The 288358-nt window shown below is 36.1% G+C and overlaps 1 long non-coding RNA gene across 1 annotated transcript; it reads left to right on the top strand.

The window, feature by feature from the left end:
• The first annotated feature begins 65222 nt into the window (after window positions 1-65222).
• Window positions 65223-174087, top strand: LOC110357916 (uncharacterized). Its single transcript, XR_002411909.2, has 8 exons — window positions 65223-65499; window positions 109543-109611; window positions 112088-112168; window positions 113613-113787; window positions 119634-119772; window positions 151018-151088; window positions 161855-161966; window positions 165575-174087. It is a non-coding gene; the product is annotated as an uncharacterized LOC110357916 (long non-coding RNA).
• Window positions 174088-288358: the final 114271 nt, after the last annotated feature.

The raw sequence follows: 288358 nt of genomic DNA, 5'->3' as shown, positions 1-288358 counted from the left end.
CATTATATCTTCAAAATTTAGTTGGCAACACCCTTGTGTAAAGTTCAGGGTGATTCTTCTTAAGAAACTGTTTTTGAACTTGGAAGTAAACTAATATACCACCAACAGAATGTGCTCTTTCTTTTCAGTCTTTCTCAGCATTACTTTTCCAGAACAGGTTTCACAGATTTTGTGATGAAAACCAAAAGTTACTTTTCTTTTTATTTACCTGCCTGCACATACTGCAGGAAACCTGCTTGGGCGATCTGATGTGTACTACTTACAGTATACATCGCCTCCCTGATGTCTGCAGACTTCTGTTTAGAAACAGGCGTAAAGGTAGGTATAAAACACAGACAGGATGTTTCATTAGCGTACAAATGTGTGTGGCTAACTGTTACTCCATTTACTGACTCGTTTACCCCACCTCTGTTGAGAGGAACAAAAAAGGGAAGCAGCAGCAGAGCTTCCTGGTGCATCTCAGGTTGGACTGAAGATTGAAAACCTGGCTATGCATCAGAATATCAAGTAACTCTGTGTTTGCCTTTAAATCCCTAGGAGAGGGGTTGTGTGTTTGGGTAATTCTCGTATTTCTTTTTAACATGTGGGGGAAATGGTCTCTTTTTCCATACTCCATTCCTCCAAAGTTGTTGAAAGACATATAGCCAAACAGCTACTTCGTACTTCCACTAAATAAATAACTTCTGGAATGTTAATCAAATCCAAAATATTCCTTTGCTAACTATCAAAATATTTGATAAGATAGTGCAACTGTGAAAAAGCAAAGCTATAAATGGAAAGTATTTTGAGGTACGAGATTATTAGCCATAATGTAAAAGACGCTTAGGAAAACAAAAAGGTACTTAGAAATTTATAAAAAAAGATACTTAGAAATACAAGGCTTAGATGGAAAGGGCACGTATTGAAGGGCCAAAGTACAATTTTATTGGAATTACTTGTCCAATGAGAGTAAGAGATAAGGAGTTCTTTAAGGAGAAGTAGTACCAATACCTTAAAGGGAAAATAAACTTCAGTTTTAATTGATAATAGTATAAAACCATATTTTGTCTTCACTGCAGTCATTTGGTCTATGTGAGAATATACTTTTTTGCCCATGCCTGTCATTATTATTATTATTAAATACATTTATAATTTACGTGGTGTCAGCTTCTTTGTAGTAAAAGATTTTGGCATTTAGTTAAACTCAAATTTGGTTAAGAAGTAAGCTGCCAATATATTTTTATTCAAAGCAACCAATCAGAAATGTCCTTTCCAATAGAGCAAATGAAAGTGACTTTTTTCTCCACAGTATATGAGTCCACAATTTAAGTGTTCCAGTAATATGAAGGGAGGATTGGACTTGGCTTCTCTCAGAGGAACAGCAGTCAGCAAAAGCCTCTTAGTCCTCTTAGCCTGAGGAATGTGTGTCTCTAACAGATTGCCAGGAAAGATTAACTGCTACAGGTAGCACAGCTGCTGGTTCAAAGAATTTTGATCTTTTTATATCTTGTGCTCACTCTGTTTCCACATGGAATTGGTCTGCTTGTTATGGAGAGCCGCAGGTAGCACAGCTGCTGGTTCAAAAGACTCCACTCCTCTTATATCTTCTGTGCATTGTTTCTGCATCGAACTGGCCCAGTTGTTTTGCAGAGCCCCAAGGAAACCACTTTACAAAATAGTTTGCTAACCTTTTCAAGGAGTGAAATATGCTCCTACTTTTTCTGTCTTTGTAGTGGAAAAGCTTGTTCATCAAAACCATTGTAGTTTCTTTGCATAGATTTTCCTCAGAGAGAAAAGAGAGATAGCATTTTAAAAGATTGATTTAGGAAAAAAAACAAGTACAGAAATTGCCATGCTTAACCATTTCTCAGTATGGACAGAGATTGTGTGCTACACTTCACGTTTTCTGAAGGGTTTATGGGTGGGATAATGTGTTTAACCTGACCTGCCATTTAGAAGGTAGGTGACTGGAATGAATTGTCAGGTGGCTAGAGTAAATTTTCATCTAGTGACAAGTCAAGAGGAATAGGCAGCTAAGTGATCACCCATCTGGAAAAAGACTGACAAATGGGGTTAATTTCTGAGGTGACTATTTCCCTTCTTCTGCTGAATTTAAGTATCTCTAAGTGAAAGACCTAGCTTTTAAATAGCGAAAGTTATATGAGATAAATAATCCATTAGTGATTCAGAAACCAAAGCCATGTTCTCGTAGCTGCACTCTATATTAAAGAGCCTAGATGTCAGAGAATGTCATGTGTCACGCATAAACTTGGGGTGCAGGAACAACCAGCTAGAAAGGTTTATTATCACACAGAGTAGGTTACATGGACATAGTTATACTGTCACAGTAATAAGGTCATACACTGTTGGGTGATCTTGCCAATTCAGGTGTATGCTTTTTTGGGAACGTCTGGACCTTGCTGCTGTGGAGGTATGTTTGAAGGTGCAATTTAAGTTTTCTTTTAAAAAACTACAAAAATGCAGACACAATACTGAAGAACTGGTCATGGTCTAAATAGTTTGTCAGTTTCTTGATGGTACATCAACATGACGGACTAAGGATTATGTTTTCACTACTGTACCTATGTCCCGTCTGAAGAGAAAGCAGGACAATAAACAATTACTTTAGCAAGCATGCTTCTCTTTCTCCTTTGAAGAAGTACAGCAGTTCAGAGAGGTTAAGAAAAAGCACAGATTAACCAACAACATGACTACATCTCTTCTTACAAGCATAGCTACCTGGATGTGTATAGAATATATTGCACTCTTCTTCACATATTATCAGATGTCTAAGACATTCTGAAATCTAGAGGTACAATTCCAAAATGAGGATCACATTTTGAATTTGGATCATTTTATACAATATATTTACATTGACGGACTGGGCGCAGCAAATTTTTATCTGTAATACAAGAAAACATTTGCATGGTGACTAAGGCTGCTTTATTTAGGAAAATTAAAGAAGTCAAATGAAAATGTTGTCAATCTGTGCTCTCACTTAATTGCAAGACTAAGAATATTGTCTGTGTACCTATGATGAAAAGGGATCTATAGAACCAGAAATGAAAAAAGTATTTAGGTCAACATATGTGCTGAACAACTTCACATTCTTTTGAAAATCCCTATTCGGTTTTGGTTTGAAGTGTGCCAGAAGACCCACACAAGGATGTTGTATTCACACCCTCTATTATGGAAATCACCTGAAGGTCAAACTGTGTTTCCTCAGTCAAAACCTAAGACACTGCAGTAAAACTGTATGAGCTTCAGATAGTGGGTGCCCAGTAAAAAGGGGAGGAAGGGTGTTCTTGTTGCTAGAACAAGTGTTTCAATGGAGGATACTGCTGTGCTGGGTTCCTTTTTTTATTACAAGATCCATTTCAGATTCAGCTTTCTCCTAGGAGATCTATTGAACAGTAAGAGAATGAAGCATCACATTTCTTGGCTAAGTTTGTCAACAAAAATATGATAACACAATTAGATATTTTTATGTGGCTAGATTAAGGAAAGGTGGTTTTTAGGGACTGAAGATGACCCAGGAGGGAAAGTCTTGCCTTACCATTATAGTTATTCAAACTGCAGGGGAGTTCTGGTATATTCAAGAGAATTAACCTGTGAGACATTTTCATTAGTTGAGCAGCAGGTATGTAGTTTCACAGATACTATTCCCATCCCTTAAATGTTGCTATGGGAATGCTACTATTGCTCAGTAGTTGACAAGAATAAATATAGAAGAGTCAGGTTTAAAATAAACTTCAAAGAATAAGCTAATTTTAAGTAGTAAAGAGAAAATGACTGGTGAGGAAAGTATGCCAGTGATGCCTTCTAAGCTGAAGAAAATAATAGTTTCTTTCTGTTTGGGGCAGTTTGTGTGTCTTTTTTAGTCTCCACTAACTGTGCAGATGCTAATAGTTACATTTTCCCCAATCTCTCATCCTAACGTTTTTGGGCCACCATTCTTCAAAAGTTCCAGAACTGTGAAATGTCAACACAATATTCCATGTATGGACAGAATAATAGCAAAGACGAAAGAGAAACTGTAATAAACATCTGCTGCAGACCCTGAGGATTGATTAGAACAAACCAAAACCAAACAAACAAAAATACTGGGCCAATTATTAAAGATCTCAGGACAACACGATAATTTGCTCGAGGGAGATTACAATGAACTGGGCATCTGTTCAGTAACAAATACAGGAAAGTGCAAATCATCAAAGAGATTCTGTAGTTAACTAAATAATATCTTCATGATCTGCAAAGTACAGGATCCAACCATGAGAAAAGTCATTCTGTATTAACTTCCTCCCAGCTAGTATGATTTGAAACCATTAATGTATCTGAGCCACTTTTGTTTCTCAAAGAATCGAAAGTCTTTAAAGAGACAACAGAATGGTAAAAAGCAGTTAATGAATTAAAAGATCCCTACTGCTTCTATGAACTAACACAAGATTACTTTCTAAGTCTTAGTTGAAAGTTCGGGTGTTATCATGAGTGGATGCCTGTATTCTTTCTTTTCCTTCATCCAGGCATTCTTAGAATATGTGCTATGCTGATCTATGTCTGGACTTCATGCTCATCCTGGTTTGTGCTCTTTCTCCCAGCAGTTCCTGTTTCAGTTTTCTTGTCCAGCATATCCCTCCTTTGTTCCTAATCCTATCTTCTTGCTTTATCAGATCTTGTTCCTTTTTCTTACACTCTCTCTTAGACGATTCACATCTAAAATTTTGTCTTCTACTTGTCTGTCTTCTCTGTATCACTAAGGAATTTGCTCTGTATCATTAAGAAGAGAGGCTAATTAGGTGTTACAGACTCAGGTCTTGTGCCCTATTCCAACCCAGTGCTCGTGCATGCTCAATTCTTTTTTGAAGAAAGCAAATGCACAGTTTAGTAAATGATATTTTAGTAAGTACCATGATCTGTAAGAAGCTTGGACATGATAAATGATTTTGTAAGCACATCAGTAGTTAAAAATCAATGAAATAATCTATGACTATGCAATCTTCAATATCTTGAGTTTTTATAATTTGGTCATATTTTGGTCAAGTTCGTTGAGGTGAAAGGAAGATACCTAATATTGAAGCTACGATGACAAATGTCAATTTTCTGCTCCAAATCTTGGAGGCATCACAGTCACACAAAAAAAGGTTGCCAACTTTATTACATTGATCAACAATGCATTTTTCTTTGACTCACAAGTCAAATGGTTGTACAATTTTCATTGAGACTTTCCCAAAATACACACCCTAGGCCAGTCATGAAAAAATCCAGCAAAAGTGCTAAAGGTTGGCAGCATAAGAGAGAGTTCTAAATAGCAGTTACTACTAGATTGCTTCCAATTAGTATTGATGGGGATTCGGCTTTCAACAAATTTACTGCAGTTAAAAAAATACATTCAGTCTGTGTGCACAGGTATTAAACAAGGTTTTATAAATGAAAAAGTTTTATTTGGAAGGACGAGCATATGTATATGTCCATATATTTGTAAAGAATTTTAAAGTGTGTGAACTACATCTGTTGTGAATGCAGCTATAGGGTAGAAAAATCCATGCTAGATTTCAAACATATTAGCTGAAGGACTGACAGCAGTCCAAGTGATAACATCAGATAATTGACTAAATAAATTGCTACACATGATGATAAGAGAATCCTCTAAGGAAAATAACACTAGTGTAAAGTCTTTATTCAAAATCTCTAAATGAATGTGAGGTAACATAGTGGGAAAACATTAAAAAACATTTAAAAAATCACTGAAAAACAATATTAACTGATCTCTTAAAATCATTTAGTTGGGGCAGTAGGACAGAATATACTCTCTCCTTTTTTATGGTCAGATCTTGGCAGGTTTTGATCATTCAGAAGTGCAGCTGTTCAGAGTTTTGGAGGTCAGATTCTTCCAGGTTTATTTACAGTGAAGAAACATTTGGTTTCTTGAGATGTTTCACGCCATTGAAATCACCCCCAAAATAAGCAGAAAATTAAGGCTGATAGAAACTGGCCTTGCCAGTTGCTAATTTAAGACCTAAACAAAGTTAAAGCTATTCATTTAAGTAATGCTACTTTAACCAAGACTGTATTGTTGATGTTATCAACCTTCCTTAAGACCTTTGAGAAAAGAATAAAGTCTGAAATTGCATGGTAGTTTGAAGAGTATGGTATGAACCTCATAGAAGAGATCAATTTCAACAACAACCTGTCATCTATCGACATAAAAGGAATGAAACTGGCATAATCCACTGGAGGGGTTGCTGAGGTTCCAGTTAGTCCTCATGTAATTGAAAGAATTTTGTCATGATTGAAGCATAAATTGTATGGGTATTTTTGGTAAGAAGCTTGGCAAACTCCTCTGCAGAATTAATTCTCCTCTGATGGATAAAATGATGAAGTTCTGTATTATAGTTCAGGAATCTATTGCTGAGGTTCTTCTTATTGAAAAGAAGGAGCAATGTACAATATATCTGCTGTCCATTGTTGCAAAGTCTTCTTAGCTATCTGCTATATGAAAAATGACATTACTCATGTAATCAATTTCTACTACAAATATAAATCTAGCTGTTTAATGATTAGAGGGGGTTAAATATATTTTTAATTATAATATTTCAGATTTTAGCACCTACCACTCACCCTTGTGCTCTGAGCAGTCATAAAAACTGTTGGATAAATTCATCTTTGAGATTGTAGTGATGCCTCCGTACAGTCTTGTGAAAAGGTCATGTATGTTAAAGTATAAAGATGAAAAAAAAGATGGCTTTGGCCCTGTGCAGCTTTATTTTTGTCAAATGAAAAGTGACCTTACTGTAAGGTCAGAACTGAAAGCTTCACAATTGGTAAGATAATTCTGCATGGATGGGGTTACTGGCACTTCCACTTTCTACTCGTTTTTAAGAAATAAGCAGATAGTCACATGGGACGTTAATTGTGCCTCATTTGAACTTCATCCTACAAAGCATAGATTCACATCCTTAATCTTCATTTCGTGTTTAATCCGATATTGAATCCAGACAACTGCACTGAAGCTGATGGAGATAGACCTGTTTTAAAACAAATTTCATTGAAAACCTTCAACAGATAGGAGACAATGACCTTCTACTGTTATTTATATTAAAAGTGGGAGACTACTTTTCATCCCTATACAAATTTAGTCTAATTTAGGTCAACTTTATTGGAGTGACACTAGGTTTATTCTAGCATAAGTAAAAGTAAGTCAACATTGGAAGATTTATTTATCAGGGTTAAACTATACTAAAAGAAGGAAGATTATTTTTTCCTTAAAGGCAGCTTCCAAAGGTTCCTTAAACTTTAGAGAGTAAGAATGCAAAAAGTCTCTTTTCATGTTTTTGTAAAAGATACATTTGAACTCGACTGGAAGTTATAACTTTAGAAGTGGAATTAGGAGGAAAATTCCTAGTTTGAATTGTATGCAGGTATCAGAATAGACAAAAATATAAGAACAGGCATTGCAATAGTTTGAATTAATTTTCTGATTGTTAAATGTGCATGCAGCATAACTGTGTTATGTACTTAAGTGAAATATTATATGTAGTCATAGAAATTTTATAAAAGCACTACATGTGTAATTTTTATTTTTTATATCTTTCTGCTTTTGTGTTTCAGGAAAAGAGGAAAGCCTCTTATAATTTGATATGCATAATGGATTGACTGTTTTCCCTGTTTAAATGTGGGTGTACCTAGCTGCTTGTGTCCATTAATTGGGTTAGTACTGCACTAGAGGCTCCTAACCAAGTAAGAAACTTTTGCTGTGTGTGTGCCAGGCAAGGAATTGGCATCTATGCATTCTGTACTGCCAGGTATCAAACAGCTTTTCAGTACAAGGATGCTTGCAGTAGTTGCCAAATATGCTGAACAAAGGTATTATGTGCCAATATCTGTGAGAGGGGTGAAGGTGATTTACATAAAACTAGATTCCTGAAGGTTATTGGAAAATACTAACACTAAAAATCACCATATGAAAACATTAGGGGTTTATGCACATTATATAATTTTTAATATACTTTCCATATTTATAAATGTCTCATATATTTAACAACAGATCAACTTCTAAAAGGCCAGATACTCCACAAATATTAACATTGAAGTGCTTGGGTAACTCTACTTAAAAAAGCGTGATGATGAAGTCTTGAGAAAGATTGATAGAATCCAAATAGATTCCAGATAGGACTGGCAGAGTACAGAGCATAGATCTGTTTGTTTCTACTAACCAGTTATTAGGAAATACACTGTGCAGCCTCATATATATAGTCTGTATTCCTAGATAGCAGTTACTATGTGAGAATATGCAAGAGAGGAAATGGTGGAAGTATCACTAACAGAACACTTTACACCACAATTCCATGTAGGACCCAAGATGGTTTCTACCTAGTGGTATTTTAGCTGTTACCAAATCAAAATGACACCATGTTGTGGCATGAGTCTCGCTTTCTTCTGCCCTCATCCTCAGCTGACACAATGGGTCTAGGTGAGAGGGCGACACATGATATGGTTTTTGAAGTTACCCATGGCAAATACCTTCTGAACTTTTGTCTCCTTATGTTCTGAATTCATTAAGCAGTCTTAAAGCCCCAGATTTAAGACGGTTGTGCCCATTGCAACACTGTGATTTAGAAACTGATTCAGTGGTGGCTCTTGATGCATACTATTATTTAGAAAACACATAGAAGACATGGTCATTTTATGTTTTAAAGTACATCACACACTTGATAAATTACTATACCTCACTTTTTATCAGATATTAATAATGGAAATAACTGAGTAGCAATTCAGAGTAGATTTATGAATACTAATTTATAAATATTAAATAGACTGGTAAATCATGCCTGAGTCAACAAATTCTAGCATAGAATATAAATTCTGGAACATCTGTGGCTGGGAAATGTTGTACTTTCATATACCACATACTTATATATGCAGCAGTCCAAAGACAATTTTCCAATTGTTACCAATTTGGAGGTTTATAAAAAAAAAAAATTATTTAGTAACCATGAAGCAATAATATAAACCTCATGTTTATGCATTGTGGGCTTTGTTGTTGCTTGTTTGTTTCTTTCTATTTTTTCTTTAGTACCCCATTCTGACACACTGAGGATAATACAGCCAGGTTCACAGTGATGACAAGTCATTTTTTTGCCTTGTCTTTGTAATTTTCAGAGTTTGATTTTGGTCCATTTTTTTCTAGGTTGAGAACATCATTTTTACTTTTGCAATACCATTTTCCTGACTTTTTAATTTGCATACTTCCATTCTCTAGCAGGTAATGGAACGAGTTGTTACAGAAATTAAGTTTGCGAGTATCTCCTTTTACAGGAACTTTCTTTCCTATAGTGAGATAGAAACCTATTAATAAATGAATTAGATCTCTATGAAAAATCCAAATTTAAAATGAAAAGCTTATTGTCATTTTTCCTCTTCCACCCCGATACTTTTGGTCTTGCATTTCAACATGGTGAGGGAAAATACGAAACTTAGATAAACATTGAATTCAGTTGGTTAAATATATGAACCTTTTCCCTCATTTGTATGATTTGGAATTCTTTTTTGCTTTTTGTCTAGAGACATTAGAAAGTATGTATTTTGAAAAAAAGGAAATAATAGATTCAATCTCATTAGGCCTAGAACTATTTATTTTTAATAGGTAGATGTATCTGTGCGAAAGACTGACTGAGTCATTACCCGAGCCATTACCTTATAGTACAGGTCCCCCATAAGGAAAAAAAAATATTGTCTTTGAAGACATAAGTATTTTTTTGTTTTGTTTCAGTGATTTTAGCTGTAAGAGATATCATGAGTACAAATCATCACAGATCTTACCCTTTATGCCTCCTATCTTTGACTTTCTGTTGCTGTTAAATGTAATTTTTATTAAAATCAAATCCATTTAAATGTCAGTTTCTCAAACATTTTTATTGTTAAACTTATGAAACTCTATGAACCATTTTGAGTTCAACTCAGCTGCAAACACATTTCAGTACAACTTTGAAAAGACTTGTATTACCTAATAGTGATTTGAATTAAGAAAATTAAAGTCTTCTTAAAAGGTAATTGATATTATAAGATTTCATAACCTTGATAAATAAATATACTCTTAGTGTTATGTGTTGTTTGGAAAGCTAGGGTTCTCATCAAATCTTGCTTCAAGACATTGGAAAATCAAGCCATTTTAAATGATCTAGCTACTGCTTTGAAAACCCATTTATGCTTATTGAGAACACTGAAAATCAGAACTTCAGTTCCAGTTTATCTGAATTGCTGTTGTTATTATATCTTTTAATTTCTTTTTTGATATTGCTTCTTCCTCTGCAGTGAAGTATTTCATACAAAAAAATGGGCCATGTACTTTTCTACATGAGTCATTACTGGTGGCCATAAATTAAAAAGGGAACAATATGTGAAAATGATGTGCAATACTCATGACTAAACACTTCTGATTTTGTCACTAAAACACTACAAAATGAATGAAAATAATAATTTGATTTAATACTTAAGGAAAAGTCAATTTTAGCAAAGTTACTACTGAAACGTGTTCCACTGAGGTTTTGTAAGAAAAATCTTTATCAAGATTATCACTTTTCAAATGTTTCATATACATACTCAACAAATTCAAAATGTTCTGACAGTGGAGTCTAAAGGACTGAAAAGTATTTATAATCTTTTTTTACAATACGATACCCTCGTAATATTTCCTGAGGAATCCTCTTGAAAGATAACAGCTTACTCTATCATATTAAGTCCTCTTTTGTGCTAAAATGTGTATTATTGACCATTATGCCATATTATACTGCTGTATTCATGAGGTTCTGAATGCCCTTTAATGAAACTGCACATTTTCATCCCTAGCAGAGCACTTTAAGTCATGGTCTCAAATTAGTTGAAAACAAATTTCCTTCTTGACTTTTATTTAACTTTCAGCCTAATCGTTTCTTTAGGATCCAGAGCTTATTGCTATCCTCAGGTATGGGATATATTATCTGGTATATTTCATGCATTGTTGTTTGGTTTTGGTTTTGTTTTCAAATCAGGCCTATACATCATTGCTGAAAAGATATGTAATCACACATTTGACTGTCTTAATTTTATCAGATCTTATTACCACTTTCATATCACAACCCCATCCCAACTGCAGTTTCACTACTGTTTAGATCACCCAAATGGAAGACAGTATTTTTAATATGTTGTGCTTAGGACATTATAATTATTTTATTGACTTACCTTATTTTACTTCATTTTTTTTCAACTTGATATAAAATATTTCTTTAACATCTTGCTGTCTCAGGATCTGGGTAGACCTCCTCAAAAATCAAGTTTCCTAATCTGACCTGGTTTCTAGACGAAAGTCTCAAATTCATCCATGTTAAAGAATATTCATGTCTTCATCAAACTATTTTTTAATATCTCTGAAGGTGAACTGAGTACTAGATACTTAATAAACTTATTTAATCTTGGATTAAATCTCTACACTCACTTTTCTCTGGAAGTGCATTAATTAATATTTTGGTCCCCATTCTAGTATTTCAGACATTATTTCTGCTAACAGTAGCTCATTTATTTTTACCTTTTTTTCCCTGATGAGATGGTAGAAAATTTAATCTTCATTTACTTACATTTATTTTTCCAGACTTTGATTAGCCCCGTGTATTTAGTTTTCAGTGATTTCATGCTGGGTTGAGTCCATTCTGGTGGTGTGTTCAATTTTTCGATTAAGACCCTTTAGTTTTGCCTGGTTTTTGATGCTGTAGTGATTACCTGTATTTTCACAAATTTCTGTGGGGTATGTTTCCTGAAATGAACTACTACCTCACATTTTCTGTCAGTGATGATACGTAAAAACGTGCTTATTTTATGGAGTAGCTCTTTGTACTTAGAAAGGAATTTGCAGTTTAGGATAAATCTCTGAGGCCTCTTTCTTGCTTCCTTCAGTCTGTTTCAGGGTTTTGCTATGATAGTGAAACACTGAAACAAAGAGGAAAATGGCCAGGTTTGGGGGTTATTTGGTGAAAGTCTCCAAGTGCTGTGCTATTGCTATGCTTTGCTAAGAACCTCTGTCACTTAGTTTTTCCTTGACTACTACAGCTCTGTAACTTAAAAAAAAATTAATGTATACTTCATTTTTTTCACTGGTTTTTAACTGTTAGTTTTCTACAGAATTTGCATAATTGTCTTTTTAAATGGATACTTTTAGTGCCTTTAAATTCAATTTTTTAAAAGCATTTCTTCTTCTGGGAAATACGAGTTCGCAGTGAAAGCCACATCAAAAGAATACGCAGTGGGATTAATAACTGGTGGTGAAACTCCTGCTAGGCCTACGTTAACCACAAATGGACTGTACTCTAAATTTTATAGTAGATGCTTTTGTCACCCAGTAGGTTTTCTTTCAAGTAGAGAGATGCAAAGATCAGAGAATCTGTATTTAGACCCTAAAACTTAAGCAAAAGAAAAATTTCACCTAAAAAAAAAGAATTCCAGAGCAAGATAACATGTACAACATCAAGGCAGGAATAGAACTGCTCCTCTTGGAAGCTCAGAGGGGTGCCTGCTGCCACTGCAGAAGGGGAGCTAGCAGAGGCTTTTACTTCTGTAAAATTCTAGCTCTTTTGGATGACATATTTGAACTATTTCTGGGTAAACAAACAAACAAACAAAACCCTCCAGAACCAACCAATCAAACAAACAAACAAAACAACAAAAAAGCCCACACTGTGGTGCCTTGACCTTTTGCCTTCAGCTGACAAGGAAGTGTCAAGGATTCATTCAAGTGGTGGTAGAAAGGCAGTTATAGAAGTGCAGGTCTGGAGCACAGGTTCATGGGAAGGGGCTGGAAACCCTGCTGAAGATAGTGTGCAAGTGCTCAACCATGGTGGTGACGTGGCACAGGGCAGGATTTCTGGCACTGACCAGAGCAGTTATTCCTGGTATAGCAAAAGCCTGGTTTCAGACTAAGGTGAGGAGGGAGAAGGCAGCTTTACAGATCTGGTTCTGCAGAAAGCACCTGGGGCCTCCCACTGGGGCTGGGGTGAGGGGACAAAAGCTCTTTGCCTGCAGGAGGTGTGCACTGGTGGCAGATTTGTAGGAGCTGTGGGAGGAGGTCAGCAGACTACACAGCATCAGGGAAAATGGCAAAACAGATGCTCATAAGATTGAAAGAATGTTCACAGAAACGCTCAGGAGGCAAAAGCCTGAAGAGATGATGGAGGAACAGCCAGAGCCTGTCCTTGATGCAATGACAAATGGAGAGTCCCAGGTTGGGGAAGACTGGAGACTTGTGACTTTTTGCAACATCAGACAGGCTTCTTCTCCCCTGCAGATCTGCCACTGCAGAACAGGTTCAGTGCCCTGGTAGTAGATGATGGGGAGAAAATTCTGCCTAGGGAGACATCACAGCTGAGCCTGAGCTATATCGGCACCAAGAAGAGGTGGCAAGTGGTGGCAGAGAGAGGTTGTCTTCTCAGGGAGATGGATGACCCATCAACCAACTTGCTGTCTTTGCCACTTGCCAGATGCTCAAAAAGTTGTAGGGACACTGCCGAGGCATGTATGGTCTTTGGACTGTTGCTCTCTGTTGTTCCTCCAGACAGTACTGCCAGAAAAAAAGTGATGATGTCAAGACTGACTACTTGGCTTTGGGGATAAGGATGGAGGGCATGCAACGTCTCCGCTGTCTTCTTCATCCTGATGGTGAAGGAGAAAGGCTGGACTAGGTGTGGGTGTATGCTGGAGTTCAATACTTGGCTTCACAACTGATGTAATTGGCAGGGATTTACTTTTTGCAAACACAAGATCTCCAAGGATTGCAGGTTGCTGAGGATGGGATCCAACTGACAAAGTGGGACAAAAACATCTTTGCCAGCAGCAGGGTGACTGACCAGCTGAGGAGAATTCTAAACAAACATCATCAAGGGAGAGATACTGCAACCCACAGTTAAGCAAGAAAGTGAGCCAAGGAAGCTTGATGATAGGAGTAACAACACAAGGATGATAAAACAGGGTGAAAGGACACCACCCCACATGTATGCACACAAATGTGTGCATCGTGAGAAACAAACAGGAGGAACTAGAGCTCTGCATATGGTCACAGCACTGAAAAAACACTGGAAAATTACACAGGAACCTGAATGGCAGGGGAGCATCTCTGCTGAGAAGGACCTAGGGGTGCTAGTAGATAGAAGGCTGGACATAAGGCAGCAGTGTGCCTTGGCAGCAAAGCAGGCCAAGAACCACCTGACGTATAATAGGACGCCCAGGGGACCAGCACTTGCGATATTCCATCTAGAGTCTGGCATTCATTTTTGGGTCCCTTAACAGAGAAAAAATGCTTATAAACTGTAGCAAGTCCAGAGAAGGGTCTCCAGGCTGAGGAAGACTAAGCATGTTTCTTGTGAAGAGAAGCCAAGGGAGCTCAGATTGTACAGCCTGGAGAAAAGATGGCTTTAGGGGAACCTAACAGCAGCTACCCAGAATGCACAGGTGTTTATCAAGAGCACAGAGCAAGGCTTTTCATGGTGGTGTATGGTGGCAGGGTGAGAAACAACAGGCATAAACTGAAACAATACGTAGGCAAGAGGAGCAGTATAGATCTAAAGAAAAAGTGCTTGCACAGAACAAACTGATGCTCAGCATGGGTCATTTGGAGTATGAAACTTAGCTGAGATCTGAGCTGTTTTTCAGTCAGACAAAACACTATGAATCCCACTGCTGCTGAATGTCAGACTTCTGAAAAAAATAGGGGTATTTCTGATTTTGGAACTTTTATCATATTTGTTGTCATCATGAAAAAATCAGTACTACAATTTTGCAATAGTTTTTGGACCATGTTTCCAACTGAGCTGAAAAGTAAGAAGAAATAATATAACAATGTGTTCCCAAGAAAAGACAACCTTAAAGATTAACTGTATGTCATATTTATCAGGTCCCTTTGCTATTATGGGTATATGTTATTGGAAATGCAATATATTCGGTGAGAGTCTTTTAATTAGAAAGGTTCTAAAGGATCCAATTACATTGTTTGTTTCAAAGGTAAACCAAAGTTTTAAACAGCCGGATGGTGTTGTTATCTTTAGAATGTTTTATCTTAGTTATCTTTCTCTTTGTGCATATTATTTGTATTCAAATAGTCTGGAGGAAGAAGTTGTCTAAGTTAACAACAAAGGCTGCTCCACTTAATTTATTTTTTTGAAAGAATTGCAATAGTGTGAGTAAACTAGGCTACTCCTTTGAGACTAGCTGTATCATAATTCAGCTTTCTGCTTAAATAGTAGTTGAATATTAATTAGAAGGTTTTTCTCCTTTTGAATTTATCAAGAACTTAAGAAAGCCTAGCTATTTCCATTAACACTTTTTCTTCATTTTATATTTTTAGAACATTTAAAGGTGAATATGAAGCATTTAATCACTCTTATTAAATTTTTACAATGATGTAAAATATTACTGGAACCATCAAAATTACGTAATGGTCCATGAAGCGATGTAACAAAAATAAGTTTTTGAAAAAAAATCATTTAAACTGGTAAAAACAAAGAATCATTTAACTAAACATGGCATAACTACATGTACATGATGATTCTTTTTAAATAAGATTTTGTATGTCCTCTTTGAGCAAGAGAAGTGAAAGTGGATGACTAATGAATTGTGGTAATGAGAAACAACTAATACTAAAAAGTATCCTGTCACATTCACTGTGTAATTTTTGTATCTTTGGAGATTGAGCCAAAGCATGTTAAAATTAATGTGACTTTTTTCAGTGTTGTCACGTTAGTATTAAAAGTAGGAATGTGATGATGAAATCCATTGATGTAGAAAAACTGGCATTTTAGCAACAAAGAACGCTGTAAGAATATTATATAGGAAGAAGTTAAATAAAATACAAGAAATCAAGTATTACATTTAGAAAAAAAAAAATCATATAAATGTCTGCTCTAAATTGTGTGTCCATTTGGAAAGAACAGAAGAAAATGTTTTGATCACCGGGTGACTGAGATACCGTTATAACTCATCACTGAAGAACATAATGGAATTCCAAGTCATGATTTGTGAAACATTCTTAATATCTTTGCAAAAATTGCTGGTAAAACTTTTTTTTTTTTTTTAAGGTCAGACTCAATAAATCTAATAAATATCTCATAAGATAATTAAACTGAAGGGTTTATGACTTTCACAAAATGCTGTCCTGTCCCAACAGATGGGATGAGGGATGAGTTAACTCCGAACGTGACACGTGCCCTGACTCAACAGATGAGACCAGGTGTGAGTTAACTCTGGGTTAATTCTGCACGGTTATGTGAAATTAATGACAGACAATCACTCCCAGGGTCCAATTAAATTGTGAGTTCTACTAAAAGTACGTGTTGGAATATTGGTTACAGCAAATAGCGACTTGGCAAAAGTATAACAGAACTTATCAATAGATTAACAGCGAAAGTCCTACTATGAGTGATATACTGGCAATCATTAGTAGTTATAATATGAAATTTAACCAGAATCCAACAGCAGAGCTTAAAGATGGTGTTATCCTTATATGTTCAAAAGGGAAAGAGAGAAAGAGAGTGGTAGAGAGGGAAGGAAAATTAAGGTATAAGGGAGAGAAAAAGAGAGATATATACGGAAGGAGAGACACAGAAATGGGGGTGTAGAAAAAAGGAGAGAAGGAAAGAGCAGAGAGAAAGGAAGAAAGAAAAGCATGAGGGATCCAGTCTCTTATGGCCCCACAGTGTGGATGACAGGACTTGTACGATGATGTATGGCCTTGGTGTTCCACGGCAAGGATGCTGGGGTTTGCTGTTTAGGAGCGCAGCGTCCTCTGATGTCTGGTTCAATTCCCTTCAGTGAAGCTGGTGGGCTGAGGATCCTCAGGGTGCTGGATTCCCTCGGTGAGGCTGGTAGGCTGAGGGTCCTCAGGGTGCTGGATTCCCTACCGGTGCTTTTTTAGGTGAGCATTTTTATAGCTCTCAGAGTAGAGGGAAGTCTCGGGGGAAGGGGTGATTGCGAAAGATCGACAAGTCTGGACAAGTCCTAGGCCACGTTGAAGGGTCTCAGCTTTTCCCCTTTGTTTGCCGAGCTGGGCATATCAGAAGATGGAGCTATGTGCCCTCCGGCACATCCCCCATCTCCGGTATCGATCAGCCGGCCTGCTCTGTGGCTCGTTAGCTTGTCGTTGATATGTAAATCGCAGTTCCCCCTACACTGAATGTATCACCTCTGGCGGCTGGCTGAACTAGTTTCGCCACAATGTTTTCAGCCATGGTCCTTATCAATCAGTACGCAACAAATGCTTTGAAAAAGGACTTGAGATTCAACTGCTGTATTGTATTACCGTGGAAAATCTAAGACACCATGTTAGATACACGTTTAGTAGCGATTCCTTAGCACCTAAATATTTTGTAAAGAAAATGTAAGTTTAGTGTGCACTCCTTCTTAGGGCTGCTGGGAATCAAACAACCTGGTCTGAAAACACTTCTGTAGTTCAGTAGAAATTTTGCAGAGAATAGTGCTGATAGCTGACTTTTGAAATGCACTAAATTTTTCAGTACTGTATTTTATATGTAATTTATCACTACCTTGTGATCATGCTGCACAACACTTTATTTTTGAGTTAATCATGTGGTCTTCAATAGGACTATTCAGTGTTTGAGACATTATCCAATGTAAATTTAGTATCTAATTTCTCAGTTTGCATTGGCATCCTGTGCTTTTAAGAGGTTTGTTTCTCATGAATGAATTCTGATGTGTACCTTAGTCCTCCCATCAATTCCTTTACATCATTTCTCTTCCCTTTCTTTTCTCTTCAGCTTTTCTGAAGACTTTCTCAATTTTTCCCTCTTTTGTCAGTGAGTAGCTGAGTGGTATTTTTTCAGCCTTGCTCTTGGAGTTGACTTTCATATGATCCAAATTTACCATATACTGTTTTGGCTACTGCAAATGTTTGGTGTATGCAAACAATTCTCCTTTTGGAGGAAATTAAACTGGAAGACAGAGAAACAGAGCTGTTGAGAGCATCCTCAAGTGCTTCTTATGCTGAAAAATATATCAGGTGGTCTCTCTGTAACTTTCTCCTCCACTTTTCATCTAGTTTGCTCCTGAGTCACTAACCTTTCTCTTTGCCACACTTCCTTGCTGTCCTGCCCTTGTGTAATTCCTTGTCACTTATGTATGAGATGTTTGACTTTATAAAATTTCTGTGAATAGAAACAGTAGACAGTTATGTCCTAATGGCTTTTTACAAGCCTGGATGCTTTCCTTCCTACAATACAGGATGGGTTTGGTTTCTCCTGTGTTTACATACAAGAGGATAGTTTGTATCCCTTTTTGGAAAACTGAATACGTAAGAAATTCCTCTCTGCATGGCTTTATACTTATCTGATGGAGCACGCTGGGGCTAACAGTGGACTGTTTGTCCTCTGACTGTTCATGGAAACCAGCTCCTATATGTCGCTCTAGCATGGGTTTGCCAGATAGATGAGCTCACATGCACACAATGAACAGAAAAGCTCTCCCATGTCCAACAGTGTATGCTTACCTTGCTGGACTTTACAGGAACATAGACTCAGTGATGCCATTAGAAGTGACAGTGCTGCATTACATATGATTCTCTCCAAACATAACTGACATGGAAGAGATACATATTCAGTTTAGATATCATGAATATTTCTTAATGTAATTTCTTCTACATTCTTATGTTTCCCAGTTGACAATACTTTTTTCAGCCACCACTTAGCCTTGCTACAGACTAAGTTTTATATTAAAAGATGAAAACCCCACCCACTTAATCCTATTTCTGAGCAAAATAAGTCAAGAAAATAGGTTTGTTTGTTTGTTTGTTTTCCCTGTATACAGATCATATTAGTGGATTTTCAGAAAATCTTGGTTTCAGAGAAAGTAGCTAAAAAAATCCTTTGCCACAGAAGCTGGTTGTCAATGCATTTATGAGAAATCATTACACAGAAATGGGCTCAATAATTGTTTTTGTAGGCAAACCCTTCCAGAAAAATAAGATAGAAACTACTACGGTACACTGACTTGAATAGAGTTAGCTTTCTTCATAGCAGCTCATATGGTGCTGTGCTTTGGATCTGTGGCTAAACCAATCTTGATAATACACCAATATTAAATTGGGAGTGCACACAACTGGCCCAAACTAGATGAAGGGATATTCCACACAATACAATGTCTAGCTTATTGATAAAAATGGGTAGAGGAAGAAGGGCTGAGGGGTTTTGACTTCCAATGTGGCCCTTTGTCAGAGGCTGGCTGGGTATCAGTCTGCTTATGGGAGATTGTGACTGAATGCCTTTGTGTAACTTGTTTTTTTCTCTTTCCTTCACTTATTTAACTGTCTTTGTCTCAACCTGAACTTGTCTCATATTTGCTCTTCTTGTTCCATTTCCCATCCTACTGTGTTGGCAAGGGATGACTGAGAAACAACGTGGGTGCCTAGCTAAAGGTTAATCTACTCTTTTGTAATATGAAGCTTCAGTTTTACAGAGTGGTAGAACTTAGTACTCACTGCACAAGAATCCAGAAATGCACCCACCTCCAAGTCTGGTTTTGAAGGTGTTAGTCCAGGTGTGTGGTAGGAGCTAGAAGTGATTGTATATTTAAACTTAGGGATGAATAAGTGTCTTCCTGAATTTTGCTCTTACTAAACCTGTTTCCAGGACAATGCTGGAAGAGGGATGCTTGTTACAGAATCTTTTGTGAACTGCTTTAATGAGTTCCAGAATACACATGCATACATAAATATGCATGAGGAAAAATAATTTAAATCTTTACAAATGTGCTGAATATTTACATGGTCATTAACAAATGAGTTCCAGGGCATCCATTGAAACAACCATAAAACCAACAGCAGCAATCCTACCCTTCTTTCCTCTCTTATCTAGTAAAGCCACACACTTCAAGATCATTAAGCTTCCTGTGTGAATATGGGACATGCTGATCACACTGATTTGCATATACTTTAGTAGCAGAAGTACGAGGTGTCTTTCTCCAATGTACCTGTATACAAATACACAAACATCTGATTTTCTACCTATAACAAAAGGTGTTTCTGGATGTATAGTTATTTAAAATGCTAGTATTTATATGAAATAGAAGAGAACCAGCAGCTAGCTGTGATAGGAAAAAAAAAAAGAAGTAAAATATTCCATAGCATTAAAATAAATCAAATTATTAATTTCCTCTGTTGTTCTCCAACATCTTACTGCAATTACTTGTTGAGCAAACTTTCTTTAAATGATACACCCATCTGATTTCTGTGATGATTTGAGAGCTTTTGTAGCAAAGGCTAGGTAAGCACATTAGAATGGAATTGGTAGATATATTAAAAAAATAAAACTACTTCCTCTTAAAGCTTATATTTATATTGGGAAGAAAATAAGACAAAGATGATAGTGCTGCTATCACAAATCAGACAGTCTCTTTTGTTCCTTTTTTTGTTTATGTTTTTTGATATAATAATGTTGCTGTGGAACGTTTGAGACAGTATCCAATGTATTTTAAATCCACCCACAGGTTAATAACTCAAAGTAAAATAAAAACAGTAACTTACTTTCTGCAGATCTTGACCCTGCCAACATGACTTGAAAAACCTGGCAAAAAGGTTGTCCTCTCACTGAATTGTTTGGCTCATGTTTTATGCACAAGCATGCTTTGCTTCAACATTTGGCACGAATGCCTTCCTGTTTCACCTCAGGGACAAATGCATCCATGGCAATATATAAAAAGAACAGAGTCCCACTTTCTGCTACAGTTCAAGATAACCTTCATGATACAAGCTACTATTGCAGGTCAGAATCTTATTTTTATACCTTTCTCCACTTTTTTTTAATAGAACTGCACTGAAAGTCCTTTTGCCATGGTCTAGAACAGTCAGTTGACTTCAGAAGTGCTTAATTATCATCTGTGCTATGTTTGGGAACTAATAATAGATTCTTCTTCTTGGCCTGCTGATGTTTAGATGACGTTTGGCTATGCATCTCGTGCACGGCTTTTGGTGTTGCAATGATTCAGTGAAAATGGTGAAGCATGCCTTTCTTCTCAGCACTCTTCCCCCTGAGTAAACTTCATCTGTTTTTTGCATTTGTCCATTACTTTCTCTTGGTGAATACCTCTTTAATGTCATAAGCCTAAAACTTCTCTGATATTGCTGGAAATTCTAAACAACTTCACAGTAGCCATGTTTCCACCCTCTTTTATAAAGTGATGGGCTGTGAGTTTGCTCTTGACAGCCTGTAATTTGCACATTGAGGCGATATTAACCCTAAAGGATATTCTAGAGATCATTCAGTGGTGTAGATACAAACCCCAGCGAGAGGATGCTCTCTTCTATGCATTTTCAGTGTGATCCTGATAAATAGATGAAAGAATAAATAAATGACAATTTGAATACTGGACAGTTCTGGCAGAGGGAAACTGCTGGAAAAGCAGTGGCTCGATTCCAGGTACGACCTTTTGGTTCATTGAAGCAGAATGGAAAAATTATGCTGTTTTAGATTGTCATATCACTACAAAAAAAAAATGTTTTACTTCTTTAATACTAAAAAGCCTACGAACTTGAACTCTAAACTCTTTCTAATCTTCTGCATATGTATTATAAATGTATAAACAGCTTCAAGGGTTTGTGTATGAACCAGTAAAAGCTGTTTAAAATATGTTACATACTTGATCCATGGTTTAAATCATTAAAAAAGCAAAAGTACTATACTACAATGTAAGTTAAACATGCAGCATAGTTCCATCTTAAATTTTTCCAGTGTAAAATAGAAGTTTCATGTTACCTAAACATAATTCTTCCAAATCTTTTTTCATGGGCAATTTGTAAATCTTCAGTGGAATGCTATAAGATGCATACAATCTACCTGAGATGTTGGAACAACTTTTCTAATGTTATTCAAGTCTCTTTGGGAAATATATATCAACATGATTTCTTAAAATGGGTATTAAATTACAAAGCCCACAGTGCTGTTGTTGTAAATATCAAAAGACAAAACCAACTTATTATATCAGCTTTCACCCTGAAGGGACCAAAAAGCTTTTTTTTCAAGTTATCTATACCAGTGTGTAAGCTAGCTTTGAAATGCAGTACTTTTTGCAGCTAGACCCCCATGAAAGCAGAATTATAGTAACAATGACTAATAAGCAGAAACAATAGGGTGAACCTCTGGCAAACTGTATTAGAAATTTGGCTGACAGGCTCTTACTGACTAGAAAACGTGAATATTAGTTTGAAATTAATCCAAGCTAAATGCCTAAAATATGAATTAACAATATTATTCCTGAGCATTCATGTTTGCTATCTTTATTTTACTTAGGAAAAATCTAAGAGTCATTAATTTATTAGTAACTTAGCTATGATGGTATGAATACAAACCATATACTGTTATATGTAAGATTTGGGGGGTTTAAGTATACAAAAGGTCATTGTCTTCCAGTATAAGCTACTTGGTCTTCCTAGTGTGTATCCAAACTCCAAGAACAATCTGTTCATCATTTTGTACCACCACTATATTACAGTCCCAGCTTGCATGTTTTGATGGGCCAGTGTGGGGCACAATGATAAAAGAAGCTAAAAGACAAAAAGCTTAGTATGTGTGTGCACAAGACAGGATTAATCTGCTACTAATTTATAAATAGAGAGAAGGGAGAATCTAAACAAGCTTAGTCCACTTTTAACAACATACTTAGGATGTCCAAAGTTCTTAGGAACTACCATACTTAGGATGTCCGAAGTTCTTACATATTTGAGGTTCTTTATATTTTTCAACAATAAGAGAAGTTGAGTAGTATTTCCTTCAAGAAATTTCCCCTATATCTTTCTTTCTTCATGTGATTTTTGGATCATTTGTTTTGCCAAAAATCCTAAATATTGGATTGTTTTCCAGAAGAGATTAACATTTAAAACATGCGAACAATACCTCCTCTAAAAATTGTAGGATAATAAACTTCATGGCACTAGTCCAGTATTGTATTCCTCAGTGTGGAACCCTGCATGTGTGCAGCACATGACTGATGTTAATGCATCACTACTATTTTGCAGGATACAGAGGTCTATCAGAAAACTGTATTGTGGACTTACTGCTTTAGAGTGCACATGATGCATTACCTTGAAGAATTCCCCCAACAAGAGCTCTTTTAGGATGTCAGGCAAAAAAATGATGGTGTTGATCTTGAACTTTGCAAGCAAAAGATAAAATTAATCTGTTGTGTTTTAGTGACCTGCTTCACTGTACAAAGTATGTTATTCAATTTGTTTTTCCTTTGAATGTGAAAGTTTATTGTCACTAACATTATCTGACTGCCCATTTATTTTGTACACAGGAGGTCTAGTGACAAAAATAGATTAACACTTCTCATTTTTTGTTTTCTGCTTATCCAATGAATACATGTATGTAATTACATACATATACATATATATATAGATATATATACACACATATACACAAGGTAATTATAATAAAAGAATTCTGTGGTAGGCCTGAACTTATTAATGTCCACTGTCATTTCACTGTATACAGAAAATCTTGTTTCAAGTCCACATTGTAATGCAATTACAAATATATTTTTAACTCACAACTGTATTTGGAAGACAATGTCTATACAGAATCACAGAGCAGCTGAGTTTGGGAGGGACCCCCAGAGATCACGTGGTGCAGTTTCCCTGCTTGAAGATGGATCAGGGAGGGCAGGTTGCTCAGCTATTTATATGCATTGAGAAGATCACCCTGAACCTTCCCTTCTCCAGACAAAACAGTTCCAGCTGTCTCAGCTGCTTCTTGTATGGAAAATGCCCCAGCCCATTAATTATTTCAGTGGCACTTCACAGGAGCCACCCCAGTATGTTTATGTCTCTCTTGTACTGGGCAGCCCAGACCTGGACATAGCCCTTCAGGCATGTCTCACCAGTACTGAGTGGAGGGAAGAACACTTCCCTCAGTCTGCTAGCCATGGTCTTCCTAAGGCAGTCTAGGAGGCTGTATGCCTGCTTTGCCACAAGGGCACACTGTTTACAAAACATCACTATAGTTAACAAAAGCTACAGCTGTGACTGAAGACTCTGGTTCTTTTGTAACTGTTGCTTTAAACAAAGCAGAACAAGACAAAGTTATTTTTTAACTAATTAAACATAAAATTAATGTCTGATCTTTGATTTACTGTGAATAATTAACCTATAGAGAATGAGTGTACAAAGTTCATTAATTTCTTTATATAATGATGCGGATCATGGTGTCTTTTCATCTGTCCTGTTCTCACTTGTTCTGGAAGCCGAAAACTCTGAATGATGTGTCTGTCACCTTTTGTCCTTCATTTCAGGTTCAGTTTCTGAAAAAAAATATTTATAGTTTACTAGGTTTGTCCTGGTAGACTCACTACCATTGACATTTGTCTAGCTCAACTATTCAAATCAAATAGACATTGAGAAGAGCTATTATAAGCTTAAACTCTCAACCATCCTTCAGCATCTTTTCCTTCCTTGAAAAATCAAACGTTCATGTGGAAGTATTCTGTCCATTCAAAACCTGTTCAGTGTTAGTTCACTGCTTATATGGCAGTACAGAAGAAAACTAACATGGCCGTGTGTAGTTGAGTGTCAATATAATATTAAAACAGAAAAACAAACAAACAAAACCCCACAACCAAGAATGAAATAGCTAAATGTCTAACATAATTACTTGCACCAAAATAATTCTGAATATGACCTTCTTTAAGTGGGGGTTGTGATTACTGCCATGTTTGATGCAGTTGTACTGTTAAAGAAATATTGGCCCAAATGATCTGTAAAATCTACTACAGTAGATGTATAAGTACATTTATAAATACAGAATTGTTATGCTAGTTTTACCATTTTTTTTATAAGGCATAACTCTAATGATGGGTCATTTTATAAACAAATTTTCATCTCATAGTTTTCTCAAGTGATAATTAAAATAAAAATTTTCTGCTGGAATACTGAAAAATTCAAACCAAATTAGTATTTTCCAAGACAGCATATTGAAAAGAAACTAAAGCAAATATTGCTATTCTTGCCCCGCCCCCAGCTTTTCAAATCTGATGATTGCAGGAGTGACATGTATTTTATGCTTGATGGATGAAAAGAGACAGTAAAAGGCAAGATAAACTAATAACAGTAAAGTCTGTATTGAATGAGAAATGTGTTGAGGTACTGAGAGGAATCAAGATATGTGCTTCAATCATTAGAGTTTGACACAAGTGAGATTTGTTGGTTGATGTGCTGTCAAAGTACTGAGAGAGAAAGGTTTTATAACAAGCAGCTAGACATGCAGAAAAAGCAGTTTAGGACTCAAAGGACTCAGTATAAATAGAAGTTATAAAGTGAAAAAGAGTAATAAAGTTGGCATCAAGAGAAGGGCAGTATTGATCTAAACTTAAAAAAATCCCCTTTTTCTTTTTCAGACACTTTGAAAAATGATCCTCTTAGTTTTTACTTTCTTAAAATCTTTATTTTTTATAATTAAATGTATCTTCACCTCTCACTTGGAAGAGGAAGATTTGAAAATGCTCAAGCTGCATATATCTTTGAACACTATCCTTACCCTACCTGTTTTCAAAGAATAACACATTATCTTACAATTCGGGATGTAATCTAGTTCTGGATTGTTCTGCATATACATTTTCTTAAATATACACCTGGTTTAATTGAAGAGTTTACCTAATTTATAGCTACTGGTAAAACTTTTCTCACTTGGCAATTAAAATTTTGGGTATTTGACTCCATTGTAATATCAAGTTAGTGTTAAAGATAGTCCTTTAAATGAATTATTGCCATTTGCTGAGAAAGTTTAACAAAATTGTTTTCTGATCTGAGAGTTTATCCTCCCAGCACAGCTTTGGAGTGTATAGTATCACTCACAAATTCGTGCCTCTTCCTTCCACCCCTGTTACACAGGCTGTTGATCTTCTACTTTTACTTTACATAGATTATAAAATTCATTTATACTTATATTTGCTTTTGTTTTGTTTGTACACCCTAGTGGTATTTAAGTTCTGTTAAAAAAAACCCTGAATTTCCATTGAAACTGACTGGAAGTGGCTTCCAATCTGGTCAGATAATATCTATTCTATCTCAAACTGCTGCTTCCAAATCTTGCTCAGACTTTATTCTAACAAGAACTGTTTAGCATAAAACCAACTATAAACAGGGTTTATCCAAAATTATTCAGCACTCTGACAACATTATACAACACAGATTTGGATTCCAGTAAGGAATTCAATTACTACACAACTGATTCAAACTTGAAGTGATCAGATCCCAAAACTCTAGAGTGATGGTTCAAAAGGCACATCTTCTCACTCTGTTTCAAAGTGAGGACTCTCAAGGGCACCCAGATCACTTACCAGGTCAGCAAGGTGTCCCAGTCCCTGAGGAATGTTCCTTAGATGGCCAGTCTAAGGAGGAGAGGCTTCAGCCACACACCAGTGCTCTGAGGAACGCAAACTCAACAGCGGTCTCTGGCAGACTCCATTTTCACCCTAGTTAAATTTGAGCTGTGGTCATTTGTGGTAGTGGTCCAGAAACTTTCGTCAGCTGAGACCTCTTGTTGATCAAAGGCCCTGTCTGTTGACCAAGAGGCGTGTGCATGACCATAGTGGTCTCTCGACTTAGAAGTTTCTATTGCTTTGGGTAGGAGGAAGTGCATCAGCCACACTATCTCTCTCAATATGTCTATGGCTTTTGAATAATTATAACCTTCTTTCGTTGATTTCAATATTTTCTTCACTGATTTATATGTTATTGCTACTGGCTAACTAGTAGAGCTGCATGTGAATATTTTCCAGACTCCATGGCTTGTTGATAGTTTGTTTATTTAATTTGCAGATTGGACTTTATAATTCTTGATTTTGCTTTCCCTCCTCATTGTAAGAAAAAAGGAAGGCTCTGTCTTGAAAAAGATGATTAGGGTACGCATGTGCAATGTGAAAATTTCAGGTTGCACTCTCTCTTCAAAAACCACCTGGGTCTCATGATTTCAGAAAAGTAGTCCAAATCTTAAATATTCTGCCAGATACTGATCCTGTATGTCTTCACTTTGTCAGATCTTTCTCAGAAGCTGAAAATGCAACAAAGGCAGCTGTGAAGACTTTCCATCTAAAAGCTGCAGTGCAAACAGTGCAAATGCCTGCTCTACACCATGGTCTCTTCCATGGACTTCAGGGGACTATCTGGTCCAGTCCCTGGAGTACCTGCTTCCCTCCTTCTTCTCTGGCCTCAGTGTTCATAGGGCTGTTTCTCATGCCTTTTTTTACCTTCACAGTTTTTGTCTTCATTTTTTTGTTTTGCCCTTTCTCAAATACATTAAATACATTTCCTTGAGGCACCACAATTTTTCCTGCAGGGCTCAGCTGTGCCCTACAGTGGATCCATTGGAGCTGACTGGAACCAGCAGCCCCATCACTGCAAACACCCTGCACAATCTGATAAAGGCATCAAAAGACAACACAGTAATAACAGACAACTGAGAGACCTGGTGAAAGAAGGACAGTTAATCAGGTACTGTGGTCCTAGAATCCCAACTTTTTAAGAATCGTGGGACATGCTGGTGCAAGAGTGGCACTGGCAGCCAAGGATTAATTTTTCAAAAAAAGGTTGGACCAGATGATCCTTGAGGTACCTTCCAACCTGGTATTCTATGATTCTCTGTGACATGATGTTGGAGGAAAGGAGTAGCACTAAGAAGAGGTTTTGGTTGGAAGCCCCAGTTCCTAACAGTAAAAGCTGTCCAAAGGTTGCACTATCAGCTTCCTATCAGGATGAAAACTGATCAAAAAATGTGAAATGAGATTGCACAAGCTACAAATATGAGAGAAAAAGTGGTAGTGGGAGATTTCAGCTATTTCAGCAGACTGAATCAATGCCTTGTGAGAGTGTGATGCAGTGATAAAAAATTCAGACTCAATAAATGACTGTTTACTGCAACAACTTGTCTTAGGGCATACAGAAAGGAGACTATTTGGAATTTTTGGCCTGAGAGATGCAGAGGACTTGGTCCAAAAAGAATCAGTAGGAGAGCTGCTCTGTAATAGAAACCACAGAGCAATTATTTTTAAGAGTGTGAAGGGAGAGAGTGGGACAAATAAATCAAGCAAATTGATACTTGATTTGAAGAAAGGGAACTGTAAAGAAAACAGATTTTCAAAGATAAAATGGGGTTGTTCAAAGAGCCGGCATGCAGCATGAAGGCTCCTGTAAGTGCTGTATTAGAAGCCCAGTTATTACAGAATGTGTGCCATAACTCAGAAAGAAACCAAAGTGGTCATAAAGTCCCTTGCATATCTTCCTGGGAAAGTTAAGGACACTGTCGCAGCTAATAGTTTGAACACTAAAAATTGGAAAGCTTGCTCAAAGAAGAAGAAAAGGAATACATATAAAAATGGCAGATCAAATGTAAAAAGGAAATTTATGGACCTAAACCAGAAAGGTGAGTCAGAAAACCTTGCAAAGCATGCTGAAAGTGGCAGTAAACCAGTGCTTTAAATACATCAAAAGCAGGAAGCCAGCTAGGAAACTGGTGGGAATATTTGGCATTAAGAGCTTATGCCAGGTGATCAGGCCATATCTAAGAAGATCAATAAACTCTTTGTTTCAGACCTGATCCTGGCTGAAGGTGTGACCTCTTCTTTCTGACCTCTTCTTTCTCTCTAGCAGAGATGTAAGAGATCAGATTCAAGTAAATACACAGGAACTATTATATCGTCTAGGTGAGTCTGAGGTCAATAAATTGTCACAATCAGATGACAGTCAGCCAAGAGTCCTGAGTTGTCTCAGATAGGAAGCTTCTGGACTGCTAGCCAAAATGCGTGACTTAGCATTACAAACAGCCACCACCAGAGACTGACAGTGTAACTCTATAGAAACAGCTAGGGAGGGGATTCTGGAAACTAGAGACTGGTGACTGATTTTTGTCTCTTGTATGACAGAAGAATCTATAATAAGGAAAAGCTTTAGTATCTGAATGGTTTCTGTTACAGTGTGTGGTTACAACAGAAGGTGTGAGCAAGCAGTTTATGAAAGCCATTCATTGGGTAAAAATCTTTGGGTTTTTAGAAGAATTTGAAAAGATTCTATATTAAAAATTGTGTTAGGGACAAATCCATCAGGTGACTGCAGAAAGGTCACCAGTGCGTTCAAGTTGATTAAAGGACGGGAGGCAAAGAGTTAGGACATACTGGGGTCTCGCCAGGATGTTTCCTTGAGGATGACTGTGAGTACCAGCTTTGTTAAATGACTTCACCGGTAACACGGAGAACACTCACAGATAACACAAGGGTCTTTTAGGCTGTCAAATATTGTGTCAATGTCAAAAAAACTGCAGAAAAACACAAAACAAAACGAAACAAAATAAAGCCTGAGACAACAGGTAGAAAGGAGGCAGATGATCTTCATAAAGGCAAACACGAGAGAATCTCCAGGGAAAAGCAACCTTAAACTCAACAGTTCTGAACTTGGAACTGGCAGGTGCTATCAGAAAGGAGATCTTGAAATCCTTATTCACAGTGCTCTGAAATCACTGGCGTGGTGTGTCAGAGCAGTCCAGAAAGCCAACAAAATCCTAGACATCACCAGAAAAATACTGAGAGCAAGACAGAGGGCATAGTTTTGTGACTGTGTGTAATCATGATGCACTACCTCCTGAGTAATGTCTGCAGTTCTGGGCTCCACATCTCAGAAGTGTGCAAGGGAGTGAAAGAAGCTGCGGAGATGGGCAGCTCAAGTGTTTGAGGTGATGGAGCCACTGCCTGACAAAGTGAGGTTAAGGACACTGGGACTCTTCCATTTGGTAAGGAAAAAGCTGACAGGGTATGACTGAGGTTTGCAAAATCATGCAGTAGATGATCAGCTGCAAACAGATCCTTCACTAAAGGAAGGATCACTAAAGGTTCACTTAATACTACAATACCAGAAGAAGGGGCACGCAATGAAACTCATAGGAGATTAACTCAAAACAGGCTCAATGATGTACTTCTTTACACAGCAGGTACACATCTTCTGAAATGTGCTGCCACAGGAGGCTGTGGAGACAGAAAATATTAGCAGGCTCAAAAAGAGATTAGACACATTCCTGGACAAAAGGTTTACAGATGGGAACTAAAAGGACTGTTGGGGATGTACCCTCATGTACACCAACTTTGGTTGCTGGAGAAAGAAGAGGGGAACAGATCACCAAAATTGGCTGGTTTGCAGACCTTTCTCTATATGGCATCTATCCCTGCTGTTGTGAGAGGCAGTTCAAACAGGCCAGTGGTTTGACCAAGAAGACCATAATTTTAAAAAATGAGTGATTAATTTTTCCAGTGAGATACAAGCCCTGCCAAAGCAAGAATATGCATTGAATGGTGGCACAAAACTAATTCTAACTAGATTTGGTAACACTACCATTGTGCATAAAAATATGAACATTACTAATTATTTTTCCAGATTTGATCTGAAATCTTTTAATAAAACAATGGACTAAAAGAATCATCAGCAGGTCACCTAGTCTATTTTCTCTGCCTAATGCAATAAAACAAATATCCACCACTACTGGCCATTGTTTCTTTGATGCTGCATGTACTGATTAATCATCTTCAAAGTTGCAATTTTTTTCGCCATTATCTAGTCAAAGTGTTTGTTCCTCATATTTAGTCCATTCCTTTTGGTCTAACCTGTTTAGACATAAAAAGTAATGCCTTTTTTCAGCATTTTTTCAGGAATTATTTAATTGTTGAACATATTAATGAGAATCTTCCAAATTCGATTTGATGCGTTCTTCCTGGCTGGCAGTGTATGAAATGATAATGGGTTTTGCACATGATTTGTCACCTAGTCTTACATTGTCTTAAAATATAATGACCATGTTTTTGTACATCACATGACAACCTCATAAGAACCTCATTTTTATCGCCTTTTAGCCAAGATCTGCTTTTCAACTGCCTTTTCCAATTGCTGGTATGTTGTTCTTCTGCCATAAATGAGGTGAGTTTGACAGTGTGATGCTCCTAAGGTGTTGATAACTGACCAGTTTATTATCAGGTATGTGCTTACAAGTTTGCTTTTTTTTCCATTGTTCTGTTAAAAATTTAAGTAAAGCGATTAAGGTTGTAATTCCATGAATCTTTCCCTTAGTGCAAGGCTTGGGAGCTTGCATACATTTTAAACTAGTATTTTTTCCAGTTGCATGTCGGTAGAATATCACACAGTTTACTGAGGAGAAGTCTTTCATTAATTTCATATGTTTCACATGCAATGGTTTATCTTACATCTTTTATTAGAATTATCTGAAATAACCTGCTGTAGTTATAATCTTTAAATCATTTATATCTGCTCCGTTTCTGGGAATTAAATAAAATCTATAAGGTCATAGCTGGAAAGTAGAACTCTATCTAGAAGATAGAGTTAATGGTCCTCAAAAGCTATATTTTTGCTAGCTTTCTGATGTTAGCCATTTATTATATGTTCACACTCAAACATATGAGAGAAGTAAACTAATTGAAAAGGATCTGGAATTAAACTATCCTTGTCATCAAATACATTAGAATATTATGTAAGTCAACTTCTTTATTGTGACACCATGATGTTCTTGAAAACTAATTGAAATACAGCAAATATATTTGTATCTAAAATTACCTACTGTATGGGAAAAATACTGTATTTAATAGATTTTGAAAGAAAAATGCCTAAACCACAATACAGTACACTCTTTTTATGATTTTTCAAATATTTAAATAGGATCTTATTACCAAGATGAATATTCCCAATACCTTGCTTCACAGGTATATAATTACAGTTGAGAACAATATCAGCTGTGTAAATAGCAGGTCCATACCATAAAGTATCATGATATATATTCACAATCACAAAATTGAGGGCTTTGATAGAAGAAGCCCTGATTCTTGTCTAGGTTTTGCACTCAAGTTTTCTTTCCAAAGAGGACAGATCTTCATGTGTGTCCTGCTCTTATTCTGATCTATAGTTGGGGTAAACTAGGGCCCATGTTCTAGATAAAGGAGCTTATAAACTCCTCTTAGTTCTCTATTTCAGACCAAAAAATGGTATCTTGTGTTAATATGAAGCTAGATAAAAGTACAAAGGTAAAACAAGATTAAAAGGGAGTAAAAATCTTCAGGGAGCTAAATTGGAAAAAAGGTTAAGCTTGTTATGTAGTGTCTAACAGTCAGTACTGAGAGGCTATGTGTAAACTGCATTCCTGGTTACAAATTAGTTTCAAAGAAGTAAGAAATGTACAACACTCTGTCTATTAGAAGGATCATTTCCAGGGCTGAAACAGACACTTGTTTCTACTCCTGTTTGTTTCATATTTATAACTAAGTGTCCTTGTTTTGTTAGTAATCTTGTTATGTAGTCTGTCATTTACTAAAATCAAGCTGAAATTGCCAACTTTTTTCCAAACAAGACATCAAACAATGTTCTTTTAGTTGTTACTGAGTTCTGACTGTTAAAATGGATCCAGACTGTAATTTAGATGTTTTTGTCTGACCCATCTGTCTCCAGACACATCTGCTCTTTTGTTAATGTGAATGTTTTCAAATATTTGGATAAATCTAACAAAAATCTTCATACTTCAGAAAAAAGAACTTCTGTTGTTTCAGTTATGCAGTAGTTACACAGCTAATAAATAAAGGTTACAGTTTAGTATGTCTATAAAAGGTTTACTGAAATCTTCATTAAGGAAATATTTATCATAAAAGCAAATTGAGTGGATCTCACTGTATCTGTCTAGCTCTGTGATTGTCATAATTCTGCAATTCCTAGTAAATTTGACACTTCCTGTAATAATAGAAAAATAAATATTCACTATGTATTTTGGTGCACTTAAAAGTCATTTATGCAATCACTTATGTACAGTAAAGTCAAGTTTGTGTCCTGTAAGTTAAAAAAAAAAAAATCCCAATGACATAAAAGTCTTCCATCAGGCAAGAGTGTTAGATGGAAAGGATATTTTTCTGTTGTTTTGAAATAAACATGAAGTAAAAATGGCCTGGGCGAAAAAAAATTGCTAATAAAACTCCACAGTTTTCCTCCACTGCAGAGCTATTCAATGACTGTGCTTGATCCTAAGTCAGAGGTCAAACAGGAGATTTATCTGAGTAATAGTCCAATTTAATCTTCTTCAACAGAATATGAAAACTAAAATATCAGAGATTCAATCAATCTGTTTATACCTTGCAGCTGATGTGAATGCAATTGATGTGTTCTGACTTAGTTTGTGCCACTCCACTTGGTTACCTTCTGAAGAAAAAAAAAAACCCAACCAAACCAAAGAAACCAAACAATCCTCCATCACTCCAGCAACATTAGGAATGTCTATTGTTTACTGCAGCATGTCTGTATACATCATAACTTCAGAAGTAAAAATTACAAAGCTTTAATTACTGAAGTGCAAATGTTTATATTAAAAAATGAATGACATTTGAATATTATTAATGCAGAAACACATACATTAGTTATGTGCAGTATTATTTCTATATTTCTATATAACAGTATTCTCCTACTGAAAAGGAAACAATTACCGAAACAATTATTTCATGAAGATGTTGTTCATTTTACTTGTAGGTAAACATCTTTTTCTGTGGTCACTGAAGTCAATGGAATGAAATCTTAGCAAAATCTAAGAAAATATAAGAATCTAGCTACAAACCTGATGGCTTAAATTTCGTTTTCCTTGTCCAGCCACTATTGCATATGGTCTGTGTCCCCTATTTTCTCTTAGGGAGGGAGAAAAGTGTGATTTCCACATACCTAGTTACAGAAATCCATCTAAAGCTACTTATTTTAATTTTGCTTGTGCATATTTTTGGGGAATGACTTTTATAAAGTCACCCAAAATTAAGAGTCATAGAATCATAGGATGGTTTATGTCGGAAGGGACCTTAAAGATCATCTAGTTCCAGGTTGCTCACAGCCCCATCCAACCTGGAACACTTCCAGGGGCTGGGCACATAAGATCTCTGGAAGCCTGTTCCACTGCCTCAGCACCCTCATGGTGAAGAATTTCTTCTTTGTATCTAATCTAGATCTACCCTCTTTCAGATTAAAACCATTACCCCTTGTCTTATGTTGTGGTTTAACTTGACCAAGCAATACAACCAGGATAGCTGCTCACTGGCCCCCTTCCCCACTCGCCGCCCCCCCCCCCAGCAGTTGAGAGAATCAAAGGGAAGGGAGAAACTTGGATTGAGATAAACACAGTTTAATAAAATAACAAAATGCAAATACACTACTAGTAAATATATATATATAAAATAACAATAAAAGATACTCAAGGCAATTCCTCATGAACAGACTGAGCAGCCACTCCCAGGAAATAGCACCTGGTCCCACAGCCAATCCCAGAGAGAGAAAATAAAGGAAAAAGGCAGAAAAGCCAGAGGCTTCTGCAAAACAGCAAAAGGCTGGGCTAAACATCCCAACCAAAACTTTCCCAGCTCTGACAAAAAAAAATGAGCCAAAAGAAGAGAGTGAGCCAGAGAGATCAGAAGAGCTAACCATAAGGCTCCAACTCCCAACTCTCCTTAAATAGTTAGCATGACGCTAATGGGATGGAATACTCTTATTCATAAATTGGAATGTCAGTCAAGCTCTGCCCCATCTCTGCCTCCCCCTTCCTCGATGCCTCATACCTGTGGGCAGAGCACTCAGAATGTCCTTGGCTCTCAGACCAGAGCAATTAAAAACATTAGCTCTGTGCTGGAGTGTTATCTGCTTGCTATCAAATTAAGTCCAAATAATGAGCATGATAGTTAAGGAAAATAAAGGTTTCTAACCGCAGGAAGAAAATTAACCCATTTTCAGTCAAACCAGAACATCCTATCACTACTAGCCCTCGTAAAAAGTCCCTCTCCAGCTTCCTTGTAGGGGCCCTTTAGATACTGGAAGAATGCTATAAGGTGTCCCCAGAACCTTCTCTTTTCCAGACTGAACAACCACAACTCTTTCAGCCTGTCCTCATAGCAGAGGTGGTCCACCCCTCTGATCCCTTTTTTGGCCCTCCTCTGGACTTACTCCAACAGGCCCATATCCTTCTTAACACTGGAAGCCCCAAAGCTGACCACAGTACTCCAGATAGGGGCCCACCAGAGCGGAGTAGAGGGAGGAGAATCACCTCCCTCAATCTGCTGGTCACGGTTCTTTTGATGCATCCCAGGATATGGTTGGCTTTCTGGTCTGCAAACTCACATTACTGACTCATGTTGAGCTTCTTGTTAAGCAACAACCCCAAGTCCTTCTCCTCAGGGCTGCTCTCAATCCGTCCTCCACCCAGCCTGTGTTTGTGCTTGGGATTGCCCCAGCCCATGTGCAGGACCTTGCACTTAGCCTTGTTGACCTGAATGAGGTTTTTAAAGCCTTTTTAAAAATATTTACAATAAACCGCAATTATTTTTCTTGGAACCTAAATTCTTTCAGAATGCAGTTTTAACTTTTTTTATTATTATTATTTTTGGAAAACAAAAGTATGAAAAAAATATTAATGTATAACTTTAGATAGGCTATTTTGAACAGCAAGTTTAGTCATGTCAATATTTCCGCATGAAGACTTTCAAAATGCACTCCTGTGTTACAGTAGCAGGAGAGTAACCTATAGGTTAGGTTGCACACATAGGATTACAAGTCTGAAGAGTTAATTTAGAACTTGCCCCTACCCATCCTGAAATGCTACCCCCATCTCTGTGGCAGATTACTTTCACCTGAATAAGTCTTCAGTCTAAAATAGCATGAATTTTCTCATAATCTGTGATAAGATTCCAAATGGAACTTTTTTCTAAGACATTAGGATAAACGTACTAAGAGGCAGTTAAGGGTGCTGAAGATAGGAAAGAAAAGTTTTCTGAAAGTTGGGGAAACTCATTGAATTAAATTGGATACCTGCATTGCTACTATGAAAGTCAACAAAAAACCCTATGTTGTTTATATTTGGGTGATGTATCAGGAGAATTCTTTTAAAGTCATATGTTTGGATGAAATTACCCCCTTTGGTTGCTTTGCCTCTTATAATAGGTTTTGTCATACTAAAACTGTCACATAGACTCCAAAAGTGGAAGCTGCCTGTGTTGACAGTTCATCATTGGCTCAGTCTTCTAGAGCTACTGTTTTATTAATGTTTTCCAACTCATTTCCTTTTTTCATGTCAATATCACAAATTCAAAGAATTCCTCAGCAAGCTTTATCCATGGTACAGCAGTAAAACCAAGCAACAGGGTTGTTACTCATATGTTTATGACGTATCCAACCTTATCTATATTTCTACAGATAGTCTATTTTCGCTTATGAACCACTGAGAATAAAAAAAAAAACACACAGTGACAATCACCTTAGAAGTTTCTTTAGGGAAAGAAAAAGTTTCCATCATCTACCATTTTGTGAAGAAAAAAAAAAAAAAGTGTGTAGAGGGAACGCAATCTGCAGCTGCTGGGATTTGCTTGCATTGCATGGTGACAGTCACCATGGACAAAATACCCATGCAATGATGAGACTACTAGGAAAAGTTAAAACTGATGTCCTGAGATGCCAGATTAAAGATGTATGTGGTTGGTTTTTCATCTTTTAGTTTGGAAGAATTGCAGCCAGTCTAACTAATCTACATTTTATTCCCCTCTCAACTCTTTTCGCAAAATATTCCCATTTTATTCCTCTCTCAAAAGGGAACACTCCACTACATTATAGTCATGACTTTCCTGAAGGGGTTTCGTCATCTCTGCATAGGAAAAATGCATCCTCTCATCTCAACTCATACACATATGAAGAATTAATTTGGGCATATACTATCCAATGGGATTCTCTGTCTAATCAGCGTTTACAGGAGCCTTGAGCCCTCTTCAGAAAAACACACATGTTTAAAGGGCTGCCATGAATATACATAGACTTAAGCATGTGCAAATCTATTTCCTTTCCACATTGTGTAATTGTCTGAGACACTGACCATCACTTGTTCTATTAGGCTTATTTATCATAGAATCATAGAATAGTTGGGGTGGAAAGGACATTTAAAGGTCATCTAGTCCAAACCCCCCTGCAACGAGCAGGGACATCTTGAACTAGATCAGGTTGCTCATAGTCCCACCCAACATGACCCTGAAAGTTTCCAGAGATGGGGCATCTACCACCTCTCTGGCAACATACTCCAGTGTTATTATATTTAGATATTTAGTTCCTACATTTCTGTAGGAACTGAATACTTTGCATTCACCATCATTTTTTGCAAACCCTCCTTTTCCCTGCTGCCTTACTGGCTGAATCTACAATTTAACTCATCTAGGTTCAGTTAGGTCATTTTTTTCTGCCATCTCTGACTACTGTTTTCTTCCTTACTCTTTACCCACTAGATCTTTCTTCTCTCATCCCAGCTCATTGCTTCCACCATTTCTTCTTCACTGCTACATTCTCTGTTGTTTTTCTGATTTCCTTGTCTCATTCTTGCTGGTCCTTTGCATCATTTCATTACTTCTGTTCAAATCTAGCCTCTCTGGAGGCTGAGCCATTCCCTCACTTCATCCTCCCACTCCTAATCTATCACTCCTCCAGCTGTCTTTTACTGCATACATATAGATCCAAGGATAATAGTGTACATGTTTATGTATGTGAATCAATCAACTTGAATGCTTTCCTCTGAAATTATGAAAAGTGTGGACTACTGATTTAGCTTAAAACATTTCTTCAGTTTTCCCTTTTTGTGTGTGAAGAAATTACATAAACCGTGGGGGAGAGGAGATTTGACTGCACAACAGAAACCAAAGAAACAAAATCCAGCAGGGTGCTGCCAGATGAATGAAAATAGAAAGCTGAAAAACATAGATTTTTTTTCTTATTTGTGGTAATATGTGCATTTGTATGTGAGAGTCTTAGGTAAAAAATGCATACAAATTTGATCTGCAAGCAGATTTCAATAGTGGGAATATATGCTTTTGTAGCAAAATAAATTGCACACTGAAGACTAGGAGTTCATGCCTCTAAGTAATATCTTTATTACTATTTTCATTTAAATTGAGCAGTATTATTGAAATATGTGACCTTATTTTTACCACATATTTACCTTTACATGAACAATTGATGCTTACGATGCCTTTTTTTTTTTTTTCCAGTCTGGAACTTGAAGACAAAAATCCAGATACAGACTAAAAGGGGATGAAAAATTACTTGATAAATAGATCCAAAAAGGCATTTTTCACAGGCATAGTTAATTATATATGTTACAGAAGTAACCAAAAGTTTGTGAATGGGAAAATTTCTTGTCCTTCAGATTCCCCACTGAACATAATCATGTTTCCCTACCTTTGGTAGGAAGCTCAATATTCGATGTGTATTTTTAAAAACTCATATTTGAATCCTTGTATCAAGTCTTCCCTTTAAAGCTATTACACTGAAAACTGGAATACTAAAACAATTCTCCAGATTTTAACCAAAGTCAGAATACTGTATACTACCTCCAAAAATAGATGTGCAAAATTAGCAGCTGAGAAGAAAATAAAGTGAGATATTTTCTTTTTAAAATTGTGAGCTTAAAAAGTCTTTGTTTCTGTTTTCAACTTGTGCTACATCTTAACATCTGGGAAATTATGCAAACCTGTAAATTACATTTTTCCCCTCTCAGTTAATTGGCATAAAATTATAATGAAAAGAATTCAAAACCTCGATGCAAAATTATAGTCTCATAAAATGAAATTGTAAACATTCTGATTAGCAAATAAATTTTAATGAGACTGTGTTTTGAAACAAAAACCTTCAAACTGAGAGAGGTGCACAGCAACTTTCAGAAAATATTTTGCTTAATTAATGAATTTCAATAATTGATAGTTTTAACCAAGACTTAAGTACCATTACTGAAACCAACACTCTTCTTTTTTTAATGAGACTGCTGTAAAGAAGTATGAGCTTGTTTAAAACATATTCTCCTTTTTCTTCAAAGATTGGTACATTAAAACTGATGTCCAAGCAAAAGACAGAAGTTTAACTAGTGCTTTATGTATTTATTCTAAGGCCAGTTGTCCTGATAAATCTTCACTAGGAATGGAGAAGAGCTCAGAGTTACAGTCTCTGAAAAATCCTGAAACATTTTAACTTTCACCCTCACAGAGCTTCCACATTGTAGTACAGCTGTAGTCCACTTTCACAGGTCAATGTTCTTGCCTATGTTCAGAGAAAATAATTTCTGCTCTTAAGAATTTCCAAATAAATGAAAAATACAGGAAAATTCTGAGGTTTTCCTCTCACACGCAGAAAATGCTTAACACATTTTGTATTAGGGATATATGTATAAAGGTTTGGTTTTAAAAATATAATAAAAAAAACCCAAACAGAAACACAACAAGAAAATGGGTCTTAGAGCTTCTGTTCTCAACAGAAACTGAATATAGAAGGGTTTAAAACGTCTATTGATCAGTTCTCCTTCATTACAGTAGCTAACATTTCAGCTATCACCAAAGATATCAGAAAGCACTATGATAGATGCCCTTATGGGATGTGACTCCCACAGTCATACCTGAATGGTTTCCATTGAAGCTAATAAAAGTTTTGTAGACGTTTTAGGATTTTCAGAATGCATGATAAGCTCTCCTTCAAAGAAAAACCTGTTTTTTCTGAAATTTCTTGGTAACATTTAGAGGCCAAAAGAGTAGAAATAGTGGGTTTATTTAAAACCTGAATTAGTAAACTCAGCCCTCATCATTCAGTTAAATTACAGCTGTTACATTTGTTCCCTCAAAATTCAGCCATGGAAGTTATGTGTTGTATACTTCACTGGTTGGGAGGTGCTTTTTGTTTGTTTCATTTGTATATATGTTATCTTAGAAAACAGTAAGGGGATATTTATGCAAATTAATGAGAGAATTTAATAAAATCCTTCAGAATCACCACACTGAATCACTAAAATGGCACAAATAGATACTGACAATTTTTTTTTTTTTTTTTTTTTACCTACAAAACATTGAAAAATTACAGCACATATCAATGTAAAAATTTATAACAGTTTGAAATATATTCAGTCAGGTGATCGTACCAGTTATCTAAACATAAATTCTTGACTGTCCCTAGTTCACTTCAATGGAAACTAATTTTTTTGGTTGACTTAGTAAATACAACCCCTGTCTCCTGTAGAGCTGTCTTTAAATTCAATAAACACGTGCTGTGTGTGCTGTCTGCCTTTCTCTCCTGACTGATGTATCCGGCTGCTCAAAAGGTTATGTGAGGCACAGGCTGCCCAGTAGAAAATTTTCTACCCAGTAGAATTTAAAATATATAACAATGTGTACCACCTCTGCCTTGCAGATAGCAGCAAGATGCCTAAAATGGTCTTTAGCTAATTCAAATTCATTTCCACTCCAAGAAAAGTACATATGGTGGTATTTTTCTCTTCAGTACAGTTCATCTTTCTATTCACACCATTGCAGGCTCTTGGGGAGAGACAAGTGTAAGTATTTTGGTTTGGGTCTTCCAATTATGTTTAGAGGTAGGAATCAGTCATGAAAGAATGCAAGTGCCATTGAAGCACTTTCTGATTAGCTCCCTCCTGCTTCACAGTTTCACATTAATGCTTATGAGGGGAAAAAAAAAGGCTATGTGATTGCATGAGTTGTACATCCTAAACTTGAACAGGTTGTGGCATTTTGTGCCATATGGTATGCATGTCAGTGAAGTGAAGGGCATGCCTTGTCACATCGTATCCCATAATGACTTTTTGGGAGTGAAATATCATTTCCAGCTGAGGTGAGCCTTTCACTTCACTGATCTGCAAGTTACACGTCTCAAGTAACACAGCTGTTTTTGGAAACTGACCTCCTGTCAAGGGAGAGTGTGACTTAACAGAAACTAGCATTTGATTTACAAGACCCTAGATCTTAACAAGACATAGAACTTCCTGGTAGAAATTGTCCAAGATGAAAGTAACTTCATAATGGTCCAGTTGTCCTGATTTTATGTAAGCAACAAAAGCTTTTGTTCAGAAGGGTGATTTCAAATAGCTAAGACACATAAGTTTACTATTAATTGCAAAAAATATAGGCTTGGTCTGACCTTCCAGAGATTGGAAAGGTTTTCCAAGGTAAGTGAGAAGAAATAATCTGTTTGCCTTTCATGACTCATATCAGAAAGTAAATTTTCATTTGCAGAAAATAAAATGGACAGTGTGATTATTTGTAAGCTTGTGTAAGATGTTAGCTAGTGAATTTCAAACATCATCTACATCTTCTGTTTTATAACATGAAATATCTAGACCACTATCTAGTTAGGGACTAGATAGTCCAGAAGGATCATATAAAATAGCACTAAAAAGATAAGACAAAAAAAAAAAAAAAGGCAGATTTGAGACATTTACAATTGATTTAGAACAGTTTTGCTCTAGCTAAGGAGATGGGCTGCTGCATTCTGGGTGAATGGGAGTTTTATTGGTGTGGCAGTCTTCTTACCTGGTCTCTTTTGGGATAGTTTTGCTTGCAAGCCATTATGGTATTGATTACCCAGATTTAATAAAAGAGGTCTGCCAGTCTGCCAGTTAGCCATAGATGAATGAATAGTTTTGTGATGCTTTTATCTGTCTAGAAGAAAGGTGGCTAGGTATACTTAGAGCAATGGATTGCTTTAATATTTTGGGATCAGAAAGCTTAATTAGAATATAATAAAATAAAGTAGTGGTTGATAGGTCTCCTGAGTGCCTCCTTCAAACATCAACTCTCTTACCAAAGTTTTGAGCTTTATCTATACTGAGAAACTGCTGAGTGTCCTGACAGCATCGCTAGTCTCTCAGACGTGGTAGTGTCTATGTACGTACACAGTGAGGTGATTCTTGGAAGATTCATTAATCAAATATCCTCTAAATAGAAAAGCAAGTGGCTTAAGTTTACTTAAATTTTATGAGTATTAGTGTTATGTTTTAGAGGAATTAAGCTATGGGAAAAGAGGAAAAATAATGTTTTCATATATGTGTGTGATAAACCAGGGGATCATGATCGTCATCATTGAAAAGTTAATGTGAAAAACTGGCAACACATTGAATTGCTGTCATCCCATAGAAACAACTGTTAGAAACAGCTGTTGTTGTTGTTGTTGTTGTTGTTGTTGTTGTGTCTCAACTAATAAATTAAGGATTTGGGGTGGGTGCAAGCTTTTCAGAAGAGAGTTATTTCAAGCAGTGGTCTTCGTCATCAGTGGGAATCTCTCCTGGGGCATCACAGTAGAAAATATATGATATGAAAGAAATGGTCTTAATACTTCTATTAGTTTGGGGCGGGGGGAAGTGTTTGTTTATTCGGTTTTAATGTATATGTGGTCTTATGCTTACTAAAAGGCAAAGCATAGTTGACAGGTATAGTGGAGATCTTGATTGTTACTCGAACATAGTCGCAGTTCTCTTAACGTTTGTTTTCATTATTCAACAAGCATACAGAATTATTTCAAGGAAGCGAGGTAATGCCAATTTATAGTTTAATGGCAGTAATAAATATTTCAGAATTATCACTTTTAATAGATTGGACCAAATTAAGTATAAGATCAGAAAATAGGTATTCTTTCAGTTCATAAAATGTTAATAAAACCTTTTGTTTGTTTATGTTACCATTTTTAAGTTTATAAAACAAATTACTTTTCTCAAAATTGTTCTAAATCCTCAGTTTTTGACAACTAAAGTTATGGATGCTGGGGCTTTGCAGCAACCCTGTTAAGGAAATATTTTAGTCTTTAAGTGAAGTGAAAGCACTATAATACCTCTTTAGATCAATAGAACTTCTTTTGTGCTAGTAGAACTTTAACATTGATATTCTTCTGCTGTTCTAAGATGTCTGTAAAATAAGTTGTCTTCATATGCACACTGTGTATTTTCTTATAGATCTCACACTTGTATATATTATTAAACTGGGTGAAAGTGTAGGTATTTTAAGTAAAATATTTCATGGAGTTCAGACAGAAGAAAGTTCTAAAACTGAATAAAGTTAATCTATGCAGTCTTACTAAACAAGATCTATTCATATAAATCAAAACAAATGTATAAATCAGAGTAACTTTAGCAGTTATATTCTAGACCAACTGTATACTAGTTTGTGAAGTTAGATGAACTTTGTACAGTGAACATTAAAAAAATATTAATATGAGATATTGCTTCATTTTCAAATAATGCTCAAGGTAAAACTAAATACACTGACTTAACTCCCATAACAGCTTAACATGTATCAAGTTATCAAGGCATTTGATTCAAGTTGACATGATCTGTTTTTCTGTAAAATATATAAGTGCCATACTGTCATGTAGGTTATCCCTCCTTGTAAAGGATATCTTGCATGAGACTGGAGTTTTATGCAAATTCCAGCAGAATTGTTACCTTATATTCAAAGCATTTTTGTATGTCTTGATAGGTTTAAAACTTTTCCTCTTCTAAGGGGAAGTATAAGATATATTATTCTGTATTGGCTCCCTGGTTTTCAGAATTTCCTCAGAAGTCAATTAGATTTTACTTGAATTAGTATACAATGACTTTAAAAAAAACCAAACCAAAACAAAACACCAAACAGAAAACCAAACCAAACCAAACAAAAACCCGTCAAACAAACAAACAAAAGCACAAAAAAACCCCACCAGAAAGTGATTATAACTGGGGGATCCCTAAGCTGAAGACTAGTTTTATTCAGAGGTATCGACAGGATATACTGAGATGCTCTGCTAGTATCCCTCACAGATCCAACATGGAACAGCAATATGAGTGCAGAGTCTCTCTTTGACTCTGATGAGAACATTTTAATAATTAATCCATCATGAAAGGTGAACCTATTGCAATTTTTAAAAATGATGGTGTGTTTTTAAGGAGGAAGTAGAAACAATACACTAAACTGGTATCCAGAAGATAATCCAATTGTCTGTTTGACAGCAAATGAAGGCAGCTGATAATTTCTGGTCTTTCAAGTAGTAGTCAATCAAAGGTTACTTCTACTTGGACTAAGCAGTTCACACTGCTGCTTTTACTTTTTTATAGAAGCTGTAGATATATTGTGTAACCAAAGGAAAATGTAAATTTATACCTTCTAAATAGAGAAAAACAGTATAAGCTGCAACAATTTAAATGGAATGGAGTGTTTAATTTTTAAAAAAAGTGTGTACAAGACCAGTTAAATACCGATGTCAAATCTGATTAGTGGCCCTGCTCAAATCCCTGGCAAAAATGTGAAAGGTATCTTTGTATTGAAACCATATGAGAAACAAAAGTGCCATGGGTATTTAACTGCATACAGATAATGCTCATCATTTTTACCAGCCTTGAAATGAAGTACAGCCAGTTTTCGAGATCTAATAAGATCTGACATATTAATTACAGGGTTGTTTTTGTTTTTCGGTTTTAATTTCAGGCCAATTGTAGTTCAAACATAGATTTAACTAATAGCACTATTTTGGCAGATACTATTGTTCCTGGCACATCAGTGTAATAAAACTAGATCTTAATGAAACTGGAGACAACTTGGCCAACAGTGCCACACTCTATTTTGAAATGGTTTGAAAGTGAACATAACAAAACCAGTTTTTCTAGGGAAATGTTGGGAACTTACCCATTTCCATTATTTTATGATTTTAACTCTCTTTCTGTGGCACTAGTACTTTCCTTGATGTGGTGCAATTATGCAGATGCTACCCAATTATTTCCACACCAGCAAAATATGTAGCAATTCTTACTGGTACACTGAGGTGTACAACATCCCTTTGTAGCAACGGTCACAGGATTTAAAGCAGAGCAGAACAAATAAACTGCCATCATTATGTGACCCAAAGGGAAAACTTAATGTAGTGTAACTCAGAGGAGCTTTGGCTTCTTCCATTAACATGAAAGTTCTACCTATCATTGACTAAGGTTGACTTTTTAAAAAAATAAAATAGTGGTCCTTTTTACTAAAAACAAACAAGTGGATTTCCTCAGGCTATTCCCATATTAGAATATAGTTTCAATACAGGAATGTTTTTGGCTCAGCACTCACTTGGGTTAAGACAAAGTAATTGCTGATAAGCTTTGAAATTTTCTTAGATTGCAATGACTGTTCATCAGGAGATTAAGATAAATAGCAAATTTGTAGCTCAAAAGTTTGAGAATACCTCACTCAGTCCTGCTATAATTAAAGCCATTGGGACTAAGACTTCCAAATAACCTGGGTATTTCCTGCAGGTTATTTTATGTGGGTTTTGTTCAGTGTTTTACTTAAATTTTTGGTGGAATTTTTGCAGTTGTGTGAGCTGTCTCTGTTGAAGACTAGAAGAACTTATGTGGAATTTCAGTGCCAATTAATGTACTTCATCAGTTGCATCTAAATTCACCTGCAAGTACATATTGCGTGTACCCTGTCATTCTGGTTAGCAGTTAAAATAGAGCAGAGGACACACTGTCACACCTCAGCTTTTATCTGGGTCACCTTCCTTGTTTTTATTTCTGGTCAAAACCTAGAAGAGAGTTGTTCTGTGGCCAGATCAGGTCCTCATATAGAGGCTGAAACTTATCAAAACCATCATCAGCTAAATCTTGAAATAAGAATCTAAAGCTAATTTAGAGTTTCCTTCTTGCCCTTTCCATGATAAATCTCATGATATGCACATGCAGACCTGACGTGATAAGAATAAAAGTGGCATTCTTCAAGAAAGCTTGCAAAGGAAGATGACATTTACTCTCTGTGGACCAGAAACAAAATATGACATAAGGGAATAATTTTGGAAGATCTGTTGGGCTTCAAACCCATAGCCTTTGGAATGGGGAAAGATGTTAAATAAATAATCATAAGAAGATGTCAGTAGCAATATATCTGAAACAATAACAAATTCAATAAGAATCTTTATTTGCTGAAAGTTTTGAGTCTCATAACTACCAAATTTGTCTCATGTTGATTATTTGTCATTGAAAAATGTGTGAAAGAGATCTTAAAATGTAACTTACAACTTTTTATCTCAGTTCTGTACTGAGCGGAGAAAGATAGAGCAGTTAAAAAATGTGTTCCATCACTGAAATTTCATGGTTGGAATTTAAATTGGATTTCAAGATTGGGGAAATAATGTAATAATGATTGTTAGCATGCAGAAAGTCATAGAAATTTAATGAACTTTAAAAAACTGACACATTGCTCTAGAAGAGTCATTAGTACAGTCCTTGGCTTCATAAGAGAAATAACTAAAGATAGATGCATTGAATTAATTAAAGGAAGGAACTCTTAGCACAGAGATGTGTAGGTAAGAAAAAACAGTGATAAACTATGGATTAGAGGAAGAAAATAGACTTTATGTTAAAAAATGTTATTGAATTCATTGTACTTCCATAACATTGAAACTCTTCTATTTAGGTTCAGAAGATTTTGACATTCATTTTGGAACTTCTCTGAAATTTTCCCTTCTGAAATTGAATGACAGTATGTTGAAGCATTAAAAGTTTTTCATTTGTCCCTGAAACTCAATTTGAAGGAAAAGATGGAGCCATAGTAACGTATCTGCATATTTAATGGCAGTGTTGCCCAAACTCAAGAGATTTTAATAATATGCCTGAAAGAGACAATTACTTCACTGTAATATTGCTCTTTAAAAGATGTCATTATACTGGTTCTCATTATCAAAGCTCAGAATTCTACCATGGGATCTGGAAGAACCGTACCTGTTCTGTTAATATAACTGGAGTAAATGGGCTCTGAAAATCAAAGGTGTCAGTACCACCCTGATGTTTTATAGTATGAAGCAGTTTAACCTGATTCAGGAGAATTAATGATAAAATTTGAAGTTTTGTTGTTTAGGATTCACAAGGCAACAATAAACAGAATATACAACATTTGGAAACATAAGGCAATCAAAATACATAAAAGACAGTCATTAGTCCCTTTTACTCACAGACACTTCTTTCTGATAAGGATGGTTATTTTCCTAATTTTAACAGAGTGAAACATAAACATATTTTTATCAATCCCACAACTAATTTAGTTAATGGCATCACAGTCTGTTACCAATCAAATTATTTTACATGTATAGAATTTACTACCACCAACTGTTGTCTTCAGAATGAATCTTGACACCTGGTAAGAACATGAGATACAACTCTAAATCAGAAAGAATAAAGAGACAATTAAGCCATGAAAAATACTCATAAAATCTATTCATATAAATAAAATCACCAAACTTTTAAATACTTTTGATCATAGATGCTATTTAAATCAAGGATAGCTTATTTTGGGAAGTGTTCAAACTTACCACAATGTTCCTAGAATGTGCAGCCCTGGTAAACAGAACATGAAAAGGGCTTGTCAACTGAGTACAGAGGTGATAAGTGCAGAAATCTATGTGAGATAGTTAAAATTTATTAAATTATTAAAATTTCATTATACCTGACAAAATGATAACGTTAGATCATCCCTCCATCTCTTCTACAATTCCTTTTTAATTCTGGCCTTAAGCTCCATGCAGTTAGAGTAAAACTTCCAACACCTTAGAGCTATTTCAATTCCATTCTACAGCTCACAGCCAAACTGGGAGCCAAGCAGGCCTTTTAATTCTTCTCAGAAATGTGTATATCACATGCATGAGAAATAAGCACAGTCATGTTATGAGAATTAAGATTTTAATGTAAAAAGAATCTGGTAGATTAAAGATAAACCATCAGGTAGCTCAGATAAGGACCAACCTGACATTTTGCATATTCTGAAAACCACAGATGCTGTAAAACTCAAAATATAGATCCATGTTGAAATTAGATAAGAGCAATCAGATAAATAGTCATGTCTTGCTTTACATTTAGATCTCTGTTCTATATGTCAATGTTACCTCTCACAAACAGAGAGGTTTTAGAGGTTTTAGATAGATGTTACAGGAATATAGCTGATCTGGTCAAAGTTCCCAGCCCAATCAGTTACAATGTTCTGACTGTTTCAATAACTGAAAGTAAAGTTTATGGTTAGAGCAAAGCAGATGCAAAAGTCTCCAGTTCCTCTTAGAAAAGAAGTTCAGTGACAATGAAGAAGAAAATTATCTGGTGCTCCTATAGAAAAACTTGCAGACTTGCTAAAGACAGGTCCAAAAGGCCAAGGTAAAATCCCCAGGTAAGCCATAATACTTGGTGGCTACCTTAGAACAGATCAATTACATAGATTCTGAGTGACACAACTTTGGTCAAATTTCTTCAACTTCTAGAGACTGGCATACTCGTTACTGGAATCACAAGCTCTATGGTGTGCAGATATGAAATAAAACTGGCCACAGTATTTCTGATCTCCTTTCAGAAGTAGTAGTTAAGGCTGACCACAGGACCAAAAAATTGTGATTCTTGTGTTTTAAGCAAAAGATAAAGGAATGGATGCTGAACTCTGTTGGGTTATATCCCTTTCCCAGCAGGCCAGGAATACAACATCAACCAGTTCCCTATAAAATTATGTCTTTGGGAGCTGCAGAAAGTCGTATACTAAAAACTGAAAATACAGAGTAATATAGTTTTGACAGTGTCTTTAAAGTAAGAGCTCTCTCACACTATCTGTGTGTTAAATAGTATGAGATAGTGTCACGATCTGGGACAAAATGAAGGTTTCTGATCTTTTACATAGTTTCTCCAGTATATCCTCTCATTCTTCTATTATAACTCACCTCAGCTCTCTGACTCCATCCATCAGTGCCAGGACTTGGTGTGAAAGTCTGACACTAGAGCTTTTGTCTCTGTCTGACCCTTACCAGTATCTATCACCTACATTCACATGAAGCTTTTTTGTTCATTTCAGAGTTTGTACATCTTGCAGTCCCTGAGCCTGGTTAATCTGATTTTATGTCTGTTACTTAGTAGTGGCCAAAGCAGATTTAGATTTGTGGATTCACTCCTTAGGCAAGTAGGCTGCTTATCGGCTACCTTTCTTCCCTGGAAATCAGTTAACACTTTCCATTCATGAGGGAAACATACGAATCATGCAAGCAGAGTTGTGTTCACTACTTCATAAAGTTCTGCTGGTATTTCTTATCCTTCACAAACTTGTTTTTCTGTCTTCTGTCTTCTTTCTACAGAAGAATTCTGTTTCTCATTTTAGCTAAGGAGTTATGCACCTTTAAGATGTATTTTTCTGCTGCAAACAGAAAGAAAAAAGATGCAAATAAAAAAAAAAAGGGTTTTTTTGTCACAAACATAATCATACTTTAGAATTTTGTAAAACATGCAAGTTTTGTCAGATTCAGTAGTTGTTCTGAAACTACCTGCATTTTGCAATAGGAATGAGAAGTTCAGATATATGTAATTGAGAATATAATTTTCCATGCAAGAACACTCCACAAGTGTACACCATGACCACCATTCACTCTGCCAAGGAAGGAGCTGGACAGTCTTCCTGCATTCTATATAACCAATGACATTCAGGTCTTCCAGAAATGAACATATGGTGTCTAGGGACTATAACAAAGGAGATGTCACTGAAAGAATGCATTAAAGAGTGTTAATTCTTACATTGCATGATTATTTTTGAGAGTTAGCTGCAATAAAAATTACCAAACAGAAGATTTTTATCACTATCTCAAATAAATGGCCAGATGTACATATTTCATACGAAATACTTCAAGAAAATATATTTGAAATAGAGCATTCTCATTCTCATCTACATGTTTCACAGAAGAAAAATCTAGAATAAAATAATTACTGCAATATTAGATATGGATTTTGTCTCAAATGTATAAAAACTCTTTCCATAAATAGATTTGGCTAATGAAGGCCATTCAACATCTGCAGTAGCAAAAGTTAGTTAGGGAGCCAGGTAATGTTATGTGTTTTTTTTTTTTTTTTGAAACAGTGTGGGTAATTTTAACACAGACTGCATAATTCAACACTGTTGCCCATAATTGTGAAAGCTTGGCTACTATATCCATTGCTTAGAGTTATGCTGGCAATCTATTGCAATGGCTCATCCACACCTCACAGCAGGATCCCACTTGAAGGTCAGTCATGCATAAAGAGTAGAATTCTCACAACAGGAGCGCAGTCTTTTGGAACAACTGGCAGATCAGCAGATTCTACTTGCTCAACCTTCATAAAGACTCACAGCAGCAACTCTGTTTAACCAGCAGAGTTCAAAATTCGAAACCTCGTCCTCTGCAGAAATTGGTTCCAGATTGCTCCAGAAGCTGGCCTGGTCACACAATAACCAGTCAGTTCCTACAAGCACTATTACCTCAATGACCGTTACAATGACTGGATATTATATGGTACTTTTTGGTGCAGTGTCAGTCAAAGAGGTCAAACAGGAGACTAATTTGTAACTTTACAATTTTGGAAACCTGTCACTGGAAAGGCTTTTGCATGTGTATGATATTTTCATGTAAAGATAGTCTTAACAGTAAGGCAAATAAGACTTAAAAAAAAAATTTGGTTGAAGACATTCCAAGCATCTTGAACTCCTTCATTTGGTATTGTTCCATGTAAATATTATCAGTGCACTGGTGTTTTTAAAGTATATTTTTGTGAGAATGTCACTGTTCTTTATTTTAAAAGAAATGTACATAAAATTTAAGGCTGTAAGGCTGTGTTTTTCTTTTTCTCCTCTATTTGTATCATATTTCTGCAATTTAAAACTGTGTTCTAGACCAGGTTCCATTCAGAATTGTCCAGGTAAAGAAAGAAAACATGAGATCTCTAAAGTCCATTACTGCTACCCAAAAGTGACTCACAGTAGCATAAAACAACTCATCACATTCCTTTTTAATTTCTGACCAAAAACTGAATGTGTGACATAAAATCACATTTCAGAGACTGATAATTATGGAAATGGAAACATTTATTCATGCCCTTCACTAGCAATAGTTACAATGATTTCATCAGATGCAATCATGTCTAAATCATTTTAATTTTATCATGATGAGTAACATATTCAATAGGCTGTACACATCCTCTGAAGAGTTTCAGAAGATTAAACATAAATAGTAAGCATCTCTTACTTGTGACAAAGCTGTAAGTTGTAATATTTGGTACTCTAAAGGAGTTCAGTGCATGCAAAATAGTGATATCAGATGAAGAGTGTGCAGTTTTTCTTAGAAGACTGTTGAAATACATGGTGAGGCAAGCTGGACAAACAAGGCAACAGAAGGGATTGGGAAAAATACCTATCACAGTGATCTTGGAATAAAACCAAAGGGAAGAATGCATCTGAACAGAGATTAAGAACTTTGCACAAAAGAAAATTATTAATTTTGTATTAAAGTGATACATAGAAGGTAGGACTCACATTGGTAATACCTGTCATGTATTAGAGGTGGTGGGATTTTTTTCATTAATTACAATATAATGAACCTCTAATGCCTGAAGAACAACAGACTACTGATAATTAAAGGTCTGCCCTACCAAATGTGTTTAGGGGAATGCCACAGAGGAACAGACAATATCTATGCTCCACTGAAAAATATAGAAATCTATACTTCAGTAGTCATGTTTAAGCATCTTAATTATACAAAATGATTGAAAGTATTCTATTTTCTTGGACAAACTGTATTGCACATAAACTTAATTCAAGCTGTGGGATTTTCAGAAAACATTTAATGTCATTGATGATAATGATAAGAGTATACCATACATGAAAAAATACAACATGATATATACTGTGCAGAAACTACATTTTAGTAGTTTTTAAATGGGAAAACTTATTTTTATTCAGACTTTTTTTAAAGTACTTGTAATCTTAGGCATCCTTCTGTTGAGGAATGAATATCAATTTAAAATAACTAAAAGTGAATAAGTGATTCTAAACAAAATAATCCTCTGGTTGGCTATAATCAATAAAGTTATAGAACTCAAGTTATAAGTTACGGCAATACTTAACTATAACAGGATGAATCAATCCTACTTTAGAGTGCTGCAAGACACTTCCATGTTAGCATTAGAAAGTGATAGATAATTTATTTTTTATAGACTTGATTATCTTCTCTACACTTGTGTAACTCAAGATTTATTCTACTGAAATAAATTGTAATAACACTGTAAACATGTTCAAGGTGAAGAAAACAGAGGTAGTATCTCTCAAGGGGACTATCAGAAAGTTTTACAATTAAAAAATGAGAACATGAAGATGTATATCATAGAGAGGAATAAATGTAAAATAATCCTCTTGCTCATCATCTCAGTATTCCCATATGTCTCAGAATTAGAGAGGACAGATGGAAAGTGCAGTGCTATTTTGTTAAGTGTAACAGAAAATTCCAGGTAGGAAGAGTTCCAAAGGTCAGTTCCCATAGAACAAAAAGTGTAAATAAATATCCTAATCAATAGATTGCAAGCTGACTGATACGAGTAGCAAGAAGCAGCTAGCAGAACCGGATGGTATTTTATTGCTTGTATAGAATCTTCCTCAGAAGAAGGGTAGCAGAAGGGTTTTCGTAAGTATCAAGAAACATTCAGAGACAACAAAAATGCTTTTCTGAATGAAGGTAGACTGAAGGCATTTTCAAGAAAAGGAGAGAGACTTCATGAGAGGAAATATTCTAACCTGGGAGATTCCTCTGGCATGTAGAGAATGTCTTAGAATTTCAAATAGTTTATTCCCATTTGGTTTGATATAAACTCATATTTGGTCTCATAAACCCTAAGAGAACACACAGGCCATCAAATATTTTGATAAGTTGTGTTGAGAGTTTTTTCTATGTAGTCTTTTTAGCCCACTGAATACTCTGCATAGTTTGGAAATGGCACACAACTGAGCTACTAAAACCTAGGTTAAATTCCACTAACGAGTACATATTTATTACCCAGATTGTAAAAGGTTTGGCAGAACTCTGATCTACAATAGCCATTTGTTGGATCAGGACACCCAGATGGTGAGAACTGTGTCATTGAGGCCAAAATTTGAACAGACTTCAAACAAATGTCTTCTGCATGGCTTTTGAATGTTCTGATCTCAGAGCTGTTTTTGATTGCCTGACAAGAAATTCTGTCCTTATTGCTTAGACTGACAGAAATTCTGTTGTCAAGTTGAAAAAATGTGCTTTCACGTGTAAGTTTTTTCAAGGTTCCTACACTAAAATATTCTGACAAAAACCTCATTGTTCTTAACATCCTCTTGTTCAACAAAAACTTATACTAGGGTTGACTACAATATTTTTTCCAAATAGTTGTGAAGATTGATATGTAGCTAAACATCACTGGAAGATGTCTAAAGTAAGTTGTAAGTTGTAAGTTGTAAGTTCAGGGTTTCTTTCAATTCAGACATATTTTCTGTTGTGGGCATATTTGAGCCAAAGAAATACCAATAGTGATAATAAATCATAGAATTCCAGGTTGGAAGGGACCAGAGAGATTATTTGGTCTGACCTTCCTTGCCAAAGCATGGTCTAGGCAAGATAGCCCAGCACACTGTCCAGCTGAATCTTAAAAGTGTCCAGTGTTGAGGAATCCACCACTTCCCTGGGGAGATTATTCCAATGGCTGATGGTTCTCATTGTGAAATATTTCCCTCTTGTGTCAATCAGAATCTCCCCAGGAATAACTTGTACCCGTTGCCCCTCATCTTTTCCATGTGACTCCTTAAGAACTACAACAGCATAGGTCTCTAGTTTAGCATAAGCAACTCTTTCATTACTTAACTTGGCCAGGTATAATTGCTTAAAATACATGCAGATAAGATAATGAAACTACTATACTGTATGTCTGTATCTTAATTTGCTCTTAGCATTGAAGCTATGCCATTGAATTTATTCTGAAGGCTGCTATGTATTTTGCAAGCTTTGCAAATAAAGTTTTGTGTATAATGTGGTAACCCACACTCAGTTTGTTACAACAGACTTCTTGGTTTTTCTGATGTGTCTCTAAATTCTAACTATAAAGTTTACATATTAGATGGGATTAAATAATGACTAAATCTGAGGATCTGTCAATCAAATTGTGACACTACATGTCCTTAACTTTAACGGCCTTTCTTTCTTGTAGCTGTGCAAACAGAACAGCAAAATCTCTTACACACTTCATTTCTTCCTGCAGAACGTAAATATGTGAAGAAATCTTTTCAGTTTCTTGCTTATCATTGAGGAAGAGTCAGTGTCAACTATATTTGGCCATCTCTTCTTCTTTAAAGTTAGTGAGCACTTTGTAATTCACAGTCTTTCCCTCAGAGACAGGAAGGTCTTGGCATGTACAGAGATCTGCCAAATGGATGGCTCGTGGTTACTTATTCTGCTTTGCCCTGTATATGACTTTCAACATTAAGGAAATTCTGTTAAATGTCCTATCCCACTTTGCCTCACGCTTCATGTAAATGGTTTGAGCACATCTATATTTACTACAGAAATGGGTCCATTATTACAGGGTTAAGAGACTTTGAGTTTTTCTATATCATGTAACAGAGCATAGGATAGTAATGTTCTCCTTTGTAAAGAATATGGTGATGATACTACTGTCCAAAATAGCTGCTGGGAGGAATACTCATCAGATTGGATGTAGTATCACTTTAACATTTATATCCTGCCTTGTATGCCTGAAGCTGCATTGTATCACTGGCTGTATATAAACTTGCTTGGATGTAGTGCAAGGATCTAACTTGCAAAGGCCAGACATGCCAGATTAGGCGTTATATGTTAATTCTGCAAATACATTAACATCTTTTGAGTCAAAGTGTGAGTATTCTCATTTGTGAACAGTACCATATACCTAAGTTTTTATAATAATGAAATGGTACTCAAAAAGTCTAGCACACTGTGTTCGAGTTTTGGGATTTTGTTTTTGTTTTCACAGTTTCACCCTTTCTTAAATTTGTGAAGAAAAAGGTGTAATTCTGGGAAAAGCTTCACTGTTATACCAAAACTTACAAAGCCGTATATTAGATTTTTACTAGACTCGTGTTACATGTAATTCATGCCAACACCCCTAGCTTGCAGTTAGCTGCTCGGAAGTATGACTGACACCACTGTCACTTTTTGCTGGACTGAATAGAAAACGGTGGCTCTCACTTTGTTTTGTAGAGAGCTTCTATTGTTAGGCATGCTCTGGAAATTCCTACTGGATTTAATCACTTGTGTGATGTAAGTAGAGCCGATGGAGCGGTGCCAGTACTTAATATAAAGATTTGTCTGAAAAAGGGGACAGAAACTTTTTTTTTTCTCCCCCCTCTGAGGATATTCGAAACAGCCAGTTAGTATGGAGTTCAACCCTTCGTGTTAGTGAAAGCCAATAAGGCACCCTTAAGCTTATCTACTGAACTTTTTCTAAATTTAGCTATGCAGCTCCAGTCTTGGGCAGCAAAATTGTTTGGACGTGGCCTTTGGTGATCCTGAAATTCTGACTGGGAGAATGAAGTCACTGATGTAGATTCAGGAGGCCCTTCTGGCTGTCTGGATCTGACCTTTGCTGTGTCTGAAGCTGTGGCTGTTATCCCTCAGCCAGTGTTAAGAACAAGCAGTCACAGTGTTGTTTAAACGCAGCTGAGAGATTTTGCGTAAGTTTCTCATTTGAGAAAATGTGAGAGGTAAACATCATGTATATGATGGCAGAACAAAACTCTCAGTAATGCTGAAGAGGTACAGATCATAAATGCTATAAATTCTAGAATGAAGTGTGCAAAGGAAAGGTCAAAATGTTTTTCCTACAAAACAGTGAAGATGAAACACAGATAAAATACTTGAGGAAGATGTATTTGGTTTCTGTCAAATTTCTGTGAAGCTCATTGAGATCAGTCTCCAGCACTAATTGTGTTATAGTTACATACTGGTCTTGAAAAATCATCTGCTAAGCAAAGAACCCGGAGTGTTCTCTTTTGATGGAAAAATATTGCTGTGCTAGCACTCTCAAGTTTCATTTTATTCACTTTCAGACAGATTTGTGTAAACAAGAGGTAGAGCACAAATTGTCATCTCTCTCTTTTTCACTTTTTCTTTTAAAGAGTTTTAAGGTTATGCTCTTCGAGCTGCCCATTATGAATATGACCAGGTGTGCCTGATGTTCGTCATTGTCCTTTTTTAATATCAGCTGGCTTTTATGGCTTCCTCTTTTATATTCTAAGTCATAACTGTGCTTCAATTAACACAAAGCAATATCAAATGCGCTAACTGAGTCTTGCCTACTCTATCTTAAAACTGCATTAGGAACACTGATGATCACACAGTTTCAAGCCTAATAAATCTGAGGGCTTCCTGGGGCTAGACTGGCAGACCCTGATAGAATAAGCATATTGACAAGAAAGTTAAATTATTTTACAGAACTGCTGAAGCTGGAAGCAAAGAGGGCTCTGATAGAGGCTTTTAACTCAGTATGTGACAGAAATCTGTAATGTAGTGGACAGATCTCTCTGAAGCAGCAACGTAGAGACTATACCAGGTGAATACTGAATCTAATTATTGGACAATGACAATAAATCCTGGAAAATGGCAAAAAGTCTTATATGAATTTCATAGATTTATTCTCTAGGAGCCTCATAATGGGCAAGGTGATAGACATTGGAAGAAGGAAGGAATGTGAAACTAAATGTTTTACCAAGAGTTATGGAGAAATAATTGTTTGGCAACACATGCAATCTGCAGGTAAAATGTTCATGACATGTCTGGCCCTTGCAAGTTAGATCCTTGCACTACAACCGAGCAAAACTATATATGTAAACACACAAGCCAGTGTAACTTCAGGCAATATAAAAGTATTAAAGAAATGTATGAGAACATTCTGTATGACAAATATGTGAAAGACTGCTGTGAGACTGTCCCAATAAATTTGCTAGGTTGTAAAATAGTTCTATTTTCTGGCAGTCATTTTAAGAGTATGAAGAAATTATTTTAGTGAAAACTTTCCTTTACAGGAAGATCCCCCAATATGTATCTAATAGTTACATGAAGAGAAATGGAAATACAGAAAAAAACAGATGTATACAGAATGTTATTCATATAATAAAGGAAAATGAGGAGTCTGAGTAGCTAAAAAGCTAACATTCATATGATGGATTACACATATTTTGAAAATTCTTGTTACATACATAAATGATAATTTTCTGCAATTGACATTTAAAGTTATATTTTGAACTTGATTTCAACTTGATTTTATTAAGACCCAATACTCTAATTAAAATTTGTTGTCCTTAATCAATTGGATTTTTCTTTTTCAAGCCTAAATTACCTCCAGATATCAGGTAGGTTTTTATTTTGGTAGAAGGCAATTGAATATATTATTTTACTGGGGCTTGGAACCCCAAGAACATCTATTTGGATATTTGCAATAAGTTACACTTAAATTACTTTTTAAGGAATCCTGCACTTCTTTCCCTTTCTTTACCCTGTCTTTGTTTTCTGTAATTCCTTGGGCCCTCCAGATTATCCATCTCTGGTGATGCTGTTACTTTCTTCATGTGAAAAATGGAAAAGACAAAGTGTTCTGTAATAAAAATAGCACAAATCAGTGCAGAAGTCTTTGTGTGAAATTTTTGTGACATCTTATCATAAGCAGTGTACTTTGTTAGGTTGTTGGACAGATAGTTGTATTTTAGAGTTAACATAGGGACTATTAGTGGCAACTTGCTAACAGTCCTTATCGCTTGGACATCAAGCTGCTTCAGGTATGAAAACCAAGTAATTTTTTTCCTCTGGTATCACTAACAAAGTGACCCCACTGCCAGTGGCAGTTGCATACCCTCATGAGATCATGAGCTTTCAATAAGGCAGTTGATGCCTCTTTAGCACCTTTTATGCCCCCCTGTGCCTGCCCTCACCTTCAGGCCTTAGTTGATGCCGAAAGTCATGTCCCCCCACCCTTGTGAACGTGAGGACTCAGGTTCACCTCCCCTGGCTGGAGGAGCAGGAGGGGTAGGACCATGAGTCAATAGACAGAGTCGTCAGCCAAAGAGGTCTGGAGAAGCTGAGAAGCTTCTGGACCATGCTCATAATGACCACAGCCAGGCTGTAAAATGGGGCCCCTGCCAAAGACCCCTTTTGAGTGGTCTTCTCGGAGCAGCGGGACTGTGAACAGGCTCCTTCCCTGAGATCAGGGACACCGTCTAAGGAGACTTCCCAGGACTGAGTCCCCTCACTTGCTCTCTGGTGAGTGATTATTTTCTTCTGTATATATCCTTGGGTGAGCCCTTGCCCACACCAGGCAAGTGATTATTACTCCTGGGTAACCTTGGGTGAAAGAGGCCTCTGTTTTTTGTGTGTGCACGCTGTGGATCGTTATTCTTGTGTTGTTGTATGGTGATAATATCCCCAATAGGCATATCCAACCTGCAATTTCTTAAATGTTGCTGCAGTGCTGAATAATTTTGTATAAGCCTCATTTCCAGTTGGTTCTATGCTTAACAGTTCAGGTTAGAATAAAGCTTGTTTGGAGCTCATTGCCTGCCTAAATTAATTTCTGGGGTGCCTCAGTGACATTGACTTACTTATATACGTTTCAGAGACTAAATTTGATAAAACATGGATGATTGGAGAAAATAGTGGCTTCTGTGCAAAATATGGATTTGTCAAAGATTTGAATAGAACTTAGCTTCTTGCTTCTAAATTGTACTTTAAACATTTGTTCTTTTCACATAAGCTTAACTTAATTCTTTTGAGCTGGACTCCAACAGATTCCTTTGTTTCACTACGTAGATGTCCTTAGTAAATAGTGGCTGACATATATTCCTAGTCCATAACTCTAAATCTGTGCGGTAATATCTTTGAGCCAACAGGCAGCCAGTATTTGCTTTAGCTGAGAAATGAAAAATGTAATAATGATTAAAGAGTGGAATAAACTGAGCTAGTGAATTCACAGTTCCCTTGAAATCTTCAAGAATAGAGAGAGATTTCTCTTCTGAGAGAGATGTTTTAGTCAAGTTACTGAGATAGCTAAAAAGCTGGATTAAAATTGGGCAGTCTTCGACAGAGAAAGCCACACTAGGTTAAATGTTGAATTATAAATGAGCAAACTTGTATGATGATGAATTATGGCAATCGATATCTTCAAATGGGACTGCTTTTGGATGATTTTCCTGCAGTTGGGTTATTATCTGATTATTTTCATTGATTTTTAGTAAGCATCTTACATTTTTAGTTCATGTCAACTGATATTCTGTTAAAACATCTGTAGAAATCTCATTCACACTTCTATTGTCATTATGCCTGCTTTTTTCTTTTTTTTTTCCCCACATACAGCTTCCAAGCAAACACAGGGATTTTTTTCCCTAGACCTTTCACTCTTATAAAAAGGCTGGGTTTTTGGTTTTGTTTTGTGGTACATTTTGTTTTGTTTCGAAATTCTCAATAGTTGATATTGTTGGTTATCTTAAACACTTTCTGGATATGTTCTCTACCAATAAATCAAAGATTTCTTCAAAGTTTTCTACCTTTCTTCTTACTATTATATGTCCTTTAATGGAAGACTCTGCTGCTCTGTGAACCTTGATGCTGACTTCAGGATCTCAGGGATAGTACCATGGCAGAAGCATTCACAGATTGTGGAGCTTGGATGCTTATTATATTACTTAAAAATTGAAGCATTTTAAACCAGAAGCTCTGCAGTTATGTCAGAGGGAGATCTAATTTTAACTGTTACAGAATTCTGTGAAGGCTCAACATTTTTCTTTTTTCTCTTAGGTTATTGTAGAGGCACTTGATGCAAGAAGACAGGAATTTAAGAAATGCAGTTCTAGATTAAGATAATGAGAGTTGGTATGGCTACTGAAGGAGTAACTTATGTAAACCTTATGCCACAACAGCCTGGGGTTCATCACCTTTTGCAACAAAGCTATTAATAAATCAAGACCCTTGGGTTTGTGTTGGGTTTTTTGTTTGTTTTGTTTTGATTTGTTTTGGGTTTTTTGTTTGTTTTTTGTTGTTGTTGTTGTTTGCTTGTTTCTCTGCTTTTTTGTTTTGTTGTTGATTGGTTGGTTGGTTTTTGTTTGTGTTTGGGTTTTTGTTTGTTTTTTACTTTAGGCCACTGCAGTTTCTATTTCATTTATAACATCTCATCTGTTGCTTCATGTATAGACAATTGCGAATAAAAACACCACAGGGAAATATATAATGTAATACATTATCCTAATATTCATTGAAATATCTTCCGCCACTAGAGACCAGCCCTTTTGTAAATTTTTTTTCTGCATACTCCCTGTGGTTTCTGAAAATGATGTACATATGCCATATTTTCATGTATGTGATTGCACACAGAAATACATTTTTGAATACTATCTGTCTTTAAACACCAGCACATATTTAAGATTCTTAAGAAATTTATTCCCATTTCTAGAAATATTCTGCAATGTGTGTTCTGTGAATTTTGTTTGATACAGTGTCACAGTCCCAAGCTGCTTTAATTATTAATAATTATGGGCAGAACGTGCTGTGTGAGGTGGAAAAAAGAGCATTCCTATCTTTGTGTTTCTCTTTCTCTCAAAACAACTACTGAGCACTGTGTGAAGTTATCATCTCATGAAAGGAATCTAGAAGCTGATTGGTAAATAATAGTGCTAGCAGCATGCATTGCATATTTTTAGTTTTACTGTCTTCTGTGTTAATTCCTTTCATGCTAAGGTTCTAATGGTAACAAAATGTTTCAACGTTGATTAGACATGTTATTAATTATTTCTCATTATAAAGACCACAATTCACTGCACATTTTTAAGAAAAAAATGTTTGTTTTTTTGTTTGTTTGTTTTACTCTTTTGATGGCAGATCTGTAAGTTTATTTTCATACATGTGTATATATGCATATACCTGTAAGCAGTACTAAAAACACACAGATCAGTTTATATCAGCTAATGCTCCACCTGGTTGAAAACTTGCAGGGATAATAACCAGAGCTTGAAATTCAGACAGGACAGGAGAATACACTGTAAAAGCAAAATCACCCTTTTGGGAACTCACAGCTGTCTGGCTAGAATTTCTGATCCTTTGCTGGCTTTTGGGATATGAAACATGATATGTTCAGCAGTTAAAGTCTTTTCAGTTTAGGATGATGAATTTCTGAATAACCTGACAAAAGTTAACGCAACTTTTCCGACTTACATTTTAGGACTGTTGATTTAAGTGATGGAAATACCACCTGGAACATTTATTTCCTTTATAAAGAGACTTATTTTCCGCCAAAACCAGTGAACAGATGGGCATTCAAAGAGATATACGAAAGTTCATACACTCTGTTTACAACTGAGCATGGCATAAATCTGGCCTGCTGTAGTTTCATTGAAGTCCCAACAGCCCTGTGTAATCTGTGTAGTATAAAGAATGTGTGGATTAATGCTGGAGAATTAGATGCTATCCTTACCTCGGAGCAGCTGTAATTTCACTGCTTCTGGAAGATAATAGTTTTGAGATCAACTGCTTAAACTTTAGACCACAGGTATGGTGATTTTAAGCTTGTATTTTATGATGGCTGGGAAATGTACATTTAGTTTAAAAATTTCACACAATCTGTCTGTATTTTCTGTCACTGCGTAGTTAGATAGATAAAAGACAAAACAAGGATTTAAAATAAGTAGCATAGAACAGTGCTTTGTTTTATTTTTAACTCATGTTTGGGGAAGTCATGCAGTGCTTGCACTCAAGTCACTTTATTAGGTGATTTTTCAGTCTTTGTCAATGTCCTGGTTTTGTTTAAAACAAGACCAGTTTCTCTTTAGTGGATTTTCCTTTCAGCTCAGTTCTTCTGAGTAACTACACTTTTCTGAATTTGTTTTTCAGACAGTGTTAGCTCTGGAGCTGGTAACTGTAGCAATAGTATGCAGGAGAGGCCCAGGTTTAGACTTATTGCTGTGGCAGCCAAGGTTACTGATAAATTTTGTGCGTCCCATAAGTGAGAGGGGTGTATTTGCAAGAAGGGGCAGACAGAACAGATGACTAAAATTGACCAACTAAGTATTCCATTCCATCCACGTCATACACCCTATAAAAGTGGGATATCACGAGCGCCTTGCTCTCTTTGACCATGTCCAGCATCTGAAGAGGACACTGCCAGTTCTGCTTGTGATCCCAGGCCTAGTTCTGGACCCTGCATCCCTGAATCCAGTTCCGGTTTACTGAAGGGTCCAGCCCAGGACTTGCGGATACCTGCCCTGTAGCTGCTGGAGCAACCAGCTCCACCTCGGGCAGTGCTTCGCTACTGCAGGGAATTCAAGATTGGTTTTGTATATTTTGTATTATTTTCTCTATTTATTAGTAGCATTTGTTAAACATTTTAAACTTTTTCCAATTTGTAAGTCCCTTTTCCTCCTGTTACCTTTCCTTAGGGGAGAGGGCAGGGGGTTAACAGAGAGCATCTGCCACAGTTTATTGTTGCCCTGCAGCAAACAGTGACAGCCAAAACACTCAGTATTTCTCAATCTCATACCTTTGAATAGTGTATGAGACAATTTTTACATGCATATCTAACAGTATACATGATGTGTACAGATATATTTATACCAGTCAAATACAAATTAGGTAAGAAGACAAATGGAAAGAAAAAGAGAAAACAAAAATCAGTGCAATTTTTAATAGTATATAGTGATATCTCCCATAGAATAGTCATTAACAACTGCTAGGAACATGGAGAAACTTCTTCAATGCAAAGTGGATTACACTGGAGACACACTTAAGCTTAACTGGTTCACTTCAATCTTTCATGGAAGAGGAAAATGTGAAGTGCATTTATTTCCACTTTTTTAGCAGCTTGACATTATGACCATTCCTATGTTTCATTTGGCAAGTTGCACTGCAACTATGGGCCAAAGAACTATGCTCTAGGTGTGGATAGTAAAATCCCAATTTTTGAATTCACAGAGGAAATATCTGCATACTGGTGCCTACCTACCTTTATAGGCCATCTCCTATTCTATAGAAATGTTTTGAATTCTTTGAATCTTATGCTGTGCGCTAATATCAGCCTCCTTTGTAGCTTATGGGAAGTTTATTTGAAATGTGTTGGCATGTGTAAGTGAATTGTTTTCCAATTGTATGAGTAGTGTTAACACAGAACCTCTGGAAGAACTGAAGAACATTGCCTCACTTGAGTAATCTGAAAATTTTCTGTTTGTTGACATTTGTGTCCCAGTCAATCTGATTTTCATTAATCAAGTTGTTGTAGTAAATACTTCTATACAGTATTTTACCTATGAAGTATTACACTCACCTGCACATCCAGCTGGTAATTACAACAGTATTCAAGTTTATGCAGAGATTTGCTACCTAGAAAATATACTCTCATAGAATCTCATGACTGATGTTGAAATTACCCATCGTACAGCTAAAGCCCTCTTAATATCCTCTAAGAAGAAAATTAGGCTTTTTTTGACACATTTTCTGTGTAGTAGTAGATTGTCAGCTGACAGAGAAACAGTGCTTTGAACTGGTGGCTTTGTGTTACACAGAGCTAATGTCAGGCTGACTTAGGTTTCCCTTAATTATATTCCTTCTGAATACTGGTACAATATTCAAAAAGAACCTCAACCCTTAATATTGCTATGGTGTGGCCGGATTGGCTTTCTTGATACAAGGCATGGGCTGTTGCAGGTGCTGCTATGGCTGAAAATATATATAGTCCCTCTATACCCTTAACTTTTGTTCAAATACCCTCTCCTTTTCCTTTGCATAAATGTATCCCTGCAACTCTTGTATCGTTCAATTGTTCCAGAATTTCATTGCTGTCTTTAATGTACTAAAACCAGACTTCAGTAAGTTTAGTATTCAAATGACTTAGTGTATTGGAACTCTGAGGTTTAAGTTGTGAAAGGCTGTTACATGAAACAGGATGTCCGTTATAGTGCTTAATGTCTTATCTGGATGTGGTTTAGAAAAGGTACTAGTCATATGACACAAATAAAAACCATTTACTGCAAACATTTTTTCTGTATCATTATGAACAATTTCAACATACATTTCTCCACAATTATTTTAAGAAATTTTTGTTCCTCATGCATAGACCTCTTTGTATAGTGCTAATACTGCCAGTCATTGATTTTCTTTCTTTCACGCCTCTCTCTTCTTTCCGTATAGATTTCCTACACTTGGCAGCTTCTGTTTTCTTTTTGGTACTACATACTTCCTTTATTGTCTGTTTGTTAAAATGTGTATTCTTGCTTTCATTTCTTCCTCAGACTGGGATTTTACTCACAGTTATCATCTTTCTTTGTAATAAAAATGTTAAAACTCCCACTTTTATTCACAGCTATATCTACTTTGCAATGTATTTCACTAGTAATTTTCCTTATTCTTGAAAAACAAGCTCTTTGAAATATTAGCACTGTGTGGGGAGTCTTTATCTGCAGTTAATGCAACCAAGAGAGGATTTCTGATCCTTGGGCAAGAACCAATCTAATCCCTCTTCTACTCTATTCCTTAAAGAGTGACCATTACGATACATGGTTAGTGAACCAAACCAAAGTTAAACTGTCAAATGTGATTTGGCTAGAGTCCCAACCCAAATAAACTGGAGTTATAAAATCAAGGACATTTCAAGATACTTTTTGAGAACCAGGTGGAAAGAATCTAACCTCTGTGCAATTCAGGGTTTTTTTGTTTTGTGATAAAAAAATGTGCTGGCCATAGTGACTCTGATGACAGGGAACACAGTCTTCAATGCCTACCTCTGATCATTGAGGATGCCTTTTCTGTATTTCATATAGCAAGATACACCCCCACGCTTCAATTTTCTCTTTCTTTTATATGAATTCACATGCACACGTATGCAAACACAATGTGGACCTCCAGTACCTGGTGTGAGAGTTTGCAGAAGCCATATTAGCTCCCTATTAAAGATGCAAGGAGAAGTGGACACTGCCGTAGTACTTTTTTTCCTGTTTTGTGGATCACCTTGGCTTGGCTAGATTGGCTGGGTTGTTTGCAGCAACAAACCCAGCAAGTTAATTTAGGAAATCTTATCTAGAGGTAACATAGGTCAATGACAAACTGCAACTGCTGCAGTTGTCTCAGCAAGAGAAAGAGTTTTGTGTTCCTGAAGTATGTTTCTTAAACCCAATGCCACCTAAAGCTATGACCTGAGTGATAGAGCTTTTAAATTTCATCTTGTTGAGGGCTGTGCTTTCAAGCACCGTCTCTAAATACAGACCTATGGTGGTATGACCACCAGTGCCCATGGCGGTATAATTAGCTGTTTGTATTCACCTCAGCAATATTTTTAGCACTGTAGAAACTTTTTGGAATATTCTTTAACATTTGGGATCAAACATGAACACCAAAGATAATGCGGGGAGAAGAAAAATTTGCAGTCAGGAGAGAATGATACTTGTTTAGTGCATGACTGATATAATTAATTTTCTTATTACTGAAAATGCATGCCCTCTTATAGCACCTTACTGAATGTTCCTGACAGCAGAAAGGTCAAGTTATAAGATGTGACTAATGCTATTGTCAAAGAGCTCATATATTTTAGTGCCATTTTTATTGCGCCTTTTGTTTGGCACATATTGGGTGAGACCAACATGATTTTTCATCTGTTTTTAAAAGCAGATAATGGATGATGCTTGTTTAGAGGCACAATGCTTTCATGCTTTCATTTAAAGCATTCTGTGCTAGATGGGTCATAATACTGATCTGTTTTCCTTCTTTTTCTTTTTTTTTTTTTTTTTTTTTTTCAAGTTGCCTAGGGACAACATACTAGTGACAAAGAAAGATTTCCCAAACAAGGGATATACAGAAGCCTGTGGGTAAGTCAAGTAGTTCTTCCCTACTTATTCTGTTTCTGAGACAGTTATATATTGCTTACTGTATTGACAGGCATCTTTTCTAAAAGTACCCTGAAGACAGTACATTAGCAAATATCAGGTTATGTGAGTAGCCCCTTCACTATGCTAATTGAAGGGGGTTACTTCATAATAGTAGTGTCACCATGATTGATATAAAGACACCTTCTATGTGAAGGTAAGTACTTGGATGATGCCTACAGGTATCTACTGCAGATAAATCACGTCCTTATTTCAAGCCATTTTTATTGAAGAACAGGACTAGATAACAATTTGCTGTAGCATTCAGTTATACAGAAGTGTTTTTTGTGAGATCTGCATTGAACTATAGAAGACCTAAAAGTGTGAAGAAAGAGCAAGTATTCTGCCATGGAGAAGTACAGGGAGTCTTTTGAGATTAGAGATTCCACAAGCAGTACTGAATGTACTCTTATCATAGAATCATAGAATTGTTTGAGTTGGAAGGGACACCTTCCACTGGACCAAGTTGCTCAAAGTCCCATCCAGCCTGGCCTTGAACACTTCCAGGGATGGGACATCCACAAGTTCTCTCTCCTGCTTACATCTTAAACAAAATTCTCTATGGATTTGTGTGTGTTTTTCATATGCAAGATTTTTCTCTTCTCCATTATTTGTTCTGCTGGTACCTATTACCTAAAGCAATGCATATGAAGAGTATGATCTGTAGAAAGTATTGTAACATTTTACAATGATACTTACAAACACTATCTGTTATATTCCACTTAAATACCTCCTGCAGTATAGTAATTCCTTGAACTGTCACTACAGTAGAACAGTAATTGATGACAACGCAACCCAGGACTTTTTTAAGGTCATCTCTTCTATGACCGTTGGGGATTCAACTGTTAGTCCAGTGGGGTGTGGATTCAGGTACTTACTGACTTAATTTCCAGAATCACATTTTCCCCCTTTTGATGGTTTCAGACATCCAGACACATCTGAAAGGCAGGAAGGTGTGGGAGCACAGCAAAAAGAACTGCAATTCACATATAGGATTATCTTTTTATTTTGGAAGTCATACTATTCTTATATTTCGACAACAGAGAATTTTAGGATGAAAACGCTGTTCTGCCCCAGGGAGACCTTGTTGACATTACTACAATAAAGTGATCCTAACTATAATTGTGTTAGTATCAAACTAGGCACTAAATATGAACTGTCATTTCTCTAAACGCCAATATATTTAGTTACCCATCAGTAATAACAATAAAATAGGATTCTTTTCCTACTTAAAAAATTGAAAATTCAGTTTTACACTTCTGTTGACTCAGTAAATATTTCACTTTGTATACTAAACTGGTTTTCTTGGTATGAATTCTTAAGAATTACAGAAGTGGCCAGTACAGGAACAATAATCTTTGTCACTGTTTACTGCAGGGTGACAATAAACCATGGCAGATGCTCTCTGTTAACCACCTCCCTCCCTGCCCAACCCTCCCCACCAAGGAAAGGCAAGAGGGAGAAAAAAGAGAGAGACACGTGCAAGTTGGAAAAAGTTAAAAATGCTTTACTAATGCTACTAATAAAATGGAGAAAATAATACAAAATGTACAAAACCAGTCTTGAATTTCCTGGGGCAGCTCAGCTTTGAATGGTGGAGCTGGCTGCTCTGGCAGCTGCAGGGCAGGCACCCAGAAGTCCTGGGCTGGACTCCGGAGCAAACGGGAACTGGATTCAGGGATGCAGGGTCTGGAACCAGGCCTTGGATCACAGGCATGACAGGCATCTTCAGATGCTGGCCATGGTCGAAGAGAGTGAAACCCTCGTGATCTCCCACTTTTATAGGGTGTATGACGTCAATGGTATGGAATACTTACTTGGTCAATTTTATTCACCTGTTCAGTTTGCCCTTCCTTGCAAATACACCCCTCTCACTCATGGGACATGCATTTTTATTGGTCAGTTTACATACCATTTACGTTATCAGCTCCTGTCTGCAAAAACATGTAGTCAAATTCAGAAAAGAGCAGTTACTTAGAAGAACTGAGTTGAAAGGAAAATTCACTAAAAGAGAAACTCATCTTGCTTTTAACAAAACCAGGACATCTTTTACGTACTTTTTAAACTAGGAACCCAAACATCCATGAACCTGACCTCAGTTTATTGAGACAAACTTGCATTTCAGCCTAATCTATTTCAGGCTCATACACCTATTGGTAAATCAGATTAGAGTAAATTCAGATATGTCTTCTCACTTTCTTACAACTTGCTCTGGGTCTGTCTTGGGGCTCTCCAGACAAATCTGGAGTGAATTCTGGAATGAAGCCAGAAAGTCAAAATTTATCTTTTTAACACAGAAAATTTCTGAATAGGTTTATAGTCTTCTGTAATGAATCCTAATGATGACTGGAAGGAGGTGTTAATGAGCGTGAAATGGAGCCTGGGACAACAAGTGAGACACCCTTGTTAATGTGCTGAAGTGGAAGCTACTACAGTAATGGACGTGGCTGTTAATTATACAATGCCAGGCTTAAGGTCTGAACTAGTATTTAACTTTTCTCATCCACCCTAAACTTCTCTGTTGTTATGATTCCTTGCTGAGAAACATTGTATACTCTGAGTGCACTTTTTGGAATCGTCTCTTCTGAAAGTAGTCTTTCAAATCAAGAGGTATCATAGGAGGCTACAAGTAAACAAACAAACAAACAAAAAAACCCAACAACCAAAAACTTTCACCCCATGGAATTTGGAGCATTACAATCCATATTACTGTTCAAATTAAATATTACACAATGTGATGTGCTGTGGATTACTAGGAAACAACTGGAAACTTCTGGAAATGAATCCTTTTTGTGTGTTTACTTTTAACTGAATTTTAATGGTTCGAAGAGAAAATCAGATTCTTCTTGTGGTTTAATCCCAGCCAGCAACTGAGCATCACCCAGCTGCTCATTTGCTTCCCCTGGTGGGATGAGGGAGAGAACTGGAAGAGTAAAAGTGAAGAAAATCCATGGGTTGAGATGAAGACAGTTTTAAAAAGTAAAGCAAAAGTCGTATGTGCAAGCAAAGCAAACAAGGGATTCATTCACTACTTCCCATGGGCATGCAGGTGTTCAGCCATGTCCATGAAAGCTGGACTCCATCATGCTTAGTGGTTACTTTGGAAGACAAATTCTCTAACTCTGAACGTTCCTCCCTTACTTGTCCCTGCCCCCCCCCCCAGCTTTATATGCTGAGCATGACATGATATGGTATAGAATATGTCCTTGGTCAGTTGGGGTCAGCTGCCCCAGTTGTGTCCCTTCCCAGCTTCTTGTGCACCCCCGGCCTACTCACTGGTAGGGTGGTGAGAGCAGCAGAAAAGGCCTTGACTGTGTGTAAGCCCGACTCAGCAACAATGGAAACATCCCTGTATTATCAACACTTTCCAGCACAAATCCAAAGCATAGTGCCATACCAGCTACTGTGAAGAAAATTAATCCTGCCAGATCCAGCACAATTCTATAAAAATAAAACTGAAAACAGAAATGGAAAATACTGCATTCTTCATTAGGATAAAAAAGATTATCCGCTCATAAATGCGGAAGCCAGACCATTGTGGTCTTCTATCTTTTGTTGAAAGCAGCTCTGGTTTGCCCTCTCTGCATTTTCCATTCTTTGCAACAAGTCAACTTCCCTAAGGTATTTGAGCGGACAGTGAAAAACATGACTTTTGTTTTGCCACTTATCTTTAGGTGAGCATTTTTCCATATAAACTTTACTCTTTTCTTAACCGGCACTGCTCATTTCTGGTAATTTTATTTTTCCTTTGCAGCATATAACACTGAAAAATCTGAACAGTTAATTCCAGAATAGTTTGTGGGAACAGTTCTATCGGTGTTTCATCACCATGACTGTCCTTCAGCCCCCTTCAGTTATATTTAGACTGAACAAACTTACACTGTCAAAACAAACCTGAAACTATCAGATGTTATAAAAATTGTTTTAAATTAATATTTTAAAAAAAACCAGTGAAAAATAAATGCTTATTAATAAAAATATTGATTGGCTTAAGCTTATCTAGACTTTTTTGCCTGGAGTTGATTCAAATGGAATGATTTACAAAGGGGTTCTATGTTTGATTTTTAAAAACTTTATTTCTGCAAAGTGTAGATTCTGAGGAAAATTTTTCCGGTACTGTGGAACATGAATCACTTACAAAATAGGAGTCTTCAGAGGGGTGACAGCAGAGAGACAGGAAAGCAAAAAATTGTCCCAAACATACTATATCTGCATATTTTAGCCCAGATTAAATATGCTGCTACCATTTCAAAAAGACCAGCTACAGTTTTTTCCAACATCTCAAAAGGATTCTATTGCCTTTGATCGGCAAGGCCGTTTCAGTATGATGCTTCTACCAAAATTAGTTTTCCCAGATAGGACAATGGACTGATGGAATTTGGTTATTGATGGAGGGTGTAGATATGGTACCAAAGAAAAAAAAAAAACAAAAAAAAAACACCAAATCAACAACACAAAAACCACAACAAACAAAACAAAACAAACAAACCAAAAAATCCCAGAAAAACAAAAAAAAAACCCCATAGTTATAAAATCAGTGGTATATCAGTGCCAGAATTTAGTGACAATGAGAAATATTTACTGCTCACCATTCTCACCACTTAAACATTTGTGCATAACAGCATGACACAGAACTGGCAATCAAAGATATCTAAGCACAGAATTACTTTTCACTTCGTAAATAGTTGTGGGTTTTTTTCTGCTTCTGAGGCTATTCCTCCCGTCTTTTAAATGAATCTATAATTATGATTTCTTTGCTTTGCTGTATGTATACTTCAAATCTAAGTCTCTGCCATTACTTTTTGCTGTATCACAAGGTTCTTATCTCAGCTTCTGTGTTATTCAATATGGATATAATGTATTATGTCACTTAGAAAGATCATTCAGTCTTTTTATGACTTTTATGCATATGATAAATCACTCTGGATGGCAGTTTTTCCCCGTTTAGAGCAGCACGCTCTTCCATCTCTGCCTAGTTTATTGATAACTACCACTGGATGAAGAACTTGCAGAATCCCAATCTGGCTGAAACTGAAATAGTATAAATGAGTAGTTCAAATACAAACTCAATACTGAAAATACATTTTTAAATCACATTTTCTGTTCAATAACTGAAGAAACATTTAGAACTTTCAAGGAACGCAGATTCTGGACTATAACATTACTTCATTTTACTACTATTTTGGAGAAACAATTTTGAGATGATAAAACTTGTAGACTTCACACAGGATCACTTTGCAGTAATGGTATTTTAAATATTTAGAGTGATAGGATTTAAACACTTGTTGACTAAATCAGACTTTTATTGCTAGTGAAAAGGTGATCAGTCTTACGAAGCGGAAAGAAGAAGATTTGCAGGAAATTTTTTCATGTAAAACATTTAATAACCAGTCTCAGAATGATGGATGGTCATTTCTGCTGTGGCTGGAGGTACAGTGAAGTTAATTGTACCTGTTTGCCTCATTGGCATCAAGTGTTACTGAAATATCACCACAAAATGTCATCAGAATATAAAAATATCATTTACTTTCAGCTCTGGAGAAGTTTAAAAGATGTATCATTTGGTGACAAACATTGAATGAAGTATCATTTGCAAAATCTTCAGAATTTCAAAAATATTTTTGTCTGATGGATGCAAAAATTTATCTTATTTACCCTTTTTCTTCTGTTTCTTGTAATCTTTGATATAATATGAAGAGACAATTAATAAGAGAAGTGAGAAGGGTGAACTGGAGTGGATTAAATTTAAAATCTTTAAGTCAATCTTTTTGTTTTGCTTTAAAATTAACTTTGCTTGGGATTTCCTTTTTCCTTTTCCCAGTTTGAATACTGAGATAGGATGTCTCTTTTCAGTGTATTTCAGCTTAAACCTAAACCTTCTTCCCTTTTCTTGTACGTCAGAATCAGACAGCAACACTGAAAATACAACTAATCCAATCAGTGGCAAGTTCTCTCCCTTTCCCCATCTATTTCCTCCCATGTGTTGTCTCCAATATATTGTTGAATGCCTGAGCTGGAGGAAGAGATAATTTAATTAGGAAGGTACCTGGCTGGGCATGGTAATCACCTGCCTGCCTTTCCAGTCCCCAAAACCCCCTTCTCTCTGCATGCACCAGCAAAGCATCAAAATACAGAGAACTGAATTGTTCCAGCTTTAGCTAAGAAGTGTAAGTGATTAAGCAGATCTGCTTGGGAACCAAAAAGGAATACCAAAATGTTAATGTTATTTTTAACACGTGACAACAATCAGTACCCATTCATTTTTAACATGAAACAGTGACGTCTTCTCAAAAGCACAAATGTTAAAATAGCTGTTGTCTCAGAGCTGACTATATTAATATGCTTACAATCAGGAGGTCAATCGTTAGCTGGTATGTCAGAGACAAGTCAGAAATACAAGATCACCAATCAGAAAAGGCCCTGTGAAAAAGCTGGAAATCAGACAGTGGTGGCATTTGCTCAGAAGGTAGGTTTCTGAGAAAATAAAAAGTGATGCTATGATACAAGTGTTGTGGTCTTTCATGAATTTACTATAACCCGGAGGCTTATCAGCTGCTAGATATTTGCACATACCTTGTTTAATACCCTTCTCAACGGCTCCAGGTAAGCTGTTAGCATGCACATCCACACTCAAATGAAGGATTTCAACTGTGGCCACAGCAATCTACTCCCCACTCCTGTTTGTGACAACAAAGGCACTAGTATCTGGTTATCAGCTAATACTTTGATCTAAGGAAACTGCAAGTGTCTTTACAGGGAGCACAAGCACTAACTAAGCTGAGCCACCTGGAGAGGAGGTCAGCTTTCAGCATAAGGGCAGGCAAGAGAAACAGCAGCTACTTACCTGTGAACCATGATGCTGCTCAGGGAGCAAGGCATGCTAGTGTAAGTCATTAAATCTAATTCCCTCCCAGATTTTGAAGGCATTAGGTTAAGAAAGTAACCAGAAACATTTGACCCAACACAGCTATGTGATGTATAGATACAGTATGCAATTACTTGGTGTAGCCACAGAGCTTTTAGCGTTTTCTCATCCTAAACTCCCTTATGCTGTTTCCCTCCAGTCTCCAGTTACCAGGTTTCTGTTTTGTACAAATGTGCAGAAGAAGTGTAATATCTGGACAGGGATAGGAAACCAATTTTATGGTAAGCTTTGTTTAATATTGTATTTTAACCTGTCTTTCTGAGTCCAAACCTATCAACAAAGCCTTAGCATGGCAGGTTTTCTTGATTAACACACTAAGCACTGAGGTTACCTGGCTGTTCTAGGAACTGCCATCAAAATGGCTTTAGTTTGAACACCAAATCTGGGAGTTTCTATCTTTAAATTTAAATATTTATACCATTTCAATAATTTCTAACACTATTATTAAACTAATAAATGTTTTAGTAGCTTAAAATATCTCCAGACTTAAAACTCAGTGTTAGGTCCATAGATTACGAACAACAACAACAAAGGAGCTGACAAGTAGTGAGTTAAATAGAATTAATTTCATCACAGCTTCCCAGTGAAATCATAAACCAATCAGACTTTTTTTTTCCCTCATGTTATATAATACCACCAACTCAAAGTCCCTCAGCGAAATTATTTCCTTGTAAATCATTGCAGTCCATCCACTATGCTCAAGAAATATGACTTTTATTATTTTTTTTTTAAGTGGGTAATATAAAGTAGAAAAAATATGTGCTGCTTTGTCTCCTGATATTTGCAGGAATAACTGGGCTGATCTAAGGCTCAGAGCTTCTAAATACTAGATGAGTTTAAAAAGCTAATGAGTATTTAGTATAAGAGAATATGAAAAACTAATTAAAAAAAGAGGGTACAAAGCAGAGATATAATAAAAAGGCTTCTCTTTCTCTAGCCGCAGATGATTGTCACACACATAGATGTTTTACCATTAATTAAAGCTTATATCTATGAGTAATCACCAAATAAAAATGTAAAGATCATTTGTCTCACTGAAGGTTAGAGTGTGGGTGTTCTTGTTCCTTATCAGAAACATCCAAATGAAGTATGTAAGGAAATGTACTGATCCATTCAATCTGGCAAGTAAACCTGCAGTCCTTACTACAACAGTTTAGTATTTTCTTTATGAGTGTAGGTTATGGAAATGAAAACACATTCTTGTCCTGGTCACTTGATCTTTTGATTAGATTTTTTTTTTTATTTGATCAAATCAGAGGAAAGATTGGAAAAGGAAACAGTGGAAGCAAGGAAGAAAAAAAGTTAATATGTTGGTTCAGCTACATTTTCTTTAACAAGCTTCCAAATCTTTTACTGCAAGTGACAGTTACTTCTTCACATCTTGATGGTCAGCTGGACACATGGAAACACTATGTAGCCATGTAAGAATCTCTTTCTGGTTTCTTGTTTAAGTTTGAATAGTGACTGAGAAGTAGCAGACTACAGTTCTTGCTCTCTGAAGAAATTTTTATCTCCCAACATAACTAAGAATCTCCAGAATGAAAAGTCTGTCATTCTCATATCCATGTATAACATCTGCAAGTTCTTTGATTTGATTAATACATGCAGATGTTCCTTTGAATTACTGTGGCTAGGTTTTTAACTGGTAATGTGAGATGGTTGTTGCCACATCAGAAAAGCTTCCTGGTTGTAAACAATATGTTTTGCTTTGTGCAATGACACATATACAGCAACTCATAAAATAATTTAATATTCTTTCAAGATTTGATAAGAATTATTGAAAGGTAAATGTTCTCCTATCTGCCTTTGATACTTTATTAAATTCATGAGAGATAATGTTGTTTCCCTGATAACCTATGTTCATGTTTGTTCCAAAGTTTAATTTCCTAATAATAATGTTTGAGAACATGAAGAAAAGCCTGAACAACAAGAATAATTTCCTTTTCTTCCATTGTCACCTATAGTTTTATCTTACTTGGAACTACACTACAACAACAACTTTGCTGCTGCCCTCTAAAGAGGGCAGCATGCAGGTGTCTTTTCCCAAAAAGTAAGGTTACTAAAATTGGGTCTTAGAAAGTGACAGTCTTCCTGGCGGTGTTGTGTAGAGAAAGATCGATGAAAATAAAATAATAATAATAATAAAAAAAATCTCCAGCTATTGAGCTAAAACCTATAATTCTTTCTGAACATCTAGCTCTTCCACCTGGATTGGTGGGAGGGGGTTTACTGAAGACCTGCCTCACCCACCCATATGAAATCCTTTTCCCCAGACACTATAGAAAGTGATTTCCCAAAAGGTTAGAGCATAATCAGAAAGACTTCTGCTTCATCTTTTGTGTGCCCTTCATCTTCTTTGTGCATGCTGCAGTGCATTAGAATAACCAATAATCCAGTTCAAAACTGGATTCAGAACTGCTTCTGTTCAATATTAGTCCAAATAACTTTGTGCTCATTAATCTTGCTTATCTTGTCCCTCCATTCACTGATCAGAGCTCCCTCCATACGGTACTAAATATTCCTCACTGCAGAATGGTGAATAAACTCACTGCTAATTTGTTCAGTTTCAGTTCCACAATGATGAGATATTCTGTTCTCTAATTTACTTATCAGAGCTGGCTTGAGTATTTCTCAGAGCTGTAAAAATGATACAGGTCTTTCTGAAAGCTAAAGATGGTGTTTGGATGCTGGACATCCGATTTCATTTTTTTCAGGATTTTAATATACTTCACTCATACTTTTTGGTATGTCAGAATTTTGGAAATTGGGCATTCTGGTTATCTCAATAAAGGATTTAAAGTTTCAGTTTATCAAAGAATAATAAAAAAATGTTTCTGGAGAGCTAATACAGAATTATGAAAAATAAAGTTAATACTTCCAAGGTATCTATGGACTATCATACTTGTCTAGCTGTGATATCAAGCAGTAATTTGACCTATGAAGCTAAAAATGTTCGTATTACCAAAAAGCTACTGGACATAATTTAAAAACACACTGCTTCATTTCTGAGGGAGAAATTTAGACATTGTTTTTAAAGCTTAATAGAATGTAAAATACATTGAGTAGGATTTCTTTTTCTAGTAGTCTGCCTAGTGAATTTTCATTCTTTTTGATTGCCAGACATCTCACTACCTCATAAATTATTTGCAAGGTGCCTGCAGGTGCAGTTAAAGAGGGCAAACTTATGTTATGAATACATGTTTCTTAAAGCTCTACTAATGAATTGGTTTCCCTGTTGGGTACAGGAGATAGTACTTCAGTGTAATGAATGGAAAGCATTAAGCTTCAAGCATCTTTTTACTAAGAATAATATCACTTTTTACACAAAATTTAGAAGAATAAGAAAGCTGAGAAACAGGTCTGATCCTGTGTTGCTCTACTTGAAAATGAAGAAAATAGGAACACTTTCACCTTTAAATGTAAATGGAAAGGGGGGAGGCTCTTTTATATCTGGAAGCATTGACACTTCAGTGATATCTGTTACTCAGATGCTGAGGTCCTCTGGCTGTCGATTTCATTTTGAGCTGTGCTGTTGTAGTGGCCTCTGGTAGTTCAAAGGAGGCCTCCTGGAAACAAACAAATGAAAAATACCCAAAACAACAACAACAAAAATCACACCAACCACATTAAACCCAGACAGGAAAGTATGGAAAGGATTCTCAGAATTTCATACAGAATTCCTTTCAGTTGGTGTGTTGTGCTAATTAAGGATAAATTTTCTGTAGCTGGATTGTAGTGATAAGACTAGCATCTGGTCTCATACTCCCAAATGAAAAGCAGTATCATTGATAAATGCTTTCTTCCATGAGGTAGCATTCATAATGACTTCACCTATACAGTTTTCCGCTGTGGATTCAACAGCTCAGATATTTATGTCCCAATTTGCTCTTATTCAAGCACTTTTTTTTTTTTCCCACTGAGTGACTAACTATCCTCTTTGATTTGGGAATTCTTCAAGTCTGCTTTATTAATACTTCGAAGAAGTCAGTCCCTTAGCTTGCACATGCTTATCAAAATTAGTCAAGGTGTTAAGTTCTGAACAACATTCTTGCTTAGTACTGTGACACATGTGGTAAACAGCTTCATTTATGCAAAATCAAATCACATTTTAGTCCAGATTGCTGAGTTATTTTTCCCTATCTCTTCCACAGACAGAAACATTCAGAAGAAACTCAACCATGCCCAAACTGCTATACATTTTTTTCTTGCATTGCCCTGCCAATAAATCTTTGTTTCAGTTTCCTCCTGTTGTTGTTTAGCACTTTTTCCTATACAGCTTAGTTTTCAATTCTTCCATTTGTGAATTTCCATTCCAAACTGATAACAGCAAGCATTCATAATGTCTTTTCTTATAAAAACTTTGACACTAGTGTAAAGTAGAATATCTTTACATGTATTACTGAAAAAGTAGGCATATGGTTAAAAAAGTTGCTAAACAAAGTGCACAACAGCATAGAATATGCTTGGCTGGGTCTTGGAGGCAGAAGTCATAGGGAGTAGCTCAAATAATAGGAGGCTCAAAGTCAGAAAGAGGTATTAAAGAAAATGGCTAGTAAAGAGTGCAGAAAACGGAAAGGAGAAAAGAACAGTTGTCATGGTATATGTAGAATTCAGTCCTCATTAGTTAGTTAATGAGACAGTTTATTCTGCATATGTAATGCCATTTCTTTTTCTTGCTTACGTGTCAGAAAGACTCTGATTTATTCTAATAACTCCATGAACCTAAAATATGAGTATGTGATAAGTCACTATCGTGTGTGATAACTCACTGTCTGGTCAACAGGGAGTCCTAGAACCTCTCTGCATGTAATAGGAACTGTATGATTTTGAATCAGTCTCTGACTATTTATTAAGATTTGGAGATTACTCTAAGTTCCATCCCTCATTTCTGAACTGGATGGACTAAATCCAAGCTAAAAGGGTCCATGGATGTCTTACATCTTCACAAAGAAAATAGAACACAGAACCAGTAGAAATTAAGGGAAAAAATACATGATATAAACTCATAATACTGTTTCAGAAAATCTTCTAAGTGTAATATTTAATTACAGGATATTACTGTCAGTTAGAGTGCAGGTAATAGCTCTAATTAATTGATTTTTAAAATAGATACAATGATATGAAAAATTCTAACAAGTTTTCAAGATCATCAAGCCAAAGATAAGGCATCAGACGTCACTTCAAAATGGTCATGTGCCATTTCATTCCTGTTTTTGGTCATTTATATTTGAGGCAGAAGAGCAACAGAGTGTGGGGCAGTTTAGAGGCAGAAATCCTAACACAGCTGGAAGGTACCAGGCAGCAGCTTCACAGAATCATAGAATGTCCTGAGTTGGAAGAGACCCACAAGGATCACTGAGTCCAGCTCCTGCCCCTGCATATGACAACCCCACAGTTCATACCATGTGTCTGAGGGCATTGTCCATCTCTTCTTGAACACTTGTTAGGCTTGGAGCCATGAGACCTCCCTGGGGAGCCTGTTCCAGTGCTCCACCTCCCTCTAGGTGAAGAACCTTTTCCTGATGCTCAACCTAAACCTCCCCTTCCTGCCGTTCCCTCGGTTTCTGTCATTGGTCGCCAAAGAGAAGAGATCAGAACCTGCCCTTCCTCCTCCCCTTGTGAGGAAGCTGTAGGCCACGATGAGGTCTCCCCTCAGTTTCCTCTTCTCCAGGCTGAACAAACCAAGTGACTTTAGCTGCTTCTCATATGGCTCCCTCTCCAAACTCTTCACCAACTTTGTAGCCCTCTTCTGGACACTCTTTAGTAGCTTTATATCTTCTTTATCCTGTGGCATACAGAACTGCACACAGTGCTCCAGATGAGGCCACACCAGTGCAGAGCAGAGCAGGACAATCACCTCCCTCACTCAGCTGGCAGTGCTGTGCTTGATGCACCCCAGGACATGGTTGGCCCTCTTGGCTGCCATGGCACACTGTTGGCTCACGTTCAACTTGCCATTGACCAAAACCCCCAGATCCCTCTCTGCAGTTCTCCAATTTGCCCAGATCCCTCTGCAGGGCCTTTCTGCCCTCAAGAGTGTCAACAGCTCCTCCCAATTTAGGGCCATTGGTGAACTTACTTAGTATTCCCTCAAGCCCTGTATCTAAGTCATTTATGAAGACATTAAGACATTAAGCTTCAGAACAATCTTCCAAAAGGTAACACTCTAGGAATGCAGACAAGTGGTTTATTGGGAATATTTGCACATTTTTGACTGACTTTAAACAATGAAGGATCTCCAACTGTTTTGTGAGCTCAGTAATATTCTCAGATCATCAAATGCTCCAAAACTATTTATAACTCTTCTTCTTGTGCAAACAGTTTCTCACTGAAGCCTCTTCTTCCTCTTTGTCCCTAACAAGCATGATTTGATTTCCCCTGCAGCCACTGCTTACACTGGATATACCTGCAGTCTGGAATAGTGTATGATGCAGAGATAACTGAGCTAGCCAAGACCTAAGCAAATACTATGCAGCAATTTTTAGCTCACCCCAGATGTAATTTGCCTTTCTAAACTGACTTTAGACAAACTTAAATACCTTTCTTTTCATTAACTTGGTTAGACTGAATTTAAACTGTGATGGCAACATCTGCATGCATCTAAGTGGATTTAGCATTTCAGATTTTGACTAGTTTAAGAATTTGTGTAATACTCTGTTTCAGTGATACTTTCAGTGTGTGATCTATGGCTACAAGAAACAGCAAATCAATTTTGAGGATAACTTGTTTTCAGGCATCTGAGGAGAAGTGAGATTCCAATAACTCCATCAATCACCTCCTGAATAGTTTTCCCCTTAGGAATGGTGAAATAACTTGGTGTCCTGATAGATGCTTACGGCCAACACAGAAATAAACAGATGAGAAAACCCAGAACAAAACATTTTTGTGGTCACTATTATTGTAGGAAAAATGACTCTTTAGCTTTCTGATCCACATCTAGATTTAGAGAGTATTGTATCTATACATACATCTACATATATTTATCTGTCTTTCAAAGAAAATAAAGCAGGGGTACACATTTTTTTCCTCACATTTGTGATGTGATCTGAGGTAATGTTGGCAGATATCACATATCAGTTAGACTTGATAATCCAGGTTTTTTCAGGATGTGTCTTGTGCCCTTTGTGTTTACTCATCTTTAAGCATGGTGCAGCACAAAGCCTATGTCCTATTAAAGTCTTGCAATTTATATGTATCATAAATTTCTTATTAAAATTGCTGACTTCTATGTAAAAATAGAAGTGATAGTTGAATGTATAACAGTTTAAGATGCTGACTTTATCTCAGATATGTACATAATAAGATCCCTGCATCTAAGCAGAGCATATTTTTCTTTGTTATTGTTCTCTGGTAGGGAGAGACTATTCATAACCTCCTCACAAACTACTTCGTCACAGGTGGCTGTCATTGCATGGAGAGAAGAGAAACGCAGAAACAAGAATGATTCAGATGTCTGGAAAATGTGGTCTATTATTAACAAAAAGGACACTTTTACTTCTGCATTTCAATGTGATCACAAAATTACCTTACAGGAGTGGAAAAAGTGATATCTAGAGATGGTCTCAACTTGCACTGAAAACAAGAAGCAATGAAAGTGAGTGAAAGAAAAGGAGCATTTCTGCACCATTTTGTTTGTTTGGATAGTATTTTATGCATAAAGAGATGACTCAAGGCAGAACTAGTAGCAATAGGAATAATTATTTCTAATAAGCAAAGTTTATAGTAATTATCTCAGAGGACCAGAGTGATGTAGACGTGCTGCCAAGTTTTCTTCCACTATATTTCATATAGTTTCATTTCTGAATTATATTTTCACTTGCCTGCTTTTCTTGCATTTTGCTGATTAACTAAGATTAAATTAAATAGATTTTTTTATTTGCAAGCGTGTATTTATACTAAATGCAAATTTATTTTTCAGTGCAATATGTGTATAAATTGCAAATGCCAATAATATACATAAAGTGATACTGCCTTGCTGCAGTGATAAAACAGGAAAAAAAACTTATCACTTAAAAGATAGTGCAAAGTTCCATACTATCACTCAATACAGAGGTAATCTCCAGATTTTTTAGTAAGGCAACTTTCACACCTTTTTATTATCAAAGAAGTAGAGGAGAATACAAAGTTAAAACATGGGAGTGGTCAATGACTTAACAATTACTACAGAGCTTAAGGTTTTCTGAATTGTATAACTTGACTTTATTCCAAGCAAAACATATAATAATCGATAAATCAAGCTATCTATGTGAGGTTAGCACCCTTCACAGGACATTTGCTGGAGAGATCAGTGAGTGACTGGTTAGGAGTATGGAAATTGCTTTCTTTTTTTTTATAATAACCAGTTGCCTGTTTTATATTATATTTTCTGCTTATCTCAGCTCCCTAGTTATTTCTTCCCCTTTCAAGCATGATATTACTTTCTTCCCCTTTCAACACAGTCTTATAACATTGTGTCTATGCTTCAGTATTTTTTCCATTCTCCAGTACCATCTGTTGCCTCCTTGCTTGTCTTGTTTCCTGTTAAGTATCAGACACAGTTCAGTGCTGTACAATAAGTCTTTTAACACATACTGTATTCACCCTGACAAATCTACTACTGCTCTGCATATGTAAAGAGAAGGATACCAGGAGCTGGGAAGTAAGGTTACAAAGAAAGGTTAGAAGCCATAATGCAGCTTATAAAACTGAACAAACAGTATAGTTAAGAAAAATATTAATGAAAACAGAAAACCAGTGCAGCAAAGAGATTGACCTACTATACAGGTACTGAGTATATAGATACTCAAATGTGAGATTGCAGCATTTTATTTGACAGGCTTATTGAAGAGGTAAGTTTTAAACAACAGCTTCATATGTCTGTAAATCAGTAAATTGCAGATAATCTGGATTGCAAACTGTAAACTAAGGAAACTAGTAAACTACTGAGTTAATTTCCATGACTGCAATCACAAGTGGATAAAACTTCTGTAAAAGTGTAAAAACTTCTGTCAGTTGATAAAATCCACAGCTGTTTCTTCTGAGCCATTTGCCCTGTATCTTGCCTGTGTTTGCTCTTTAACCCAGTTGAGGACAATGACCATATACGGCAAGTGTTACTGGTTGCACAAATGGAGTCAGTGTGAGGTGGAGTTTGGACTTTACCTGCTGTTTGTTGACCAGAGCAGCTCACCAATTAGGTAGGAGTTGCAGAACATTCCTTTAGGATGAAAGTGTGGTAACCATTTAACATTTGTTTGCATCAGCAGAGCTTCTGGAGTTGCTAACTAGAATGCTGATATGCAGGGAAAAATGGTCATACTTAGTTTAAAGTATGTATGAGTGATGAAAGAAAAGGCATTTTGCCAGTAGCATGAATCAGCAAAAGGTTTCCTTGAAAGACTGAAAGAGCAGTAAAATTGTACCTATCAGGAGAACGTGGAGCATTCAGATAGAGATGGCAGCAGGATGCAGTGATGTAGAATATTGATGTTTGCAGGAGTGGCATAGCAGCTATTAATAGGTGAGTGCCTCTTTCCACAGAATGAATTTTAACATGTCTAACCCTTCACTTGGTCATACCTTTGTGTCAGTAGAACTGTACAAAACATAGGTAAGACACTGACCCAATTATACTTTGCACATACATAATAGCTAAGGAAGTCTTTTATGATAGAGAAGAATAGATGGCATATATCACATCTTACCTAGGGCTTTGTCACAATCACAATACTATCCTCATTAGCAATCTAGGGCAACGGGGTAACTGTCAAGCAAGTGTAAAACTGCTTGGATACCAACAGTCATTGACTAGATACCAGGGGGCTCCCTGTCAAAATGGAAAAAATGTATCGAATAACATTTGATCCTTGCCATTCAGAAAGTATGATGCAGAGGGCCTGCAGAGTGTTTAGACGCCTAGATGCAGCAGTGGTGACAAGGAACAGTGCAATTAGCACTGTATCACTATAAAAGCAGCAAGGGCAAAATAGCATTAGGTGGTTATCATAATATTCCTTCTGCAGTTTTATTATATGTTTGGTTCTTCCTCACAGCAAAAGGTGACAGAGGTATTTGGCTATTAGTCCACCAGCTGAAGATGAAAAATAAAGACACATAATTGAATGTGTTCATCTTCAGTACCTCTCTAGTATACAACTGGTACATTATGTATTTTGATTTTCTTTTAACTAGATGATATTTTGTTCCTCATTGCAAAACTAGAGTTGAAATGGAATAAATAGGAGCATCAATAAATAGACATTAAATGACATAAAATAAAGTAACAAACATACTCCTTTATCTTTTTTATAGAGCATAAGTGGAACTGAAAACCTAAAATAAAGGTTTGGATTTCTTGCCCTGTGGTGTAAATATTGAACAAGTTTGCAGCTCTGCAAGGCTGTCTTCTTTCTTTTCTTTTTCTTCTCCTTTTCTTTTCTTTTTCTTCTCCTTTTCTTTTCTTTTCTTTTCTTTTCTTTTCTTTTCTTTTCTTTTCTTTTCTTTTCTTTTCTTTTCTTTTCTTTTCTTTTCTTTTCTTTTCTTTTCTTTTCTTTTCTTTTCTTTTCTTTTCTTTTCCCTTTCCGTTTCCCTTTCCTTTTCCTTTTCCCTTTCCCTTTCCCTTTCCCTTTCCCTTTCCCTTTCCCTTTCCCTTTCCCTTTCCCTTTCCCTTTCCCTTTCCCTTTCCCTTTCCCTTTCCCTTGTTTTTCCCTTGTTTGTTTTTTTTTTTTTAATTTAATTATTATTTCTTTCCACTTTTGCAGTTTCATAAAAAAAACTGTCTCTTTCACAGTTACTTGTTCTAAAATCTGCTGCTAAGTGCACTGATTGGCTGAATATGGCTTTAAATTAATAAGCAACATATGTCCCAAACATGATTATATTCTGCCGTAGGTCTTGAATTTCCAACAATTTAATAGACTTTCTATGGTGGTCCTAAAATGCAATCAAAGTCAGTTTCCAAAAGTTTAATTTTATTTTGTAAGCTGTATGAAAGTTTTTTGTTGAGTGTCTACAGTGTGTCATTAGTAAGACAGGATGTGCAAGAGGAGGTATGACATGAAAACAAATCTAGCTTTCATCACGTGACTCCATTATGAAAGTGGGTTTGGCTGATGGATAAGTAAATGATGATTTAAATGAAAGTAGAGCTTGATGAGTGAGAAAATAAAAGGCTTGACTAAAATTAGAACCATACAGAGATTATGTTTTAACATGAAGTTAATTGTCTAGTTGGAATAGCAAAATAATCCATTAGAACAAAGATTAAAAAGAGCTTTTTTAATTTGGCAAGCATGGCAAAAGGATGATGAGATATCAAAATGTTGTTACTGAAACAGGAGGATGGGACCAAAGATTTACCTGGATTATAGTAGGAAAAAGGCTGAATTATATAAAGTGGAATAGTCCTGCTTAGAAGTTTTTGTCCCATAGCATTTTGAATACACATTTTTTCATATACCCAAAATCCATTATTTTTTCTACTGTTTAGATAGAGGTTTGTGGAAAATAATGATGCCATCACAGAATGTTTAAGTGTACCTTACCACCTCAAACTGAGTTGACAAGACATAGAACAATAACTCAAAATGGTCATTGATACCCAAACAGCAACCAGATGAAGTCATCTCTTGTTTGATGGACTACTATTGAATAAAGCACAGATAACCTCTGTACAGGTAGAATATTGCACTAAATCTTACAGAATCCAGTAAGGATCCGCTGGAATTCCTGGTGACAGTTAAGAATGGCTGGTTTTATCTTTCACAAAGTATTAAAAAATCTTTGCATTTTTGTTATTCAAAGTGAGTTAATAGAGTTTCCTCAAAATTTTGTTTTTGCACAAAAGTATTCTGAAAGATACATTATTTTCCAACAAGCCATTAGGCCGAGGTCAGGTGGATCCTTGTTGAGGTGCAATAGCTCCTGGTTTTAGCTCTGAGCATGTCTTGGGAGGTACCTCTGGTGTAGATGTTGTATCACTTCCTTCGCAGAAGCTGCATAGTGAGGATCTTTCTTTAGAGAAAACAAGTGATGGGGAGGAGTGGTGAGGAAAGAGACATGCTGAAACAGTCAGGAAGAAATGAGAGATTACCTGACGGTCATAAGACTTCAAAGGCAACTGGAAACTAAGTGATTCTGTTTGGTTGGTTAGTCATTTTTTTCCCTTCAGCTGAGAGGCAAGACTAAATGCCTGGCAACTGCCACCCATTTTGCTCAGAATTTGTGCTATGTATTGTATGACTTCATCGATTTTCCTATTTGAACTCCTGAGTTAGAGGCCTGAAATAGATTCTGGCTCAGAGAGGAAAGTCATTAGTTTAATACCAGTTTACTAATGTGTGGATGTGCCTTTTTTACCAAGGCCAACAGTGGCAAAAGCACCATCAATTTTGCTTGCCCCTTCACCCCCATTCAGTTTAAGAATAGAGATAGGGCCATTGATTCACTGTATTATAATTGTGTCCTAATCCCCTCACAGTCTCAACCTTCACTCTGAACTCCTGGTGCTCTTCCACAGTCCTCTGCATTACCCATACAGAAGTGTTTTCTCTTTGAGAATTGTACTGAGCATTTCATCCTCCTGTTCACTTGTAGTAACAGCATCCAAAATGTGGTTTTGTGTGTAAAAGATTTCTTATTTTCATCAGTTGTAACCGGTATCTTGTCAATTTTGTTAACTATATTCATTAGGGGAAAAAAAATAAACAAGATAATCTGTTCATATTCTTCAAAATATTTATTACTTTAGGAACATATGAGAATAATACAAACTAAAAAAATGCCATCTTTATTTCTATTATGTCTTCTAGAGATTCTGATACTCCAGAAATTACCTCCATCTTATTATACAGTTTACATATAGGAACCTTTCAGGAATGCAGTTTTTGGATCCATCAACTCAGAAACCTCATATATTGATACCTTCTTGCAGTTACTGTTTCCCTTCTAGTCACTTCATGTACCTTTTACAATCATTTTAACTGTCAGAACAAAGCCAAACTTACTTCTGCAAATCTAGCTATGGTTCTTTGAGAAATAATTTCTCTATGGGTGATCATGCACCTGAGGACTCAAATCCTTCTGTCTCCAGGTGATTGATTCAGAAGTCTTATCTAGAAGAGGCCAAAGCTGTGTTCATAAACATATATGAAACTAGGCACAGAAGACTTGACTATACTGTGTCTATGACAGTTTTCTTTCAGCACAAATTCCTAGAAATTATTTGAAAGTTCATTTTTTAACATAAACTTTCAAGATGCTAATACATAGTAAGAATACAAAATACAGTCATATTGTGCCTTTCAGAACAACTCTTGGGAATGTCAAAGGGGACACTAAATTCAATGCTATATGCAAATGTTTTTACTAGAACTTTTGACATCTCTTACAACTAGTCTTATTAGCATTAGCATACGTTAGCATGAAATGACAGAATAAGTCCATTTTTAGCATGATTCATATGACAGTAGGACTACAGATATAGATTAATGATACTTTCAAAAATATTACAAAGCACTTACATAGCTTTCCACATGTGAATTGAGGAATAAGATTTGTTTGTTCTGCCAACTAGATAGGTGCTGAATATAGTGAATACTAGGCATACAATATGTGCAAAGATGAGTACTTCTCCCTCTGGAATCCATTTTCCAAATATCTTGAAAACTAGTAAAGGAAAAAACCCTACATCATAATTCAAGAACTACCATGTATACTGTTGGAAAAGCAGATGACTGAAAGTTTTAATTATTATGGAAACTGAGAAAAGACCAGTCACAGAATAACAATGCAATTCTCCATTGTACTTGCTCCTAAGATTTAAGCCATTTTATGTTTCCAAGGCTAGTATTGATTAACTCCTTAAATACATCGCTATAAACAGCTACAACTAAGCCAGCTTGTAATTCTCTTGAAAAGGGCATAAAGAATAAAGAATCTCAAAAACCCTTAAAAAGAACAGTTAACTTCATAGCTTCTTCCTGCAATAGAAGATCCTTTTGTAAGTCCTGAAATCTGCAAAATTTTGATGGGTCTGATGGTGATGATGTAATTGGGGAAAAAGTTCCATATAATTTCCCTTTATCTTCTTTGAGACCAATGTGAAGACAAATCTGAAACAGAAATACTTAGGTAAATGCATCAGCTCAACTGCAAGTATTTGTCAGTTCTACTTCACTGTGGTCTCAAATTATATCAAGACCTTGCTGTGCTCAGTGTAAGTACGTGAGGGGAGGGGGAAAAGAAATGGCCTTTTCCCCGGATAATTGGCATTTTACAGGCAGGTCTGCATTGCTGCTCACAAACAAACACCAGTGTGAGCGCTGTTCTAACAGCAAGACCCTCCACTGAACCAGAGGTTCCATCAGTGTGCTGGCCTCACGTTGTGCCTTGTGGAATAACCCTCACTGAAACCCCATCTGAGGAACATTCTGCATCTTAGCCTAAGAAAAAGATGAGAGAAAACATGCCTCAAACAAAAGTTTCCAGTAGTCTGGAATAGCAGTAACAACTCATGTTATGTTGACCCAATGATCTGTTGCAGAAGCAGAGTTTTTTAAGTGGCTCATCAAACAGATTTTTTTTAATCCAGAGATTAATCCTACAATGGCTTGTTTGTTTGTTTATTTTGAATGCATTTTTCTGTTTCCAGAGAATAGACATGATCTAGCATCTGGTCTTTTACTATACTATATCCTAAAAAAAAAAAAACTTATTGAAAGTTTTATTCATGTAATATATATAAAAAGTAAAAACAGGGAATGTTTCATGAATAAGATTAAACCAGTCATTATACAATCAGGAGTATAACTTATTAGGTGTATAAAAATTAATCACAGTACAAAGTGCAGTATAATTCCTTAATTTTTGCAGATAAACCAAAAAATCTTTGTACATAAACAAGGCAAAATTACATATCACCTTAATAAAGTTCTTTGTTTCTAGCTCTGCAGTCTAAATAATAATTCTAAGGGAACTGGAGCTATATATAGTTTGTAAATAAGATTTTATTTTCAATTTTTTTCTAGCCTATTTATCTTCACAAACATTAAACCAACCCTTATAATAGTAATAAATTAAGATATGCATCAAGTAATGCTTGTATTCTTAATTTAAATGAATTTTCAAAGCCAACCTGTTTCAAAGCTTGCTTCCTAGTAAATATAGTAGTAAATATAGTACCAATTACAAAATAAAAACTTGGATGATAGTAAAAAGTGAATGTAATGACATTTTTGTGAAAAAATGTAGCCCCTGTCCAGGGGCGGATGAGGAGCGAGTTGAGAGTCTGTGGGTGAGAATTAAGGGGCAGGCTGGCAGGGGTGATACTGTTGTGGGTGTCTATTACAGGCCACCAGAGCAGGGTGTGGAAGTTGATGAGGCCTTCTACAGGCAGCTGAGAACAACCTCACAGTCATAGGCCCTGGTTGTTGTGGGGGATTTTAACTTCTCTGATGTTTGCTGGAAGGACTACTCAGCCAGCCAGCCACAGTCCAGGAGGTTCCTCTAGTGTGTTGATGATAACCTCCTGATGCAAATTGTTGGGATTGAAAGGGACCTCTGGAGATCACCTAGTCCAACCCCCCTGCTAAAGCAGGTTCACCTAGAGCAGATCACGCAGGATCACGTCCAGGCAGGTCTTGAATGTCTCAAGAGGAGACTCAACAACCTCTCTGGGCAGGCTATTCTGGTGCTCTGTCACCCTCAAAGTAAAGAGGTTTGTCCTCATATTATTAATAATTTTAATAGGGCTAATAGCTTGTAAACTTACACTCTGGTATCCATGCTACAATTTTAAGAGACAAGATGAAACATGTTTCGAGTGCCACTGACCAGAAAAAAGTACACACTGGGAGTAGATTATTTCGAAGTTCCACAGCACCATTTAAAATCTGTGGGACAAAAGCAAGGTTCACTTACTCCTTTTATGGTGGTAGCACTTACTTCAGAAAAGTGAACATAAAATGCAATTTGTTAAATTTGCACTGTTAGGATAGGATACCTGCTGTCACCAATTTGTAACCTGCTGTCACCAATTTGTTATCTATTTCTTCTAGGTTTAGAATCCTCTGCTAGCACACACAGTCTTTCCTTTTTTTTTCCAAAGCCAAATATTTTCAATGCAATAGAAGTTTTTATACGCCAACTCAAGTATTAATTGGATAAATTGAAAGTAAAAATCTTCCAAAGCCAAATTAACAAAATTGTGTTTATTTCCATTCTCAGTTTCATCTCATTCCTTCACTTATTTCTGCACTTTGCCATTATCTCGTGTCTTGCAGTTTTTTAAACCAGTATCTCCTCTGAGACCCAGACCAGGGAATCCTTTATAATATCTGCACACAAATCCTGACAGGCTGCTGAAAATGTCTCCACTTCATGCTGTTATTTTAGTCTCATGGTTAAAACATGAAAATAACTGTAGGTACTTAGATAGGCTGATGGACCAGAATGGGGTTACAGTCAAGAAGAATTCCTTACATGTTACCAAAAAAAACTATTTTAACTATTCCAGTACTTGCAGGGCAGACTCTTAAAGGAGCAATAGTTATTACAACAGCAAATACTATCTTCGTATCATGGGAAAACATAAAAAGGTTTTGTGAGGGAGGGGATTTCTGGCAGTATTGGAAGATGCTAGATGTGCTTAACCCTGCCCTTATCCAGCATAAACTGGTGTTTCTCACGTCACATGCCCCAGCCACAAGAGCTCAGTTCTAATGTTTCCCCAATTACAAGTGTGGCAGATGTCATTTCTCTCCCCTCACAAGCCCTCCAAAAGCACCAGCCAATGGATCACTATGCTCATACACACACCCCTTGGTTGACAGACATGGCTCTTGACAAATTAAACACCTTGGTTGAGAGATATTTCTAGACCACCAACTTAAATGACTTTATCTTAAATTCAACTAGGGTATAAATGGAGCCCGCTGGAGATTCATGTTGAGTTGATCTTTCTTGAACCCTCCCTGGGCTGGCAGTTGGAGACTCTCCTCATTAGATTCAGGATCTGTCTAAGGAAATTATCGTAATGATTGGTTAGTGATTATATCTTCTGGGTACCCTTGAGAGTCCGCACTTTTTGTGAGTGGCTGAATGCACAGTTTGAGTCATCATTCTAAAGTTTCGAGATCCTTTGAGTCCAAATCCACTATGTAGTCTAAACTTCTAACCAGTATCCAAATCAGTGTTTTATTATGTTGTCAAAGTGCTGAATAATTCTGGTTAAACTCCATTTCTAGCTGGTTCTCTGCTAAACAGTTCTGGTTAGAATAAAGCCTGTTTGGAGCATAAATTCATTTTTGGTGTGCTTCTGTGATGGTTTCCACATGCCTGCCTTTGCCACTTACATTGTATGGTTAAGCATGTCATTCTGAACTCTGCATTTCTCACAATATTTTCTATGATTTTTTTATTCAAAGTTATGTCACTTTCCTTCTTGTTTTTCTACTTTTAGTGACATTTGGTTTGACTGTTTTTTTTGCAAAAATATAGTACCAATTACAAAACAAAAATTTAGGTGGTAGTAAAAAGCAGATGTAATGACATTTTTGTGAAAAAAAATGCAGCTTTGAGAAAAGGTTGTAAGTGAACTTATTTAAAATAAAAGATAAAATTATTAGCTTCACTAATTTTGCTTTGAAAGCACTTTTTGTAGCTCTTATTCATGCTCAAGGCAACACAATTCATTAGGAAAAAATAAAAGATCAAGAAAGAAATAAAAACTTTAAATCCTCCTGTTTGATTTCAAAATGGATAGGAATTAAAACCACAAATTCTACATCTGTCTTTGGTGATGACATGTAGCACAGCAATTTGATAGGTACAGTTCATAGGATTAAGAACTTCATTAGACAATATAATTGCTGCAGTAGGAAACCTGCCCACACAGGCTTGTAAAATCAGGAAACACTGCCAGAAGAGACTGCTTTAACCATGCCATAACAATGATGCATCACATCAGCCGCTGTGGGAAAGATTCTGCTTCTCTACAAAGAACTTTATTTTGTTGCTACTAGATTATAAAAATAAAAGCCCCTCCATTCTCTATGTGCCTAATTTACCTCCTAAAGCACAGTTTGTCTCACTGATGTTACAGACTTCCTTGTGTCCCAGGGTATAATACTTATATTCAGTTAGGGATGATAGGGGGAAGTGTATGAGATGGGCCTGCTGGTGACACTTCAAGGTGTGTGACAAGGAAGAATCTTTGAATTGGGATGCTATTTAGTAGAAATTCTTTATTGTGGGTAACTGTCGTGTGTGCATGTGATCAGAGTAGGAAAAAGGACCTCTGAAGCTGAGATGCAGTAAGAGAGAAGCGTGAGGTGGAACAGAAACTATTAGTAATAGCAACTAAAGATATGAAGCACCCAAAAGCTATAGAGCATGGAATAAGGAATAAGATTTATATATTCCTTTCAGCCACTATATTGCTTACTGTTGAAATGCCCATACACCATAGGCTTTAAACTCAGACTGCAGGAGAACATCACAGGCAGATAATAAAAAACATTTCATACTTTATCAACCTTGTACTCACTTTGTGCTTTGTTATTAGTTATACTGTTGCATCAGCGTATCTGTCACTATTCCATACATTTGGAAAGCTATTTCTGCCTTAAAAATGACAAAGTCAGATGAGACTGTCCCGCAACAGAATCAACTCTTTGTGAGTCAAATGGGCAACGGAACATCTCTCTCTCCCACTCTCTCTCAAACACACACACACACACACTCTAGTGGGTGAGTTATACTAGCACAATATTGAAAAAAAAAAAAACCACAACCAAACAAACAACAACAACAACAAAAAAAAAAAAAAAAACACAAACATATATATATATTTTACTTATTCAAGTTAAAGTTTAAAGAGGATTGTAGTTTTAACAGAACATCTATGTAAAGATATCTTTACACTATCTGAATTGCATGTAGTCACATAATGTTCCCATAATGAACAATGATATGTCAGTGAAATTTTTGGAATTCTTTTGGCATGAAAGGCAAAAGAAATAATTAGATCTCTTCTGGGTCAGCTGGTGGTGGTCTTGACATATTCACCGCATGTTACACAACTGTTTATTAGTTAGCAGTAGCTCAGGGTGATCTGAAATGCTGGGTTCTAACTTCAGGTTATAGAAAAAATATGAAGTTGCTAGTAGGAATACAGTATATAGATCAATAGTCCTAAAAAATTGTTTGATACAATGAGTAAGATGGTAGTTATTCTGCAGAGGAAGGTGAGGGATCTGTCTCTTTTCCAGTGCTAGGCAGCCAAAGGGGCAAAAGCTGTATGACAGCTGAGACCCATCCTTTGTTTATTTGGTCCAGCTCAATGCAGTAGAATAACTCTTGTCAAATGGAAGACTAATAAAATGGATGGTGTTTTTTCTCTCATGCCAAATCTTAATGTTATAGTCTTTGAGTGACAGAAAGTTACAAAAGGCATTTTGCTTAAATAGTTACAGCAAGTGAGCTAATATTGGAATATCAATATCTGATAGATAAATAATATAGGATATTTACTGTTATTCCGTCTTGGAAGGGGTTGACTTTAGTTTGACCATGAGTTAAAAAACAAAAAAGCAAACAAAAAGAAAAATATAAAGAGAACATAAAATAGGGATTTCAGACAACATAAATTGGTGTTAAGTTACTAACCAACTGACCTAAGTGTTTTCCTGGAAAATCCTCCAGAAATAAATGAACAGATGGCTTCTTAGATTGTCAGTACATAAAGGATTTGATACTTAGCTAAGTCTCTTTCTGTTCTGGTCATGGTAAGAGACTCTTCCTCTTCTCCACCATCTATCAGATACCTGACTTTTCCCTTTGGTTCTATCTTGCCACTACATATTTAATAGCTATGGACTTATTTTCATCACAGGAAACAAGAATGCTTAAAATGTATTGTGAAATAGTAACTTTTTGTGATAATGTTCAGGTAGCTACTAATTCTTTGGAACTGATTATTGTATAAACAAAACTCAGTTCAAGCAAAAAAATACTGGCGCCTACTCCTTAATTTTTACTGCAGAATTTCAACAAAAAAATCTTGATTTCAAAGTTGTTTTCTTTTCTTGAATTGATTTTGAAAATACTATAATATTGAGCAAAACTTGGAAAAATCTATGGATGTCTTGTTTAAAATAAAATAGATATTGTGAAGCATGTAATAAGACAGAGTAGTGATGCTAGTGAACAACAGCTGTCTACTGAAGAAAAACAGCAAATCCTCCAGTATGTTTAGTATGCTTTAGATGTACAGGAAAGATACTCTAGGCCATGATGTCTTTTCCTCATCTTTCTCAAGTGCTCTGTATCTTGCTCTTGTGCACTTCTCACAAGTATCATTCCCTTGCACATTCAACTCACAAGGGAAGATTTTTTTTTCCAGAGCTAATTTTCGGGTTGGTATACTCATCTGAAAAGTAGCTCTCTGAGGAACTAAAAGCTAAAAACATTTAAGATGTATTTCAAAGTAAATAGTCTTTTATGAAAAATGAATCATTCCTCAGAGCAAAATTCTATCAGTGATTGAAAAAGGCAACAATGTATTTTCTCCTGAAATGTGAATTGCTGGTGTACATTGTACAATCTTAAAATTGTAGAGTCATAGAGTCTTCTAGGTTGGAAAAGACCTTTAAGATCATAGAGTCCAGCCATTAACCTATCACTGCCAAGTTCAACACTAAACCATGTCCCTATGTACCACATCTACTTGTCTTTTAAAAACCTCCAGGGATGGTGACTCAACAACTTCCCTGGGCAGCCTGTTCCAGTGCTCAATAACCCTTTCAGTGAAGAATCAATAGATTGATGACTTTACATTTTGTTATAGTTAGATTTCCTCTATTATTTCATTTTTCATTTACATGGATCAACTAATTTCTAATAAGCATGTCTTAGATTTTCCATAATATAAAATATGCGACCCATTTTTCTGCTGTGTGTGTTTCTATGCAGACCTGTTGACCCATGGCTTCAACTACAACCGAGTAGTGAGTTATAATGAAATTTTTTTTTGTAAGTTGCATAAATTACTCTTATATCTGAAGACCTCTGAATGCTTAATATATATCACCTTAAAGAATATTATTAATGCCATTATTTGTAAGACACAAAATGATTCACCTAAGGTTATTTTGGCAAAACAAGGACTGATTCCTGATCCCCAAATCTCAGCCCAGTGCCTAAACATGGACATTTCTTTCTCCTTCTGGTTATACAGATGTTGTAATCAGAAATGTAACAATATTTAAAGAGGATATGGCGAGAATTTGGGGGAGGCTGTCACTGAAGTATGGAGAGCCAGAGCCTCTGTATTTGGCACATTCAGTGCAATGGTAAAGGTAATGTCTTGCCCTTCATTTGAACCTCCTGTCCTCTTTAAGATCCTTAACCGAGGTCTGAAATGAAAAGAAATGTACTGAGATAAATTGAGTGTCTTAAAGTACAGTGTAATAGGCAAAACTTTAATCCCTTTTTCCTTAAAAAGTCAACTAGGCTACCGTGCAAATTGTGTGTATATGTATGTATATTTTTATATCTATATATACACACATATATATTTTTTCTGGTGAATACGTACATCTTTATGGAGATCTGCATGTGTGAATTTCTGAAAGTAAATTATTCATGCTAGTGATAAAAACATGTAGTTAATATGAAAATTGTATAACATCTTTATTTTGCTTATGTGCATATGTACATAATATAAGCACTTTTACTTTTTTTTTTTTTTTTTTTGTGGAAAACAGAGTCTTAAAACCAATCTTTGTTATTTTTAAATATAATTTTCCACTGGAGAAGTTAGAACTATTTGCATATTTATTAAACATATTTATTTTACCCAGAAAATCCATAACTATGATGCTGCACCTCATTGAAAGTCTGTTTCTACAAGCAGCTGAGGTCATTATGTAGAAAATTCTGTACAAAAATATAATATATATTGGCTAGATTTAGAATAAACTATAATAGGAGCTGGTAGAGATTTTGAGCCTTAGGCCATAAAATTCAGCAAATGCAATCATTCTTCTGGCAACAATGACATCAACTAACTTTTGGAAAGCTGAGTAACTAGACACACTGGTCAACTCTTAAAATTCAGTATATTTTGATAGTCATCACATAATTGAATCTGAAATGTTTCATTTATTCTTTCTTCTGTGTGGATGGTGTGTCAAATCAGTACGATTTGACTGTACATAAATTCTGACATTTTAGGGACAATGACTATGGGAAAAACTTCTGAATCTTTATGGAATTTTTCAAGTTTGGTAGTAGGTTCTTCCAGTTCTGATTGCAGACCTGTGGATGAAGTAATGCTATGGTAGCAGATCAGCTGGTGGAAAAGGTGAGGAGACAGGACATCATTCTAGATTCACTGGAAATATTCCCAAAAGGCACAATTTTATTGCTCAGTTCTTCTCTCAGGAGTACTTACCTCTTTTTTGTCAGTCGGGCACAGATGTAGAAAGCTACAAGTTGATAGAGCAATTTGACTAGCTTCCCTTTCCTGCCACTGTGGCATGTGGAGTCAGGTTTTTAAAATATTTATGTCTGGAAATGAAGATACACACCTGCTGGAATGGCTAAAAGAGCACACTAACCCTGAAGGGCTCATAGGCAGAACTGCTTACCTCCAAGTTCTGTAGTGGTGGCTTTCATTCCCCCACTTGGATAGAATGTGGAGTTGCTAGGAAAAAAAAAAAAAAAAAAAGGAGAGAGAGAGATGTAAAGAAAGATAAAGAACAGAGATGGATAAAACACAAAATCCTACCTTTTCCTTCTTCCTTGACAGAAAATCTATGCAAAAACAGCATAGCATGAGGTAAAATGAGAGTGGATAGCAGATGAGAAATACCTCAGGACACAGCAGAGAGGGATATTGTCAGGAACCTGTCTAGTCCAGAACAAGGATTCAAACCTAAACACACAGGGTGCATACATCACTGCAACAAGTCGAATATATTTGCACATTTTCAAACATATGACCAGATAACTTGCAACCAGCTAAATAATTAAAAATAATCAAATGGCTAAGTAAGGAATAAAAGGTGGAGAGTAGAAAGAGCAGTATGTCAGTTTTATGGAGTGGTTTCAACCAATATACCATTTACAAGGATATGAGGTCACTGTAATACAGCAATGTGAGTTAGATCAGACCCTGACTGAGTACGGGCAGGAGAAACGGATGTCTTGACTTTAGCCAGAAGCTAAACAAAGGGAAGGCACCAGCACTGTGGGAACAAGTTTGTCAGCGACCCTTTGCAGCTGGTTGTACAAAGATGGCACCTCTCCCCAGCCACTGTTCTCCATGATTCAGTGCACTTACTGCAGACATCCCTGTATCTCCAGATGCATTAGCTGGAAGAATAGAATTTGACTTTATGACTAAGATATTTACAGTCCTGTCAAAATTCCGACTTTCTTTTGTACTATTAGGAAGAAGTACGTATCCTTTGGGAGAGTAGAGGTCTCTATATAAAAACGATTAACCCAACAGAAAGATGCAGAGATGAAAAATGGGCAGTAAAGAAGGAATTATACCGGTGAATTCTGGTTGTCTATTGCAGAAACTGATAGCTGTCAGGTTGATCAGTGGTGATGACAATGGCCACAGGTCTATGTAAAGGAGTCCCAGAGCTTGCATCACTCTCAGTATCTCAGTGACTTGACAGGTATGTGGTTTTTGATACATCCCTGAGTATGACTCTGGAGGTAGTTGAAGAACTTATTTGAAACATCAATCTTTAATGAACACTGGGAATTTTTCCAGCAGCCTAGAGAAAGATAAGTTTTTATTTAAGTTTTCCAGGTTCCTGACATTACACATCAAAGTTGCCCTAGTAAAGGTATTTGTACCTTTTCAATGTATTTTTGAATGATTTAATTGACTTTTATTCCTATATATAAAAAGAGAAGTTAAAGTCTTTTAATTGCATCTGAAAAAAAAGATGCAAGTCAGCACATATTAAACCTTTTTTCTTCAACTGCATCATATTCCCCTTGATCACCTTTTCTGTCTAATTTTTCTGAACAAGAAGAGGTTTTAACTTGACCAGTCCTGTCTGGGATCCCCATCTCCACCCCTGGGCACCCTGCCTGAGCTCTGCCACAGGCATTCCTGCCCCTTGCTCAGTCTCCAGCCTTGCCTCTGCCCCAGTCCCATCCTCAGACCCTCTTCTAGTCCTGTCTCCTGCTGGTGCTGGGCTGGAGTCACAGGAAGGACCCTGGACCTGACTCTGTTCTGCTTGACACAATCTGGGATTGTCAGTGGACCTTGCTGTCAGCATCCTGCTCATCCCAGTCCCCACACCATGGGGCTGTGCCCCAGCTGAGAGGAGCACTGCCCCTGCCTGAGCTGGCATCTGGCTTGTCCTGTTCTGGGGAGCAGTGACACTCCTGCTGCTGCCTGGCCAAATTTGAGGTGTGACAGAGAGGTGTTTGGAATGCAATAGTCTGATGCTATGCTGTGCTGTGGTGTTGAATTTACCTCATTTCAGTGCAAGTTAAGTAGGGGATGCTTTTAGCATCACAGAAAACTAGATCAAATATCTGCTTTATTCCTATCTTTCAGCACTTTTTGTAGCTACTTGGAATTAAACACAGTAGTATCTTACAGAATTCCCTGGATTTTGTAAAACAGCATTTTTTTAAGAGACAGAGTTAACTTTGGGTGGCCTACATCCAAATTTATACAAAGTGCAGAATTCCAAGAAGTTTCCAAAGAGTGAAATTTAAAGAGGTATTCTGATTTTTGCAGTAGAACTATAATCATTCTTTTTAGTAAGACAAGTAAAATCTTCTTGGGAATACCTTCAGGAATCACAGAATATTGTCTATGTTGTGGTATATTATTATGCAAACATGAACAAAACTCCAGTGTAGGAAAGTTGTTGGGTGAATGTTAAAACATTCTGATTTCATAAGACATGAGAGGCTGCTCCTTTAAGAAAAGAACAAAAACAAAAGCATATGGGAGTGTAGGTATCAGTTGAGAGGCCGTGGCCATGTGTACATGAACTGTCAGGGAGTCTGGAAATACTGCCTCTCATCTTGGGGCCTCTGATACAGGGTTAACGTTCACTGAAGTTTGTTCAGTGGAAGGACCCCAAGCTGGCCAGGGGCTGTAGCAGTTGACCTACTAAAAGTGCCTGAAGGAGCTGGGCTTGTTCAGCCTGGGAGAGAGCTTGGGGGGGAGCTAACAGCAGCCTTTCAGCATCTACAGGTGGTCATCAGGAAGACAGAGGCTCTTCACAGCAATGCAGAGTAGAGGGCCAAGAGACAACTGGCACAAATGGAAACAAGAAATATTCAGGTCAGATGCAAGGAAAATCTTGTCCTCCACGAGGACAGCCAAACTGTGGAACAAGCTGCCCAGAGAGGTTTCACACTGTCCTTGGCAGATTTTGAGATTGCCCTGAGCAATCTGGTCTGACCTCAGGGCTGGCCATGCTGTGAGCAGGAGATTGGACTAGAGACCTCCTGGGGTCCCATCCAGCCTGGATGCTGCTTTGGTTACACTTCACTTCTCATTCAATGCAGTAATAATATTACAGCTGGCAATGAGATGGTTGATAATATATTGTTCATAATAAGGTGGCTCATATAAATGAAAGAAATTGATGTACACATCAGCAAAATGTTTCATTTCAGAAAGAACCCCACAAGACTGGTTTAAGCCAGTTGACCTAACATGGGGCCAGAGAGTGAGCAGGAAGGGGATCATATGAAAAAACAAGGAAGTATACAACCAAATGCCAGGTGGAGATGAAAAAAAGACTTTGTATCTTTTATCTTATGTTTAAGATAAAAAAAAAATTTTTAAGTCTCAGGACGGTACTTTTCAAGACATGAAATATTCTTTTGAATTTTCAAAAGTGGTATCTTAGATTTAAAGCAAAGTGGCTGAAGTATAGTTTTAGATTTAAAATAAGAACTAGAGCAAATCATTTTATTGCAGAAACAGGATGGTTTATATAAACTGAATAAACAGTGTGTGCCAATTTAACGTCTGAAATTTCTAAGAAGTTGTTTCCTGAGAGTTATGCCAGGGACAGCAATCAAACATTTTACTCTCCCTCTAAGCATCTGATATATATTTAATGTATTTACAGATTTCATGAGTTCTGAAAAAGGGCTGGCATATTTTAAAAAATATTTTTGTTAACATCCTGCCTGCAAAGTTGGCAGCAGTTTGTTCATTCACAACTCCTAAGAGATGAAAAGCTTTTATTTTCTTCAGTGCCCCTTAAAGCATTAATTTGCTGCTTTGGATGACTTTCTAAAGCTTATAATTGGACCATCCACAGGAGCTAATCAGCTATCATGAAAACCCATGCACACGACGATCAGGGAGACAAGTTCACGGCTTAGAAGCATACATTTAAGAAATCCAGCTCCTTTTTTTTTTTTTTATAATAAAAACAGCAATTAAAATTATCTGAGCAGTTCAACTTTATCTTTTTCAGAAGGCTTTGGGCTCCGCTGGAGGGCGGGGGTGGGGGAGAAAGAACAACCTGGCTCCTTTTCCCCGAAGAAACCCCGAGCGGCACCGGCCCCGCAGCCGGCCAGGGGCTGCAGGGGGCGCTGCAGCACCGCCAACGGGCGCGGCGGCGGGAGCGTTCGCTGCGCTGGGGCTGCGGCTGCCAGTGACACCCCTGGATGTTTGGCTGTCGGCTGTCACATACAGGCCCCCAACCCATTTGATTTCTTACACCGTAGTGCCAGGAGCTTGAAAGAAATGCACTTCTAAAATAATTATTTTTCAAGAATCAGCTTTCCAGCTTATTATAGCTTTCTTGTCCTCACATTGCTGATGCTTGCTCAAATTTAAGAGGTAGAATTAAATTGAAGACTTTTACTGCAGCTACTGACATGGCTTGCCTTATACGGTGCAAATTTTTCTGGAACCATAGGACAAAGATTAAAAGTGGCATATTTATATCTTGATTTAAAAAAAAAAAAATGTATTTTATTGTGGCGCAGAGTGCATTCTTTCCTGAAGAGAACACAAAATAATATATTTTCATATAGTGCCATTTGACTGAGTCTACCTCTTCTATTTCTTTCTATCTTAAGACATTATTAATGTAAAAAAAATATACTGTGCAGAAGCTGAATTAGTACGATTGACAAAGAAGCTGCTATACTATAACCTTTTTTAAAGAAGCTCTTTTGTTGAATTTCTGCCTCATGAATAAGTGGTGTATTTGCAAACCACTTGTGATTGCACCCCTGAAAATAAATTGCTGTTCCAGATATTCTGTCCTTTCAAATAACATAGTATGTCTATACATTTGTCAGATAGTGTTGCGTATATCCTTGTGACCACAAAAGAAGTAGGAGGTTGTAAGTATATGAAATTTCTGTAGATGTTTTTTTTTTTTCCATTTTGCCTTAATAGAAGTTGTCTTCATTTTCTTCTCAGTTTGCCTCACAGCTGTAGGATGTAACATATGCAGTGGACTTAAAATGTGGCATATTCCAGTCTGGATGTGATCTGATTCAGGTATTTTCATGTTTTTTTTCAAATACCTTGTGTTGCAAGGAATGGATGTTAAACATCCATGGCTCTCAAGCAGCTCTGTGCAGAGTTCTTTATTCAGATCAGTAAAATGGGCTCAAAATACATAAGATTACTGAAATGTAACAATACAGATTAAAATAAAAATCTAAATTTCGTCCAACATGCCTTCCCTTTACTTGTCTTTTGCTACTCAAATGCACTGCCCATATGTCAGCTTCTGGATTGTCTGATTTAATTTTGCAGCTTCACTGCCTAACGAAGGCTAATCTTCCATGTGGAACACTGTTCCACATTGAGATGGTGCCAAGAATACAGAGATATATAACACTAGTTCCACAGTCACACCATCTTGCCATGCACAAATCAAAAAGGTCCATCATAAAGCCTCTGCTGGCATTCACATGCACTTATAGCAGAGAGCATGAGTGCTTACTGGATGCTAGATAATAACAAATGGAGGTGAGTGCCACCTATGATGCCAAACTAATTACTATGCTCTAACTTTTTGATTCAATATCAGCACTGAAAACTGATATTGGTTTATGTGTATGTTCCCTTAGCATTTAAACAGTCATTTTCTGTGTGCTAGTACTAGTAACAGATGTTAGGAGTTCAGCATAGTCTTTTAGAAACCAGGAGATATAACCAGCATCCTTCATTTACACTAGTTACAAGAAATTATTCAAGCTTACTTGCTAAACTATTTAGATTAAATACTACCAGCTTCCACCTTCTGTGTTCAACTGGACACTCATGAGCTGGTGAAGTCATATTCACTCATTCATATGAAACTTTGAATGTAGAAATGTACTCTTGGGAAAAACAAGTGTCTAAGATAAGAAATATAATACATAGTTACTAAGGTTCTGGAGCACAGGAGAATGGCTCCAAGTAATAAAAGTCACAGAAATTAGCGCCTGAAATGATCTTGAGTTGTTTATCTTTTTCCATCTGATAAATGTTTTTTTAACATCTAAGAAAGAAAACTTGCTCTGAATGCCAGCTTGAAAGATTTTTGGAAGAATGATCAAGGAAACTGTTGTTTGCTTTCTGCAGCAGTTCAGAAGCTTCCTCATTCTTTGTAAGTAAATAGATTACATCAAAGACATCTGACTCCATCACCACCTTCCTCCTAACTGAATCAATACACAGTGCCCTGAGCTTTGACTGAGTACTCTGGTCAAAGACAGTAAAATTACTCTGTGAAATTTCATCTATACCTTGACTCCACCAGTTGACGATTTCAGTGTTTTTCTGTCAGACAAAGGTCATCTTCACATCTCAGGAGAGATGTCATAGTTGCAGTTTGTGGATAAATGAAAGCTACATTGTAGTGATAATTCCTGACATTAACTAGATGCTGGTTGTGGATCAAGATCCTTCAGCTTAATCTGTCTTGCACAATTAACAACTTAGAACTGACTGTACTTCGTAATGGGATATGCAGAGGTTTTCCTTGATGTTACTGCTTTTAGATTAGGTGACTTTTATTTATGTAAAGTATACACCTCCACTAGAAATTGCAATGGAAATTGTCTGTGTGCTTCTTCATAAGACAGTGATGAATACGGGGAACATGTGAAGCTAGTATTCCACACACGTGTTAAAAGCAGATGAGAAAACTTCTGTCACGATTCTAATAAAAAATATGTTTTTAAATTCTGCCTTCTCTATAGAGGAAAAAAAAAAAAAAGGAAAAAGTGCTGTTTGGTAAATAGGACCTTTTCTTGATTCCACAAAACTGCTTTAAAAATTAAGCTGACAATGGTCTCCCATTTCTATACTTATTTCTTTCCCTTTTTCACCAAAGTAACGACTTGTACCGATAACGTGCTCACCTGGTGCAGCTGGCTAAGCTTTTCATCTCTGTATTGCTTGCTGTTGCTGATATATTATTTCTCTTGATATAGCTGCAGTTTTCAAAATACTGGTATTCCTTTATTAACTCTCCCCCTCTTTTGAATGTGACAGTTCCACAAGGTATCCTGATTCTCTTGCAGCCATTATACCCCTTTGGCTGCTGCTTTCACACACTCGTGCTCTTACATACAGGCTATAGTAGGTGGTGTTTCCTATACGCCACAACTGCTGGTGTGATCGAATAGCTCAGCAATATCTTTTGCCATATGGAGCACTGCGAGCTGCTGATGAGCAGCATTTCTGTCTATGAAAAATTGTTTTGAAGATGCATTCTTCTGAACATATATTTAATGATAAAGGACAGAAAAAGCCTCAGATTGAAATTCCAAATGGTGAAGTGGTACTAATTTACCCCAGTGGGGCATCAAATGCTGCGGGCTTTTATTTTGTTTGTTTTTAACATGCATATATTCACAATAAACTAACAACCAAGATAAACTTAGCAGACTGACAGGTATCTAATAAAACTTGCAACTTCCATTACTGTCAGGAAGAGATGTGGTTCTCAGCTACAATAGATCATGGTATGAGCTACACAGAAAATTCCTCCTTTAATTTTTTTCTAATCTGTAAAGTATAACATCCACAAAAACTGGTATTATGTTTTCAACCATAAATATAACAAAAAGGCAAGCAGATTCTAGGTAAAATATCACTGGCCTTAGTCTGCTATATTTTATGTCAGTTGACAAAAGTAGAAATTTCAGAATCAAAAGAGTGATGACAGGGGTAAAATGGTGGGAGAGTATCCTGTAACATACAAGCCTATTACTTATTAATATAATTTAAATAGTGGTGACTTGTTCTCTCATTGTCACATATTATCTTGAGGGGAGCTGTTGTTTCACCTTTATTGTGGGCTGCCTTTCATAGCATATCTTACTCCCCTTCCTATCTTGGTTCATTTTTATGTGTGAAGCAAAATCACTGTCGAGGATCCAAGCTAATTGTATCTTCATAAATATCAGAAAACGTATCTTAATAAGAAACAGAACAATCAGGAGATTTAAATAAGAGGAAAGATAAAAAGACAATAAAATGGCATTTTTTTAAGAAAATTTGCATTACCAGAGGAAAAATCAATAACTATATACACTTTAATCTTTGTGTGCTTATGCAAATCAGGGTAAAATATAAATATACTAAATATAAATTAACAAGAAAGACCAGGTGTCGAGCATTAAATAGCTAATTCCAAAGGAGCTATGCTGATACATACTCCAAATATAGCTAAAAAATATTTGCACAGATGTATACAATTTAATTTGGCAAATAAGTAAGACATTTGCCTCGATCTGTCTGCTGCCATTGGCATAGACAGCTTTTGTGATGCAGAGGGCTGAAGTTACCGTTATTGATGATTCTGAAAATGCAGTCTGTGTTCTGATACATAGTCTGTGAGGCTGTAATAAATGGTCTGTATTTATTCTGTGCATCCTAGTCTTCAAGAAATTTTAAAGCTGTAATTGATGCCTGCCATTGTTTCAGAAAGTTCTACTGATCTAACCTGATTCGTTTCTGCATATCCTGGACTATGACATTTCACCAAAATTCGTTACGTGATACATTGTGTTAAGGCATGTCCTTTAAAAAGACAACAAATTTGATTTTGATTATTTAAACTGAAGGGCAAACATCATATCACAAAGTCATTTGATTCAGTGTCTAATTATCCGCACAAGTTTGAACAAATCACCAGGGAAATTAACCCATGTTATGCACAAAGTCCATTGTGTATTTGATAAAAAACATTAGTCACTGAGAAAATGATGTGATTTAAGGAGTAAGAAATGGAAGATGCAATCTGTTTATATAAAACATTTGTGCATTGGTACTAACTGATCCATGCCATCTTATTATTATTTCGGTGGGCAAAATACTATCAATGTGGACTTTTTAAGTAAGAGCACTTTCTAAGTGCTTGTATATAAGGCTGATGATTCTATTGCCTTCAGTGAGCCTTATTATTTTACTATATATATTGAATGCGTATATTGTATTATTATATATTTTATTTATACTGCATATATAATTTAAGGAGGGGAAAGGAATGGAGGGAGAAAGAGATATGTCTCATATGTTGAAGGACAACAGGGAATTCAAAACAAAGAACCAAAGTTGAGTCCCTAACTATGGTGTTATGATGTTTCTGAATTTGCAGTGCAGTTATCTGAATGTTACATATACCTTTGTTATCCACATGTAAAATATTTTGCAAATGGAGGAAAGGAGTGGATGGTATTTTGTTTTCCAGCTTGAAGCCTTATGCTACTCTTAGGATTCCTGCCATTTATTACTAAATGAGCAAAACAAGGATTTTAGCTGTTCCTAATCAGTTAAATGGCTCTAAATTTATAAATATGCTACCTCACACCACAGATTCTGGAAAACAAACAAACAAACAAACAAAACCCCCAAAAAAACAACAAAAAACCCACCACACCAAAAAAACAAACCTCTTTAAAATAGATACTTTGTTACTTAAGTGGCTTAAAAATAACCCATGTATGTTAGTACTGATCCCATAACTGGAACTATTGCTGGCTTTTTCGTTCCTTTATTGTTTTCTAATAAATTCCTCCAGAGTTCCCTCATACTTTTATAGTTGATCTGTCTTAGGTATAAGTGGATCAGGATGTCCAAGGGCACCTTCACGAAACTATATTAACTCTAAAAGTTAATTTCGTCTTGCAAATACTCAGAAACTTTTCAAAGTATCTATTTTTAAATATTTCTTAGTAGGGATGGAAACCGTAAAATTAGTTTTACCGACACTGTGAACAGTCTACATTCAATCTTTAAAGGAATCACTAACTCACTAAAATATGGTATTGGCAGCATACTTTTAATAAAAGCTTTTAAATATGCCAGTATAACTCTGCCTTTCTTGCTGACCATTAGATAAATTATTTTGTTGTTTCTGAAACACTATGAAGTTACAGGAGAGATTCCCCTCAATATCTAATAAGCAACACAAAATGTAAAAAAATACGAAAAAGCTTTTTTATAGTTTGTCAGCTGATGAAACAGACACATTTTCCAATGTTTTAAGTTTTTTAAAGATTAGAAAAACAATTAAGTTATTGTGGGTGAAAAGCTGCTGCACAGCAGCTGGGCCACGATATAAATTTGTTAGTGTGCAGTGGCAAGTGCAAGCAATTCAAGTTTCTCTTAATCTTTCACTGTAGATTGAGGTAACTCCAGTAACTTTGTTTCTCATGACAGGCTGACTGTTCTTCCAAATGGCATCCTGAGGGAGTAAAGGTGGACACTGTTTTTTCCTCAATATCAAAGCCAACCACAAGCTTCCTCAGATACAGCACACAACTCCTGTACAAAAATGCATGAAGCATGAGGAACAAACAGGGCTATGATCTCTTTGGGGTCATGGAGGTGTGGTGGGATAACTCAGATGACTGGGGTACTTTGATGGATAGATACAAGCTCTTTATGAAGGGCCAGGCAGGATGGTGAGGAGAGAGATCTGTCCTGATGTGAAAAAGCAGCAGGGGTGCCTGAGTTCTGCCTGTGGGTGGATGATGAGCTGATCAGGATTAGTGGGTAGGGCAACACAAGCAATGTTCTTGTGGGTATCTGCTATCGACCATTTTATACAGAAGAAGTTGATGGGGTCTTCTTCAGATAGCTGAAAGAAGCCTCTTGGGGGACTACATCCCTGCTGCCTTAGGATGTGTATCTCAAAATATGATGTCATGGGAGCATAAAAACTTCTTTTAATGCATCCAGTATAAATGTGTAATAGAATATTAGATCTGAAGAAGATACATTTTGAAATATATTCTTCCACAAGTGAATTCAGACTCTTCTCTGCTAGACTGATTCCCTTTATGACAAAGAGTTTAAGGCACCTTCTTATTGTCGCGTGACCAAACAGAGTGCAGAGACTTAGAGAAATGGTGTTAAACATTATTAAGTACTATACATGAAACATCAGCTATCACTTGTTATCCCAAATTTCATTCAGCTTGAATGGATGTAGAAAATTTTTTTCCAGGCAATGAGAAACCACTTAAAGCATAGGAAACATGCAGTAAGGACCGGAAAGTCACTAGTAAAAATCATGTTACCTTTCATACCAGTTGTGATTGTTAATTTCCCACTAAAATTACTTCTGCTTATTTCTGATTTTTTTTTGTGTATTGTTGTTCAGGCTGTTTCTTAGTCAATATATTCTCTGGTGATACAGTTTCTCTTTTCATAGGTGGTCAGGCTGAAAATTCATACTGGACTTGAATAATTTCAGCTAGTACTTATACTAGAGGCAAATGTCATTGACCATTGTTACATATATTTTCTGGTGATAAGGACACAGAATAGCATAATGCTTTTTACCACTTATTTTTATTCTGTAGGTAGCTTGGACCTATGTGAAAGCCATTTGGAAAAGTACAAAAAGTAATATGGGTCAGCAGCTGCCTTAGATAAACAGAAAGATTTCTAGAATCAAGAGCAAACAGTAGCATACTGCAATGGTCTGGTTTCCAAGCTTCTGCAGCTGAGTGATTTTTGAGGCTATTTGATATTTATAGGCACTGTTCCTTGCAGTATGATTTGATGCATACAATGCACTATTGTACCTTTATTGAAATCTGACCTGTGTTTTGTTTTTTTGTGTGTGGGTTTTTTTGTTTGTTTGGTTGGTTTTGTTTGTTTGTTTGTTGTTTTTTTTTTTCCCCCACATTTTAATATTACAACAGTTTTTTTGTTCGCATGAGAAATACAGAATGTGGGGACAGGACAACTGTAAATAATAATTGCATTTTTGGCAAAATAAATCAGTTCTGCTTGAGTTTTCTTGAGGGATGGGAAAAGATCACCTTAACTTGCTCGAATGTCATAATTCTGATTCACTATGAAAAGGCAGCGTTACAAGTGAATTTTTCAGCTACTGTAACCACATGCATCTTTGAATTTGTTTCTATATCTGAGGAATAATTTTTTAATACATTTCACGTGCAGTCCTACAACATGTTCTCCAGCTTAGCCCTCAAATGGACCTTCAATACATCCCAGCATTATCTTCTGGCATAAAACTCAAGATTGAACTAGATCCTTTATGATTTTAGACCTCTGTTTCAGATGAGGTTATGTCCTTTTCACACTGTCATGGTAAAGGGGAAATTCTTTTTACATACCCTGAAATAAATTTGATTTCACTAAGTCCATCATAACTGAGCAATCTAATTACTTGTGCCTAAGTCATGAGAGAAAACCATGATACCATGAGGCAGGACTTGTATTATTCTTATGAAGTTAAAGAAAAAAAAGATTGAAATTAAGGAGAAAATATCTTGTTCCATTTAACACAGGACATAAATATAATATCAACCTCAAGCTATTAAGCATTGGAGATACTTGAGAAGAACAGCAGGTTAGTATAGACTTTGGTACACATTGGCTCTGTGCTTCCATTGTAGGTATGAATACACAAAATCCTTGTACAAGTAAACAAGCCATTTGGGTTCCATTCCTAAATGGGATGCAATTTGCTGAAAAAGAACAGTCTTGACTCATCCTTGCAATGTTTACAGTGATCTTGTGGTAAACTTCTGGTAGCAAGAAATATCTGTGACTGTAGGATTTTAGCCTCACCTGAGCCTAAAGGTTCCATCTGGAATAGAAGCAAGCAACAACACACTCCATGCAGAACCAGTGACTACAGGGAGATGAAAAATGGGCATATTTTGTCATGGGAATCTTCCCTGACATATTGTATATCTAATGTGTGTACTACTTTGTACATTTTGGAAGAATCTGTGTTTCTTTTCAAATTGACCTTATTTTCAGCAAACTGAGAAGAACAGAAATGAGTAAATGAATATTAATTTACTTGGAGCTTAAGGAGCACTCCTATGTTTATTTGTTTGCCTAGCTTTGGTCTGTCGTGCTCCAAAAAGCACAGTGGAAATGACTCAAAGACTCAGAGAGAGACAATAAAATTAGCTTCTGGGCTGCTGATAGAACCTGTAACTTTCACTGAAAATTTCAATAGAAGTTGCAGGTGCTCAGCACCAATTTGGATTAGTCACTAAGAACATACATGGCAAATCTTCAAGGTGAAATGGGCAAGTAGTAAATCCCTTTATAAAAATTATGAGAGAAGTTTAATGATGGTGGAGTGAATACTACTACAGTTTAAAAACTTTATGCTGCTTTGCAGATTGGTGTATACACTTAGGGCAAAATGTATCTTTTTATTTGACAGATTACATGATTTTGTGATGGTAAATATGCTTTTAGTTATTAATTGTTCATATCCCTTTGGACTGATACTGGCTAAATTAACTAATCCTTTTAACCTGTGATTTAATTCATTTCCCTTTCACTTAATAAAATACACTTACCAATAACAATGCTATGTTAAAATATATAAAGAAACTTCTACTTTTCCAGTGAATTAGTCTAACTAGCCTATTATGTTAATACAGAAGTTATTAAGTCACTCATTAATTCTGTCTGAAAGTATGACACCCAAGGAAGCAATTTCTGTTTGGTGTAATTGCCGACATTTGAAAAGCCGTTTTTATGGAGCAAATTATTTTTTAACACATTCACTTCCTTATTATCAATCTTATAACTGATACCATTTTCTATTTGCTCAGCCATCTCATCTCCCAGGTTCAAGATTAAATCATGCTGAGGTATCACCTAACTCCTTTCCTTGATCTATAGCTTGCCTTCTGATATTAAATCAGCCTGTGAGCCACTATACCATTTGCATGTCCTTGCCATGCTGCATAGCATTGCAAGCTCAATGTTATAAAAACATAAAATCATTCAGCACCAATTACAGCATTGCAGAGGTGCCATTAGGTAGCTGTCACTGATCAATAAAGACTTTCTATCTGGTGTTCCCTGATGACAGAAATATCTTGGCTCTTGACCTTGCACTTCACACTTCATTCTGTGATATATTATATGTCAGGATACAGCAGATGGTGAAAGAAGCAATGGGAGGTGACTACATTATACCCTGTTCTTGACTGCCTTTGACTTTAATTGCAGCGTTTACATTACTCTGCCTTTGCCTCATCAACTTGAGAATTGAAACATTGTCACTGGCTCTCTGTCATCTCTGATCATAATTTTTTGCATTAAACTCACTTTTCTCTCTGTCTTTTTCTGCTTTCCTTTCACATAGCATTTCCCTACTGCATTTTCTTTCTTATATCGATACATATTCCAGTTTCTTCCCACTTAAGGGGATGTTCTTTGTTGTGAAATTTGGTTCTTTTAGCAAATCAGTTTGATGCTTCTTCAGAGAAAACATTCTCGGTGGTGGAGAAGGGGCAAATCATGGATTAGTGCTAGCCATACAGCCCAGCAAGAGAAGCAATAGTGAAAAGTAAACCAAACCAAAAACCAACCAAATCAATTTATAATGTGTTTTCCCAGTGTGCTCTGTCCCCTGCAGTCGAAAAAAGGGAACTGCAGACCAATTTTTCATAGTCTTAACTGCAAAGGATACAGGAGCATATGATTGGAGAACGGGTACCTCTTTTATTTAGAGTTTAAAATAAATGTAGCTGCAGCTGTTAATGAGACTAAGAAGTGCGTGACTATTGTAAATTGCATTAAGTGCAAATTACTGTTTTCACAGATCACACTATTGTTTACACTGTTTTCTAAAAATGAAGTCTCTCTTTCTCCTCCTGGTAATCATAACTAGGTAAGTAACCAAATGATATTCATTAAACATGCTGCAGGGTGAGGGTTTTCAAAACAAAGTCCTAGGATGTGGTTATGCTACCTCCAGTAATGTCATTGCAACTGCATGGCTAAATTCCCAATTATCACTTAGAAAATGTACTAGCTGGTGTCAGACTTATTAGCATGATTATACATGAGGTACTGAAGAGGGAAGATAATCATACCATTGCATAATTGTTTTTCTTTAATATGGATAGCACTGGGTTTCCAGTCAGACATTGAGCAAATGCCTGATGTATCCCCATTTAAAACAAAAGTAAAGCTTCAGTAAATTCATGGGTTTCTTTCACTGGTTTTACAAGAATTAGGAATACAATTCCAGTAGCACTGGTAAACACAGGCTTCAGTATCTGGAAAAAACAAACAAACAAACCCCCAACAACAAAAAACATAAAACAGCACTTTGGCCACCACATTTCAAAAATCCTTAAAAGATCCTTAAAAATCATTTAAAAGCCCTCAACAAGAAAGAAGTGTAATATGATAATACTGTAAGATGTTGTAATCTGTAGGGGGAGGGAAGAAAAAAGATTGTAACAAAACTGGTCCCTATTTAACTAAAGATTAAGAATTTGCTTAAATTTGTGTAGGCAAAGTGGATGCCATGCTTAAACACCTAGACAAAGACATCAGTTTAGTTGACATAGTTCAAAAACCAGGCACTGCTCAAAATTGTGACAAATGCTCGATTCCATTTGCTTCTGTTCATAAAGAATTAAATATCTAATTCTTCATAAATGTCCTTAGAGGTAACAGAAATCTGTGAAAACATGCATGAGCCCATGAAACTGAACTGAATACCGGAAAATTAATTGCAGAAGTTTGGGACTAAATATCTAAGATTTTTTAATCTTTAAAGAAGAAACCTCAGACCTCCAATCAGAAACAGGTGCAATTCTGTATTACTAAACTGACACAGAAAAAAAGAGCAGAAAATATAAAATCCTGCCCCTTTGAAATCAAGAGCAAAAGTCATCTTGACTGCGTTGGAAGAAGTATTTCCCAGTGATTAACTGAAAACCATACTATGTAAAGCAAGCAACATGTATATTGAAGCAGATACACAATACTGACAAAACTAGCTACAGGTAATCAAGGGCTAATCACAGGTAACAAATTTCTGTAGGAAAAAGAAGAGCAAGGGAATAAAAATTATTCATTACCCCTCCAATGACTTGTATCCATAATAAATGCTCTCTGAAACAAGGTCTGCCAGCACGTCAAAGAATAAAAAAAGAATCTTTTCCAGTTCTCAGTTTTAAACATAAAAGTAAACTTCTTGTTAAAAACTACTTCCCCCTCCCTGCCCCCTAAACAAAAAAGTGACACATTTCTTGCTTCAAAAGTTTTTCCATTATAAAACAAATTCTGGAAAGCAAGAATTTACATGCATTGAATATGAATGTTCCACTTATTTCACTGGGGATATCCATAGAATATGCTACTTAAAAAAAGTAAGGTTGACAAAGAAAACCTAACTTTTAAGTATGTTTAATTATGTATCTGTTTCTCTCCTTGACTTTCTTCCTAGTGACATTTTAATTGTATAGACATACAAAATTTTATTTGGATATAGAAAATACATTTGATATAATAGTGTCAAAGATGAGAGCACTGTAGGGATAATGATGTATTTTCACCTAGACTGCTGCCATTCTCACACAAGACTTAATGATTTGTTATACACACTTGTCTGCTTTATATTTGACCATACCTAATTAACCCTTGAAGAATATATGATGGCCCAGGATTCCTTTAAGATGTACTTTCAACCTATGAAGTCTAGCGAGTCTTCACAAATTATAGGAACATTCATGACATTTACTAACAAGCAAAATCAGAACTGAAACAAGGATGTATGCACCTTGAAGAAGCACATCACCTTGGAATGAAAGTTGACTTTTAAGTGAACTTAAGCAGCACTTGATCTTGTTTTGACAGCGTGTCTTTGATGGTATTCAAGTATATATACTTCAGGAAGTTAATGTAGGGTACTTACTTTCAGGTAAGCAGTGAATTTAATATATAGGAATTATCCTTCCTTAAGGATCTTGCTTGCAAAGTTAATCTCCAGTCATTTACAAAAGCCTTTGCTTTAGGCACTAAAATCAAGTGACCTAACAGCCAACTAACTTTAAAAAAAATAATTACCCAAAGACAATGTAGCACTTCTGATTGCAGTGAATGTAGAAGATTTCTCATTGATTTCATTAGAACTAAGCTTAGATGCTTTGGGACCGGTACATCTCAAAGGGAATATGTTCCAAACTCAAACTGGGAGTTATTATTTCTGTATATGTTTGAAGACTTGGCCATTTGGATCTTACACATACTGTTTTGAGTCTGCTTGAACAAACTATGCAAAAGGTGTTTCTACTATGTATTCTGTTTGAATTAAAATATACCAGTGCTAAATTTACTGATTCATATTACAGAAAAATAAATAATTGCAAATCTAATGAGACTACTGGTCCTGTGAAAGGATTTTTGAAGAGTATATGGATGTCTTCTAAGACGTAAGCTATCTTTAATGTTTCTTCTCTTCTTTAGCACACGTTTTAATGTTAGTCTTTTTAAAAAGCAGTCGTGACATAATTTTTTGCCAGTGCTTGTCAGTCAACATTCTGTTTTAAGATGATTATTGCACATGGCTCAAGCTTTTCAAAGTAATCATTGCAGACATTTGGGAGGAGAGAAAAAAATCTCATCTAATTTATTCTCAAAATAGTGAGCATTTAAGGGACTGGTATGTATTTACTTTAAAATACTTGTGCTTGTTGAATGCAATCCAGGGCCAAAACTGGGGTGTAATAAATTGTTGACTGTGCAAAGCAGGCCTGTTTCCTCTTTCACTGCTCTAAACTGTTAGAGTGGGATCAATCTGTGCCCTGTTTTGCTAGTAATTTATTTTTAATAATACAAGAAATGCTCCCTCAAGTCTCCGATGCAGATTTTCTGGAGTCAGGGAAGGAAGTTAATTTGAACACATCTGCACCATCAAACATAATTGCTTCATAACACACTTGCATGCTGATTCAGTACATCATTCTGTCATTCCATTTATGTGAAATAGATGGTAGCATACCATGCAATAGAAAGCTATAGGAATGGACATTTGCAGCAGGAGAAAATTTAGAATGATTTGCAAGTAATTACAAAGATCGGTAGATAACAAACACTTTTTGTAAAACAAACAGAAATGTTTAAAATAAAATTATTACTAAAACAATTAAAGTTCAGTTAAAGTTGATTCAAGACATCAATTTCTGTATGCATACATTTGTAAGATTTCTTTGTATTTCTGTATGTTTTGGGTTAATATTTCTGCTGAAGGTCAGATGGGGCCTAGCTTGAAAGAAATTGTAGATACTAGAAAATATTTTTCTCTTGCAATTCTTTGGTATTCCTTGCTTCCCTGAATATAGATGCAGATTTGCTGACCCTGAAGGGACAAGCTTATTATCTCATCCTGTACACACCTGACATGTACTATGGAGTACAACTAAAAGGATACAACAGAGAATTTATCATGATCTAACCTGTAAATAGCACAATCCTTGCTAGGGATTCTTTTCATATAAATTCCCAGAGGAAGTAATTAAGATAACAACATAAATATAACTTTTCTGTGTCTTTTACTATGTCGTTGATAATTCCTTTAGAGACTGATTCTTACATCACACTCTCCACTTGCATTTTCCAGGTACAGCATGATAATACTATTTGGTTTCACATCATAGGCTGACCTTTAGTAACAGGAAGATTATTGTTTACATCAGCCATAATATCAACAAACAGTGTTTGGATGCTGTTTTGCCATGAAATTGTACTGTCCCTTCAAAGTGCTGGGGGGTCATCCCTGGCACTGCTGCAAATGGCATCATGATGTCCAGATGTTTAAATGAACCCTAAGTGTGTGACATGGATTGCTCTTTGTGTTTTGAACTCTTTTAAGCACAGATGGAATTAACTGATTCAGTGAGCATGAGTTACCTGTAACTGTGTGGGCTGCTGGAAACACACGCCTGGCTTGGTAAGACGTGACAATGTGATGGTGAAGCTGCCCAGGGTGTCAGTCCATCCAGAGAGGTCTGTACTGCTAAGTGGATGCAGAGGAGTTTGACTCTCATATCAGGTAAGAGAGGTGTTTTGACTGTGCTGCCTTGCAGAAAAGAAGTTGCTTTTTTTAAAGCATAAACTTCCAGCTGAGTTACCTATTGGAACAGACTTTTCTATGACTCATGTAGCCAGTTGGGGTTTACCAATATTTTACAGGGTTATAGGTAACTAAAGATCACCGAGCCGTCTGTGCTTAGCACATTTTAATGGTATCAATCGGTTCAATGAACCTGTATACTGTATTTAAAAAGCCTCTAGCCAGTTACCTAACTAAAGGCATGAAGGAAGAAATACAGAAAGGCTAATACATAGAATTATTTTCTACTCTGTGATTCACCTGAATCTCCTGTTTCTTGTTTTGCTTAAATAGCAGACTAAGCTTCTGAGCCATGAGACCAAGTATAGAAAAAAAGAAGAAATCTATTAAATGCTTCTGAGAATAAACAACTAAGAATATGGGTGGGAAAAGATTACATTGTAAAATCTCAATATTCAGCAATTTAGTAAATACATATCATAGAATCATAGAATGTCCTGAGTTGGAAGGGACCCACAAGGATCATCAAGTCCGACTCCTGCCCCTGCATATGACAACCCCACAGTTCACACCACGTGCCTGAGGGCATTGTCCAGTCTCTTTTTGAACACTGTCAGGCTTGGGGCTGTGACACCTCTCTGGGGAGCCTGTTCCAGGGCTCTACCACGCTCTGGGGGAAGAACCTTTTCCTAATGTCCAAACTAAACCTCCACTGGCACCTCTGCCTGCCATTCCCTCAGGTCCTATCACTGGTTGCCAATAGAACTCTTAGGTTGGTATATTTTAACACCTACTATACAAGAAATTAACTTTTAGAGAAAAAGAATTCTGTCTTTAGAAATACCATACTGAAGAACTTTTCAACCATTTATGCTTTTCCTAAATATCACAGTCATGAATCTTGTGGTAGCAACATCCATTGCAGGCTATAAATTACTTCTAATTCACAGAGGAGTGCGGGTCAAGTCAATACAGAATGTTAATATCAACTTTCAGCAAGTATCAAAGTATTGTAGGTGAGATGGCCTCTTTTGAAATATGAAAAAACAACACACTGGATTCCAAAACATCAAGATAAACCTCTAAACTAGGTTCAGCTGCCATAAAAAACCCACAAATATCAGAGGGTCCAGCAAAGAAATCTTATCAGACACAGGATAAATTCAGTGCAAGACCCTTATCTATCTGGAAAATTTAGACTCTCAACAAATGGTAAACTGGAGATGATAAAATATGATTTTTAACAGTTCTTTTATGTGATTTTGTATATAGATATTCAGTATCATCTAAATCCTTGCTTTTACCTTTCATTAACCTATTAGTGTTTTCTGAGGCTGTATTGCTTGAATTTATATATCCATATACACGTGTGTGTTTACAGAAATAGGCGAATTTGTCGCAGTCAGGTTCTGACTGCTGTATATTGGCATTCTAGCAATTACTACTGAGAAATACACCCTTGGAAACCCAGCACTTAGTATCCATAGATTTAAAACTCAACTGAGAAAAGCCGTGAAACCTGAGGAAAAACACATTCCTTTCATCCAGGCTGATGCCTTTGAATTACCAGATGTAGTCTATAAACTAAGCAAAGAAGGCTGAAGAATGTGGGTTACATAGTAATATCTGGTACTAATGGTTGAGTTCAGCCCTGTCAAAAAGACACTGTATGGATAATGTCACCTTTTAATAGATTGTTTTTTCTCATAGTGACTTGTCCTTGTGCACTTCAGATACGGAGTTACACAAGCTAACACCCACACTCACTGGCACCATTGTAACTGCGTATTTTGCAATTTCAATAGCTTCTGCACAGAACTGAAACCAAGGAGTGCATGTTACACTACATATACTCTTTGTGTCACAGCCATTCACTTATTTTTTATTCACTTTTTTTTCCTGACAGAACCATGAACACTTTTTTGTTTGTCTGATTTTTCATTTGAAATTAGGCCTATACAAGTGGTAAAGGAAAAAATTGACTGAAAACGATCTACATAGTGGGGAAAAAAAAAACAAACTCTGACAGCAATTTTTCAGATATTCTGCATTTGAAAATCACATCCTAGCACTCACATTTAATTCACTGTAACTAATTTTGTGTTTTCCTGGTGTACACTGGAGGAAAAATCAGGACCTTGGAGACAATCTGAAGCATATCAATCAGTATTGGCAACTTTAAAAGTCCTCAGATAGATTCTGTGAACTTAATTTTCTTCTATAAAGCTTCTGTTGGCACAATTTGCAGCATAGCTTTCTAACTACTGATACATTATGTTGCTGGCATGGATCTGTAATTTTTCATTAGCTAGTGATTCAATATTCCCAGTTTTCTTTACACCAAAGTAGAAGGGATGTTCTTCAGTTATTACACTGAAAAATGCTCTTGGGTATATTGTACCTAAAGGGAACAAATTCATTATGTAGCAGCACAGTATAAAACCGCAGTTACTCCAAGCTGATAATTATATTTTGAGATATTAAAGTTTGCTGTTTTGATGATGGCTCTAGTTCAACAAGAAAAAATTCTTAGTAGTATGCAAGATACTCACTTCACATTTCTTATTTGTATTGATTTTATAGTCATTCTTCAAAGGAGATCAAATATAATAAAAGGAAGATGTTAAACAATATTAAAGTTAATGGTACTTCTGGATATTTGCTGAGTGTAACTTCAAAATGCTAATATTTTTAATAGAAAATTACCTTTTTCATCTAAGTTATAATCTTACACAGTATATATAAATTGTATACTGGGATCGTCCTGTGTTTTACTAGACAGGAGAATGGGAGGGATCAAAATTTTTCAGAAAGCAGGAAAAAACATACAGCAGGGTGCATGAATTGGAAGGTCTTTAAAATCGCTGGAGGTGAATATGTATGTACATCAATACATATACACACATATATGTGTACCAGGTAATTAGAGATTGATGTGATGGGAGTGTTTAGGAGACTGACAACTTTTGAATTTCTAAGTGAAGCCCGACCTTTCCAGGCTGCTGATCCCCTGCCCTGATCCCGATGCCGCTTCTCTAGGTCTCTTGTCCCCTTGCCCCTTCCCTACACCCCACGGTTGCCCCACCAGTTTGCAGCCCCGCCACTTGCGCGGGCCTCGCCTGCTTATGCTCAGGTTCAGGGCAAGCCAGGATTAATTATACAGGCGTCACAGTCCTCTGTTTTTGCTGCCTAACAGTTTATCTTAAAAGAGACTCCAAATCATATGAGCCACTTTCAGCTAAGTAGCAGCTAAGTAGCAGCTAAGTACTGTCATAATGTGTAACAGATTAGCATCCTGTTACTGAATGCCAACTGCTGGAGATAACAGGAGAGAAGATGCCTATCACAACATGTGTCTTGTTTTCTTTCAATAACGTGTTCCCACCCCCATTCCACCACTTCACATGAAAATACCTCCCATCATCTACATGCATTCAGCTCTACAGTCATGCTGTAGCTTGTAAATGTAAGGGGAAACGTTCTCTCTGTCTGTCTCTCCTGGTGTAGCTGTTCAGTTTTTTTATAAATGACTGCTCGCTGGCTTAGTACATAACAATAACGTTATGCAGATGGGTGGTATGGCTTCTATTTCAGAAACACACTTGGAGTGTAGACTTACAAGCAAGGAAGAGGCCTAGTTTATAAAGCTGTAATAGCTACTGATTAGGCCACTCTTTATGAAACTGAGAGCCTCCAGCTCAGTCACTGTTCTGAACAAGACAATAGTAAAATTTGAATCTGAGGCTCCTGCAGCCCGGAAAGTATGTAATCATTAAACTCTAAGGTATGTAGAGAAATCTCTATTTGATCAATGGCAGTTAAGTCCTTTGCAGGGTTTAGTAACTGTAAAAATGGATCTCATTTTCAAGAAAAATAGTTATTTTTTTAGAAAAAAGGAACTATGAAATAACATTTCAATTTGTAATGCCATATTCTTCCCCTGTTTCCCCTCCACCCCCCAAATATTCTATTTCAAAATGTTTCAGGGAGGAAGTAATTATTAAAGTATGTGTTAAACTCAACATCTACCTATTACAAATTTGACAATAATATTTAACAATTTAGATTTCTGTGCAGTAGACAATTATCTCTTGTTAGTACACTTGGAGGTAATAACTCTCAACTTTTGTTGGTTGTTAGTTTACATGATTAGCTCTTCTTGTTGTCATATACTTGTATCCAAGATAGCATGACCCCAAAATAGCTGTGGTTTGTTGGATATGTTTTGACTCAGGATGTTATGATTTGCCTCTGAAACGTGAAGACACACAATATGAGATTCACGGAGAACATGAAAAAGATACCAGATGATGCATGAATTAGCAGCCATATTTTCAGTGTAGGTCTGCATCATTTATCAGATATATTGTTGGTTTTACCCCCAAGATGGTCATCATAAAATGAATAAAAGTTGTTGGAGTGCAGCCTTCTCTGATGAGATGACCAGATTGGCGAATGAGGGGAGAGCAGCATACGTTGCTTATCCTGACTTTAGCTTTTGATGCTGACTCCCATAACATCCTTGTAGACAAGCTCATCAGAAATAGGCTAATTAAGTAGGTAGTTAGGTGTATCAAAAACTGGATGAACTGCCAGGCTGAAAAGCTTGTGATGAATGAATGGGTCAAAGTCCATCTGGAGGCCAGTCACTGCTGTTATACCCCAAGGGTCAGCACTGGGTCCAGTCCTATTTAACTTCTTCATTGATGACCTGGGTGATTGCGCAGAGTGCACCCTCAGCAAGTTTGCTGATAATACAAAATGGGGAGCAGTGTTTGATGCATCAGATGGTTGTGCTGCTATTCAGAGGAACCTTGACAGGCTGGAAAAATGGGCTGACAGCTATCTCATGAAGCTGAGAAAAGGTAAATGTCAAATTCTGCACTTGCAAAGGAATAAATCCATGCAGCAGTACAGTGAGTAGATTGGCTGGAAAGCAACTTGGCAGAAAAGACCTGAGGTTCTGGCAGGCAACAAGTTGAACATGGGTCAGCATTGTGCCCTTGCTGTAGAGAAGGCCAACAGGCTCATGAGCTGCATGAGGCAGAGTCACAAGCAGGTTGAGGGAAGTCTCCAGTGGGACACAGCTGCAGTGCTGTGTCCAGTGCTGGGCTCCCCAGTATGAGAGAGACATGCATGTAGTAGAGCAAGTCCAGTGATGAGCCACGAAGATGATCAAGGGACTGGAGTATGTTTTATACTAAAGGCTGAGAGAGGTGAGACTGTTCAGCCTGGAGAAGAGAATGCTTCGGGGGGATCTTATTAACATGCATAAATGGCTGCTGGGAGGGTGCAAAGAAGGTGGAGCTAGGGTCTTTGCAGTGGTGCTCAGTGGCATAAAAGGAATTGGGTACAAGTTGAAACACAGGAAATTTCATCTGGACATAAGAAAAACTTATTGTGGTTGAACACTGATACAGGTTGCCCAGAGAGGCTGTGTTGTCTCCATCCTTGGAGATACTCAAAAGCCCCTGGGGCATAGCCCTAGGCAACCTGCTGTAGGTGACTGGTTGAGAAGGGGCGTTTGCCTATCCAGGCTTTGTGCCCAGACAATTTAAAATACAGAAAATGCTTTCTGAACATAGGAAAAACTTGAAACTGTGACCAATTCATCTTTTTTTTTTTCTTTCCTCTGATTGCAAGATTGATTATTTCCACTTATGCATAGTAGTTACTCTGTTTTGAAATTAATCTTCATTGTTTTTTTCAGAACATTTCTTCAAGCTCACAGAAAATAATAATTTTGAATTTTTTCTTTAATGTTCTGACATGTCCGCTTATCTTTTTGTTATGCACAAATAAAATTAGCCTATTTCATCACCCAGGTCGTTAACAAAAATACTGATGAGAACAAGACCCTGGAAATTTTTGAAGATGCAACTTGAAATATCCTGTACTGTTCACAGTAAGCCAACAGCAACTACTCTTGTGCAGAGTTATGCCAACTAGTCTTGTACCTTCCATGTAAGTCCTCTCTTGTAACTGTAGCTTTCTGAGTTTCACTTTTTATGTTTTCTAACTTTGCCAGGTTTTTACAGAGAAGGACACACTGTCTCTTATGCACCTTGGCAAGATAAAGAAAAACTGAATAGAGATAATGTTGTGCAGCTTTTCAGAATGTCCATCTCTGTTCTATGAATGACATCCAAATCCAATTGTATTCTAGTCTTGTGTTCTCTACTAGTTGAATTGTGTGTGTGTGCTTCATATGCATGTGTGTGTATGTAAAGAACATACACATGTACAGAAATGATAATACTTCTAAACAGAATTTCATTTTTCAGTTTAGTAAATTTATATTCAAACTTCCATACTACCTTCACATTTCTAATTTAAAAAGCAGGCATTGCGGAGGAATGCATTTAATTTATATTTTTTACAAATTAGCACATATAACAGTGAATTCAGTTCACTGTTTCTCATTTCAGTGTAACAGATTGAAATAACAGAAAACTTCTTCTCAACTGCAATTTATTTCTTTATTATCAATCACTACTTAGAACTGAAAATCTGTAATGTGAAAGCAATGTCTCCCAATGAGTTGTTATGGCAAGTATTTAAGAGATTATGTCTTGTAGTAATGTGATTGATTTTCTTGAAGTGTCATCTTTCTCATACAATATTCCATAAAAATACTTTAATTCAATAAATACCAGTAGGAAGATAAATAATGTCTTTTCATCTGTACTGGTATTTTGAAGGGGTTTTTTCCTGATAGGTTAGTCAAGAGTTAAACTGTAGTTAAAAAATAAGACAAACAAATAACAAATATATTTTAGCTCTCTCTTCAGATGCACACTTGTTTTCATTATAATGTAGCTTGGAAAGTCAGATTTTCATTATCCTGTAATGAGGCAATATCTGGTTTTTATAACACCAAAAAGACTCCAAACCAGACGCCTGTGATATAATATGGGAAATTAATGAGTTTATTATTTTTTGTTTAAAAATGAAATATAGCAAATAAGCCAGCATTGCTTATATATGTATCTGATTAATGTTCTATTTTTTGTCACAGAGATACAGATTTACTTTTAAACTCAACATAGAAAAGGTGATACATTATAGGCATCCAAAATATAGAATATATGTACCAGATAGAAGTATATTACCCGCACAAGGAAAGTACAGCAGATGCAAAAGAACTGTGTTTTTGAGCACCTGAAATACAAATTCCATCTCATTAGAACATTGAAAATGCATTTTTTATTTTTACAGCAACTCAGATCTTACTGTAATTTTTTATTACTTCAACACGCACCAGACACCGTAGTTCTATAAAATTTCTTTCCTTGAGAAATGTTTAATTTTCATGCAATATGCTAAAAGGAAAAAAAAGTAATCTTAGTTTTTATCAGTGAAGAATATAGGCATAAAATTGAGATCCTGCAATGTACAATAATTTTTGTTTTTTTAAATTTTTGAAAACTTTTACATTATTTTGCCTACCACAGTGTGTTGGTTTTGGCTGGGATACAGTGAATTTTCTCCGTAGTGACTAGTATGGGGCTGTGTTTTGTATTTGTGCTGAAAACAGTGTTGATAATACAGGGATGTTTTCGTTATTGCTGAGCAGGGCTTACCCATGGTCAAGGCCTTTTCTGGTGCTCTCACCACCCCACCAGTGAGTAGGCTGGGGGTGCACAAGAAGCTGGGAGGGGTCATAGCTGGGACAGCTGACCTTAACTGACTGAAGGGATATTCCATACCATGTGACATCATGCTTAGCATATAAAGCTGGAGGAGAAAGCTGCCTGCCTGTGGGAAGTAATTAATGAATTCTTTGGCTTGCTTTGCTTGCATGTGTAGCTTTTACTTTACCTATTAAACCGAGTTTATCTCAACCCATGAGTTTACTTTTACTCTTCTGATTCTTGCTCCCATCCCACTGTGGGGGGTGAGTGAGTGGCTGTGTGGGGCTTAGTTGGCCAGCTGGGATTAAGCCATGAGACACAGTTTCTGAAGTTAACAGTCTGTAATGGAACACCAATCTTTCATTTTAATCTTACCACTGCTCACCATAGTATTCAAAAGCAGTAGCAGGTTCTGCTTGCCCATAACAGAACATGCTCTGGTGCACTAGGTCTGGTTGGGATGTTATTTTTCTCCATAGCAGCCCATATGGTGCTGTGTTTTAGATTTTTGACCAAAGCAGTGTTGATAACACAAGGAGTTTTAGCTATTGCTGAGCAGTGCTTACACAACATCAAAGCTTTCTCATCTCTGTTCTTCCTCATTGAGTAAGCTGGGAGTGGGCAAGAGGCTGGCAAGGAATGTCAAGCAGGACAGCTGACCCAAACTGAGTAAAGGGGTATTCCATGCCATATGACATCATGCTCATCAATGAACCCAGGAAGGTAGTTTTTCCAAAGTAGCCTTTGTTTGGAGCCTGGCTGGGGATTGGTTTGCTGGCGGGAGATGTTCTTGCACTGCAGCAAGTCCATGTCACACTTTTCCAATGGGATTTTAGATTATGGCTCTGTGTAGTCTAACCACACAAAATGCATTAACATTTCAGTGTGTTTGTTACTTTCTCATATAGTGAACACTAGCTGTAACAGAAAATCCTTGTACATGGTTTGAGGTTCTCAGTCTTGATTCAGCATCTGCTTTGCATCTTCTGAAATGTGTAAATTTAGTGGCACTGACTTTCAAAGTTTTCTTTCCTCATTTGAACAAAACCAAAACAACTTACTCCTTAATCTTTACATCAGAGTTTACTGACTCTTTCAAAGTAGTCTTGTAACTGTTAGTTCTTAGCAGGAAAAATCTTAAAAAAGTTCTGTTGAACCACAGATTGCCAGTATGTCTAAGCAGAATAGATCACTAAGGTGTGATTGTATTTTTATCTCACCATTTCTGCCAGTTCTGGGCTCTGTCTTTTCTAGTTTTTCTCCTCCATGGGATTCACAAAAGTGACTATTGAAGTGTATTAAATGATTTCAAATAAATGTATAGTCTTCAAAGTGCCACAGCTCTTTGCAGTTCAGAAGCCTAAACACGATCATGAACTGTGAAGCAGGCTTCTTTTGAACAGCAATGGGTACTGTACCCATTTTTGATAAAGTCTTGTTATATACAAGGTACAATCAAAGGTAGTAAGAAAAATGAGTTACATTCAAGGAAAAACTTAAAAATTACTTTTGTGGCTTGCTTCTATTAAAATGAAGGGCCATCTACTCTGTAGTTTTCAGACTTCTCTAATACAAAAGTTTGAGCAAATAGCATGTAAGCTATTATACAGCATGCCTATATTTCTCTTTGCATAGTCTTTACAACTATAGGTGCATTTGAAATTGGGATCTTATTTTCTTACATTTTGATACATTTTGTTCTCAAGTCTGTTCCTGCAACTGTTTTTGCCTGCAATGCTGGTGAGTTAACGCAATCAAGTCTCATTTTCTTTAGACTAGCATTCACCTTTTGTCTTCAGGATAAGAAGAGCATTCTCATCTTGTGATGTATACTGGATATATTTAGATATTTGTGTTTACATAATAAAAGATATACAAATACACAACACCAAAAATGGAGTAGCAGAGGTGACGCAGGAAACAATCGAGTTATTTACAGAATATTGCCTGGTCCTTTATTCCTAGTATACTGGATTCAAATCAGTGATGTATGATTTTGTTAATGTCAGTATTTAATTTATTTTTAAGATTATTGGTTCTTTACTTCATCATAATTGGTACCTTGTGGGGAGAACAGGAAAGTATTGAAACTTCAGAAAGCTATGAACAGTGTAGGAAACAAAGATTAACTGGCTTAGAAATAAATAATAAGGTTAAAGAAACACAAAATAAATATATAATAGACTGACTTTTAAAGTTTTGTGTAAGGCATGATCAGTAGTGCTTTTCTTCAAAACAGTATGCAAATGATTACTGCATTCTAAACCTCCCTTCCATAATGTAATACCATTAAAAAGATAAAATGCTGTTCATAGGTGTGATTTACATATTAATACATGTAAATTATGAATCAAATAATAACTCAGTAAATGAAAGTATATACTGTTTACAGTTCATTGTGTGTCATACTAGAGCAACTTGACAGTGGAGTTGATTAAACTTAGGTCAAATCCTGTGGTCATCTGGATTATACTACTGAAATTTCTGAGATTAATTAACCTGAGAAGCCTAATTGCTGTCAACTGAGGATTTTAAAGTGAAATATTTAAGAGGAAGAAGAAAGAAGTTTGAATTAGAAAATGTTCAAAGTTCCATACTGTGAGAGTCAGTCAGAAGATTTGCCTGAACATCGCCATCAAGAACTTAGAGAACTGAGGCCCTGACAGAAAGAACACATGGACAATAACTTAGAGAGAGGCCCAAGGAGAAGCATTGTGTTGCACTGTTTCTCTGATTCGGGGGGGCTGCTACTAACAATGGCTGCTGTGTGGACTTTGCCTGCTGCTTCAGCGAAATGAGCCCCAGCCTCCTGAAAGCTATTGTTATGAGGGTGTCTTCGACCCAGGGACAATAGCTGCCGTCCAGAAGAATGTGTTCTCACCTGCAGCCTCAGTTACACATGTCCCTCACCTGCTCCCTCAAACAATGGCCAACGAAAAGGAGCATGCCCAGAAGCTCACCAAGGGTCCTGAGGTCACCCAATGGACCAGAAAAAGACCCCTGAATGCTGGACACGTAAACGTTGGCAAAAGAAAGCACGAATCTTTCAAGCCTGAACAGTACAAGCTTGGGTTGCGAAATCGAGGCGGAGACTGGCCTAAATGATGGGAGCAAGGGGGGGTGAAGAAGCATAAAAGATGACTCCAAAATGAACACCATTGAATATCTTCCCACCAGAGGATCCGGAACCACGACGGTGGACTGGCAGGACTCCAGAGACCAGAGGGACGCTTCTGGAAAGGACTGGTGATAAATGCAATCTCATTTCTCATCTTTACTTTTACTTTTCCCCGTTTCTTTTCCCTTTTCTTTTTCTTACTTTCTCTCTATTGTGTGCTGCTTTACGGGCAAATTAATAAAGTAACACTGCTTGATTGAATTATAATCCCTTGGCATTTTGGTTGCCTTAATTTTGCGCTCTGAGATCAAGGTAAAAGAACCATCATAAGTCCATCACTGAATGGACTGTGACACATACATATTCTGAATACCTCCAACAACACTTGTCTTTTCATCTTTAACCCAGTGTAAACCCTTTCTGTGCTGCTGCTTGTTAAAAGCACCAAATAATGAGAAATATAGCTTGCTCTTACTGCAAAATGTCTTTTTGCTGCCAAAAACCTGTACCTACCATGTCATACTTCCCAAATGTATTTACATCAGTGCACCACTGACCCTGTTAGAAGGTCCATAAAAAGACCTGGAAAAAATGACTATGTGATTTGTTCACAGTAATACCATATATGGCTGATAATACACCATGATGCCATATGTGGGTATGGACATAAAAAATGTGGGACATATAGAGCAAAAGTAATTAGGGATGGGTTGTTTACTTGGGAAGAAACTGAGGCTGAGAAAGGAAGGTACAAGGATGTGAAGAAGTACAGGCAGATAATGCAAACCTTGTGTCCAGGGTTGTCATGGGGTACTAGGCAAGCAACTTTGTGCTTATTGATTGCAGCTGGAGCAGGTCGATAAACTATAAGAGTTGAGCCTTCTTTTTTTTTGGCAGGAGAACTGTTGTGAAAGTGGTGGGAAACTGTTGCCCCTGACTAGCAAGTTTACACACAGACAAAAGGAGTGAGCACAGTACTGATGACTGTTCCAGATCATCAGCTACCCACCACTTCATAACTGCTAAGCATATTTCTGTGACATGAGTGTTAAGTGGTATCCTTTCCTCAATATTTCCTGCTGCTCCATTTAGACAGCTCTCAACCATGAAATTAGGCAGCAACTGGTAAATCCTTCTTTCTCCCCTGTCTCTGGCTTTCATATATTTCATTAAGCGATGACTTTATTCCATGCATTATACTGAGAATACAGCTACCTAGTCTGGACTTATGGATCCTACTAACAGGACTTTGAGCACGCATAGGTGCTTTCAAGTGAAGTGCTAAAGAATGCCCACTTTCAGGACAATCAAAACAAAAGGAGCCCTGGTTGCTGGAAGGTGTTGAGTCCTTCCTAGGATCTCCAGTGAAAAATAACTGGAAATACTCACCAACTTCTGGTATGCATTGCTCCTGACCTGTGTACCATCTCCATTCCACTTTTCCACATTTGAATCTTCACTGCTGTTTTTCACCCTACCAGTTAGTTCAGTTCTTATGTCTGCCCCTCTCCAGTGAGACTGCCAGTACAGGAGTCTCCCTGCTGTGCATCTGTAGACCACAACCTGTCATTGGACACGACAGACTTTACTGCAGCCTCTGTTACCAGCTCCCACTAAACCTCATAGGCTGCCAACAGCTTTATCTAAAGCACAGACAGTTTGGCAGAGGTTCCTTGGGTCACGTTCCACCCAGAGTCTCTTCCTCAAGCCCACCCATTGTAGGATTTTTTATCAAACTATCGTCTTTCAGCACTGATAATAACAAATGCACGACTATATGTAAATGGTAATAAGTAATCGAAGGCAAGTAACTTCATAGACCAAATTATGTTTCTAGGTTGAGGTTGACTTCTTGAAAATTATTTGGAATGGGTAAAGCTTTAGCCAGGATAGTCCTCAAAGTTACTACAAGCATCTTCTATAGAATAGTGTAAAACTCTCTGTGAGGGTTCTGTAAGGAACATGGACATAGGACAGTGTAGTTAGGTTTTCTCACATCAAATCCTAAATTATTTTTCCTTAGGTATCAGTCTTCTGAAGAATTATGTGCATGATCATCTTTAGGTAAGAGTATTCTTACCAGAGGCATAAAAAATTAGTTTACTGGTTTTTTTATGAAAGTGGAAACAAAATATCTCCTCAAAAATATTGGCTGGGAATAATTTTTATTTATTTTAATATGTTTACAATATAAAATTATTTGGCATGTCTACATATATCTGTATTGAAGGAATAGCTCCATCTGTTGAAATGCCTTTCTAAGATCTTTAATGAACTATACTGACCAAATAACTAAAAAGAGAAATAACGAGATAGAAGGAAAATATGTGCTGTGTATTGATGGTTCCTTTCGCTTATGCAGAATATATCTAGCAAAACTGGTTTTTATAGAAGTTCATTATACAAAATCAGTTATTACTGCCAAATTATCCACCCGTGATATCATCACTTCTGCTGAAGTAATATATTATTGTGGTCACCAGGTGATGGTTAGCCGCCCCAAAAGAAGCTGATATTAGAAACTGTAGGATAGTCTGCTTCCCTGAAATGTACAATACAAAGCATAGCTTTCTTTAAAGATTTTGGTTGAGTGTTTTTTCTACTGCAAAATACAGAAATGAGGTTAGCAAGTTAAGGGCACTGCTTCAAGAGCTGATTAATAGCCTCTGAGTGAGTGAATATGTGTCTGCCATCCTACAGCAAAGGCCATATGTTACACTATCACTTTCATTCCAAACTGCATCTTAGCCTAGTGACAAGAATAATTTCTGACAAGCAAGGAAATCATCTAATACAAGAGATACCATAATTTGCAACAGCAGAATTTCTGAGTGACCTATGGACCTAAGACTTACTCTTAGGCAATGTACTAAGGCTTCATCTAATAGTGCCAGTGTTTGTCATCTCTGAAAGGAGCTGAAGAAAATGTCATTCAAAGTCAGTACTTCAGAGTGCTGATTGCAAGATTTAAATTAATGTAACTTCTTCCAGATCAAATAAGCTCATAGTGGATGTTTAAGAGGCACAATAGGTGATGAAAATTGCTTTCCCTGCAGAAATAATAATGTGCCATAGAATGTGTTAGAAAGTGTATTACTTTTAGAACTAAACTACAGGTTTTAAGATGTCAATATGTTGTTGGAAGCAAGTAAGGTCTGTTTACTCTATTATGCATACAAACACTTTATTTTGCTTTTATATCATATCTGTTAAAATAATAAATTTTACTTCTGAACTCACAGGTAAGTTACCTTGTTATGATATTGCTTTCTTTCCCAAGTGGCATAATATTCAATTTAACAAATCAAGTAGAATTAGTAATCTTACATTTTTAAAACGTTACAAAATCAAAGCTGATCAGAGAAGCTGAAGTTCTGCTTATTGCAGTGAATATGGTCACTGTATTCATTGCAAAACTATCTGAAACTGAAAGAGTCAGGTTACCTGGTGTTTCGTTGAATTCAGAACCTAGTTAGTGAATTCTAAACTATTTGCATTAAGTTAACCCAATAGTTTGGTTCTGGTCCTTTTGTAACATTCAATTTGTTTTGTGTGCTTCACTGCACTTTTGATATTTAGAAGGTAATTCTTACAAGGGCTTTGGCATCTCCGGGATTCTCTGGAAACACAGACATTAAAAACAGAGAGAACTAACCAGAATTTCTGTAACCTGCTAACCTGTATTACATGTGTCTCAGCAAATATTCTACATAGACTAGCTGATTCCAAAATTCATGAGAATGTAATGATTAGAACATGATGTTTTGATCAGAATAAGGAGTGTTTATTAAAAATTCTGTTTCTACTCATTTTTTCTATTGGATATCTTTGTAAATCCCCATATATCTAAGGAAATACAAACCTTTGAAGAAAATACACATCTGCAAGACCATTACTTTGCTTTACCTCCTCTTTCTTGCTTCCCATCATTTTGTGTGTTAAAAAAATATTACTTGTATCCAAAGTAGAAAAGATTCAGATCCAGGAAGCATTTTTTGCTGATTTTATTGCTGAGAACTGAAGGGAGAGCAGTAGCAGAACGGAAAGGAAAATGGTCTACTGGAATCTTCCATCCTGAGCTGAATGCCCAAGTTCCACGTAACTCATGGTTAATACTCCACCAAAGGGAAGCATACCCTTCATGCTGGTAGGAAACTGTGAAAGTTAGCTAGGCATTCATTAGAAAGAAAATAATTGGGCAGATTTCAGAGACTGACTAGAGAGAAAAAGGCATCTGCTCATGGCCAGTCAGGAGCTCCCATCTGTGTACCATCCTAGGTTTTTGAGGCTGTACTTGTTTCTACCATGCATGAAGTGAGAGCAGGTGTGCTATTCCCTGAACAGCTATAATGGCTGTGATTTATGGGATTTACCTTCAAAGCCAAGCTCTGCTTAATTTGGAAAAGGAACTTTCACTATTTCTTTGTCAATTGCTATACAGGAGACATCCTGAGAGACTTTTGTGCCAATGCATGTGCCTTCAGTGATTTCTGCAAATATCAGGTAGCAAATGTTTCAACGTTGTATGAGACCAAGATGCCTATGGCCTAAGATGTCAGCTAGCCTGGTCTTCAGTACACACGTGGTGGATGAATTCCCCCAAGTACATTTGAAAAGCTGGACTTCATAGGTACTCCAGTTCCCATTTGTAAAGCAGAAAGTAACACTTCTCTGCTTATCTCAAAAGACCATTCTTAGGATAAATAAAGCATTGCAATCAAAAGTGAAGTGTTTCAGTGCAAATCAATATAGGCTGAATAAAACAGAAACTACAGCCCCTGAATTCGACATTGGAGTCCTCAGGGATTGTTAAAAGCACTAACACCCCAAGCAAGAGGCCAATTGCAATAGCTCCCAGGAAAAAGTCATAGGCAGAAAACATCTTTAATTTAGCCTGGCCCTGGACTCCTTTGAGCTCTTTCTGCACTATCCACACAGGACAGAGAAAACAGCTTCTCTATAGAGCACTTGCCCTAAGGGTGGGAAACATGATACTTCTAAACCAAGTAGGGAACGAAAGGGTTTTGCCACATCTCCTCTCTCATCCCCCTTCTAAATCTGTGCTGTGCTCATACATCCACCATATTTTTAAGCCTCTTTTTTATTAAGCTGGGTTTTTTTGTTGTTTAATGGCCACACAGCTCACATGAGCTGTTTTTGTGATTGCAGCATGATGCACAGGGCAAATACACCCATACACACACCGTCCTACCAGATCTAGGTTAACGGTTGGACTTAATAATCTTAAAGGTCTTTTTCAACCTAAACGATTCTGTGATTTTGTGATTTTACCTGCAAGGACCCAGCCTCATGAAATCAGCAATCTGACTGTTGGAACTACGGTGTCTGGCCTAACCAGTGGAAAATTCATATGTTTAATCAACATTGCCGCAAGGCAAAGTACATGAAAAGCTTATGGAAACTGAACCTTTCCCTGGAATCTTTGTCCTAGTAAGCATGGGTATCGTGTTCACTTTTTCTCTGCAAGATGGCTACTGACCCCTTCAGATCTGTTATTAGTGAGGTTCCTTCAGAAAACATTCTGGCTTGTGGGTCACATTTACACTTTGTATCTTTAATAATCTAAAACAAATTGACAATATTGCTGGCATATTTCTAGCCTGTAGAGGAAATCTCCTTCAATAAGGCTTTGCCTGTTTAAATAATTGTCATCAGATTTCATGAACACAGAATGTATAGAAAGAAGTCTTTATATTTAACTTTCTATCATACATATGCTCAATGAAGCAGCATGAAGGATCTTATTACTATACCAAAATAAAGAATTTCCTAAGAGAGTTCTCTAATTTCACATTAGTTTATTTCCCCTCTGAAATACAGTGATTACTGCACCGAGTGATACATAAAAATGGGGAAAACAGCAGGCTGCATCAGTTTCAAAGGAATCAGCATTACTGGTGTTCTTAGCTGGAAAAATAAGTGTCAGCAATGACACTGAGCAGGACAGGAAAAGTACATATTTCATATGCACCTAATATTTATGTAGTGCACAACTTCTTTTCAGATTATCTGTATTTTTCTTGAATTTAAAAAAATGTATCTTGTCTTCAAAAAACAGCCTGTAGTTAGTTTTCATCTCATCTGTAATTCTGAGTTTCAGTGCCATCAGCTAAAGTAATAAACATTTCTGCCCGAAAATGTATTTTAAAGAGAATCTTCTCAAAATTCATGCCTTTAATTTGGGAAAGCATTGTTCAGGGCTTAAATAAATCTTCTCCTGATTTGAGTGGTAGTTATATGGATGAATTCACAAACAATTCTTTGAAAACACAGAAACCAGAAGCTTCCCAAAGAAAAACAACAAAGAAAAAGAAATATATGTAAAGCAGATACATTTCTTGAAACAGGAAACTCACTTCTTCCCCAAGGCACAGAGAACATTTCTTTAAAGCTCATTTGCTTACTCTTTTCCAAAACTCAGAATAAACAAAATGGTTATATTTAAGATAGTTATCTAAGTCTATTCTGATGAATGAAATATCTGCAAGCAAAAACCACTTTTCAGTCACATGGAACAAAGTTAATTTAGTAGAGCTAAGTAGAAATCAGAATTTCTACATTACATTATTTTCTTCAAATCAGGAGAAAATGTTGAACTATTAAGAAGGTGATGAAACAAAAACACTGTGAAAAATCTTGCTCTATTTATGTCTCCTATCATGCATTATGCATTCTAGCCAGAATTCTTTAGATCATATGAAATATATTATGTCTTGACAGCAGAGAATGGGGACATTTGGTATCCACATGGTCTAACCTTGTTTAGGTTATAGCTGTAAACAAATGTAATTAACTGGGGATGAAGAAAAAAAGCCAACAGCTGAACAATATAGTTTGGAGAATGCTTATTTCCATTCAGCTATATGCATTAGGAATATGCCTATGTCGTAGTGTAGTAAACTGAAGAAGGATATGTTCAAATGGTTATTTTTCATTGTATTTGATTTGGTTAATCAAATATGGTTAATTCCTCTTTCAGTGGGAGATTTCTGCATTCTGTGTTAAGGTGTATTTTCCTAATAAAATAATGTTCCTTTTCTATTCTTATGATAGATGAAGTTGCATTCCTTAAGTCATTATAGCTTTAGAGGAACCTATTCTAGCTGTCTAAAGAGATAAAAGTGCCTTCAATGGCAGGCATAGTCAAAGTAATTGGAAATTAAGCTCTGTTGATGACTCATCCATAGGTTTAGCTTTGTTATAAATATGGCTATAATTGTTTAACTAATATATCTCTTCTGACTTGCACTTCCTGGCCACTTGCACTTCCAAATCATGGCTGTTCAACTTATTTGAACAGCACTTGTTTCAGCTTTGTAAGTTTATAGGTCTGTTAGTTGGAAAGATTCCACATTGAGAAGATCTATTAAGAAATTAAAAGATTATTTGAATAGAACATGGATGGATACTCTGTTGCACAGGTATACTTGTGCTGTATATTAATCAGAATTTCATTACAAGTTAAGGTCAGATCTAGACAGAGTAGTTCAGCAGGCACTTAGTGCATGATATGCATTATTTTTGGTCACACACATCATGATAGGAGATAATTAACATTTGATTGTTAGTTTATCACTCTCCAGAGTTAAGTAAACACCTACATTTTCTGTGTTTGTGCTAGTTTGTATAGTTAAGCTCAGTTTTGTGGTACTGCATTGAAAGCAGCCATTGTGACTTGCAAAACAAATAGCTTTTAGCATGCAGTATTCAAAAATTATAGCAGAAAAAATTTTATTCCCAACCATCACAGTATTTTCATGTTTTACAAGTCAGAAAAATTGTCTGTGACCTTTTCTGGATAATGATGTCCCAATGTTTGACCATGTTATAGGAAACTGTTGAATCCTTAACAGTTAGCGGAGGAAATGTTTTTGTGGTATCTTCAGAGAAATGCAGCTGCATCACGATCTTGACTTTCTGAATTTTTTTCTTTCCTTATGTAGTGAACTCTTAGAAAAATGGGCAATGTTTTACGTGACATAAGATTTCCAGTCAGAACACTTCAATAGTAATGTATTTACACAAGGTCAGCTATAAGAAAAGTATTCTCTTACCCATGTTGTTATTTTTCCTGTATTCAGATGTAGAGTTTCTTGTGACTGAGATAAGTTCTTGGGCAAACTTTTGAATTATAAAGGGAGAAGACCTGTTTTCATCCTGATTCCTGCAGGACAGAGAAATACAGAATAAACCTAATTTTTCATTGTCTTACTATATTGGAATAAAACATTGTAAAACTATTTTTTTCTAATTTAGAGTGATGTTGAACTTTTCTAGAAGAAAGGTAATCTTACAGTGGATGTAAAGCATATGAGTGTTATTCCTGATTGTGCCAGTCACCTTGACTTGGAATAATTGCATAGGGCGAGGGTAGGTGTTCAGGGTGGAAACGCTATTTCTAACTGGCAAAAGTTTTCACGATATGGAAGTCTTTGCTCATGTGGAATCTATATGAGAAGTTAATTAAGAGTAAAAAAAAAAAAAAACAAACAGTCTTTGGAGTGTTTCTTCAGATATTGCTTTAAAGTTTTGTTTCAGTCTTAGTTATTTTCATCAGATTGTTAAAATATAATCAGCTTAAATCTTTTGCTGGTTTGACTGAAATCAAGTTAATTTTCATTATGCAGTTAGAGACTTTTCAGTTTTGTAGCTAGCACAGTCGTTGTTTGGATTTAGTTTGAGAATAATAAGATAATACCCCAGGACAGAATTAAAGTTTTTCTTCAAGTAACTTCCCAGTGTTTTTTGAGTTGGAACAAAGAGAATGTAAGAACTTGCTGTTATCTTACTTCTTGTCTGGGAGACCAAGGTCTTTCTGGGCTACCTGCAGATGTGAGGTAGCAAGGAAGGGGGGCATGGATGGGACAGTCCTTGACTGACATCCAGGCTGATCAATGAGAATATTTCATGCCATTAGTATCATGCTACATATTTAATGAGAGTTGGGTTTCATGGCTCAGGAGACCTGTTCCAGTCCTGCCCTGCTCCAGTTGAGTTCTATTCAGGAGTTCCTTTAGCTCAGCCTTTTGCCATTCTTCTGTTTTGCAGTGGCCTCTGGGCCTTTCTACCTTCTTGGCCTTTTCGCTTTCTCCCCAGGATCGGCTGTTCAGGACCAGGGTACTCTCTTCGCAGGACTCGCTGCTCAGAGTGGATGGAGTTCATGAGGAATTGCACTATCACTTATTTTATTTTTTATTTTTATTTTATATATACATACATACATATGTGTATATATATATATATAAAAGTAGCAGTAGTATATTGGTATAATTTTATTATTTTATCAAACTATTTTTATCTCAGTCCATGAGTTTATTCCTTCCCTTTCACTTTTCTCCCATACTTGGGCAAAGCAGAGGGGAGTGAGTGAGCAGCTGCTGTGGTTTTGGTTGCTAGCTGGGGTTAAACCGTGACAAATCTTTAACGGCAAAGTTGTCTTTATAGTAAAACTGGGCATTTCATTTTGAAAAGAACAAAATAAAAGTTGTTTCCATGAAAAATACCAGCCTGTTATTCTGACAAGCTTGGAATTATCATTGATTCAGATGGACCTCTTTGGGGGATGCTTGGTCACTGGCAAAATCCTTCACATAAATCCACAAAATTCTTTCCGTGTTCTTTGAGAAGTGAGAATTACATTTAAATTAATTCTGGTACCTGTTTGAGAAGAACAACTTTTTTTTTTTTTCCTGAAGTAATGCCTGTGTGAAAATGGTGAATGTTAAACTGATCTCTCTTTGCTAGGGCAGAGCATAACAATATATCATCTGTATCTAATTTGCCATGGTATTGTAATGATTCATTATCACATAAAGCTCCCTTTGTGTTTTAGATGAGATCTTTGAAGAATGTCAAAAATTGTAATTGGCCAACTCTCCTTTGTGTTACAGTTAGTCTGGCATAGGATTTACACGGGTCAGTCAATTACTCTAGATCCTAAATGAATAAATTTAGTACTACTTTCTGCAAAGCGGGGTTAAAAGCCTTCCCTTTACTTGATTGGAATTTGCAATATTAACAAAAGTAGTGAGAAAAGTAATACAAGTAAATTGCTTTTTGTTAAGCAGTAATGTCTAGAGAGACCAATGACCACACACACTCGTCTTTGAACACTTAATACAATGTACTTGGGTACTCAACGACCATAACTCAATTGAAAAAAAATCTGTAATGCAGAAAATTGGCTGATGGGTCAGAATAAAATACCATTCTGTTCATGTTTTAGCCAAAGGTCAGAAAGAGCATGCAACATGTGAACACCATAAAATATTCTTCAGGACAGTTTTATGTATGCTAGAGACACACCAGCAAAGAAAAAAACCATAAACCAAGTCATTTAAAATTGAAGCCCACAGAGGAAATATTTAAATTAATGAAAATTTTTGCATATTAACTAAATTTTATTCTGAGGTATAAAGCCATTGAGTGTGTTTTGCTAGGAAAAACAGTTTTATTCCCTCCCCATAAAACTCCTGAAAATTCAACTCTATTTTTGAATTGAATGCAAAATTTTCAGTTCAGTTAGTTCTCATCCATACTTAGTAGCTTTTCAGGACCATAAACCACTATTATTATGTTAAGCTCTCACAATTAATTACAATTGTAGTGATTTTTATATTTTTGTGTATTTTATTCTTATATTTTCATTTTGTAAAATGGAAAGTAAAAAAAAATAAAATAATTATATCTTCATCCTTTTATTACATGCAGAATTTTAGAAATTAAGATAGAAAACTATCAATCCCATTTTGAACTAAAAGCAGTAAGAGACAAAAAGGGAGGAACTGAAAGAACTGTGTGTGAGAGCTATGTTCATACTGGATTGTTTACATCTACAAATCATTGATATAGCTCATAACTTTATTGTTACAAGTACAGAATTCTCCTTCCAGGTTCCAGATTTGTTTATTTATTTGAACATACAGTCCAAAAGTACAATTCTAAAATTAAGCCAGTATAATTCAGTACCATAGGAAAGAACATAACCTTCATATCTTAATTTTATCATTGTAGAGGTAGTCTTGCAAAATTATTTAGAAATAAAAAAAATGTATATTTCAGTTTTAATTAAGATGCAAGAGCAGTAATTAAGATACAAGGGCGTGTGATTCACACATTTTGTGAAATTATTCAAGGGGAACAGAAGTGTTTGCTATTTGCCCCTTTACAATAGTGTATAGAAAGTAAATGTAAAATGTTACAAAGTCCAAAGAGAAGACTGAATTCTCAAAGTGACACTTTTAATCTTCATTTAGGCAGCAATATCCAATAATGCAATTCCCATAACTGTTATCTGTCCTTCTAAGAACTTCTAAGTAACTTAAAACTTCATTTTAAATCCATGAGTCTTTCAGATCCCAAAGATCTCCTTCAGCTCAATAACCATTTTGGCTTTGTTATGTATTACAAGTTGCATTAAACTAAGTGTTTTTCATATAAATTCTCTGACGAGTTTGATTTGGTAGGGGTGAACATAGCACACACAATATCAGTTACAGAACTGAGTTTTACAGAAAACAGAAGGATTAACATCTTCTGCCTGTTTTAGCAAACAAGCTGTAGGAGGATGCTGCATCTCCTTTCAGAGGAATCTTGTAGACAGTAGAGCAACCTGGCAGGATATTTAAGACTGTGATTATGCATAGTTCTATCATGAGTTCTGCAGTTCCACGTGTTAGGGAAAGATGGTTTGTATATACCAGATTTTCTTATGCTTACTCAAAATGAGCTGTAATTTAGTACTCTGGACTATAACTGTATAACACATAATAGATGGTGAGTTATGCCAAACAAATGGGATAATTCTACAAATACATATTATGACACATCATCTTTACTAACTTGGCTGCTTCATTTTAAAATAAATGCAAACAGTTTCCTTGTTGCCAAATATAGGACTTGGTTCTGTTATACTCAACTTACTGGATGCAAGAGTAAGATTTCTTGGATAGGTAAAATGAGGAAGTTTTTAGGCATATATTAAAAAAAATGGGGTTTTTTGATAGTGTGGTGCATCTCTAAATTACCCTCACCTTAGCACCTCTCCTGAATACTTGAATATGGCAATTATGAATTATCTTTTATTTAGACTCTTGATGTTAGAGAGATCAAAGGCCATACAGCTTCTTACAAAGTAAGTTCCTTACTGGCTTATAGCACAAGACCTGTGTGAGACCTGTGCTTTAGCAGAGCAGCTCCTTGTGCCTGCCTGTCACTGTTAATGATGTCTAATTTATGGAAATACTAGATAGCAATTCCTAATCAGCAAAGCTGCAGCTAATAATGCCAGAATGTGTCATATAGAATTGATGTCAGATTTATGAAAAATTGAATTGACAAGTAGATTTTCTCCTATCAACAGCTGTAAGACCTTGCTTTAGAAAAGCATTCAGTATATTCAGTAACATCTTTAAAAGATTAGTTTAAATCTTTTTCTGTTTCTTATTTATTTATTAATAAAGGCAGGTCCAATATTGAACAACAAAATATTCAGTAAGTGAAAGCTTTGCACTAAATTTTAATATTTTAAAATGTGTCTTTTAATATTTTAATTCTTAATATATGAACTAAGATCCAACTTAGAGTAGTTATTTATATGGAGTGATTAGAAAGGATTTTTTTTTTTTTTTAATTTGTGCCTTTGATTTTCATTATGATCTAGTCTAATCATGCCAGTGAACAAAAAAAAAAAAGAAAAAGAATCGAAGAATCAGTTGCTGTTTCAACTACACAGATTTTTTTCTGTGAAGGTTATATGGATAGAAGTTGGATATAGGTTATTTTTTGAAATCAAAAGAAAAGGCTTCTGCATTCTCACTGATTTTGTTCCTTAAGCTACATTAAATCAGTATATAAACACAAAGTTATGGACTCAGCTCTGGACTGTTATCTGCTCTTCTATGTTATCAGATTGCCTGTATTACTTGAGGGCCACTTTATGATACACAAGTCGAAGTATTTGGGGGACATGACATTTTCACATGAAAACCCTGATTCAACCACTCTTCCTTCTTTAGGGTGAAATGTTTCTCTCTGAACTAGGTTACTCATCAGATTTCTAATCTTCATGTCCTAACTACTACTTATCAACTTTATAATAAAAGGTTGAGTACCATCCTAGAGGCACGATGCAAGAAAAATTACATTGCTCTCTGCAGTGTATATTGGCTAGATAAAGACAATACCTTAAATACCTCTCTCATTCTGAATTTGACTGCATTACAGAAATGTCTATGAATATTGGGAACTTGTGTTTACAAAATGTTTTCTATTTACAAATTTCCATATATGCTTGTGTATCATTTGAAGTTTGTTGTACATACCTGCATGGAAAATGGCTGAAGTAAAACTCGCTTATAGCTTATCATAAACCCTTCAATTAGATGATATCTATCACATTATTAAATATTCAGGACTAACATATGTACCCAAACTGTGCAAAATATGGTAAGTAAATACATCATTATAGTCATTATAATTTTGGGCTGCATTGAGAAGATGGCAAACGTCTTCAGCGATGACAGTGAAATAGACAAAATATGCACTGATGTAGTGGAGCAGATTGCTCAAGCAGCTTGACTGATTGACTATATCAGGCATCACTAGTCTGGAATAATCCTCAGAATCAACACTGACTGAAAGGAATTCCAATATTCGTCTGGCTTCTATAGAGCTCAGCTGTTTCATGACTGAGAATCTGAAACTTTTCAAAGTTTAAATACAGAGGGTGATATTCATAATGTATGTAGGTGTATTAAGATGAAATAAAAACCTAAAACTTTGATGTGTTTTTGTTGTTCCTGTTGTCTTCTTGCTTGCTTTTGGAAAATATAAATTGCCTTTAGAACCAAGCATGAAGAGATGGGGAGATTCAAAAGAAGTCAAAGCTGGACACCTTTTGAAAAATATGTTCTTGGTATGATACAGAGAGAAACTAGAGGGAGTTCTATGGCTTGTAACATTGCATCTAGCAAAATAATGTAATATCCCGTCTGGTCCTGAAATTTCTTAGCATAGATATATTTCTGCCAAGTTTTTTGTAGTGTTTACTTAAATTCTTCTTTTCTTTGTCTAGTTCTGTCTCTGAGTTCTGTGTGTTTGCAGACTGTCCAAGGATCGTGAATGAAATTGGCCATAATTTAAATTTAAGTCCCCTGAGCCCAGGCATAGATTTTTTGTGTGGTCTTCAATGGGACAAATGGAAGCCTAATTAATAGGAATGTAACCTACACCTCTCACATTAGTGAATCATTCTTTATTTTCTGCTGCTAACATCATATTCAAAATCTATACCAATACTGGAGATGTAGATAGTGAGTTAACTTATTGTTCTTGGGCTGCACCAAAATCAATAGGAACTTGCTGACTTGAATGAGCAAAGTATCAAGACTGCAATGAATATCTCTAAAGGCTTTAAAAGCCTCTTTAACCTTTATTGCAGAAGCTCTGTTTTAAAATATGTGCTGAAAGAATAAAGCATGGTACTTTTTATAGAGTGATAATCTTCTGCAGGTCTTCAGAAGAAGGGTTATTTTTAGGGGGGAATAAGAGAGCAAGATTTCATAGCACTAATTAACAATGGTTTAGATCAAAGCTTAAAAAAATCATCAAGTACAGGAATGTGTATAAAAAGCTGTCTTCTTTCAAGGCTTTAGTAGGAGATTACACTGTCTGAGAGATAATTACAGATGTGAAACTTATCCTGGAGGTAGAGAGATACAGAGAGAATGATAGTGCTACTTTGTCTTACACAATGGCCTAGTGACTGGAACACTCACCTAGAAATGGAAAATCTGGGTACAGCTCCCATTGTAGCAGAAGGGTGTTCAAAACAAACAAGCTCTGTTTTCTTGATAAGAACAATGACTAATAAAGTGATTGGAAAAGAAGGACTTCCAGGGTTAAGCAACACAAGCAAAGGGATTTGGCATCTCAGTTTGCGATTTCTGTATCTCTTCTCTATTTCAGCACCAATTTAGGCAATGAGTTCTTTCACCAGCTCAGATCTTCAGGGCCTAATTTTATATATTTATACAATACATGCCAAAACTGATGGTTAACATATTTTCTTTCAGTATAGTACTAACTCCCTGGTTTATATCTGGGCACGTTTTATTTTCCTTGAAGCTGAAGAAGAGTAGGATTATTCTGGCAGTAGATCACAACACTAAGGTTCTGAGCTCTGATTTATATTAGGCTTTATCCAGTACCTACCTTCAGAAGGATATCTCTACAGCTTTACTGTTTTTTAATATCTGCCAAAGAGCAAGTGACAGATGCATCATCTGTGCACTAAGCCATCAATCAGAAGTGTAGTGTTGTTGAAGCTGTAAGTGAAGTAAGTTTCCAGAGGGAGATAATATCTTTAATGGAATGATGGGGAAATAGATATTTTTTTTTGGGAAAAAAAGCCATACAATACTTTGGCCTCAAAATGGCTAACTGCCTGTCTCTGCCTCTTTCTCACAAGGCCAAGAATTTTAACACCTCGTCTCTTACTACTATTCTCCTCCAATATCTATCCTATTTTCTAAAATTGTGTGGTTACTTAACCAAATGCAACTGAAAGTACTTGTTCCAGTGTATACTGGCTGGAATTGTTTGACTATTTCAGATGTCTGCTAAAATAGTTTGTTTCTTTTTTCCCAACTGTACCAGCTGGTCCAACAAATTATACCACTTGTCCCTAAAAAATCAAAAGTTTGACTGCTTATTACCCAAACAGACTTGTAAGTGATTACCAGTCACTTTGCATGGAATAATTAATATCTCCTTCATACTTTTTAGTGTACTGCAGCAAAGGCACTTTGTGAGACTCAACAGGATGACTTTTATGCAAACAAATCAGAATAACCAGAGATTCTATTTGTTTTTGTTTTCTCAATAGTATTTTAAACTGCAGAAACTTAACGTACCTTAGATTACACTTATATAGTACATGAACTAACAAGAATGGGATAGCAGTGTACACAAGACATTTCTGTTTAGCATGTAAAATCATTACCCCAATAAACTTGTTAATATGTAACCTATCTAGAGTTATGCAAATGAAGCAGTGCAATTTGAGACATTCCTGTTCACTCCTTTGTGATGTGTGATGGATTTTCATTATATGAACTGTTTATAAAATTTAGTGGAAAACAATATGTTGGTAGAATTGAATTTATGTCTTGTTAACACAAAGGAAGATACGTGAGAGTCATTAAATGGCCTATGCACAAGTCAGAAGGGTAATGACTGTCTTAAGAAAGTCGTTTATTGTTCTAACCTTTTTTTTTTTAATTCAAACATAAGAGAGCATTTACTGGGAACTGATGCTGATGACTTTGAAATAACCTTTAATCTAAACAGCTTTGTGCAAAGATACTTGCTATGTGTTTGTAAAATTTGCTACTAGACATTTTGTGTATTACTTAGAATTACTTAGAACAAAATATTCTCTTAGAGGAATAGTTTTTGGTATAGCTCACCAGACGAACTGCTAACAGAAACATAAGGCAGTACTAGGGCTGATACATAGTGACAGAGAAGCCTATGAACAGACTTGCTGGACTTAGTATGAATAATACTTTCAGATGTGACAAATTATGGTCAGGTGTTCTCCAGAACAGAGTATAGCATGTAAATGGAAAGACTGTGAGACCCTTACAGTGGTGTATAAATGCGATGAGAGAAGGAAGAACACATGACAACCTTTTATTACTGTGTTTACCCTAGTAGTGTCACAGTGCAACAGTGAGAATAGCTTTCGCAGAGTTTCTTCTTGCACTGCTAAAGTAAGCAGGGGCAAGGAGTCATCACACCTTCCTGCTCCCAACTTCTTGCTTGAATTGAAAATCACATTACTTTCTTTCAAAGACAAAGAGGAGGATGAGGCATAGAACTGGCTTGCAAGTATCATTCACTCAAAGAAGATTATAAGACTGCAAACATTTAAAAATTGCATTACATTGGAAAGGTATACGTAACATTAATAGCACCTGTATAAGCAGTTAAAACAGCAAGGTTATCAAAGAAGTCTTGGTTGTATTTCTAATGAAGCTATTTCAGGGAATGTCTGAAAGTTATTTTGGAAACACCATGCTTATTCAATAAAACAGTATTGCGTTGTCAGGCAGTAACCCAGCTCCTTGGTGAATAAACATGAAGACAATTACCTTATTGTGAAAGGATTATTGCTTTATGGAACAATATAGTGATGCTTTTTATAAAAGAGGACAGCAAATATTTGTGTTGCTAACTTTTCCTGCAGCTTGAAGAAGCACTGTAAAGACCTGGTTAGAAGTCAAAAATTCTTTGTCATTACAAAAACTGAGCTAAGAAACCATCTGGGAGGAACACAGCATAATCTAGGCTGGGGTGACTAAGCATCTGTTCTGGAGTTCTGCCCTGTGCACAGTGTGTAGGGTTTGGAAACACTACAAGGAAAAGTAAAACGATACTTTTAGAGCTGAGTTTTGTGAAACACACCTAAATGTTCATGCAGGAAAAAAAAAAAAAAAAGATTGTTTAGAGACTGTTATTCAACATCCTCTGGCATGCAAATAAAGTAATGTTGTAAATTAGTTTCCATGTTCTTTCTTTTCTGTAAAGGCCCAAAATGTCCAAAACGCCATTGTTCTGAAAATCCCCATGAACAATTGTACAAGAAACAACTTATTTGAACACTTTAAAAACAAAAACAAACAGCAACAACAAACTATTAGCAAAACCAGAGCGTTTTGGGTCAGGCTAACATTCATCAATCATTTAGAAGCATGGAAATGTCACGCTTGGTTGTAAAACAATCCCAACTACTTGTCTATCAAGTACAGCCACTGTTTCAGTTAAATATTCTTTTAGACAGTGTGGCACAGATTGTCAGCCAGTTCTCAGTTCTGTAGTGGTCCACAATTTCTGATATGTTTACTGCCAGGCAGATTTCAGGCCTACACAGATGCAGAGCTATCTTCTCACTCTTTGCCTCTTTACTTTTCTACCTTTCTTTTTTGCGACTTCCATCTCATTGTTCTGTACGGCTCCATATCCAGAGCAAATATTTCTGGTTGCATCTAGACTTATAGATAGGGATAAATATAACATTTTACAAGAACCTGGTCTTCATCCTGATCACAAACAAACTGAAGCGCAGCATGGCTCCTGTGTGGTCTGTGTAGACTATTTAGGGAAGTAGAGCATTTGGGCTGACTGGTGCATTCTAGGTTTCACCTCATTAGAGCTCTAGTGCATGTCCCTGGTCTTTTCAGCTTGCCCCATGTTTTCAAATCACCATGTGCAAGGACTTTGTTTCTCCCTTGTACTTTTCTGTATTTTGAAGTATCATCCTTGATTCTATAAAGCAGACAACCTCTTTTCTCTTTTAAAAAGTTTTCTTCAAATTTTGTTCAGTTAGCCTTAGAGTGTTGATCTCTATGCCCTTCCTTTTTCTATCTTACTACACTCCCAGGACTAGTGCTCTTCCTGTAACTTTGTAGAAAGGGCTTAAATACTGTTTTACATGCCAGGTTGCAGGTCCACATGCTTTCTAATCTACTACTGACAAGTATTGTGTTCCCATTTGACAGCAGATGTCCTGTCACAAGCCTATGACAGAAACAGGCTGAGGCATGTTGCTTCCCAGGAAAACAAAAATAAAACAAAGAGAGGTTCTGTCACAGTAGTCTTTGGGTTCACCAAAGGGCTAACCAGGTGAAACTAAAGGTCCAGTGCATCCAGGAGAGATTGACTTAGGCTGCTTATTTTAATAGATCTTTCTTTTAAGTTTTTTGTTGTACTTTGCAATATTATTATGAATTGCATAGTATCTGCAACTTCTAGCAGCATATAATTGAGTGGTTATTCTTTATTATCTAAGGAGAGTTCCTAGAATTCATTGTTATAAAGAATAATTGATCTTGGCATTCTCTACATGCTGAACAAGAACATATGTCATGGAAGAATTAAGAACTCTAAAAACTAAGGAGACTGACTTCTTTTCCAGAAAATTCCCTTGTAACATTTCATGTGCATATGAAGACTGCAAACAGTCATTCCTTTCTCCTGGCATGACATGAACAAGAGTTGGAGGACTTAATTGTCTCTGTTGAACTGGTCCTCTGATGTGACAACAAGAGGTATATAATACCAATATCTCTGGTTTGGGGCATAACACAAAGTGGATTATACTTGATAGAAAGTTTATGCTACAAACAAAATTCCCTTGTATATTGAAAGGCTGAAGTTAAAAGAAAACACTTCCATCAGTATTGTTACTTACTGCAACAATCTATGTATTTCTCTTGCATAATAATAACATGTTCATTAAACTTTTCCAGGCAGTGCTTAAGTCCTGTTGTGCATTTACATCTATTTCTAATTCCTTGTGTAAATGTCTCTGAGACTCACTTTTCAGGCTGGTGCAGATGTCTAACTTATCATCACAAACTGGATACAAGCTAGTGGCCATAGCAGCAGTAAATGAACCAGATGAGAAAGAAAGTGTTAACTAACAGAATCTCAGGTGAAATACAGGTGGGACTCCAAGGAATTACCAGTACAGCGATTAAAAAGGCGAAGAGCAAGCTAAATCACATGGGTATAATTTTAACTCAAGTACTAATGAGCAAAATATTTCCTAGGATAGGAAAATAGGAAATATAGTCCAGCTTGAGACAGGAGAATACCAGTGCTAAAATTTATATTCAAAAGGCATTTTTTTTTACTAATAGTTTGAAGATGATATTGTACTCATAAATATAGAACAGATAAAATAAATCTTTCCAGAACTAATGTGCTTTAGGGTTGATGAATTGGCAACAATTAATACTCACACACATTGTAGTAAAATGTTAATGAAGTTTATTATTTGCCATTCTTACCAACTCATTAGAAACATCTTCAGGGTCGGATGTGTATTAAATGGGTTGGAGAAAAAGACGGAATGGATATAAACACGTTTTCTTCCCCTGAATACCACAATGACTGTTTACTTGTGGCACATTAATTCATACTACAGAAAAGACCAATAGCAATTTAAAAAAGGCCATATATCATAATATGAACTCTGGGTATATTAGGTGCTCTGGCTGTAAGCTGATTTTATATGTTGAGATATTAATATAATTAATGTGCTGAATCATACTTCTAATGTGAAGTCCACATGAAACTACTTGGTATCGTTGGCTAACAATGAAACGTGAAAGTTTATTTTGCTGCTTCTCAGCAAAGCTGAGAGACTGAAGCTTATTATCTTGTCCATTTGTGTAATAAACTAATGAGCTCAGAGATTTCCTATCCACAGAGCCTTTATCATGTCTTTGGGAGCTACTTTCTATGGTGACCCCTGCCAAGTAAAATAGCTATTTTCAGGGCAAGCTTTCCAGTGATGTTTAGAGTAAATAGAAATGTGCAAGACAGAAGAACAAAATCTGAATGAGTCATGACATCTGTTAGTTCATCTTACCACCATGAGGCAAAGTATGCACATGCATTCCCCTGATACGGTTTTGCTTGCTGAAACAGACCTCTTGTAAACTTTTGGAGATTAGTCTAGTTAAGGAATTAAAAGACAGTTTATCTATTAAGTTATACCTGTCTATGTGTGTCAGGGTGGGGATGATTCTAGTAATATGTTTACTTTTGCAGAAATACAAGGGGAAATATAATAACTAAAAGTTATGCAAAATAATAAAATTGCCTGTTTATACAGAATTATTATCCAAAAAGTTTGTAATTATCTTGCTTACTTCTGAAAAAATGTTTTTTTTGTTAGAATATTTGTCAAAAATCATGGCTAGTGACAAAATGTAATGTTAACATAATATGCCAATATGCATGAAAGCAATGTTTTAGATGTGGCCTGATACAGACTAGATTGTTTTCATTTAGTAGCTGATAAGACTGAGATACTTAGAAAATAAATACATAAAGGAGATATAAAGTTCATTTTGGGGAGTAACTCTTAGAAATACTCTCAAAGTTATGTTCCTCTTTTGCCATGCTTCCAAAGAACTGTAGGGCATGGTTTGATTTTTAAAATAAAAACATTCCCTTTGCTTTTCAATTAAAGATTAAATACACTTGAGACAAATATGGTAAAAATTTTGGTAAGACTTGTCAGAAACACACTGAACAGTAACAATTGTTAGTAGGCACTCATTTTATCTGAATTTTGTAAATAGCATGGTTACAGTCAATGGTTCTAAAAATTACAACCTCCTATTTCCAGAGGTCATAGGGGTTTTCCTTTTACTCCTGTGGTAGGCAAAACATGTTTCAAGCAGACTTCTGGTGTACTTGTTACACAATCCATTTTATATGTCCTATTTCTCTTCCAAATGTGAAAGAAATAGTGGGTAGAACTGTCAAGACAGGAATATATACAAGTAAATTAGGGATTGCATCCCCTAGTCCCATCCTCCAAAGTAAGGTGTGATATTATGTCTCTAAATGTTTGGGCTTGATTATCACCACTCATACTTTCCCTGCTAAAGTAAACAGACTGAGGGAGGGTGTAATTAAGTTCTAAGAACAATAAATTATGCAGTTGGTAAATATAAAAACACACGCATTCCAAAAGTATTCTTGAGCAAGTTAAATGTATGTGTTTGATGAAGCAAAACTTAGGAAGGATTTTGAGTATAATACTTCAATTGTACAAAAAAATACTTTACCAGAACTAAGTAAGTATAAAAAGTATTATAAAGCCAAAATATCCTTCTTGAGAGATTACCACATTGCTGAAAAGGCCATTCAAAAAAAAAAAAAAATAAAAAAAGATAAAAAGGGAAATTAATCAGATCTCAAAGGTAAAGTCTATAAGCTTGTTTCAGTTCTTAGATTTTTAAAGTCAGAAAGTAATGAATTATCTTCAAACAGTGGGGGAAATACATTAGACAAGTTAAAAGATTTCAAGGAGAAGATGCATTAGCATACAGGGAGGATGTCAATTTTATATCAGCTTAACATAAAAAAATAGTGAGGGAACAAGAACTAATGTGATTGAATACCAGGGGTCTTTCTTGAATGCTGGATGAGAATGTGAATCATTAGAAAATCAGCACTTATTAAGTTACCTTACAGAAATGCTCAAGAGAGTAAAGTTGCTTGCTAGCATAGAAATGAATACTTGCTGAATAATGATAACTGTCACTGATGACCACTGTATCCTTATACTGTGTGATAATGCTTTTGGTCATGTAATTGCATTCATATTGTTAGATCTTCTGTTCAAACTGAGGGAACGCTATATTTAAAACCACTATGGTTTTGCTTCAGAAATGATTGTGGGATAAATCCTGATAAAACCTATGCAACTATATGAATAAGTCAGGGCTCTCAGTTGTTCATTATTGGGTTACAATACAAAACATGTAGGTTTTAAAGGACTTGTATTTCTTTAAAAGAGGTAATAAAACATCCTTCTTTCAGGTATCTAGAAATTTAAGTCTCAGAAAAGTTTTCAGAACAAGTAGCAGGTGAACAGGGACTTAGTAAAAAATAAACAGTGCGTGAATAATTATTACTGTTGGTTATTTAGACATCTGTGTTGGGAAATAGCTACTTGGGTGACAAGTTTTAGAATTTTTGTTCTGAGAATTAATATGTACAGCCCTTCTATAAAATACAGAACAGGTTCCAGTCTATGAAGATTTCAGAAATTGCTCTGCCATGGAAACACTTGAATAATGGGTTGAAACATTTACAGTTTATTTTCCTTCTTAAATCCATGGGATCAAATTTATACCCTCCAGTTCTCAAGAACGCAGTTACCTGACTATCTAATAGTAGGATTGTTTTCTCATCTTGATAAAGTTGTGGCATGACCAATAGAAACTAGTGTTCTCAGCTGGCGATCGAGAAGCTCACCTCTCTGAGAACATCTGTCCTTCAGTTCACCCCAGGCTTTCACAGTTACTTATGTATTTTAATCCATTTAAGATACATGTTTATGTAGAGAATGTCATTTATTAGACAAACTGGTATGGGTAAACTTCGGGGATACAAGAAATTCTATAGATCAGAATCAGGACCAGCAAAGCTCCTAACATTTACCTAACACAACATTTCAAGTTTCTGTTCACACTTTTAAACTATTCAGCTAAAACAACATACGTTAGATGTTTAATAGCAAAGGCATGATCATTCCACAACATGTTATGCAACAGAGGATCAGTTGTTGGTTTTTGTTCAACCATCATCAACATGTGCACTGAGCATTATTGGCAAGCTCAGAGGATACTGTGGCAGACTTCATGCTTTTTTTTAAAGCTGTCTATGTACTCTCTTACAAAGTCCATCTCTGAAAGGCTGCACGTGCAGCCACAAACCTTGTGTCTGTTGTCTTTAATAATAAAAAGATCACCAAGGGGTTTTCACTATGTAACTCATATAATGACAGTTTTCAGTAATGAGAAAAAAAAGCTTTTTCTCCCCTTTAACTCTTCTTTCTCGTTTCTCATTTTAATGACTCATACATTCTGTAACTCCCTGAAACAATGAAACAAGTAAGTTAGATTTTCATACTTGTCACCTGCTAGGTCAGGAATAAATAAAAAAACTCCACTCATCTGTCTTATTTTATGAGCCACTTGGTTGAATTGAGTGTAATGAACAGCATTGAACAGAACATAAAAGAAGGTCCTGCATGAAATGCTTTTCACAAGAACACTAATGAAAATAACATATCTTTCCTTTAAACTAACACCAAGCATGACTGACAGAAAATGAACTAGAAATGTTTGTGTGTATTTCATTTGAAATTTATCTAGAACTCTATGCACATGTAAATGAAAACCTGCTTGCTCCATATAGTTCTACTTACCTATGTTATAGAATTCTATTTTATGGAATTATAAAATGTCATCCTTGTATCTAATTGTAAGTTTGCCTGTTCCAAATTCTGTCTTTTGTGTCTCATCATACCATCACGCACCTCTGAGAAAAGTCTTCTGAAGGGATGTGACCTACTGGTAGAATTTCATGGTTGTCCACTAGCAGCACATACAGAATTTTCAGTCATTAAGAGCCACCTGCATTATTCTTTATCAAACTGCCATGCAGGCTTTCAGAGTTGTATTATGATGCAATAAATTCTGAAATTTAAAAACTCTATGTAAATGCATCTCCCTCTCTGTGTTTTGAACCTGCAAGTTCCTCCCATGCTGGATCATTTTTGTTATCTGGAACATTACTGACAGAGGTGTTCAGTCCAACAGCACAAAACAAGTGTCAGGAAGTTGTGTGGGCTTAGAGACAAGGGACTAAGGTCTGCACGCCTGTGATCATTGTGGAAAATTTGCAGGGTGAGAAAAGGCCAGCAAGTATGGGCAATAGGAGCAGGTACTGCACATCTTGCTTTATAGCCTGAGTTATCTGACAGATGGTCAGATGACAGTCTGCTAATTAAAATGTTCTCTGAAAATCAACTTTGGCACTTCAAACTAACGGAGCTTATGATATGTGCTTGTGGTAGAGTTGTCGTGGTGCATATAGATCATGAGTCCAAAACTTCCTTCTTGCATCAGCCCAGGGTCCCAGAGAGTTGGTACCCATCAAATCAACTCTGACTCTGCCAGTCCCTGAGAAGGTCCTTCCTTGGTACTGTAAAGTCTGTAGGGAAGCCAGAGGACAGTAGACATAGCTTTAGCTAAACATAATCACAGGATCTGGAAATATTTTACTATGTGTAGTCCAGTCGCAGGCACAGATGTTTGCCCTAGCCTGTGGTCCATTGATTTTCAAATATACACATATTAGAATGAAAAGCCTCTTCAAGCTGTTTATTTTAAGATCTATAAAATAATTTTCTGTGTTGGAATAACCACAAAATAATGTTAACAAACTAATGGCAATGGTAAAGATTACAATGGTGATCATGGTATATTGAGTTGCATTGCTTATGTACTTGTTAGTATCAGTGACGGTCATATATGAAAAGGGAAAATGAACTATCCAATGGTTCTGCAAGAAAATAAATTTTAAGTAGAACAAGACTAAAATAAGCACAAGAGGGTTTTTACTCTTCTTTTAGTGTTTACAAAAATAACTTTTAACTAGAAGAAAATCCACAAATATCTGCTGAACAAGATGTGAGATGAAAAATGATGTATGCTGTAAATTGGACATTCTGAATGTAACTAATTTAATGAGATCATTAGTGAGACACCAATTGGATTCAGTATTATTATATTTTTGTATCATAAATATGGTTGATTTAAAAATTCATTCCTCTCTAAGACTGGATCTAAATGTAAACTAGGCCACTTGTCCTCTGTTACAATTGTTTTTGTTAATAATAATAAATATTTACATAAGAAATGAAGATGTAACATGTAGACTGTTACATACTTTTCTTAGTAGTTTCAAATTTGTACATGAATTCAAAGGCAAATTAATATCCAATAATTTAATATCCAGTATAATATCTGTACATTAATTTGAAAGTTAATAATATGGAACATCATGTAGTATTATTGTTCTTATTGACATCGCCAGAAGTGTCAACCACATATATGTATTTTTAAAATTAATCCTTGACTGTCTTGTGATTGAACTCTTACTGACAGAGGAAAAATGCATTGTTGGATGCCTTGCTTTCATTGTTGTTTTAAATCAAACCACTACTGTCTCTACATTTCTAACACTTGCACTATCACATCTCAGCCTAGAATATCAACTCTGGGCTTCACAGTAAGTGGATTGTTTAGCAGCAGCAAAGCAAGAAGGGTTAGAAAGTCAGGGACGTATTTCAACAGTGACTGACTTGAAGCATTTCCTCTTAAATCTCTGTCACTTGAAATTTACACAAAAGTTGTTTTATTTAGTTTTTAAGGGGTAAAAGAAATGATGAAATATTCCTCTCTAGGTAACATACATTTACACTCCCTTACTACCTCTAAACTGATGCAAATTCAGGCCTTCCTGTTCTGCTGCTGAGAGGAATTACTAGGTAGTCCTCCACTCTTTTTGTAATAATTATCTGAAATTAAATCTTAACAACATAAACAGACTATGAAACTTACTGAAAAAATACTATCAAATTTTAAACTCTGAATGTGCTGTCTTAAAAATCTGGCTACACAGAAAATAGATTTTATTTCTTTCAGCCATTCTTTTGTCAAAAGAAACAAAAAAAATGATCTTTTCTTTTTTTTTTTTTTTTTTCCGGTAGGATTTGCTTGTCCTTTTCTCAGACATGCTATTTTCTCTAATCAGTGGTATGCCAATTATCCTATTAAGCTAATCAGGGAATGCAAAAATTATTTCTTTAGGTCTAAGACACACATCTGCTTCTCCCAAAATTAAAGGTATTAGTATTATGGACTTTTTAGTAGGCAATGTAATTTATTACTAAATAATAAATTTTTCTTTTAATTTTTCAAGGTTTGTTTGAAAGATTTTTAGTTTTGGAGGGTAGAGGCAAATTCTCATTTTTCATCGTTCTGTTTTGTCTTGTAGGAATTATCATTGGAGGACGTATAACTGTGTGGAAAACTGGTTGCAGGACTGGAGCCTTCATCTTTTTCACTGTGAGTAGTCTTTTTGAGTCTAGTGAGTAACTCATCATATATAAATTTTAGTGGCTGTGTCAATATTGGAGCTAGGGCTATAGCTACTTGTGTAAGTTACAACAGAGTGAACTAGAGAGTAGAGTAATAATGCATATTCATTCCCTTGAAATATTTGTTCGTAGGTATAAATGTGTTTGTCACAGCTGACACTGGGATATAAACTGTCATTTAGCATTCACTAGAAACATGAAATGGTTAATGTTGATCTGACAATACATACTGAAGAACCAACCTCAGGGTTCACTATTGAAAATGCATGGCATTGAATAACACTCATGTCAGTAGCACTTAAAAGCATTACAAAAGCATTCAAAGAGTTTTTTGATTAAAAAATGCAGAATTATCACTGAAATGTATATGTATGAGAATTTGAGAGGACTTTTCATAGGAAAGGTTTCTTAAGCTACAAACCAAATAATGGAAAAATCATTTTTTGGCTCTTTTTAAGAGCTAAAGAAAAGAATTCTACACTTTCAGAAATGTTCTTTGAAACTCAAAAACTGGTCAAAACCTACATGTTCAACAAAGTTTCCCCCTGTAGTAAAACAAAGCTTCCTGACACAGACTCTACCAGAACAAAAGATTGTTTTATGTCTGCCAGTTTCTCAAGGGAAAAGATAGTTTCAGCAGTGATTCTGCTCAAGCTGGTTTTTGAAGAAACTTTAGCTTTACCAGGGGGAACAAAACAAAACAAAACCCCACAAAACCAATGAAAAAACTCTATAGAATTTTCTAGGAGTCACTGACTATTCAGGTCTAATACACTAAGAAAAATGGCTAGGTAGGCATACCAAGATTTGTCTCCTTGGCAAAACTGTCAACACAAACTGACACAAATTTGGCCGTCCTGCCAAGTTGTTATTGTACATATGACATACATAAGAGCACCAGAAGGTAGTGATGTGTCAAGTTACAGGTCCAACTAGTCTAGCACCCTGTCTCTGATATGATCAAAACTGGATGTTCAGAGAAGAGTATGTAGAAAGGAGGAGGGATATACAAAACATCCCCAAGGGTCTCTTCTAGCTGCCAATTGTTTAAGTCCCAGGAAACACCTGAGACTCAAGCATACTTTTGAGTTCAGAAAACCTCAGTTGCTCTCTTCTTTATGGACAGGTCCAGTCTGTGGGAATTTTTAAAATCCACAGCAGGTGCTTCCAATGAGGTCTTTTGAAGCAAGGACATAGTGCAACATTCCTGTCACCTAATTGTGAGCAATATTGCCTTTAAGTGATGATGGATAAGATAATGTATACGTATAATGGTTCCCACCAAAAAGTAGTGCCACCTGCCAAAAAAGCACGCACTACTTTTCTGTTGTTATATTATTTTATTCATCATTTGGAAATATACAGTATTTCCATTGTAATAATTGTAAAGCCGTAAACAAGCATTTAGGTGAATGCAGAAAACTGCAGTTACAAAAGATCATGTTTAGCGGGTCCAGAGAAGAGCAACACAACTGGTGAAGGGACTTGAACATAAGACCTATGGGGAGAGGCTGAGGGAGCTGGGGTTGTTTAGTCTAGAGAAGAGGAGGCTTAGAGGTGACCTCATCACTCTCTATAACTACCTGAAGGGAAGTTATGGCCAGGTGGGGATTGGTCTCTTCTCCCAGGCAGTTAGCAATAGGACAAGGGGGCATGGGCTTAAACTCTGCCAGGGGAAATTTAGGCTGGATATTAGAAAGAAATTCTTTACAGAGAGAGTGGTCAGGCATTGGAATGGCCTGCCCAGGGAGGTAGTGGACTCGCCGTCCCTGGAGGTTTTTAAACTGAGATTGGACATGGCACTTAGTGCCATGATCTAGTAAACGGACTAGAGTTGGACCAAGGGTTGGACTCAATGATCTCTGAGGTCTTTTCCAACCCAGTTGATTCTGTGATTCTGTGATTAATGGTAGTTTCCGTTCAGTTCAGAGTTCCATGCATTAATTACTTCAGCAACAAAGGTTTAAGGGTCCCTAATTTTCTTCATAGTAAGCAATAAAAGTTTTGCTTGCCCCCTGGAATCTAATGTTCCAAGTTTCTTTTCTCCTATCATTTTCATTAAGTATCGTGCCATTAATTTCTTACCGGTCTTTAACCTAAATTGTAGCAAAAAGATTTGCCTTCAGTGTGTAACACCAACAAGCCTGTTACAGCACATTTGTCTTTATGGGTAAAAACTTTTTGCTATTCATTTTCATTTTCTGTGTGAGGTCTAAGTTAAATCTCTTCTGTGCTCTAATTTTTCTACACTGCCCAATTTTTAATACACAGAATATACCTGTTAACCAATTTTGTTTCCATTCTTCTTGTTTCTCCTCTCTTTTTAAATAACCTGTTTACGGAAGGAGCTTACAACTCCAACTAAATCCTTCCTGACCATTTTGCCCTCTCTTACCAGGAATCGAAGTCCCAAACAGTATTTGCACTTTTGAATAAAATCAATCCATGCTTCCTCTGCATTCTGTCTTTAACTCAAGTATTGTTTGCCTCGTTAATTTTTTTGGTTTATCAAAGTTAGTCTTTGCAAAATACTAGTTTTAATTACTGATCAGTATTTTGTTATTCCTGCAATTTAGCAAGACCTGAGTCTGTTCAAGACTTCGTGTTCCAACACTATCTTCTACTATGCACATTTTTGCCACATTTTTGCTATGGCCATTTGACAGGTCACTGATTTTTTTAGATGCACCATGTTCATCACGTCTTAGGACATGCAACACATCTCAGGAATATTATTTCTAATTTATGTCTGGTAAATAAAATGGACACTAAATATGTGAAGTATGGCATAAATGGCAATTCTACTAGTTTATCAACAGATTGTTCAAGATACTTAGAGATTAGTTTATGTGATTTAAAATAGTTTCATGTTAAATTGCAGGAGGGTTGGGGGATGACACACTTAACCTGATGCTTTTCAAGGAACCATGCTGTATTATACAGAAACCAGATACGATTCTTTCCAGTAGTAACTTGACACTTGATATTGTAAATTACCTTATGAAGAAATCAGAGTAGATTCTCCATGTCAATTTATTTGTAGCATCAGACCTCAAATTTTTATGTTCCCAAAATGCTAAGTTATAACTCATTCTCAATTACATTGCTCTATCAGTATAAAACAAAGTCTACAGTATGTATGTAAATGTCTTGCTAAGTGCAATCTCTCTTTGATTTTTTAAATAAAGGCTGTAGGCACCTATCATCTGGCAAAGATTTTAAGCTCTCAGTAAGGCACACAAATGTGAGAAGTCTGAGTATGTGCTAAGTTTGAGCAAGGCACATACATGATAATTCTGAATAAGACACGTAAATGCTACAGAGGGACAGAATTTAAGACACATTATTGACTAGCATTAACAGCTCCCCACTACACAATACTGGCTTGCATCCCTAGGAATAATAAATGCCTTATTGAAAGATTACATACATTCCTGAAAAGCTGAACCATGGGAGAGACTTGAGGAATCATAAGGTAAAGAAACTAACCCTGTTTTAGTGCTGTGTTGTAACCTAGAGTAACTGATGAGACCTAGAAATGTAAAAAAGAGGCAGCAGTGAATATGGATGGAGTAATTTTACCTCTTTATACAGGGCTGGAGAGAACAATATTAGGATAGTCATCTGAACAAATACAAGGATGGAGACTTCTGGCTGGATAATAATGTTACAGAAGAGAGCTTCAGAACTTACTGTGAATTTTGAGCTGAAAATGAGTGAAGGGCTGTGTCAAATATGTTACTGGAAGGGATAACAAGGTTGTGAAGTAATCCCTGTTCAGCGTTAGGAGGGTCTTATCTGGAGTATTGTGCCCCATTTTAGTTAGAAGATTTAGTTTCTAGTGGGAAAGATAGTTAAGCATTGAAATAGATGGCCTAGAGAGGTTATAGACTCTCTAGTGGTGGCAGTTTTCAGGTTAGATAGACGTGGATCAAGAATTTGTACAGCTGATCCTGCCCTGCAGTGGTGGATGAACTGGATGAATTTGTCTAGTATCTTCCCAGCCCTATTTTGTATAAATACTACAAATTCTACAGTTATGTGAATAAAACATACAGTTCTGATAGAATGTTGAAATATAGGAGAAAGTACAGAAAAGATGAAAAAATTATGTTGAAAAACTCATGTTTCAGTAAGACGTTTAAAAGAGCTTGGGCTACTTCTCCAAAGAAAAATTAAAAAGTATCTTGATTATTCTGTTGAAGGTGAAAAACACTTGTAGAGAAAATGCTAATTCTGAAGCCATCCTTAGGTATGTAGAGAAACAGAACAAAAAAATCTGTGGCTAGAAGCCAGACAAGGCTGAAAATAATGCCCAGGTGTTAACAAGACGTTAACCACTGAGACAAACTAGCAAAAGCCCACACCAGGATTTGACGCAGAGACCTTTCAGAAAGGTGTGTTTGGGGGAAGGAAATACATACATTTTGGCATGCTGGAGGTCAGATTACATGAAGTTATCTAATGGTCCCTTTCAACTTGATAATGAACCTACACAATACTTAACCTGTGAAATACATTGGTGTATTCAAAGTTTGATTTTCAATTTTCTGAAAAGTCTTTTAAGACTATATGAATATCAACACCACCTCAAACACTAGCTTTCTGCTAGGAACAGAAGAAAAAATGAGGTTGAAAATTCTTTTTGCCAGACATATAACAGTCTCATAGTTTCTGTTTTTTAATGATGCAATATCTCAATCCTAATTCGCAGATCATAAAAGAACTGTTTGCAGAGTGTGGAACAATTCTTTCTGTTTTGGGAAGAAAAAAATAATCCATATGCTGCAAGGCAAAGTATGTAACCTGCTTTGAAATTGCACATATTTAATAGAATATATTTGAACTTTTATTTTTTGTCACAGCATGGGCCACATTGTAGGGAATATGAAACTGGGCACAAAGTGAAAACAATAAATAAGCAAATCCCCTATTATTATTGGCATTAGTTTCACTGGCATTGCAAGTTTTTGGTGTTTCTCAAGATCAGGTGTCTACATTTTATGTTCTTCTTCCTGGAAATACCTCTGTAAGTCTAATTAGTCTTTACTTGGAAATGACAGCAGGGGAGTTATTATTTCTAAAAAACAGAAAACAAGTTTGTATCTGTTTTACTCTTTTGTTTGAGTAAAAATAAATGATGAATTTCATGCCCTCAAAAAAACCCTCCAACAACAAAAACCTTGCTGTTTCAGTGCGTCACAAATGAGATATCTTTTCTTGCCTAGAAGATACCACAATTTTTTAGCAACAGAAATTCCAGTGGGGTGGGATGGCTAAACCCCATGCTGTATTTTCCAGTTCTATTGTCATAAGCTATATCCATTTGCAGTCTTCTCACCTTTTGCATTTTAGGCATGGTCCACATTTTTCCTCGCTGTTTGTTCATGTGGGCACAATTGAAGGCACAGTCTTTCAAACCAGATATTCTACTGTAGTATAGAGTAAGGAGAGATATGATTTTTAAATGAGAATTTTTCACAAAAAGCTTATGAATATATTCATAAGGTCAATATTCCTATAGACTTCCTAACCTTCAAAAAGAATCTGAATACTGTAGATTAAGAATTCAATGGACACTTAGGGAAAGAATGTAATTGAGATTCTAACCTTGTTAGGTAATACAACAGAAACACTGGGCAGAGGAGGAGTAGTTCTTATGAACTGAAAGAAAATACATATACACACAGCATTTGACAGAAGGGAGAAGTTATGAATGTTTATGGAAGATAATGACACCTGCTGCCATTCCATACAGAAAATAGATATCTAAAAAAAAATGGGCAGGATCTCAAGGGAATAATAATTAGATACTCTTTGGATTTGTCATTTTTGACAAATAAAAGCCAGTATTTAACTACTCAGAAAAACCTAATACTACCTTCACAGGTTAACAATTCTAGGTCTCAGCCTTAATTAATCTGCACAGAGTATATCTTTCCTTACCGTATATTATTTTTTCTTCCAACAATAATTTCACTGTTTCTATAACTCTGTAGAAAATACCACTCCTTAAATTTGCCATGACAGATTATTCACACTGCACTGATATTCCTTAGAAAGCATGTCAAACTGAAGTCTGAAGAAATTCCATATGCATACTTGACTCAGAAGTCTCCATTAACAGCAATTAATTGTTTTTGCTAATTTAGCAGCAATATAACTATCGTAAACCCAGAATAAGTATTTTCATCTCTCTATAGTGCTTGCTTTACTTTCCTCACTGAAGAAAAGGATCCAAATCCAAGACTGTGACTGACCAATAAACCCCTACAATGAAGAATGCTCAGAGACAGGCAAGGGTGATGAGGCTGTGAGCTGTGGCAACAGTGCAGGCTGTGACTGACTACAGCTCTTGCAAAGCAGCTGATTGCATCTCAACACAAAGGGGACTGGAGGGTGGCCTTTGTTTTCCCTGAACAGCTACCAGCAGCTGAGGGGATCAGCAGGTGGTGCTGATGATGGAGTGTGATGTCTCCGGAGTTGGCTGGACCAGCACCAGGGAGGGCAGGGAGTGAATACATTGCCGCACCCTGCAAGGACTATAAAAATGGAAGAAGTAGCAGAGGTATTTTGAGGAGAGCAATGAGCTTGAGCTAATTGTAACCCATGTGTGTCTTCCTGGTGATGCCCAGTGTCATGACAGAGAGCATGTTACAGCAACTGGTAATTGAGGCTGAACTGTGTATTGCAATTGCTGTGCATTTTGTGAAGTGTAACATTCGTACCTGTGATTGCAGCATATATAGTATCACTCTGCTAAATCAGACATCCCATGTAACATCAGCTGTCTTGAAGTAGGTAAATGTGATATTAAACATTACTCCTTCTGTGCAAGGAGTATCTGAAAGAACCAGGCCAGAGAGTGCTGGACTCTGAACTGCTCTTAGTGTTCTGCAGGATGAGAGACTCTGTAATGTGTTGACCCTGGGAACATTTATTTAACAGTTTATAGTACCATACTTATTTCCATTTTTCTGTACATATGAGACAACAGCTTTATGGATATGAAGTATTAATGGGTACATACATTCAGTGTTTCATGTTAAATAACATTAAAGAACATCAAAAGAGAGTTAAACTATTTTAGAGAAGTTAAAAAGTAGAAACGCATAGTCCATTTGTCTCGGCCACTGTAGGAGCACATGACATGGTAGCCAAAACAGAGCCTGTAACATCAGCATATTAAAAATGTGTGAATCAGTGTGTCATTAATACTGGCTTGCCTTGACCCTGAATGCAAGCACACTGAAAGAGTGCAACTGTTACAGCTAGAGTGCAAAGCCAGACACGGTTTTGCACAAGAACGGGAACAACATGATGGCCAAAGGGCGAATCGGGGTGGGTTTGTGGCTGCGGTGGCGGGTGGGGCTGGGCAAGCAGCAGGGCTGTGAGCTGGCTGAGCAACCCAGGGGGCAGGAAAGAGGGCAAAAGAGATCCAGATAAGCAGCATCGAGAGCAGAGGAGGGGGACAGCAGCCTGGAATGGTCAGGCAGAAGCGAGGAAATCCAGAGGAGGACAAGGAGAAGGAAGACCTCGGCTCGGTGTCCCGGCTGCTGTCAGCTGTCTGGGCTGCAGGTTTCTGTGGGACAGTATGCTCAGAGTGGGGGTGAAGACGGGTTTGCATTTGTAATGATGGTGGTTAATATTGTGTAGGAATTGGCCGTCAGCAGTAAGTGTGCTTGTCATGAAGGAAGTAAAAAAAAAAGTTTTGTGTGTTCTAACACAGATGCTTTGTAGACAGTTGTATGTCTTGTTCCTGTATACTTCACGCCATCACCAAACATCTGCTGAGCTTCACTTTTCTGCTAATGTGAAATTACGTAGAACTCAGAGGCCTGTGCCCTGTTCTATGTGTGAATGGTAGCTATGGCTGAGACACCTAAACTACAGCTGCAAAAAGCTTTGCCAAATGTGACACATGATGTGAAAGGATTCATACAATTCTAAATAGGTGTGAACAGGGATCCAAGTGGTGGTGTTACAGGTTTGGGGATGTTTATGTTTTCATAAGTGTGGCATATGTTTATTTGAACTCTTAAAGAGAAAACTCGGTAGTCGTCTCTCTCTCTCTGTTTTTTTTTTTTTAATAGTTTTTCTGTCAAAGTTAAGAACTCTCTTTGGAAAGCTCTTGTGGATAGATTGTCATACACTGGAGACTTTCTGTTGTGGTTTAAGCTTTGTCCATTGTAAAGAAAAAACTTGCAATGTGGACACTGAGTGTGCACCTGGAATAATAAGCCTTAGGGGAAAATAGGTAAGAGCATTTTTTTAGTTTAGGTAGCTCTTTATTGTTTTGCCTGGATGGAAGACTATGTCATCAAGGTCTGATTTCCCTCTTTACTAGAGGTGAAATCTTACAGTGAGCTGAGAATGAAAGATTTGTCCAGGCAGCAGCAGAACACGAAGAAGGGACTGAGGAGCTTGCCTGGACTTAGAAACAGGATTCTGTTATTCAGCCACTCTTTCAAAGTACCAGGTCTGCCTTCCCAAAGTGCGTGGGGACTGGAGGAGTAGGACAGGAGATGCCGTAACATGTTACAAAACTGAAAAAATTTCTAGGGAGGCCCCAGAGTCTGACCTCTTGCCAAACAGGTAATTAGCACTCTGAAGTTGTGTAATTAGCTCTCCAGAGTTGTTGAAAGGTCTGCTATAGCCTTACGTTTTCTGCGGGGGACACAAATTGGTTCATTCCCTCAAAGCAGGAATCACTGCTGAATTGAAATGTGATTGGAGTGCCTGGGTAGGTGGTTTGCAGTATTATTCCTGGGTCCAGGCAAATGACATGAAGGGGGATTTGGCTCCTCGTGTTTTCCGGTTGCACCCACCACTTGCCACTTCAGTGTGTCAGAGGGACAGCACGAGTTTCCAGCCTGAGGAACCCAGTCTTGGCTGAAACACGATATGGAGGCAGTTTCTCTTTGTGGCATCATGACCACCTCCTGTGTGGGACAGGCAGGGGGGGCAGCTGCTCCCCATCTCCCCTTACCTGAGCAGATGGCAGGTGAGGGAGAGCCAGTGTGGAGCAGGGGGTATAGCGGGGGGAATCCCAGCACCTTCTGCTCTCTGCTTGGTTTTGAGGACTAGATTTCTAACTCTATGGTGCTTAAAATGTGCTGTAAGAAGCAAATTATTATGAGGACATACTGTGCATGTAAATTACACTGCCTAAAAAATGAGAATAAATACATGGTCAAAAAGGGAAGAAAGTTCCCCCTTCTTGAAGGCAAACTGATTTTGAAACTTTCAAAGTTTTGTATATCTGTTCTGCCAGGGCACTTGTGTGCTTCCTTCCACTGCAGGACTTGCATGAGTCTGCCTTAAGATATATCTTGCAGTGGTGTGCTAAGCATGTCTTCCTTCTGCAGGCTGAGATAGCATAATATACTGTATTTTTAAATACAACTTGCAGTTGTAAATAGAGGAGTCTATAGCTAGTGCAAATGACAGTATTTGCTGTCCAACAGAAAATGCAAATTCTAAAGAGCAGTGTGGCAGATGCACTGCCCCGTCCCCATTTCCCCCTGCTCCCCGAAACTTCAATGCTGATCGACAGCTAGGTCCCTTGGTAGACAGGTCCTTTGATCAATGAGATGCCTCAGTTGAGAGAAGTTTCTGGAGAACTACCATAAATGGCCACAGCTCAAATTCAACTAGGGTATAAATGGAGCCTGCCAGAAACCCACTTTGAGTTGGTCTTCCTCAGAGCAGAGGGTGTGCAGTTGAAGTCTCTCATCCTTAGACTGGTTATCTATGGAACATTCACTGGGGCCTGAGACACTTTACCAACCTGGTAACCGGTCATTCGGGTACCCTTGAGAGTCCTCACCTTGACACAGACTGGGAAGATGCCTATTTTGAACCAACACTCTAGAGTTTTGGGGTCTAATCCCCTTGAAATTTGCATCGGCTGTGTAGTAATTGAATTCCTAACTGGTATCTGAATTTGTGTTGTATAATGTTGTTGGGGTGCCAAATAATTTCTGATAGACCCCATTTGTAGTTGGATTCTATTCAACAGCTCTGGTTAGAATAAAGTCTGTTTGGAGCTTGTTGACTGCCTGAATTGACTTTTAGGGTGCCTCCATGTCAAACAGTGAGGAGGAAAGATGTATTTTTAATTTTATTAGTCTTATGTTTAAAGTTAGAGTTAGGTAGTATGAGAATTATGTAAACGTTACTGAGCTTGAGAAGGCTGTTCAAATACTGTCGAACTGGATTATCATTAATGAGATTCTAAAAAAGGTGCTTATACCTTTATGTATTATATTAGCCTTTTCTATTAGCATGTACTTAAATTCTATTTTAAAGCTTTTGTCTGAAATAAACAGGGCTAAATTTTCATCTTATGTAGTGAAAATATATATTCGTGGAATTCCATGGTGAACTGCTCTTCAAAATACACTAAATATTACATGAGTTGTAAAGACTGTATGTCATTCAGATTTTTAAATGAGGATTCATGTGGCGTAAGTTTAACAACTTGTAAGTGGTGCTTCATAAATTGCAGAATTGTCGTCTCTTTGTATTTGGATTACATCCAAAGCAGACAGAAATTCTAGATGAGCAACAATGAGGTTTTGATGAAAATTGAGTGTTTCAGAGCCTTATGGTGAGTGGTTTATGGGGGAATTCCAGTTGGGTTTTGCTCTTTTTTTTTTTAAGCTTGTGGTAAGTAGCAGTAACGTATGTAATTGTTTATATTTTAATTCTTCCTTTTTGTGACCCATGCAGGTGACGCTTCTTGATGTGCCTACATTATTTTGCCCTTGCCAGTCCATCAATACACTGTTCCTACTGCTGCTGACTCAGAGATGCAGGAGTAGCTTTGATCGATCTTCAGCAGGTATTGAACACTAAGGCTCAGCAACTTCTGCACAAATTGGATGTAGGGAAGAAAAGGCTACCTCCAAGATGTGGGCTGTAGTGCTAGAACTAGAGTGCTGTTGCTGAAAAGTTAGTTGGGTAATGTTTTAATTAATGATGAAGAACAAAGGCAGGGTTAGCTCTGAAATGTAGGAGGAGACTGGCATAAACTGGGAAATCTGTGGACTGCCAAGACACTGGCGTTAATTTCTGAGAAAAGTAGGATCTGTTTCAATGGACTAATGAGCCATGCTGTATAGACATGGCAAAATTTCAAGATACTCAGTGCCAGCAGGTTTTTCAGATCTTGCATTCCCCTTTTTTTCTTAGCCTGGGAAAATTCCCCTTTTTTTTTCCCAACCTGGGAAAATCTGCAGCTGCCACAGCTCAAGCTTAGTGACGGTTGGTTGGGTAGCTTTGAATGGATAAAGCTTGCTTGTCACCTAGAAAGAGCTGACAGTTCTCTAGGAACCTCAACACTGCAGACAGTGGAGATCATAGTGAAGTGAAGGCAGTAATTTTGCAAGAGGAAAGTGCCAGCATGGAGAAGCAGCACCAGCAGTTCAGACAGTTCTGCTTCCAGTAGGTTGTGCCTAACTGTGGGGCTTATATGCAACTGGAGTTACAAGCTGAAGGTAGACATACAAAGAGCAGGTCAAAGACCTGCATATGCTGTAACAGTTCCTGCATCTCTTGCCAGAAGAGCTGTGCCTGGGAACATGGTCCAGGTAGCTGCACCAAGGCAACTGTTCCAGCACCACTCAGAGGCTGGTTGTGAGTTGTTCATCCCTAAAGCAGGAGGGAAACTATAGAAATGTCAGTCCTTTGACTCCTCGCCATGATAATAATTTATCTATAGTGGGCCTTTAAAGTTTTGCCATCTTACTTTTTCCCAAAGTGCAATCCCCTGCTGTTTTTCATGGAGACAGTTCAGAGTTTTAGGGGATGATAATTCAATGAGGGATTTTATGAAGGAATGAATGATGATGAGCTATGAAAGTATCAGGAACCCATGAGATCCCCATGACTGTTTCACAAAGTGAAGTAGGTCAGCCTTAGTACCTATAAGAGGTCTTTTTCCTTTTACCTGCCAGGTGGGAACCGGAGGCCTGAGCATGTCATGAATTATGCGGAAATGTGGAAAAAGCTTCACAGAATGAAAGTGGGAGGCTTAAGGCTCAGACATAGAAGTTTTCATGAAGTCACAAACTAAGTAACTCAAATCTAAAAGTGCACTTTGATGAAAACTTAAATATAATATGATTAATTCTACTTCATCAACTGAAAAACCAAAAGTCTGAAGGAAGAAATAGAAATGAAACATTTTCCAAAATTCATGTGGAAAACAAAGTATTATTTGTACTAGTTTGAGTACTATACTGTCTGTCCCTACCAAACTGCAGTTTCTGTTAAGTATTTTGATTGCACAATACATTATGACCTTTCCTGATTACAAGTTTAAGATACAACTAAATCTACTTTCAATCTCCTGCATTAAACAAATGCATGCACAGATGATGGATTAGTTGTCTATTTCTGTCATAACTACACTATTTGTAAACATTCATGCATTTTGACATCAATGTCATTCTAAAAGTAAAAGGAATGTTACCTCCCTTACATAAGTGGAAGCTAGAAGCTCAGAAAGGCTGAGGGCACATTATAAAGTAATTTTCATTGAGGCTTGGAAGTATTTTGAAATAAATTCTCAAACTAATTCACCAAAGAGTGTACATGGGAGGAAGAGATTTGAAATACTGGCTTAGAAACCAGTATTGGGTCTCTAAAAAACTGCTTAACATTGCTCACAGTAGGTTGAGGAGCTGATACCAGGATCTTAAATGCACCACTCTTTAAAATTTAATTCAAATTTGACACAGCAGACTGAGAAAAGACTTGTATTGCAGTGTAGATTCAGTTGAAGAAAAGCATTATGCACTCCTTTGTGCTGGCATGAAAGAATACTCCTCCCACATGGCATTTTAAAGTCTGTTATTTCAACTCCATAGTCAAGCATCTGTGCCTACATCAAATTAGAGTACGAACATATGTGACCAGTGGTGCTCTTTGATCCATTCTGTAGCACTACAGCAATGTGAAGAATCAGGGTGAGGTGTGTGCTTTTTTTTCAAGAATATCTGCTCTGACTTGTGGTGACTGAAGGCCATACCTATACAGTAATTGGTTTATTTCCAGGTTAGAAAGCCTTTAAAGGCTCTGTAGTGACCTCTGTGAAGATGGCAGCTCCTGTGAAATTATGGGAATCATCCAACTCTCTAGGCCACAGCCTTATTCTGAAAAACCAACCCAGAAAGAGGCAAGAGAAAGCAAGCAACCAGAACTGAAATACAAACTGCTTTCAGTTGTTAAAGAACTGGAGGTTCCTCAAGAAATGGCTAATAAGCTATAAGTGATGAGAGCACATAGGCTTGTGTACAGAAGAAAAATACTGAGGATTGGACAGAAAACTGGAGATACTTTAGGTGCAGCATTTAGCAGTAATGTGGCTTGCTCAGGTGGATCTTATCTAACGTTTAGCTGGCAGCTTTAGTAACCCTAGTTCAGGTGTCCATACCAAGAAATCCCTTATCAGTTCTGGCACCTCAGTAAAGAAGAACACGAAAACAGAAATTATGGAGTCAATTTTCCCTCTTGGTCTTTAAAGTGAGAGGTTTTTGGTTTAAATGGGTGGGTATGAAAGTGGGAAGCTTTCATTAATCTTGGGATTTGAGCACATAAGGAAAAATAGTGGGTCTGACCCATTTGTATTTGTTCCGAGGTGCTACCAGGCAAGATTTTTTGGGAGACAAACCTGGTAGTTGTAACCCACGTGCTTTTTTAGAACAGAAAATGAAAGGCAGTCTATCTTGATGCATATCTAATGTGGGCAGGTATAAGGATACCTCGGTTATTGCTGTGTTAAATTTTTAACTTTTAGTTGAATCAGACCATATCTGTTGGAGTTGAATTTTAAGCCTTCTAAGGCTGTCCTTTGCCAGAGGTCAATTTTAATGGTTATAGTGCTCTCTTACAACTTTAAAATTTGGTGAAAATTGCTGTTTTTCGATAACAGAAAATAGTATCAATGCCTTAGAAAACATCAAGCATGATATATTTCTACCCTTCTTGTAGTACCAAGCACAATGAAAGCCTTGATCTGGGTTGTTGTACAACTTGAATTCAGTTCAGATTGTGATATATGTGAGCATAATTGAATCGCTACTTCAGGAGGAATGGTTAAACCAATCTTCAGTTAGCTTGTGCCTCCTCAAAACCTCTTCTGGCTGGTTCTGGTCTTCCTGCCCATGTTCCTCTTTACCCAGTAGAGTTCTGCTCCTCAAAACCGTTTCTTGCACTGCAACTGTAAATTGTATTCTGAAAGCTGAGGATAAAAGATTCACCATCCCCAAGGTGGTAAAACTTAATTTTTGTAATTTTTGGTTACACTATTGCATGTTTTCATACCACTCTGCTTATTCTTAACTCCAAAGTACAGGTACTAAACAATTAAGTTTGCTATTTGCAGACAACAGCAAATTACTTATTATTATTATTATTATTATTTTTTTAACCTGCAATGGTTGATAGAGTTGTGGAAAAATGGAAACTCGTGAACAAGAAAGGCTTGGACATATGGAAGAACACAAGTTCCCCTCAGGAGATCAAACAGAAAACATATTCCAGAAGGGTGACTTGAGTTGTCAGAAGCGTGAAATGTCTCAAAATACCAGTTTGAAAATACCCTTTGAAGATAAACAGAGGTGTATGAGAAGAGAAACTGTAACGTGAGAGAATTCCAGGACATTGTAGTCTTGGGAAGAATTTCACCAGGACAGAGCGACTGTCAGTGCGCAGTGTGCAGGAGAAGCTTCAAATGCAGCTCAAACCTTCTGCACCAGTGTAGCCGCACGACAAGGAAGTGCATGCAGTGTGTGAAGAGCTCCAGATACATCTCTGTGCTGACTCAGCACCAGGTGATACACTGCGTGGAGCACATGTTTGAGTGTGCAAATTGTGGTGACTGTTTCACACACAGCTCCAGTCTCGCCATCCACTGAAGGATTCACAAACAGGATAAGCCCTTTATGTGCACATCCTGTAGTCAGCATTTCAACATTGCTCCTGAGCTGGTGGCTCATGTGGGGCTAGACACATTACTTCAATGTGGTGCTTTGTGCCTCAGCAAACTGGAACCACATGCTTAAGGAGGAAGCAATTGCTCTATGGGACCACATAGCCTCTAAAAATTCTTGTTCATCCTGTGTACCTTAAGCCTATGGGCAGGTAAGACATAATAGTGGCTAAGCAAAAAAAAAAAAAAAAAAGAAAATAAAAAGGCAGCCCCTAATCCCAAGGGCCTGGTTGGAATATCAATTAATTGCTAAGAGTCCAGTGGCTGAGGAATTAATCCATTCTTTTCTAGTGCATAAACCTCTGTTGGGGTGGAAACAGAAGTTTGTATGTATTTGAAAAACAGAGAAATAGGATAGGTTTCTGGCTGAGATGAGAGCTAAGAACTTTAATTATACCATTTTGGTTCTGTGTTCAGGTACAGGATGACCTTGTACTGATTACTTTGCCTCTCTGTCTTTATGACTCATAGTTCAAAAAAGAAATGTCTATTTTAACTTAACTTTCTCAGCGTAGAGTGCAGACTAACGTGTGCCCAGATACTACAGTCATTAGAGACAGATAAGTTTAGTAGCTTAAAGAGAAACTTATTCTGAAAGTCTAGATGTCTCTGTCCTTTGCTTTTTAAAGGAAGATTTTTTCTAAAACTCTGGGCTTTAGAAGTTATTTCATCTTTTAAGGGAATTTGGGTTCCTAACTTCCAAGGCACTTCTGAATATTATTCTTTTGTAACCATCCAGGGTGTCTGAAGGGATCTGTACCACAGTGATCCATTCTTTTCTGCCCATTGCTTATAGATCTGCATATCTCCTTGGCATCAGCAGAAGGATTGGTTTCTTGAGTTAAGAGGCTACTACTAAAAATCTTAATTTGCTAGCTTGTGTAAATAACATCTAGTGGAAAGAAAAGGAATTACTTGAAAGTGAAACTTGAATCTATAGAAGTGAGAGAGTAGTGTCTGCTATTATGGTAAACGTCAAGATAGTCATACTGAAGAGGACTTCAATTTTGTTGTACGATTATGCGTTACTGAGAACTGAGGTGATTGCCGCATCTTCCTTGTTACCTCTTGACTTTCACAGAGTAGTTTCTGCACTGAAATTAGACTCCATTTTATGAGTCCACAGAACTAAAGGCATTGATTTAAATTTTTCATTTGTTGAAGAAATTTCACTTTTTTTCACTGAGATTAAAGGATAAAGAGAGAAAACCTAGGGTACCAAAGCATGCTAGAGAAGTTGTCATTATTATAGTCTGTTTTTAATGTGAGTCCTCCTTCCTTTAAGGCTCTGTTGGCTTTTTTTTTTTTTGTGGACATAATTATAGTATTAATGCGAGATGACTATTTTTGTATATTAATAAACACCAAGTATTTTGAAGTTCAAGTTGTATTTGCTTTTACCTCCTTTCCAGAGCTTGCCATCTAAAGTACCTGGGACAAGGATCTGAATAAGGAGATCCTGGTATTTTTAAAAACTGATTTATAAGAGGCAATATTATCTCTGACTCACCAATCACTTTATGCATGTTTTAGAAGCCTGAGTTCACTTAACCTTCTAGTGCCTATCTGTCTCCATGTACCTATTTCTTGTGACAGACTCCCAGTAAGTTGAGTCCTTTCATCTTATTCTCAGTATTCTCTGCCCTGACAAGTCTCCTTACAAAAATGAGAGACAAATCCAGAGGTTGGAGCACCTTCAGGGCACCCTCCTATTGTTTCCTTTCTATGTTTAAATCCTTTCTCTTCTTTTTTCCCCCCAATCTTCCTTATATGTAACTGACTGTCAGATATAAAATTGGGCAGCAGATAACAGAATATTCTTGGAGTAGAAGAAATACAGGTCTTTGTAGCTGTTTTAGAAAGTAGGTAGTTAAGCTGGTACTACTTGTGGGAAGGTTAGATATCCCAGGTTCCTAGTTTTAGGGTGGTAGGTTTAACAAGGTTCAAGACTCCCTTTTTGTTCTTGAAATCTCTTTGATTCCTTAGTGCTCAGTTAAACTTAAGTAGCAGCACAGTGGCAGAAAGAAATCCTGGTTGATTTGGACCAGTGAGAAGGCATCTTTAAAAGTCCATCTGAAGTCTGAAGTCCTATATTCAGACTCCCATAGGAGAATGCAGCATGAAACTTTGAGCATGTTGTTGTGGATGTGAATTTGCTGTGTGCTGAACTGGAATTAATATTTTCTTAGAACTAGATACATTCTAGGTCTGAAGGCAGAAGCAATGCAAAGACTTTTGCCAATTTCAGAGGACTACTCCTCTTGCTTTTACTCTAAACCAGGGGTGTAGGAGTAGTTACATTTGTACAGTCCTAAAATTACATTTGGCCCTTTGAAGGTGACCATGAGGCTGATGTGGCTCCCAGTGAAAATGACACCCCTGCTCTAAACAATGGACTTGTGCAGCAGTTACTTTATTGCTAATTTAGTTCAGTTAATTCCAATATAGATGGTTGATAAGTTGCCAGTTAACTTAGACTATGTAGAGAGTTTGAGGATCGCTCAATATTTCATTATAAAGAGCAATTAGGACAGAAAAAAAATGCCTACTTATGGTAGATGCTAAACCTTAGAAAATACCAATTTTAAATTAATATCTCATAAGCCGTGATAGGTTTCTATACAGATTTGTTCAATGCTCAAGAACAAAGGCTATCTGAGTTCTGTGTTGCATTTTGTCATAAAGCAACACCAGGCACTGGGTGAAAAGGGCATGAATACACTCATGCTTGAGACAGAGGTCAGCCATCAACTGCTACCTGTTCTCATCTCAGCTGGATGACCTGCTGTCTGAGGTGATTCAACAGTTTTCTAAAGGAAGTTACAGAAGTGTCTGAACTTATTCTTACTGGTGTGGATGATGTTATCTGTCTTTAGTTACTCAGATAATCTGTTCAGAAAAAGAAAAAAAAAAGGACAAAAGAATTGTCATGTCTACCACCCAGATAATTTTCTAGATATTTCATTTCTAATAGTGTGCTGTCAGTTGCTGGGATAAGATGTGAACTGTTGCTCACTGCTCAGGAGAAGGCTCCTAAAACTTGAAGGCAAATATTGAGGAGATAAACTAATTTCAGGCTGGAAATTGCCTAAATACATTATTTAGAGTGGAGACAATTGTACTTTTAAATGATTCTTCTTTATCTGTTCGTGCAAAATCCTGCACAGTGCAACCATGCTTTACGGATTCCAGAGCAGAGAGTGAGAAGCATGAGCAGGTGTGCAGCTCTGGACATTTCTCTGGGTGGTGTTAGGGAAGGTAAAGAGACATTTGTTTGGCAATGCCTCTCTCCTCAGCTGTGGTCTCAAGTAGGTGTCGCTTAGCAGTCAGGTTTATCACACCCAGTGCCTTCCACCAAGCACCCATCTCTGAACATCTGAAGCTGTTATTACTCCTAGAATCCTCCTAGTTGGGGTATCTACTTCTAGTTTTTCCTTCTAAAACTTAGTTTAGCATTTTATGTTACAGAGAACGTGTAGAGCACAATGTCCCTCAGGATGGAGAATTAGATACAGTATGGAAAACAAAATAATTCTAAGTTTCACCAGTGTTTGAAGAATGTTCATCTTCTAATGCTTAACAAAATGGCAAGGACAAACTGAACAGTTACTAATTCAGTTAAACAGACATCAGCTCTTACTATGTAGAAAGTATTTTTTATGTTTTTAAGTGTTGGAGTATGCATTTCAGCAACTTATTCCTAAGTGTAAATTTTTATTTGATTTTTTTCGTTAATAAACATACTGAGACTAAAAAGTCTATTTCATGGAAGTATATTGATTTAAATTCCTGTTAGACAATGCATACCTTTGACACAAACAAACAGAAGCAATGTTTTGTCATCCTTTTGAAATCGTCCCATATAACGATGTGCTTTTGTGAACACAAATGCTCCATTTTTAGTGTAGATAAACTGTGCATGAATTCAGGCTCTAAAATCCAACGTCTCTAAATCTCAATATTTCCCCCCACGACACAGTGTGGAAGCTGTTGGAACCATTTTAATTTCCATTCAGTGTCAGACAAATAACCCTCTCCCAAATAAGCCTGGCCTGTGAAAAAACTCTCAGTACCTGAAAAAGCATTTTACATAAGTGTTGGAAAAATAGGGAAGAGCTACAACCTGTTCTGGCCTTAACCATGTGAGCAGCAAGCAAAGATTAGTTTATAGTACAAGAAAAAAAGCACTCGCACATGAAAGGACTTCTGTCTTTCTATGCAGTTCTTCAGTGGTTAAAAAAAATATTTCCTAATACATTTTCTGATTACTTAAGTATTATTTTTTTCTTTAATTTAAAGCTACCACTATTACATATGTGCATTTTAATGACTTGCTCTTCCAAATTATATGTATCAAATTAGCTTATTCTAGAAAAAGAGGTCATGAGATGGTCTTGCACAATCAGCCTTGTTTCTCAAATTACTTCCTTATCTATGAAAATGCAGTTATCACTTTTGATTACTCTTAGATAATTAAATAATGACAAAAATGTTTTTATTTATTAAGCAGGTTTAGCTCATACTGCCTTTTGATATATGATCTTAATTCCCATTAATGCAGCTTTTGCTTCAAATATTGCAAGCAAATATCCCTTTTTATTTCTGTATTGTGGACTAGATGCTAAAATAGTATAAAGCATTTAGATTACTAAAGGAGATTTTGCAATCAGCACTTTTGTAGATTTTTAACGTAATATATATAACGTAAATATACTTGGGTATTAAAACTTCCCAAATAATTGTCTTTTTGCTTCATTACACTGCTGGGGAGAAGATGTGATCTGGGGCTGTCCCCTTCCTGAAGTCCTTGCAGGTTCCCTGTCAGATAGGAGGAGAATGAGAGGCTGATGTTTCTGGCACTGAATGTTAATGACTGTTCCCTGATAACTGCAGTGTTGCTTGGCAGATCCTGGCCTTCCTGTCTCTGTTCGTCACTTTTACAACTGGATAGGAAATGGGAAGTCAGAAGTTTTTGCTTTACAGATAAATTATTGCCAATAATTTATTGCCACACCTGGAATATTGTGTCCATTTCTGGGTCCCTCAGTTCAGGAAAGACAGGAAACTGCTGGAGAGAGTCCAGCACAGGGCAACAAAGATGATTAAGGGAGTGGAGCATCTCCCTTATGAGAAAAGGCTGAGGGAGCTGGGCCTCTTAGCTTGGAGGAGACTGAGGGGTGACCTTATTAATGTTTGTAAATCTGTAAAGGGTGAGTGTCACAAGGACGGAGCCAGGCTCTTCTCGGTGACAACCAGTGGTGATGCAAGGGGTAATGGGTTCAAACTGGAACACAAGAGGTTCCACTTAAATTTGAGAAGAAGCTTCTCAGTGAGAGTAACAGAACACTGGAACAGGCTGCCCAGGGAGGTTGTGGAGTCTCCTTCTCTGGAGACATCCAAAAACTGCTTGGACACATTCCTGTGTAACCTCATCTAGGTGTTCCTGCTCCAGCGTGGGGATTGGACTAGATAATCTTTTGAGGTCCCTTCCAATCCCTTACATTCTGTGATTCTGTGATAAGCTTATTGGTTTTCATATGCTCACTTGAATTTCTTAGTATGGTCTTAGCTTTAGAATATTGATGATTGCAATTTTAAAATCAAAGTTATTAATCTTGTTTGATTTGAAGGAGTGAATTCAAACAAAATACTGAGTTTCTTTCTGGTTTAGGTTTTGGAAAAAGAGAAGAAGGGAAAAGGACTGAAATACCTATCTGGAGAAAACAAAGAATAAAATTGGAACTCCAGTTAGAAGAGAAAAGACAATTAAAAAAAAAAAAAAAAAGGATACAAAATAGAAGATAAAGGAAAGAGAAGAAATTAGATTGAACCCTCCCCAATATAGATTTTCTTCTCATTTACGTTAATGGAATTCTACTAGAATTCCAGTGGATATTCTTATTTACAAGTGATTTTCGAATGGCTGTGTGAGTATTCTGTGCATCAGACTTGAGATATGTGTGGTCCTGGGTGGGCCACAGGAGAAGAAAGCCTAAAGCTTGAAATCCTGTACATCCTTTTTGTGTGAATAAATCAGGTCCTTAAAGGGAGAAAAGGGAGTACTCACTACCATTTTTATAAAATAGAAATAGTAAGAATAGATGTTTTCTGTCTTAATTTGTTTTAAATTACTTCTGAGTAGTCTATTGAGGAACAGAAAACAATGACCTTAGTGAATGGCTACATATTTCTCAGTGTAGACAGTACGTACTTATACAAACGCATTGCTGGAGATTAGAAGTTGTGATTGAAGTCTGTGGAAATACCATACTGTGGAACTAATATACTGAAGATGAGGCCCAAAGGATCTCATCTCAGTGTGAATTTTCTTACAGGGAATTTAACCAAACTTGAGCTTATTAAAAACAAAACCAAATTATCTGTTCTGTGAGCCCTTTGTGTTGGTTGTGTTCTTTGTACTGGAAGTCCTCTCTTTTGCTGCTGTCCATTTTTTTCAGAAAGTACCCTGTAGGAACACTTTTTTAGCATTTGCTAGCATCTTTTTTGCCTTTTTGACCTTTCTATAGCATTTATGACTAGCCTACCTGACTTTTCCGATTGCAACAATTGTTGTGAGACTGTGATATGGTGACTTACTATGTTATTTTACTTGCATTCTGGTTTTGTTACTTCTTTGTTTCCTTTAATACAAACAAGATGCAAAGTCTATATTTGTGAAACAATGCTCTCTATTTTGATAACCAATCAAATGCAAAAATTAGAGTCAAGGTGGAATACAGTTTATTAATCAAAACTGGATAAACCTCAAATATTCATTGCTTGGTTAATTACATAAAATTTTAGTTAGAACAACTTTACAATGGGTGTGCATGCAGTGGAGATAACTAAAAATAGTGTGTAAGTAGTGTCGACATATCCGACTTAAAGTTTTCTATATCTGAGCTATCCAGATGCTAAGCACAGATGTATCTGTCACAGCATAGAGACAGTAAGGCCTAAATTGTTACCAGCATACAATCTAAATAATAAAATTCTAGTTCAGAAATTTCTGCTCTGGCCTATGGTCAAAGTAATATAGAGCCACTTGACACTGAGGCTGTGGCAGCTAATAGGGAAAAACTTATGTGACTGGATAATAACAGCTGTGCACAGGACAAGAAAATTAAAGTTGTATAAGTTGCTGTAATTCTGATGTGTTTGGATTTTTTTGAGCACCAATTTTTGCATTATTAATATTTAGTTAAGTGTGTGAAGTCTGAGCATTAGCTACCTATACTCACAGCAGAAAGTATTCTCCTTGTATTAGCAATATAGAGAAGAGAGGTGTTCATCATGCTAGACAGATCTGGACATCTTTGCACACATACTCAAGAAGTTAAGTTCTACTCTGCAGCAATATGGATCAAATTTGGCTGTCAGATGATTCATAAATGAAAGTGTGTCTCCAAATCATAACATCATTTTCCATAGTTTTCTCTGAAACTGCCTTAGATTTGATTAAGTTACTGCCAGAACAAAGTACATTTTCTATGCACTAATCATCAGAAATAGACTTATACTTTTAATTTATTCCTAATGAGTAATACATACTGTGAATGATTGTTCTTTGTTTATGGATGACTGCTGGAGCAGATTGAATTTTATAATAATTCATGAGAAATTAACAAGCAGTCATAATGAATAAACTTAGGGACAGTTTAATGACTATTCATCAGCAGTTCATGCACAACAAATCCAAATGTTTATCAAAGATGTTAATAAACATAGTGCACAGGCAGCCTTAATGAACTGATAAAGAACATGAATGAACATTCATTATGAATTTCCCTTTGCTGAGAATGACATCCTCAGAAGAGGCCTAATATTACAAATTATTTTACTTTTAAAGAATAGAAACATTTATGTTTCAAAAAACCCCAAGTATTTAGGATAGAGGTGAAAATAAAATAGAGATTAAAGTTTATATTGAGACTGAGAATGAGTTGTGGTGGAGTTGACTAGTATCTGTTCTTCTTGTGTTCCATGTGAGAGATCTTTGAAGACCGTTTTACCAGTAGTTCGACAGATATCTACACAGAGTCATCATTTACTTTGTGGGTTGGTACTTTCACTGTGGGTATCATGATTGTCTATTTTCCACAGATTATAGAAGAATAGAAATGTGGAGCTGAATTCTAGGAGCTTTTTGAAGAAGAGGTTTGAACATCAAGCATAAGAAAAAATTGTAGAGGTGTGAAGAAAGGGAGTAATAAAAGGGAGTAATATGCAGCAGCTCAAATAAAGGGAAATGTTTTCTAGAATTTCATCCGGATACCAAATGATAAAACCGAGTTCAAAGGGGGACTGCACATTCATGGATAAGATATCCATAAACAGGGATTGTTAAAAAGAATATGCAGGAATGTTCCCTCTACTATCTCAAATGGGTTGTGATTGCTTAGAGGATATGAGGGAAGTGGTAGAGGTTTGGCTCTTATGTTGTCCTTAGATGGAGTGTCCCATTGCAGCTATTGGAGACAAGAGATTAATCTAAGCCAGTATAATTTATCTTATGTTCTTGGAAGATATCGTCAGTGAATAAAGAGGTTAATTTTTGGGAGGTTTGTGAAGGATGTTCAAGTTAGGACATGGTGAGCACTGGAGACCTCATGGTTGAGAGACTGTGATTAACATTGTTTTCACACTCTGTGATGCTGAATGAAGGATATGCATTGACATGTATCTCTCAGAAACTAGTACTGTTTTTTGTTGTTTTTTTTTTTTTTCAGATTTCAGCTTCTTCTTGTAGTAGACCATTTGTAATCTCAATAACATATAATTATAGCTTACCATTTGGAAAAAAATGTTGAACTTTCAGTTCTGTGTTTCTGTATTGTCGATATACAATGATTATGTGCTTGAAAAGTGTATATTATATCTACAGAAACTTGTTTCAGTTCATACTTTCATTAATAAAATTGTTAACTTCTCCACCTAGCCACAACCACCACATTTGTGGAGGAGTTACTGGATAGTCACTGGTATTTTTGCTGCAACTTTAGCAAGTTTGTGATGGTAAAATATTGGCAGAGAACTATCAGAGATCCAAACTTATGCTGCTGCTGAATGCTATCTGGAAAATAAAGCTCGTGAAGGAAGAACTGTGGAACAACCTCAGATGCCAGCTTGGGGTTTCAGAATAGTGTGAAGAAAATGCTTCCTTGTTCCAGTGTGGCAAAAATAGACCAAAACAGTTCTATAAAATAGGAACACCTTTGAGAAAGACCCATGACCCCATTCAGACAACCCTGTCTGAATGAAGAACTCCCAAGCCGTTTTTGTTTGTTTGTTTGTTTTTTTCCAGAAAAGTCTGTGCATTAAATTCTATCTTAAATGTTATTGGAAGAAGTTTCATTCCCTCTTACCTGTCACAGAAACCAAATGTTAAGTAGTACTTCAATGTAGCAAATGAAAAATCATACATTCAGGAAGCCAGCTTAACACTTTCTCAGTTTATGATTTTGGTTATGGATATGTCCCAAATAAAAAACATTCTTATAGTTAGAAGCTATACACTATTCTTATTGGTTTTCATTTCACTGTTGAAAAAGGACTATGTATCTGTTATATTATTCAAATTGCATTCATAATTCAAAGTAAAAAGTGTATTTATTTAGCATGTTCATTTTCATTTGAGACACAGTGAGAAGTAGACTAATCTCTGTTCATATTCACAAAATACAGTTATGGGTTCCATGTTATTTCTAGTAACTTACTAAAGTTTCACCAGCACAGTGATGAAGGCACAGATGAAAGACTTTAACTGGTTCCTTTTCACAGCAAGTTAAAATTATATTCACAGCAAGGTAAAATCATATGCATAGCATATTAATCACAATTTCACTGCAAAAACATTGCAGGTCAACTGAATAAAATCACATTTATCTACAGAGGAACAAAACATTTATTCCTTCAATTGGGATATGCTTTTTTATCTCTAATTCATAGTTATTGGAATAAGATGAAAGCTGTACTAATCATTGTGCTGAATTTGCCTTGCATCCAGAGTAACTAAGCTGCTTCTGGTTTCACTAAGAACTAGAGATACTCATACAACTTGTTATGCTCGAAATAATGTTATGAAGAAAAAAGGGAACTTACATCTATAAAACCAAGAATGTAGTATAATAATTTTAACAGCCTGATCAAGGGCTCATTATTAGTCCACATCTAATTGTTACAATAAAGGAAAGAAAAATAGAATGGAAAAGTCTCAGTAATAGCTATCTAGTTAATACTGTTACATATAGACTTTCTGGTAACTACCCTTGTCTTGCTGTTATGCTCATCCGGCTGCTGCATTTCTAGGTCCTAAATTTAATTACTTCAGCCTGATGTATGTTTGTTGGTGGAGGGGGGGAGTACAGCAAGTCATTAGCAACAAGTCCTTTCCTGGGAGGAATGTGATGTTGATGGCTCCTTTGTTACTCTGGGATCCACTTGTGGTAATTTTTTATGTTTCTAACTTATTCTTTGTTCTCTTTATCACCTCTAAAACTTTTTTTTTTCCCCCAGCTCCAATTCTTTAACTGACCAGTGATGAGTGAACCTCCTTGGGTTCTCCGGTGTTAGTTGGGTCTCCATTTCTTGTCATCCCATGCCTGTAGTCCTGCACACAATGGCCAGTGTTCCTACTTCCCAAGGCCTCTGCCAGGCCTGCGTTTCTGTTCACTACATTATTATGTTGTAATCATAAATATTCTACACAGACCATCTACTTATTAATATCTGTGTAAAAAATATGGTTGTACCATAAAAAGTTAAGCAGAAACAGAAGTAGGTATATTCATGAAGGTCCAGCCCAGGTCAAGACATGTTCAGATAGAGCAAGCCTGGCAAATCTTGCAGCATTTCTGCTATGGTCTTGCACCACAGTAGAACAGAACCCTCTGTTAGGGAGAGGGGGTAGCAGTGAGGAAAGCCTCTGGTACTGGCACTCAATTAGATATTTAACACTAATTGGTATAGTTTGGTGAAGGATGTTGCCAATATGAAGCTGAATTATATCCTTGAAAATATATTTTGCATTTCAGAAGCCACAGAGGTACCTCAACTGGAATGCAATTTCTGGTGCATTTAAATATCTTGGTTTAATTGAAAGTAATGGGAATTTTTGATGGAAACAGGTATCACAATATCACAGTATGTTTGGGATTGGAAGGGACCTCAAAAGATCATCTAGTCCAATCCCCCTGTTGGAGCAGGAACGCCTAGGTGAGGTCGCACAGGAACATGTCCAGGCGGGTTTTGAATGTCTCCAGGGAAGGAGACTCCACAACCTCCCTGGGCAGTCTGTTCCAGTGCTCTGTCACCCTCACTGAGAAGAAGTTTTTTCTCAAATTTAAGCAGAACCTCTTGTGTTCCAGCTTGATCCCATTACCCCTTGTCCTATCGTTGTTTGCCACCGAGAAGAGCCTGGCTCCATCCACATGGCACTCACCCTTTATATATTTATAAACATTAATGAGGTCCCCCCTTAGTCTCCTCTTCTCCAAACTAAAGAGACCCAACTCCCTCAGCCTTTCTTCATAAGGGAGGTGCTCCACTCCCTTAATCATCTTCGTTGCCCTACGCTGGACCCTCTCCAGCAGTTCCCTGTCCTTCTGAAACTGAGGGGCCCAGAACTGGACACAATATTCCAGATGTGGTCTCACCAGGGCAGAGTAGAGGGGAAGGAGGACCTCTCTCGATCTACTAACCACCCCTCTTCTAATACACCCCAGGATGCCATTGGCCTTCCTGGCCACAAGGGCACAGTGCTGGCTCATGGTCATCCTGTTGTCCACCAGGACCCCCAGGTCCCTTTCCCCTACACTGCTCTCTAATATGTAATTTCCCAACCTATACTGGAACCTGGGGTTGTTCCTGCCCAGATGCAGAACTCTACATTTTCCCTTGTTAAATTTCATTAGGTTATTCCCCACCAATAACCATTAGGTTATTCTCCAGCCTGTCCAGGTCCCGCTGGATGGCAGCACAGCCTTCTGGCGTGTCAGCCACCCCTCCCAGCTTAGTGTCATCAGCAAACTTGCTGATAGTACAGGCTATTCCCTCGTCCAAATCGTTAATGAATATATTGAATAATATTGGCCCCAATACTGACCCCTGAGGCACTCCACTAGATACTGGCCTCCAACTAGACTCCACACCATTGACTACCACTCTCTGCCTTCTCTCCTTAAGCCAGTTTGCAACCCACCTCACTACTCTATTGTCTAGACCACACCTCCTCAACTTAGCTGTGAGGATGCTGTGGGAGACTGTGTCAAAGGCTTTACTGAAGTATGGTTCAGAATGTGTAAACAGTGTGTGATATATTTGAGACTCTGACTTACACTTCACCTAAGACAGCGAGTTCTTCCAAAATCTTCACAGAATCATAATAGGATAATGCAGATTGTAAGATATCTCAGGAGGGCTGTAGTCCAACCTCCTGCTCAGAGCAGGAAGAGCAGCTATGAGGTTCTCGTAGGTTACTTAGGGCTTGATCCAGTTGGGTGTTATAAACCTCTGGTATTGGAAACTCCGCAGCCTTTCTGGGCACCCTTTTCCACTGTCCAGTTTCTCCTTGTATCCAGTCTCAGTCCACAAAATTTTTCCTTTGGTCCAGTCACAATTTCTCTTGCTTCGATGTCTGTTGTCTCTCAGTCTCCCAGCACACACTACTGTGAGGAGTCTGGCTCTGTCTTCTTGATAACCTCCTTTTCATTATTTGAAGGTTGCTATTAAATGGATTTTTAAAGTTTTTACGTTCATATTGGAAGAGGAATAAAAATATGAATTCAATTTTAATGTAGCAATTACCAGTATAAGCATGGATCTGATGATGCTTTTTTTTTCACAAACTGTAAATAAGTCTTTATTCTTGTGTAGATATTCTATTTTCCTGCATGGAAAACAAAAAATAAAAAAGAGAAGTTTTACCCTGGAAGGGTCATTCTTGCTTTTTGTCAAGCTAAGTTGAACATCTCTGGTTCACTTTCTTAATATAATGGATGCACACTAGATGGATAGGCTTCTCAAGAATACCATCGTTTAAGAAAACAAGTCTATTGTGCAGTGCAGATTCCAAATTTGGTAGGGTCAGATCAATAACATAATAACTGTTCATTTTTAATTTCATCTAGAAGATCATGACTATCTACCACAAAATGTTGCCTGCCATACATATCATTGTTTTTGTCTTTGGCACCATGCCCTCAATAAAACATGTCAAAAAGAATTTTTCCCTGAATTGTGGAACAAATCAGAGGTAGACAGGCATTTAAAAGCAGATTTGATTTGCTATATTTTGCAAGCTCTCTGAGGCAAAGTGATAAAGCATACCAGCTTGAAGTAATGTGAGAGCACTCTATCACTCTGTATACGCTTAACTCTGTTTCACTATCATGCTGCCTTTAAAAAGTGTTTGTGATAAATAAAAAGGACTATCAGTTTGATACAGATTTGTAACATCAGAAATGCTGAATCATGGTTCCAAATAAGCTATGTGTATAAAAGCATTATACATTGATTGAGCTAATTGTATATTACATAGTAACATCTACAGGTTGCTATTTTTCCTGTTGATGCTCCTATGAAATACATGTGTTGGACTAGATTTTATTGCACAGTGCCTTTTTTACTGTTTTCGGCTCTAAAACTGAAGATTTTTTTAAGGAATCTCTTAATTGAAAACAGGTGTCAGTGAACTTTCCCTTTTCACCTATCTGTGAGGGAAGAACAAGTGTTTTAGTAAGATTTAAGTTCTGATGGATAAAACCCATAAATTTTAAGAATCAAAGTAGGAAATAATTAAGTGGAAGGAAAACAACATCCAGACCACGGTACTCAGTTCTCCAAGACCCACGTGCCTAACACTGAGCTTGTGTTAGGAACACTGAATGCGTATGACAGAGGCACAGATAAAAAGACACAATAAAACTACATAGAAAGAAATCTTGAGATTCATTATTTGAACACACAAAACTTCACAGTCACACAGATGCATATTTCAGCATAACTAATGCTAATAATTTGTATTAATAAAAACCAACCAAACAAAAAATCCCAAACAAAAAAATTGAGTGGGTTCAAGTCTGCATTTTTGGCTGGGGGTCAGAAATGAATAGCACATCAAAGTCAAATCCTGTTGGAAAGATATCCTCTGTAGATTAGATACTGTAAAGAACTTTATTTTTTTCAGGTCTGAAAAACATGCATTATAATTTAAATCGTAGAAACCCCTTATATTACTCAGCGTAGAAGTACATTTATTAAGTAAGGGCTGATAGCAATAGACAGTGAAGAGGCACCTTTCTTTCAGATATGATGAAACTACAGGAACAAAACCTCCAGGTAAAAATACAGTAAACCAGAATAAGCTCTTATCTGCTCAAAATAGGATTGGGACTCTCTATATTCGGGGTGTGAGAAATATATGATAAGTGCTTCTGAAGAATAAATCCACATGCAACATAAAATGGGCAGGAATGCAGGCTTTCTAATAATCTCAAAGGGAATTAGTGAAAATCCCTGTAGGCTGCAAAAATTAGGCCACCTCAAAGGTGATACGAAAGAAGAAAGAAAAAGTAAAGTAGCTCATCCCAAGGAGAAAGAAGAATGCTTGCAAAGAAAACTCTGTCCTCAGAGAATATGCTTTAAAAAGATGTCTTTTCAGGTCTAAAAAAAAAAAAAAAAAAAAAAATCAGATTTACGCCTCTTTGGGTCAAAACAGTCTATTCAAAATCGTTCAGCTTATAATTGCTGATTCAAAAAGAAAAAATCTTAGGGCAGTATCAATTTTGTATAAATTTCTGAAGTTTCAAACATGCTTGGATTTTGTGAGCTTCTGTGAGCTTTTTGTTCCTCCTTATTCATAATTTAAATGAAACATTTTGTTTTTCTGGGATATTTTGTTGGTAGTTAACTTGCTTTTCTTGTTCCTTAGCCTGTTTTTTCTGCTAATATACACTGAAATTTTAAGGATGAAAGCTGGAGTGAACCACAGTGCACCAACTGGAATCCAGGCAGGCAGAAATTAACAGGTGTGGGAAAAGAAACTTGCTTTCTTCCATGTCTTTCTTCCCTAATAAAACAGTGAATTCCTACTTATAACAGGCAGCACTATGGCACAGTTGGTATTCTTTCCAACAGCATGCTCCAGAGGTAATAAGTGAGCCTGTAATGACAGGTAAACTTGTTATTCTGCCTGTTACCTCATCCCACAGGCCCACTTTCTTGATCTGAAATGTCCTGATAACTGCTTTATTGCAAAAGTGAGGGAGTGTCCTTTTGCTTCCTCTTGACATACAGACTGCCAAATTTTCTAGTGAGAGCAAGTTGTAACCTCTCATATATACAGATATTCACACTTCATTTGGTTTATTGGATATTTTTTTGCTGTGTGCTGAAGCTTCAGCAAGAGAAGTCAAAGGACATTGGAAGAGTGTTCTTTGAGGCGATGGGAAATGCTGGATCAAATGCCCTCAGAGAGAGGAGTGAACTGATCCTGAGTAGTGCTCTGCTTTCTGATCAGTTGTCTAAAACAATCTAACCACTTGTTCTGTAAGTAACATCTTGTGTAAGCCTTTATCTTCACAGGAGGGTTCAGAGATATAAAACCAATTGATTCACTCACTGATTGCATCATTAAAATGGTACATTTTCAACCTTTTTTCTTCTTCACAGTGTTTTTAGAAGTATGCAAGATACAAATGAAGGACATAAAAAATGAGCACTAATAATGATAAACAATTACTACATCTTAATGAACTGAAGGAAGCACAGTTATGTTGGTGAAGCCCATTATTTAATGGAAGACATTGCATTACGTACATAACGCTCTATGAACAGAAGATCTTTTATATGTTTCTAATTGAGTCCTTTTCTAACCTCCTTGATAAAATGATTGAATTCTGTAATCACTGTTGGGTGGTGTTGAGGGGTGGGTATGTGTAATCTCTGACTTCTGTGAATTCATTTCAATGTAAGATTTTGCTATTTCCTACAACTAACCAGTGGATAGAACTGTAAATGCCCCTTGATTGGTCTCAAGGTTATGTTTTATCAGGCTGATAGGGGAAAAGAAAAGGAAAACAATAAGAGCACAATGACATTGTTCTCAGAAAGCTGCCATTCATTCACCTTTAAAGGGCAATGCAAATAATCTTAAGTGAAATGAATTTTTTTTTTCTCCATTTAAAAATCTTTGACAAGGGTTGACTGTGAGCTTTTAAGCAGGTCTGAGGAACCACTCACACGTTCATCACATTCTTGGCCTGTACTAATACCCCCTGGAGAAGCAATAAGCAAATCCAGGAATGTTTGATGTGATGTCCGTGCTCTTGAAATTAATCAGAACTTTCATCTAAACCCTGAGCCTTTAGTAGAGATTAATAATAAAGTGACATGCTAAGGGAAAATTGTACAATTTCTCTAGACATAGTAGAGTGTTCCCAGTATTTAAATATATACAAAAATAACATTACAAGCAATTAATATATTAGTGGGATCAAGTAATATCTGTGGACTTCCCTAAGAATTAGCCTTTCCTTGCAGTTCAGAATACTCCCTGATGCCGAGGACTGGTTTCTGACTTCTGCCACCTGCAATTACTGACACTGCTGGACTGGTTGCGAGCTTTCAACAGAATCCAGTTGCTCATTAGACCAAACTGTTCCACAATATTTCCTAGCATAGTCCAGCTGCTTTTTGTCTTGTTTACTAGGGAGATGCTCTGTTCTGTAATGTTGTTTGTGAAGTGTCTCCTTCAAAGACAGCTATTTGGGTCTGTTGATACGTGACTTTTAGCTAATCTTGCTAGATTTTGGTGTGTCCCATGCTTTTGCCAAGTTAATAGTAACCAAACCTTTGATTTGTGGTGTAAAGATGATATCCCATTCCCCTCCCTCAACCTTTATCAGCTATAAAAATTCTTTGACTTACTAGTCCCTGAAGAACATAGCCATCCTGCCCATTCATTCAGTCAGCAAGTGGGAGAAAGGTGGAATGTTCCTACCTCTTTTGCCCAGACTGACAAAATGTGGCATGTGAGGATGGGCCTCTTACACTGTAGACTCTAAAAAATAAATCTCTTAATGTAAAAATAATTCAACTCTCTAAAACATCAGAAGTCTTAATTGGAAGTTATGAAGTTTTCCAACATTTCCATGCAAATATGGATTGATCCTTTTGCTTGGAGACCAATTCTAGGAATCAAAGTTTGTTGTTGTTTTTAACTTCTGTAATTTAATTTTTCTCCTCATTACTGAGCCTAAAAACAAAGGGATCAATTAATTCTGATGGGCTTTTTTAGATACCTGTCCACAAAGGAAGGGATTGATGTCATCACATAATCCCATAGAGCTCACAGAAGAACCTAGTAGACGATGAAGACTGAGTTTCTACTGACCTGTGAGGCAAACACAAAGATACCAAAAAGGGTCACACAAAAATGTGGTACTTATCCAGTCATTCTCTGTCCTCTTTTCTACTGTTTATGCCGTATGAGTTTAAATGAGACTTTTCACCATCCTACTTTTCCTGCAGTTGTGTCTCAGCTTTGTTGTTTTGCTACTTGAGGAAGGGGCAAAAATGTGTCTTTCTCACCAGTAGGCATATCAACCTACTTACTTGCAGGTTTTTTGTACTACAACAGAAGGCTGTGGAACTTATGCGCGGGGTGTTGCAACAGACCCATTTTCTTAAAGCTATTTTTTACCACTAGCTGTACTCATTTATTGCCTTTTTTTTTACAGTGCATGTAAAATAACCTTTTTTTTTTGTCAACTCATTGTCACTTCTAAAGCACCCAATGTAGTAAAACATAGCTGTTATATTTCTTGTGGATTTACAGAGTTTCATCAGCTCTACCTCTGGTACAAGCCATATTGCATTTAAAGGACTCGTTGCCTGGGACGTGGTTTAAAAAGAGTGGATCATTCTTTTGAAAAGCTTTGATCACTGCAGTCATATTGTTGCACCTTTTATCTTGCTGATGCATTGATTTTAGCCAAAGATTGCCTTTCACGAAACTCTGAACTTTAGAAGCACCTCAGTTTCAAGCAAAAATATTCTGTGAAACATCTGAAGGCTCTGTTTTGATCTTTTTATGTGCATATTACTTCTAACTTATTTTCTGTGGGACAGTTGTATAATGTTTGTGCTTCTAAAATGTGAATTACTACCACCAGTACAGAAAAAAAATTGATAATTTTAAAGTGTGTAAAAATAATCACATAATTCTGCCTTTCAGTTTTGATCCCATTTTGTTTTGTTTGTTAATTAGTTAATTGGGCAAACAGCCTGTGGCTTGATGTCATTATATATATTGAAACACAATATTCAAGGGGCAAATTTTTTCATGTGTAGTTTTAATTTGTTTCTTTGAAGAGCCGGTAAGGAAAGCAAATGTCTGTGTTTAACTCAAGGTCAGTCTATTCTCCCAGATCACTCCCTTGTTGACATTAGATTCCTTCTGAAAATTACATCTCAGAAGTTTTCATTTTAGACAGGAAAGTTTTCCAAATGGTAGCTGGATGTGAGGAGTATATGGGACTTTCTGGGGCACTGAAAGTTCATATATTGCCTATACTACAGCATGGACAATTAATGCCTTGATTTTATATTTCTGTATAAACTAATATTCTTGAGACTTTATTTTCTGGGAGTGCCTGGACATATACTTACTGATGTCTAGAATTAAATGAAGGAGATACAATTTTGCTTTGTGTCTCAGTTGTCTAAGTTTCCTTTAGTAACACTGGACATAACTGTTTGAACAGAGCAAAAATTAAAATGTTTTAAGACACATCTAAGTCTTGCCGTTAAGCAGCGTCAATTTCTTCATTGAAAGTAATATCAAATAACTAAGATAAATTTCGTTTACCTTAATTGGATAGGATGCTATAAAATGCATTATTCCAAATATAGTTGAGACAATTATTTCTTCTATTACCTTTCAACAGTACTTGGGACTAAAATCTGAGAAGCAGTTGAAAGGAGGTGAATCATCTATCTTCTAATTGTCAAAGAATTTTTGAAATACAGCAAAAGTTATAGAAACTTTTGCAGCTGTTATTTATTTTTTTTTTTTTTAGTGGAACTGAAAGTCAGTTCTAATTAATTTATGAAGGCAGTATAGTAGCTTTATTTCAGTGCTCCCACTTGAGTTCTTTAATAAGTGGATCTCACAGTCACAAGATACTCGTCACATATTAAAATTTTGCTTGTACTGTAAGTTCATTTTGCTGTAGTTTGGTCTACCTGTCTCCAGTTTCATGGTCTGTACAGTTAAAGAATTTTCAAAAGCCAATGTATCACTAAGAAGTACATGCTCCTCTCATTCCTTTGAGTATCTTTGTTTGCCCACTGTATTCAATGTCAGGCTAATTAACCTTGTTTATATCAGAAAGTATTCCAGTTTTCACTAGTGTTTTCCTGGGACTTGCGTTTTATCTATGTTCTTCAGTCATTTCACATGCATATTTGCAGGTTTGGTTTTATTCATTAAACTTGTAACAAATGCATTTATTTCTGCAACTCTGAGGTGTAGGTTAGTTTGTCATTATTTTTTAGGAATTAGCTGTTTAACCCTCTTTGAAAGCTCATGAACAAATAAAATCTCTGACAAGCTCACGTTAAATAATTTTCCCATCATAGGATTTTGCCTGTAAATTGCACAAAAAATTTAACTTTAATTTCTTCTTAGTTATGTTGTTTAGTCCTGTAGGTGAGGTGAACTTAAATGTGAGAATCAAGCTTACATTCCAAGCCAGTCTTGTAAGCACCTTCGGTTATACAGACAGTAGAGATATGCAAGACTTCCTGATAGAAATTAATCTCTTATTTCTTAGAAGTCTATCTTAAAATGGATGGAAAAGCATTCCTGGGAGATTCTATCATAGGTGTGTATCTTGTGACAGAAGAAACAGCTCTCCTGCCTGTGGGTTGTGTGCTCCAACACACAGTCTGTTTGCAGAGCCAAATTCCTTGTTTTCAGAAAAATTTTATAAAACAGGTGGGTTTTTTTAGAGCTTTTAAAAAGTAATTAGTGTTCTCTGTTTATTCTAGGAAATAACTGATCTAGTAGTCATCAGAGTGAAGTATCACACAATTATTCCCCACAGCAATTAGTAACATCAGTATGCAGGTGGGTAAGAATGTTAAAAAAAAAGTTTAAAAACGTTTCAAAAATTTTGAATGGTAAAAGAAATCTGTATTGCAGACATTCTCGGTTTGCACCCACGTTCTATATGCTAATGCCAGACTTAGGGATGTGAATTGGCCAAGTTTAGTAAGGAACAGGCAATACCTTGATGCCTTTTTGATGCCTATATTTCCTAGTAGTGAAATGTAACGATTCAGTTGATTCACAGTTCTCCACTCTCATTCCATTAATAGTAATTCCAAATTTATTAAATTTTGTTGTTTGGCAACTTCTGAGTGCTAAGTATTTCCATTGTTACTGGGAACAAATCTATCACAGAATCATAGAATCATTTTGGTTGGAAGAGACCCTCAGGATCATTGAGTCCAACCATAATCTAACTGCACTAAACCATGTTCCTAAGAACCTCATCTATACGTCTTTTAAATACCTCCAGTGGTGACTCAACCAATTCCCTGGGGAGCCTGTTCCGGTACTTTGACAACCCTTTCCATGAAAAATTTTTTCCTGATAGCTAGTCTAAATCTCTACGAGGCAGAGAGAAACTACAAAGGCTATAGAGAATGTTTAGCATTGCTCAGTGTAGTGACAGCAAACAAAGCCTATAGTGCTGTGCAGTCTCACTACCACTGGCTTCACAGCCTGTTTCATCCAGATTGTGGCATTTTCACCTTCATAAAATATTTTAAAGTCTTCCTATAGTGTACTGGAGATTTCTAGGCCAGGGCTTTCCAGGAAGGAATATTTCAAGTCAGACCACAGAAAGCACTGTCAGAACTTAAGCTTCCCAGACCCTAAACACACCTATTAGATTCTGCTGCTGCTGTTAAAAGTCTGAAGCAGTCTGAACCTGAACACCTATGAACATCAGAGTGGTGCTGATATCCTCAAATGCTGAGAAACAATGCAGAAAAGATCTCATGAGTTGATAACTCATGGTGACCAGGGCAAGCCCCTTATGCAGCTGGTCTGGGCCTCCCTGGTGTCTCCTGAGCAAATGGATGGGGTGGAGTGGGCCAGAGTCACAGGATAGGGGAGCTCATCCCCACAGCTGTCCTGTCTCCACTCATCTGCCCAACTTTAACCTGCAAAGAGGTCCTTCATCTTTGTACTTTAAGAACAGGAAGCATCCTTCAAAGGACTCCATTGCAACTGCAAGAAGAATTTTGGGTGTGAACTCTTAAAAAGCTTTTTGTATGTGTGTTGACAGCACATTCCTGGAACATCACTGAAAATACAGCCACTGTGTGCTCTTCATGCATAACTAGAAAACCAGTTTCTGAAACAAGGATGGTTTGGGGGGAGGAGAGCTTAAGAATTTTCTACCTAATTTTCTAAAAATATTCAGGATTTTGTTTAAAAAAATGTCATTCTATAACAGTCATTAACACACCATGTTGTTCATATTTAGACTTTCTGGGGGTTTTAAAGTTCTTTGATGCAAAGGTTATCTTTTAATTGAATGTGTGCATGGTATTTCCTGGAATAAATTCTTACTTTGCCTACGAAGGAACAGCACTTTTATGCATTTATTGCATGAATGAGCTAGAACTGTTATGTTATTGAGAGAGTCACACTATTTAAACTCAGGTACTGAATCAATAAAACCTTCATCACACTTCTAAGCAAATCTTGAACCCAAACAAGTAACAAGACTAAAGCCCAGTAAGAAATATTCTAAGTGTGAAAGTTCTGCTGTTGAAATGTTAACAGCAGGAAGAGTTACAGATCTTGAATCTATTTCATCCTTACAAGTGATGGCTGTCAGTAAAAACAAGACAAAAAAGCAGCCCTTTGACTGAAGCAGACCTCTGTCAGTTATTTTGTCAGACAGAAAAACAGCAAGATGTCACTGTGATCATGAGTAGGCTCATAAATACTCAAATCTCCACCTCCTATTTTGGAATACTTGTTCAGATTCTAAACATGTATAAGCTAATTTAGTACAAAAGAGGGATGCTAATTTGTTGGTAAAGTAGTTGATTATTATGCAAAGCTGCTAGAGCAAATCCATGTGAATGTCCATCTGGAGTTCCTCAAAGGGTTAAACATTATAGTCTGAATACAGTAGCTGCGGGGACAAGTCCGAATTTGTGCACAGGATACAGCCTCAGCTCTGCTCCCAAACTCGTGCTGCTGCATGGTATAAGGAGGCAGGTCTGCATACAGATGTGCTGGTGTCTGAATCCAGGAGCGCTTCCCTACCCATCTGGTACCTCAGCAGAGACCATCAAAGCTGCAGTCTTTGCAAATGGAGAAAGCAGAGAAAGAAAAGCTGAAAGCAGTAGGAAGAGTGTCATTGGGTTTGTCTGTGTCCAGAAGTCCCAGGGAATTGGGTGAAGAGGCAGAGCCTTTTCACCTCTCCATAGGAGAGGCTGATCTACCAAGGAGGGGATTAACCCTCACAGTTGTGTACCACCGAGAAGTAAATTGGAGTCAGAATGGGCGACAGGTTAGGATGATGGATCAGGCATATGGGGAGTTAATGAGAGTCTGTTTACCAGAGTACTAAAGTAAAAAATGTTTGGAAGGTTACAAGAACTTTGCAGTGTTAAAAGCCTAAAAATATAGCTGTTATTCACCAGTAAACAAAGTCCGTTCAGTGTAAAGGTTGTCTTATTTTGAGAGGATTTCATAAAACACCAGTGGGGTGGTTCATGTGCAGTTTTTGGCAGGATATGAAGGCTTTTGGGTTTGAACAAGTTGCTAAGAAAATCTGATGTGCTAAAGCAGTTATGAAATACAAGTCAATCTAGATGTTCTTCAACGACACAATACGACTTTAGGACAAAAATATTTAAAGCATCAACACCATACAAATGGGTCTTAATGGCATTTTTATTCTGAAAGCTTTGCCTACTGCCTTATGCATATGCAGGCATATATGCATACAAAAAACTTGCAGCAGACTGAGAACCTACCTCCTTATGCTACTCGAAGATGAAGAGAGGTCTAAGAAAAAGAAGCATGCTCAGGTTGTGATTTTCAACAGATCATGAATATTCTGGTTCCTGCCTTGATATATGCAGTGCTGATTGCACACTTAAAGATGCAGCAATTCATGTGTTACCGCTTCCCAATGTACAAAAGCACATTAAAAGGAACCAAGAAAAATCTGGAAAAAACTGGAATGGATTGATAAGAGCCAGCTTTGCATTGAAATTACTTTTCATAAAAAACTGTTCACATCTGTCTATCTAGCTGTTATAAGCAGTTAATCTCATAAGGCCAAAGGTTTTTATAATTTTAACTTGCTCAAATTAATAATATTCATTGTATTACATGATCTTATGTGTTTAAGAACAGAATAGAAACTTTGCATGTGATTTATTCTTTACTCAAGGATCATAGTGTTCCTAAATACTTTTACACTTCTTTAACTACCAGTTAACACTATTAAACTGGAAAGGATAATGTCCAGGAAGGTGGAAGAGCATATTCACTTGCTTGTTCCTCTTATTCCTCCACTAAACAACAAACTAAGCATATCAAACACAGAAGGAATTTCTGGGAATTCATCAGCTAAAAAAGCTTGGTAAACTGTTTTCCACTGCTTTGTTGAGAAAAGACTCAAGAAACAGAGACATACAAATAAGCAAAAAATATGTGTTTGGTGGGATGATGAGGGAGATGTATTTTTTTTTTCCCTTTTCTCTATGGTTCTCTATCTGCTGCAGCACTACTATCATTACAACATCTCATTGTAGCTGCTGTGGTCTCCTGTGTGGCAGACACAGCTAGTCAACATTAATATGGATTAAAATTTTCTTCTCTACTGAAGGACTTCATGCTGAGGACCTGCGTCTAACATGACACTTGTGAATATGAAGTTGGTCCTGCTTTCCCTAATATCATCACCATGTTAAGCGTGAGGGAGGGAGGGCTGGAGAAACTGAGACCCCATTAATGTCTCTGTGTTGAATTATGTGCATAGAAAGTTGATTTGCAATTATGGGATACTTTCACTAAAAAATATATTCAAGGAAATAGGCCTGGATATTTGTTGCAGTCAATGAATTGCTGAAGAGAAATTCTAAATTTTAATAAATAGGTAAAATAAAATTATTTTCTTGCTTGAAACTTATTTAATTTACAGCATGCATGGTGTTATATATTTGAATGGTAAATTAGCAACCAGAGAGAAAATTAATTTATAAAAAGGCAGAAAAGTAGAGAATGTTTCCATGATATGGACTGTTAGATATGTCATGTGCAGTAACATCTTAACTAAATTTTTAGATTTTTTGTTTTAAGATTGATTTTTCCTCTTTTTAATTTAGATTTATTATTTACTGGATACTAGATATTGAGTATTAAAGTTCTAAGAAACATTAATGTCCCGTATTATTAAAGATCTGAGTAGATCGAGAATTGATAAGACTTTGGAAATCCCATGAATATTCAAGTGTTTATGATATAATGCTCATGTAGGATTTCATTTAGAGTGTTGTCATTTAGAGGTCTCAAAAGGCTAGCACGTATCTGAGATATTACCCAGCTGTGCACATAAAAATGTTACATGTGTAGTTTTTTGTGAGAGAGAGGGTCAATGTTTCCTGACAAGGTGTGTTTCCTGACAAGTGATCAGTAGGCAAAGGATATCTGAACTGAGGAACAGTAAATGGAAAAAAATGTGTATGTGAAACACAAAGAGCAGGTGCACAAAGAGTGAAGAAGGAGCATGGTTATCTCAGGATGAGAGAAGAAGGTGTATTCGTATACAACTGCTTTAAACAATCAAAAAATGCCAAATATGGCATTCAAGCATATTTATAGGGAGAAACAAAATATTCACTTTGTTTGCATTTCTTTCTGCAAACCTGTTTTCTGATTCTGGATTATAACATATAATAGATTTTTTTCCCCCAGTTATAATGGTTAAGGTAATGGAGAGGGTTAAAAAAAACAATATAAATATCACTATTCATTTAAATGTAAACATTTTGTTTCCATTAAAAATGCAATAGAAATATGAGAAATCATGCTGAAGGTGAGGGTTTTAAAGACAATTATGTAACCTGATTTTGCATGAAGCTTAAGATTCTGGAGATCTGTGTAAGCTCTTGTGTCTTCAAAGATAATAAAAGCAAGCACCCTGAAATGTGTAATATGTGAGCTGTAAAGCTGATTTTTCGGAAGTGTTGAATTGAGCTTTTTCAGCTTTCATTGAGTTTATCTGACACTCATCACAGAGCTGAATTTGATAGAAAAATACAGGTAGAGAGGGAGAAAGGAGAGACAGAAATCCATAGAAATCCTAGGAATAGATCCCAACACTGAATAATCATGCTTATTTTTTTTTAAATTAAATATTATTCTACTCGATCTCTCAGGTCAACTTCCTTCAAATATTCATTGATATTCTGAATAAGTATGTTTCAGATATCCTTTAGTCTGGAATTCAAAATGAGAGGGTGGGGAGATAAATTTTTATTTGATACAGCTGGTTTCATAAAATAGAATTTGTATGTCTGAACAGAAGAGTAATTTTATGAGTGACAGCTACCCAGGGCTGTCTTGTTTGACATGGCAAAAGCTGTAGAAGGAGATATGTGAAAAGAGAAGACTGAACATAAGGCCATGTAAATGTCATAGTGGGTATGTATCATGCATTCTGTCAAGGGAAATTAAAAGGTTAATGACAATCCCTGTTTACCAAAACAATACACTTTCTAATTTTTTAATGTTTTGTCAGCAAAGGGAAAACAATGTCTAGGGGAATATGGGGGAAAACACAAAAAAACTCTGTGACATCTGTTCTGGTTTTTACTCATGAAATAAGCCCAGAGAGATGAAAAGGATTTGAGAATGATCGCTGGGTGTGCTATACTATGGCTCAACCTCAAGGGCACAATAAACTTAGAACAAGTGCTTAGAAACAGATCAAAGATCCAATGAATTATTTTGCATTTTTAACCTCTGACCAAAACACCATATCCTGAATACTGTTGCTGTTAATTGGAGAGCTTAAAAGATAAGTAGCATACAGGGACAACCATTGCCATAGGAAAATAAAACTGTGTGATTAATTATGGCATATTCCCTTGTCTATTAAATATGTTTATGTAAAACTTTTTTTTATTCTTTCAGCAATAATATTAGAATTTTCCCCTCTTAGGTTATATTTAAATTCATACATATGCAAATTTAAAAGTTGAGAATGTGCATAAATGTCTATGTGAGCTTATTTCTACCATCTCAAAAAAATAAACAGAAACCCTCTCTTAACCTGCAGTGGAGATTGTTCAATTATATTTCTTAGAGTGTAATAATATTAAATATAATAACAAGTAAAATTTATTTGTAAATCTGGGTCCGTTTTGAAGAGATCAACACTTAAATTCTATTTTCAATTTACACATTGTTCTATAACCCAGTGATAATTCCTTTGAAGTTCATGGAAAAGTCAATGTGTTCTTTTCAGTCTGTCTTGAATAGCAAGATGGTTCTGGATTGAGTTTGGTATCTGTTAAGTGTTGATGATCTAATGTTGATCATTTTTATAAATTTACATGAAATACTTTGAATTATGTTTATTCAATTTGAGGACTGGTTTTGTTATTTGCTAGTGTTTTGGTGACTAGTTACAAAAATAATGCAAAATTAATTATAATGTTATAACAAACTCATTTTCACAGGAAGAAAAAGCATTTTTGAATTACTATTCCACCAACTGAAATTGAAATTTTTATCAGCTAGCACATTTCAACAACTGAATAGTGGATAAACGTATTTATTTGCATGCATAATTGTTTCCCTAAAAAATAACAGTAATGTTACTTTCTACTTATGAAAATTGTGGGATATGAATATGATTGAAATAAACAGCCTTTTGTAATTGAAATGGATCATCTTAAATCCTGTATTTTGTATATTTGACAGGCTGTATCTCTGACATGGCTCCTCTTTCCGTTGGTTCAACTGTATGCTCGGTGAAGTAGAACTAAGAACTTAAAATTCCCTCAGAATTACAGGATACATTCTTAAGAATTTAGCTGGAAGACAGTTTTCTGATCTACAAAAATCTTCAAATTACCCTATTATTTGTTTTGAAAGACAAATATATGAAGGTAGAAGAAGTCTCCTGTCGAGGTTTTGATTGCGGGGTGACACTAGAACCGTGGTGGATGTATTGTTAAACCCTTCTCCCCCATTTTCCCCATTCAGCCCCTCCCTCTCCCCCCTTCCCACTGAGGACAGGCAATCGGGAGGGAAAGAAGGACAGAGAAGAGAGTTGGAAAAATTAAAAATGTTTTACTAATGCTACTAATAAGAATAGAGAAAAATAATAGAAAATATCCAAAACCAATCTTAAAAGTCCTGGCAACTACTCTAGCAGATGAAAGGCCGGCACCCAAAGTCCTAGACTGGACTCTGCAGCCAACCGGAGCTAGATTCAGTCTGTCACTAGGCCTCAGTTCGCAGGGACGACTAGCAAGGTCCTCTCCTAATGTTGGCCATAAGGAAAAGGGGCAAGATCCTTGTGATCTCCCACTTTTATATGAGGTATTCACGTGAATGGGATGTTATACTCTGTTGGTCAGTTTCTTGGTCACCTATTTCTTATTGCTCCTCTCATGGGATGTGCATCCATCCTTATCAATAACCTTGCATTCCATTGCTATGTTTACCAAAACATGTATCTGACTTTCCAGGAAAATGAAAATGCAGCTAATATGAAGGCTTTAGCTGACAGGAAAATCCACTAAAAGAGAAACTTGTTTTTAACAAAACCAGGACAACTCCTTTTAAAGTTAATTGTGGTTTTATTTTCTGTTTGTTTTTGATGTTGTTGTTATTTGCTTTTTTAAAAACAAACAAGCAAAACACCCAGATTGTCATACCTTGGTATATGCTCCATAGCTTTATATCCAGAAGGAATTCTGGGCATAGATACTTTTCAGCATCAAAATATGATTATCTGTATGTTTTCCTTTTCCCAACCTTTTGATCTTACTTTTTACTGCATATCGGTGACATATATGTATACCTGTTAGTTTTGTTGGTGATGGTAAACATAAGCATTTTAGAATTTGCAACCATGACTTGGAAATTACATTGTGTAATAAAAAAAGACTCAGAAACTGACCTTTATTCATTGCTGTCATTTGTCATCTGGGGCCTTAGGGTTTGTTTTTTCTTTTTTTCTTTTTTATTTTTTTTACATGAAAAATTCCTGCTTAACATAATTACTAGCAATTAAAATAAATACATAAGGTATTTTCCTTTTTTTTTAAGAAACAGTCAAGAAAAAAGGTGATAATGTCATTAAGATGTAAATATGTCAATTGAAATTTAGATAATGGAGTATTAATGTTTTAATTAACAGGATTAAACCTTCCTGAAAGCACAGACCACTTATGGGAAGGTCCAATAATACCAATCTGAGCACAAGCAACAACCGATTTTAGTGGAGAAGTACTGCCTTCAGCAAAAAAGTCTTTTCATACAACCATTAGCCTGAATATGTAATGGTTTATCTTTAGTGAATACATTCAGGGGAAAATAAAAGGCTGAATAAAGTTGAAAGAAAGCTATCAACTGTATCACAATTCCAGGTTAGGCAATTTAGATTTACTTCAACAGTTTTTCTAAATAAAGCTTTGTTATGTTTCATGAAAGAGAAGTGCAATTTACTGTTACGTTGGTCTATTTAAATAGATTTTGAGAGGGATAACTGTTCTCAGTAAAAAGTAGGCACTTGTAATCTATATAGCTCTGAACATTAACGATTATGTGCCAAATACATCTACCAAATGCATTTCTCTTCTGTTATTCCAACAGAGTTGCTGATATTTACCTTAGAGTTGAATTTAGCTCTGTGCTTCAAGACTAATGGCTAAATCTACAAAAGATGTTAGTCCTCACACACCAATATCAGGCACATAAATTTAAAATGCAGATCCTCAAAACATTTGTCCATTTGTCATGTAATTGTAGAGTCACCTATAGCAAATGGGCAATGATTTTTTCATTGATAAGGTTTCTGTTCCTGGACACTTCTAGAACTCCTTAAGCATTCACAGTGCTTAATGATCAGGTTCTACAAGAGTGGTTACCCATCGTTGTTGCTGATACATGTAAATGTTTTCACTCCACTTCAGTTTCAGGTACATGCAATGGCTCTTAACGAAGGTTTGATCATTTTCTTGGTTTCATCACTTGAATCCATTGACAAAGTGATGTCAGGTTAGCTAGGAAGAAGGTTGTGCATAGACTGAATCAGCTGTATCCACTGCGGCTGTCCATATGTCTGAACTAAAGCATAAAGCAGTAGGCAAAGCTTTTCATAAAGCTTGTTTGCATATCAGAAGCTTCTGTATTATTTCACAGAATCACAGAATGATTGGGGTTGGAAGGGACCTCTGGAGATCATCTAGTCCAACCTACCTGCTAAAGCAGTTTTACTAAGAGCAGGGCAGCTTCCCTAATGTCATGACCCCAACTTTCACTGTTTTGTGCTATGCCACTATAGTCTCTAGCACATTCTGATCCATAAATGAGTCCATCTCATTTGCAGGCCTGATTTATTAGAATAGCAGACTTCACAGAGCATCTTAGAAAAATTACAGTTAAGTTGGTCCTGAGTTGGACAGGAAGATCAATTAGAAATGTCCTTTTGAAGTTCCTTTCATGCATATTCTATAGACATATCTATATTCTATGTAATTAAAGCTGTCGTGCTGTACTGGACTTCAGGAAAGATGCTGCTGAAGTAGTTTTACTTAACACCCAGGGAATTACATGAATGAGAGAGGATATGAGAGTTCAAATTCTTGTTTGCTTGAAGAACCTGGGTCTTTCCTCTTACAGTATAGTATAATATGTTAAACATCATCTGTATTACATTCTGGACATCTAATTTTATCTTGCCGAATAGTAAATAGATGTTAAAAATAGGACAGTCTTATTAGTGGGTGGATCAAATACGCAATTTGTATTTTAATTAATTTGCAGTCCATTAATAAAATAACATGAAAAGAAACACAGATTTTAAGTGGCTGGGGACTTCTTCGCACTTGAAGGACTACTGTTACTGTAAATAAGGCTCCAAGTAAACATACAGTTGAAGACTTTTCACTAGAAATACAGGAATATATTTGGCATAAGTTGATATGAGGTCAGGCAGCCACTGAGTGGCAGTTTCAAGGAGGCTGAGCCTGTGTGACACAAGTGCAAAGACTGGCAAAAAGCGTTCTGAAATATCCCTTCAGTTGCTTTAGAAATACTAGTATATTGAAAACTGTTTTACCAAGATGAGGCAAAAATCATACTGTGTAAGAAAAACATACAATTTGTGCATTAGATCTATATTTACCTTTTGTAATGGTGGAGAATGAACATTGCTAGAGCAATGGCAAGTAAAGAATTTATTTAGGGTGCCAGTGAAGAAGTCCATTCCTAATCAGCCCAAATCTCAATTAAAGATTTAAATAAAATCAAATCCAATCCTGTGAAAACATAATTCAGCCAGACCAGTGTTGAAACACAGAATATTGTAGTTGGCTCCGAAGTATCATGGTTACTAGTATAATCAAAGACACAGAGACTCAGAGAACTTTTAAGAAATAACAATTTTGGAATGATACAAGTATTCTTAAATTATTTTGCCAGATCAGTTGCACACCTAGATTAGTCTAAAATAAGAAAATATTCTTAGCTATTTTATGGTTACTCTTTATAAGGTTGCCACACAGCAAGATTTTTGGCTCATGGCTATTACTGGGTTCTAGTAGCAACTGCTGATAAATGTTGGTTCTTCTGGTGAGGATGTCTTAATAACAGTCACTATAGTTACGTAAATTTTTTAGTCTTCTTTAGTCAGCACTGAATAGAAATAAATATTAATTTATTTTAGTTCACCAAAATTGTCACAGTCATGGAGTTTCTAAAGGCTGCTCATTTCTAACATGACTGTATTTTAGAAGAGTATTATTCCAATTGTTCATCTCTCAATATGCAGAGATTATTATTTAATATAATACATTTCAGTCAAATTGTGGAAAGAGCAAAACTCACTGACACTTCTGAGACATTTCTATTCTCGAGTCTCTTGATTTCAACAGTTTCTCCAAGGTAATTGCTCTGAAATTCATTTTCTAATCCTACAGTTTTCAATTGTTAGCTAAAGATTGAATTAGGAACAAGAGCCTAGATCCTCAGAGGATTCTCTGAGGGCTTGGACTTATGCATTGCTGTGGCATTAGCAACTGTGTACTAGTCGTGTTTTTGACCTTAGTTTAATTGCAAAAGATGGTCTGTCATAAGAACTCTGTATGAAATCTAAGTGGCAGCTGGCATATTAACAGGTTAATTTATTCATTAGAATAATCATTGCAAAATAAACATAGCACTTACTAATGAAAACCAAGTATGTGTCAAGACTAAAAGCATTGCCAGTGTGTGACCATTCCAGTAAGCGTACCGGCCTGTAAAATTACAGCTCTGGCAGAACAAAAGCAAAGGAACGAGGGAGAAAAAAACATAGCAAACCAGAAGACTGCTAATGCTGTTAGGAAAAAAGTTTCTCAGTGATCAGTCTGGGGACCAATTTCATTTAGTTTTTTAAATAAGCACAGAAGTATGAAGTTCTACTGAAAATTTTAGTGAGCAAAATTGGAGAACATAGTAGATAAAGGGGTCAAAATATCCATATAGTCAAAAGTGAATGATCTCGAGGATGATGATTTGCACTTTAAACTAGTAAGTAGAGATGGGATGTAACTTACTCTTATGAAGTGCAAATCATGCACTCGGGGAGAAGACAAATGGTTCTTAACCTTCAGGCAAAATGACCTAGTTTAACTCAAACAATAGTTCTTTGTTAGCATCTCAATTAGGCTGAGATAGAATATGGTAGAACGGTTTTTTAATATACATTAGGGAGAAGTAACGTATGCGGAAATGGTAGTAACTACTGGCTGGAAACAGTCAGGGGGAAGGAAGATTTTTACTGTCATGGGCAGTCCCAGAAGATGCACATCCCTGGCCTTGGTACTACTGGTCAAAATTATTGTCATCAGTTTAGGCCAGGGTCTTCAAACTCATTTTCACTGGGGGCCACATAAGCCTCGCCATTGCTTTCAAAGGGCCAAATGTAATTTTAGGACAGTACAAATACAGGAGTAGTTACATAGGCAGCCATGAAGCTGATGTGGCCCCTGGTGAAAATGAGTTTGACGTGCCAGGTTTAGGCAATGTGGTGTTTCAGTTTAACCCAAACATGAGAATTGCCACACTGATGCCCAAACTATGCTTATTGTAAGGGAAAATCTTTTAAGGGTATCTCAACAGAAAACATTTTGGTCTGTTCATTTGATCCATAAAATTCACTTCAGAAATTCTCCCCCTTTCCTCCTCACTCCTGATCAAAAATGCAACATAAAACTTTTATTGTTTTATAAGAAAAGCATTCCGAGGATTTTCTTTCTATTAATATTTTACTGTTCATCTCTACTGACTTGAAGATAAAAGTAAAAATAGTTTTAACTTCTGACTAAACAAACTAATTTTCTGCCAGTTATTCTAGTGTACAGTAAGTGAGTGCTATGTAGATTTTGTTGTACTGTTAAAGAATACACTTACATAAACAGAGATATGATGATTTGCCTTATGTTTTTAAGAAAGTTATAAAAATAAGAGGGGTGAGTGGAATGTGGTCTGGTTATTTCTGATAAATAAGTCCAAACAAAAAATGCAGCTACTAAAAACAAAGAAGTAACAAATAAGACAGTTCTGTAGAATGGAAACAGTATATAATTCATAAAGGAACACATTGCTTTTCAGTGTGTCTAGAGCTACTGGAAAAATCCAAACCAATGTCTATAAACTTAGGGAACTAAACACTAGCCACAATTTGCCTGTGTGTAATCTGTGCACACCTTTTTCTTTTTTTTTTCTAGCAAACTTAATTAGAATCAGAACAGCTAATCTCAGTTGCCATTAATCATGTTACTATATTCTCCTATCCAAAATTAATGAATAAGCTAACTAAATAAGGAGTCACTATAAATGAACTAAGTCACACAATTATACCAAGAACCTTAAAGTGAGATAATGTACACCCATACTAGCAAATATTTGCACTATGTGCACAATATGTGTGAAAATGAAAGAGTATGGCTATTTTGCACTAAATATTATTGCTCAAAACACTGTAATTGTGAAAGTATGTATCATCAAACATAGTGTTTTGTAATTGCTTTTTTTTTTATATATATATAAATACCTGTAAATGAAACAGAAAGTAAATTTTCAATAAGTCAGACCTAAGAAGTCAAAGTGCATGGATAAACTATCTGACGAAGTAAATATTCACAGCAGTAAGTACATTCATATAGTCTAAAAAACCTGTTCCTAGACATCCACAAGCTTTAAAGACTTGGGCTTTTCCAAACATACTGTTCACTCACTTTAGAGAAAGACTCTTCACTTTTTTATGCAGTCTGGAAGTTATATAGGATGAATGGTAATTAAGGGTCTTTTTTCCCGCATGCCAATCTGATCTGCATACATGCTTACAGAAACACACCTTCAGATACCTGGCGTTCAGTTATTTCCACTAACACACACACCGAAGTAATTCAGATTTGTGGTTTGTTGTTGTTTTTGGTTTTGTTTTTTTCCCGGGTGCTGTAAAGCAATGAACTTTTTTTTCAGATTATCCACACAAAAATGTAGTGGAACCCAGAAGTGAAAACACTAACTTAACTGAACGAAGAAGTGATGGAGGAAATGAATTATTTTTTGTGCCAAAAAATATATATTGTTTCAGTCTGAACAAAACTGCTTGTCAGAAAAAAACATGAGAAAATGGCTGAATGCCTGCAGATAACATCCTAGCTAAAGAACGCCTGATTATGTGACTTCAAGCAACGTTCAGTGTCTAGAAGAGGTTACTGTTGTCACTAGAAACACAGGCTAGAGGCTTTTTTGCACCTTTCTTTTTTTATTATTATTATTTTTTTTTATTTTTTATGCTAAATAATCAGCATCTCATTTGTATATTAATTCCACACTTCTGGAAATACACTTTTGGTTTGTGTGATTAAGAAGGATAATGTATTCGCAAGTAAATGTTATCATAACTGCCATCCACCTTTATTTATGCTATTTAGGTAGGGGGCTGCCTGGCCTCTTTTAAATAGTAGGAGAGGAACAAACAAAGCATCAATACTTCTTTGTTCATTTCTTATCCTGATGGCGACAGCATGTAATACACATTTTCCTTCAGTCAAATGGGAAACATTCTTGGTGACTGAAAACCAAACACAGATATGTCATCTGTATGGAATGTAACTAGTCAAGGCTAAACAAGCAGCTGGGAAAATTCCTAGTCGCCTTTACTTTGCCTTAGTTTGCCTCTCTATAAAAGTCCAATTAAAAAAGAATTGCAGGTAAGGTTTTGCTGAATTCCAAACTTCATCATCTGACATTAGAAAGCCTTATATAAGTATTACTCTAAAGATACCATAGTTACTCAAATAAAGATTAGAAACATATATCTGGTTAAGCTAGTTAATATTCCCACAAACTGGCTGGACAGATATTAAATCACTAATCGTGAACTGAGAAAACGCAGGTCTTGGTGAAATAGCATTATTCCTTATTGTCCACAGAAATCACTGATACTTGTGGATATCCAAAACCTGGCAGCCACAAAGAAGAATGCAAAGTGGTGAATAAAGCCCTTTTTTTTTTTTAGAGTTTTAAATTGTTTCTGTCACATATAATGAGTGCTATATAAAAATCCATTGTACAACAGTATCACTGAGCCCTGTTTTACATATCTTTCCATGACCAATGAATGATGTTTCATGACTGAGGACAGATCAAGGGAAGAAACCTAATTTTAAGCAGTCACTAATCATGTAAAGAGTCTCACAATCTATTTAGATCCTTTTTCCAGAGTGTTTCTTCTTAGAATATCTATTTCTTGCTAAGCCTGTTTAAAACGCTAATATACTTAATAGCTATTTGCAACACCTAAGAAGTAATCTAGTCCACTCAAACTCAACACGTACTAATTTCCTCAAGGCTGTTGAACATTTTATTACTGTCATTTACTTTGAAATTATATGTGTGCTCCCTTCCGAAACAGAAATCCCCAATTTTGCTTAGTAATGAAGAAAGTTATATTTCAGTAAGCCTTTCTGATCTAATGTCTCTGATTTCATTTAGAAATAATAGGTTTTCTTGTACAAAGAATGGTGACACATATGTTTAATGCAGATAACTGACTGCTTATCAAATTTGTTCTAATTAGATATTTTTGTGTTATAGGATTAATGTTGATACTGTTGGGACACTGCACGAGAAGCATGTATATTTCACAAGTGAGATGATTTTGTAAAAGCAATTTTGCATTTTTTCACACTGTTTCTTCAATGTACACAGAGTTAAGTATAGTACTAAAAATAGTGTCACTAGAATAAAGCTGGGAAACCTTTGAATCTAGTGAAGTTTGAACATGATATTGAACCATATTTCTGTATCTTTCGATGTGCAACTATGAATTTGTTCATTTTTCATGAACATGAATCCCAATTCAATCACCTTTTGTTAAAAAAAAACCAAACAACAACAGTAATTTGGTTGTGCACTGTAGTTCTCATAGTGAAACAACTTTGGAAAAAACTGAATTACTAGAAAGACAAGTCTAACCTTCATTTTGTCTGGGAATGAGACAAAATGGCTTTGTACTTGAGGTTTTGTTTGTCTGCTAAAGATAAAGCATCCTTTATTTGCAGTTGTGTCCTCATACTGCAGGCGTGGTTAAAGATGAAGGCTCTAGTGCTGACCAGGGTGAAACCTTTAAATCCTGAGGAGAATCTAGTGCACATAAAACATCATAAGTATCTTTTCGTTTTGTTTAGAGTTTATTTTTTTTCAGAGAAAGCTAGTTCTTTTTAGTGAGATAAACATGGGTAGGTAATCTTCCAGTATATGATGCCAAAAGGCTGATGTATTTAAGATCTTTCTTTGCTATACTCTGCACTGTAAAAAATACTTGAAATTTATGTAATACCAGATAATCATCTATGCCAAAATGACTGTAGAGAAGGTAAGATGGAGGTGAGGCTTTATCTCTAACAATTACATGAACAAGGAAGGGGTGAATTGTTTTTCATGTATATTTTGGGTAAGGCTATGAAGATTTATAAAAAATTCAGGAATTTTATCAGAAAAAAAAAGTTATTAACTTCTTGGTTCTAAAAGGCTGAAGAACAGGAGTTTAGTGGAAGGACCCCAATCCTAAAAGTCACATCACAGTAAAACAGAGATTTAAGTAAGAAGGACAGATAAGTTCAGAATATATTATTTGCTTTCTGTTTGTTTTGCTTTAGTTTAGGAGCTTTTTGAGAGATGGAGATACCAAGGCATGATATTATTTTCAAAGTACATACTACAGTTGGAAAGAAAATCTAAGGAAAAAGATAAGAAGGAGAAAGAGCAGCATTGAGAAAATTTTGTGAGAAACCAGAAAAACAAAGAAGTTATACTGATGGGAAAATGGAGAAAAACATTCAAAATCTGATCAATTAGTTTTTCTAAGAATATTAGAAACACCTATTTCACAGAAGAAGAAAAAGTGAAGAGGAAGAAACAGACTTTAAGAGAAATTAGAGAAAGCAAGTAGTGATTTATTCAAGTCACCAGAGTTATGTAAGACTTGAGGCTATGGCTGGGTATTTGATGTACTCTGGTATTCATTTATTACAATGTATTAACAAGAAATGTATCTTGCTCATCTATATTGTATGACAACATTCACAGCCTGAATCATTTGCCTAGAGACTGTAACCAGCATATGTATCTCAAACCAGTCTGATCCCTAGCTGAGGAACACAGATAATATGATATCATAAATACAAAAGCACCCCAAACCCCCCCCCCCCAAAAAAAAAAATATTGAAAGAGGCAGCAAATAAAGGAGAAGCAGCATAATCAGATAATTAATATAACTCATCTTGTTTTAATAAGATACCACGGCACCTGCTAGTAATTGCAATTATTTAGCATCAGTAATCTGTTAAAATGTAACATAAAATGAGTTCACTTAAGTAATTCCTGAAGAATTGAATTACAAGAGATAAGAACCATGTACATCTTCAGTTTCTATGTATCAGCTGAGATCTGGTAAAATATTAAAGATAACATGATTATAAATGGTGGTCTAATTAAGGTTTTGTTGTTCTGTGTTCTGTGTTCTGTGTTTTGCCTACTGGTAAAGAAAACAGTTGCTGTTTTGGCTCCAGTACAGAATGCCAAATCCATTATGACTGCCAAATTGTGATGCATTTAAGCCCACTTAGGTTCTTCTTAATGAAGTCTCAGTGAAGTCAAGGTGACTCTTCATGAGATAAAGTACTGCTAGTGATGAATAAGGTCATCACAGTTAACTGATTATCTACATGTCACTTTAAAAATAATTCACTTATTATTAGAAAGTAACAAGATCACATCAACCTCAATAAATCTGACATTTGTGCTGAAGAAAATGACAGTAGTTGGGTACCAACTTTTGCTGCAAAGAAGAAACTATTTTAATATTAATTCCCTTTTATACAGATGTAACAAATTGAAACAGTTGATTTTACTGAGAGCAACTAAAACAGAAATGGAAAAATACATTAGCATAACAGGAATATTCTTCAGTCCAATAAAAATCATAAATAGCAGAAAAAGGAGAAAAAAATAATAAAGTGCTAAATTAAGTGATAAATTAACCATATACTAAAAAAAAAGGAACATGTATAAGAAAATAACTTGATGACAGAAAAGGATTAAATGCCTTAATTAAAAAGTACCGGAGTTATTAATTCAAACATCAATTGGAAACCTGGCAGGATTTATAAAGTACAATTTTCTATTAAAAGCAGTCTGTGGAAGCATCAGGAAAAAATGCAGAGAATGCACATTTCAGATCCGCATAATGACATCCACCACATCCCTGTAGGGGTACTAGAAAGAGATGTTTAAGTTGTGTACCAATCTCATTTTGCTGATAACACATTTCATCAGAAAAGATGAAACAAATGTGACTTTCAAAATTTAATCATGAAGGACAAGGACACTGGATAACAGTAACCACTTTAAATGTCTCAGGCACTTGCACTGTAAATGTGCACGTTATCAACTTGAAGGCAGACCAACATACTCCAAGGCAAACCAGATTATTTTAGTTCTTGAAGTGGGAAGGACACATAGTACTTTAAATGTATTATACAGGTTACAAAAGAGAGGCATATTCTCAGCATCACATAAATATGAAATAGCCTGAGGTGAAAGAGAGCTGTAACCAGAGGCCATTAGACCACGTTTAGCTGGATAAGTATCTTTTAACAGCATAGCAAATATGCAGCATTTCACTGTAGATACAGGGTTGCATTTGTAAGAGGCCTGAAAGAAACATTGTGTCAACAGAATGATGATACGGTGGCAACTAACACTGGACACAAGAAATCACTTTAAAAATACTTCCTAAATGACAGAATATGGTTTTGCAAGTGAAAGATACAAGTGGAATTGCAAGAATGCTGGCTAAAGTCAGAGAATAATTATAAAGGCCTTACTAGGAAAAATAAAAATTATTCAATGAGTCAGAAAACCCAACTGTAAAAATGACACTGATACAAATAATAATGATAATCTCTTAATACCCTGCTGAAATATATATTATAATGCACCAATTTATAAGAAGGGCCAAAAAAAAAAAAACCAACCATTTGCCTTTCTAGACTTGTAGCTAAATGGAAAATAAAGACTTAAAACTGGTTACTTTATTTCATAGAGAAAAAATCCCTAACTAGAACATTTTACTGAAGTGACTATACTAGAAGTTGGATTATATTCAGCAACCTAAATCAGAGTAAAATATGGTCATATCTGTATGTAAGAAAAAATAGTTCCTCATTATGTGCATACTTTCTCCTATACAACTATGAAGTCAGAGGTGGCTATAAAAGGGGTCACTAGTAAAGTGCCTACACATTAAACTCACATACATCCATGTCACTATCGGCATGGTTTTTTCTCATGTTTTCCTTACTTAGGCCAGTTCTTACAGACAGTTACTGATCTGTTGGGTCAATATGAACAGTTCTTCCCATGTTAACTTAATCATTCATATATGTACATAATTAAGAAATATAACAGTTATCTTCCTGAAATGGAGGGCATTTATCGCATCACTGAGACTGTATGACTGTACAGTTAGATCTAGATCCAAGAACCGGTCTACATTTTCACCTAATTCTCCATCTGATGTTTGATAGAATAGGTTTTGATGTTTGGTTTATCATTAATTCATACCTAAACACTGTTACTTCTTTCAGCTTCATGGTAGCATTAAACTGATCACAATAGAATATATTCTAAAAGGTAAATTTGAGATTCAGGATCTTTTTTCCCTCCCTTCCTCCAACTGTGTTTCTCAAAAGAAAACGTGTATCCATGGCACTTCAGGACTAACACTGTAAACTTGACAGGTTCAGATAAAACATTCTGATTGCTTTTCTCAAACTTGACCATTTGTGTCTTGATCCCCACTACTACTGAAATAATTGAATACACTGAACAAAACTGTCATAGTATTCAAAGTAAATGCTGAAATGATGGGCAGAATGTAAAAACAACATTAAATGCCTTGGATATGTCTTATTGATTTTCAGTATAAAGATACTAATCCTAGTATATAACCTTTATTGTCGCAGAATATCAGACCACACTCTTGATGAAAACTTGGAAATCTTATGAAGAGAAAAAACTTGGTCTCTGTAATGCATAACTAGAAACCAGCCATTTTACTTCTGACAGAGGCCAGAACAGAGGTATTTAGGAAAAGAATAACAGAAACAGGACAAGTACAAAGACATTTTTTACCTAGTGTGTTCTCTTGGCTTCTAGCAGTCAGCACTTTATCTGGACTATCATCAGGCATGTTGCAAAGAATTCCTGTTTTAAAACTCCCACTGTGCAATTTCAATAGATGCTCCCTGTCACGGATGCACACCGAAGTTAGTTTTAGGTGGACAACAAAGTCCAAACCAAATTTTTATTCTGGTCAAAAAGGTGCAGCAAATTAACTGGTAAGAAACGGGGTTTATGCAATAAGTTAGCATTCCAGTAACATAAATACAGGTTCGAACATCAGTTGAGGAAATTACTGGGGTGTAGCAAATAATAACAATGGAGATCCACAGTGTGCATACACGTGGCTCACAAAAAACAACACCAGAGCTGTCCCTGACTTCAGGAAAATACACTCACTTTTTCTAGTGAAGAAAACACCCACAAGTCGTGCAAGGAAGATGCTGGCTTATATTAAAGCAAGGAATTATTTAATACACTCACTTATCTGGCAAGGCAATGCACTTGCCCGATTTCGGCAAGGAAAATACACTCACTTATGCAGTGAGGAACTATTAAGTTATCACTCACCCACAGGGTGTGGTGAGGCAGTCCCAGTCCCAAGAGGTTAATTTAGGTGGCAATCCAGCCTAAGGGGAGGGTCTCTTGGCTGCATTTGGCCTGCTGCTCCAAGAGCACACGCACAAAGAGATGTCTTGATAGGATCCCCATTTTTTTATAGTCTTGTCAGATCTGGCTGCGGGCAGTCCAGAAGCATCTCTGCTCCCCCACTCTCGCTATGGGGCACTCCGAAACTTCTTGGCACCCCCCCACTCTGGCTCTGGGTGCCCAGAAACTTCTCGGCTCCTTGGCGCCTCTGCACCCCATCCTCCTCTCTCTTAATGACCCTGGCCAATAGGCTCTGGGGTCAAGCACAAGAAGCTGTGCAGGAGAAGGGGAGAGGGGGAGAAGTCTTGAGGAAGAGGGGGTTGTGCCTGCACCTTCCACGTCGAAGGAAGAGGGGGAGGAGAGAGGCAGGTGTGCAACTGCCACACTCCCCTAGCACATTACAAAAAATAGTAAATACTTGCTTTACTCACTACATGCTGTTAAAGAGTCTGTGTCTTCTCTCTGTGTTTGTTCCTCAAAACTGCTAGTCAATTAGACCTTTTAATGGAAGAAGTAATATGTAAATTCTGTAATTAAGATTAACTTGTTGCAGAAGTCTGTAAAGTAATATGGACACAAATATTTATGCTGAGATCATGTGATATCCTTCTGACCTAGACATCTGAGATTGTCCAGCCTAGAGGAGAGAAGGCTCAGGAAGAGACTTGTCAAAATGTAAAAATGCCCAATGGGAGGACTAAAGAAGACAAAGCCAGACTCTTCTCAGTGGTACCAAGCGGCATGACAGGAGGCAATGGACACAAACTGGAAGACAGAAAATTCTGTCAAAAGATACAGTAAGAGTATTTGAATGCCAGAACATTGCACAGAAAAGTTGTGGAGTCTCTATCCTTAGAATTATTCAAAGTCTAACTGGACATGATCCTGTGCAACCTGCTCTTACTGATCCTGTTTTAAGCAGGGTGTTTTGCTACGTGACCTTCAGAGGTGCCTTCCAGCCTCAGCAAATCTATGATTCTGTGATTCACTTACTCAAGGGTGAGAATACTTATGAGATACACAAAAAATGCTGGACTACAGAATTGTAAACGGTAGTAAGTTCAATGAAGAAAGTAAAGCTTATACTACCTATTGGATCTATGCCAAGGAATAACAGAAGTTTAGCCTCACCTTTAAATATGCTTCTTAGGCAGAAATGTAACTTCTATAATACATATCAATGGCATTAGCAAAGAGAATACAGTTTGAAAAATACTAAAATGTCAGTCTGAAATTGATATGTAATGGTGTCACACCAAAATCATTATTTCTATGCTGTCATTTGACTTTAAATCCAAAAAAGCAATGTTGTACTAAAATTATAACTAATTTCCTTTTCATTCACCTGCAGAAAATTCATCTCAAGGTAAAAATGCATAGCTCTGTAGAAAGCTAGAAGGAGTAGTCTGTTTGAAGTTAAAAAAAAAAAAAAAGATATAAGCACATGCAATGAACTCCTAAAATAACAAGTTCAAAGTAGATGGAAATCTAAATAGTGGAAGAAAGACTAATGATGTGTAAATTCCATGCTAGACACCTCACGTGGCCCATCTTAGTCTCAGATTTTTTCTGCTTATGTTTTTTTTTTCCCTATTCATTACTGACTGTAGTAGTATATGGAAAAATTACATGAGAACAGTTAGATCAGGTATATCTTTCATGTATATCATGCTGGAGTATTAAAATCAGGACCTACAGTACTAGAGACCTTGTAACTGGGTAGCGTACCTGAGGTTTCAACTCCCATTCCTGTGTTGAAGATCTTCATTATAGCACTTGTGTCCTCAAACTATTTATGGGCGTTACCTTTCTTTGAATTCCTTTGATGGGAACCCTGAAACAGTGCTTTCCAGTATAATTTCCTTTACACCACTGCCAAGAAGATCCTAAATGCACAAATAGACCATTAGTTGTTCCTCAAAAAGAAAAAATAAAATCCATATTTAAATATCAACACAATATAAAAATGCTTAAAAAGCAGAAATCAAAAGACACATGGAAGTGCTGTTCTGGGATTACAATATCTGGTTTTGCTTATTGTTTCCTGTAAAGATTGTCAAGATCATATGTTATACAATAATGGCAATTATGATTAGATGCTATATACAGAGAACCAGAGACAGACTTTTTGTCCTAGACTTTACAGTCAGACAAGAGAGAAAGGTTTTGTTTCTGAGCAATTAAGTGGCTTGTTGTTGTAGGAATTTTTGATCGTGCACAAATTGGATTCAGATTTCCTGAAGCTCTGTTCTGTTCTGTATACACACTTTTTTCTCTCTGAATGTCTGCCCAGGACACCTAGAGAAGCAATGAATATTTATAGTTTAGCAAATCAAGAGGAAAAAAACATCTTTTAGGTTCTTAAACACAAACTTTATGATAGTTTTCTGACAGAACATCATAACAACAATAACGATCCTAATTTAAATAAGAATTTCAGACAAAAAATAGTATTAAGAGAATATTCTTAAGAAGCATGTTCTTTACACATTAAATACTATAATTAGCTATCAGTAGAAAATCCAATAGTTTCTATATAATCCTGCATGTAAAGAAAAAAAAAAAGTAATGGTATATTTTGTCTTATAACGGACAAACAATGACATCAAAATAAACATTATAAATAAAATTTAAAAAACGGTTTCACTGAAACACCTTGGTAACTGCAAGCAGAATAATGATCAATTATGTCTCTAGAATCTAAATGGTGCAATTATAAGACTCTCAAATTTATCTGAAAATAATACATTTGTTTGTTCTACAACATAGGGAAAAAAATAAAGAGGATATTTATTCAGCTAACAGAGTTGTCCCATATTGAATTAGTTTTCCTCTTAAAAGACAATTGAAAATAAGGACAGTCATCCCTCTGGGCAGTTTTAAAACACTGTGGCATCTGAAATAAGTTAGCAAACATCACTAGAGAAATGATAGGAAATAAAATGTGCAGATTTTTGGTAACAAAATGACACACTGGGTTGCTATCAAAATCAAACGTCAGTCAAAGTAATAGTCTTGCCAGAATTATGACTTGAATTGGATAAGGACTACTGAAGATAACAACAGACTTGGATTGAAGGTGAAAAAAATGTAGATCTCGAGGTACTGTGTCTATGCAATCAATTTAAAACAATTCAGTAGCAAAAGTATTACATTAGAGGACACACACACAAAATCCCCTACATTTTTCCTCTTTGTCCTTGAAAGCAACAAAAAATGATTAGAATAGCACATATAAAGTGTGTGGGCATGTATAAAACATTTGAACTAGTAGTGAAAGTTGTTGTATTATCCATTTACCTAATTTTTAAGTGATAGCTAGTACACGTGAAGATACGGGATAAAAGAAAGAAAACAACAGAACACAGTAACCAGACATAGAGCTTTGCTTTATCAGGAAATGTAACAGGATATTTGATTTAACAGATTTGTTTCTCAGGAAAGCAACAATTTAAAGGCTAGAATAAGAAAGTTTAATTGTCATCATGCTAACTTGGGAGTAACTTCATCAGACTATGGCTATTTTCTCTTAACTACTTTTTATCTGAAAGAAGAATGTATGTACACATTCTTACTCAAAACAGAGATTACCACTTCATGATCAATCAAAATTCAGGATTATCTACAAAATGACAAGCAGTTAAAGTTTCCTAGAGGAAGCTTTTTTCTCAACATGTCTTTTAGAGTGTTTGAGAACACTCTAATTATCAGTCCATAGTACTGGTTAGTTTTTTTCATATGAATTTTTGTTTCGTTAGAAAAATCCAATTTCTTGAACCTGGAGTGTTGCATTTAAAGATCCTGAATGACCTTTGTGCCATGTACTCTGTCTGAGAGCTACTAGTTTTACTCAGCAACAAGTATGGAAAAATACCACATTTAAAAATATTTGTAAAATAGACATGCATCAACTTTTTTTTTTTCTTTTATTTATTTAGAAGAGAGATGTTATTTCAAAGAAAACAAACTAACAAACACACAAAAACAAACAAACAAAAATACACACGTGGGAATAAAATTCTGATATGATGGAACATTCCTACTTTACTTGCCAAAATCTGAGAATCGATAGTTCTTTGTATTAGTTACAGAAATCCCCTACCTATTAGAGAAATCTGTGTTGTGCTAATATAATGAAGATAGCTATAATTTTTAAAATTTGCACACCTGAGAAAAAAATTGGATATGTTATAATATTTTACCTTAACTACTTGATTTTTGTCAGGAACATAAGGTTTTGGAAATTACCTGTGAATTAACTAGAAAGTAGGAGCTGGAATAAACATAGTTTGGTGTTGCCATGCAAATAATGATGCAAATCCTACATTTACATTGCACATAATGGCACAAACACTTATAATCTAATGAGACATATCTGTCACTTTTTCCACTTTCTACCACCTTCATCACCAAATTGTAATCTCTACATTCCAGATGGCAACCAGGCAACCAGCATCTGTATGTTGGAGAGATCTGCTTGTAACGCAGAGGCCACAAATGACATCTAATGTAACATATGACGTTCCCATACATTATTTCTTTGCTACCTCCTTGTGACCTGCAGCAAGAGGATGGGAAAAAACAAAATAAACAAACAAAACACCAAACAAACAATCAAAATCAATCAATCAATCAATCAATCAAAAACCCCAAACAAACAAACCCCAGACAAATCAAACCAGTCTCTACAAATTTGTAGAGATACTGGAAGAAATGAAGTCATATGTAATATTACAGAAGCTGTACACAATTAACATCAGCTTTTCTGTCTTTGCATGTTTTCTTGAGCATCTCTACTCAGCTACATCTAGATATGAGGTGGGCATTTTGTATTCCATATGCTGACAATATCAGGAAGCAAAAAATCCTTGTTGGAGTTTGCATTTCACACAGTTGTTTTGCAAAATCAAGTTGAACCTGTGTTGCATAATGGTGAATTTCTACTTTATGGTTTTAGTACTGACTACTATTTGACAGCTGTAAAGGCAGTAACAGTATGATTCCACTTACAAGAATTATTAGTTAAGGAATTACTGAAACCCTACAGAATTTAGGCTTTTCAGAAGAGCACATGGCTTTTCAGGTCTGAAGTCTGAGATTTCAGTTCATTTGTTTTCCTGTGTGAACTGCAACCTTTATAATTGCGCAGTACTACCCAAAAAAGTATATATACCCTTGACAGGAGCTTGTCACAAAACCTCCTAGAACTCCAAAGAAAAAGAACGGCTTGGCTTCCATTATACAACTGCAGTTTAGTGGAAGGATAAAAGTAGGTATCTTTGGTGATTGCCAATATAAGTGTATACAGTTGTGTACCGCACTGCAGTGTTACATATATATGTCCCTGACGTCATGTGGTGTCTACTTTTAATGACAAATGTTTTGTAAGAACCCATAGAGTGCAAGTTCTACATGTTCTTGCTACCATTATTAGAATTATTCTTTGTTTTGTATCCATCCCATTGTAAAATAGCCTGATTAGCCTATCTTCATCAACTATGTTTTTGTACAATACTCTTCCCCATGCAGTCTGAGTTTTCAAGGTTTTGGACAAGGCTGTGTCACGTTATTACCCATTTGAGATTTCTCCAGTTTCAAACTGGCTGCAAGTTAAATGATTCTGCTGTAGCTCTAAAAAAAGAGTCAGATTGTGCACCAAGTCTGACATATTCTGTATGCACCAGATGTGCAGAATATGTGGAGATCCATTGGGAACGAACATTACCTAAAGCAGGCCCTTTTCACAAAGATAAATGAGTGCTGTACACTTGCTCTGTGTTAGTCTTGAAAAGTTCATTGCATCAAAATCACCTCTTACAAAAAACATAACTATGATATGATCCTAAAGATGAGGATCCTACTTTTTTCTTTTTCTATGCTAGACAATCAAGCTGCAGCCCACCTATCTTTTTGGCAGGCAGCTACTGTCAAATCACATGCAAAAACAAGGGAGTTCATTAAAAAGAACACATTTTTCACAAGAATGTCTCTACCTTCAGTGAAAACACAAAACAAAGACTGCAGAATAAAAGGACACATGAAAAGAAAATCTTGAGAAATAGGCTCAGACAAGTAGAAACACAAGGGAGAAGTATAACAAAATGAGCTCATCTAGTAAACATATAAAAAACAGATAGTGAAATTAGTCAAGACAGTTTTTCAAGCAGAAATGAGATGGCCCAGTTAATGAGAGGAAAAGCAACCAAAAAAAAAAAAAAAGCACTAAAACCAGCTCTCATGCATTTTGTATATGTTGCAATAATATAGAAATTACTAGAAAATTGTTTGCAGTATCAATCTGTTTTGAGAATGTACACCAGATTTTATTTCAAAAGCAATTTCATAATAATGACTTTTAACATGGAGGAGATAAAGCAAAATTGGATAGGAAATTCAATACTGAAAATATTTCCTTTGTTCTAATCCAGCTTGCTTCTTTTCTTCCTGGATGTCTGCTTTTCTTTTTTATTTTTTTCTCTGTAGCAGATCTTTATCCTATTTGGCTTACACTTTAAGACAAAAGTTACTGTACCTTTTATTTCATGATTGATACTTGCAAACCAGCAGGTCTTAATGGTGCAGAAAACGGCATATGAACTTGAGAGATCATTGTTGAATCACAGCGTGGAGCCACAGATAATATGGATATATATACTCCAGTTTTACTGAAACAGGCTTTGAATTGTCATAGATTTGGATATCAGTTGGTCAAATATTTCATTTCAAGGAAATTATTTCTCTTGTGTGTTTGTGCACCAAAAGAAAATATGATGTTAATCCGGTAAGACTTGGGCCCCATGCTGCTTCAAATAAGATTAAAAGGATTGCCTACTAGGGTGAAGTTCTATTAAGTTTATAAATATTCATTGCTATATTGAAAACTTTAAAGCAGACTGAATTTTAGTTAATTTCTCACAGAAAGTAATCTTCTTATTTAAAAGAATACTGTTAATTAAATTGCCAAGGAAAAAAGACTGGGAACGCAAGATTTTTGTCGAAAGAAATGGCTTCAGGCAGCTGAGTTTTATGAAACACAGAAGTTATCAGATAACTTATGAGGGTTAAATTAGTTACTAGTTTATTATGAAGGTATTTTGCAGTTACAAGATACTGTTAGTATTTTTTTGAAAGGATTTGTTGCAGGTGAATGTTCTCAAAGAATCAGACGTTCCCAAGCATTAGTTTAAAAGCTACAGAATCCCTGGCCACATCTGACAAAAGTAAATTAAAGAACTGAGCTACATCATGCAAAACTACAGACTAGAGGTGTCAGAGTATCAGAATCATCTGTATTAGAAGGGCTACAACAAAAATAAATCAAATAAAAAACACAACACCTCCCCCATCAACAAACCTTGCTCCCCAGCATGGGTAAACAGCACTGGTCATACCAGAACTGCAATGACGAGAGTGGCTACAATGTGTAAATAGTGTTAACAATGTAGCATTTTTCTTATAATGCCTTGGAAAGTGCACTGCTTAATCTGTGTTTTCAGCAACAGCATTAACAAGGCATATAATTGGAGTTCAGTAAGACACAGGAATATATCAGTGGTAATGAAAAATACTGATTTATTTTCTTTGCTAAGAATTGCATATATTCAGGGAGATCAAGGTTACAAGCTACTATTTGTCTCATTTTCTGTTTATCGCAGGCTGAAATAATCTAACAGTTGTCCATACATAAAAGAAAAAAAAAAAAAAAAAGCTGTGTTTGACTAGGGACTTGTCCACATCGGAAAATAAATGTGGAATGAGCTGGAACATGAAATGACAGACCACTAAATCCTCTCATTAACTCTCCAGAAGAGCACTCATATTCTGCTCTCAGAGTGCTGCTGTGAAATGGATTTTTTATACTTTGGAAGTGTATTAAGATACAACGCATTAAAAGTTTTCTGTAGTAGGATGTTTTCTTTGCAAACAGGAGGTTATAGAGAGAGCCACTGTAAGCATGGCAACAGTAAAATAAATAAATTCCTTCTCCTCATTAACTTCTACATGTAGACAGTTTCAAAATAACATGTAGTTAAAACCTGTCAACCAGGCTATGCTGGTAGAAAGAGAATCCACTTTGATTATTTACACCAAAGGTTAATCATCCTTTTAATAAGGATGCTTCTTTTCACACTTAGAATCTATAAAAACCTTGGCTTTCAGTCTTCAGGTTTTGGGGTTTTTTTCAACTATTCAATTAAAGAGCCCTTTAGTCATCTAACAAGAATCTACACCCTGAACTGAATGAAAAGAATTATTAAAGTCAGTGGAGAAAGCTCTCATTAACTTCAGACGATTTGAAACTGCTTCAGAAAATCCTAAAAAGTTTAGTTACTTTTTTCATTCCTTCCTGAAGTTGTTTTCCAATCTGCTGCATAATGTATCCATTTTGTTCAACATTGCTGGAAAAGGCACAAAATGAAACTGATCGGCTCTGAGGGTCAGTGCATGACCTCTATACTATTGATGCTTACAGGGATTAAGCTATTAAAGGTAAGCAATCAGTCACGCAGAAATGCTTATTCACCTCCTGGGCTGATCTCTTCTAGGTTGTTATTAAAGTAGGATTGAGCGCAGGAGACAAATCTGTAATTACATGGATCCAGTGGTTTTGACATTTCCAACAGCTAGTATAGTTCTAGATCAGAAGTGGGACAGGTGTCAGCCCTGCTACCGAGTAAAGGCAAATCACTGCATTAAAGACTGTTCTGCTTGGGTACCTATTATGTTGGAAAAGAGTTTTGTATACTTTTGAAAGCATAGTTTCCTAAACTATGTTCCCTTTCAGTTTGACTTTGGAAGAAACAAAAATAATAAAGACTAATGTAGAACCTCCAGAATTACAATGTGAAAACATCGTATATTTTCAGTCACTAATACTCCTCTAATGATAACATAACTATCAGTGAGATAACATAACTGCAGTAAGATATCACAGAATCACACAGTCATAGAACAGGTTGGGTTGGAAGGGGCTTTCAAAGTTCATCTAGTTCACGCCCCCTGCACTGAGCAGGGACATCTGCAACTAGATCAGGTTTCTCAGAGCCCCATGCAGCCTGGTCTTGGATGTTTCCAGGAATGGGGCATCTACTACCTCTCTGGGCAACCTGTTCCAGTGTTTTACCACCCTTTTTCCCAGTGATATATAGCTGAGTTTCTAATAGTTCTCTTTGATGACAAACCTTATTGAAAATGTAAATATTTGCTAGTAAAACAATACATTTATTTTCAAGCAGGGTCAAAAGAGAAGAACAGGGATGTTCTTTAAGGCTAGCACTGATCATATAAATCTTACTTTGTGAACAAAAAATCATGATGGCCACTTGCTAGAGATGTGTGAAGAACCTTTAATTGCACATAAACAATAAAAACTGCAAATAAATGTTTTTAGGTTGTGTGAAATTTAAAAGTCATTGTTTAGGAACACTGAGCAATTTTGTATTTAAGTATATATAGCATTCATTGACTATATATATCAGTCCTTAAGAAAAAGTTATTCTTCATGACCTTTCAGGAAATTTTCCGCAAACTGCCTAAATGTGTCCTTTCATATTTTTCTGATTAAATGCTGAAGAAATATCTCAAACCAATTTGTATTAGAGTACTTAGTCCTGCCTTACTTAGTTTAGGTTGTTTGACATTTCTGCCTCATATTAAAAACTGAAAAAAAAATGGCCAACTGACCTTGAAATTGCATGTGCTCTAATCACTAATCAATGTTTTGCTGTCTCTTTTGAAATAACACAACACTTTTTATTCAAAGTGCATTACTATTCCTTTGGCAGAAAGAAAAAACACGTACCTGGATACTGACAAATTTCTGACATTAATTTCCTTCAGACATTAACAATGAGAAATAATGTGCACACCACAATGAAGCTAAAGGTACTGCCAAATTCTTTTTACTTAAAGGTTATAGCAACTGAATATAATTTTCCCTGGAAGGAGAAATTGGGTAGAATTAATATAGGTTGCAGAGAGAAGTGACATCTGAAGTAAGAGTTAACTTCAGTACATTCACTCTGCATCTTTTAGTTAAGGACACTGCATAAGAGACAAAACCACAATCTGTTTGCAGCCAGAAACAAATTCTGACTTTAGGTTTCAAGAAAACTGGAAAAGTAGCAGAATTTATCCCTAAGGAATATGTTTCCAAAACAAGTAACAAAGTAGGAAGCATAGATTTATTTTGCTGAAATACTAAATACTGAGTACTTCTTTTGAGGTCATTGAGAGATGGAGCACTCAGAATCCCTGAAAATCTGTTTGACAAAAGAATTAATTAAAATTATGCTAGATTAGCATATATAAGTAACACTATTTTATCCTGACACTTTTGTGTATTACTTGGCAGCTGTCAATGAGCTACTTTGTACTCAAACCATTATTTAGAATTTTTATTAGTACAGTGGCAAGGGACCATCTTAATAATCTGTAAAAGTCAATAGAAAAAAGCCTGGTCTAGGAGATAATAACTGAAACATTATTTATTACAGATAGAGAAGAACTGACCTAACATCCTCATTTTAAAAGGCAAGGAAAAATCTGCTTTAAAGTTACATTTTAAATGAAAAATAAAGAAGGTAATCTATTTTCCAATGTTTTTTTTTTTCTTATTCTTTGATTTCCTTTAGTTTTTAAAATGTGCACAACTGTGTTGAATATGATCATCAAAACAATGCGGAACATTTGTCATTAAAAATAGTATTTAAACTGAAATAAAGTATGAAACAAAACCTTCTAATATCTCAGCAAAATAACTTTGCAACATTAGTTTTACTTTTCCATATTTACTATCAAAAATTAAGGGATGGATATTTAAGTTTAATAATCTGCTAAAACTACCTCCAGCAAGGTTTTGAACTTGACAGGAAATGTCTTTCTTGGGAAAACTGGGAAATTAGGCAATTGAGTTGAATTTTGGATAAAAAAACTGAATTACATAGTGTGTCTTTTTCCTGCCTCCAGTATAACAGCTTAGAAATAAGATTTATGGGTTTGTTTGTTTGTTTTTTGTTTGTTTGGGGTTTTGTTGTGGACGTTTTTTGTTTGTTTGTTTGGGTTTTTTTGTCTTAAAAAAAAATAAAGAGGGAGAGAAGAAAAACTGTGGTTGCAGATCCTGATAGCTCGAGATACCCAGCAAGAAACACCATCAGTATCTCTTTAGAGGTGAGCTGAAATTGATACATTTTATAAAGCATCCAGTATCAGCCAACCGTCATCTTTTTTACTAGCTTGACTTTAAGGTATCTTGAAAGTTTGTTCCTTCATAAAGGAATTTGATGTGTAATAAATGCAAAGTAACCTGAGGTCAAACAATAATATTACATCAAAATAAAACAGGAAATAAATATTTTAAAGAGAAAGACTAGAGTTTATCAGATTAAAAAAAGACATAGTTAGGAGTGCTACCCTAGGTATGTACAGTGATTACGATTTTGAAGGTGTTCTCCATGAATTAGGAAGAAAAATTTTGCTTTCTTTAAAATCTCAAATATTTCTGAAAATTTTACCTAGATTACAAAATTACTGTATGATGTTCAGTCACTACATTGTATACTATATGACTCTATTGTGGCATATTTAGCATTGTAAAACAATGATAGAGGGAGAAAAGAGCATCTGTTCAACAGCATTTATAACTGAACAAGGTTTCTTATAAACAATGATCAGTGGAACAAACCCCCCCTTTTAGATGTTAAAGAAAATATCAGGGAAATACATTATGCATAAAGCAATATAAGGACATTTAAGAATAACAAATTCACTGTCTGGAGATCTACTGATGAACTTAATATTTCTAATTGGGAAATTAGTGCATTCGAAAGACAGTTCCTGATTGTTTAAAAAACTTATGTGAAAATGAATACTCTGATATTTCAAAAACATTTAAAACTTCTTTTTTTCAAAATAACTTTATCATAAATTCTTAGGAACCTAACACAGTAAGAGGAAAGAAAAAAAACCTACAACCTGAAATGTCAAAGCAAAACAGTTTTGATGGACCAAAATAATGTTTATTCATTCCTGTAATTGCATGTTGGTTGTTTGATATTTTCACACCATATATTTAGAGTAGGACTGTGGATTTTAAAAAGTTCTTTAACAATTGTTTAGGTTTTATCTCACTCAAAATTAAGGCCCATTACCATCTCCTTAGGTCTCAAAACAGAAGAAAACCCTTTTTCTTGCGATGGCACTATAGCAACTGGATGGACATTACAAAGGAAAAAAAAAAAAGGTGATTGCATTCCTTTAAACTGCAGCCAAAGTATACACTCAATGTTGGTGTCATATGTGTATGCTGTGTTTTATAGGACTTATGGGTCACCAGTGAATTTTTTTTTAACGTTCTGTGATATTTATGAATCAGTAGTTTTCTCCTTTGCGTGAGGAGAATGGGACTCAGATAATAACCCTGGATTTTCCAACAGAAAATAATGAAAAATATTACTATAACTTACAGTTAAAAAAAATAAAGTAATCATTTCAGGACTTTTTTTTAGTAACATGATTCATGCAGGGCTTAAGATACTATACTGTGGTATGAAGTTTTACTTTTATAGCCTGGACATATTTCTGAAATATAATCATACCTTCCTCATTTAGAAGAAATGTAGCCTTCCAAAAATGAAGCCAACTCTATTGTATCAAGCCACAAATAATGCTTAAATCACCATGATTTCTGGCTTAGTGACAACAAACATTTTATTCCATCTGCTAGAATACATTTTCATTCCCTGCAGAAGCTCTTCTTTGTCAATACTGCCACCAGGGCAAAGAAGATGATCTTTACTCAGATGAGACCTATGTGCCCCCTCTGAAGTAGGAGTTGCAGTATTTACTGATAAAAAGTTAGAGAGGGAGAAAATTCAAAGATTCTATTTGTTCAGTTTAAAAAAAAAAAAAAAAAAAAAAAAAGGACAAGTGTAAACCTGTAAATCTTTTTTGCTATCTAGGAAAAAAATATATTGCTTATGATGGAACCAGTCAAGAGATGTTCAAGAGATCTTTTGTGTGGGCTTTTCTGAATGAAAGAAAGAAAAACAGTTTTCAGGTCTATCTTTGTTAAACCCGGCAGTAAAAAAATAATTATTCTTTATTAGAAAGGGCAGATATTTTTGTCAGTTATGCGTCAACAGGTTACAGCATTCACACCTGCTTAAGACATCCTAGTATGGGTGGTGTGAAAGCTCTTCTGCTCAATTTGAGCAACCGCAGAGAGTGTGGACCAATAGAAATCTGTTCCGTGTTCTTAATGTACCAAAATCCACTCTGTGAACAAGTAATTCTTAAACTAACTGTTCTGTCTGGACATAAGCTATTAGTATAAGGCTGGGATAGAGTTGATAGAGTTATATAGAGAAAATAAGGTTTTGGGGCCAAGAGACTTTCTTTAGGCTTTCTGTACTGCAGTAAATTTCCTGAAGCTTTTCCAGTTTTATCTCCACTAATGTCATGTATGCTATTAAATCAACAAAAGTCAGAAAAGAAAAGAAAAAAAAAAAAGGTAATAGATGGTCCTGCTTCAACTGCTGAAATTCCTGGAATGGAGTAATTTTCAATTTCTGGACTTTACAATGAGGCTTGGGGAGCCTGAAATAGATTGAAAGGATGTTAGATCAATTGCCTTTACCTACTTTCTAAGTGTTTTAATAATTTAGTTAATACTTCAATGGCATTTTATGGGGCAAATGCATACCTGGGCATCAGTATAACATTTTTAAATGGTAAAGCAAGACTAAATTGCTCTGTGGAACTTTATGATAATTATCGCTAATTTTGAAATATACTCAAAGAGCTTCCAGTGTTTCAAGTTAACTATGTGTGTAATAATGCTACTATGAACTCTGCTTTATAACATAAATATTCATGCAATTACTTCAAGATGTACAATATTGTAGTTACTATGTGAATACATACTTAAAAGGTTATAGCTATCAATTTAATTATTTCATATTTCTCATAGCAGCTGAAAACTATAAACATTCATTCTCAATTATCCTTGTTTACATGATGTGGGGGGTCTGGACCTAAGTAAGTAAAATATTTTATATATTTTCAGGAGCTACATTTTTTTCATGAAGGACTTTCAGTATTTAAAACTCTTTAGAGTATTCCTCTGATAAATGCAACACTAACATTAAAAGGTCAGAAAACAGGTGCATCTCTAAAATTGCATGAGTTCCCTTAAGTTGGCATTTTGTGGATGTACAATATAAATAATGGTGGGGAAGGAAGAAAAGGAGTATGTCAAGTAATCATTAAAAGATTAAGCAGATATTTCCCACCCTTTTTTTCTTTTGTCCTCTATTAAATACTTTCATTTCATATACTTTACAAGCTTCTAAACATCAGATTGTCAGAAGTTATACTAATCATTTATTGTTTTTAAAAAATAAAACCCTGTATGGAAATAGTGGTATCAATATTGCATTATCATAAATGCTCCCCTGTTTACATTATATGATTTATAGAAATATCAAATGCTTAATATATTTTACTGTCTTCAATTTTAATAGATATATTCTTTATTGTTGTGGAACATCTGCTGGTATTAAGTAATTAACTAGAATTCCTCCATGAAGAATGTACTTTTCACTTAACAAATTACCATCTACTGATAGAATTCTAGCAGCACTAAGAGTAAAACTTCTTAAACAAGGATAATCACACAAAACCTACTTTACCTGTTATCTAATCTAACACCACATGCTACTTGCAGTCAAAGTATGAACTTCTGTCCAATAGCCATGTGTAATGATGAATGAAGAGTATTTGAATTTGATGTGCATGCTAAACTTAAGTAGGTTCTTTTATGGCCACAAAAGGTGCTTTGAGAGAATCCAGCTTCCCTATAAGATTACTTAACTAGTGAGCTAATAACATGATGTTCTAGACAGGAAAGGTTACTTCTTCAGATAGATTATATGCTGATTATAACTTAAGTAGCCAGACAGAAAAAAAAAAAAAAACAACAGACTTGTGTCTCTGTGGTTGTGGATCAATAGGCATGTTACATGAATGCACCTAACCACAAGTATGTAAAATCATTTTGTGGAAAATAGTTTTAAGAGCTGTCACAGTATTTCTGTTCAGTTATAGACTGTAGTAAGTTTTGTGGAGATTTTAGTTGTGATTCCTTTTTACAATTTTGTTTATATGTAAAGTTTGTTTAATGCAAACTGTAACACAGAATTCATGTTTTCTTTATTTGGTTTTAGAAAACCTTAGACTTGTCTGAAAAATTCCTTAGTCTATGGCCTTGAACCTGTTATTCTGATGCAGTGAAATACACTACTTGGTTAGGATGGAAATTATGTGATATTTAGTCTATCTAGATAGAAAATAAATATGCAAAGTTTAAGGACATTTTCATTTTTTCTAAGAGCAAAATAAGAGATAGATGATAGTCAACATCTGCTCAAATTCAAAAATTACTAAAAGAATAGAACTGAGTATCTATTTTTGCTTTGCATCGGATGAAGCTTTGGTCTGGGTAACATCAAGTTGCAAAGGCTGTATATACAACTGGAATTCACATAGAATAAAAATATGTAGATATAAGAATTGAATGAGCTCCAAGAAACATTTCTAAAATAATGCAGTAGACAAGAAGACTTTCAGACTGAGAACCTAAAAGAGTACAACCCCTTCAGTTTGTTCAACATGAATTTAGATTGTGTGGTCTGACTTAACAAAATTGACTCACAGAGCGGGTTCGGGTGTGGGAAGGAGAAAAATGGTACATGAAAAATTTCTTATTTAATAAACTCTGTAAGAAAAAAAATAAAAAATCAGACATCTAATAAAAATAGTTCAAAAAGCATAAAATAACACATAAAGAATACTTTGTAAGACATCAAACAATCATCTGTAGAAAACTGTAACTTCTTTGAGCATGCAGAATGTTGAATTTTAATAAAAATTATCTGTCTCTCAGGCTTCTTTTAAACCTCAAATGTTCAATAAGACATAATTTTATTTTGTTCTATGGCAACTCTGCAACATCAAAGACTAAATTTAAAAAAATACATATATCTATATAGATATCTATACATGTATATTTATATATATTCCATTGCCCTGAACAAGATACACGAATAATAAAAACCAGGAATGAGCAGAGAGGAGAAGGAAAGAGAACAAGGAACTGAATGAAAACTAACCAGATTCTGCTATTGGTGCTGTGAAGCACCTGGTATTTATACTGTACACCACAGCACATTCTAGGACAATAAAATTTTATACACTTAATTCTTTACCAGTATGAAACAGAATAGATCACCTACATCTCCAAGATCTGTTTGCATTGTTCACTGGAGAGAGTCTGTGTTCTTAAGGAGAGAAGTTTATTTTCCACAAACACTGGTTATATAGAAAATTTTTTGAACCATTTTATTTATTTTTTTTTTCATGGCTCACAGAGCTTTATAGTGTTTGAAATCTGTTTTTTATTCCATTTTGAGAATACCAAGATAATTTTTACAGATAAGTGGGGAAGATATTTAAGGTCCATAATAAAGATAATATCCAGAAATGAACTGTCTGGTATTAGGAGTAAATTTCCTTGTTGGAATATTTTGCAGATGATCTATTGTTTGCTTTTTGTTGTTTTTGTTTGTTTGTGTTTTTAATACACACTGTTCATTGTTGGAGATAAAACAACAGAGCATCTCAATCTGATGACTAGCTTTCCTTCATGACTTGGAAAGCTGACCACTTAAAAATATAATCTCACTTAGCATTCCTCAACTAAAACAAACAAACAAGTAAAAACTCAACCAACCAACACTTGCTATACCTGTCAAACAGTTTCCGTTTTCAGAATATTCACAAAAATTCCACACAGTGGTCCCAGTGGTAAAAGCCACAAATATCATAAAACCAAAGAACTTTTCAGAAGTCTGCAAAAGTTCTTCCTGGTTCAAACTCTGCTGGTTTGTGTCCAAATTTGCTTTATTATTATTTTGCAGCATAGATAAAAATGGAACATATCCCTCCTGTTTTTCTGAGTAAGAAAATAATTAGATCTTGATGAAGTTATTGACATTTGTCTTCATTCTTATTTAGTTTTGTAAGACTTCACTTTAGAAATGGGGAGAGAGAAATTATTGGTAGAATACAGTGGTTTATGTAGTAATTACTTCGTTGTTAGGAAACCTAGCACCATCAGGGGAACTGAGCTAAAATTTCTGATGACCCTTCCCAGTTTTGACTGCAATGGAACAATGATGACCATGTGCAAGTCTTCTGTGACTGGGTTGTTTTTAGGAGCCATCTAAAAATATTAGCTGAAGTTGAAAGCATTTGAGTGAAGAAAGAAGAAAAATCAAAACATTGCAGTGGAAGACCTAAATGTTAAACAGCTCTGTTACATGACAAAGGATTAACTACAGAATTCCATTCCTCTTCCTCTTCACACTCACTGCACACCATGTGTGTAGTGTATTAACTATACGAATTTTAATTAAACAGAAGCATTGAATGGGAAAGTCTACCACTAGTTGAATTGGGTTTTTTTAAGGAAGTTTATTTTTCCTGGCATCTAATTTCCTTCTGTTTGGCAGGAAAGGAAATAAGAGGTCTGACTGAGTATCTTGATTGACGTAAGGAAAACACATCACCTACAAATGATTAAATGAAATCTTATTTCACGTAAGTAACAAAGGACTAGAAAACTGATTTCTCCTTTACAGAAGGTTATATTAAAGGTTATTCTATTTCTTCAGAAGTCATTCTGCATTCTGCTCAGTTCACTCCTTATGCTCTATCTATGCTGCCCATCATCTTAACCTGAAGATTTCCATTACTTTGCAAATTCTAGTGTAGTAAGTTTTCCACAAGCATAGGTCAAATCCTCCTCATTTATGGTGGTCTAATTCTGGGAAAATAATGCTGAAATCAGTGAAATTACTTTATAAATCAGGCTTTTAGAAGCATAAGAATAATTAGAATTATGTATTGCTGCCTGTAGGCAAGACTTGTTTTATAATGCTTTATATATCTGCATCTTCTTTGATTTATTGTCAAAATCAATTTTGTTAATATTTCATATCTGGCATAAAATTGTTTCTTTCTGTACTGTGGTCTTCACTGTGGAATCTGATACGAGCATGTGCCTTCCACGAAGGTGAAACTTTTTTACAAATGACAGAACAAAAAAATCGCGTATTCTTTTTTATTTCCAAAACTCAAAGAAGATGCAGTTTTCTATACTGGATCTAATTGTGTTGTACCAATTAGACTGATAAATCTCACAGGGTCCACATATTAAACTTTTGTATTTATCTTAAATCTTCTGCTATTGTTTGTCTGTTAACGGGAATCTACTGCCTATAAAGCTTATCACAACACTGCACTCATAAGACACCTCATATTCTGTGGAAAAACTGTAACCAGGGTCACTAACAGCCAGGTAGTGCTACAATAATTGCAACTGCAGCAATTGCAAACATGTCTGAATTTCGCCTACATCTTTTGATTTAGTAGTATGATGTCATTCAGAGCTCTATATACAGCTAAATGTCACATATACAGAAAATCTGTAACATGATGATCATAGAGGAAAAACATGTGATAAAAAACATCTGAATAAAAAAATATATGAGATGACAGAGTATGCTGGTAAAATAAGTAGTTTGAAATCTATGATTTCAGGGACTGAAACAATCCATAACAACAGCTAATTAACAAAATATTTATTTTGTTATTTTCATTGTCTCCTTTCATTAATTTCATTGTCTCCTTCTCTTTTTTTCTCATTCCTTCCCTCTCTTTTTCTCTTCACTGTTTTATTCTTTCTTCATACATATAATAGACTTTAAATTATTCTTAAAAAAATACTTTAAAGGACTGCATTTATTTTCATTTAATTTAACCAAAGAAAGTTGGTTTTGTTGTTTTGAAATCAAGATGAAATGTGTTTAGGGAGATATTTGCATTCCAGGCTGAAAATGAAGCGAGTTTTTTTGTTTGTTTGTTTTTGTTGCTGATTCGTTGGTTGGTTTCACTATCAGTCCTTTTCTTCTCATAGTACTGAAGATTCACTCTATAGAACCTGCTAATTCTTATTATTTTACTCTTCACCACACTCACCACACTCAAAGGTCTCTAAAGATGACAGTTATTACTTCAAATGTGCGTAACATCTCTGAAGAGATGAAATAAGTTTGCAGGCAATGAGAACAAATTTACTGTGGCAGTGAAGTTTCTCTAAAACCACTCTGAAACTGTGTTTTCATATTTTTTTAATAGACAGTATCTTTCTTATAAGAAAGGCCAATATACAGTAAATATGTTGGTAAATCTATTGACAATTTCTTGCTTTTTTTTAAGAAAATAAAATCCTAGGAAAATGTGCAAAAGAGAGTTACACAAAATATATAGAGAACGTGTGAGGAAGGAAAAATAACTTATGTTTCCAAAAATAATCTATTACAAAATTTATATATAAAGAGGAATTCATTGTATCAGATATTTTGTCAGGAACCTTGCATATTCAAAGACATTACTTCTGTTTGTTGGTTTATTTATTCATGAGCTTTTTAAAATGTGAAATGCACTGCTGGACAAAGAATTTTAAGAATCTAAATGCACAGCTGATATAGCACCAGGCTTTTACACAGTATTATTCACATACTTTGTTTCCATTCTTTTTATGAAGTGCATGCTATTGCATTTGTATGGCAGTATATATTCATATATATTTAAACTAACTTCTCTTGGCAGCGTAATACAGGAGTGTTATTAATCCTGTAAATTCCAGCTAGCAAATACCTTGTTTCTCACCTAACAATAGCCATTAACATGAAAATCAACTCTGCTTGTGTTTTACCATGAATACTGCTGTAGAGTCAACATCTCAATCTTCTGACACAGTACAAAACCCTACACTGAAGACTTACGAAGAAACACTGACTCTTCTAAGCAGGTAATATGTGAGTGGCCAAAAGACAAAAGGTCAAGATATTGTTTGAAAAACATCTTTTGCAAGGTCTTATTGTTATCTAGATATTGAGAAAAAAAATAAGATATCTCAATTAAAAAAAAAAAAAAAAAGCAAGCTCTTGACTAGACTTCTATGTCTACATTGTTATTTACCCCTGATCAGTAATTACTTCAGGCTGGTGGATCATATTGTTTGGTATCTCTCTGTCTGACTAGAAAATACTTTAGCATATGGTATTATCTGAGCAGCTAATCAACAGAGGCCACACCCACTAACTGATGGATTTCAATGCCTTCTCTTTTTGGGTCTCTCCCTTTCTCTTGGTTAGAGCAGACTGGGATCTAGAAATCAAGTCAGAGTCAGTCAGTCCTGCAAAAACTCAGAGAACATCTTCCATGTAAGGCAGATGTCCTTCAGGAAATGTGTTTGTGAATATACTTTTTATGGAATAGTGTTTGTATACAATCTTCTTTGCTAGGTAAACAAGAGGTTTATTTCAGTTACCTCACAGAAGCAGCACCATCACCTGTGACTAAATTATACAAAAATATAAAACCAGAAGCTATATGCTGGTATAAATAAGCTTTAGCACTCTAGAGAAGATTTTAAGGAGAATTTCAAGTAAGTAGAACCACTTGTGTAGTTAAGGCTTTATTAATAAATTCCAGGATCAAGCAGGGTTTATTCTCAGTATCCTGTTACAGTGTGGGGACTCTCAAATCCTTTACTGGATATAGCCATTTGTCTATGTGGCTTTTTAGGGTGTTGTGGTTCAGTATGTTTAGCTCATCTCTCACTTATGACATAAAGAATTCTGGTTTTTTTTTCCCCCATGGCAACTTCAAGCCAAGCAAACTTCTTGAAGATATGTTGTGTGCCACTACCTCTGTCTAAATTAATTCAGATTTAGATTTTCCTTTTTTCTCCACTTACTCTTCCAAAGTCTATAGTAAATCTGAAACATTAGAACTGAGATGGATAGTTCCCATTCCTATTAACAGGATGTTTAATGTAGGGAGACTCAAAGATCCTCTTCTGTCCGCTTATCACTGCTTTATAAGTTTGTAAGGATAAGTATTTTAGAAACATTCCCCATTCAAATGCTCTTGAAGATTCTGTGGCTCTATATGATACTGTGGACACAGGTTAAATGAACTAAGAATCTTTTTCTCATCTCTGACTCATTTTAGATGATTGAAAGAGAAACTGTAAAGCTTCTGAAAGATTAGAACAACAACAACAACAAAGAAAAACCTCAATATACTACATAAAGATCGGCAGTGCTTTGTGTGACTCACTCTTGACATTGCTACAGATCTCCCTCTGCCCCTGCCCTGTTACATGGCCCACCTGCACAATTTGTCTTTTTTGGAGTATGGATTTTACCAGCTCTAGAGGTATATTAGGTTTTGGTTAAAAAGCTAACCTTAGCAGTGCTTCAGATCTAGGTATTTATATATGATATTTATATAGTAAATATATAATATTTACATAATTTACTGGAACTATACCTAAATGGACAATTTTATATTTAGTGAACTAAAAAAAGAACAAAACAAAACAAACAAACAAAAGAAAAAATAAATAATGCTCAAATTTAGCTAGGGCATTGTCTCAACCTGGATTGCCCTTGCAAGGTAAAGCAGCTTTTAATTTAACCTATGACAGCTTTCCTTAAGTATTTTTGACCTGTATTTAAAATTGTTTCTGCAATAAATGTAACTGAACTTATATTTAGATGCTTTAAAATTTGAATGTCTGAGGTAATATTTGTGTGTGTGTTAGGTACCTCTAAATTACATACCCAACTAAACTTGTGTATATACCTATATGTTTTTCAAGCAAGCTGAAAGTTTCAGATACTCAGAAGCTTAGCTGTATTAAAGGGCATTTCTAAGTTTACTAAACCCACATGTCTTTGAACACCTTGTGATTTCACCATTAGTTTATGTTTAACGTTTCAATGAGTCTTATAAATCTGGCTAGTTATGGCCAACCAGAGTTTATTTGCAACTAGCGTACTGTTACAAAAGGTATTAGAATCTGCTAAAATAGTAAGCTCAGGAGAGTTACTTGTTCCCATAAAATACTACTTCACTTTTGCATACTAATTGAATTGTGTTTTGTTTTAAAAGTAGAGGCAAGTTATTTACCCTGAGGACACATTTTATTATCATATGAAATATGGAATGTTACTTTGCATCAGGAGATAAAAGCAATTTTCATCTGAATCCCTCTAGAAACTAGTGCATCAGCTTACCTAGTCAGCTGTAACATCTGTGAGCTATTTTTCAATAAGCACTCTTCAGTATTATTAATTTGTGCAAGGCTTGTACAAACTAAATGTTTCATGAAAAAGATGCTTTTAAAATTTGTTCTGAAGTTAAATAACACTAAATTGTAGCTGTTGTGAATGGATCTTACCTCACTGGATTTAAAATTATAACATCTTGTGGTGGGTTAGCCCTGGCTGACAGCAAACTCCCACTCAGCTGCTTGCTCCTTTTCTCATTCAGCAGGACTGAGGGGTGGGAAAATGAGGAGAACAGGAGGAAAGCTTACAGGTCGAGCCAAGTCAGGGAGATTGTTTATCAGTTATCGTTATGGGCAAAATAGGATTTACTTGGGGAAAATTAGCTGAATTGATTGCCAGTCAAAATAAAAATGTAATTATTAATTCCAGTAGAGGGAAACAAAAAGGCAAACGTTAAAGCAACACCCTTCCTACCATATTTCCTAGGTTTAATTTCACACGCAACTCCTCTGCTTATCTACCTCCTCTGTCCCCATCCTGTCCCTCACACGGCATGGGGAGCAGGAGTTGCAGTTGGTCCATAATAACTCACCGCTGCCATTCCCTTTGCTCAGGGCAGGGCCTTCAAAGCCTGCAGGAAATGCCTGCTCTGAGACCACAGAACAGCATCTCCTCCTTTTTCTGACCTTGATGTTCCCTCTACTGTTTCTCTCCTACTTTCTGCCCTTCCTCAAATGCATTTTCCTGGAAGCACCACTGGTTGGGCTGAGGGGCTCAGCTGTGCCCACAGTGGGTGCACTGGTGCACCTCCAGCCTCTCCTTACATGGGCTGCCCCTGCAGCCTCCCCCTACTGCCAGCACCTGCACTATAACTTAAAATAAAAAAAAAAAAATGGTAACAGTGGAACTTGTACAAAAATACAGATATTTTTCACTAGTCTGCTTTCCAGCCTGCAAGTTTTTGCTTTTCTAAATGTCTGATATATTTTCTGAGGAGTTCTTTAGACATTTAAAAAATCCCCACAAAATCTTATCTGATCTTAGTTTTTGTCAGTTTCACAGTCCATGTAGACCTTAACCAGTCATAGCTCTTTGCCTAATGGTGTTAATGGTGATTCATTTATTCTTCTAATTAAACACAGAGGTAGATCTGAAATTTAAGAAAATAAAAAAAGCTGTATTCCCTCACCAAGCTCATAATTTCCTTTTTCTACCACACTGCAGGGTCATTGGCAGTACCCCAGAGTCTACCACAGATGCACATTAATTACCCGTTCTCTAGTTACTAGGGTACCAGTATTACTGTTCAACCATTCATTAAGCTTTTCTTCTCAACTTCACAAAGCCCCAGAGATGGGTGCAAGAAGTGCACAGTTTGGCAATTTTAATTGAACCCTATTAACTGATAAAATGTACAAAAAGTGTAACTGTTGACAAAAAATCCTTTTTCATTTTGTCCACTAAGTCCACAACATACAAACAATTATTTTTGGTGCAATCTGTTTGGACATCCAACAATGCAGCTGCTCACAGATTCCTAATTATTGAGCATACATAAACAGCATTAGGGAGGAGTCCTGACTGTTCCATCACAAGTCTAATTCCCCATTGAAGACAAGCATGGAGGCAGCTAGCTATATAAGCAAATCTAAATAAGATGATTATCTAGAAGGTTAGAATATTAACAAAGTGGGGCATGTGAAACAAAATTATCAACAACCAGGAAAAAAAAATCTCGAACTGTTCTGTAATTTTTTTTTATTTCCAGGATCTAAAGTGAAGTTGAGTTTTAATCTCTTAAAACATTTTTTTTGCCAACATCATTCAGTATTAATATGACTGAAGGAAGCATTATGACATGAATGAATCAGTTACAAAGACTGAATTCTTGCTGCTAAACATCTGTATCTGCCACACCTTTCATTTTTAAAATTCATTTCTTGTAAAGATACCGCGTTCAACCACTTTTCATTTTTCACACACTTGTGAGATTTTGTGATGATTGTCATTTCCTCATTTTTGGTTTCACTTGCTCTGTTCCAGCAGCTTCAAAGTGTGTCTTTTCTCCTACCTTATTGGTATAGGAACCAGTATTACCTACTAATACAGTTAGTATTTCTTGATAAATCTATATGTTAATTCATTACTAGTAGCTTGTAATATACATATTGTTTTTCCAGAGTCAGAATCCACTGATGGATTCTTGGTATTTTATAGCAAATTCCCTATCTTACTTTAAGTAATCACATGTCTTTTCAAACCCCTTTAAAATATATTCAGCAGGATGAATTATGTACGTAAGTGACTTATCAATACAGCAGCAATTAAGACCTGGTATTGTTGTCACAGATATATTCAACACTCAAAATAACCTTGCAGTTGCTTCTTTCTATTTGTTATGTTACCTATGTCCAAGTAGTTAGTAACTCTTGTACTTGGTTGATCTGTTAAAACATTTTTAAAGCTTTCTAGTATTCCAAGCAAGGAAAATTTGAGCCTAAATAGTGAGTAGTTTGAAATATATGTATGAATATCCTGTTTTCAAAGTTATAATAAACTTAACTGATTAATAGTTGTCATTAAAATAGATGCCTCATCTTTGTCAGTGTAAGTGGTTTGCCAGAACATACTTTTGTAATAAGCCTAATAACTTATAATAATAAAACACTCTTTACAATAGGTACTTACACAAGTTTGATGTAAATGAATGATTTTTTGCAGTCTATAACAATTAGCTCAATATAGAAATCCTTAGAAAATATGTGAATTATCATTTTAAAAAATATAAGGAAATTATAAAGGGGCGTTCTTCTCCTTGTATAATATTTCTAAATACCAGGCCACCATGTTGTATCAAATGAGAATCAGCTGAACAATTGCTTTGCACTAATCAGTAAACCAGATTAACTCCATACAGATGATTCTGCTTAGATTTAGCATGTGACACTGCAATTAATCAGGGGAAAAAAAAAAAAAAAGAGAGAGAGAAGACAACATATGTTGATTGATGGTGTCTAAACTCATCAACTCATCCAGAAGAACCTCACCTATCTTCTGCATTCTGAAAGTGAAGAACTGTGCTGGTGAATTGTTCCGTCTTGTCTATGGTCTGCAGCATTTAATGTTTCTTGATTCAGTGTTTTATTTATATTCATGATCAGTTAGATCAGGATTACGCTTGATTACAGATTACGCTGACAGTAATCATATTGCCTTTATTAGACTTTGGCCTGATTTGGTTATTTAAGTACTAACATTATTACAAATCTTTCCTGTTAGAATGAATTTCCTGTGTCCTGTGGGGAAAAAAACAAAACAAAACAAACAAAAAAAAACAACAACCAAAAAAACAAACACAACAATGAATCAAGAAGATAATTACAAATATTTAATACCTTAAATTGGATATTGCATCACTGAGAGAATAAAAAACAGGGGGGGGAAAAGAAAAAAAAGCAAGCCCTAATAACAGTTAAAAGGCTGAGATAACAAAAAGAGCAAATAAAATTGCATGTAGCATCAGGCATGATTAAAAAATGGCGCACCTAAAGATTTACTGTCCAGTAATTGAACTCTAGGTCACACCAGGTTTCCACAGTGGATAACTCTACAGCTGCCACATGACAGGACCAGTTTGGGGACCACACCACCTTTTGCGCTAAATCCCCCCGGGGCGTGAGCAGCACCCGCCGCGTGTCCCTGTCCATGTGCAACTGCCAACCGTCTTGCGTGTCTCCATCCACCCCAGCTGCCAGCTCACCCTTTGCCTGGGGTGCTGCCCCTGCCAGCCCGGTCCACTTAAGAAACCATCATCCAACATTCCATTTCATTGTTCAGTCTACCTATGTGATAGACAGAGTCTTAATTCTGTTTTAATAGGACTCCTACAGAGCACAACAAATTCAAGAGATTGTTTTAACATAAAGTTAGGAGGGAATGGAAAGATGACATGAAGGAAGGGAAGACTTACTTAATATGTAATCCACTGATAAATGATGCAGTGGACTGTATCATATTGCTATGGATGTTTTGATGTGAAAATCACCTTTTAATTGGATATTTAGAAGAGCTGTATTCTTTGTTATTCTTACTAAATTATGGCTGTATATATCACTTTATGTATTAACAACTTGTACAAGGACTTCATTTGCATTTAATTAGTTCCTCTGTAAAATGATTTCTGGTTTTGAAATGATGCATTTGTACATTACAGAACAATCAAATTATTAGCCTCACTGCCAAAGATCAATTTGGAACTCTGAGAAGTGTGGTGAGGTAGGTTTTCCATCATTAAAATTGCCTACAAATTCTTTAGCACTGTCAAAATGTCAATGGTTGTTATTTCATTTGTTTATGACTAGCAGACGTAAATGGGATTGTGTAGTAAAATAAAATTTTCAAGAAATTTAATATTTTCACAAGTGGAATGTTCTGCTGGAAGTCTAAGAAATCAGTGGAATAAACGTGTCTAATTTTTGTAGTTCTTTGCCTCCTAACAATGCCTAGTTTTAAGATAGGCACAAAACTGTTACATGGGTTCTAATTGAAACCCAGTCGATTCAAACATCAGTGAAGTTTACATTTAGTGCACTGGATCATGAAACAGAAAATGATGAGAAAGAAAGAACCAAGCTTAATTGTGTCTTTTGATTCTTTATTCCTATGAGAGCAGTGCTGAGGATGGCAAACTGAGAATGAATTATTAAAATAGCCAAATGGTCTCTTATCTTTTAAGAGGGGAACATAAATAGGTAAGCAGAGATCAGTGAAATTCTACAGTGATGCATATTTCTGTCTGAAGTGCTAAGAAAGTAGTTTTTAACTATTGAGAATGTCACCATCCCATCCCCTACTGCCTGTTGTACTGAGGGACAAGAGGGGAATTTCTCTGTGCCTGATTTCAGGAGACACTAAAATTTTGTGCAATTTTTTTTCATATCATCATCTAAATTTGGATTTTCAGAGGATTGGGATGTTCAGGGCAACCCCCTCTATTAAGCCTGAGACATTACTGTGACAACTATCTATATTGTTTACAGTTACTCATGTTTCATTGATGCTTAGAACTGCTTTATGTTTGAGTTCCTTTTTTTTTTTTTTCTCCAAATAATTAAATTTTAGCTCTGTTTTGGGCTTTTCTATATGGTGGGAAAGTATAAATGTCGGTTGATCCTGGCCAGCAGCTGACCACCCAAGCAGCCACTCGCTCACACCTTGCTTGATTTCCACCAGAAGCTCAGAGAATAGGAGAAACACAAGTGTGAAAACTTGTGGGTTCTGATAAAGACAGCTTAATAAGTGGAGGAAAGAGGAAAAGAGCAAGTGATGCAAAGGCGGTCATGCACCACCTCCCACAAGCAGACCAATCCCCAGGCAAACTCCAAACAACAGGCACCTTGGAAGCCAAGATGTCTTCACCTTCTTCTTCTCACCTCAGTTTTTATTGTTAAACATGATGTTACATGACATGGGATATCTCTTTGGTTGGTTGGGTCAGCTGTCCCAACTGTGTCACCTTCCAGCTTCTTGTCCACCCTCATTCTGCTTGGGGCAGTTCAAGGGAAGAAGGGAGAAGAGAAAGCTTGGTGCTAGAGAAATCACTGGTCAGCCATAGTCAAAACCCTGGTGTGCTATCACCACTGTTTTAGCCACAGATCTAAAATTCAGTACCATATGGACTGCTATGAAGACGGTTGACTCCATCCCAACCAGAGCCGTTATGATGAATTAAGCGATTTAAATCAGCTGCTGTTCTTAGCAAACATGAAGTCTGAAAAATAAGCTTTAATGAACACAAGCTACTCTTCTAAAGATTTTTCTTAGGCTGGTGCAACTGCTTTACCCTAACAAAAAGGAAGTAATACAGACTGGGGATCTTTACAATGGATGCTGCATCTTGCATACGAGAATTCCAATGCAGACAGTAAACCTGATCCCCATTTTAACAAAAAATGTTATCCAGTCTGTCCTGGCATTAACACCTCTTGGAAATAGCTTCTGTGGAAATGCCTGTTTTTAGTGGCCTCGCTTTCTTGGCTACCCCAGGAGAGAATGATGATATATAACTGTCAACGTCAATACAAGGTCAGACATGGAAGAATATCAAGCTTGAAAGATTTCAGTGTATTTTTAGAAAGAAGGTACGTTGCTGGATTTTTCCATAGTCAGTTGTGTCCTAAATAGAATTTCCTATTAGCAGAAATAAAATATATGTTTTAGATTTCAAATCTATATTTTAGCTAAATTTGCATTAAATTGGGTTAGAAACTGCTTTAAAAGCTTCTGCAGAAAAATCTTTAAGTAACAGTTTCGAGCCAGGTGGCTGTCAAACACAGTAAGCTAAAAATGCCAAATACAAGAGCAAAGTTTATTCTGGAATACATGTCACAGTTTACTAATGGTGAAGAGAATTTACAATTGTGTGGACTTCATGAGAGCTGAATTGGCTCCTAGTAAGTTTAAAGTAGGGGAAGGAAACATACACAATTTTCTAAATTAGTCATACATAGCAGTGATGCATTTCTATCCTTCTGCTAAACTCAGACCTCTGTGGGGATTGAATGTCTTTGTTTCTTATAAAAACAAAAGCTTAACTGAGAGGCAGCAACTCCTGGCTCTCAGCTCTACTGAGATTAGAGATTTGCGAGTCAGGAGCTCAGAATCTGCCCACATACTTTAAGACTGCTGTTAGGGAAACATACCTTAGATCCTTTTCTCTTGCATGAAGAAGTTATTTATTCTCAGGATATCTGTACTAAAAACAACCCACATAGAAATATGAAGATATTCTGTTACATTTAGGATTTCTTTCAGTGAAGCTGAACTGAATGGAAGACATGAGGAAGAAACTGATTTTAAAGGATTCACCTTTCAACTCATAGACACTGGTGGTCATAAATATCATTCATGTATTTCTTGTGACATGTGACATGGTCCCATTTATTAACTTTCTTGTCTTTTGGGTGGTTGGTCAAATATTTGGAAAAAAAAAAAAATTTCAGCAACATTTTAACCCATTTCTTCAAGTGGAAATGATGGCATCAAAGTGCAGTAAGATTCTTTCTTCTATTAAACATGTTATAGATTTTAAAGCAAGTAGATTTAACCAATCTGATTTTCTAAATAACATGGAACAGGGTTTTCTCTGTACGTTCAGGTAGCAAGTTTCTAAATTCTGCTCGAGATTTATAGGTCTTTCAGAAAAATATTTGGTCCTAATTTGAAGCCTTTTTAGTGACAGAAAATCCAGCACATCCTTTACTAAGTGGTTTCCTATGGATAATTATCTTTAGTATTAAAAATTATGCCTTATTTATAGCTGGAAATTTGTCTAGTTTCAGCTTGCAGTCACTGAATGTTGTCATGCCTTTGTTTAGTAGATTAAAAAAACTTTGCCTTTGAAAAGTTAAGTAAATAGAGCTTTTTAAATCTCAAACTCCAGACCTTGAATCAGTCTTATGAGGCTTGTCTGAACCTTCTCCAATTTTTTTTAGAACTTTTTGAAGATTTAGGCAGACTAATAGTCTCTCTAGTGTTGTATTCAGAAGAGATACTATCTTCATATTTCTTCTTATATATATGCGTACTGCAAAGTATCTCTTCTGATGGGATTTATTTGGATTTCTGTTAACTCTTAATGTGACTAATGCTGTTTAGCCTGTGTTTTTGAGTGTTAGGGTTATGATAAAGGGTACTTTAACAACTCTTTGAATCACAACAAACATAGGAACTAATAAGAAAGTCGGGATTACCTTTGGGCAATCCAACCAAATTCTGGTTAATCAAATATCTGTAAATCTAGTAGCTCTAGTTTTCTTTTTATCTAGGAAAGGTTCATCATAGCAACCGAGAGCACAGAACTGTGGGCTTTACCTCACTCATCTGTATTTTTACTTCTGGTGCTAACAGGTATTCTAGAGTTCACTTCAATCAGTGACAGCACAGTAATTATATAAATTGGCTGCACTGGTCTTCAAAGAGGAAGGGCAGAGGATGGAAAATAATCTGGTAGCTCATCTGATCACTCAAATAAATGTAGAACAATCTATTTGGAAAGGGAAAACAGCCATTCCTGCCTTCCCCCCCTCCCCTCCCCAAATTTTAAGCAATGTGGGAAAATAGCTTTCCTTTGTAATGTAACATTGAGAGGAAAAGGTGGTTGTATCTGCTTCCTATTTCTCCTTCGAATCATAAACAGCCAGCAGCCAGTGGCCTGGTCTTCTAGGTCAGCCAAGCCAGGTATGTTCACATTCTTAGAACTCCAGTACCACCTTTTTTAGATTTGCTTGTAATCAAGTAATTGTCTCTGCCTACTTTCAATGATTTATGTTTGTTGAAAGAACAGGCACTTGAATGCTCCAGTATGTTAAAAAAATGATGTATCAGTACCAGCCAAATAACTTACAAACATGGTACAGCGAACTGCAAAGTGAAGTGAATTGGAGCTGCAGCACATACTTTTGGGAGCAGGGAATTAGCATAGAAGAGACAAATGCAGGCAGACGGCCAGCCGGTTTACTGGCCAGGAGAGTGCTGCACGATTCCAGCTGGGAGTTTCTGCTTAGAGCAGATAGGACCCATTACACGGAGTATAAGGTCTCTCTGAATATTCATTTTAATTTAAAAGAAGATCCTTTGACCTGGGGTTGCATAGGTTTGCACTGCCTTTTCACAGTTTCTCTGCCGAGTGGGGAAGGGTTAGCAATTACAAAGCTGAGTGTGACTTCTGTGATATTTTGTCAATGCAATTTTAGTAAAGCTACTGTTGCTTTTAATTTTGAGAAAGAAAATGAGAAAAAAGTGGTCAGTGCTGCATTTGCTGCAAGTGATCTAATGTTGATTAGCACATTCTTCATGATTATCTCTTTCCCCCTTTAATTTAATGGAGAATTGTATGGTCACAGTGAGGGAATTATATTTCCAAACAAAGTATATGACTTGTAACAGTTAACTGCAGTAATGTCACAAGGCTTTTAAAGGCAGATACTGAATTTAGTAAGTCTATAGTTTAAGCTGTCTTTGTAGATGGGAAGTCTTTGGTGAACCATGCAGTTGCATTTTAGAAAGCTCCCTTTTCAGTTAGTACTTGCCGTTTTCCCATGAGCTCAGAGGTTCTCCTACCAAACAATAAGAAAAACTAAAATGTTGTTCCTCTAGCAGTTCTTCTCACCACCTCTCTGCTGTTTTTAATGTAAATGAAGATGACCATATTTGAAGAAGAGGTAACTTCATGGGAGCATGGGGAAAGACTTTTTATTTGACCACAGATTGTCAAACAATACAGTTATGTAAAACCAAGCACATGAAAATTATGGTGATTGTGTTTCTCAAAGGAATGGTCAATCTGACAAATCACCAGCAAAAATGCTACAGAACTACTGCCTCTATGGAGGTAATCCATAAGCAAAAACATAGATAGCATACACCAAATGTAATCTAGACTGTTAGAGACCATAGCTGATATTCTTACTTTTTGGAGATGGGAAGTTTCTAAGCAGTGGTAAGCAGGATGGATTGTGTTGAGTCTGAGGCTAAATGTTGTCCTGTAGCAGAAGGGTGTGCAGGGCACAGAGTGAGTCATCTACAATGTTAGCTACATTTAGCACACTAGCCTTCCAGCTGATACAAAGAGTGGAAGGAGTCCTCAGATGAGGACACCTCTACTCTTTCACTTGCTGAAGGACCTAAGGTAGAACAGATTGTTGCATAGAACCCAGCCTGTTTCATTCAGCAAAGTGCTCTAATGAATTATGCACTGAAGAGCTTATAGTGTACTTCTTACTTTGTTTTGAAGTGTGATGTGATGCAGCTATGAGCCATTTTGTTGTGAGATATCTGGAATTTAATTAGAAATGGAGCAATAAACAAAAAAAATCTACAAAGTGACCATAAAGAGTGTCACTGGTTTGTTTAATAAATTAACAAATAGAAATCTACATATCTTTTTTTTTGAGTCTGATGTCCAAAAAGTGGCAGGTGGCTTTGAGGTGGTTAACTGCCTGTTCTATCTCCAGGGACATCTGGTAAAATTACAGCCACAGTCAGTGCAGTACTTAGCCATGACAGCAATCAAAACTTATGGCATTAATGTGCGTCTTGCTAAACTGCATTTCATTCATGCAGGCTCACAATGCAGGTCTGTATGCTTTTTAGTTCTGGAAGCAGTGTTTCTTTGTGCTAGGCAGTGCATTTTTTGTGCTGTACCTCTGTTTATTTACATCTCTACAAATCTATAGACCATACAGTAGGAGAAAAATTCAGCTCACTGCAGAAATCTGAATGCTACATGATAAATCAAAATTCCTTAGGTGGCTCATCCTCTGTTTTTTTTAGGAAGATTTTGGATGGAGGAAAACATTTATCTTTTAACTGCATTCAAGCTGGTAATGGGGATATTGAAAAGAGAGAGAAAGAAAAACTTTGTGCAGAAACTGAAGTGTGATGCTTCCCAGCAGCACAAGAGATAGTAACAGACAGATCTGTATATAAGTGAATAACAATGGAGATTCTGGGGCACTGACAATTTGAGTACACGTTGGTAGTGCTGTGTAAGATACTTCATGCTGCAGCAGCACTACAGGAACTGAAAACCAGACTTAGCTATGTGATCTGAGGAGTATTTAAGAGTTTGAAATTCCCTCTTTACATAATAGAACATGATTTTCTTATCACAGCTGGAGATCAACAGGAAGCAGTAATTGAAGCTACACTTAGATTCATCTGTTTCCCATGGGGAACGTGTGGGGTCAGAGGTGTGTGGAAGCATGTATTATGAGGGTCATGACTCTTTTTCCCTTTCTAAAGGCCGTGATGATATGTCAGAAGTCAGCTAACAGCTAAATTCATTTCTGTGTATGTGACAATCAGTTTGTGGCCCACATGATTAAAAAGCAAATGACATATGTCCCATGAGTCCTGAGGTCGGTATAGGCTTTTGTAGTTCATTTTTTATGGTATAATATCCTGTTCTGGGTAGAATGCATAGTGGGACTAGATAATGACATAGCAGCTTCTTTGTTGTTGCTTTCAGGATGAGAGAGAGAGGAAAACTCCCAGAGCACCAGTGATCTAAGGATAATTCTAATTTTGTTTGAAAAGAGTCAGCGTGTATATATATATAAAAATATATATATATAAAAGATAGTTGGCCTTTTTGGTATATGGAGGATCTTCTGCACCTTATTAGAAGAGGCCTGGCAGCATTCATTGTTACAAGCTGCCAGGTTTTGTCATGAACTGTGAATTAACATGGTATGAAAGTACTAGAGGGAAAAACTCTGAAAGATTTGACCTGAAGATGGTGGACACTGGCTTGCTCTTGAATATCTTTGCATTTTGAAGGTCAAGGTATAACTGATATTTGTGGTTTCACAAAGAAGGCAATCCTTTAGCAGATATTTTAACAGCATTTTGGGGGTCATTAGGAAGTAAGCTGGTTCAGCTTTCAGTGGAAGATGTATCAGAACCAAAATGGGAGGCGATGGCCTTTTAGTACCAGCTTCCAGAGAGGTGGCTCAAGCAGTTAAAATTAATCACATATATAAAAGCTGATGGTTGAAGTAGCCTAAAGACTAGACAAGTCCAAGCACTTCTTAATTTTTAATGTCCCAGGACAAAGGATCTCTAGGTTTTTTTGTGTGTTTGTTTGTTTTAATTCTCCATATTTCATTCTATTCATGCAATTAATGATTCTTAGTTTGTAAGAAATTAAACCATTAGTGGTTTTTGGCACAGTCATTCCAGAGAGGTTAGCTTTGTCAGCTAGATCAAGAGTTGTCAATGGGCTAATGAAGATTTAAGTTTTGCAAGTTCTTCCTGAATGAAAGTTCTTCCTGATTTTAATAATGATAAAGACATCCTACAGTGACTTTTTTTCTTATAAGAGTGACTCAGTTTGAGGGTGGCAAGCTTGATCTGAAACCATGCAGTTGTGTGGTAGGTGCATCCATTATCTTTTAGAATATCTGGGAAAACAGGAGTTAGCTCCCAGAAGAAATACATGCTGTGAAATAGTGGGACAGCAGTGGCATAGTACTGTGCAAGTTCATGCTTATGAATCACACATTGTCGGACAGCCATTTAAGATAACTTTAGTGTGTTTGTTGAGAACAACTGAAGAAAATAAACGAGTAAAATTAGAGGAGAAAACAATGGAGGATTTTAGGCTGCTCTCATTTGTTTCCAGCCATACTATTAGCTTATCAGAAAGACTGCTAAGGTGGGTATAGTACTAAGCCATTTGTATTGGAAAAGAATTCTGAATGTTATGTCACATGAGAAAGCAGAATCTTGATGTGGGGATAGAGGTTGACATGGACCATATCTGATTATACAGGGACAATTACAATAGGGCTGGGAAAAACCATGAGAGTTGATAGTATTTGTTTTGAAGGAGGAAGAATAACACTTTGGTCGGGTGTTGCATAGCCACACGAAATAACACGTCACTTCAAATCATCAGATTCTGTATGGCCGAGTGCCTAAGAACTGGCTTCAAAGGTAAAATATGTGGTAACAAACCTGGTCAAAGCCTAGTTCCAGGAAGAAACAATGAGGCATTAATGGTGAATCTTCTAGAGAGGACTTGGTCTTGGATCCAGTGGACCAAGTATGTTCCATCTTTGCTCAGATAATCACATTCAAGATAAAACTTTTCTATGAATGTAAAAGAATATATGTCTATAGTATACACGTCCTCGTATGTCATATAAATATATGCACACTATTAAGTTACAGGGTGCATCTTTGTTGCATGTTCACCCTCTGCCCACCTGACCAAGTCAGTAAGGAAACAAGTTTGTTTTTTTTAATTGAAAGTCTGATTTTATTTAGGAAAGCATGCAAGGAAACAAAGCAGATATGGTTTATGTGTTTGGTAGTTCTATTCTAGAGATTTCATTAACAGAGACAGGAATAAATGGAATAAGTGATGTCATATCCTGCTTAGTCTAACAGATTTGCTTAGGTTCTGTAAAAGCAGAAGGAACTTTGCTGGAAAGTAAAGAAGAACATTAAATACATTAAAAGTACAAGTTAAAAGTCCCTGTTTTCTGGAAATGTGAATATAAAAGCTGAAATCCAAAATGGGGGCTATCATGCTTTAACCCCAGCTGGCAACTAAACAACCATGCAGGCATTTGCGCACTCTCCCCCTCCCCCAGCGGGATGAGGAGGAGAATAAAAACAAACAAACAACAACAACAACCAAAACAAACAAACCCAAAAACCTCACAGGTTCAGTTAAACATGGTTCAAAGGACAGCAAAAGAAGAGAAAAATAACAACAACAAAGAGAATATACAAAACAAGTGAGCACAGCGCAGTTTCTCACTCCCCACTAATTGATGCTCAGCCCGTCCCTGAACAGACATCTCCCAGGTAACTGTTTTCCTAGTTTATATACTAAGAAAATTAATTATATCCCAGCCAAAACCAGGACAGAGGCCTTAAGAAATAGGCATAACATTTAAACTTTAGGGTCAGAAAAAGGATACTGCAATTGTTTGTAGTGTAAAAGAAGCACAAAAAGAAATCCTGAGATCAAATTATATGATTTTCACAGTTCTCTTGAGGAACTACAGTCAGTACATTTAGAAAAAAAATAGTGAAGATTCTGAAAGATGATCTTATGCCCAAATGATAATGTATAAAGAGATACACATGGCTGCCTAACTGAAAGAGGATGCTTAATACAGTAGTTGAAGCTTCATTAATCTTTACTACTAGTTCTAAAAGTAAAGTAAGGTGTAGAAATGTTACTAGACTCATTATTGAAATTAATGACAAAATCTATCTGTTGATTTTGTATTCTAAACATGTCAAACACATGTACAAACTTTTGTGTATGCTTTTTTTCAGAGAATAAGCCTTTCCCATTCCCCTTTCCCCCTCCTTTCATGGAACATCAAAAAAGGCTTTATTTTTCTTGTTAGAAATATTTTCATAGTGATATGTTCACCTGAACACAAGAAAGATATACATAAGTTTTAAAGTACACTTATAAATTTATTGTGTTAGGCCCTGTACAAATAAAAAACAAACAAACCCCCTGTCTTTGAACTACCCATTTCAAATGGATGCAGAAAATCACATTGGTTTCTAGTAATGCATAGGTTGATAAATGATTTCCTATAGAAATAAACCAGGTGTCGTGTCTAATAAAATAGTAGGAGTACATCACCAATTCTTTTTTTTGCATAGATTTGACAAGAAATTACATTGTGACTTCAGTCATTCAGCTGAAGAAATGAGATAGTCCTTGGACTTTTTGGTCTAAGTCTCATTTGGGGGAGACCATTAACTTTTTTTCTTCTCTCCTCCCCCTCCTGCCCAGTAATTTCATTAATCATTTCAATTACATGTTTCCACTTGGCAACCTCTGGAATCAAAGGTTGTATCTCAGCAATATGTCAAAAACAATGACACTGCAGAGGCTTGACTAAGCCTTGACACGACACTAAATGAGGAACTTTATCTCTTGAGACATCTGAGTGGATTAGATTAAATGAACTTTAAGAGGAACTTTAGAGCAACAAGCATAACCCACACAATCCATAAATATTTAATATATCTGCAAATGTGCACTGTCTAGCACTACTGCTTAATTCCAAATTTATATTAATTCTCTTTAAGAATTGCCCCATGTCTTTATAACTATGGATAAATTAAATTAAATGGCAAATAAGTAAAAGAGGCTTTCACAAAGTATTGAAAAATTCTAAATGTAGCTTAAAACTACCTCTTCTGTAAAATCCATTAGTCATTTTGGAAATTAGTCATACTAAAACCAGTAAGACTTGTTGTATAGGTAAATATTCTTATACAGAGAGAATACCTGGAAGTTTCTATTGTAACTGTGGTCTTAGAAATTCCATTCAGTGTGTCCAGGTCATCTGTACTTGCGTTAATGTGTGGCTGGGGGTGTGTCAAACAGGAAAGAATGCTTGAGCATTCTCTTCTGGTCTTCCTGTTGTTTCTACACAATGTGGCTCTGAGGCACTTTGGCTTGGGAATTTTCCTGAAAATCCGTGTGATAGGTCTGCATTTGAAACTGTTCTCTGAAAGAATGTAATAATTTTAGTTTTTCTTGTCATACAGCTTTTACCTTATATTTGTAGTGGTGTTTTTTTTTTTTAATTTTTGTGTTTTGTTTTTGTTTTTGTTTTTGCTTGTTTGTTTTGTTTTTTGTGTGTGTGTTTGTTTTTTCTTTGTAAAACAGACATTTTTGATGGTAGAGATGAGGCAACCTCTTCTGTGGCATGCAACAAGCTAATGTGAATGGTGTGTAGGTGTGAATTGTGAATAAGGTGTGAATTCAGGTGTGTAGAGATTTGTGTACAATATCCCTTCGTTTGTAAACCTGTAACTTCTGTAGATTTGCACAGACACATAGTTTGCCATATTTTTTTGTATAGTTAATGTCTTGTGTGTGATGGCGTTTGGATCTTCCACATGAAGAATGAATTCCACATGAATACAGCCCACCTAACTTTAGCTACATCAATACGAGGCTTGCATGTTAAGTTTTTTATGTAGGCTCCTTTCATAACTGAGAGAGGACTTAGAATGGATGATTCATCCCATTTATCTTAAACAATTCTTCTATGTGTGTGGGTGTGTACAGGCTGCTAAAGATATTTATCTGTTTTCATTAACTGCAGAGTAAGGCTAGAGTACTGGCTTAGACTACAGATTTGCATTTAAAATGGATTCAGGTGAGATGAATCCATTTTAGTTGCAAAATGAAGTCAACCGATTAATAGAGTTAGTTCCTTAGCTTTAAGGTCATGGTCCTTCTGAATTCACAGAGGCAAAAAGGTAGAATGTTCAGATACCAAAATTTGTAGAAGCTGTGGACAGATTAAGTTTTATGTAGGAAGATGGTGACACTGAAAGAGACCTAGAAAATCGATACTGTGGGCTATATAATTTTCTGAGGTATCCCTCAGCAAATCTGTGCCATAGTCAAGAGTGTATATGTTGCTGTTGTTATTCCACATACCTTGCTGAATAGATACCTATAAAATAAAAATACCAAAATTCTGATCTTTCTACAACAGTGTTTTAAAACACAGAGTAGGAGGTAAAGTTATTTGTTAAGCTGTCCGTTTTCAACATAAACAGCCTAAATTAACTTTGGTCTTGTTATATAACTACATAGCGTGATCGTATGATGTATCATACTGAGTTCTGACATTAAAAGAGTTATTAATGATTTTTGCTTTCAGATAACTGATTAACTTTTCATTTTTCATTTGTCTTTAGCATTTTACTGATCTTACACAAAATTGGTATCTGTGGGCAATATTATTTTGGTAGGACCTACATTGCACTGTATTTTGAGAAACTAAAATCATGTAATGCATTGTTGTCAAACTATAATATTTCCAGAGTCTAGGTTGTAAGCAAATTATCAGTAAAGTTGAAGTTGCAGGTGAAATTGTCAAACACTTTTTAGAAGAATGGATTTATTACTATCCTAGAGAGGCTATTTTAATATGTGTATAGATATTTTTGTAGATACTTGCGTATGTTATTTATATTTAAAAGATTTGTAAACTATGCTGTGACTAAAAAGGCAAAAGCCGGATCACTGACATATTTTTTTTCTTGGAATATTTGAAAGGGAAAGGAAAAAGCAATAATCTTTCAACAAATTATGTCCTTATAACTAAGAACATATTAGAGAGAGATTAGTAGTCTCTCTAATAAAACACTTTTTTTCTGGTCTGCATTTCGTTGGATATTTACATAGATGAGAAGATGATGACTGAGAAATGGACCTGTAAACTTCTTCCTGAGACACATGGTCAATTGAACTTTCTTCAGTAATAAAATGCACATGTTTCATTTAAAAGATAATAATAAATCTGTCTTAATTTCAGAATAGTAAACAAAAGTCCACACATTTCTAGGGGAAGCTGATGACGTTAATGGGACTGCTCACAGAAAAAATACAATGTGTAAGAGTCATGTCTGACAACAATTAGCTTTTTATGCATTTTCTGATTGAGAAAAATAATTCTTGTGAGATTCAGAAATGTTTTGTAGGTCTAGTTGATTTATGACTGTAAATTGTAATATTTTGGAGGATCTATATCTCTCGCCATTTCACTCACTATCTTCTCTTTGCATAGCCATCTCTTCCTCACTTTAATGAAAGAAATAAACATGCCATTATTTTTCTGAGCCATTCAAAGGTCAACAATCTATTTTCTATTACAGAAATAATACATTGTCAGTAACTCATGCTATTATGGCTTCCCTTCTGACATCTTCCATGAAGAGCAGTCGGTTCTGCCATGAAGTGGGTGCAGTATACATTTAGTGCTGTTAATTTTATTCTTTAATAAGAAGCCAGAAAGACAGAGACAGACAGAGTTTTAGGCATCTTTATTATCTTCATAAAGGTTTTAAAATTTGTTGTTATGTAGCCTAGTTTCTCTTGGGGTAATCTAAAGCAACCCTCAACCAATTCCAATTATAGAAGGATCATATAAAGGAAGAACTTATGTAAATATGACCTAGTCTTGCTCTTGGGGTAGTCCAAGGCAATCCTCAACTGCATCCAATTATAGATGGCTCATATGAAGGAAGTAATAATTTAAATACAGCTGACAGGTTCACAGATAACTAGAAACTGGTAGATCATCTCATCTGACTGCTGAGATAACATAGGCCAGAAGATTTCATCTCTGAGCCCAACAGTCTAAAGAAAAATGCCTTCCAGAAGGCAATCCATCTCTGATTTATAGAAATAAAAAAATCTGTTGCTCCCTTCAGGCATTTTGGCAAACAGTTTCATTTTCTCTATAATTTGCCTGTACGATATTTTAATTTGGTCACATTTATCAACTTTATATGAAACATATGCCTTCTGGGATAATATTTCTGTATTTTTTTCTGTAAATAAGATGTTACAATCCTAACAAAATAATTGTATGCTATGATGGTTTCTTAAAATAGGCTGCAATGTGTTCTGCACAGTAAATAGCAGAACCCTCTCTTTGTGTTCTAGCTTCTTAGATAGACAAAGCATACACAATGTAACAGTCTAATTAACTCATAAGGTGCAATCACACGTCCACTGGTTGAGAGATACGAGTAGCTCAACTTTTCATATTTGTTTTTCATTTGGTCATTCACAGAATGGTTGGAGTTGGAAGGGACCTCTGGAGATCATCTAGTCCAACCCACCTGCTTAAGCAGGTTCACCCAAAGTAGATTGCACAGGAATGTGTCCGGAGAGGTTTTGAATGTCTCCAGAGAAGGAGACTCCACAACCTCTCTGGACAGCCTTTTCCAGAGCTCTGTAATCCTCAAAGTAAATAAGTTTTTCCTCATATTCAGATGGAACCTCCTATGCTTCAGTCTGTGACCATTGCCCCTCATCCTATCATTGGACACCCCTGAAAAGTTATTGGAATAGAACATGTTAGTAACACCCTGTTTTGAAAGTTCTCTAGTATTTATATTTGCTTTGTAGAAAGTCTTCGATCCTTTGCTTACATTTGTGGAAAGTAAATTATGATAGTTTGCTAGAAAGTCCAAAGACTGAGAGAATTCATGCATTGGAGAGCAGGACACATTAAGATGATACAGAATTTAGGGTTCTGGCTATACAAGACTAATAATATTTCTGTACATATTTCAGCATTCAGATTTGTTGCATTAACTTCATTTTTCTGTTAAGACTGTGATTGCAGAATTAGACAACAGAGTGATAAGACCTATTTGGTAAGATGATAGTGAACATGAGCAAGGCTAATCTGATGTCTTTTTTCAGGCCATATTTTGCTTAGCTCAAAACTTGGCAAAGATTGAGGGGTTTTCTTGTTCCTTTGGTTTTGTTTCTTTGATAGAAATGGAAAAGTAAACACTTCAGACACTGAAGAATGTGTACCAATAGAACATGAAGAAAGAATCTAATACCTGTGGAAAGCTTAGGGAAGTTGGCCTTGTTGCGTCTCCATATAAAATTTCAGGATGTCATTTTGAATTATTAAGGCGTTTTCTGTTTGTTTCTTGAAACACTGGAAACATGACATGGGAAAAGAGAAGAGAGGTCTCTGAGAGTCAAACTATTATGAAACAGAATGGGAAGCGATTTTAAACTCCCTTGGTAATCTTTCACATACCCATAAATATATCTTAAAGGACTCTTTCTGTAATAAATCACTCTAATATAGGTCTTATGTCTGTCTTAATATTATAACATCTGTGAGCAAAATAGATGTGAGCTTGTAAAGGGATTCACATAAGAGACTGTCTTCAGAAGTGAAGTGTGTAATATGCAAATGTAATGCTTATAGCTACAGTATTTGCTGCAAAGATTGTAGGAAGTAAAGGCTGAGCACAATATAAAATTGTCCGCTATTCTTAATGTTGATTGGCATAGGACTCAAGGGTTGTTTAATGCATGGCTTTAGAAGCTGTTAAAAAACTCCAAATTTTTATTATGATTAAATATTTAATTCACTAGTCAAGAAGTCGTTTTACCTTCAGGCTTAACTTTCTCCAACTTCAACACTTTTATTGTGAGGATTAAGTAGGCAGCTTTTGTGTAACACCTTGAAATATAAAGAGCAATATACAAATTTAAACAATTGTCAAATGTATCTAGAAAAAAAAAAATAAGGCATACTAGAATCGCTAGTCAACATTATTACCTTTATTTTTATACAGGGGTTGTATAGTATAGTATATAGTATATTTTACTCTCTCCCCTTCCACTTTTAGTTGAGTAATTTTTCCTCCACTTCAGTATTGAGCTAGATGATGAATTATATGGGAGAAAGAGTAGTTATTACTGGTTGTTTTTAAATGTTAGGGGTAAAGCAGCATGTTTCAACTAGATTCCAGAATATTCTTAGAGCTGTGGGCTCTAAGGTAGTGAAGGGTATGGGTTGAAAAGTAAAAGCTTGAGATTCAGTGCAATATAGTAGGATGCACATAACTGAACAACTATGTTCTTACATGGACTGCTTTAGTGTCGGTGGGCTTGGATAATGAAGTTGTATTCGGTACTGTTAAATTTCAATTCAAATAGTAAGAAATTATATGCAATATTTGGTTCAAACAAAAATAAAAATTAATTGTAAACAAAAACTTAGCATGTCATCAGTCAGTGAGTAATAGGCCTCTGTGTCCTCTGTGTGTTTGGGATACATGCACAGTGTCACTACTGGTTGAACTTCCAAATAAGAAACCAGCAGATGCATCCATTGACCTGGGATGGAGATCTCTGGATCTCCAGACTGGACTCCAGGGGCCATCAGGAGGAGTTACTGGGCCCCAAAGCTGCTGGAGGCAGTGGCCACTTCTGGAATCCCTTAACAAAATGTAATCAGAATATTTATAACCAGCTCCAAAGTTTTCCTTGTAATTTCTTTTTTCTTCAGGAAAAGCAATTACAGTGATGAAAAAGCACACTAATCTCCAAAGATTGTTAATCTTTACAATTTTATGCTATCGTATAGCAATAAATATAAGCAAAATCCCTAAAGAACTGTTAAAAAAGATCTGTTTAATGAAAACAAAAAAGTAACTACAGAACAAACCAGAAAAAAACCCATAAAACTTAATATTGTTGTGAGTAAAAATCAAGGTCAAGTTTATCTTGCAGCAAACAGAATGAATATTAATTAAAGATAAAATTTCTATAAGCCAAAATAATCTTGTAATACTTTTTTAACTTAAAGATATCATAATCCACTGAATCACTGCTTGTTCCAGTTATATGTATATAAATAAATTGTGGGGTACTTTAGCCAAATAGATAATTATACAGCCAGTGCCATTAAAGTTTAGAAGACCTGGTTGACATGCAGGGTTTCTGTTTTCTTTTTCCCCTCTGAACAAGAGAATTATAGCATGGGAATCTACCTTAGTAAAGAATCAGTGACAATTTTCAAACACACTTTTATTTATGCCACATAGTTTATTGGTCTTCATGCTTGTTTTCGTATTCACAGGTATATATGCATTTATATAAACTCTAATTGGCTGTAAAAAAAAAAAAAAAAGAAAAAGAATAAAAAGAAAAAAAAAGAAGCTGAATAGCATTATATGAGATATTAGACATGACGTTAGGTAGCTGTTATGAATGGTATTAGAAAGTTTATACTACAGAAAGTGATAACATTTATTTGCACCAGTTTTCATTCTTGACATATTGTGCTTTAGCTTTCATAATTTCCAGTGAGGTTTAACTTTCTCTTCATATTATAGAGTCACTGAATTGCTTTTTTTGGTGCACTTATTGTCTTTTGTGATTCTGTAGTCAGGCATTTTCTGTGGATATCACAATTCCACTGAACTTTGAATAAGCGAATCACAGAGTGGCTGATGTTGGAAGGGCTGTCTGGAGACTGACTAGTCCAGTCCCCTCTGCTCAAGTAGAGCCACTCAGAGCCAGTTGCCCAGGACCATGTCCAGAAAGTTTTGGAGTATCTCCAGAGACAGAGAATCCACAACCTTTCTTGGGAACCTGTGCCGGTTCTCATTCACAGCAGAGGATTTTTTTTCAGTTTGTGGCTCTTTTCCCTGCATACCACTAAGAAGAGTCTGGCTCAGTTTTCTTTATAGCATCACTTCGGTTATTTATACATATTGATTAGACCTCCCCTTGGTCTTCTCCAGGTTAGACAGTCCCAGCTCTCTCAGCCCTTTCTCATATATCAATACTACAACCCCCTAAAGTTCTTCATAGCTCTTCAGTGGATGTGCTAGAGTATGTGCTTGTACTGATATGTAATTCCTATAGCAACACCTTTTGCTGTACGAATTATTCATCTGATTTTTATGCTAAGCAGTAAGACAATGTACAGAGTGATTTTCAAGTACCCAAACCCATGAAGAGGCCTAAATCACTGCATTTAAATCAGAATTTCTGGTAGCTGAAAACGCAACATATACACTAAAATCAGAATTTTGACCAGTGATCATTAAACTGCTAGCCTATCAAATAAATTCACATTTTATGAGAACTCAGCAACAGGTGGAGGGATGGTGTTGAGTGGTGTGGTAGTATTATAATTCAGCAAATAGGAAGTATACAGCTGCCAGGCCAGAGAAGTGAAGATCATAAGATACAACATGAAAACCTTTGAATGGTCATACTGGTTTAGACTGAATGTCTGTTTAGCCCAGCACCCTGCCTGGCTACTTAGAAAAAATATAAGAATAAACAAAGTTTACAGTGATTTTTTTCCTACATCCTTTCCTAGTTTTCTGCAGTGGGCAGTTCAGTGACTCCCTAAGCCAGGAGTCCTTGCATTTGGTAACTGATAGAATACACAGACTTCACTTCCATGGTTTCTTTTCTTGAGTGTGAAAGGGCTTCATAACTGAATACATATCTTATGAAGAGCCACTATGTTAGTGTTTGTTCCAAAGCTTATGTAATTTCTGTTTGTTTGTTTGTTTGTTTGTTTTATTTTTTTTCTCAAAGTAAAGAGATTAAATTCACTACCTTAAATATGTATGAGTCTTTATTTATTCAAATTAAATTAAACTCTCACATTTTCTTGCATTTTCTCTCATAAGCTTATAGGATTTGTAAAGCTATATTTGGTAATTAATTGCTGGTTAGCCATTCTCTTCCTAATGTCCAATATGTTATAAATTGTTAGCAGAAATATGACTGACCTAGAACTGTTTAGATAATGTAATTCTCCAGGAGGGAGGGAGAAGACTTGGCAAAAATTAATACTGGACTTCTTTTTGTCTGAAACCATTCTAAATGGATTTAAATAAGCTGATGTGGAAAAGTTGAGTAGTCCCTATAGTACAATATCCCGAATGTGATACTGACGAATGTAAAAAGTTTTATGGTTGTATGCAAGAATATCTAAAGTATCTAGTATTGTAAATATCTGGAGTAAATTAGCCCTGTTAAGACTCTATCTTGAGCTACAGTAACTAAAAGCTGGCATAAGACTTGAACAATTTAACTATGTTCTCCACTCAACACTTTATATTAAATTAATAGGTTTTCTAAAATGCACGTCCAATCCCTTTCTGAATACTTTTCTGTTCCTGTCTCAAGTGTAGTGTCTTAATTGCTTTAATTTCCCTTCAGTGTTTTTCTCTGTCTTTTTATTTTAGGAGATAGGAACAGAATGTTCTGCATGTTAGTGTCTGTATACTGTACTTTCTTATTTTGTTGTGTGGTGTGTTTAGAAAAAAATTCCTAGATTTTTCACTCGCTTTTCATACGAGACATTTTTTCATTTCTTTAATCATGGTTGCTACCCTCCTTCAGCCTGTATCTGGTATTCTTTCACAAATTGAGTGGCAATTTTCTCTTAGCTACTCCAGTGAACTAGAGTTTTAGTTACATCTACGGACCTCAGCAAAAATGCAACAACAATAATTATGGAAACTGTATCTATCATACAAGGTCAATTTTAACTGAGGCTTCTATTTAGAATAATCAACTCCTTCTCTATGTAAATAGAGGGTAGTGAGCCTGCAAAAATGAAGCACAACTATCATGTAAATAGTGTAGGACCTCATCTTGTGTTAAGTGTCATATACATTTATTGTTCATTGAACTTAATAGGTACTGAGGTCATTCAGTGGCACTGTATAGCATGAGGGCCTTATTCCACATTAATCTATATCTACACTTTGTTTTAACTTTAACTTTAATATTAAAGCATTTCAAATGAAGAACTAGTAACCATAACAACTACCATTTGCCATGTTTCAACTGTTTTTTCTGTATGCAGTTTAATAGCTTTGGCTTTTCAGTGGTTGAACACTTTTGATTTAATGCTCTTCATGTTTATCTGTGCAATGAGGACAAGAACTAGTTTTGATCTGGTACCTCAAATGTACAACTCCAAACTCTTTGCTGGAATTTCAGTCAGTACTGACAATTATTACTAAACATTTGAAAGGATGAAGAAACAGTTACAAAGAGAGTATGAGAAAGTCATGAAGCAGAAAGACCAAAATCTGGTATAAAATGTAATGGCTATTATGTTCAGTGATATCAAGTGATCTTCATTAAAATCAAAGTTTTCATTGATACAGGAGTAACATCAAACTGCACATATATGGAATACTCTTTTAGTAATGACGATGTGTTTGAAACAATTTTTTTTTTTTAGAATTAGAAGTGGCTGATTTTAAAAAGTCAAACTGCATATAAATGAAAAAACTCACACACTAGTTAGAATTAAAGACCAAGGACAGTTAAGGACCAAGAACAAAAATATTTACAAGTGCTACAGCACCTGTTTACAGTCATGTTATGAAATGGTTTGGAATAAATTATAGCTAGAAATGTAATCAATGTTTAAAATAGCTTATCACGTATACATACAATATAGTGTAGGTAATATGCATAAACATATTTTAGATATAGTAAATATTAATAGTGTAGATATTATGCATATACTCTGAAATATATAAATATAATTAAATCCAAAATAGAAAAAAGAGGGGACAAATATTAGTATTAAATGACATAGTAAAAAACTATTAGATGTAAGAATGTAACTTAAAAAAAAAGTAGTAGTGTTCAAATGTTGTTTGTTATACATAGAACTACACTATAAAGCAGAAAGGATAAAAGGTAATTCAGGCTTTTGCAAGTACACCGAAACCAGAAAGTATTCCAGAGAGTTTGGAAGCCAGATAGTGATAAAAGGCCACTTGAATATATGAAAGCAGGGTAAGCTCCTTAAGAAGTGTGAATTTTCTGTAGTGCTCAACAAATAGGATCCGGTTCTTAGCTTATCCTTCAGCATTGTGGCTATTAAAAATAAATGGTAGCTATGTTGGATTAATTTTTGGCAAAACTGGAAAATTTTATTTTTTTTCACATTACATCTTTTAATAATGGCGTGGGGAGATAATGTGAAGTAATAGATAAGATATACAAAGCATACCTCAGAAAGTGTTAATGTAAAAATCTTCAAAAACTGAGTAGTTATCTGCGTGTGAATCAACTTCATAATCAGAATTAAATCTAGTGTGAAATAAAGAACAACAGTAATTTTTTTTCTTATTTTAAGATACGCTTTTATCTTAAGAAGAGCTTCATGCTGGTACAGCAGATAATTTGTAAACCTGAGTTATCTGCTTTTAAGTACTCAATAGAAAATTAACTTTGTGAACTTAGAGTCATGACATGCTTGACTTCCATGAAAAGGAAGACACAGAACATTGTGCATTTTGGCAGCTGTTTTCTGGTTTAAAGTATCTAATGGCTGATAGAATCAAGAAAATTTAAATAGGTAATTGAAGCATTTAATTTTTTTTACCAATTAAATGATTGTAATTATTATCATACTCAGCTTTCTTATGTGGTGTCTTCTCTATGTGTTCTTTAATCACAGGATCATATTCAGCTGGCTACGATGTCCTAAAGAGCAGTTGATAATATTAAGGTACAGTTAATTAGAAATGGAGGATGATCTCCCTAAACTCAGCCTGAAGGATGTTCCTTGATTTTAAAGAGTTAACTTCTTATCTGACTTTGGCAATTGGACTATTTAAATTTATATTTACATTTGTCAAGCTGTTTAGATATGTAGCTCATAATTTTACTTGTAGTTGCACCAACTTATTAAAACAGATTTGCTAAGATGATAAACTTAGTGACAGGATGATGATGGAGTCTGAGGTGAATATCTGACTTTCTTCTGTGCTTGGCTGAGTGATAATTCCTGAAGCAAGCTTCTTGGCTCAGACCTCTTTGCTGTTCATTCCTTCTATCTCATTAGACAAAAGCTCAGTCTGTTTTAATCTCTCACCATGACTGTTTCCTCCATCTCTTATTGGTTTATCATTTTGCAGATCTGAAATTCTGAAAGCTCAAAGACAATAAGAATGATTGTGTGTCACAGGAGAACCTCTAGGTAGGGCAAGGGCAAGAACGGAAGCACTCAGTGATATGTGACTCAATATTTTTTCACTAGGGAAGATGGATATAGTGAATGGATTGTGATTTTTTTTTTTTCCTGAGACTTCCAGTCTATCACTGTAGCCTCACACAGACCAGTGCTCCAGCCTCTCTGCTGTAGTGATGACCAGTGCCATGGACCCAGGAAACAGGACGCTCACTCAGCTGCTCAGCGTGCCTATGTCCTGGCTGCTGGCCTGGCCCCTCAGCTTCTGCAAGATCTTGAGCTGACAGTTGTTTTAATGATGTCTTGCTTTCTAAAGTAGGCTGTTGGCAGAAGCTGACAGTGGCCTGGTTGTTTGTGTGACACTAGGCTAGTCTTGTTTACATGCTCCATACCGAAGATCTAGTTTTCATAATGGTTTCTAAGATGTTCTGATCTGCCATCCCACAGGTGGCACGGAAGTGAGGAGTAGGCAACAGTTACATAACAAAGTTAATCTATTGCTTAATTGCTTTTCCATCTTGTGCTGAATTAGTTTAGTGAGTCAGAATTGGGTAGATGCAGTAGAGGTCTCACATATCTGGGTCTTTACTTTGTGACATGCATCTGTGCTACCTGATGGTGATGAGAAATAATTAAAGACCTAAAGGGCTACCCTGCTCTTTGTGTCATTATACAAGACTTCCAGCTCATGCATATGAGCTGCATATATGCCAACAGCTGTGGGAAAACCATCTCTGGAGCAGAGATTCAGCGACACAAGTGGAAGTAGCATTACCAGTGTTTAGACAACATCTGCTATTTTATGTCTGACATAAATGTTGAGAGCCTTGTTGTTGAAGGGCAAAGGAAAGAATATATGTACGGGAGGCTGACATGATCCTTATGTCCTTCACTGATAGCACTATTGCCCTATCTGTTGTGCATTTTTGTGGATCTCATCCTTGCTCATGGGCATGTACATTCATATTCTGCAGACTGAAGAGTCAATAAGAACAAAAGAAAAGTATCTTTTAGTGGATAAACTGTACCTTTACTTGAAAACCAAATTTCCTGGTTTGGTGAGGTATTAAGACATTCCTGCATATTTTCCACGGGTGGTTTGTTTATTTGTTTGGTTCATTTTTTAGTATTTACTCAGAAGCCTTGCTGTGGATGACCAAAATATCACTTTATCTAAAGAGAAGTAAGGTGGTGAGGCTATTTTACCATGAGACTATTAAACCAAATTCTAGCTCAGTTATTTGACTGCTATACTGGTAGAAATTTCCTGCCTTATTTTTTCACATATCTTATGATTCCAGTGTTAGTCGCATCTGTCATTCAGCCAATTAAATTCACATTGAGAACAACTGTTGTGAGGAAAAAGAGTGTCAGTCTAATAAGCTCCTATTATTGTTTACATTCTTGTACACTAAGTGGAATTTCAAGAAAGCATTGGAACCTGACAGCAGAAGGAAAGCATTCTTATTAGTGAAAACTAATATGAAGGCATAGTCTTTCTGAGATGTTGGGATTTATCTTCACAAACCGTGAGTTTAGAATTTCCTTTATGTTTACCTGTAATTGCCAGATCTCTTATTCGTATTGACATTTTGAATGAATGTAGTCAAATCAATATGTCTCAGTGGAGATGAATTTTTAGAAGTCAATGATGTATACAGGGTGTGAGAACGATTGTATTAGTCTTGATCCAATATAAACTGCTTAGTGAGAGTTACACTATTTATTTCAATTATGCTATTAATTTAAAGCTATTTATTTAAACTAAGAATATTTATTTCTAAATGGAAAGTTTAGAATCTTTGGCTGTTTAAAATTGTTGCTACAATTACAAGTGACAAATTAATATTTCATAAACAATACGGTCTTTTACTTATGTGATAGCAACTCCATTGGCTGACAAGTTGGAGACTGGACCAGATTTAGAAAGAAGCAGCAGCTAGAGCTTTTATTAAAAAGTCATGTTTCTACTGACAAGAACTTCAGTAATTCATGTCTCTGCTGAATGGCAGTCTCCAGCACAGTCCTGGGTAAAAATATTTTCTCATGCCATTTGTACTTTGGAATTTTGTTTGTTTGTTTGTTTGTTTGTTTTGTTCTATTTTTGCACTGAAAAAAACCTGAAGTTTTCAAAACATATTCAAAGTATAACGTAGTAAGGCTTGCAAAAGGAGGAAGGTAAAAAAATAATGAGTAGTCTAATCAAAACATGGCTTACTTGTTGTTGCTGTACCTTGAACTATCACAAATATGTGTAAATGTTCTAATCAACAGCAGAAGACCATTCTTCCATCCTTGGATAGATGTCTCTACTGGAGAGAGATTCCTGTTATTTAAACACATTGATACTTATGTGATAGACTTGGAATCTTTCTTCCAAATTCGCAGTGAAATGTCATAAATAGAAGACAGCTGATTGTTGGAAAAGAAACGACACTATTCAACTGACCAGCCTGTTTTACATATTGGTGCTTGCTAAAAGAAAGCACTGTAGTCTACGTTTATATATGCATGTATATACATCACACCATTAGTGCATCTGATATTACAATAGGTTGTATCATAAAGTAGGGGGAGAAAAAGGCATTTTACATATAAGCTCATTGCCGGGACTAACTTTTCCTTTCTTTTAAAAACAAAACAAAGTTTCCTTTTTCCTTTTTCAAAAGCAAAGGACTAATGTAGCGTTCGCAAGTGCCTAAAAATCCTAAATGCTTCCTTTATTCCATGTTACAAAAATATTTATATCCACAAAAATTCATAGTTTCAGACTTCTCTGCTGAACTTTGTCTCAAATATTTTAAAAGAAATGTTCAACACATTGCACTTCCACAGACTCCAGGAAGCCTACATTCTAGACAGTGAAAGGCATGGTATTACTCATGGAGACATACTCTAATCCATGTCTATTGAAACTCAGTCCGGAGATAACTTATGGATTTGTTGTACAGAATATAAAATAAGGGGACCATATTGATCCTTCTGATTTTTATTTTTTTAATCTAAAGCTATATGGTTAAACAGCTGAATTGGAAGGGTTATATATACGTCTGTAGTCATGTCATTTTGCAAATGATACTGTAAGTAAATATTATAACAGAGAGAGCATTCAACAACTGACAGCACATAAAAATATCATACTGTATCAGATTAAAGGTACATCTGTCATGGTACCCTACAGCAAGTAGTAGATGGGAGGGCAAGTAGCAGGTCTGTCACACAGCCGGTACTTTGGGTGTCTTCAGAATATTCCCATTACAGGAGGATACCCAGCTATTCACTTGACTGTCTGTGATATGATACTAAATTGAGAAAAATCAAAACCAAACCCAACCAACCGATGAGCCGACTAGCCAAATAAGCAAATAAAACCCCTAAGTCCCACAGTATCAGAAAGAGGAGGAGGAAAAAAGTTTATTTTTTCCCAAATGAAATGAAAAAAACCTAGTTTAGGAGTGTTCTTTTTGGTTTTGGCCAGTTCTGACTCAGATCTTAACACTTTTCACAGGTCATCTCTACAGAAGTAGGAAACTTAAATATTTCCAGTATGAGATCTTTCTAGACTTTACATAAAGGAAACAGTATAGAGTTTACATTTTTCTCCTCTCTTTACCCCAAACAGAAATATGACAGTACAGTTGTAGTAACTACAATCTTTATTATAATCTAGTCTTGTTATTATGTACTATTTAATCTACTATAAAATTTAACATAATGACATGTGTCCAGACAAATCTACATGTGTTTGCAAAATTTTAAATGACCAGTGATACACTTTGTCAGGAACCAATATTACAGTAGATACATCCTCAAAATCCAGTAGCTTGTACCTAAGATAATACACAGACTGTAAATGAAAGTTCATTTTCAATGTAACCTTGATAAATGCAGAATGACAACAGATTAGCCTTCCAGACCCATGAAGCATTGTTTAAAAGAATTTACAGTATTAGTGAGGAAAATCAGTTTCCCCAACTGTCAACTTTTTAATGTAGTATGTAGTTCAACATCAATTCTGTGTCTGAATGACCCAGTTTCCACCAAAAGTTTCAATTAACTCATCCACAGGTGATGCTTGAAAGGGATGCATTTTTTACTGAATGCAGATTTACGTGCTCTTATGAATTTATTTGTGCCCCCTAACTAGTACGACAACAATAAAATCTTCAAGTTTACAGAATATTCATTAAATATACAATCCTTGATACCAGGTATGCTGTCCTTTATCTTATTGCTTTTTTTTTAAGAAATATTTTTTCATCCACACAAAGGTACAGGGATGAAAATGTTACATGTTTGAAGACAGGCAAAAGTTTTTCCAAATGAATATGTGAAGAAGTATGTGTGAGCAGTAAAAATAGTCTGATCAATAGAAAGGAGAAGTAGGAAAGGAAAATGAAAATTAGGAACAGAGGAGCTAACCTGGGAGCAGGGAACACAGTTAAGGTTTCCTTTGCTCTGCATCAGAAACACAGGATCAATAAGGCTATTGCTTACGCTGAAAATAAAAATTACTTGTGTAAATATACTTTATTATTCTGGGCCTTTGTGATTACCTGGTTTCAAGACTTTTCTGCTGTTGTTCAGTTCTACGTTGCTCAATTTTTAATTCTCCAACTCAGCAGTGTCTGCGGTTTGTTTGTGTGTTTTGTTTGTTTGTTTTGTTTTATTTTGTTTTGTTTTGTTTTGTTTTTCCCCTGGAAAACCTACAGCCTAAACCTACTTTTCTATGTATGTTTATCTATACTAATTTATAGAAATATAAAATATGCTAACTGAACATGGGGAACAATAATATTCAGTCTGTGTTATGGTTCCATGTATCAGGAAACAAGAAAATAAAGAGAACTTTGGGAGAGGATAGAAGCCAGATGTTGACATGAGTTAAAGTAGGGAGATCCATAAATTCATGTAGTCTCAGACTATGATTTGAACTTTCAAATTTTGTAAGAGACTTGCTGAACTTAGGAGGCAGCAGTATCTGACGATGATCTCAGTTTTTGTTAATGATTCATATTAGTTGGATTGTATCGTTTACAGGTGTGTAAACTGACAAAAGTCAGCAATAGGCAACAGTTCAGTCTTTCTCACCTAAGAAGCTGTAAAACCTTGAACTGAATGCTAACTCAGGGAAATAGCCATCGCATACCAATCATACTGTAATCATAGTGGTGAAGGGAGTGCAAGCACTTTTCTAAGATATGTTTTTATCGAAAAGAACCTGCTAAGAGGTCAAAAATGGTGCTTTGAGGTGCAGGAACAAGTGGATTATGGATTATATTTTTCTACTTCTTCCCAGGATTGAAACAATAGATAAAATTTTGTGTTTGATCATGGCTTGCTCCGAAGAGCTCAGAAAAGAGAAGTGACAGAATCAAACACAATGCACATCCTTCTGTGGTTCTAAACCTTACTCTTTTTTTTTTCAGAGAAAGGTATTTGGAATTTTTAAATACTAAAGAATCTAGGAAATTGATGCAAAAAATAATGAAACAAAGGCTGCAGATCAAAATGAATAAGTCTACTGAATCAGACCAAAGTTCTGCCAGTCTAGAAAATCACAGACAATCCGGGTTGATTGAAAGACTGTCTCCCTCTGCCAGCAAATCTGGTGATGAAGTGATAGCCTCTGATTTTGACAGAACACATCTGTGTGGTTCTTTGAGAAAGCAGGAATTAGAAAAGGGGCATCTTTTATACCAAAATGTCTTTCCACATTTGCAAATAGCAGGTCAGCTTTACAATGACTTTGACTGGGAGATTCCTCATGTTAATGAAGTGTTGTCTGAAACCTCCATTTTAAGCACTACATTAAGAAATTTGTGTTGAATCATGTTCGATAGGAAGATATTACTTTGTATTGGTCTTATGAAACATCATTTTTTTAGTGTATCCAGCAAGAGAACCAACAAATTATTTAAAAGAAGAGAGCCAGTCTTAGAAAACTTTGATGACAAAGATCAGACATGAACATTTTCAAATGATCCTTTAAGGAAATATATTTTGAAAGATTAGAGGCCATATCAAACTGTTGAACTCAGTGCTATAAATCTGCTGTTAACGTTAGTTTATTCACCACAGTTTGTATAATGAACATATTCACAGAGACATTACAGAGGAAGGGGGCCTTGTACACCTATGGAAGCAGTCATAATACATATTATAATGCTGTCTGTTTTGCTTACACATGCATATTACCTTTCCCTAGAGTGAATGGGCCAGACTCATTTGTCTTATTCCTGCTTGTTAAAGTGGTCAACAAAACTTTCTTTTTAATTCCCCCTCAGTCTGTAAAGAAAGACTTTACTCAAGCAGATGGTCAAGAGGAATAAGAGAGAGGAATGGCCTCTTTTATTCTGGGCCCATTTTATAATGGATCAGTCACCCTGCCATTTCTCTTGGCAGGTTTCATAGCATGGCAGATTTAATGTTTAATAGATAACTAAGAATTTATTATCTTGGAACAACCTGAGTATTTTAAATTTAGGAATGACTTATCTTTGAGGATTAAATTAAGCTAGTGATACTTGACAGAAATTACTTGTGTTTTTCAGAGTGATTTTTTTTTCCTCCAATTTAAATATTTTTCCCTTAAAAGCATACTATAGTTCCTTTCATTTAAATAAATGAGGAAATGAGTGAATAAGGAAAATACGAGGGTGTTACTATGGTTTGTTGCAGTAGACTGAACTCTGTTCTGACTTAGCTTTTATAGCTAAGATTTGAATGGTATTTTGTAGTTACTATGCTTTTCTTATACTGTTAATATTATAAAAAAGATGATTTTCAAATGGGATTTTTGTCTGTTAAATGAGTATTTGAATTAAAAGATTGTTGGAATGTCATGTGCATTAGATTTAGTGACTCCAGCTGTGGAAGCAGAATATCTGAGGTACTAAAGCTCAAGAGCAAATGTAAATAAGAGGACCATTAACCTAACTAGGCAACCTGTCAGAAAAGTGGCTGCTATGCAGAATCTTTTTAACATTGGATAGTTGCCCTTGAAAATGTTTCTGAGCTATTAAAGCATGTATGTGAGCAACCATGGGAGTTATTGAAGCAGAGGATAAAATCCAGTAAACAGTAGAGGGTTTTTTTCTTAAAAAAAGGTTTTATTCTTTCTCCTGTAAGTCCATGGGGTAAATTTGAAGTTCTTTTTCAACAAGAGTCAGTCCTTGCAAAAATTGAGGGAAGAGGATTTTCTCTGCTTCAAAAGGTTTTCTAATGTTTTCCCAAGTTAACACTTAAAAGTACTTCTTCTTAGGCTCGAGGAGAATTTTAAAATTGGAAAGACTTAACATCTGTCCCTTGTTCTAGAATTTGGAATTTAACCCAGTGGACTAAAGGCATTGCAAGTCTCTTCTCTGGTATAAATATGTACCAACAGCTCAAGTGGGTCAAACCTTTTAATTAGTCTAGCTACTCCAGAAGTTCCACTGGCTTTTAATCAGAGGTGAGCTGTGAAAGTGTGTTTAAAGTGCTACATTTGCAATTTGAAATTACTAAATCACCTTTGAATGCATAGTTCAGATATATAAAACAGCAGAAAGCAAATAAAAATTGACCTGTTAGGATAAAGCAGATTTGTCAAGTGTCAGCTCTCAGAAAATTTAGAAAACAGACATCACAGCTTATATTATGCTGTATACAGCAGAAAGAAATATGAAAGAAATAAAACCATGAAATATATTATTTTACAATTACTAAGAAACATAATTTTAGTAAGCAGTGATCAATAAATGATACACTCAGTTGTCTGGGAATGTTTTTTAACCGAACATAAAAAATTCCAGATACATTTTACCAAAGGTAAAATTACACTTCTACTCTCACTCTTGTACATAAGGTACCATCCTGAAAGCAGTACTGGTAGGAAATTAGGTCTCAGAGGAGCTTTTTTCTTTTTTTGGTCTGTCTTTGCTATATAAGTGTTTATAGCACTTCCCACTCTACAGCGAACTACTCATGCACAAGGAAACTCCTATCTGAAATAGGTGGACATCTCCAATGACCATCAGATAGAATTTTTTAAAATGTACAGGAATATAAAGCTGAAAAATTTATCAAACAAGGGAGATGTATTAGGACAACAGCTACAGAATTGAAGCTGAAAAAAAGGTATTTATGAAACCAATATAATTTTTCTCAGAAATATTTTTAAATGTGCTAAATATACTGAAAGTGTGCAGCATATAAATCAGAAAAAGACTCCTTGCACTTCCACATATTTTGGGGCAAAACTCAATGAAGTTAGTACAACTGAAATTTCTGAAATTCTGAAGTTCACATCAGTTGTGAAGTTGTCCCTTTGCATCACTCCCAGTGAAAGTTTCAGTAGCTCTGTGTGGTTTTCTGATGTGAAATGAGATTATTAGGATAAAAAATAATATGATTTATCTCACAGAAAACTCATACTACAGGACTAAGAAGATAGACTATCAAACATATCAGCTTAATCCTTAAAGCTGCCAGTAAAATGCAGCTAAATATGGGTAAGCTAAAATTATTAATTTCTATATGAGGGAAACAGAATATCTAAACAAAATTTAAATGTAAAACATGTAAAATGCAAATAATTTAGCTACAATTTGGCTTTTCTTCATAATAACATAAAAAAGACAGGAAAACAGTGACCATTTAAGAAAATCGCATTCAAAATAGGTGTCAGGAGCACTTTTTTTCATGTGGAGAATGATAAATATGTGAAACAGGCTGTCAGGCATAGTTGCTCAGGCGAAAACACAAGGGTCATATGAGAAAAATGAGATGCCTTCCACAGGGGAGTGGAGTACTGAGAATGGATGAACTCGGACAGGCTGAATAACCTCTTTCATTCCCTGATGCGATGTTGTGTTATCCTCTCAGTTGTCTTTCCTGCAGTCGTTTAATTGAAAAATTCATTCTCTTTGAAGCTTTATAACATTATCAGAGGACTTCTTAATTCTGGTCTGGAATTTGCATTCTGATAGTATATTTTGAAGGCTGAATAATAGTGTAATGTTAAGCAGTGCTGATCTTTTTAGTCTTATTCCTTGAAGTATTCAGATGAATTAGTGTTGCATGTGTGAGGACATCAGGCCAATCTATGTTATGGTTAAGTGTCATTTAAATGGTACAGTTTCTGTTCTACTATGACTTTTTGGTAGAAGACTTGAGTGCAGAACAGTGAAGTTTTTAGCTGAACTGTGATGAAATAAAATATTAAGTTACGCTGACATTTTACAAAACTTTACTTATCCTTTTGACAGTGTTCCTTTTTTAACCACAAGGACTTAATGACCTTGCAATCACTACTAATTCCACGGTGATTTTAGTACTTTACAGGGAAAAAACAAAAAGATTTTATCTAGATTATAATGAACTTCATGTGATTAATAGTATTTAATAGTTGTTTGCATATGACATCAGGGTAGGTCAGGAGGTATACCGGTGGATACTCTTGAGGACAGAGCTGCCTTTCAGAGCAACCCAGACAGTACGAAGTCGGCCACCAGAAACCTGAAATTTAACCAAGACAGATGCAAAGTTTTTCTTGTGGAAAGGGAGAAACTTCTGCAGCAACACAAGCAGGAGCCTGACTGGTGGGGAGCAGCTCTGCTGAGAAGGACCTGGGGTGGATGGTGGCTGGCAAGCTGGGCAGGAGCCAGGAGTGTGTCCTGACAACAAAGCAGGCTGAGACCAGCTAGGGCTGTACTAACAGAACCATGGCCAGGAGACCGGGGGAGTCACTATCCCATTCTCAGGAGCTCTTATGAGGCCATATCTAGTATCCTGCATCTAGTTTTGAGCCCTCCAATAGGGGGAAGACAGGAATTATCTAGAGTGAATTTAACAGGGCCTCCAAGCTGATCAGGAGCTGGATGCTTGAGAGAGGCTTGAGAGATCTGGGTTTGTTCAGCTTGAGAAGAGATGGTTTTTGTAGGATGTAACACCAACCCCTTTTACCTACCAGGAGGTCACCAAATAGGCAGAGTCAGGATCCTCCTAGAGGCCCACGTGGGAGGGTAAGAGTCAAGAGTCATAAATGGAAACAAGAGAGGACTGATCTGGATGTAACAAGACAACACCGAACTCCTTGTTGTGACACTGTTGGGACCTTTGCTTTAGAACCTCAGTGGAAGGTGCTCTGAGTTCAGAAAGCTTTTGTCTTTGAGTATTAATTACCTCTCACACTTTTAACTTGAAATAATATAGATTGTAGTATTCCCTAAGTCACTTCAAAATAGAGGCTGTTTGTAACTTTATCATACCTGAATTTTTTGAATGTTATTTCCTCTGTCACTTCTTGCTTCTTCAGTACTTTCATTGAGAATCTAGCACCTCTGGAATGGGATCTCTTTCAAGGATATTTTGATTCAGTTCATATTTTCACTAACAATATTTAAATATTTCTTTTTTCAGGTACTAAAAATGTAGCATATAACAGTGAATAACATGGAGGGATTTAATGCCGATTAAGAAATATTTTTGTAGTGTTGTGTTGCAAATGCAGCTACTTTCAAAGTGCATGCAGAGTCTCCTCCACGCTTTCAGACCTGTGACTGGCTGTCCAACTTTTGTATATTTTTCTAGTTTTATATAAACTTCTTTTGATACAACCTTGATACAGAAATTGTTTAAGAACATTTTTTTTTCCTTCTCTCTTATATATAAATAACATGCAGTGAATGAACTTAAAGGTCACATTTGTATCTTTTATAATGAAAATCTAAGAAAGATAACAAAAAAGTTCTGCATAAAATCTTTTGGTCATTCTGAGTATTTCAAAGAATGTGTTTCTTTAAAATCTGGGAATTAAATTTAAAGTTTGTAATCCTAGGAATCACCATGATCAGGCAGGTTACCTAACACAAATTAAATAGAAACACAAGAAGATATAGGATTACACACAAAAAGTTACTTTTGTTCCATTTTCATAGCTCAATAATGCTATTGTTGCTATCAAACTCAGTGCTATGGGCAGTGACCTTTCATATCAAACTGCAGGTGGCCTCAGTTACAGTTTTATAACTTTTCAGGATTTTATTCCTAAAAAGGCTATAATTTTAATTTAAGCATAAATCAGCTACATTGACAGTTTGTAGTAGTGTAAAACCACAAACAAACAAGATGCACAGAGGAGAAAAACAGAAACCAACTGAAACATCCCCACACTGAAGAAAAGGCATGTAGTTCTTAAGGAGAAGTGAACTTTCTGAGCTGAAACACAGGTGGTAGTACAGAGTTGACCTTAGTGATCTTGCCTCCTGGTAAACTGAAATATTTTCTCTTGACTATTTTTCATTTCATGATAGCTGATACTAGTTATCCTGAGGTAAGAAGAAGAGCTTTCTTAACAGAGGGAAAGAGAAAGGTGAAAGTGCATAAAACATTACTATGCCAGAAAAAAATGGAAATTGTTAAAGAAGGGCTTAAGGGCAGCCCGTACAACAGTCAGATGTTGAAAATATCAGTAATTTGCACTGAGCTATTATATAGTCCTGACACAAGGAGACAATATATGATTCTGCTTAGTTTCAGCACAAGGGACAGAGTTTAGGTAATGATCAAGAGGAAAAGAAGATAGTGCACTATGACATGCGAGGCTTAAGCATGCGGATCATGGCATAGCTTAATACTGGAGAATCTGATGTTGCTTTCAACAGTCAGTGGTCAAATTATTATAAACTTCAGAATAAGTAAGATGAAATATTTCATCGTGTGTTGAAGATAACATTCAGTAGTTTGACTTCTTTCCTCTCTCTGCTCTACAAACCGCACAGCTTTAAACAAAGCATTCACAATTTCATGATTATTTTAGGGGTTAATTGCAGCAAGGAGGAACGACGCACACCGGGATGCAGGCAAAGATGCACACAGAGGCAGAATTCAGGTTCAGGAAGGAGTGCAGAGCTGGGCAAAGCAGAGAGCTGAGACAGGCTGAGATCCTCTTTGTTAGCCATTGACAATTTAAGGGTTTTACAGATATGGACCTGGACTAAGAGGTTAAACAAGCTGGCTTTTCGATAATGGCCCAGCAACATTCACACATCACATGTACTTGGGGGCAGTTACCCAGCCTGAGATACTATTTTTATGAGTCTGGACTATCACTCTTTACAATTATGAAAAACATACTTCAGTACAAGCTATCCAAGGACCTTTATATTTTGACTAGTTGCTGTGATCTAATTGTGTTAGTATTATTTCTTCTTTGACCGTCCAGATGGCCATGTTACTGTTGATCTTCCTTTATCATTCAGGTGGCTGGAACCCCACATCTTGCTTTCACACATCCTGCTTTCTCACATCTTGCTTTCCCACAGTTAATTAGTTTGAAACTCTGTATACTGTTGTGCTTTTATTTTCCTAAAGTACAAGTGACAAATCTGAATATCTCTATTAACATAATGTTCAGCTGTAAGCATATGAATATGAGCAGTTGTAACTCCATCAGGAAAAAAAAAAAAATGGCATGCATGAGAAAAAGTTATTAGCCCCAAAGATGCAAAGGAGAGATGAAGAGACACCTTTTTCTTGAATCTGCATAGATATAGACTAAATGGCATCAAATCAGCCGTGGCAGTTACTATTAGCCTGCAGCTATAGCAACACCTTTTCCTCAGCAGGAACAGTTGTAGAGCAAGGAGTCTTAGCAGTGGTAGCCACAGGAGTATACCTGGAGAGGATATTAAAAATGTCTGTATTCAGCATTGACATTTGATGGTGAGTGCTGAAATCTAGAATGATTTCTCCAGCACAAAAAATATATATATTAAATTAATTCAGAAGTACCTCTGGGATAGATTTGGTGTTGAAGAATTCTGCAAGATATGCAAATTCTTTCAGCTATGAAACTACCACAAATTTCTACCATAGCCCATGACAGTACAAAAATATATTTACTTTATCATTTTTGTAAACATTTTAATAAGAAAAGCCTCCTTACAATTACCAGATTTCAGGTTCAGTTGTACAGATGTGTAACTGTTTCACAGATAACAGACTGTCCAGTGCAGTTGTCTAGTAATCTAATAAACCACTCAGGGATATTTGGCACAATCATCATAGTTAACAACGAAACATGACATGTTAACATGAGGGTCACTCCTCAGTGCTCTTAAATCCACCTCAAGATTTCTCTGTGTATTTAAGAGAAAACTTAATTAATTAAAAAAAAAACCCAACCAAACAAACAAAAAACCCAAACAAACAAAAAAACCCCACACACCCCCCAAAAAAACCCCCACAAATACAAACAAAAACCAAAACCCACAAACCAAAACAACAAAATAAAATCTTAATTTTATTTCATTGATGTACATCAGGGAAAAGGCTATGCGTACCGTTAACTTCCAGAACCAGCAATGTCCATATAATTACATAGGTTTGCAACTCATTTGTAAAAAAGTATGCCAAGTAGGAACTATGTTATGCTTGTCATGGTCTGTACAATGCACGTTCTCAGAGGACTAATGTGCAAGAGTTTGCGTTACTATTATATTACTGGTACACCTGGGTTGGTCAAAATTTCCATCAACCTCAAGTAATGCTATTAAGATGGCATAGTTATTTACAGTCCACAGTTAAGATGTGACCAAATTAGGATTTTAGTCTCAATTTCATTTCCTTTTGTGAAAAGTCCTTAACTAATGATGACTCACTGTTTATTGCACAACACCTTGCTTATTAATCATGACTTTCCAGAAGCAGCTTGATAGTATTTTATTTTCTCTCACTGTTGAATGTACGCTAAAGACCTCTTTTACTGCAAATAATTGAAATTCTACTCAGAAGCAATTTTTTATGAGTTTTTTTGTTTGGTTGGTTGGTTGGTTTCTTTTTAGGGTGCTCACCTCTGTGCTATAGGAGTGCTTCAGGAACATTAATTTATACTCACAATATGCTTTTACCTTAAACCTGTTTTTACAGTTAAAGCTCAGGGTCACACAGAGGTACAGGGAAATAGTATTCACTAGTTTTCAATGTCCTTTGTTATGTCTGAACCTTTTAGGATGACTCATTGTTTTAGAGCACAGATATTCATTTACTGACCTGTGATTTGCAGAAGTGCTGGCCACTTGGTTGACCATTCAAGTACAGAGAAGTTAATAATGAACTGTGGAAAAATGCATGTGTCATCTACTATATTTTTCATAGGTACATTGCGAAAAAATAACACATTTTCAAGCATGCACATTTTTCAGGGCAACATTCAATTCCTTTATCTTTGTGAATAGTATTTCTTGTATCATAATTTCCTGTTTCAGGTGCTGTGTAATTTCCAACTACTGAAACAAACAATGGAGGAGATCCTACAATTAATTTACATTCTGTTTCACACCCTGAATGTTTACCAAAATATTATCCATCCTGTATAAAAAATAAATCAAAAATGTAATATTACAGTCTTCTTGTGCACAGATCTCTCAACTATTTAACTTTCTGGCTTCTATATTTTTAGGGCTCAGGTTCCTTTAGTGTCAGAATGCCACTCAGGACCTCCAGATTTGATATTCTTGCACATCTATTTTCATCATCTTATACCCATCTAGTCCTACTGTTATGTTTTCCTGGTCACAGTCTACTTATTTCTTTCAGCCTCACTTCTGCATATAAATCAAATACCTTGATTTCACAGGCTGCTGATACATGAGTCAATCAAAATTAGACTAAGATCCCATCCAGGATGAGAAAAGCAACAGTTAAAATGTAAGTTAGCATTTTTCCTGTTGTGTTCCTGTATTGACCCCTGAAAGGTGCTCACCAAGTGCTACCATGAAATCTAGTAATCACAAGAAAGTGTGGGAAAGTGCAAACATATTCAGGTAATTTAAGATCTTTGGAAGTTTAAGTCTGTACTAAGCACATTATAATAGTTTGAAAGTTGCCTTAAATGGCAGCATATGGCAATTTTGACTGAGAGAATAAAGTGCTATTTTTTTGCTTAAGATGGTTTAGCACCCACATGCAGGCTTTCACCTATTAAATCATTGAAATATTAAATTTTTTCAGTTGAAGCAGCATTTTTCATTCTGGAACGAGGCATATTTCTCTTTGTTCTGCTCTCAGAAATAGGTATGATTTTGCTGTAAAGTAAGATAAAGGCATTAGTTGTAGCAGGATGATACAGCCAGCATGAAAGAATTGGACTCAAATGATTAAAGCCTGATTAAATTAAGACAGGCGAAAGTGAGACCTCAGAATAGGCAGAGTTGGGCAAACAACAAAATGAGTGGTGCAATTGGCTGTTGCAAAGAGTACTTATGTTTAGGATTTATATAGCTAACTTTGGAATTGTCAATGCTATATTCAAATAGGTAAATAAGTAAAATTTGATTAATCTGCTTAAACTCTACCACTTTGGAAATGTACATTTTAAAAAAAGATTGGAGTTATGTAATTATCTTTAATTTCTTTCTTAACACATCATTCTATGCAAATTCAGATATCTGCACCTAGTGAACACAGTGGTCGTTTTTGCTTCAGGATAGTCTCTTTCTTGTATTTCACTAGTAAAATATCTGCAGGATTCTGTTATTCAAGTCTGCCTCATTTTTTAAGAGGTTATCACGATTACATTTGTTTTCAAAGTATTCTAATGTTAAGACATTGCTTTCAGATAGTTAGGTGCTATAGTAAAAAAGCTGTTACATTTACAAACACGAGATATCTGGTTTTTGTTAAGCTAATAATATAAATCTCCATCTGGATTAACAAACCAAAACTACAAATATTTTAATTGTAAATACAAGTAGAAGTGCTGTTCATTTATGTAAATATGCACATATATACAGTTTCTATAGGTTTTCAACTTTTTGCAGATATAGAAACATTTCATGTTTTCAGATGAAGAATTAAAGTAGTCATCTATAAAATAACTGCAAATCCAGCTAGCATCACATCCTTACATTAATGAAACACAGCTGATAGTGACATATGAGTAGTCCAGTTAACTGACAGGCTTTTTCCCAAAGTGACTAAATATTTCAATTCAGGTGTCTAATGTCAGAAAAAGGGAGAATTTTCAAAAACATTGTTTGTACTTCCTCTAAAAGTCAAATTCTTTAATGTGTTTAATGTTAGCCGTACAGAATAGGGACATCCAAATACATTAGTCATATTTTAAATCCTTGGCTATTATTTATGAAGGTTTGTTAAACCACTAACAACAACTTCACTTCAATTTTTCTTTTTATCTAATCCATTACATTCTCAATCCTCAATCTCTTCTTATTTTGCTGTGTTTATGAAGTGCTTTGAAGTGATTTAAAGTTATTCCTTTGGATGAAAGGGATCGTGTAATTAAAATATCTCTAAAGTTACTGAGACATCAAACATCCCATTTCAGTTATCCTCATTGCATTGCCTGTCTATACATACAGGGAAGAAACAGAAATTACAGCACATGAATGTCTCTGTCTTTTCCAAACCACTGCCGAATTTGGGATTTCAGATCATTGCTTAGAATTGTGGGTTATATGAACAGTTCTGATTTGAAACTAACCCTGTATCTTCTTATAGTAGATAGACTAATTGTAATTTTAGAAAAAAACTGTTAAAGGTATCTCACTGAAACCTCTGTAGTTCTAGAATCCATATTGAAATTCACAGCAAAATAGGAGTTTAAGGACATGTAAACACCTTTAAAAAGGATTAGTTTTTCATCACAGGGTAGGAAACTAGTTTTCGTCTTTGTTATCAGCTCCACAAATAAATTCTCCAAACTTAAATTGTGATAATCAGAACTCTTCAGTAACGACATATGTTGAGCACTGTTTTCCCTTTCTAATGAGGATCATCTAATGAGGATCATTATTTCCTGTAAAACTACCTGTAAAACTTGTTTGAAAACTAAACTAAGAAAGTATTTGATATAGGGAAAACACAACTTCTGCACAGACATAACTGAAGTCTCATTTGGGCCATCATTTCCTGCATGTAAACATGGTAGGTAGAAGTAGAGAACTCCATCCTTAAAACTCAAGCTCTTCAGGTTTACGTGCTATTGTGAAGGAGATAAATATGGCAATCTGTATCTGCTTTCCAGAGAAAAAATAACTGCTTTAGCAGCCAAGAATATTACTGTTCACAATAATAATGATGTTTTAGCCAAGTCACTGAAGCCCACTGAAGCTTAGTTGTTAAAAAAGTAGCACTAAGATTTAAAAACTGATCAGAGTTTGAAATGTTCAGATTTTCTCTACTGGGACAAAAAATTTTCAGTAATAACTGGATAATTATATGAAAAAGAACACCACAGGGTTGTGCATATGTAATCAACAGCAACAAGGCTACTTGATTGTAATTCTTAGAGAAATTATGGTGGCATGATCATTTTGATTCAAATCAGAATAAGTCCTTTTTTGCTCCTTTGGAAATTCTTGGGAGAAAAAAACCTATATACTTCATATCCTGGTGAGTAGTGGTTGTTCTCATCTGGAACCAATAAGAACCATCTCCTTATATATATATATATATGTAAATAAATATGTATATATATATAAAACCTATTAACATATATTGTTAGATTATCATCGTTATTGACTCAGCTTGAGGGTTGTAATGAAAAGAAAGCAACAGATGTGTACAACCTTTGTCATTTAAATACCTTTCAAATTCTGCAGATAAGTTGTTAAAATGTAGAGCAGATAAGAATTTTCATGTAGCTGTGTGACATATAGTAAACAAGACAGATTAATATATGGTATGGTGTCTCCAGTGTAGTAATTTTAATATGTTCGATTCAGTTTACTGCTATCCTATGAGTGTAATAGTGCAATCTAGTATACGTTTTCTTTAAATGCATCACTTTCCTCAATCAAGTTTCAGACTGGCTACAAGCTACATTACAGATTTCAAATATGTTGACTACAAAGTAATGAGGACCACTTGTTGTGGAATTAATAGAAATTAGTAGCCAAAGGAGTTTGAGACACATGATAAGTCATTTAGAATCTGCTTTTCAGAACAATGATCATTCATAAATACATTCTAAGTTAATATGAACTTTCATGGCAAAATTGAGACTAGCAATATTTTTTATCTTAAGCAGCAATGCAGTAGCAAGAGAGTGGTTATAATGTGGTTTCACAAAGCCTCTCCTTTAAAATCATAGGGAAGCACAAGGGTAAACCTTTGCTCTCTAGAATATGCTGTGTCCACTCTTAACAGATTCTGATTTGAAGTAATTTATGTTATAAACTGCTAAGTAAAAAAATAGCCTACATCAGGGGCATCAAACTGTAGGAGTAGTTACATTTACACAGGCCTAAAATTACTTTTGGCCCTTTGAAGGCAACAGCGAAGCTGAGGTGGCCCCCCAGTGAAAATGCATTTGACACCCCTGACGTACACAAATACTATTACTCTTTTTTTTCCAAACATCTCTGCTGTTTATAGCTTCCCTCCCCTTTTCATTCCTCAAGGCTTTCCTGCTCTGTTCCAGATTCATCCATGAAAAACTGACAGATTTTCACTTTGCATATTGTGCATGTTGCTATGTAGGCTGAAAAATCACTGCCTTACTATCAAGAAATCCAGAGCAGTGCAAAGAAACACAAATATACGTCAACTATTATTTTCTCTGTTCACATCATAGTATCCGAGTGCTTCACTAGGCTTTGCCCAAGGGTTTCTTTATGTGTTTTTTAATTAATAGAAAAATAAATTGGGAATATGCTCCAACTAAATGACAGTTAAAGTTCTTCAAACATAAAAACGAGTTTGATAATCATAGATAAAAGTTATAAACCTGAACTCTCAACTCAATATCCTTCTGTTCCAAATGAACCAAGGGGTAGACTGCTAGTCACTATACTCATGATTTGCCAAAGATTTAGTGTTTGCACTAGTGTAGGAGTAAGAACAGAAAATCTGTCAAAATAGTATAAACAGTTTTTTTCAGTCTTTAAGTACTGAGATTAAATAATATTGAACTGTAACAAAAATGAACTTTCAAAAATCATTCTGGATAAATTACTCCAACCTCATATTCTCTTTTTATGGTCATCATAGCAGAGGAATGTGAATATGGAGAATGAGAAAACTCTAGAAGTTGATATAGTTTCTTTAGGCAATTTTTCAGACATTACAAAGAGTACATGGCTGATTCCAAACTACTGTTGTGATACTTGATTTTGAAAGCATACAAACCCCCTTGGGTGTCTGTTTGCTAAGTGTGTAAATGTTGTAGAGCATATAAGCATATAAATGCATATAAGTTTTTTTTAACGTGTATGTGGAATTCAGGCAGGGGTGCTTGAGATTGCTGGTGAAGAATGGGCCCAGATTCAGAGGGGCTGATGTCCCGGGTGGGTCTCAGCCTGACCTCATTCATGGACAGCCCTTCCCAGCTGTCCCGAGGGCTGTGTTGAGCCTGGTTCCCCTCAACAGGCTTGATCCTGACCCCCTACTTGTGGGCTGATGTTCTGGCACAGCTTTGGCCTGTCCTCAGTGGTGCTCAGTGCCTGGGGCTGGGTCTGCCCCCAGCTGCATCCTGGAAGTGTGTATATATGTCTATCTAGTTGAACGTTTATCATAATTTTACACTTTCAGCAAGTGATTATTGACAGAGAGCAATGAAACAAGAAATGCCATAGATCTAAAAGAGCTACATATGGCATTTTTTGTACTTAAAATATGAGAAATGCAATACACTCCTAATAAATGTCTAGACCCTCTCCCCAGTGTTTGTGCTCCTTTATCAGTCACTGAAGTTGCTTACAAAGAATAACTCTTTGTTATTAAAGATAACTTTACTATTGTTTACCTGCTTGTGTATCCATGCTCCAACTTTATGAAATCTTCCAAGTTTCATCAGTGGGACAGATGCTATTGTCTGAAGGTGAGTGTTTGACTTCACTTTATTATGACCTGTACTACGAGTTTAATTAGAAAGTGGAATTAGGCTGAAATGACCAGATGTTCTGGTTTAGCTGACACATCTGGGAAAATCATGGAGTGAGTCCTCCTGTAACACATTTCTGGACACATGAAGGAGAAGAAAATTATTTGGAACAGTCAGCATGGATTTACTAAGGGTAAATCGTGCCTGACCAGCAGGATTGCTTTCTGTAATTAAATGATGGATTTGTGGATAACAAGAGAGCAGTGGATATCACTCATATCAACTTGAACAGGGTTTTCAGCATCAGCTCCCACCATATTTTTTAATGAAAGATAGAACATTATAGTATGGGGTGGGTATGCAACTACATTAAAAATCTGGATGGATGACCATTCTCAGAGGGTGGCGGTTAATAGGTTATAATCTACCTGGAGGCATGTAAAAAATGGAGTACTACAGGGGCTATCCTGGGACCTGATCTGTTTATCATCTTCATCAATGACCTGGAGGAGGTGAATGGACTGTGCTGTCATCAGATTTGAAGGTCTCAGCCAAGTGTGTGTGTGTGTGTGAGAGAGAGAGAGAAGCAGAGGATAAGCTGCTGACATACTTGAGGGCAAGGCTGCCATTTAGAGGGACCTGGACCTTATGAAATTCAGCCAGGATGACCATGATAAATGCTAAGTCCTGCACATGGGAAGGAAGAGCGGTCCTGTAACGACACAGGCTGGGGTGCAGCTCTGCTGAGAAGGATTTGGGTGTGCTGATAGTTGGCAAGCTGGGCATGAGCCAGCAGTGTGCCCTGACAGCAAAGCAGGCTGAGAGCTTTTTCAGTGTACTAACAGAAGCATGGCAGGTAGGTCTAAGATTGTGATTTTTCTGCTCTCCTCAATACTTAGGAGACCACATGTAGAGTCCTGCATCCAGTTTTGGCCTCTCAATAGAGGAAACATGCTGATAAACCAGCGTGATTTTAGTAGAGGGCCCTCAAGATGGTTTGCAGTTAGAGCACTTGTCCTGTGAGACAGACTGAGGGAGCTGGGCTTGTTCATACTGGAGAAGAGATGGCTTTGGGGCACTTAACAGCAGCTCCTGAGAACTGGCAAGGAAATCTCCAGGAAGACAGGCTCGTCACAGTGATTCATGGTGGGAGGGTAAGATTAAACAGCCATGAATTGAAATGAAAGGACCAATCTGGATATAAGGAAGACCATTTTTCATGTGAGGACAGTCAAACGGTGGAACAGGCTGCCAAGAGAGGTTGTGCAGTCCACGTCCTTGGAGGTTTTCAGGACTGGACTGTATCAAGCTGTGAGCAACCTGATCTGATGTTGTAGCTGACCTTACTTTAAGCAGGAGGCTGGACTAGAGATCTCCTGAGGTCCTTTCTAATCTGAATTGTCCCATGATGCAGTTTAAGCAGCATTCCCTACGTTCTGGCAAAAATCTTTAAGTCACTTCTCCCTTGCTTTTACCTACAATTGAAGGCTTTTGCATATGCAAAAACCACAGTTCCTGGAAAGTCAAGCATTCATGACACAGTGTGGTGAAACCCAGATTCTGAGCTGTGTTGTGACCTCTTTTGCAGGATACGGTGTTGGGAAGTTGCTTTTGGCACTGATAAATATATCAGATCAAGTAATCTAATGTAGTGGGAATGCCTTCTCTGACGTCACCTACCACAAAAGCATGCCCCCTGTGTCACCATAAATTACGGCCACTTCTCAGAATGAATTCAGCTATATTTGGAGGGAAACACAAAAGAGGTGACTCCTACCTACATATGGGACACAGAAATGGTAAAATATGGATGTAGAGGGGAAAGTGTTCACAGTAGTAAGAGAAGAGAAACTGTTATGCATAAGATATAAACCAAGATGAAATGCCTTACTAGGTCAGACCAGTGACCCATCTACCTCATTCTGACTCACACAGTTCCTAGAAGAGGTGTTGTTTTGGATGCTTTCTGTGGTCTGTTCCCCTTTTCAGTCATAGCTTTTGTATTAGGGTATCAGAGAGTACATTCATAGCTTGTCCTTTCAGTATACATTTATGGATTTTTGTGTAGGAATTTTCTTCTTTCTGAACTTGCTAGTATTCTCTGTCTCCTCAGTCTCCTATAGCAGCATGGTCCAGAATTTTGCTGTTAACAGTGCTGTGTGAAGTATTAGATTTATTTTTTAAGAGATCTTCTATTAGCCTCATGTGCCCCAGGGTATTGCAGCAAGAGATTTGGTGAACAGCAATTCTGCATTCAGGTTATCAGTTGTAATGTATGCATGTTGTAATATTAGTGTCTTTAAAGTATTTAAGTTTAAGTTTTTAATGTGAAGACAAGAATATTGTTGGATGTGGAAAGCTGAAGGAGAACACGTTTGATAAAGAGAAACATTCAAAACAGCGAAGCCTGCGTCCTCTGAATACCAAAAGATTCTTAAATTCTTATCTTAATACTTCCACCACCCACAAGCTTATATATTAAAACACAACAGGGAAAAATTACAAAATATATTATTGTCATAGCAGTGCATTGTGTGAGTGGCAGCTTACTATCCTAGTATCAGTAACTTGAGAAATAAGAAATATTTAATCAATTTTCTTTTTTCTTTTTTTTTTCCAGAAAGCTAAAATTAAAAAGCTGAGTAGTAACTTTGCATTGTTCTAACAAATCAGGTCCTACTACAAGGAAGTTAATTTTTCTGTGACTGTCAAGAAAGACACAAAATTAGAACATTTGCAAAAAAAAAAAAAAAGTGAATGGGATAAGTATTTAGTTTTTATCAGAAAAAAAAAAGATTTCAGAGTATTTTTTAATAGACTGTAGGATTCAAATGAAATAAAACAAATTCACCTACAAAATAAGACACTAGAAAGAGTTACAGTGAAAGAAAATGATGTGGCCATGTTGCCTATCATTACTACCACATTAACAAGAGTCCACCACACATTGTTTAAAACCAAACCTGGTAACAAAGGTCCCAAAGTTTTCTTGATTATTCCAACTATGTTTATAAAATTTCCCACAGATAATGGAACTAGTTTTTTACTTTCTTTCACTTTTGTAAAATTCAATGTAAAAATTACACGGTAGAAAAAAAACAAAACAAAACAACATCTAAGAGAGCTCATAATTCTAAATTGTGAAACAAGATACCAGTGTTTCCAGTAAAGCAGGGGTAGAGTTAGAACACCAAGCCAGTTCTGGTCCAGAAAAATAGTTGCTGTTTACATGGAATGACAGTGGGCTAATACAGTTTGCCTCAGAAGCCTGTGACTTGGAGTGCTGCACCATACAATAGTTTTCTATCCCAACCTGAACTGGGTAATTAGACAGCAAATTAGCCTATAGCTACATAGTCAGAGACTCTTTAAAACCCTCTGCTTCTAATTTTTGTTCCATGGTCAGTGTAGGCAGAACTCTGGGTACATCTCTTTAAACAGACATCAGAAACGTAAAACCTCAAGTAATTGTAATAATTTTTTGTTACCATCAAGAATGTTCAAATTCATTCTTGTTCCACATAGTCATCCTCATAATTTCCTGTTAGTGTTCTTCCCAGATCATCTTTAAAGTGCAAACAGTTAAATGTTAAGAAATGGCAATGTGTCTTCCAGTTCAAGAAATTTTATTTAGCCACCAGCATATAATTTCTAAATAAATTTTAGAATGCAGAAACAGTAGGTTTAAGATCTTTATTGCTTTTGTGATCTATTGTCTTGCTTCCTTATGGCTGTTACTTCCCAAGCAAACCTTACGTACTATAGAGGGAAATAAAACCTGCTCATATAGTCCATAATACTGTAGGCTTCTATAATTATTATAAATAAGAGCTGAAGACTGCAGTAAGGATTTGTCCCTCACCAAAATATCTGCAACTTCTGGGGTGCACATACATTTATTTTTAACTGATAATGTATAGAAAAATTGACAGCTGAACATGCCTCAAACTAAAGGATTCCCAGGTTTAGTCTTGATTCTTAAATTCATACTGTACCTCACAGTCAAATCCTATTTCTCCCCCCACCTTACATATCACTAAATAAACCCTGGGGGAATAAATGCTGAGGTACAAAATTAATGGATTCAATTGAGTATTGTCTTCTACTGGTGATGGATCTCCTGTCTATTTCAGCTTTGTAGCACACCTTTTTTTCCCCATATCTTTCTTTACTGTTGACATTTTTGTGTATAGCTGAAGACACCATATATATTCTGTACTATAAAATGGCCAGTGCGAAAACTTTGTAGAGAGATGAATGCTGCACTCAATACCAAGGAATAAGCTCTTCAGCAAGGTTGCAGAAGGCTGCAGTGATATGTGCTAGTAACCTGCCAAAATATACTTGTTTATTTAACTCATATTCATCTTTGCCTCATTGCTGTTCCACAGAGATGGTACAAGAAGGAGTACAGAAAAAAAAAAAAAAAAGGCATTAGAACTCTTTCAAATACGTATTTGCCGTCAAATACATTGGGTATTAAAAAGAACATTCAGAACCAAAGTCTGATTTCACACAACCTGGAAGATATAGACATGTTGAGGAGATCAATAAAAAAACTGTTGAGGTTTATTAGACAATGTCAGATTTTTTTTTTAGAGCTATCACAGAGAAGAGTGAGTTATTTTTGAGCAACAGAAAAGACTTAGAGAGAATATTTTGAAAGCAAATAACTAAGTTATTTTTATGATAATTCAAAAAGGTAAAGCTGCTTCATACAATCAGAAAATAAGGTACCTACCTGTCTCATTATTTATTACATTTATAAATAGATACATTTTGGATATAGATATTTTTATCTCTTTCTGTATGTATTTATATCTACATATTTATGTAGATAAAATACATTTCATTTGCAGTGAAAAGATTATTTAATAGTTCAGGTCCATATTGCTTCCTGAATAGATCCATTATCTTTGTAGAAACTTCCTGAATTTCAACATATTTCTGGAACAGCTGGTGCATGATAGACAAATGCTACTAGCAGTACTTGAGTTACAGCAATGACTAGAGTCAGAAAGACATACTTCAGTGTTCCACCACAATGGACTTAAAATTGAGAATTCAAAAACTGTAACATTTACTGGAAGTTCATTTTAAGTTACAGTGTGATTTTCAAAACCAAAAGTAAAGAAAATCTCTTTCAGGATCATTAGACACCTGTAATTCTTCAGCAAAATAAGCCCAAGAAACTCCATGTTGTGTAATGCATCCATATTTGAGGGATAATACTCATGTTCCACTTAAAGGTTCAGAATGAAAAGTTAATAATCTACATTTTCTGCTTGCCTCCTGCGTGGGGCTGATTTCACCTGAAGGACATATCAGCTATTCTGTCAGTAAGTACACTAGGTAGATGGATCCTTCTGAAATTAATGACAAAGTCTTTCATTTGGAAAAAAATAGTCTTCAAAAGTCCAAGCAAATGTCAGCATTCCTGGGGTTCTCATCTTAACATTTTCTGCAGTAATCTTAGTAGAACCCATAAGTACAGTAGCACTGTTATAGTATGCAATTGATGTTCGGTAATTAAAACCTTATCTGTCTGGAAACCAAACTTGGTGAGCAGCAGTATTTATTAATGATGCAGGGAGTTATTAGTGTATGTGCTTGAATCTGTCTGTAGCAGCAGTAGTATTAGAGTTATTGATAGCATGGATTTATTTGATACCTATTCTGGGCCTGGGAGTCATATGTTGATAGACTTTTTGCTGGTAATAAAATGTCAGATTAAAAGAAAACAGGAGCATTCTTATTTTTAATAGGGAGTAAAACTTACTGCCTGCTGCTGGCTCTGACAACATGAGATAAGCCTAAAGGTACATGTTACAAACGAATTGAGTTCCTTATACAAAGATGCTTGTCATCTAAACCCTTGATTTTATTGGAGTGCCTTAGCTTCCAAAAGTATATCTCACAAGAAGGAAAATCAGTAATTGCTTTGTAGAGGAGCATAAAACACTGAGCTAACATTGTGAATTTAGTATGAAACTGAAAAATGTCCTATCTACTGATACAGTGCAGAAATGTTTTTTAACTAACTGCACTCACAGATGACAAAGCAGTGGAGATGTCCTATAGTAGACAGGCAATACATATGCATGCATATACATTCAGACACCCTAATATCTAACAGATGTCATGAGAATGACATTCCCAATTCATGTTGCCAGATATTCTGCTAACACTATATTCTTTAAAATAATTCCCCCCATTTCTGCCTATTTTTATAGAAACATTTTTATTGTCTGATCTTTTGAGTTAGAAGCAATCATGATACCACCAGCAGTTCTTGGATTTTTTTCATTTCTTTGTTTTGAAGTTTAAATAATCCTTGTTTTTGCATTAGCCTACCATTTTGCATCTCCTAGATGTAAGATCAGCTAGGTTACATACTGAGATTTCTTGGGCCAGAATCCTGGAAAACAAAAGAAAATCCTATCTAGTATCTCATAATAATTGCTTGTTAGTCAAGAATTTAGCATGTCTGTCAATTTTTTAAGATGAAAAGTATATACCTGTGTATAACAGTTTGGAGTCAGCATGTTGCTGAAATGAATGTAGATCTCACAGGGCTCTCTGTATCTTCATCTTTTGGTAACTCTTTTTTTTTTTTTTTTCCATGTACTCACTCACTTTTAAGTTTTCAGGCCCAGTCCGTAAGTCCATAGTAGTGAAAGTTAGCTACATTTCACCAACTTTGATACTCTATGCATTGACTTAACCTTTAAATTAATATGCAATCCTTGTACCTAAATGTATCCTAAAGCTTTAAGCATGTGATCATGCTTCAGCATTTCTCTTTGGAGACATTAATAGGGTTATTGAGCAACAAAATGATAATCAGCAGTTTTAGAGGTCGTTCACTATACACTGCATAAATATTTCATAAATTCTGCACTGTTTACAGACAGCAATAGTCTGAAAAGAAATTACAAATGTTCAGTATCTAATGCAGCTGATCTAGTTGTTAATGCTTGTTTTTTCAAAATGCTATCTATACATTTATGCAAATTATAACCTCTACATGACATAGTTTCATAGCATGGTCCAGCAGACTGTGTTATTATAGAAGCTCCAAGGATCATTGCGTTCAAGTTAATCTACACCATTAAATCATGCCCAATGCCAAATATCCTTAAATTAGCAAGTAAATCTTGCATAATCTTTAATATTTTTTAGGCATTTACATTTGGATATACAAGTGGTGTAAAGTCAGACATATAATTTTCAAAAGTAATGTCTGTTTTGGAATTTACTAGCTTAATTGTTGGCATGAGGCCTGACTATTTGGCGCAGTTGCTGGATATACACTGAATGACAAGCACACTTTGTGGGACCTTTTGCAATCCGATATCCAGATCCTGGCTTTATCCCAGCTGTGTGTAAGAATGGGACATAGATGTTCTTCCTTCAAAGGTATCTTTGATGTACAAATGTGTGTCGAGGTTTTGATTGCGGGGTGACAATAAAACTGTGGCAGATGTATTGTTAACCCCCTCTACCCGTCAGCCCCTCCCTCTCCCCTCTTCCCACTAAGGACAGGCGATCAGGAGGAAAAGAAGGACAGAGAGAAGAGAGTTGGAAAAAATAAAAATGTTTTACTAATGCTACTAATAAGAATAGAGAAAATAATACAAAATATACAAAACCAATCTTGAAAAGTCCCAGCAACTGCAGACCTGGCACCCGAAGTCCTAGATTGGACTCTGCAGCCAACTGGAGCTGGATTTAGTCTGTCACTAGGCCTCTGTTCGCAGGGATGACTATCGAGGTCCTCTCCTAATGTCGGCCATAAGGAAAAAGGAACAAGATCCTCATGATCTCCCACTTTTATATAAAATATTAATGTGAATGGAATATTATACTCCGTTGGTCGGTTTATTGGTCACCTATTTCACGTTGCCCCTCTCATGAGATGTCCATCCATTCTTATCAATAACCTCACATTCCATTGCTATGTTTACCAAACCATGTATCTGGTTCTCCAGGAAAATGTAGCTAATATGAAAGCTTTAGCTGACAGGCAAGTTCACTAAAAGACAAACCTGTTTTTTAACAAAAACAGGACAATATGAAAGGAGGGGTGTCATCTTCTAATCAGCTACTCAGTCTGAACTTAAAAATAGCAGGTGCTACAAAAAAAAACCCCACAACATTCCTAAATTAGCTGATGTCTCTGCTGATAAGGGAATCTGTGGGGTCTTTGTTGCCTGCTTTGAAGACCTGTAGAAAAATGAGGACTAAATTCCTATCTTTCCCTGTTTTCCTGAATTTTTCATCTGGATTTGCACTGCAGAGAGCCTGAGAGACAAATGTTTCAATATAGTAAAAAGTAAGGTCTGGAAAACAAACAAACAAACAAACAAACAAATCCTAAACCAATAAAACAATAATAAATATCCAAACCAACCTATCTGTATTTTTATCTCAGTTCTGTTGTAAAGCACATTAGGACCTGACCCCAAATACTCTCTACCTCCTGCTTACAGTGTAATTTAAACCTCTTCTAAAAAGGAAAAAATTGTTAGTGTATTGACTAAATAGTTAAATAATAAGGAATTATGTTTTGGAGAAAGAAACAAAATTTACTCTGATAAACTGTTTTTTGATGGGGTTCAGAGATCTGGGTAATTCCACATAAGACATGCCAAATCATTCTGATTCTAGTAATTCTCTAAGCAACTGCTCTTCTGCTGTATTCTCCAGCTCTTAACAGAAATCAGTTATGAAGCTATAGGTGTGTCATGGAGGCACTAGCTCAGACAGGTGACAAACTAAAAGGGGAATTTATTTTTTTCCTTTTCCAGCCAAAGTTGTTTAACCCATGATCTTTTAATGGAATTTTGGTAGGAAGAGACCCTTAAGATCGTCAAGTCCAACCACAACCTAACTCTAGCACTGAACCATGTCCCTAAGAACCTCATCTACATATCTTTTAAATACTTCCAGGGATGGTGACTCCACCACTTTCCTGGGCAGCCTGTTCCAGTGCCTCACAACCCTTTCCATTAATAATTTTTTCCTAATATCCTTTATAAACCTTCCCCTGGTGCAACCTGAGGCCATTTCCTCTTGTCCTATCATTGCCTTCTTGGGAGAAGAGACCAACACCCTCCATGCTACAACCTCCTTTCAGGTAGTTGTAGACAGCAATAAGGTCTCCCATAAGCCTCCTTTTCTCCAGGCTCAACAGCCCCAGCTCCCCCAGCTGCTTCTCATCAGACTTGTGCTCCAGGCCCCTCACCAGCTTCATCTTCCTGCTCTGAACTCTCTTCAGCACCTCAGTGTCTTTCTTACATTGAGGGGTCCAAAACTGAACACAGTATTCGATGTATGGCCTCACCAGCACTAAGTACAGTGGCACAAACACTTCTCTAGTCCTGCTGGCCACGATATTCCTGATGCAAGCCAGGATGTTCTTGGCCTTTTTGGCCACATGGGCATGCTGCTGGCTCATATTCAGCCGGCTGTCAATCAACACCCCCAGATCATTTTCCACCAGACAGCTTTCCAGCCACTCTTCCCTGATTCTGTAGCACTGCCTGGGGTTGTTGTGACCTAAGTTCAGGACCCAGCACTTGGCCTTGTTAAACTTCATACAGTTGGCCACCGCCCAACGATCCAGCTGTTCCAGGTCTCTCTGTAGAGCTTTCCTACCCTCCAGCAGATCAACACTCCCACCCAACTCATCTGCAAACTTAATAAGGGTGCACTCAATCCCTTCATCCGGATCATTGATAAAGAGATTAAACAGAACTGCCCCAATACTGGGCCTTGGAGAACACCACGTGTGACCGGCCACCAACTGGATTTGGCTCCATTCATCACAACTCTTTGGGCCAGGCCATCCAGCCAGTTCTTTACCCAGCAAAGAGTATGGCCATCCAGGTCATGAACTGCCAGCTTGTCCAGCAGAATGGCATGGGAAACAGTGTCAAAGGCTTTACTGAAGTAAAAGTGCACAAGAGTGTACTTTATGCTCCAACAAACATTCAGTAAAGCACAGGTTTGAGATGCCAAGGGGAATTCAATGGCTACACAGACAGCTCAGGCTCAGGGGATCCACAGAACTTTAAATGATGATGAAAAATGCTCACTCACCCATATAAGATGAGGCACTCAACCTCAAGGAGTTTCCTTAGGCAGCACCCCTGACACAGGGGGAGAGTCTCCAACTGCGGACTTCTTGCAGGGCCCCATTTATACCCTAAGTTGGATTGAGCAGGAGTCATATATGCTCAGTGGTCTAGAAACTTCTCTCAACTGAGGCGTTTCATTTGCCAAAGGCCCTGTCTGTAGACCAAGGGGCGTATACATGACCATAGTGGTTCATCAGTCTAGAAGTTTCCCATGCTTTCAAGGCGGGGTGGTGGTAAGGTGCACCTGCCACAGGGTGGTGTAAGAAACACTAGTCATTTCAGTGCACATGTGAGTAGAGATATTGTGTATGCCACTAAGATGGATACTAGAATTAAATATTAAAATAGAAATAACTGTTTCCCCATCAACAGATGTCAGGTTTGTGTTCTCACATCAAGTTTCCCTTATCCCAAGCTGTTAAAAGTCACTGTTGCTTCTAGAGCTGAAACGAAGATAGAACATTTCCAATCTGTAGAAGTGTAATGTCCAGTCAGACTATGATTTGTTTTCAGTGGGAAAGTTTGTAAAGAAATTAATAAATTCACTGATATGTCTTCATCAGCAAAAATATTTTTAGTTATATACAGAGGTTGTAATGGCAAGTTATTATTTCATTCTGTATTCTTACTGCTCAATATTTAGGAAAATTAACAGTAAAGGTCAACAAAGACTAGAGATGCATTCTAGAGTTTTTATTAGAGTTATTTGCTTGAGCCGGTTCAGCCACACATTATTCAGTAACGGGTCATTTTGAGTCAAATTACCTACCTAAATGAGCTGAGCAAATGCTGGCTCAATTTAGTTACATACTATGAAATTTGTACATCGAGTTATTCATTTTAGTGAATAGTTTGCTGAAGACTGACATTCATATAGCATTTACCATTATCTTGTTAATAGGCCTTACTGCTTTAAATCTACTAAGAATGCAAATAAATGATAATTCCGTACTCATTAGGGAAATCTCTAGTGACTTACTTTGGTTAAATGTTCCAACAGGCATGTTTAGTACTTCTTTGGGGTTGGTAAAGTTCCAAAAAACTGTAAATTAAAGTTCTGTGGAGTACTATAAAATATGCATAATGAAGCCCTGGGTGTAAATGAAGAAGATTTATATTGCGGCATTCTGCTTACATTATTCAATCTGAATGCTTCACAGGTTTTTATGAAGAAAATAAACTGTTCTTCTTCTTGAAATTCATTTTGAATGGTCACTATGGATTCATTGTTACATTACTTAGTTCACACATTAAAGACTGAATTGTTCTTTTTAGTCTATATATCATACTGTTTTATTGCACAGTGCTTTTGAAGCCTGGGCACTCCATCTGTAGTAGCAGTACACTGAAGTTGCCTATAGACATAAGTAGTTTAAATAGAGCTGAAAACAATGTTTATGAGCAGCATTCTGCTTTAAACTCATGTATTCACTTGAGTCACAATTATGATTCCCATAATTCATAACCAGTGAACATTAACTGAAAAAAAAAAGTTCTTTTCCAAGGGTCTTTAAGTGTTATTTATGGAAAATAAATACAAATTCTCATCTAAACTAGAATGCTGCATGGTTTTTCTGTGTGGCTTTCAGAAGGAAAGAAGCTAAAGTGTAAGTTTGTGCACAGCTGCGACCCAGAGCTGTAGATCTGTTGAAGAGATCACATCAGGGTTTTGGGTGTGTCTGTGCCCTAAAAAAGGGCAAAAGCATTAAGAAATAGAATCCGAGGTGCAGCTATTTTCTAGGAAACTTGATGCTGTGGAGTAATTTAATTCAGGAAAGTGCTATTGTCCGCTGTGGAAAATAATAATTGGTATTTTGACGTATTGCTTCATTGATGATTAAGTTCTAGATCAGCTAAACTAAATGGTGGTCAGGATATTTCAAATCTGCACTGAAACAGGATTATTTTGGTTATATTCTTAATCTTTTAGTCTTATTAAATTAAGCAACGAAAAGCAACTGCAGCATTTTACTTTTAGGGTCTACATGCATATCTGTGTATACCTGTACCATTTTTAGAATAAAGACCTACTACAGAACAAACTGTCTTTGGCTTTTAATTATTTAATTTCTGCTTAGCATTTTATGTTCCTTTTAAGATGAAGAAGTTCACATTGTGGAATTCTGAAACCAGTGGTTTGGAGTAGAGCAATCAAAGTTAAACTCAAATTTTGAATTACCCACAAAATTATGTGTAAATAAATAGCAAGAATCTTGATAAAACAAATGTTGTGACTACAATAACAATATTGAATGGTTAATTTTTAAATTTTGCATTATTGAAAGACAATTTGCAAAAATATTTTTAGAATTTTATTTTTTAAAATAAAATATTTTTAAAATAGATTTTAAAAAATATTTTCAGGATTTCAGAGATATACTACAATATTTTACAGCATTTTATCAAGCTGTTTTATTATACTGTATTAAATATAGGTCAGATGTATTTTGCAGTGTATGTTCAATATAGCCATTCTAATAATTTTTTATAATAATAATTTCAAAAATTATATATATATATATATATATATATATATATATATAAAGAAAAAAAAGAATATTCATGTACTATGCAACTAAACCACCATGGTTTTACCCATAATTCAGTTTGAACACCAGGGATTATAAAGTGCCTTTGGAAATTAAAGCCAGCTCAAATTGTTAAACTGTGTTTTGTAATGAAGAATAGAGGAACAGCTTAGTATTTGAGCCTTTGGATCACATTACACTATGATGATAGAGGACATCTAGAAACAATTAAGATAGTGATGGATATGAGAACACGGAGCTTAATTGAGGGATACTTTTATAAGAAACAGCGTATGTAGAGCACTTCAGATTCAGAGTAGAAACCTGAACAATTAGAGATAACCGATGAAGATAAAACCATTTAAAATGGAATAGCTACACATACATTTGCATGTTTATGCATATATTCATGCAGAAAAAAAGTAACTGGCATATTCTGTTGCAAGAATTATTAACAGTAAGAGACAGAATCAAAATAAAAATTCAGTGGTAAGTGGTAAGAAGGGTCCAACTGGATTTAATCTGGCATTCCGTCATAAAGAGCATTGTGACTTCAAAAAGTGGCACTCATAATTGACGAGTTCTGGCATAATTCCAAAACTGTTTGTAACTAGAATATATGTAAATGGATAGCAGGGTGACATACCTGGTATGATACGAGTAGACCAGAGGTTTTGCCAAGGAGTGGAGAACACTGTATTGGTTTAAAAGACCTTGTGGGAGATAGATTTTTGATTTCTGATTTTATGGACTGGGATAGAATCTTCCTGCTCTAAATTTCATCTTGAAATAGAACCAGAGGCAAGCCACAATTTAAAGTTACAATTTTAGCATTTAAGTTTTTTATTACAAAAATACACACAAATTAATAAAGCTGCATTCTAAGCATTATAACAAGAACAACTAATGAGAGCAGCGATCACTTTACTTCAGTGGGATAAGGACATGACTGAACTGTGCCGGTTTCACCAGGTATCCAAAGGTTCTTAAAAGTTCAGGTCCGTGA

The sequence above is a fragment of the Columba livia genome, chromosome 4, assembly GCF_036013475.1.
Source record: "Columba livia isolate bColLiv1 breed racing homer chromosome 4, bColLiv1.pat.W.v2, whole genome shotgun sequence".
Taxonomy (NCBI): domain Eukaryota; kingdom Metazoa; phylum Chordata; class Aves; order Columbiformes; family Columbidae; genus Columba; species Columba livia.
Note: the sequence above shows the minus strand (reverse complement) of the source record. Positions and strands in the feature narration are given on the sequence as shown.